This window comes from Raphanus sativus, chromosome 4 (assembly GCF_000801105.2).
Source record: "Raphanus sativus cultivar WK10039 chromosome 4, ASM80110v3, whole genome shotgun sequence".
NCBI classification, from domain to species: Eukaryota; Viridiplantae; Streptophyta; class Magnoliopsida; order Brassicales; family Brassicaceae; genus Raphanus; species Raphanus sativus.
Window position 1 is genome coordinate 31910700 of NC_079514.1, and position 279257 is coordinate 32189956.

The 279257-nt window shown below is 33.0% G+C and overlaps 43 protein-coding genes, 3 long non-coding RNA genes and 2 pseudogenes across 65 annotated transcripts in view; 30 read left to right on the forward strand and 18 right to left on the reverse strand.

Annotated features, from left to right (window-relative positions):
• LOC108850713 (uncharacterized) overlaps window positions 1-575 on the forward strand; it is a 3624-nt gene extending 3049 nt beyond the window's left edge. The window contains exons 4-5 of the mRNA XM_057008212.1: window positions 1-326; window positions 398-575. The exon at window positions 1-326 is cut by the window's left edge and continues 1481 nt beyond it. Coding sequence (XP_056864192.1) covers window positions 1-326; window positions 398-575 — 504 coding nt within the window. The remainder of the gene's footprint in view (window positions 327-397) is intronic.
• A 2169-nt stretch (window positions 576-2744) lies between these two features.
• LOC108850427 (uncharacterized protein At3g43530-like) lies at window positions 2745-5410 on the reverse strand. Its single transcript, XM_057008213.1, has 5 exons — window positions 5174-5410; window positions 4092-4811; window positions 3972-4022; window positions 3855-3926; window positions 2745-3749 (listed from the first exon to the last, which is right to left on the reverse strand). The coding sequence occupies exons 1-5, from the start codon at window positions 5408-5410 to the stop codon at window positions 2745-2747; spliced, it is 2085 nt and encodes a 694-aa protein (XP_056864193.1).
• Window positions 5411-11218: 5808 nt separating this feature from the next.
• LOC108831761 (casein kinase II subunit beta-2) lies at window positions 11219-13067 on the forward strand. 2 transcript variants are annotated; one of them, XM_018605278.2, is made up of 5 exons: window positions 11219-11468; window positions 11753-11968; window positions 12063-12172; window positions 12251-12416; window positions 12652-13067. In XM_018605278.2, exons 1-5 carry the CDS (start codon window positions 11306-11308, stop codon window positions 12780-12782), a joined length of 786 nt encoding a protein of 261 aa, XP_018460780.1. In that variant the 5' UTR covers window positions 11219-11305; the 3' UTR covers window positions 12783-13067. The 2 variants fall into 2 exon arrangements, with proteins under 2 accessions (XP_018460780.1, XP_018460779.1); XM_018605277.2 differs by having other exon boundaries at window positions 11226-11468; window positions 11747-11968.
• Window positions 13068-16983: 3916 nt separating this feature from the next.
• LOC130511073 (uncharacterized) lies at window positions 16984-18325 on the reverse strand. 2 transcript variants are annotated; one of them, XR_008944870.1, is made up of 4 exons: window positions 18013-18325; window positions 17667-17868; window positions 17522-17543; window positions 16984-17369 (listed from the first exon to the last, which is right to left on the reverse strand). It is a non-coding gene; the product is annotated as an uncharacterized LOC130511073 (long non-coding RNA). The 2 variants fall into 2 exon arrangements; XR_008944869.1 differs by having other exon boundaries at window positions 16984-17204; window positions 18013-18324.
• Window positions 18326-23682: 5357 nt separating this feature from the next.
• Window positions 23683-26883, forward strand: LOC108831762 (uncharacterized). The gene is made up of 7 exons (XM_018605280.2): window positions 23683-24873; window positions 25278-25343; window positions 25455-25599; window positions 25680-25898; window positions 25983-26196; window positions 26281-26476; window positions 26578-26883. Exons 1-7 carry the CDS (start codon window positions 23717-23719, stop codon window positions 26702-26704), a joined length of 2124 nt encoding a protein of 707 aa, XP_018460782.1. The 5' UTR covers window positions 23683-23716; the 3' UTR covers window positions 26705-26883.
• Window positions 26884-40390: 13507 nt separating this feature from the next.
• Window positions 40391-43668, forward strand: LOC108854246 (probable disease resistance protein RPP1). Its single transcript, XM_018627771.2, has 4 exons — window positions 40391-40978; window positions 41168-42284; window positions 42390-42668; window positions 42795-43668. The coding sequence occupies exons 1-4, from the start codon at window positions 40476-40478 to the stop codon at window positions 43539-43541; spliced, it is 2646 nt and encodes an 881-aa protein (XP_018483273.2). The 5' UTR covers window positions 40391-40475; the 3' UTR covers window positions 43542-43668.
• Window positions 43669-43695: 27 nt separating this feature from the next.
• LOC130511294 (methionine aminopeptidase 1D, chloroplastic/mitochondrial-like) lies at window positions 43696-53114 on the reverse strand. Its single transcript, XM_057008214.1, has 6 exons — window positions 53038-53114; window positions 52842-52940; window positions 45280-45407; window positions 45061-45126; window positions 44661-44901; window positions 43696-43918 (listed from the first exon to the last, which is right to left on the reverse strand). Exons 1-6 carry the CDS (start codon window positions 53112-53114, stop codon window positions 43696-43698), a joined length of 834 nt encoding a protein of 277 aa, XP_056864194.1.
• Window positions 53115-53867: 753 nt separating this feature from the next.
• LOC108853272 (uncharacterized) lies at window positions 53868-55120 on the reverse strand. The gene is made up of 4 exons (XM_018626705.2): window positions 54844-55120; window positions 54635-54724; window positions 54330-54473; window positions 53868-54253 (listed from the first exon to the last, which is right to left on the reverse strand). The coding sequence occupies exons 2-4, from the start codon at window positions 54713-54715 to the stop codon at window positions 53969-53971; spliced, it is 510 nt and encodes a 169-aa protein (XP_018482207.2). The 5' UTR covers window positions 54716-54724; window positions 54844-55120; the 3' UTR covers window positions 53868-53968.
• Window positions 55121-55464: 344 nt separating this feature from the next.
• LOC108852877 (uncharacterized) lies at window positions 55465-56687 on the reverse strand. Its single transcript, XM_057007159.1, has 2 exons — window positions 56598-56687; window positions 55465-56240 (listed from the first exon to the last, which is right to left on the reverse strand). The coding sequence occupies exon 2, from the start codon at window positions 56232-56234 to the stop codon at window positions 55647-55649; it is 588 nt and encodes a 195-aa protein (XP_056863139.1). The 5' UTR covers window positions 56235-56240; window positions 56598-56687; the 3' UTR covers window positions 55465-55646.
• Window positions 56688-60057: 3370 nt separating this feature from the next.
• LOC108854247 (COP1-interactive protein 1-like) lies at window positions 60058-67204 on the forward strand. Of its 7 annotated transcripts, none has more exons than XM_057009886.1 (6): window positions 60058-60310; window positions 60530-60582; window positions 60801-60867; window positions 61621-61847; window positions 61960-66815; window positions 66908-67204. In XM_057009886.1, the coding sequence occupies exons 4-5, from the start codon at window positions 61754-61756 to the stop codon at window positions 66780-66782; spliced, it is 4917 nt and encodes a 1638-aa protein (XP_056865866.1). In that variant the 5' UTR covers window positions 60058-60310; window positions 60530-60582; window positions 60801-60867; window positions 61621-61753; the 3' UTR covers window positions 66783-66815; window positions 66908-67204. The 7 variants fall into 7 exon arrangements, with proteins under 7 accessions (XP_056865866.1, XP_018483276.1, XP_018483275.1 ...); XM_018627774.2 differs by having other exon boundaries at window positions 61625-61847; XM_018627773.2 differs by having other exon boundaries at window positions 60058-60295.
• Window positions 67205-82763: 15559 nt separating this feature from the next.
• On the forward strand, window positions 82764-85276 carry LOC108849153 (probable GABA transporter 2). Its single transcript, XM_018622666.2, has 7 exons — window positions 82764-83031; window positions 83102-83332; window positions 83831-83928; window positions 84025-84211; window positions 84278-84408; window positions 84489-84725; window positions 84811-85276. Exons 1-7 carry the CDS (start codon window positions 82947-82949, stop codon window positions 85198-85200), a joined length of 1359 nt encoding a protein of 452 aa, XP_018478168.1. The 5' UTR covers window positions 82764-82946; the 3' UTR covers window positions 85201-85276.
• A 1143-nt stretch (window positions 85277-86419) lies between these two features.
• LOC108854788 (isoleucine--tRNA ligase, cytoplasmic) lies at window positions 86420-93149 on the forward strand. Its single transcript, XM_018628451.2, has 24 exons — window positions 86420-87038; window positions 87119-87691; window positions 87981-88094; window positions 88230-88327; window positions 88565-88643; window positions 88741-88899; window positions 89004-89093; window positions 89183-89316; window positions 89570-89729; window positions 89867-89950; window positions 90045-90254; window positions 90362-90487; window positions 90577-90714; window positions 90794-90897; window positions 90996-91059; window positions 91284-91372; window positions 91444-91585; window positions 91673-91736; window positions 91853-91920; window positions 92072-92194; window positions 92362-92427; window positions 92527-92638; window positions 92721-92812; window positions 92899-93149. The coding sequence occupies exons 1-24, from the start codon at window positions 86505-86507 to the stop codon at window positions 93004-93006; spliced, it is 3531 nt and encodes a 1176-aa protein (XP_018483953.1). The 5' UTR covers window positions 86420-86504; the 3' UTR covers window positions 93007-93149.
• Window positions 93150-94104: 955 nt separating this feature from the next.
• LOC108851456 (uncharacterized) lies at window positions 94105-97219 on the forward strand. Its single transcript, XM_018624888.2, has 16 exons — window positions 94105-94401; window positions 94494-94544; window positions 94637-94812; window positions 94893-94970; window positions 95068-95179; window positions 95352-95436; window positions 95524-95575; window positions 95668-95729; window positions 95818-95933; window positions 96015-96139; window positions 96223-96291; window positions 96384-96441; window positions 96541-96614; window positions 96690-96747; window positions 96833-96912; window positions 97005-97219. Exons 1-16 carry the CDS (start codon window positions 94281-94283, stop codon window positions 97065-97067), a joined length of 1380 nt encoding a protein of 459 aa, XP_018480390.2. The 5' UTR covers window positions 94105-94280; the 3' UTR covers window positions 97068-97219.
• Window positions 97220-98713: 1494 nt separating this feature from the next.
• LOC108850726 (GDSL esterase/lipase At5g41890-like) lies at window positions 98714-100587 on the reverse strand (annotated as a pseudogene).
• A 765-nt stretch (window positions 100588-101352) lies between these two features.
• On the forward strand, window positions 101353-104192 carry LOC108850727 (uncharacterized). Its single transcript, XM_018624205.2, has 5 exons — window positions 101353-101384; window positions 101460-102447; window positions 102529-103104; window positions 103200-103825; window positions 103904-104192. Exons 1-5 carry the CDS (start codon window positions 101353-101355, stop codon window positions 104190-104192), a joined length of 2511 nt encoding a protein of 836 aa, XP_018479707.2.
• A 3364-nt stretch (window positions 104193-107556) lies between these two features.
• LOC108849275 (probable lysophospholipase BODYGUARD 2) lies at window positions 107557-111237 on the forward strand. The gene is made up of 4 exons (XM_018622825.2): window positions 107557-108203; window positions 108804-109138; window positions 109676-109875; window positions 110659-111237. The coding sequence occupies exons 1-4, from the start codon at window positions 107645-107647 to the stop codon at window positions 110993-110995; spliced, it is 1431 nt and encodes a 476-aa protein (XP_018478327.1). The 5' UTR covers window positions 107557-107644; the 3' UTR covers window positions 110996-111237.
• A 4461-nt stretch (window positions 111238-115698) lies between these two features.
• Window positions 115699-116469, reverse strand: LOC130511041 (uncharacterized). The gene is made up of 2 exons (XR_008944816.1): window positions 116032-116469; window positions 115699-115915 (listed from the first exon to the last, which is right to left on the reverse strand). It is a non-coding gene; the product is annotated as an uncharacterized LOC130511041 (long non-coding RNA).
• A 1622-nt stretch (window positions 116470-118091) lies between these two features.
• On the forward strand, window positions 118092-119644 carry LOC108848776 (scarecrow-like protein 23). Its single transcript, XM_018622212.2, has one exon. It carries the CDS (start codon window positions 118303-118305, stop codon window positions 119506-119508), a length of 1206 nt encoding a protein of 401 aa, XP_018477714.2. The 5' UTR covers window positions 118092-118302; the 3' UTR covers window positions 119509-119644.
• Window positions 119645-119977: 333 nt separating this feature from the next.
• Window positions 119978-123079, forward strand: LOC108855087 (rab GTPase-activating protein 22). The gene is made up of 5 exons (XM_018628796.2): window positions 119978-120337; window positions 120614-120749; window positions 120838-120887; window positions 121324-121377; window positions 121594-123079. Exons 1-5 carry the CDS (start codon window positions 120078-120080, stop codon window positions 122903-122905), a joined length of 1812 nt encoding a protein of 603 aa, XP_018484298.1. The 5' UTR covers window positions 119978-120077; the 3' UTR covers window positions 122906-123079.
• A 2300-nt stretch (window positions 123080-125379) lies between these two features.
• LOC108855760 (protein HLB1) lies at window positions 125380-128576 on the forward strand. The gene is made up of 14 exons (XM_018629651.2): window positions 125380-125979; window positions 126056-126175; window positions 126269-126338; window positions 126413-126526; window positions 126628-126711; window positions 126797-126847; window positions 126996-127025; window positions 127120-127182; window positions 127268-127333; window positions 127421-127549; window positions 127670-127705; window positions 127787-127906; window positions 128033-128224; window positions 128313-128576. Exons 1-14 carry the CDS (start codon window positions 125501-125503, stop codon window positions 128421-128423), a joined length of 1665 nt encoding a protein of 554 aa, XP_018485153.2. The 5' UTR covers window positions 125380-125500; the 3' UTR covers window positions 128424-128576.
• A 208-nt stretch (window positions 128577-128784) lies between these two features.
• LOC108855188 (uncharacterized) lies at window positions 128785-130150 on the forward strand. The gene is made up of 6 exons (XM_018628942.2): window positions 128785-128989; window positions 129077-129307; window positions 129387-129466; window positions 129590-129665; window positions 129758-129853; window positions 129986-130150. Exons 1-6 carry the CDS (start codon window positions 128867-128869, stop codon window positions 130004-130006), a joined length of 627 nt encoding a protein of 208 aa, XP_018484444.2. The 5' UTR covers window positions 128785-128866; the 3' UTR covers window positions 130007-130150.
• A 369-nt stretch (window positions 130151-130519) lies between these two features.
• Window positions 130520-132183, forward strand: LOC108855187 (uncharacterized). Its single transcript, XM_018628940.2, has 6 exons — window positions 130520-130787; window positions 130896-131042; window positions 131113-131211; window positions 131285-131476; window positions 131544-131663; window positions 131756-132183. The coding sequence occupies exons 1-6, from the start codon at window positions 130548-130550 to the stop codon at window positions 132050-132052; spliced, it is 1095 nt and encodes a 364-aa protein (XP_018484442.2). The 5' UTR covers window positions 130520-130547; the 3' UTR covers window positions 132053-132183.
• A 125-nt stretch (window positions 132184-132308) lies between these two features.
• LOC108855186 (uncharacterized) lies at window positions 132309-133707 on the forward strand. Its single transcript, XM_018628939.2, has 2 exons — window positions 132309-132943; window positions 133021-133707. Exons 1-2 carry the CDS (start codon window positions 132313-132315, stop codon window positions 133512-133514), a joined length of 1125 nt encoding a protein of 374 aa, XP_018484441.2. The 5' UTR covers window positions 132309-132312; the 3' UTR covers window positions 133515-133707.
• Window positions 133708-133911: 204 nt separating this feature from the next.
• LOC108849329 (protein ABIL4) lies at window positions 133912-135750 on the reverse strand. Of its 2 annotated transcripts, none has more exons than XM_018622873.2 (8): window positions 135519-135750; window positions 135300-135382; window positions 135056-135206; window positions 134861-134960; window positions 134712-134768; window positions 134515-134622; window positions 134337-134428; window positions 133912-134250 (listed from the first exon to the last, which is right to left on the reverse strand). In XM_018622873.2, exons 1-8 carry the CDS (start codon window positions 135735-135737, stop codon window positions 134107-134109), a joined length of 954 nt encoding a protein of 317 aa, XP_018478375.1. In that variant the 5' UTR covers window positions 135738-135750; the 3' UTR covers window positions 133912-134106. The 2 variants fall into 2 exon arrangements, with proteins under 2 accessions (XP_018478375.1, XP_018478376.1); XM_018622874.2 differs by having other exon boundaries at window positions 134518-134622; window positions 135519-135748.
• Window positions 135751-137523: 1773 nt separating this feature from the next.
• Window positions 137524-138987, forward strand: LOC108855137 (B2 protein). The gene has a single exon (XM_018628868.2). The coding sequence runs from the start codon at window positions 137814-137816 to the stop codon at window positions 138831-138833; it is 1020 nt and encodes a 339-aa protein (XP_018484370.1). The 5' UTR covers window positions 137524-137813; the 3' UTR covers window positions 138834-138987.
• Window positions 138988-140716: 1729 nt separating this feature from the next.
• On the reverse strand, window positions 140717-141478 carry LOC108851864 (uncharacterized). The gene is made up of 2 exons (XM_018625339.2): window positions 141192-141478; window positions 140717-141099 (listed from the first exon to the last, which is right to left on the reverse strand). The coding sequence occupies exons 1-2, from the start codon at window positions 141389-141391 to the stop codon at window positions 140880-140882; spliced, it is 420 nt and encodes a 139-aa protein (XP_018480841.1). The 5' UTR covers window positions 141392-141478; the 3' UTR covers window positions 140717-140879.
• A 421-nt stretch (window positions 141479-141899) lies between these two features.
• LOC108855139 (phragmoplastin DRP1A) lies at window positions 141900-146077 on the reverse strand. The gene is made up of 16 exons (XM_018628870.2): window positions 145751-146077; window positions 145408-145471; window positions 145222-145329; window positions 145041-145142; window positions 144903-144953; window positions 144687-144748; window positions 144436-144526; window positions 144282-144346; window positions 143916-144110; window positions 143585-143704; window positions 143437-143507; window positions 143061-143286; window positions 142910-142960; window positions 142596-142824; window positions 142359-142498; window positions 141900-142270 (listed from the first exon to the last, which is right to left on the reverse strand). The coding sequence occupies exons 1-16, from the start codon at window positions 145877-145879 to the stop codon at window positions 142142-142144; spliced, it is 1833 nt and encodes a 610-aa protein (XP_018484372.1). The 5' UTR covers window positions 145880-146077; the 3' UTR covers window positions 141900-142141.
• A 7644-nt stretch (window positions 146078-153721) lies between these two features.
• On the reverse strand, window positions 153722-154321 carry LOC108838509 (uncharacterized). Its single transcript, XM_018611439.2, has 2 exons — window positions 154106-154321; window positions 153722-154007 (listed from the first exon to the last, which is right to left on the reverse strand). The coding sequence occupies exons 1-2, from the start codon at window positions 154208-154210 to the stop codon at window positions 153921-153923; spliced, it is 192 nt and encodes a 63-aa protein (XP_018466941.1). The 5' UTR covers window positions 154211-154321; the 3' UTR covers window positions 153722-153920.
• A 583-nt stretch (window positions 154322-154904) lies between these two features.
• Window positions 154905-157811, forward strand: LOC108851647 (peptidyl-prolyl cis-trans isomerase FKBP43). Its single transcript, XM_018625106.2, has 12 exons — window positions 154905-155036; window positions 155117-155196; window positions 155273-155517; window positions 155611-155735; window positions 156035-156314; window positions 156399-156551; window positions 156647-156745; window positions 156886-157009; window positions 157095-157182; window positions 157287-157328; window positions 157409-157457; window positions 157566-157811. Exons 1-12 carry the CDS (start codon window positions 155024-155026, stop codon window positions 157648-157650), a joined length of 1383 nt encoding a protein of 460 aa, XP_018480608.2. The 5' UTR covers window positions 154905-155023; the 3' UTR covers window positions 157651-157811.
• A 618-nt stretch (window positions 157812-158429) lies between these two features.
• Window positions 158430-160171, reverse strand: LOC108849703 (uncharacterized). Its single transcript, XM_057007485.1, has 7 exons — window positions 160027-160171; window positions 159738-159814; window positions 159511-159653; window positions 159299-159426; window positions 159079-159226; window positions 158820-158979; window positions 158430-158739 (listed from the first exon to the last, which is right to left on the reverse strand). Exons 2-7 carry the CDS (start codon window positions 159748-159750, stop codon window positions 158651-158653), a joined length of 681 nt encoding a protein of 226 aa, XP_056863465.1. The 5' UTR covers window positions 159751-159814; window positions 160027-160171; the 3' UTR covers window positions 158430-158650.
• A 2447-nt stretch (window positions 160172-162618) lies between these two features.
• LOC108852202 (probable transcription factor At1g11510) lies at window positions 162619-163758 on the forward strand. The gene has a single exon (XM_018625707.2). The coding sequence runs from the start codon at window positions 162703-162705 to the stop codon at window positions 163633-163635; it is 933 nt and encodes a 310-aa protein (XP_018481209.2). The 5' UTR covers window positions 162619-162702; the 3' UTR covers window positions 163636-163758.
• Window positions 163759-182266: 18508 nt separating this feature from the next.
• LOC108852397 (microtubule-destabilizing protein 60-like) lies at window positions 182267-186458 on the forward strand. 2 transcript variants are annotated; one of them, XM_057007143.1, is made up of 7 exons: window positions 182267-182599; window positions 182815-182877; window positions 184413-184469; window positions 185014-185124; window positions 185208-185267; window positions 185927-186021; window positions 186115-186458. In XM_057007143.1, the coding sequence occupies exons 1-7, from the start codon at window positions 182558-182560 to the stop codon at window positions 186233-186235; spliced, it is 549 nt and encodes a 182-aa protein (XP_056863123.1). In that variant the 5' UTR covers window positions 182267-182557; the 3' UTR covers window positions 186236-186458. The 2 variants fall into 2 exon arrangements, with proteins under 2 accessions (XP_056863123.1, XP_056863124.1); XM_057007144.1 differs by lacking the exon at window positions 182815-182877 and having other exon boundaries at window positions 186115-186457.
• Window positions 186459-188667: 2209 nt separating this feature from the next.
• LOC108861264 (U-box domain-containing protein 21) lies at window positions 188668-197311 on the forward strand. Of its 10 annotated transcripts, none has more exons than XM_057009846.1 (5): window positions 188668-189244; window positions 189334-189536; window positions 189607-189870; window positions 189962-190093; window positions 195891-197311. In XM_057009846.1, exon 5 carries the CDS (start codon window positions 195891-195893, stop codon window positions 197205-197207), a length of 1317 nt encoding a protein of 438 aa, XP_056865826.1. In that variant the 5' UTR covers window positions 188668-189244; window positions 189334-189536; window positions 189607-189870; window positions 189962-190093; the 3' UTR covers window positions 197208-197311. The 10 variants fall into 10 exon arrangements, 9 of the variants coding, with proteins under 9 accessions (XP_056865826.1, XP_056865825.1, XP_056865833.1 ...); XM_057009845.1 differs by having other exon boundaries at window positions 189334-189467; XM_057009853.1 differs by having other exon boundaries at window positions 189334-189467; window positions 189766-189874.
• Window positions 197312-199772: 2461 nt separating this feature from the next.
• Window positions 199773-201595, forward strand: LOC108855877 (protein C2-DOMAIN ABA-RELATED 1). Its single transcript, XM_018629801.2, has 3 exons — window positions 199773-199963; window positions 200865-200960; window positions 201046-201595. The coding sequence occupies exons 1-3, from the start codon at window positions 199853-199855 to the stop codon at window positions 201343-201345; spliced, it is 507 nt and encodes a 168-aa protein (XP_018485303.2). The 5' UTR covers window positions 199773-199852; the 3' UTR covers window positions 201346-201595.
• A 5983-nt stretch (window positions 201596-207578) lies between these two features.
• LOC108850712 (BTB/POZ domain-containing protein At1g30440-like) lies at window positions 207579-215391 on the reverse strand. Its single transcript, XM_057007661.1, has 5 exons — window positions 215318-215391; window positions 215108-215177; window positions 214010-214608; window positions 208486-209140; window positions 207579-208113 (listed from the first exon to the last, which is right to left on the reverse strand). Exons 1-5 carry the CDS (start codon window positions 215389-215391, stop codon window positions 207583-207585), a joined length of 1929 nt encoding a protein of 642 aa, XP_056863641.1. The 3' UTR covers window positions 207579-207582.
• Window positions 215392-216565: 1174 nt separating this feature from the next.
• Window positions 216566-217323, reverse strand: LOC130511850 (calcium-binding protein CML24-like). Its single transcript, XM_057009597.1, has one exon. The coding sequence runs from the start codon at window positions 217256-217258 to the stop codon at window positions 216770-216772; it is 489 nt and encodes a 162-aa protein (XP_056865577.1). The 5' UTR covers window positions 217259-217323; the 3' UTR covers window positions 216566-216769.
• Window positions 217324-220252: 2929 nt separating this feature from the next.
• LOC108838232 (uncharacterized) lies at window positions 220253-221941 on the reverse strand. The gene is made up of 2 exons (XR_001947486.2): window positions 220587-221941; window positions 220253-220524 (listed from the first exon to the last, which is right to left on the reverse strand). It is a non-coding gene; the product is annotated as an uncharacterized LOC108838232 (long non-coding RNA).
• A 2635-nt stretch (window positions 221942-224576) lies between these two features.
• On the forward strand, window positions 224577-226672 carry LOC108832864 (putative aquaporin NIP4-1). The gene is made up of 5 exons (XM_018606318.2): window positions 224577-224779; window positions 224891-225115; window positions 225942-226139; window positions 226291-226352; window positions 226442-226672. The coding sequence occupies exons 1-5, from the start codon at window positions 224642-224644 to the stop codon at window positions 226653-226655; spliced, it is 837 nt and encodes a 278-aa protein (XP_018461820.2). The 5' UTR covers window positions 224577-224641; the 3' UTR covers window positions 226656-226672.
• Window positions 226673-227717: 1045 nt separating this feature from the next.
• LOC108830970 (putative aquaporin NIP4-1) lies at window positions 227718-229031 on the forward strand. The gene is made up of 5 exons (XM_018604532.2): window positions 227718-227849; window positions 227954-228178; window positions 228316-228513; window positions 228595-228656; window positions 228742-229031. The coding sequence occupies exons 1-5, from the start codon at window positions 227718-227720 to the stop codon at window positions 228974-228976; spliced, it is 852 nt and encodes a 283-aa protein (XP_018460034.1). The 3' UTR covers window positions 228977-229031.
• An 8729-nt stretch (window positions 229032-237760) lies between these two features.
• LOC108832863 (LEAF RUST 10 DISEASE-RESISTANCE LOCUS RECEPTOR-LIKE PROTEIN KINASE-like 1.3) lies at window positions 237761-242962 on the forward strand. Its single transcript, XM_018606317.2, has 5 exons — window positions 237761-238642; window positions 238728-238751; window positions 238856-239140; window positions 239217-239522; window positions 242100-242962. The coding sequence occupies exons 1-5, from the start codon at window positions 237859-237861 to the stop codon at window positions 242729-242731; spliced, it is 2031 nt and encodes a 676-aa protein (XP_018461819.2). The 5' UTR covers window positions 237761-237858; the 3' UTR covers window positions 242732-242962.
• A 4666-nt stretch (window positions 242963-247628) lies between these two features.
• LOC108830969 (ribulose bisphosphate carboxylase small subunit, chloroplastic) lies at window positions 247629-248642 on the reverse strand. The gene is made up of 3 exons (XM_018604531.2): window positions 248426-248642; window positions 248120-248254; window positions 247629-248031 (listed from the first exon to the last, which is right to left on the reverse strand). The coding sequence occupies exons 1-3, from the start codon at window positions 248594-248596 to the stop codon at window positions 247792-247794; spliced, it is 546 nt and encodes a 181-aa protein (XP_018460033.1). The 5' UTR covers window positions 248597-248642; the 3' UTR covers window positions 247629-247791.
• Window positions 248643-251849: 3207 nt separating this feature from the next.
• Window positions 251850-252567, forward strand: LOC130510964 (S-protein homolog 8-like). Its single transcript, XM_057007713.1, has one exon. It carries the CDS (start codon window positions 251997-251999, stop codon window positions 252393-252395), a length of 399 nt encoding a protein of 132 aa, XP_056863693.1. The 5' UTR covers window positions 251850-251996; the 3' UTR covers window positions 252396-252567.
• A 1026-nt stretch (window positions 252568-253593) lies between these two features.
• On the forward strand, window positions 253594-254156 carry LOC108853591 (S-protein homolog 8-like). The gene has a single exon (XM_018626994.2). The coding sequence runs from the start codon at window positions 253741-253743 to the stop codon at window positions 254137-254139; it is 399 nt and encodes a 132-aa protein (XP_018482496.2). The 5' UTR covers window positions 253594-253740; the 3' UTR covers window positions 254140-254156.
• Window positions 254157-255336: 1180 nt separating this feature from the next.
• Window positions 255337-256054, forward strand: LOC108830974 (S-protein homolog 8-like). Its single transcript, XM_018604535.2, has one exon. It carries the CDS (start codon window positions 255484-255486, stop codon window positions 255880-255882), a length of 399 nt encoding a protein of 132 aa, XP_018460037.1. The 5' UTR covers window positions 255337-255483; the 3' UTR covers window positions 255883-256054.
• A 1026-nt stretch (window positions 256055-257080) lies between these two features.
• On the forward strand, window positions 257081-257798 carry LOC130510967 (S-protein homolog 8-like). Its single transcript, XM_057007720.1, has one exon. The coding sequence runs from the start codon at window positions 257228-257230 to the stop codon at window positions 257624-257626; it is 399 nt and encodes a 132-aa protein (XP_056863700.1). The 5' UTR covers window positions 257081-257227; the 3' UTR covers window positions 257627-257798.
• Window positions 257799-262354: 4556 nt separating this feature from the next.
• On the forward strand, window positions 262355-263271 carry LOC130511296 (uncharacterized). Its single transcript, XM_057008215.1, has 3 exons — window positions 262355-262424; window positions 262542-262829; window positions 263012-263271. The coding sequence occupies exons 1-3, from the start codon at window positions 262355-262357 to the stop codon at window positions 263269-263271; spliced, it is 618 nt and encodes a 205-aa protein (XP_056864195.1).
• A 3821-nt stretch (window positions 263272-267092) lies between these two features.
• Window positions 267093-268979, reverse strand: LOC108830973 (dehydrodolichyl diphosphate synthase 5-like; annotated as a pseudogene).
• An 8493-nt stretch (window positions 268980-277472) lies between these two features.
• On the reverse strand, window positions 277473-278914 carry LOC108834664 (vegetative cell wall protein gp1-like). The gene is made up of 2 exons (XM_057008216.1): window positions 278779-278914; window positions 277473-278686 (listed from the first exon to the last, which is right to left on the reverse strand). The coding sequence occupies exons 1-2, from the start codon at window positions 278912-278914 to the stop codon at window positions 277473-277475; spliced, it is 1350 nt and encodes a 449-aa protein (XP_056864196.1).
• Window positions 278915-279257: the final 343 nt, after the last annotated feature.

Below are 279257 nucleotides of genomic sequence, written 5' to 3' on the forward strand. Positions count from 1 at the left end.
ACTTATTCTGTGGATTTGCAACAGAAGACGTGCAGTTGCAGGAAGTTTGATATAGATAAATACCCATGTAGACATGCAATAAGAGCTATCATTAAGTGTTTGCAGCATGATAAACCATTACAGTTGAGTGACATGTACGATTTCATCTCGAATTATTACTTCATTACAACATGGGCGAAAGCGTATCGAAGGACTATATATCCAGTCCCTCATATAACTCATTGGCTGGTTCCAAAAGAAGTCGCGGCGGCGAAGTGTCCTCTACCTCCAGACTACAAGAAAAAAAAAAAGACATCAGGAAAAAAGGCATCCTTCGGCGGGAGAAAGTCGGCCCCGTCCCCGTCCTAATAAGTATATCCCGAATAGGGGTCTGGCTAGCTATTTCAACTGCTCGCAGGGTCCTGAAGGAACTGAAGGAGTTGAAGGAAATGAAGGAACTGAAGGAAATGAAGGAACTAAATGAGCTGAAGGAGTTGAAGGAGCTGAAGGAGCTGAAGGAACTGAGGGACCTGAGGGAACTGAAGGAACAGAAGGAACTGAAGTGTTATATGAATGTGAACCTTAGTGAAACCTGATTAAAGTGATTTCGTTTTATGATTGTAAAACTTGGTGAAACTTTCGTCATGTAACCTTTCGTTAGTTGATGACTATGTTTTTAGCTATGTTTTTAGCTATGTTGAGAAATCCGAATACATCAATGTTAGCCATGTTTTTAGCTATGTTAGCTAACAATGTCACGATTTTGATACTTTACGAAATGTTAACAATGTTCTGTCGAATGGGAAGAGAATACATCATTGTTAGCTATGTTTTTTGTAAACACTACCTCGTGGGATTAGAAAAGATACATATGTCACAAAATCAAATTTTATCATGCATGAGCACATCTAAAACGTTGATAGAAAATAGAATATATCAGGTGTAACCATAAAATCAATCATCTAAGTACAGTAAAACCAACAAAATCGGAAAAATCAGTAAAGTAAAACTTTAAAGGTTTTTGTATAACTACAAACTAAGTGAAGCTATAAGCACGAAAATCCTACACGAAAAAATTTCCGCCCATTTTTTCGATTTTTGACTTTCCACAAAATCGATGCGGAGGCGACGTAGAGGTGTATTAAACCCATTATTTTTAATGTTTTCGCCATTTACCTCAGCCAATCTCTCTCTCTACTATTCAATCTCTCTCTAGATCTCTCTCTACAATCGGTCGCTCTTATTTCTAGATCTAGGTTACTCAAAATCATGACTCATCCAGACGAGGAGTATAGCCAGATGAAGGCTTTGAAGAGAGACATCAACATGCTTGGCTGCGTGGCGGATGCCGAGTGTGGGATTCCGACCAGATGCCCTTGTGGGGGGACAATCATCAACGAGGTGGCTCGGAACCTGAAGTATCAAACCGATTTTGATACTTTACCGGGGAGAAAATACTTCACTTGCAAAAATTATGAGGTAATTTATAGAAAACGCCCAGATTTATAGAAAACGCCCAGATTTTTTATTGATACTTTCGGATTTTGATACATTCCCGTTTTACGTCTAGAATGATGGCTTCCATTTCCGTCAACCATGGGTCTTCGGAGTCCAGGAAGAGGTTGAAATGTTAAGGAAGCGCGTGGATGCGATGGCTGCAGAGATTGCTGAACTGAAGTATAATCTAACCCGTCAGAATCCCACCACTCCATGAGATGCGTCCGGTCCATGACATTAGTCTACTATCTGTTGTTGTTGTTTGCTTGAGATTATGTTCCCTTGTTGTTGTTTGCTTGAGATTATGTTCTTATGTTGTCGTTGTTTGCTTGAGATTCTGATTTACCAAGACTCTTCGGATTTACTTAAGTTACACTAAGTTGCAAGTGAAACTTACTAAAGTTTCCCTATTCTCCCTCCTTCACGATCTACGAAATATCATAAATTCACGAAGTTACACTAAGTTGCAAGTGAAACTTACTAAAGTTTCCCTATTCTCCCTCCTTCACGATCTACGAAATATCATAAATTCACGAAGTTACACTAAGTTGCAAGTGAAACTTACTAAAGTTTCCCTATTCTCCCTCCTTCACGATCTACGAAATATCATAAATTCACGAAGTTACTCTAAGTTGCAAGTGAAACTTACTAAAGTTTCCCTATTCTCCCTCCTTCACGATCTACGAAATATCATAAATTCACGAAGTTACACTAAGTTGCAAGTGAAACTTACTAAAGTTTTCCTATTCTCCCTCCTTCACGATCTACGAAATATCATAAATTCACGAAGTTACACTAAGTTGCAAGTGAAACTTACTAAAGTTTTCCTATTCTCCCTCCTTCACGATCTACGAAATATCATAAATTCACGAAGTTACTCTAAGTTGCAAGTGAAACTTACTAAAGTTTTCCTATTCTCCCTCCTTCACGATCTACGAAATATCATAAATTCACGAAGTTATACTAAGTTGCAAGTGAAACTTACTAAAGTTTCCCTATTCTCCCTCCTTCACGATCTACGAAATATCATAAATTCACGAAGTTACACTAAGTTGCAAGTGAAACTTACTAAAGTTTCCCTATTCTCCCTCCTTCACGATCTACGAAATATCATAAATTCACGAAGTTACCGAGAGAAGTTACCCAATATATAACATAAGTCTTAAATACCAGTCTTCAACATCAAACAAGAAAGTCACGGGAATTTAAAGTCATACAGACCGAATAATTCGAGTTCATCCACATTAAAACAAGCACATACTGGGAATTCACTCCGTCTTCTTACCTACTTTTTTTGTCTTCGGCTTCTTCTTAGCCGCCGCCTTCTTCTTACCTGCTGCCTTCTTCTTAGCTGCTGCCTTCTTCTTAGCTGCTGCCTCCTTCTCAGCTTCTGCCTCCTTCGCTGCTGCCTTGCTTCTTAGCTGAATGGGACTCCTCACAGTTTCACCAACCAACTTAACCTTTTTCACAGGAACTGTTTCTTTCCCATCATCTTTTCTCGACCTCTTTTTTTTCGTGTTTACAGAAATTAAATTGTTTTCGACCTCCGCAGCATGTGCATACATCTCCGCATCATCATCATCCATGTCAACATCACCATATTCCCTCTGTACATCCTTTGAAATTTCGAGAATGACATCTTCAACATTATTATCCTCTTCCTCCGGCTCGTTATTGTCACCACCATCCTCTTCCTCCGGCTCGTTATTGTCACCACCATCCTCTTCCTCCGGCTCGTTATTGTCACTACCATCCTCTTCTTCCGACTCGTTATTGTCACTACCATCACCATCATCTTGGACCGCCGGATTGTCACTTCCGGAAACACTCAACCTAAGACTTTTCACTTCCTCTTCTAGCAGACCTAGCTGCGTAGACAATAAAGTGACTTTTTCATTCACTCCCTTCATAGCATCTCGAACTGCATCTCTGACTGCATTCATAAGCCGACCTTCCATAGCTTTTAAAGCCTCAGCTCCAGGAGTAGCTCCACTAACCTCCACCGAATCAGCATTAGCCTGACCAGATTGTACATTATTCGATGGTCCTCCGATAGGATTGGTGGGACCTTCAATCTGACCTGTGCGAGACTCTAAATCCATGCGGAACTGTTCTTCAAAGAAAACTTGTTTCTTCCCTTTCCGTATTATCTTCGTCCAACCATCAACTGCTGCATCATCGGCGTCATCGGCCCAACAACTCTCCTTGTCCATTCCTATGGTTTCCAGAAGTTCCTCCTCAGCTGCTGTTGCTACCAAGATACTCTCAATATCCTGTGGTAAAAATACAAAAATACTAATTACCTTAGTTTCACCAAGTTTTCATAAGTCTCATAAGTCCCTTCTCCTCAATTCGACTCCACATAAAACATCAATTACCTTTGTATTATTACCAAGTTTATCGTTCACAGCTTTCAGACTGAATTCCTTGGTTCCACTTTTCCGTTTGTACTACATCTTGCACATCCGCGGGCAACTACTATTTGCACCATTCACATTTTCTCGGAAATGGTTCCTCAAGCTTGGAATTGCCTCAAAGGCCAACAACTACCAACACACAACAAAAAAGACATTAACATCAATTAAACAACTATGTTGAAGAGAGCTTGAGAATACCTCCAGAGGGATAGGAAAGCTTGTAAAAACCCAACTCGTCGGCGCAAGCCCGTCGCATTTTTCCAAAAAGGTAGAGACATCCTTCAAGTTATGTTCGAATGCATACCGCCCCCAAGGGAACGTTACACACGCATCTAGGTCATCAACAACACTCAGGAAAAAACTGTCCACAGGTGATGCTCCCTCACCACTCTTTCGGCCTCCGACAAGGATGCTGGCTAAGAAGAACAGAACGGCCATCTTCTTACGATCCTCAGATGGCTTTGATTTCATCGCCAACATCTGCTTCTCCAGGTCAGCGTATGTTACCCTTTTCCCTCCAAAATACTTGTTCATGAATGTTGTACCACCCAACCTCTCATGGTTGGGGGGATACTCATGGCAGTATAGTCCAGAAATGAGTCCTAATTCTCTAAGAGAATATCGGATTGCGACGCCATTAACGACAAACCATAACTCATGCTTCTTCGCAACACAAGCTGATCGCAAAACGAGAACCCACATTCCCATCCACTTCTGCTTTCGGTTTTTAATATGGAAGAAATGCTGGAATTGTGGGTGCTCTATGAACCATTCCACCTCCTTCGCTTTCAGGATCGTTTGAATAGTTCTTATCGCCGAGTCAATGTAACATTTTCCTGAAAGCTTTAAAGACTTTTGATATTGGCTTGAAGGAAAGTGTAGTTTCGATAGCATGCCCTTTTCTTCGTCATCTACAACCTGCACTCAAGTGAGAACCGGATCACGTACGACATCTTACAACCATCAACATATAGTTTCACAAACTTCGACTAAGTTCAGCAATCACTAACTCTAAATTCCACTTAGTTTTCCACACTTATCTAATCTTTCAAATCATCTATGTAAAAGTTTTCAATTTCAATACTTACCGAATCTGCATGCGACTCAGTTTCATGATGTCGTCCAAATAGAATTATCTCCCTTTCATCAGCTTCTTCGTCGTTTCTTCGGGGCTCTATTTCGTCTCCGGGTTCCTTCTCTTTTTCTCCTTCGTCTCCGACTTCCTTCTCTTCATCTCCTTCGTCCCCGGCTTCCTTCTCTTTTTCTCCTTCGTCTCCAACTTCCTTCTCTTTTTCTCCTTCGTCTACTTCTCTTGATTTCTCCCCTTCATTTTTCTTACTTGATTCTTCCTCTTCCCCTTTTCCATTTCCACTGGCATTGTCTTCGCTTTCATTTGCATCTCTGGGACTTTGGTCGGTTCCTGGGCCGACAGGTTTCTCGATAATCCTTGGGTTTGCTTCATCTCCTACTACACTACTCGAGCCGTCTTCTTTTGCCTTCGTAACGTCTGGATTCATCATGATTTGTGTTTTTGATTGTCGATTGAGGATTCGAATTGAGTAGAGTTTTCAGATAACTCGAATAAATTCTACTTAGTGAGAGACGGTGAACTTTATGTCTTTTCAATCAACCAATAGAGTGGGGAGAGAGGGGAAACGTATTAGGGAATTCAATTTCTGGAAGTGGATATCCGATTTGTTTGGGTCGGTTCTGGGCCCGGGTTTGGATAGTCCTAGGTAGAGTTGTAATTATAGAAGTTTCTCTTGGTTTCGTTGTCTTTTTATAAATTTTCGTGTAAAAATAAAGATAAATGAATTTCTAAATCCGGGCAGTTTCGGGCAGGAGTATCTCAGCTTTTTTTTTTTCGGGCAGGAATACCTGAGCGTTTAATTGCAGAGGAGAAGCAAGCACAGGGAAAAAGAAATAATGTGTGAGTTAATTAGGACCATCTCCCGTTAGAGAACAATGACCGTATGTCTTTATTAAGTTTTTTTCTTTGTGGTCAAAATGTCTTTATTAAGTCAGGTAGCTAACTATCTCTTTTTATCTGCTAAACGGTTATCTTCTGGTATGGTCATGAATCTCTTTGTATGAGATTTGTTTTAAAGCAAGCACCACCTGTATCTCTCTCTATATATATATAACTCGCTTTGGTGCTAATCTGGATGATGATTTTTTTTTGTGCTAGTAACCACAACTAATAATGTTTCAACACCATGCTATCCTAAAAAGATTGATTAATTTTATTTTTGAAACTTAGACAACTTCATTTGATTCATACCAATGTGATGTAAAAATCTTTAATTTTGGTTAAATGCATAACATATATATAATTGAAACTTTGCTCAAATGCATTCAAAATATGTTCAGGAAACTCATCCTAACTATGTTACATGCTATCCTAAATATGATATATCCTAAAAATTGATTAATTTTATTTGTTTCCAAATTAGACAACTTCATTTGATTCTTACCAATATGGTGTACAAATCTTTAATTTAGCTAAACACATGACATATATGATAAGATGATTTACATGGTGTTTTCAAAACATATTATGATCAACTCCATTTAAAATTCATCATAAATTTTGTAAAAACTCTATGGAGAATGTTTTTACCACTTTGTTAGACATAGCATAAACATAATGTGAGATTCTTGAAAATATTTTAATATTTAATTAAAAACCAAAATGTTAAGATAGCAAGTAAACTAAATAGGAAGAGTTTCCAGAAAATTTAAAATTTAAAAAAGAAAAATGTTAGGATACTAAACAAAATATTTAGGAAACGCTTCCTCAAAACTATGTACATGTTGTTTTTCATACACGATATGTCTAACTACTCTGTTGGTTAGGAAAATCATACAAAACTAAACTAAAAGGAGACATCATTATAAAACACATATGTTATATAAGATATCTTTGGCACATTCAGGATGGGTTTCCAGAAAAAATAAATGTGGTAAATGTGGTATATAAAACACATATGTTATATAGGATATCTTTTGGTACATTCAAGATGGGTTTCCAAAAAAAAAAAATGACTGTGTTTTCTTGCATAAGTCTATTTTGGAAGAGAATCAAAAGCATGTAAGGAATGTAAGACAATCTTTGTTCAGGATGGCTATCCTGAATTGGACTTTAATCTTCCAAAACAAAAAAAAAACATGATCAAAATCTATAAAAAAAATTCATTGGCTATAGAAATCACCAAATATAATGCATTATCTACAAAATAGAGAAAACATATCAAACAAATAATATTAAAACAGGATAGGTTGAAGCATTTTCAATAATTCTATCAAGAAAATGTTAAATGTGGTATCATTATAAAACACATATGTTATATAGGATATCTTTTGGCACATTCATGATGGGTTTCCAGAAACAATAAAATGACTGTGTTTTCTTGCATAAGTCTGTTTTCGAAGAGAATCAAAAGCATGTATAGAATGTAAGACAGTTCTTTTTCAGGATGACTATCCTGAATTGGACTTTAATCTTCCAAAACAAAAGAAAAAAACATGATCAAAATCTATAAAAAAATTCATTAGCTATAGAAATCACCAAATATAGTTCATTATCTACAAAATAGAGAAAACATATCAAACAAATAATATTAAAACAAGATAGGTTAAAGCATTTTCAATAATTCTATCAAGAAAATTTTAAATGTGGTATCACTATAAAACACATATGTTATATAGGATATCTTTTGGTACATTCAGGATGGGTTTCCAGAAAAAATAAAATGATTGTGTTTTCTTGCATAAGTCTGTTTTCGAAGAGAATCAAAAGCATGTAAGGAAGGTAAGACAGTATTTTTTAGGATGACTATCCTGAATTGGACTTAATCTTCCAAAACAAAAAAAAAACATGATCAAAATCTATAAGAAAAATTCATTGGCTATAGAAATCACCAAATATAGTTCATTATCTACAAAATAGAGAAAACATATCAAACAAATAATATTAGAACATGATAGGTTGAAGCATTTTCAATAATTCTAACAAGAAAATGTTAAATGCGGTATCATTATAAAACACATATGTTATATAAGATATCGTTTGGCACATTCAAGATGGGTTTCCAGAAAACTAAAATGAGTGTGTTTTCTTGCATAAGTCTGTTTTCGAAGAGAATCAAAAGCGTGTAAGAAATATTAGACAATTCTTGTTCAGGATGGCTATCCTAAATTGGAACTTAATATTTCAAAAAAAAAAAGAGAAAAAAACATAAGATAATTGTTTTTTTTCTTGTATAAGTCTGTTTTCGAAGAGAAAGCTTGTAAGAAATATTAGACAATCTTTGTTCAGGATGGCTATCCTAAATTGGAACTTAATCTGCCAAAAAAGAAAAGAAAAAAACATAATCAAAATCTATAAGAAAATTCATTGGCTATAGAAATCACCAAATAGAGTTCATTGTCTACAAAATAGAGAACACATATCAAAATAGAGAACATTAAAAGAGGATAGCTTGAAGCATTTTCAATAATTTGATCAAGAAAGTGTTAAATGTGGCATCATTATAAAACACTTATGTTATATAAGATATAGATTCTAACACTTTCAGGAAGGGTTTCCAGAAAATAAAATGAGTGTGTTTTCTTGCATAAGTATGTTTTCGAAGAGAATCAAAAGCATGTAAAGAATGTTAGACAATCCTTGTTCAGGATGACTATCCTAAATTGAAACTTAATCTTCCAAAAAAGAACATAATCAAAATCTATAAGAAAATTCATTGGCTATAGAAATCATCAAATAGAGTTATTGCCTACAAAATAAAGAACACATATCAAACAGAGAACATTAAAATATGATAGCTTTTGGCACTTTCAGGAAGGGTTTCCAGAAAAATAAAATGAGCGTGTTTTCTTGCATAAGTCTGTTTTCGAAGAGAATCAAAAGCATGTAAGGATTGTTAGACAATCCTTGTTCAGGATGGCTATCCTGAATTGAAACTTAATCTTCCAAAAGAAAAACATTTAATTGAAAAATGTTAGAATAGCAAGTAAAATATTTAGGATGAGCTTTCTGAAAATTTAATATTTAATTAAAAATAAAAATATTATGATAGCAACTAAAATATTTAGGAAAGGCTTCCTGAAAATTTAATATTTAACTAAAAATAAAATGTTAGGATAGCAAGTAAACTATTTAGAAAGTGCTTCTTGAAAATTTCGTATTTAATAAGGAAAAATGTTATGATAGCATGTATTAACAAGCTTACATATACATCATATTTATGATAGTATGTAAAATATTTCCTAAAATGCTAGGATAACAAGTAAAATATTTAGGAAGGATTTCCTAAAAAAATTATATTTAGTTAATTTATTGTATGAATAGTAACATAAAATATTTAGGAAGTGTTTCCTGAAATTTTAATATTTAATTAAAATAAAAAAAATTGTTAGGATAACAAGTAAAATATTTAGGAAGAGCTTCCTGAAAATTTTAATATTTAAAAACGAAAAAATATTAAGATAGTAAGTATTGAACATTTATAGTAAATAATGTTGGTTAATGAAAATTTTCAGGTTGACTTAAACCATCTGTCGAAAACCTGTTAAAAAATATCAAAACCAAAACAATTCTATAAAACGCGTAAAGAAGTCCTAAGAAAATGTTTTTTTCTGGATTGCTATCCTAAATTTGAACAAAACCTTCCAAAATAATTCAAAAAGCCGACAAAGAAATCTTAAAACAATCTTTGTTCTGAATTGCTATCCTAAATTTGAATAAAAGTCTAACAAAACAATTCTAAAATAATTTACAAGGAAATCTAAAGGCAATTTTTGTTCATGATGGCTATCCTAAATTTGAGTAAGTCTTTTAAAACATTTAAAAAAAGGTGAGTAAAACAATCTTAAGATAATTCTTATGCAGGATAGCTATCCTAAATTTGAACAAAGTCTTCCAAAATCGACAAAGTGAAATGTCAATTACAGCATAACGCATAAAGCTTAATAATTACTAAGTGAAAGCTTAACCAAATCTTTAGATTGATGCCTATTCAAATCTTGGAAATGGTATACTATAAAAATCCTGGTCATTCAAGTTGGCGAAGAAATATTTGTATCAACTACTCATATATTCAACCAAAGTTAATTCACTACTACTTCAACTATGGAGTGTCTTTTTTTTTTTTACCTTCTACAAGAATATAAAGTAAAAGATAATCATCAAAGTCGTTGAAACCAAGAAAAAAGTAAATCACCCAAACTGAATCTTAGCTGCTCTGATCTACAATTGTTACTGTGCAGATCGTTTTCAATGGCAATCTACAAGCAGCATCATTTGCTACAGAACATTACGCTTGCATCTCATAGTTTAAACTTTAAACAAGTATAAGTCTTAAAGTTTTCAACTTTCAACTTCATACAAGTACTAATCAACCTTCCTTCCATCGCTACACTTTGGTAACAAAATTTATGCTGCATAGACATCGTAGAACACAAGAAATTATCTACAATAACAGAGATTCAAACAAGCTTCGTCTTTTGTTTGATGAGATCGATGGCCAGAGAGAACTAAAGAGACGCTATCTGGAAATTCACAAGAGAATCAACGAACAAGGCAAATCATTGGAGAGACCACAAAATCAACAACACTTATGAAGAATCATGCTTTAAGCGAGCCAAAGAGATTACAGGAGCACTAGGAGAAGATACGGAGACAGAAGGAGCTGGAGATGTTGAATCGGAGGAGATATACAAGACAAGAGATATTATTATGAGAATCACGACCTAGAAACTCTGATTCCATCCTCATCCGCTCCCCTCGAACCTCCCAACCTGTACACCGAGTTCAACAACGTAGCAGAGACTTTCCGCACAGCCTTCGCACAAAGCCTCAAAAGCCGCAACGACGATGACGTCACGGTCCTCGATTCTCTAACCGGGGCCATCGTAACCGTTCCAGAAGAGCAAGAGCCAATTCCGGTCCCTTCACCATCTTTAGTCACTGGAAAGCCGCCGAAGCCTCATGAACGGTCGTCGGAGATGGTGAGAATCACCGACGTCGGGCCCAGGGAGAGAGACAGTTCCGAGAGGTCGTGAAGAAGACGAGGATTGAGATTTTCTAATTTTTTCTATTTAATTAATTAAAGAAGAAAAAGGGCATAAGAGTAAATGATCCGAAACCTATTTTTGTGATTTTGGACCTTGAGTGCTAGTTTTGGAAACAAATATTTGGTTTAGTGCTATTTTAGTCATTTTCTCTAATTTATTTAATTCAAAATCAAAATTTAAAAAGTTTTTCAAAAAACTAAAATCTATCAAAAGTAAAATCCAAAAAAAAAAACCCAAATGGTGACAAAATAAAAATACTTTAACCCAAAAGAATTACTACCGGTAGACTAGTTGAAGCTCTTTCAAGACCCTAGCCAGCGTTTCGGGAGGAGAGCATGTATAAGGAGAGTGGACTGAAGTCAGAGGTAGTCGATCGGAAACGGTTGTACGAGCTTTACGATAATGGGGCGTGTCATCCGATGTTTCAGACTAGCAGTGGAGCATCGAACTCCGTCAAGCAATTGCACGACCACAGCAATCGTGATTCACGTTCTGACGGTAACCATTCCTTCTTTACATCTGCGGAATGTTCGATTCAATCCTTTTCGATCGAATCTGAGTCCGTACCTAGGGTTTGCTTCTGGAAATTTGTGTTACTCATATTGTTCATTTTCTGTAATGTAACATAAAAAAAAAAAAAAGCTGGAAAGTTTGATCCTTTGACGTAGCTGTTGTTCCTGATGATTCCAGTAAATCTTAATTCGTATTTGTTTTGATTGAACCTTTTTTTACAAGAATGAAAATTTTGTGGTCGTTTCTTGTGTTTTTGGTATTAGCTGTAGACACAGACAGCAAAGAATCTGGGATCAGTACTGGTTTTGATGTAAAGGACGACACCTCATGGATATCTTGGTTCTGCAACCTACGTGGGAACGAGTTATTCTGCCAAATTGATGATGATTACATTCAGGATCAATTTAACTTGTGTGGACTCATCCATCAAGTTCCCTACTATGACTACGCCCTTGATTTGATTTTGGATGTTGATTTTACTCATGGTACGTACGTCTTACCCTTACTATGGTGTTGATTACTTTTAGTATGTGGTTTTTTTTTTCTTGAGTACTGTTGATTTGGCTTGACGGGTAACAGGTGAGAGGTTTACAGAGAAACAATATGAATTGGTCGAGTCAGCTGCAGAGATGCTATATGGAATGATTCATGCTCGTTACATATTAACAACCCAAGGGCTGGCTTCTATGGTAAAAGAAGCTTTTCTCTCTTTTTCTTTTTTTCTTTTTTACTCGCAGTAGAACATCCACCAATTGATGATTTTGCAGTTAGACAAATACAAAAACCATGACTTTGGAAGATGCCCAAGAGTTTATTGTGGTGGCCAGCCTTGTTTACCGATTGGTCAATCTGATAACCCTTTAGCAAGTACCATTAAGATATACTGCCCCAAATGTGAAGACGTGTATTACCCAAGATCGAAATACCAAGCAAGTATCCTTTTTCTTATTTCACTCACACCGCCACTTATATATACACAATGCTTCTTTTTTTTTTTTTTTTTTTTTTTTTTTTTTTTTTTTTTTTTTTGGTCTAAATACACAATGCTTCTTAGTAAAGAAGAGTTATAGCTTGATTTTGCTTTCTCGTCTCTTAATAAATATTCTTACACTCTCATGTATTGTTTGTCGATATTTGTGTTTGTCGTTCTTTAACATCAAAAAAACAGACATAGATGGAGCTTACTTTGGGACAACGTTTCCACATCTGTTCCTGATGACGTACGGAGATATGAAGCCACAAAAAGCCTCGCAGAGCTACGTTCCTAAAGTGTTTGGGTTTAAGTTACACAAGCCGTAAAGGAAAAGAAAGTAGAGGAACCAGGTACAAGAGCATCATGCGTTTTGAGAAAGCAGGAGACGTGTCAACCAAACGAAATGTGGAACTAGTTTATCTTAAACCTAGGTTAACGTGTAATATTAAAACTGTAATACTTATGTTACCAGGGGCGAGCCTCCGCGCTTGCTGTCTTCGTTGTTTTGCTGTTTATTATTGTTGCAATTGGAGGAAAATGTGTAGGTTCGTGGTTTATTTTTGTACATTTTGGACTACGATTGATGGATTCATATCTATGTTTTTGTTTTTTTTTTTGTTCCTTAGTGAGAGGTCCATCAGTTATTCTAATCTTGTAAGAAATTTATACTACGTATGTTAGTTTTCATCAGGAGTGCTTGCTTCTCTACTGTTTTCTTCAAATAACGTTTAAGATTTTTCATCTGACTTTACTTATCTTTCTACCATGTGGCTCTTTTTTTTACACTTTCTGCCTTCCTATTAATCTAAAGCCTACCTTCCTTTCTCAAGACTGACCTTCTGAAGTTTCTGTTATAACCTTTAGGTTGTCCACTCAAAAAATCTGTAGAAATGTTTTATGTATTTAAGTAACAATTCTTCAATCATTTAATTCAAAAATTAAAACATAAATTAATAATTCAGTACAGAGCAAAAGCTCAATAATGGAGAATTATCAGTCAGTGTGAAACGCAACTTCTTAACAGAGGGGGGTGTGGTTATTCTGTTGTTCTTCTTCTCTTTGGAAGATCATTTTCTTGATACTTATATACCAGGATGAACGATGCCTCTTATTTTCCATGCTATTGTCATCTTTGGCCCATTCGAGCACCTGCGACGGTAAATAAATAGTTCATAATGAATCCAAATGAAGACGTTTGAGAGAGAGATAGAGAACATAGTGCAACATAAGGCTTACTGGCTTACCAAATGGTGTATGTAGGAACGGGTGCTCTGCTCTACCATGCTTTTTCTCGTTTCAAGTCTCTTTCTTTGTCATGAAATCAACAAAAATGTAACCCGAGTCCTGTCCAATATTCCTCTTCGGAAGCTTAAACAAAAAAATATGAATGATTGTGGTTGATGTTTCTAAGGATAGTATATCCAACACAACTTCTAATTACGACATAGGCTAAAGTCACATCCCCTTGTAGCTGTTGTGTTGTGACTTGTAACGTAAATAATCCTAAGCTTCAGCAATTTAATTGTTACATTTCAATGTGCTGAAAAGCTATCTTAGCTCTCTCCGATTGCCTCAACAACTACATCTTTAACATGTAACTTTGTTGAATTTACAACTTACAACTTTAACATGTAGAAAAACTTTGTTGGAATATTATCTCAGCCTTTTCCAGAAAACCTCAACTTGAATAGAAGGTCCCTGAAATTAACAGATATCCTAACTGTACCTCAACAAATCCAAGTAAAACTATTATATACTTGGAAATGCTTGTACAGTCGAATTCTACAAAACCAAAATAACCACTTGACAAATTCTTACTAATCTTCACATGATTTCTTATCTCTTTATAATTGATTAAAGGAATATTTAAACAAACGCATGGTTAACTTAAATGCAAAACATTCATGTATTGAAGACATTAGGCTGAAATATAATGGACCGGGTAAATGTTACAAGCGTACAAGTTATGAAAATTTTATGGTGGCATTTGCCCTCTCCTTGGGTAATGTAGGTTCGCCACTGTAGATATATAATATGTGAATTCGTTCACAGGGATTTATGTTTAGATATGGCCATAAACATTGATATCTAAGTTGTAAATTACGTTCACTAAACTAATATATTAGATGCTTATTATATTTGTTTTATAATTTCAGGAACAAAACACTGGTGTATAACAACACTACCTCAATGAATGACACTTCGTCTTTGCATTGGCACATCAAATAAATAATTACAAAGCCTTTTTAAAATTGGGAATTCGGCCAAAATAATCCTGAACTTTTCAGAAATTGCTAAAAGAAACATGAATTTTAGAGCTGACCAAAAAAAAACATAAACTTTTCATTGACTTTAGAATTAATTAACAATGTTTTCGTTGACTTGCCAATTTAGCATGCCGTCACCAAATTTAACAGAAAAAAATAACATCGTTAAAAGTTGGTGTTAAGTGAAACGACGTCATTTTGAAATGAGATAAAACGACGTCGTTTTACATGATTTGAAAATAAAATCAAGTAGACCACTGGGTTCGAACCCAGGTTGTTTAGATAAAATGGAAAGGTACTTTACCACTGGGCTAGTGGTACATTCATTGTATGTACTAACACATTTACTTTTATTTGGTACTAATTTTGAATATTAAAAAAAATATCTAAAAACTTAAAAAGATCTTTAAATTTTCTAAAATTGAAAAATAATTCCAAAAAAGAAAATTTTCATTTTTTCGGATTATAAAAAAAATTTGAAAAAATTAAAAAAATTCAAAAAAATATTCCATAAAAAGTTATAAAATATTTTGAATCTGAAAACATATAATCAGAAAATATATATATAATTTATTACTATTTTTAAAATGTTTTTATAGTTTCTGATTATATATTTTCAGATTTGAAATTTTTTATCCTTTTTTTGAAATTTTGTTTTTTCGAATTTTGTTTTTCAATTTTTCTTTTTATAATTTGAAAAATGAAAAAATTTCTTTTTGGTATTTTTATAAAAAAATAAAAAAATATTTTTATAAAAAAAAATAAAAAAATATTTTAATAAATTCTGATTATTTTCAGATTCGAATTTTTTATAACTTTTTGATATTTTCGATTTTTTTTTATTTTTTCGATTTTTTATCTGGAAAATGAAAATTTTATTTTTTTGGAATTTGTTTTTAAAAATGAAAATGTTGGAAGATTTTTGATTTTTAAGGAAAAAATAAAATTTTATTTTTACTTTTAGTTTCAAAATTAATTTTATAAAAAATCTTTATTTTCATATTTTTAGAATTTTAAAGACCTTTTAAATTTTTAGAGATTTTTTTATATTCAAAATCAGTACCAAATAAAAGTAAATGTGTTTGCGACTAGTGGTAAATTACGTTGCCATTTGATCCAAACAACCTGGGTTCGAAATCCGGTTTCTTCCTATTTTTATTTTCAAATAGTGTAAAACGAAAGGACGTCGTTTTACTTAACGCCAACAGTTAACGTTGTGTTAACGCTGTCTTAACTCTTGTTTAACGGTGTGCTAATCTGGTCAGTCAACCGTAAGTTTCTAAATTATTTAAATAAGTCAACAAAAGTTTAGGTTTTTATTAGCCAGGCAAGTGTAGATAATTATTTTGGCAATTTCAGAAAAGTTCAGGATTTTCTTGGCCGAATTACCTTTTAGAATTAGATATTTTAGGACTAGAATGAATCGGTCTGCGTTTTAGTTGTCGTTTCATTTGTTTTAACAAACATCCGTGTGAAAACAATAGGATTTTATTAAATATAACTAGGGGCAGAGCCCCGCGCAAGCGCGGGGATGTTAGATATACGGGATGTCAGATATAGTTGTGGTATTGTAGTGTAACATACTGATCAATTGAAGCATCTCCTCCTTTCAGATTCGAATAAAAACCAAGACGTCTCTATTTCTCTTCTTTCCCAAAAGCAGTTCCTTCCTAAACCTCTAGAACTTTTAAAAAGTTAGTTTATATTTTAAAAAAGAAGCAAAACTTTTCTGTACTCTGTCTCTTCAAAAACAGAGCAAAGTAAGAGATGAAGATGAGTGATTACTGGGCGAAAATGATTTCTCTAAGAAAAGGAAAAGTGTTCACATTGGCCTATTTCAGGCTACCTTCAGCTTGCCGGCAGGCACCAACTAATACTTTACATCTATTCAAGAATTCATAAAAGGTAATAACAGGAACGCTTTAATATTGAATCACATGATTTACTTAACAAAATTCAAACAACCTGTCTCATTGTAGCTTGGGAGTTGCAGAAGATTACCTTTTTACATGTATTCAGACAAGCTAGCCTATTAAAAAAGAACAAATCCATGTGCTCACATTGAAGATGGACACCTGTCACCTTCTTCTAGCTATTAAACTAATGAAAAAATGCTAAATAAAAAGACAACATCTCAGTCAGTTGTTGTTGGAAAACACGAATCAGCTGCTACTCTACTTTAAGCTAATTCTTTCTATAATTTTAAATGATGGATTTTGTTATAAAGTTTCATAAATCTTTCTATGAGGACATAAAAATATATATGATTCCAAACTATTACTCCACCTGAATTGCATATACAGAGATAAGATAAGGGTGTTGTGCAACAGTAGGCAAATGAAAAATTATCAAACAAACACAAACAAATTAAAAAAAACTAAAGCATTACACAATAAAGCTGTAAATACAATCCAATCCTTCAAATATCAACAGCAGCACTATCGTCAACTCGAACATTCCCAGAACTCAAACCATCTCTCTCTGCAAGGACACAATAAATTAATTCAGGTGGAATGAATTGCTGACCGTGCTGGTTGGTAGTGACAACGCAAGGAATTCATCATAGAATCTAATCGTCTTCTTCTAAACTTGCAATAAGGAACAATGACCGAAGAGAATGCAATCAAACCGTGACCACAAGACTTGCTGCCAGTGAAACCAATCACATCTTATCCAGTGATATCAAATAAGATCAAGTTCAAATTCTTACAAAAGACTTCAGCATGTAAAAATGCAAAACCAACAAAACTATTTACAGTCACACATGCAAAATCTAACGGGATGGAACAATCTATTACCTCAAGTTTGGAGCTTCATACCCTGAAGAAGAGAATACAAAGCTCAAGTCAGAATACAGCGATAAAATGGGTCCAATAAAATTAATGTCTTTGACTAAAACATATAACTTCGAGATCAAAGCAAAGAAGAAGAAGAAGAATTTACCAAGAACATCAGAGATGAGGATGGCGCACAACTTGGAATCGGGAGAGCCAGAGACGTAAGCTTCAAGCCCACCCAGCTTCTCCACATGACCCGACCGGAGACCGGGTTAAGAGCCGGCGGGGTCTCACAGCACTGAGGTCCTGTATATCAGTGAATCCTAATGCCCATCCATTGTCCAACCTTCGGTGTCTGGAACCAGTGTCTGTATCCAGTTCGAAATCAGGTCAAGTCAAATCAAACCTCCAAAAAAACCAAATCGTGAAACTTTGACGGGAACCGTCTCATTTAAAGCTTCGGCCTTTAAAAAAGATTTAGATCAAATATAAGATGCTTGTTGATACAATACCTTCTCATCAAGGAGAAGTAGGGTGATTCCCATGAATTCACCATGCTTTTGAGGTTTTTCTAGTCCCAAAAACGGAGAAGCCGAGAAACAAAGAACCGGGTCAACTGATTGCGCAACAACAACATCGGAAGAAGACATTATCGAAGAATCAAGCTTGATTAAGAAGTTTAATTGAGAGTGATGGTGAATATTCATTCGCTGAACGGAATGGAAGGTTAACAGGAAAAAACATTGTATTTGCAGGGAAATATCGGAGACGACGAAGTTGAGGAGGCGAAGAAATAACAATGAAACCCTAAGCTAGTCAAACACTTTTTTTTTTTGTTAAGTAACCAAACTCTCATACGCCTAACCGAACCAGCACATATACCAAAATCATATTGGCTAAATCATCAAACCAACCGCAGAAACTTAATTATAAAATCAAACCAAAAAAATGTGGGTCCCACAATTATTAAAAAAGGCTGACGTGGATGACCTGAGGAGAGAGCAAAGTGGCTCATTATATATATGATTGTAAAACACTGAATATAAAGATAACTAAAAATAAATAGGAACAAAACAAAACCAAGAAAGCCAAAATCGTTATTCTACTAACTTATTAGAAAAGACTTCCACATGGTCAAACAAAGTTCTTCCCTGAATTACTCTCTAGTAATCTTTTCCATCTTGACCAACTTAGTTAATGATTTCTTAGAAGTAGAAGGTAGATCTCCAAATAATTCCCCTTCTTCTTTGAACTTGGGCAGTAGTGTTGAACACACATTTGTGGTTTCAGCATTGTTTGTGACGAGTAAAGATCCCTAACAAATATAAATAAAAAGGAATCCAGATAAAAATCACTAAAACAGAAGCCTAAAGTCTTGCTCATGAAAATAATCACTAACCTGGATGTTAGAAATGGAAGATGAAAAGGATTGACATGTGACTCTTCATCAGTCTCATCTTCTTCTAGTCTAATTTGTACATCAGCATCCCATGTTTTTTCTCAATAAGATATACCTCAGCTCCATTGAAAACATTTGTCTCTGTTCACACAAAGACCAAATTGGAACGTTTGTCCAATTAAATTTGTGATAGCTTCAGGCAAATTTTCAGGATCTTTAATTAACCTTTAAATAAAATAGGGTTAGTGATCCATGAATCTTCATATTATATGAATAAACAATTTACCTCTTCCAATGAACCATCTAGGATCTCTTCAGCAGATAAACCCACAATTGGACTTGCGTAAAATGAAGCAACATTATCTTAGTCTCGTCGTCGTCATCCCCTTTATGAGTAGGTAGATTTTGAATCTGGTAGATAAAAAAGATATCTAAGAGTGTACGGGCAAATATTTTAAAAATGATGTTTAAGTTACTAAATACTTACTCTGGTGTAACATTAGTGACATTAGAATGAACATGATTAATCACAACGCCACAAAGGTTTGACAGAATCATTTGAAATCTGTTTTTTTCCTTGTTATTTTCGTAACCTTCTTGTCACTTGGAATAATCACAGCCAAAATAATACTAAGCCTAATCAGTGTCTATTCCACAAATGGTTGCCTTAACAATGCATTTCTCAAACTATAGACATAAGATTCTATTTAGGAACTTTGAAAGGTGTCCAATAAAGATATATGTATATCAAATATTTAAAAATACCTCATTATAGCCATCATGATTTCTTATTGATCTTTCTGGACAATGCCTAGTGGTCTGTTTTGCGTTCTTAAAAAAATTCAAATCTTCACCACTCAAACTTGTTAGAGCCAAATTATCACCAAGTGGTCTGTACTATTTGCACATGACAAACATCATTTCACTTATTTAAGAAACAACATTTGCAATACACAGTTTATTAAATTACAGTTTGAGAAACTCTTTAACATCAGATCCTTGAGGGTTTATATGGTCATATTAGACATCTCAAATGCATTTGATATTTTGAATTTCCCTGCAAATATTAAGAAATCATCTTTGATATCTAGGAATGATCACCGAATTCATTATTTAGCTTAAATAATTTATAACTAGCATTTAACATACTTTTACTTTTGTAACATTTATGTTAGAAAAACTCATCAAAGTGATGAACTCAGTTTCTTCGGACTTTTTTTATAACTGCAGACAACATTGCACAAGTTGATCACTTGAAATATCAATACTCAGTAATAAAAGGATAGATTCTTTTATAAAGCTATACAACATCAAAATGAATAGAGAATTAGTATTATTTTTTGTCTCTTAAAGATAGCTGAAATTAAAAAGAGACTAGACCACGCCAAGTTGCACTGCCAGCAACAATAATGAACATTAGATCTTGATCCGCGCTTTGGAAGCGCGGAATATTTTACGATGAAAAATTTCACTAATAACTTAACAAATATTTTGGTAATTTTTAAAGAGTGTATTTAAAATATTTTTTCATTTAAATCAGTGTTTTTAAATTCAATCCGATTGTGATTATACCGGTTAATCCGGAGATCTAACAATTCAATTTAGGTTAGGTTTTAAAAATCTTCATATTAAAAAATCACTAAAACCCAAAACTAACACATTGAACTGATGGATGATCGATGTGTAATCTAATTTGATTTAAATTGTAAAAGTTTCATAATTTGTAATCTAATAATCTTATAATTCAAATTTTAAAGTTTATTATTTTGCAATTTATGCAATTATGACGTTTCTACAAAATATTAAAGAGAAAATGATAGATATAAAATAACTAAGATTAATTATTGTATTGTTTGGAAACATTGATAGTAGTATAAAAATATATTGTTTGGAAACATTGATAGTAGTATAAAGAAATAAGTATATTGTTTGGAAACATGGATAGTAGTATAAAGAAAGGAATATTAGTGATTTAATGTAGGTTTAACTATAAAGTATAAAAGTGTATTTAATTTAAAAACTTACAAAATAAATGTTAGGTCCAACAGAATGTTTCTGTTTTAATAAGATATATAGATATAGATGTATTGTCATGGTGTGACAATGTAACTTTCTCAGAAGTAAGGCAACACAGCTCCATGTCAGAGGTGATTTAGGAAAGGGAACCTCTTCCTCAAAACAGAAAAAAAAAACAATTAAGTGTGAGCTTTAATGTGAGTGCATAATGCAACGTGAATAATAGTAAGTGGTGGTGAGTGGTTGGGTATATAGTAACTGTAAAAAATTTAATTTTCAAGTTTTCTTTTAACATATGGGAGTGAGATGATAATGATATTACAAATGCTATACACATTTATGTACCTAACATGATTCAATTAATCTTAATAAAATTGATATGTGGGTAATAATTGCTTTATACATTACTTATGTCGTGTATATATAATTTACTTACTCTAAGTTATGTTAGACGTTAATGACAAGACCTGGGCCTTGGGTCGGTTCCTTTCAAGACTGAATACTTAGGGTCTAGACATTTAAATCCAACTCGGTATTTAGAATTTTTTTGTTCCGGTTCAGGTCAGTTCTTTTTGGATCCAGATATTTCCGGATCTATAATTAAAATATGTGTAAGCTGCTTATAATTTCTGGGTCTGTAGCCGGCTCGGGTGGAGTTTAGGTATTTAGGGACTGAAAATTATGAAATACCAATTCCATCAAAATTTAACCGGAATCTGTCACTTTATCTAACATTTTCAATCAAAAACAAACTATTAATAATTAAAATTAAACATTTCTACACTCTAAATTTAACATTTAAAGTTCTATATTACTTAACAGTGGTTACAAAATATAATGAAGATTGCTAATTAGAAAAGACATTTCAACTAAATCATAAAATTTAATATAGAAAATAGAACACATGAATCAGTTCTTAACGAATTAGCTCTATTCGGTCAGTTTTATTAAGATTTGGGTCGACTCGAATTGGTCTTTTTCGGTTCCGATTTTGGGTAAAAGGAATTTTGGATCCAGTTAATTAGGTATTTATAAATTTCTGGTTTGGTTACATGTCAGGTATTTTCTAGTCGGTTCTAATTCAGAGTTTTGGGTCCGGGTAAAATATTCGTGTCTATTGATGACCCTATAGTTGCTTTTTCTTATATTGGGTCAATTTCTAATACATCAATATCCTGTGATTTTGATTATTTACTGAAGCAATAAATACAATATTTTAAAAACAAAATAATGGTGAACTCTTTCTTCAACACGAAACAAAAGTAAAAGAATCTTTTCTCTTTAAAAAAGGATGAAGTATCCAAAGTGAAATTTAAAACATCACATATACATTAATTGAGTTTTTCGAGTGGAGTGAAAGGTATTGGTTTTGTTGAACCGGATACTACAAATAAACCAATTTAACCCACTCAAAAATTTCCTTATATAAGGTGAGTATTGAAACCTTCTCTCATAAATCTTTTGCAATATCTCACGATAGTATACACTCATTCCTTCCTCCATAAGATCTTGTAACTACTTTTCTTATAAAAGCATAATTCATTTCCCATGACCTAAGCATAATTCGCATTGATGAGATTCAAGTTTACCTGCCTCACTTTGCCATTTCATTGAAATGAATTCACATTCTTGTCAAAATATATATATATGCATGATATCACGTTGCATTATGCATGGCAATATTTGTTTGAAAGATTTACTTCTATATGCTATCTTTACATATTATTTAGAAAAGTATTGTACTTAACTAAAAATTTATTTGTTTTAACTACAGGCTTTCATAAGAAAATGAACAACCAGGGTGTGCCTCCTCCTCCTCCTCCTCCTCCTCGTGAACGAGTTGAGAGAATGAGTTCGGCACTCCGAACTGCGGTCGCCAGTTTGGTAGCTGAAATATCTGCAGGAGGCATCTGCAACCCCTCCTCGAGGCAGATGTCTCTACTGTATGGGTACGCGTTTGGAACCTACATGACAAGGCAAGAAGTCAAAACTTATGTAACCAAATATTCGACGACTGACGAAGAGACGGTTGACCGCGTATTCAACCGTCTCTAGGGAATTTTGCCACCAGCTGCACAGGAAATGTATTTGAATGAGACCGCAGACGCTCTTGAGGAGGAGAGAGAGGAAGAACGTCAACGAGAGCTGTACCATTACCAAATGGGATTAGGTCGTCACAACGCTAGCACAAGTGAAAGCGATGGTCGGTGAGAAGCGAAACAAATTAATATTCGGAAGTGATCATCCGTGTCTTGTGTTTTATCTGTGTGCTATGACCCTTGTTGGTTTTATCTTTCTGCGCTTAATAATGTTTTCTTTCTGATAAGTAAACAATCAAATGCGCTTAATAATGTGTGTTCAATTGTACTTTTTTCTTTCTTTGTGTGCTTAACTTGTGTTTAATTATCATGTTCTGTTTGTGTTTAATTAATATAATGATGATTTTTATGAATATTTTGGTTCTTGTTTTATATGACTTGTCTTGGCCCATTAACAATCCAACATATAATCGATTGTTTGCAGTTCGTATCTGGAAAAACCAGGGAGTCCTTTTTTTTTTTGCCATCAAAACCAGGGAGTCCCTTATTAATTTAGGATTTTCTTTTCGGGATTTTCCTAACAATTGCACAAAAAGGTTTGGTATTGGAAGTGTTTATATATTGGGCCACCATTAGGATTTTCATTGGACTTTATGGCCCATTAACAATACAATATAATCAAACATGTGCGCCTTTCTTCCATCTTTTCACCCAAACCCCCCCCCCCCCCCCCACACAAAGAGAGCAAAATCGCGAGAAGCGATGGCCTCCGGCAAAGATTCCGATCGTACCTTAGCGTACATGACCCGTAAAGACACCGAGGTCAAGCTCCCACGCCCGACCCGGGTCAAAAACAAGACCCCAGCCCCGGTCCAAATCACCGCGGAGCAGATCCTACGAGAAGCCCGAGAGCGTCAGGAGGCCGAGATCCGTCCTCCGAAGCAGAAAATCACCGACTCCACCGAGCTCTCCGACTACCGCCTCCGCCGCCGCAAGGAGTTCGAGGACAAGATCCGCCGCGCTCGATGGAACATCCAGGTCTGGATGAAGTACGCGCAGTGGGAGGAGTCCCAGAAGGACTACGCGCGGGCGCGGAGCGTGTGGGAGCGCGCCATCGAGGGGGACTACCGTAACCGCACGCTGTGGCTGAAGTACGCCGAGTTCGAGATGAAGAACAAGTTCGTCAACAGCGCCAGGAACGTGTGGGACCGGGCCGTCACGCTCCTCCCGCGCGTGGACCAGCTCTGGTACAAGTACATCCACATGGAGGAGATGCTCGGGAACGTCGCCGGAGCTAGGCAGATATTCGAGAGGTGGATGCAGTGGTCTCCGGACCAGCAAGGGTGGCTCTCGTTCGTCAAGTTCGAGCTTAGGTATAACGAGATCGAACGGGCGAGATCGATCTACGAGAGGTTTGTTCTCTGCCATCCGAAGGTTTCCGCTTATATACGGTTCGCTAAGTTCGAAATGAAGGGAGGTGAGGTCGCACGCGCGAGGCACGTGTACGAACGCGCCACGGGGAAGCTGGCGGACGACGAGGAGGCCGAGACGCTGTTTGTGGCGTTTGCGGAGTTTGAGGAGCGTTGCAAGGAGCCGGAGAGAGCGAGGTTTATTTATAAGTTTGCGCTTGATCATATACCTAAAGGGAGAGCTGAGGATTTGTATAAGAAGTTTGTGGCGTTTGAGAAGCAGTATGGTGATAAGGAAGGGATCGAGGACGCTATCGTTGGGAAGAGGAGGTTTCAGTATGAAGATGAAGTGAGGAAGAACCCTTTGAACTATGATTCTTGGTTTGATTACGTTAGGCTTGAGGAGACTGTAGGGAACAGAGATAGGATAAGAGAGATTTATGAGAGGGCAATTGCTAATATTCCACCTGCTCAAGAGAAACGTTACTGGCAAAGATACATCTACCTCTGGTGAGTTTGGTTTACTGATTTTGGTAATAATAGCCTAGAATTGGAATGCTCCCTTCTTATGTTGATCATGCTTTGGATAAGAAGGCTAAGTTTAGTTTTTCTTTAAACTGAGTTGTTAGACTTTGATCATGGTGAATGTTGGGTTCATGGTTTGCGTAGGATGTTGATCATGCTACGCATAAGAAGGTTGAGTTTAGCTGCTTCCTTTAACTGTGACTGTTTAGGTTTGGTTGTCTTAAGCAGATTGAGCTTTAAGCACATTCAGGTCACTAATCAATCTATTGAAACAGATTGTTGTATTTTGTGGAAAGATATTGTTGTCTGTTTTGTCTTTTATTAGCATATTTTTTTTTTGTTTCTGGGATTTACTGAAACACTGACACTGATGTAACTAATTGGTGTAGGATTAACTATGCATTGTATGAAGAGATTGAAACTGAAGATGTGGAGCGTACACGAGATGTATACAGGTACGCTAAAGTCTACCTATTCTGAAACTTGTGAAGTTTACATTCATCTGTGTTTCACTCTGGCAGTTTAGTCTGACTGTCTGTCTGTATTCGTCTTACCGAACGTAACAGAGAATGCCTGAAGCTTATCCCCCACTCCAAATTTTCCTTTGCCAAAATATGGTTACTTGCTGCTCAGTTTGAAATCCGGCAATTGAATCTCGCCGGTGCTCGGCAGATACTAGGAAACGCGATTGGGAAAGCTCCAAAAGATAAGGTAAGCATTAAATATGTTTCATTGCTCTCGTTTAACCCCACACACACACTGGTGTACTTACTTTTGGTTATCTTTTACAGATATTCAAGAAATACATTGAGATTGAGGTCCAGCTGGGAAACATGGATAGGTGTAGAAAGCTTTATGAGCGTTATCTTGAGTGGTCTCCTGAGAATTGCTATGCTTGGAGCAAATATGCTGAGCTAGAGAGGTCTCTTGCTGAGACTGAACGAGCTAGAGCCATCTTTGAGCTTGCAATATCTCAGCCAGCTCTTGACATGCCGGAACTCCTATGGAAGGTAAAATATTCACTCCAATACATTCATTCCTCAAGACTTTTGAATCGATTGGATCATTGAAGCTCTATATTTTTTGTGTGGCAGGCATACATTGATTTTGAGATAGCTGAAGGAGAATTAGAGAGGACACGGGCTTTATATGAGCGGCTCTTGGACCGCACAAAGCATTACAAGGTGTGGGTTAGTTTTGCAAAGTTTGAAGCTTCTACCGCAGAACAAGAAGAAGACGAGGAAGAGGAAGACCAAGCAGAAACAGATGCTATTGAACGCAAGAAGGAGTGCATCAAACGTGCCAGAGGTAACTTATTAACTACATGTTGTTTATATGAGTTTTGATGATTACGTGCGACATATTTTAACTGTTTTTCTTTCTTCTACTCAGCTATTTTCGAGAGAGCCAACAGCTACTACAAAGACTCTGCACCAGAGTTGAAAGAAGAACGAGCTACACTCTTGGAGGATTGGCTTAACATGGAGACAAACTTTGGTAATCTCGGGGATGTGAGTGTGGTACAATCTAAGCTCCCAAAGAAGCTCAAGAAGAGAAAGCCGATCACTAGAGAAGATGGCTTTACAGAGTACGTTTTGCAATACATATATCATTTCTCAATTTTGATAACTTTGGATTTTTGATTATCGAAAGCTTAATGTGAACATTTTACGTTGGAATCTTTGGCAGGTATGAAGAATATATTGATTATCTTTACCCAGAAGAATCACAGACAACAAATCTCAAGATTCTTGAAGCTGCTTACAAATGGAAGAAGCAGAAGCTTGCTGGTTCAGAAGAGATTACGATTAACTAAAGTATCTTTTGTTTTATATTAAAACTGTGAGTTGATGTTTTGTATTCTTTCTTAGTTCTCTCTGTACATCGCCACTCATCCTTTATGATTTAGCAGTTATCTTTTTATTGTGTTAGCAAAAAAAAGACAGTCCGTTATTGTTTTTGTTATTTTGGGTATTAGACATATCGGTTCACGTTTTCAAGTTTAGAAAATATGGGACAATCAGGAGTACAAATTCCTGTTACCATTTCTGACTTTTGGGTTTGTGAACTTAAAGTGAAATGCACCATACAAGTCGAACTAGGCTGTTTTGCTCCAGATAAAAACGTCTTTTTTTTTTGTCAACAACTCCAGATAAAAACGTCTAACTAGGCAAAAATACATACAAATTCTCAATCCAATATTCATCAAAAATTGTGTGATAAGAGGAAACTTTAAAGCTGGGAAATACGGTTGTCGTAAATCTTTTTCACTATTCTTATAAGCTTCATGAGCAGTTTTCTCCTGATATCTGGTTTTAGATTTGATTTTTGGGGTTAATAGCATTGTCTCCATTATACTAGTTTTTTTAGAAGAATTGTCTTGTAAGGTACTTAAACAGCCAAATCTGGCTCCACATTTCACTCTCCAAAGAAAAAAACAGACTTTGAGAGATTCGGCATCCTCGCTACATATGCACACCTAAACCACATGTACTTATATATAAATAGTATGACTTGTGGTATATATACCAACTAGTATGATCTCCCGTGCTTCGCACGGACATGTGTTTTATGGAACGAAGATGAATATAGAATATTTAATTTTCTTTTGCAAAACAATTTAAAGAATTTAGACTTGAAAATTCAGGAAAAGCATTTCTCTTGCACAAATACAACTAAAATATTAACATTACTTTTATAGATAATAGAGGTTGGTATTTTTGTAGGCTTTTTATTGTATATATATATATATAAAACATAATATTACTTTTTATTGTGTATATATATATATATATATATCATAATATTGTTTTCAATCGACATTCTGAGGAATAACCTATCGAAAACATTACCAATCTAATCATTTTCTGGTAAATTAATGGAATTGCATTTACCTTTCTCGAAAGCCCTTCTTTTGATTGCCATGTTTGCATCTGCGTTTCCTCTGCTTTCCATCTTCTTCAACTTTCTTGTTTTTTTCATCCTATTGCTGTTTTGGTCCGGTTAAATCAACAGCAATTAATTCAAGTCCACCAAATCCCTTCGTTCGTGAAACTTGTAGCCCTAAACTGGTTCCGATGAGGCAATGTAGTGCTTCGTCAAAGCCATCAAAACTTAGAAAATTGAACTCTGCACTTGGTCGGAACATTTCATACGGCCCAGAATTAATGAGTTAAAGTTTTGAAATCAAAGAAAGATCATTGGCATTTGGTATGTTCTGTTTTCGAGCAATTTAAAATTTCTCTGCTATTTTTTTATTGAATGAAGGATTTTAGAATATGGAAAAGAAAAGAATTTGATCAAAAAAAAAAAAAAGAATATGGAAAAGAAAAATATCATGGACAAATAAGAATCATGGGTCGTGGGAAACTGTTCTACGGTTCCTGTTTTTTATTTCTTTCTTTTAAGCATTTTGTTTAATTGATTTTTTCTTAAATTTTATTAATTATTTCTTAGGTGTCAGAATTTTATTGGTTAGACGACTTGCGTTTTAGTATATAGAGATACTATTAAAACAGAATCACAAAATTAGATCCAACTTAATTCTATGTAGAATATTAAAAAAAACCATACTCTATATATTTTGCATAACCTATATTTATTAACTACCCACCCTAAAAGATTTTTTCTTAGGTTCACCAACCAATAGCATTGTCTTATTTTAAATTTAGTATCTTTTATAAAAGGAAATAAAATAATTACTAAGTTATATTATGTTTTTAAAATAAAAAGGATAAAAATAAATAGTAGTTGTAAAAAAATTAAAATATTTTTAACACTGTCAACAAAATACAAAACTCTAACTCCTAAATTTTAAACATTAAACTCTAAACCTTCAGATGAACTACAAGTTATAAGTCCAAGAATTTATGATTTATCCAAGGGTTTAGAATTTACACAAAGGTTTAGGGATTTAGGGTTTAGGGTTTAGTATTAATGGTTTAGTGTTTTAACATTTAGTGTCTAGTGTTTATAATTTAGAAATTAAAATTTATCCAAGGGTTTAGGGTTTATCCAAGGGTTTAGGGTTTAGGGTTTAGGATTTAGGGTTTATGGTTTAGAGTTTAGTGTTTTAAGATTTAGTGTCTAGTGTTTATAATTTAGAGATTAAAATTTATCCAAGGGTTTAGGATTTACCCAAGGGTTTAGGGTTTAGGATTTAGGGTTTAGGGTTTAGTATTTTTTTTACGGTTTAAAAGTTATTAAATTTATTTTTTTAAATTCGTTTTTTATCAATTACTATTTTTTCTATATTTAAAAAACATAATATAACTTGCATTTACTTTATTTCCTTTTATAAAATATATTAAATCTAAAATAACACAATGCTATTGGTTGGTGAACCTAAAGGTTCACCTTAGGGGTTGAACCCAAGAATAACTCACCCTAAAATATAGTCTAACTAAGGTAAGATTAAATCTAATAAATATCAATATTTACCAAACTAATATATCACGATCAACATACCCATATTTTGAGCAACTAATTAACTGACAGATTACAAAAAGAATATTCAAACGAATATTTTCCGATTCAACATCTATCTTATTAAAGTAGAAGTACTTTAAGCTTTTGTTTGGTAATAGGGATAGAAATCTTAAAAAAAATTAAATTTTGTTTGGTAACAAAAATAGTAGAGAATTTTGTCTTTTCCTTATTTAAATGATAGATTTAAGTATTTAATGTCTTTTCCTAATTTAAATAATAGATTTCTTTAATAGAATGAATCTTAACCAAAATAAATTTCTTTATAGATTTTTTGTTAACATTTAATATTTTCAATATTTATTAATAAAAATAATAAAATAAAAATCACACATCAAAATCAATCTATATATCATATAAATTAAATATAAAATATTTTATTTATAAATTGTTAGTATAACACTTTTATAATAAAAGTCCAATTAGTTATAAATATTAGATTTTTATATAATACACTATGATATAATAGACGATTAAAATCACATAATATCATTATTTAAAGTAATAAATAAAAAATTTGTTTTAAAATGATATACTAACAATTATGTAATACATATTAATTTACACACACACACATATATATATATATAGATAGATATTATCATTAGAACAAAGAAAAAAATTGAAGTGAAAGCAAATATTTATACGGCCATGGGTCAAACTATAGAAATAAACAACAATGGCGTAAGACTTTTTTTATAAAAAATTATTTTAATTTCAAATATGTTTATATATTTTATGTATTTATAAATTATTTTATTTATACTATTAAAACAGATGACTGTTTATGAATCTGCCTCTGAAATTTCTAAGTAATTACAAAAATTGCATGTATCTTTTCTCCAGCATTATTTGTAATCAATCAAAAGTCATTATTTTGCAATTACATTAAAGAGCATTTAAATAATTTATTTCTTAACTTTTTTGAAAATTTTGTTTCCTAAATGTTTGCACCATATTTTTCCAAAAAATATTTCACATTATTAATTATTTGAAAGCATTTATTAAATGAAACCTCAAAATAAAATCAAATTGAAATAACAAATGATTAAATCAACAAAATCATAATACGGGTCTGAATTATCTCAACTCCTTAAAAAATAGTTTCATTTAAAATAAAAACTAAATCATATAAACTAAATTTAATAAACTTATAGATTATATTTTCAACGCACAAATGAATTTTTCAATACAAGAGTGTTGAAGATATAAAATATTTTATTTAAATTAAAAAGTCAGTGTAAAATAAGTTTAACTTCGGTTTAAATAAATAAAATCATATTACGGGTTAGAATTATTATTGAGTCTTCTAAAATTTAGTTATATTGAAAATAACAAAAATAAGTCATATAAGTAAATTTAAGATAAATTTCATAAAAAAATTAAAATATATAATTTATCAAAAATCATAATTTTTATTACGTAAAATAATTTCCAACAAAAAATATACCCGCCCTTTTTAAGGGCGGGTCAAAATCTAGTTAGCTTTTACGGAAACTTACCTTATTGTTCACACTATACAATCCATCCATAAGTAAACAAATTTTGCATTCAAGATCTTGATCCCATATCACTTTAGAAATACGTAACATTTTCAAAAAGCGCCAGTTGGAAACATTTTCAATTTGATTTTCTGGTGTAAATTAGGGAAAATAAGTTATTGCTTACCGAAGAATAATGGTCAAAGTTGACGGTTCATTGAACACTCATCTTGGTTTATTAGTTGGGTTGGTTCACTTATAATAAATAGAAGACTGGGTTGCTTCGATAAGAGATCATGCATTGGGTTTAATATTATACCGGGTTAGGCTATTATTTAGGTCAATTCTAAAAAGCAGGTTAGACTATTATTTGCGATTAAATATCTTATGATAAAAAAACAAAAATCAATTCAATTCATGCAAAAGCAAAAAAAAAACAAATATTTTCATGATTTTTAAATGTTTAAGCCAATTTATGTTGAGTAGGAATATACATAATCGTTGACTATACCATTGTAATCAGAAGCAACAAATAAATAATATTAGCTTTCGAGATATGATTAATAAACAGATAATTAGTGTACAAAATTATATATTATTTTGGTAAAAAATGAAATAAAAATATATATTATAGAAAAATAAAAATATTCTTAAACCAACCTAGACACCTAACATGACTTTTTATGGGATCATATGTCGTGGATCAGTAGTTTAACTAATTTTAATATATAAGATTATATACATCAATATGAAAAATACAAGAAAAAATCCTGTTTAAAATATAGTAAAGTTTTAATATCTATTTTTCGTTATTTCATTAGTTTCACGTAAAATATAACAAACTAATTTAACCAAATTTTGCAACAAGTTGGTGTTACGGATATAATAAAAAAAAATATAAAATTAATAAGTGTTTAAATATTTAACAAAACATTAAATTATTTTTTAAATATGAAAATAATAATTAAAATCAAATTAGATTATATATCGGTCACCTATAAATTCATTTGGTAGCCTCAGGTTTTAGTATTTTGCGAGTTCTATCAGATTTTAAATTATATATATTTTAAAAAAATCAGATTGGATTATATATCGGATCACCGAATTCACCAACTCAATCATGGATCTAAATCGGATTTGAAAATGCCGATTAAATGCAACTTTTAAAAATAGAAAAAAAATCTTACAATAACAAACTGTTCTTTCTAACGTTGTTAATATTTTTCATCATAAAATACTCCGCGCTTTCAAAGCGCGGATCAAAATCTAGTATATCTTATAATAGAATTGCGAATGGTAAGTTTTGTGAATAATGAATAAGTTATGATCACAGAAAGATGAAATGAAACCATACAAAGAATGGTCGGTGGAGGACAAGGCTGATTAACAGACATGCATTAATAGACATGCTATGCAATGGATGCACAAGCGGCAGTTAAAATCAGGTGGCAGAGGAAAGCAACGGAAACTTATTTACACCCACACCCACCCCTAAAAGCATTTTTACAACATTTTTAATCAGCATTTTTACAGTTGAAATGTTGTAAAAGTGTGGGTGTAAATCAGTTTCCGGTTGCTTTTCAAGTCTAAATGATCATTCAGAATCATCTCAAATTATCTCGGCACTTTCTAATGAACTAGATTGACTTGATCCTTGTTTAAAAGGCATGTAAGCAGCTTTTAACCAGGTACGGTTATAAGTTATAACATAATAGAACTTCTTTTATATGTTCGTTCACCGAATTTTAATTTCAATACGGAAACTTTTCCTAAACGTCAAATCAAAATCTTACTTTTATCCATTACGCCAGTTTCAGATTCAACATGACCGAGACAAGGTGGTTGTTTTTTTCACAACCCCTTCGTACCAACCGGCTTAGTCTGAGTTAAGACTAAATGCAATGAGGACTTGGGTGTTATATTACTTTACTAGGTCAACACCCGCCCTACACTGCGAGGTTTTTTCTTTTATGTTAATTTTTTTTAAAATGTGTTTAGTTGGATAACTATCATTTGTTTAAATTTAATGTTATTAACATTTTTTCAGTGAAAATTGTTATGAGTCGATTTCAGTAGAGATTTTTTTTTGTATTTCGAACTTTTAGTAATTTTTTAATTTTTCAATTTTTTATTTGAAATTTTTTTATATGTTTGTAAATTTGTTGTTCTTTGCGTAAGGAGTATTTTTTTTAATATATATATATATATATTTCTTTTATGCATGATATTAAAGTTTTTTTAGTAAGCAGTTGGAAAGCTTCTTGTTTATCGAATTTCATGAGCTGCTCTTTTTTTTTTTTTGACTAATTGTCTCTTCTTCTTTTCTTCTTTCGTCCTTTTGTATCCTTCCACTGCTTCCAGGTATGTCTCCTTGTTCTTTTTTTGCCACCTGTTTAATATCACACCTCAGTTCCTTCACTATCAAATTTTTATATAGCTGTGAATACAAGTATACATAAAAAAAACAGACCTTTTCGTATGGTGCTTTTTGTTTATCCGTTGCGGCCTATAAAAACAGACCTTTTTAAGTTCAACATTTCAAAATAGTAGATCTATAGAACGGCTTAAAGTACTTGAGATTTACTTCCACAACGTTCTTGTTAACGAAAAGCAACTCTCCTCTCCCAACACCTAATGTTTCAAAACTAAAATTTGATTTGTGATGTCGACTAATTCCAGGTGTGAACTCTATGTTACATATCAACAGGATCACTAATTCCAGGTGTCCCTACGTCGCTGATAAGTGCGACAATCTCTCCCTATTTCAATCAGTTAAAGACAGCTTGTTCTCTTTGTGCCTCGTTGAACTTGTGATAACTGCTCTGAAAACCTAAACCTCATAAATTTAAAACATCACATGATATTAAAAAAAAAAAGACAAACAATTGCAAAAGCAAGACTTTGCATAAAGAGAAAACTTACAAGCTGAGCTTTGAGGCTTAAAGCATGTCAAAAATAATGTGGCCTTTATAGCTGCACTTAAAGTTGCCAAAACAATTATCTAAAAAAAGAGTTTAAGCGTTGCTAAAACAAGAGGAACGAAGAACACTAACTTCTCCTGTGTAGCCATTTGAACTACAATTAGTTCTAAACATGTAGCCTATATGTTTTATTTTTCTATATGTAGCCTAAAGCCATTGCTTTGCCTGCTTTAATGCAGGAACGGGCCTGGATATTGTAGTATTGAAGCAACTTCCCAGAGTGTCTTGTATCCTCAGAGAGTATCACATCAGCACATCACGGATAGCACTATCATTGGCACAAACACACATTACAACTGAGAATTGATTCTACTTCATTCAATGGTCCTTTAGAACATTTTTTTTTCTGTTTGTACCGTAAAGTGATATCTTCGAGGTTACCGATGGGAGTTCCAACGAGGTAAAGCCCAGGCTTGAGTGGACTATGCAAACACTACAAGAAAATAGATATTTAACGAGGGCCAATTTCCTCGTTAATTCCTCGTAAGAGGAAATGGATTTCGTCGTTTATCGTCCGTCGTAACACACATTTCGTCGCCATTTCTTCGTAAAGTAGCGAGTCAACCATTTCCTCGTAAAGACGAAGTAAAGATTTCGTCGTAAGTTCCTCGCCGCATTTCCTCGTAAAATCCTCGCGGACTTTCCTCGTAGAAACCATGTGATGCATTCGTCGTTAATTACACGTAATTTCCTTAAAAGAAATCCTCGTAAATTTGATGTAACTTCCTTGAAATATATTCCTCGTAAACTCCACGTAGATTCCTTGAAAAGCTTTCCTCGTAAATACCTCGTAAAATATTCCTCGTAAATTCCTAGGTTAGCTTTCGACGTAAATAACTCGTATAATGCAAATTTTCGAATTAATAAATAATATTCATAAATTTAATAATTATTAATTTAATTTAGTAAAAATATTTAAATATTTGTGGTTTATAAATAAATTTTAAATAAAATTCAAATGCAACAAAATATTTTATATATAAATAAGTTTTTGATTTTATAATACATAAACCGAAAAAAAAACTAAGGCTCGTTCATCGCCTCGTAGAATTCCTCGCTCCTCCTCGTAACATCCTCCTCGTCATGTGTGTCCGATGACTCGCCTAGAATGGGATTTTGTTGTTTCATGTTCCTCAACAAAGTTTCCCATTCCGGATTTGTGGCCACTATAACGTCGATGAAGGCCTCGAGTCCACTCACACGGAACCGCCGGCACCTGAAGAAGAACCTGACGGGTCTAACTGACTACCAGGCTCACCGAACATGTCTCTGTAGTGAGCAGTAAGCATGTTCTTGCGAACCTGCAAAAATATATTTTTTGAGTTTATGATTATCAATAATAAAAAGTCTATCATCAATAATTAAAAAATCTATCTAAGGAACATTAATTCCGTAAACCTATCTAAATTCCCTAATCTAACTACCTAATATACTAAACTAATTATGGGGAGCGAGTAAATTACCATTTCGAAGGAGAGAGGAATGGGAGAGGAGTTGAAGAGGAAATGGGGAGGAATTGGAGAGGAAGTTGAGACGAATGGAGAGTGTGAGATTTGGGTTGTATATATAACTTACGAAGGCATCGCAATTTCCTTGTAGCTTTACGAGGAATTAAAGAGGCCCGTCTTTTATTTCCTCGTAAAATCCTCGTAAACTTACGAGGAAATTGCGAGGCCCGTCCCAAACCCAACGACGAATAAGCGAGGCCCGTCTTTCTGGTCCTCGTAAATGCCTCGTAAATTACGAGTTTTTAACGAGGTAAATTTCTGAACCTCTAAAATCAGAAACCCCAAACCCCAAACCCTAAACCCCATATTTCTTATATTCTACTTCATATATTACAAACATATCTTCCGTTTAACCTCAATATCTTCTTAACATTTCAAAACTCAAAATTTAAAACCACAATTCTGTAACTTCTAATATCAATCTCTTCTTTCTAATATAAACTTATACAAAATCAAATTATTTATTTAAATTTTCTATTTTGCAACAAAAATATAATCTTTTGAAGATTTGAAAATATAATCTTCTTAACATTTCAAAACTCAAAATTTAAAACCACAATTCTTTAACTTCTAATATCAATCTCTTCTTTCTAATATAAACTTATACAAAATCAAATTATTTATTTTGCAACAAAAATATAATCTTTTGAAGATTTGATATATAACCTTTTGAAAATTATAAAATTATAAATTTATTAATAGGGTTTGGAGTTTGGGATTTAGACAAAATAGAAGAAAGATGGGGTTTGGGGTTTAGGGTTTAGGGGTTTAGACAAAATATCTCGTTAAAACTCGTAAACCCACGAGGAAATTATGAGGAAATAAAAAAACGGGCCTCGGTAATTCCACGTAAGCTTACGTGGCCTTTACGACGATTTCGTCTTACGTGGAATTAACGAGACTCGCATTTTTCTTTTTTTCGTCGTTATTTCCTTGTTAACTACGAGGAATTAACGAGGTATGCTTTCTAAACGCCTAAAATCTAAAACCCCAAACCACAAACACCATTTTTCTTATCTTCTACTCTTCATTCCAAACCTCAAACCTCAATATTGGTGAGTGTGAGGTTTGGGTTGTATATATAACTCACGAAGGCGTCGCAATTTCCTTGTAGCTTTACGAGGAATTAAAGAGGCCCGTCTTTTATTTCCTCGTAAAATCCTCGTAAACTTACGAGGAAATTGCGAGGCCCGTCCCAAATCCAACGACGAATAAGCGAGGTCCGTCTTTCTGGTCCTCGTAAATTATGAGTTTTTAACGAGGTAAATTTATAAACCTCTAAAATCAGAAACCCCAAACCCTAAACCCCATCTTTCTTATATTCTACTTCATATATTACAAACATATTTTCCTTTTAACCTCAATATCTTCTTAACATTTCAAAACTCAAAATTTAAAACCACAATTCTTTAACTTCTAATATCAATCTCTTCTTTCTAATATAAACTTATACAAAATCAAATTATTTATTTAAATTTTCTATTTTGCAACAAAAATATAATCTTTTGAAGATTTGAAAATATAATCTTCTTAACATTTCAAAACTCAAAATTTAAAACCACAATTCTTTAACTTCTAATATCAATCTCTTCTTTCTAATATAAACTTATACAAAATCAAATTAATTATTTTGCAACAAAAATATAATCTTTTGAAGATTTAAAAATATAATATTTTGAAAATTATAAAATTATTAATGGGGTTTAGAGTTTGGGATTTAGACAAAATAGAAGAAAAATGGGATTTGAGGTTTAGGGTTTAGGGGTTTAGACAAAATATCTCGTTAAAACCTCGTAAACCCACGAGGAAATTACGAGGAAATAAAAGACGGGCCTCAGTAATTCCACGTAAGCTTACGAGGCCTTTACGACGATTTCGTCTTACGTGGAATTAACGAGGCTCGCATTTTTTTTCGTCGTTATTTCCTTGTTAACTACGAGGAATTAACGAGGTATGCTTTCTAAACGCCTAAAATCTAAAACTCCAAACCACAAACACCATCTTTCTTATCTTCTACTCTTCATTCCAAACCTCAAACCTCAATATTGGTGTGTTTAAAATGATGTTGAAACTTCCATATTTATAAAAAAATTTCGAATCTGGTAGTTGAAGTTTTGCGAGGAATAGGTAGGTAGCAAAAAAAAAAATGTGCTTTAGTATCTATTCTATTAATTCTTCAGCATGACCAATTGATGGAAGGTTATGTCCAATAATTATCTTTTAATGATACCAAATTTTTAAAAAATAAATCATATATTTTCTAACTGCATCTACTTAATAAAAAACCACGATCTTCTTTCTAAACAGTTACTTTCTAAACAGTTGGATTTTATGGATTTTGCCTTTTCCAAAGGACCATGCTTGAAGCACAAAAATAAAATACATATCCCAACCATACGTGTCGTCATGGTCTGAGATTCGTAACCGTTGGCAAGCTGAGAAAATGACAGTCTCAAGCTTTCCGGTCGTCACGGTCTCAACTTCATCGCCGTTGTCAATCTGAGAGGATTTGGATCTCTTACTCTGTCTCTTTTTCAGTTGAAGCAATGGTGGCAGGCTGCCTGAAGCGTTGAGGTGCGGTGGAGGAGGAGGACTGTGGCTTAGATTTAGGTTTAGTAAACCTAATTAATTTATAAACCGATTTTGGTTTCATAAACCAAAATTATATTGGTAAAACAAACTTCAATATGTATTATAAAAATGTTTTGTTAATAATACAAAATTTTCTTTTTGTTTTTTGAAAATATATTTATTATTTATTAATGGGTTTAAATATAATTTATATTAAAATATTTGAAACTAATTTTTATTTTATATTACTCTATTCAAATTCGTCAATGATTACATCGATATTAAAACGTTTCAACTTAAAGTTTGTAATTATATTTAAAATATTTTTAGCAACAATACAATTGAACACCAGATTTTTTCAAGAATCATTATCACACTACAACTGCACAACAACATAACTTACATCTTAACCCAATAATTGAGATTTTTTCAATAAACATTAATTTATTCAAATTTTAAATATTTTATACAGACATTAAATTTATCAATTAAAAGTACATATGATGTTAAAGTTCCATAATGATAAATTCTAATTTTTTAGGAATGTCATATTTTTGTATATCGAGCTCCTTACATGGAACTTAAACTTCTATTTTAAAGGCTTATCTATATCGAACTCCTTATCATACTAATCTCAATTTCAAATTTTTATATATTTTTTGCAGCTATATTTATAGGTTCAAAGATGTGAGAGAAAAATTAAATATATCCTAGAGAAAAATTAAATATTCAGAGATATAATTGGTTACAACCTGGATTTTATAAAATTTATATTTCTTAAAAAATATAAAACAAAAAATATATTCATTCTTTTAAGAGCGAATCATAAATTTGAATCAACTATTTGAAAAAATTCATTTGCGGATGCAGTTATGAATATTTTATTCCGGATAGGTGCGGGTTGGTAGATTTTGGATTGCTGGTATCCGCCGATCCGAAAAATATTTAAAATAAAAACAAAAAGAAAAGTAAACACTTTTTTAAAAATATGGTAATTTAAAAAAAACAATTTTAAATTTTAAAAATCTATAATTTTTTATTATAAATATACTTTTTATAATTATTAAATTAAAAAAAAATATTTTAAAAAAAATTATAACCCGTGGATAACCGCAAAATAAAATAGAGCGGGTTCCAGTATAAATTATTTGTTTGCAGGTTGTGTGGATCATATTTTTTGACCAAAACAAAATTGAAATTTGCGGGTTAGCAGGTTCGACCAGCAACCCAGCCCTAACCAAACATATATCAGATCAATTTTTAAATTGCTATTATTTAATAAAATATATTTTGATTAAGATTTGTTCACAAAGAGAATACAAATATGAGAATTAAATTAAAACAAAAAATATACCCGCCCTTTAAAGGGCGGGTCAAAATCTAGTTCCTCGTTAAAATCACGTAAAACATTTCCTCGTAAAGAAGACGCTAATTTACGTTGTGTTTACGAGGAAACTCTATTTCCTCATTTCCTCGTAAAGATGATGCAAGCTTTACGTGGTTTTAACGAGGAAAGAGAATTTTCTCGTTAAAACCACGTAACTTTACGTTGTTTTAACGAGGAAATGTTTTCTTCGTTACTTTACGAGGAAATAACGACGTTTTATTCTTTCTTTGTAATTTCCTCGTAAAGTCGACTTAATTTTACGAAGATTTTATTTCCTCGTTAATTTTCCTCGCCAAAGTGTTGTTTTCTTGTAGTGAAAGACAATGATAAACACTAAAATCTTAACTGAAATTGATTAGAAAGAAGAAGAGATGAGAGTGGTTACGTGTTTTGAATCATCTTTAGGAATGGAGTCGGCGAATTCCGACGACGAGCACAAGGAGCGGTTCTGGAGATAATGGGCGAGCGGAAGATAACTGAAAGAGGGGCAAAGGCGGAGGCACGAATTGAAGAATAAGGAAGATGGAGAATCGCCATTCAGGTGTTAAAGTTTCTTCTCTTTCTCAAATGTTCTTTATGCTTTTCTTTGTAAAACCTCTGTGATAGATGGGAAGACGAAGAATAAAATCCCTAACCGAACCGTATCGAATCTGATTTAAGATTAAGATAGGCAAGACGAACACCGGATCTGGTCGGGAGTCCATTCTCGGCGTGTCCCTTCTTCCAGGGCAAACAGTATACCGGAGAGAGCACGGGAGGTAGGAGAGGAAGCAAAGAAGAGAAACGGAGGAAAGAGATAGATAGGAGCTCCGACAACTTCTCTTTCACGCAAACATTGAAACCTATCTATCACTTGGATTAATCGAAACCTAAACGGAGAAGACACAAAGTAAGTGACGTGGACAAACAAAATGTTCTAATTGGCATTTCAACTTTTTCAGTTAATGACATGTCAGTCACTCCGACATTTAAAAATTTGATGTGTCATGCTCTTGAAAACTTGTGCTATTATTATTGTGTTGATTATGCCAACTATTTCCACGAAACTTTCTTTCTTGCTTATTTCAGTCAGTCAACGTTTGTGTGTTAGTATGTAACACATATCTTCTTTGTTAATTATTCCTCTTTATCCAAAAAAAGCTCTGCGATCTCCCAGCAAAAAAAAAAAAAAACAATGGCTTCTTCTTCTTCTTTAACTCTTTTGGCTTCTCCTTCTTCCCCGCCTCGCAATTGGATACATCATGTTTTCCCAAGCTTCCATGGACCAGATGTACGCAAAACCATTCTCAGCCACATTGTCAAAGAGTTCAAGAGCAAAGGAATCGACATATTCATTGACAATGATATAGAGAGAAGTAAGTCCATCGGTCCTGAGCTCATAGAAGCTATTAAAGGATCAAGGATTGCTATTGTCTTGTTCTCGAAGAACTACTCCTCTTCGACATGGTGCCTGAACGAGCTTGTGGAGATCATCAATTGCAGAAAAGTCTTGGGTCAAACCGTGATTACACTTTTCTATGAAGCGGATCCAACTGATATAAAGAAGCAAACTGGTGATTTTGGGAAGGTCTTCGAAGAAACTTGTAAAGGAAAAACAGAGGAGGAGATCAGAAGATGGAAACATGCATTGACGGAAGTGGCCCAAATCGCAGGTTTCCATTCATCCTCAACAAAATGGTTCGTCCTCTTAATCTTTGTAACAATTTAACCTCTCTCCTGCACTTGTAAACAGCCATCCTTAATCGAATAAGTAGCCTCAATCATCTTTGATCTACAATTATTAATATGAGATAAATATCTGAATAGCAATATGTGCAATTTTTCTTGAGTATATAACATAACTATTAATCACACCCCAATGTCCAGGGAAACTGAAGCAGAGATGATTGAAGCTATTGTGACTGATGTTTCGAACAAGTTGAACCTTTCCTCACCATCCAGTGATTTCGACGGCATAGTTGGGATGGAATCTCAGATGACCAAAATGAGACGATTGTTACCGCTTGATTCTGATGAATCGGTGAGGAAAATAGGGATCTTGGGTCAGTCTGGGATTGGTAAGACCACCCTTGCTAGATATATATTCAACCAATACTCCCAAGATTTCCAAACAAGTGTCTTTATAAATAATATCAGAAGAAACTATGACATACCAGCTTATTCCGACAAGCACAGTGTGAAGTTGTATTTGCAGGAGAAGCTTATGTCTCAAGTAACCGATGATAAGGATATCAAGGTTCCGCATTTGGGAGTCATCAAAGATAGGTTGAAAGACAAGAAAGTTCTTCTTGTCCTTGATGATGTGGATCAGTCAGTACAAGTGGAAGCCATGGCAAACGAAACTTGTGTTGGTCCCGGGAGTTTGATTATTATCACCACACAAGATCAAAGGGTCTTAAAAGCAAGTGGGATCGACCATATACACAAGGTGGATTTACCATCAGATGATGAAGCTCTTCAAATCTTCTGCATCAATGCTTTTTGTCAGAATTACCCAAAGGATGGTTTCGAGGAGCTTGCCTGGAAAGTTATGGATCTTGTAGATTATCTTCCGTTGGGGTTAGAGGTTATGGGATCCTATTTTCGGGGAATGTCTGAGCAAGAATGGACAGAGGCACTACCAAACTTAAGGGCTCACCTTGTTCGTAATGGAGAAATTGCAAACATATTAAAGTTTAGTTATGATGCCTTATGTGATGAAGATAAAAGATTATTTCTTCATATAGCCTGTTTTTTTGATGGGGAACTAGTTGAAATGGTGGAAAGCTGTCTAGAAGAATCGTTTTTGGATGTGAGACAAGGGCTTCAAGTCTTATCTCAAAAATCTCTCATATCTACTGAACACAGAACCATAAAAATGCCTAAGTTGCTAATCCAACTGGGAAGAGAAATTGTGCGACAAGAATATCCAAGTGAACCTGGAAAACGGCAGTTTTTGAATGATGCAAAGGATATTGAAGCCGTACTTGGTGATGATAACGCTGTAAGTTCAGATATTGGTGTTTACATTGCAGTGCTCTCTACAAATGTGTGATTATTTTAATAATTAACCATCCCCAATTTATGTTTTTATTGGTTTGTTTTACAGGGTAATAGCAGTGTCATAGGAATATATTTCGATCACAATAAAAAAATAACATCATCGACATGTGAAAGAGCTTTTGAAAGATTTTCTAATCTTCAATTCTTAAAAATTGTTGGCAAAGGCATTAATCCGCGAAGTATGAACTACATGTCCGGAAAGTTTAGAGTACTAAAATGGTCGCAGTTCAAGATGACATGTTTTTCTTTAAGTTTTAATCCAGAGTTCCTGATCGAACTAGACATGAGTTATAGCGGTCTTACGAAATTGTGGAAAGGAAATAAAGTAAGTAATATTTTATTTTTGAAAATAACTGACCAAGCAAGGCTATATAACCAAATTTTCTTATGTGTATAATACTAATTGTGTCAATGTGTTGTTATTGTCTGCTTCCTTTATCTGTCATTACAGCCGCTTAACAGTCTCAAGCGGATGAATTTGAGTTCTTCAAAAAGATTGAAAAAGCTTCCTGATCTCTCATCTGCCATTGATCTATATTATTTGAGTGTTGGTTATTGCGAAAGTCTGGTGGAGCTCCCTTCCTCTATTGGGAGTGCAATTAATCTCATATTTTTAGATCTCAGTGGTTGTTCAAGTCTGGTGAAACTCCCTTCCTCTATTGGGAATGCAATCAATATCCAGAGATTGAATCTCAGTTATTGTTCGAGTCTGGTGGATCTCCCTGCTTCTATGAGAAATCTTGGTAGATTGTCGGAACTGGAATTAGAGGGATGCTCAAAGTTAGAGGTTAATCTGGCCAACATCAACTTGGAATCTCTCGATAATCTCAATCTGACAGGTTGCTTTTTGTTGAAAAGTTATACTGAGAGTTCAACAGACATTCAAGAGCCTGATTCATGGAGAGGGAGAATATCTCGTCTACCTCGAATAGTACTAAGGGGAATGAAGAAGCCGGTATCACTCCTACCGCTTGTGGTAGGAGAACATGTATCAGATTCACTTTTGTTGAGAAGTTATCATGAGAGTTCCACAGACATTCAAGAGCTAGTAGATCCATGGATCGGGAGAATATCTCGTCTAACGTTTCTTAATCTAAGTGGGATGAAGAAGCTGGTATCACTCCCACAGCTTTCGGAGATAGCAATGAAGATTATGGAACTGCAGACAATGAGAGCTTTGTTTGTATCTGTTATGTGACTACTAAGTTTCACTATACTTTGTGTGAGCAAAATAATAATTGAATATGATATGATTTATATATGCATACCATTTGGTTTAGTGTTCAATTCCAATAAAGATCAATCTGAGACAAATTTGAGAATAATTTTTTTCTTAACAGTTGGTTAGTATCTCAGCTCCTTGTTTGGTTATAAGAATGGTTATGCTCCAACTGCGCAGAGAGGCTTGCATCTTCCGTAACCATGGTCCACTTATCATCCCAAATTACCGGTTTTATGCTTCCAATGGTAAGCACCGGTTCTATGGTGAAGGTTTGATTCAACACCATGCGTCCAGCTACATTGTTCCCTGTTTGAAGAAGAGTCAAGTCATGCTGAAGTATCACCATGATAACCCTGTTCACCAACATAAGCATCCAAAGTATAGATTAAAAACGGATACAACACAAACTGAAAAACATGTTTTTGTTGATAACATATGAAAATACAACACAACTATTAAAATTATTATATGACCATAAATCTATTGTATCCCAATATAAAAACAGAAACTTAAGTTTAGTTTTGTAAATCCCAAATAAGTTTTTGTCTCTGTGTCTTTTCTTTTAGTTTTTACCAATTAATTTTTTCCAAATCACAAAAATCAAAAATCTAAATGTAGGCTGATAAAAAGATTGCGCCTAATAAATCTAACAGAGAAGCTAAAAAGTAAAACTAAATAATAATTTTGATTTACGTGATTTAAGTAATAAAAATCGTGAACATATAGACTATAGTAATGTGCTAAATTTTTATTTTTTCAGAGACAAATTTCAATGGAAAAATATTGTAAAGAATAGTTTGTGAAAGCGAATACGTGTAAGTTTTTAATTGACTGTTATTTTTTTTGTTGAAAAAATTGTTTGAAAAAGTAATAAATGAAGTAGTAGTGAAAATATTTCAAATTATAAATTTTTTCAGAATAAATTTGTAAAATATTTTTTAGTTATGAAATTTTTAGTTAGCTATTAAGGGATTTGTGCCCCCCAATTAATAATTGTTCTAGATCAGCCACTGCAACTGGCTGTCTCTCAAAACAGAAAAACAAAACTGATGAGATGTGCAGTAAGAGTGTCACAACAATAAAAAAGAATAAGACCAACACACTACCTTAACCAAAGTCCCAGCGTACTCACGAACTCTAGCTGCAAGACTCCCAGAAGCTCTCATGCTCTCTATACCTTTCTTGTCATGAATCTGGAGTCCACTTGAGATTGCAGGGACTGTAAAAGCCTCAACATAAGGAGGCTTGGTTATATGAGCAGGGACAGGGCGGCGAGGAGATACGTTTACTGGTTTAAGACGTTTTCTCTTGCCATCAATGACTTCACCTTTGTCTCCTTAAACAAGCAGCAATAAACAGAGGGAGAAAGTTGTTATTATTACACAATCTATGGAAAACAGAGTGAGTCCACATAAGACTGTGTAACCTTTCAGTACATTGTAAGAAAGTAACAAAACAGAGTGAGTCCAAATATGATATGATGAATACCTTGTACTATTAAACAGAAGATTGGTCAGTCCGAAAAAGGTTCTTGATAGTTGCATTGAAACATGCCTTCTTCCTGTAAACAATCATCACTAGAATCAATATATCAATCTGGGAACTCGAAAGTTTTAATCTTTTTTTTGTTAATGTGTGCTTTGCTAACAGAGTATGAAAACAGAGGAGAACCTGAGCAGTACCGGCTCTAGGGGTGGCAAACATGGCACTGAACCTAAGTCGATGCGAAGGAGATGGAGAAGAGGTTTTGTTGATCGGATAGCGTTTTTGCCAAGAAAGAAAGAGAATACTCTTGGCTGCAGAGATGGAGAAGAGGTTTTGTTGATCGGATAGCGTTTTTGCCTAGAAAAAAAGAGAATACTCTTGGCTGCAGAGACTTAGCGGTGGTGGCCATTTGTGTCTTGTCAGCAGAGCTTTGGCTATCAGGTTCGCTTTCGCGCTTACACTCTCTGTTCTATTGGTGGTGGGAGAAGAAAAAATTGGCAAATTGGGCAAATCGCAAGTTTGAAATTAGGGAATTGGGCGACCTCAAGTTTAAATTAGCCAATTGGGCAACTTTTTGCATTTGCCCATGTAAACTTATGTCTAAATATCCTTTGGGACCTTTGTCAGATTCATTATTTACATCTTTGCCATTTCAATTAAAATATATCTAAAATAAAATTTATCACATCACCTCTCTCATTCTTTAATTTGTCACACCACCTCTCTCATTCTTTTTCTCTTTCCTTCTTTTTCTCTCTTCTTCTTTTCCACACCACCAACCATCATCTACGAAAATCATCTCCCTCTCCTTCTTTTCCTCTCATCTTCTTTTTCTCTCTCATTCTTTTCTACACCACCACCTTTACAGTTAAATTAACTGAAGAAGAAAAATCATTTTTTTTAACTCAAGAATAAGAAACCATTACGCTCATGTACACTCCAAGCCCCTGTTTATGAAATTTATACATATGACACCTAAATGTAATATTTATACACTAAAAATGATTAAAATGAATGCTTAATATCATACAAAAATACTATATATCATTTATTAATCATTAAAAGTATAAATACTAAAAATGTTTATTAAAATTTAAAAATTGATTTCTTAAAAGTAATCTAATGGAAAAAATTATCTAGGTTAGATTTCGATTTTATTGAAATTTATTGTAAGTGTATTACATATTACATTCTCTTAATTGTTTGGTTTTTAAAAAAAATATTTCATTATCTTTTAATTGTTTAAATTATATTTCATTATCTTTTAATAATTTAGTTTTTAAAAAATCTTTGAATAATACAAGATAATATAATATCTATTTTCTATTAAAACATCTTATATCCATCTAAAATTCTAGTTTTCATGGCTGTGATTTTATTGAGAAAAACTAAACAATTAATATAAAATGTCTTTTTTCTATTGAAAAATTATCTAGATTTTATTTCGATTTTATTGATTTTTTGTAACTGTATTATATATTTCATAATAAAAATATGATGTATTTTTTTTAAAGAAATCTTTCATTATATTTCATTTTAGATGTCTTTAATGTCAATTATTTATTGTTTAATCTTTAATTGTTTAGTTTTTTAATTGTTTAGCTTTTTATTATAAAAAATATTTAATTGTTTAGTTTTTTTATTATAAGATGTACTTCACTTATTTATTTCAACATTTCATTTCTAAACAATCTTAAATTTTATATGAAAATTATGTTGTCTAAATGAATGTGCTTCACATATATGAAAACACAATTAAACTAATATGTTAATTTATTTTATTGAATTTAATGAAAATATTTTGGTATATCAGCTTTTACAAATGAAATGTTGTTATAAATTATTTCATTGTTTTTACCACCTTTTAGTTAATTAGATCATCTATAATGAGATTGACAAAATTTTAGATTATAATACCAATAGGTTATTAGCAAAATATTTAAATTTTATATAGAGTAAAATGTGAGTTCTAAATAATTAACGTATAATTGTTTTGGAGAGCACTGTGCTCTCGTTGTATTCGTAGATGTATTTAAATTTTATACTTAATATGTATTTAAACTCTCCAATGCAATAAGGGATATAAACAAAAGGTATTCATAGATGTTATGTATTCGTACACCGATGTATTCGTATACCTTAAATATATGTATACTTATGTATACATATACTTGTGTATTCGTACACCTTAAGTATTCGATGGGTTATGTTGGTATTCGTATATTTTATGTATTTGTACACCTTATGTATACTTATGTATATGTACACCTTATGTATTTGTACATCTTAAGTATTAGATGGGTTATGTTGATATTCGTACACCTTATGTATTCGTACACCTTCTGTATACCTTAGGTATTCGTACACCTTAGGTATTTGTACACCTAAGGTATTCGTACACCTTATGTATACTTATGTATACGTACACCTTATATATTCGTACACCTTAGATATTCGTACATCTTATGTATACGTATACTTATTTCTTGAGTTATAGTGAATTAGATTGTATTAAACGTTAGGCATAGGGTTCAGGATTTATCCAAGGGTTCCAGATTGTTTTGGATTCTGGATTTACCCAATGGTTCTGGATTTACCCAAGGGTTCCGGATTTAAGATTCAAGGTTTAGAGTTTAGGATTTTAGGTTTAGTGTTTTGTTGATGATTTTTAATATTTAAGATAAATGTAGACAAATTTGTTCTTCCTACTATTTTGACAAAAAATGAAAGATCCATGTAGGTTTCCAAGTTTATTAAATTTACTCAGATTTATGAAAATTACCCATAAATTTATATAATTTTATGAATAATTTATCATTTATTTAGGTAAATTTCATAAATATGAAAGTTTCTTTTATGGGTCAAAATGTATAATTTATTCGGATTCTGAATTTACCCAAGGGTTCCGGATTTACCCAAGGGTTCCGGATTTAGGATTCATGGTTAAGAGTTTAGGAGTTTATGTTTAGTGTTTTGTTGATGATTTTAAATATTTAAGATAAGAAGTTTATGCGAGAGAATTTGGTCAAACTCAGGTTGAGTCTTAACTTCTTAAAACATAAAAATCACTAGATACTTGACATGGAGGCACCAAATTATCCTATATTTTTTGGACTTAATCTTGGTGTATCCCTAGAGTAACCTTAAGGTTCACCAACCAATAGAAATCACTCATTTCACAATTGATATCTTTTAAAAAAGTAAACAAAATATTGTCGAGTTATATTACATTTTTAAAATAAAAATATTAAAAAATAAAAATAATAATATATGCAAAAAAAGATTTTTAAAAAGATTTTAATTTCGTCAACAAAACACTAAACTCTAAACTCTAAATCCTAAACCCTTGGATAAATACTAAACCCTAAATTAAAAACATTAAACCATAATAGTATTTTTAAGATGAAATGTTTTAGTGTTTAGTGTTTTTGATTTAGAATTTAGGATTATCCAAGTGTTTATGATTTATCCAAGAGTTTAGGGTTTAGAATTTAGGGTTTAGGGGTTAGAGTTTAAAATTATCCAAGGGTTTAGGGTATACCCAAGGGTTTAGGGTTTAGGATTTAGGGTTTAGGGTTTAGAATTTAGGGTTTAGGGTTTAGAGTTTAAAATTATCCAAGGGTTTAGGGTATACCCAAGGGTTTAGGGTTTAGGATTTAGGGTTTAGGGTTTAGTGTTTTTTGACGATATTAAAAATAGTTTTCAAAAATTCATTTTTTGTAACGGATATTATTTTTATTTGTTTTTATTTTATTTATTTTAAAAACATAATATAACTTGACAATATTTTCTTTTCTTTTTTAAAAAATATTAATTATGAAATACTTGATTCCTATTGGTTGGGTGAACCTAAATGTTCACTCTAGGGGTGAACCTAAGGATAACTCTATTTTTTGGGGGTGAAATAGCACTATAGCGGAAATCTTTTTCAATAGATTATAAGCACGGCTCTACCTATGACTAATCAAGAACTTGGGATGATTGGAAATCTGCAGGTTGTACTCAATATGGGATTATATTGGTTCTAGCAAGTAGATATGATCCTTGAAAATTAAAGTTATTAGATCAGTTCATCGTGAAAGGTGTAGGGTTTTTCATTTTATTAACAAATTTGTCATTTTATTAACAATTTTTGTCATTTTATTAACATAAAAATTATAACGAATGCATTTTGCTGCCAGATCTCAATTTGTCATTTTATTTTTGGGAAAAAATGTAGCATTTCGTGAGTGTTTCTATTTTTGGCAAAAACAAAAAGTGTGAGATCAATTTTGACCAAAAAAATGTAAGATTCACGTAGGTTTCCAAATTTATTAAATTTACCCAACTATATTAAAATTAAATGTAGACAAATTTGTTTTCCTGCCATTTTGGCAAAAAATGAAGGATCTATGAAAGTTTCCAAGTTCATTAAATTTACTCAGATATCCATAAATTTACATAATTTTATGAATTATCATTTATTTGGGTAGATTTCATAAATATGAAAGTTTCTTTTATGAGTCAAAATGTATAATTTATTGGGTAACTTTCATAAATTTTAGAGTTTACATCGATTTTATATTAATTCGTATAGATTTATGTTGACTTTATATATGAAAAAATATGTATTATATTAAAAGTAGTTGCTCATATATGATTTTTAAATATTAAATATGATCCAAAAGTTTAATGAATAAAGAATGTTTATGGGGTCCACAAAAGTTAGTTGTTAAAAGTTAGTGGAAAAAAAATTATTTTTTATAGGCAAATTGGATTTTGGGTCCCACGAAATTACTTTTCCAGCTTGCCAAGTTTAATAGGCAAAAATGTTAAAAATGTCATAAATTTATTCTCTCTCTACTAGGTTGCCCAATTGCCTAATATAAACTTGAGGTGACCCATTTTCCTAATTCAAACTTAAAAGTTGCCTATTCCCCTAATTGACCCGTGGGAGAAAGCCATTGATAGTGGATGGGCCTACTCATTAGTTTAAAATATTTCAAAAGAAACAATTTTTTATTTAGTAAAAACTACTATCAGCCATCTTAAAATATAAAAATGACTGAAATCTATATCATTTCATATTTTGTAAAGGGCTAATTTGTGAACTAGCCATATTTAGAGAAGAAATTAAGTCAATGACATTGATTTTGACATAATATACAAACTAGCATTTAACACCTCTTTGTCCCGGTAATACCCCTAATAGTAATAAGTAACAAGTTACATATGGATAGAGTGGATGACGTCGATATATTTTTGTTCACCACGTACTTAGTTATAATAGATAGTAAAATGAATAAATAACATAGAAAACTCTTTAATAAAAAGTGTATTCCATATCAGCGAAATAGTATAGGATTCAAGATTCATTCACAACCACAAAATACTAAACCTAACCCCATTAAATATTAAACCATATCAACTAATCATTAAATCTTACATGGAATAAACTTTAATCCAATGTTAACCCTAATCTTCCATAAATTAAACTCAAATTTCTAAATTCTAGTAAGATGTATTACCATTCTACATGAGGCATATAGAATAGAAAACATGAAAATGTAGTTGAAATCTAGATATATCTTAACATATTTCTCAAATGTTGATATGGCTATGCCTTCATGGAAGGTGGTAATGCTTGTCCTAATGTCAACTCCAATCGTACATAAACTAAACCCTATTAACTAATCACTAAACCCTATTTGGAAATATAAACCCTAATTCAAGGTTAACCCCAATTTTATAAACTAAACACTAGCCACTAATCACTAAACCCTACATGGAAATGTAAACCCTAATCCAATGTCAACTCTAATCTTTTATAAACTAAATACCCAAATTTCAAAATATCGGTAAATGCATTTCAACTCTACACGAGCATATAGAATAGAAAAGATGACAAATGATATAGCACAAAATTCTATTCCATTTACGTTAAACATATTCTTCTTCTTTACAAAATCATATACACACTAATATAAACACATATATACACTGATAGAAAACTCATATCAATAGAACATGAAACAACAAAGAACATGATTGAACCTTCTTTTTGAATGAAATATAACATAGTAATAATACATTATATATTAATAAACATGGCAAATAAGAACATAGCCAAATTTGAAAAAAAATACAATCTATTCCATTTCACAGAATAGAACAGAAATACATTCATTGTTTATCTCCTTCGGAAACTTACGAATTTTCAAGTTTCGTCTTCGCTCAATAACAAATCTTGGATTAGGAAGATGGATGCACGGAGTCGCAACGCCGTCGGTCGGGGTGATGGTCCTCGTCCGTGTGATGTAGAGGCGAATTCGCTCGGGTGATGCTCCTGGCGCCTTGCTGTAACTGCAGCAGCGCACTGGTTATTTCAGAAAACAGAGAAAATCGGGATTTTGAGAGAAGTTCTCCGATCACAAAATATTTCCAGAATTCAGACGGTGGTGATGATGTGGATCTAATCTGTGAATGAGTTCTTGCCTTTAGTAAAAAGTTAAGAAGAGTTACAAAGGAAGAGGATGTGGATGTTGAAGTGTCACAGATTATTTAACATGAATAATTATTAACCTCTTTTATCTGCAGGTTTCACCGGTTAAGAGAAGGGACATTATAGTATTAATATGTATATATAACGGAGTGTATAGGTCTGTTAGGGAAAATAGTTAGTAAGTGAATTATGTTTTTTTCATGGTCATATGACCCAATTTCCCTTTTGTAAAATAGATTGAAAACATCGATTTTTCAAATAATTTTTCCTTTTTAGTAGTAGTATTGATTAAAAAATGTAGCCATAGCATTGTAACAAGCTACTGATTCAACAATGACTATTTTTTTTTTTTTTAAACATCGTCTCAAAGGTCAAAGATCACTAAGAATCTGTAATCAAACTCATGAACTAAGCCAAAAATTTGAGAAGGAAAAGATATTGGAAATGTGGTGGATCTTGTTTAGTGGTTTGATTTAGAATTCATTAATACTCTCTATACCTTTCTTTTGAATAAGCTTCGTTCTGAATTGCTTGGCCTGCATCTCAAGTAACACATTTTATTGCACTTTGTAAAATCTTCTCATCAATGGCGCCAAAGCTTGTGAGATACACAATCACATGCATACACAAACTCCATTTTAGCCTAATTAGCCGTTCAAGTTCTCAACTAAATGGTTGAACAAACAAAGCTAAATGCTTAGCAACTTCTGTACGGTCTATTTCATACCTTCTACTGCAAGAAACTAAAAAAACACATCTTACAAAGCAATAAAAAGCCCTAAGGATATATATTTTTGTAAAGACAAACAATTGTTGCTCCTCTACGGTTAGACCTCTTCAATGAAATCTCCAGAACTCATGGAACCGGTCCGGTTCGATTCAATCCTTTTTTCTCTAACCAATACGTCATTAGAGCCTTAACCATATCATTAGCATCAATATAGCAATCTGGGAACTCGAAAGTTTTAATCTTTTTTTTGTTGTTGTTGTTGTTACTGTGCTTAGCTAACTACAGTATGCAAACAGAGAAGAACCTAAGTCGACGCGAAAGAGGTGGAGTAGTGGCCGAGAAAGGAAGAGAACAGTCTTGGCTGGAGAGAGACTTAGCGGTGGCCACAAATTTGAAACACTTGAAACTTTAAACCAACTACAGAACATTAGTTGGGATATAATATATTGTTGAATCAGAGGCTGGTTATGACGAACAAGCAAGTGCCATTAAATGTGAGCATAATCTAGATGAAATACATTGCAACCTTATCAAAATTGAACTCTAATCATTATGAACATTGCAACCCATTTTTTCGCACCTTTTCTCTAACCAATACGTTATCAGAGCCTTAACCACTTGCCTGAACCTTCTCCTATACGTTGGAAGCTTAGATATGATCCGTACCATTCCCATCATTCTACAACACAAAGGAGTAAGACCCAAGTTTCAGAACAGAATAAAAGAATCCATAAGGCCACCATGACGGCTCATCTTTTCCATGTAAGAATCATTACCTTCTGCTGATTCCTTGAATTTGAGCCGCTCTAAGGTTTTCTTGAGGTGGGTTACCAAGATTGTCCCAGGCTTCCATCCTTTGTTCAGATTCATATTGGATATATAACGAATCTTTAGATTATATATTTACTAGGGGTTAGCCCGCCCTACGGGCGGGTGAATTTACACTAAACTATTTTATATTGAAATATTATTTTAATTTTATAACATATTTGAAAATTTACTTTTTATTAAAATGATAAATATAATTTGTCTATTATTATAAGATCATATTGCAAATTTTATTTAATTTTGTTGGTTTGAGTTGAAAAGATTACTAACATTTTTCTGAGAAAACAAATTATTAAAATTAAAATTAAGGAAAATGTAATGATTTGTATTTTTCTATTTGATTTCTATTTCAATTTGATATAGTTGAATAAACTTAAAATAAAAAAAAACTAATATATTTTTCCGAAAAGTAACAGATTTTAATATTATTACAATAACTAATTTTCTCACAATAATAAATTAATACTCCCACCTCCAAGCAAAATCAACTAAATAAAATGCAATGTGATAAAATTACAAAATTTATATATTTAAAGTAATTATAAATCATTTCAATAATATCATAAATAATAGTTAGTTTATGTTATGTAACAATTTTATAATATATATCTTTGTTTCAGTTTTATATTAAATTTTCAATTTATACTGAAATTTTCTTTAACTTTTAGTGTTTTATTAATTATGTTTTGTAAATTATTTTAGCAATTGCTGAACTTTTTTTATAAAGAATTATTTGTTGGAAATTTCGCTCATGCTGTTTGAAAATATTCTTTTTTATAAATTATAGATTAAAAATGTTATAAATAAAACTTGCGGTAATAGTTCAAACAGCCACAAACATATTGATGTTAACATAAAATACAGAGTTTTGCTTAAATATTATTGGAGAAGCAAATGAAGTGGGGATTTTGGTTTGGCAAGTGGGGCTATGCTGGCGTTCTTTTGTTCATTCTCATTAGGGTCAAGCATCGGACTGGTTGATGCAGAGCGAACTATTTCTGGAACAACAGATGAGGATGGCTGATGGTTGGCACTTGTATTCTCTCCCCCTTCTGCTACCACACCACTTGTTAGCTCTGCAACAATGTTATCAGAACCATCAGGGCCATTTGATGCTACTGGATTCTCTCCAGGCATATCATCAACATGAATCTGGGCATCTCCCTGGTGATATGGAAGTGATTCACATGAATATATAATTCAAAGAGATGTAGATTAAAACTCAGTATAAGGTACCAACATGCAGAACAAAGCTTGGGAGTAGTGCACGTTGTTGGTCAGTATTGATACATGATATAGTGAAGGTTTGGTGCTTAGATGTGTAACTAAACTCTCCTAACTTGAACCGGAAAGTGTAGGTTTTTCCCATAATATCAAAAATAAACTGGGAAGTTCGATGTCCACAAGAGCATTCACACATGCACTCAGTGATGGTTGAAAACTTAACTTAATCATTGAAATAATATTAATACTAAGATGTGTTTCATTGCTATAAACAAAAGAGCATTAGTTAGAGTAGAAAGCTTGAAAAGAAGGAATCTATACCAAAATATGCGCAGCTTTAGCTACTTGAATGCTTGTTAACTTTGCTATTTTCCATATCAAAGGCCACAAAAACAGTTTCATTCATCTGGTCTGATACAGACAGTTCCACACGATACATGTAGACAGGGTAGAGATACTGTATTTTAGAGTGAGAAAACATATGGAAGGGAGCTATACTATCAGGGATAGCAGAGCTTAAGTATTGCTACCTGAGGACACCCACAGTGTCTGGTTTTGCGAAGAGTAAACAAATTCGCCATAGATGTAGTTGATGCTTGATAGAGTGATTTTGTAATGGTGGGAATGTACATCGCAGGCGACGAACAGATTTATATGAAGCTCAATTCGGTTACCTTAGAGATGGTAATGTCGATTAAAAGCGAGAAAGTGGGAGGAGTGGTGAAAAATACATAAATTCTAGGCGATAACTGAAGCCTTTATGCAGAATAAAGTTTGAGGAGAGTACACGCTCCAGCTTGCACAAGGAAGACGAAGGAACCCCTAATAACAAATGGGCTGACTTTACAAATTGTAAAAAGAGTCCATTGCATAATCAGAGTAAAACAATTAGTCCCGTAGCCATCCATCGAGAACGCATAATCAGATAGTTTAAGAAGGAGTACACGTGTCAACAAATAGAACAGCCTACGCTGAGGTGGCTTAATACGAAGAGTTTCAAGTCAACTTTATTAGTATAGATTATATAGAACCGTAACCGGTTTCACCAAGTTCCATGACTTACCCATTAAAACTCACTAACACTTTCTTCTTCTTTCTTAATCAAATTCTCAACTTCATCCAAACAAACACTGTGCTAAGGAACATATATAAGTCAAGGAAAACATTTAATATCTAAGAGCCAAAAATAAAACTACCAAAATAGAACATTTTGAGAGTGCTTAATTTGTTTCATCATCAAAAGGAAAACACATCTCAGTCTCCAAAGCAATAACATTTACTTCCTAAATTTGTTTTCCAGCAACAGAATAAAAGATTAGATTGAAAAAGCTCTTTATTGTCTCCTTTTCTTGTTGTGGTTGTGCGAAGATTCTCTCTTAACATCCTCGAGGTCGAATTCCACCTCTCGCAGGATCCAAACAACGTTAGTGAGTGTCAAGTCTCCACCGCGCATGTAGCTTACCATACTATCAAACTTTGAGGACAAGGTGCAATATATCTTACGGATGACTTCCTCATCAGAAACGGCAGACCCATAGAACTTGAGCTGATTCACAACCTCCATCAACTTTTTAGTATAATCAACAAAGCTTTCCTCCTCCTCCATCACCATTCCTCTAAACTTGACCCTAAGAATGTTAGCTTTCCTACGCCGGATGTCATCGGTCTCTCCAAATTCTTCCTTGAGAATCTCCCACGCTTGCTTTGACGATGTAGCTCTGGCTATCCGGAGAAAAAGAGAGTCTGTTACCGACATTTGCAGCATATGAAGAGCCGTCATGTCCTTTGTTTTCAGATTTTTCTCTACAGAGACTCCACTCTCTACAACGTCCCACAGGTCACGAGCCATCAAAAGAGTCCTCATCTTTATACTCCAAATCTCATGGTCTTCTCCATCAAAAACCGGAATTTTCATCTCCATACCTACCTGCAAGATGAAGGCAAGAACCTTCTCGAGTGAAGAACCAAATCTTAAAACCCTAAGTCATACAAATCCAACTCCCAAGTAACAAACCCTAGACTTCAAAAATATGTAACCGAACAGTCAATCCTTTTAAACCCCTAAGGAACTCAAAAGTCCAACTCTTTTTAAGTTAATGAAAAATCTTCAACAATGGGTCACGTTCGAGATCTAAACACTCAAAATCGTTTTTTTTGTTGTAACTAAAAGAATTCCATTAAGCGAGGTAAGAGTCAGAAAATTAGAATTTTTTTTTTTGCTAAAATCAAATTAGAATTTGGTTTCTGTAAAAAAAGAAAAAGAGCTAACGAAGATTTACCTGACCTCGTAAACCTTTGCAAGAATAGGAGATGATCCCCGAGAAGAGATAAAAGTTTCGTTCTTTTGTTTTATGTTTTTCTTGCTTTTACTGATCGATTTTGACTGCTCCTATAAGTATTAACTAAAAGTCTATAACGCTAATTAGGTCTGTCCATCCTGGGCCATTATAGATTTGGTGTTTCGCCTATTGAGTCAATTCAGCCCATCTAATTCCTTTTCTATAAAAAAAGACAATAGCCATCGACTAGTGTAGGCCTGGGCATTTCGGATATCGATTCGGTTCGGTTCAGATATTTCAGATTTCGGGTAATATATAATATAATTTAATATATTATTTAAAAATAAATATATTATATACTAATTTTATGATAATTTTTAAAGTTGCAAATTGTTACTCCTCTACCAATCACTTTATTAAAAAAAATATTGAGAGTATACATCTTCTGCACATACTGTTTCTACGGCATAATGATATTTGCTTATTCATCAGATGTATCAATTGAGGCCTTAAATCACTTTAAATTTTTTAAATAGAGAAAATATATAAAAAAATTTGTCGAAAATATTCAACTTTTCCATAGCTTTTAAAAACTAGTTTATGTTATGGTTCTAAATTCCCCGATGTAAAAAGGACAGTAGATCAGTTTGTAGAAGTTAGTATATATTTTAGTCTATAATCTACCAGTTAAAAAACAAAAAGAGTTTTTCCTGGGTTGTTAGTAATGAACCAAAGCATGAGAACATGACATGAAAACCCTATTTGTAGGAATAAATCACACGAAAAAAATAAACGAATTTGAAATAGAATTATTTTTCTTTTTAATAAAAGAAATAAATTAACGAAAAAGGAGAGAAACGAATTTGAAATAAAATTATGATTTTTTTATTTATAGAGGAGTGAAGATTTATGATTAGGTATAATGATGTGGGATCAGTGTAGATTGTTTTTTTTAACACTAAACAAGATTATATTGATCAAATGATTTTCCAGAGGAGAAACATGGACGGAAAGCAAACAAAGCCGTGGGAGATAAAGGATTTCCCCAGAAATTTAGCTTGCAGAAACGAGTTCTCCGGAGGCATAGCCCTTGACTAGGGAATTTTTTTTAAAACCAACTTAAAATAACATACATGGCAATTAAGAGATCAAAGCTAAAGCAAGATTAAAAACCAACAAAACGAAAAGGAAGAAAGCTCCAAAGTGAAAAACACCAACACTCCAAACGTATCTTTGATAAAGAACTTGAAACCTACAATAGCGAATAAGCATAGCAATTTAACAAGATAAACCTAAGCTTCAAACCGGAGAATAGAACACTTTGTTCTTACTTTTATCCAGAAGTGGCGGAGACTAATGGCGGAGACAAACTCAACTGAGGAGCGACATGCAAACCCCAAGAAAACTGAAGATCGACATGCAAACGCCTAGAAAGAAGCTTTTGTGATACAAACTTCTAGGGAGAAGACATGGAGCGTATCACCACCATCAATTCAAACATCTGTTTTGAGAAACAAAACATATGAAGGATCGAAACGGAAGGAAGTCAAAGACACCAACAATGGAGAGAAGATGCATGCAGCTTGAAGACAAATCACAACCCGATCATGTTGAAGATCTAGAACCTCCAAAATCAAACTAGCCCAAAAAAGATCAAGAGAAGATCTGAAAATTCAGCTTATCATCAAAACCCACATGCAAACCAACCGATTAAAACTATAAAAGAGATTAAATAAAAGAATTAAACCCGACTCCGGTTCCGTAGAAGCAGACGGAGCCGGTGACCGGTGAATGGCAGAGAAGAAAATCAAAAGAACTAGAGAGAAGGGAGAGGTTTTTGAGGAGAGCGAAAATACTTTTATTAGTTTTTTTAGGGTAAACGACATATTTCTCCACCAGAAATATCGTATAGTAATAGATACACACAAAGTTTTACCCTCGTCTTAATTCCACATATTTAAAGTTATTCTACCTATTTCTCTCCAATCCAAAGATTCAAACCATAAAACCACATAATCTTTCAGATGGAAACTAAAACCGACACAGAGCTGATTTACATCGGTTTAATATTTTTTAATTTTGAAATAACCAATCAATAACCAAATTAAACCAAAAACGTATGTGTTACAAATAATAAACCAAAAATTAACTAAACCTAACCTAATAACTTGTTTCAAACCAAGAAACCACGTCATCATCTTCTTCCTCGGTTTCTCTTCTTTCACCATTCAAACACCACTAAGCTTTCTCTCACTTGCATATCTCCTTCATTTCCTTCAATGGATGCATACCTCCGTATCATAATCTTTTTTTTTTGACAAAAGAGATCATAATCTTCTTCTGTGGGTTTTATGTTTCTGACTGGAACCTGAAACTAGATTTCATGTTTCTGTTCTTCAGTCAATCGATAGTACTTTTTCAGATATGTTTGATTTCTCCTAGCTGATGATTTCTCCTAGATTGCATCGCCGCTCTCTTGCAATCTCCGAGACGAGACTCGATCTAGTAACATGGAATTGCGCCTTGGATGATGGATTTCACAATCTCTTGGTCTTCCTCGGGGAGTGACTCGGTGACGATAGGTGGAGGAGGAGGGGACGTGACGGATGAACATGACGAGCATGATTCCGAGATCGATCTCAAAGCATGACATGGAGAACAAACTCAGTGGCATATCTGCGTTGAGACTGATGGTCCTTAGGTGAGCAATAAAGACAGTGTTAATGCTCCTTTGGCAAGTTATATTTATTTTAGATGTCTCTGTTTTCTTTTCCCAGCTTTGCAAGCTCTGTTTGTAATTGCTAAGGTTTATTCTAGTGATTAGTTGAGAGAGAGAGAGAGAGAGATTGGTTTTTAGTTGGTTAGTTTATTTGGTTTAAGTGTTTTCATTTTGGTTTAGTTTATAAACCATTAAATAAGTGAAAAACCGGATCTATGTGGATTTGTGTTTAAGTTTTTTGAATTAAGGAGAAATAGGTAGAATAGTTTAAAGTATGCGGAATTAAGAAGAGAGTAAAACTTTATGTGTATTTGTTACTATATGATATTTCTGATGTGGAAATAGGTTGTTTACCCGTTTCTTATTATTAGTATAGATTTGAAAATTAATATGATGGCATATTTGTTTCTCCAACAAAGGAAAAGAGCAGGAAATGTGCTTGTGGTGAGGCGTTAATCATGAGGCAATCCAACATGACCCCATTATAAATGCATGCACTGCATGAATGCATGCCGGGAATTAGAAAAAAAAAAGAATTGAAAAGAGAGAGAAGTGGCAGAAGCGTAAATAATAGGTACAAGAGTCAAATGACAGTTGACCGCGATAACGACAGCAAAAGAAATCGCCCAAAGTGGCAGAAGCGTAATAATCCAAAAATGAAAAGAGCCTTTGTGGAAGACCCCATTTTCCACCCAAAACAAAAAAAAAAAGAAGAAAAATAAGGTTCTCTCTCCCTCATTCGTCTTCAAAATTGAAGAAAACAAAATTTTCCTGCTCATAATTGGTCTCTTCTCTCCCCACCACCCCACATAAGTCCAAAACCAAATCACTTCTCATTTTTTTTTTTGATTTCTTCAACCACTCTCTCTGCCTCGCTTCGATTTTTAATTTCGTAACTTTATCATCGTTGAAACGCACAGAGAGAAACCACCCCGAGAGAGAGAGATATTTTCTTCACATCTCGGGAGCTTCGATTGCTAGTAGGTTAGAAATGATTTGGTAGCTTCGATTTCTCCGCGATTGTTTTTCTATGTTTGCCTTTGATTGCACAGTAGTAGATGAACTGGTCATGAACATCTTTTTTTCTATTTTGTCGATGATGATGATGCCTTTTTACTGTGAAATTTACAAGTTATCCCTTGGATCCTTTTTTTTTCTTTTTGATTTTTCTTTTTCAAACTGTAGAGGTTTGATCATCTCGCATCTGATTATTTGCAGGTCATCCATCATTCCTCCTTCTTCTGGTTATTCAATAAAGAGAAGTTTATACGGTAAAATCAAGGCCGTTTTCACACTTGTTTTTTTTTTCTTTGGCTCTTCTTCTTCTTCTCTTGTTTTTTACCATAAGAATTTGATGATTGACTATGAAATTCATATTTGATTTCTCATGTTATTATATACTATATGGTCATTAAGCTTCCCATCAACTGCTTTGGATCCTCTATTCCTCATAAGTGTACATTGAATGTTTTTCTCTTTTTCCATACAGGGCAAAACCAACCCCCATTGAATCGATTCTGATAGAGCTAGCTCAAAGGAAGTTCCGAGATAAAAGGGTAAGAGAATCTAGAAACTCCTCCCTCTATTTACCTACCCTTTTTTACTAGTACTGATTTTCTTGTATTATGCTAAATTTAGATCGAATCGAGATTTGTTTAGTTGAAACTCTATTATTTATATCATTTTTGTAACAACATAAGAACAAAAAGTAGTAACAACTCGCATTTTCTGAATATGATAGCTAATCTCTTTTTATCTTTTCTAGAGGTATGTGCTTTTTTCCAAATTTGCTGAGCTGGCTCCACATGACATTTCTTGTCTCATCACCCAATACCCCCATGCCGTTACCCTGCACCAATAGGAATTAGGATTAGCGTTAAATCAACCTTGTTTAATTCTTCTTCATTTTGCATTTACATTTTTTTGTATCTTCTGTTTATATAAACACCTTATCACTTGGTAAGAAATACACAATGACGCAAGCAAAGGGGCTTTTGGATCTATGAGATGAGATCTACCGTTGTTCTTTGCGGGTCCCTCTAATTACATTATTGTCTGTATACCTTGTCTGAGTTCCATTATTTTTATTATTATTATCTCTCTGCTGAAAACCAAGATGCGAACCTATGATCTGAAAAGCCAGATTTATTATTACTTTAGTAGTATTATATACTATTAACCAGCATGAATGTGATGTGGAATGGATGGTACCTCTTTTCTAATTAAATAATGCCATTTATTTTGAACAATGTTAGTGTTGCTAGTCATAACGTTTCTTCTGAAATGTTTTCTCTGTCTTTTGTGCAAAGGCAGATCGTGTCTGATGGAGTTTCTCAGATGAATGAATATTGGGTCCTCTAAACGTCTTATTGTTGAGTTGCCTCGATAAATGATGATATTTGGTTGAAGAAGTAAATCCAGAGAAACCCAAGAAAAGAAGATATGACAAAGCATCGGTTTAGAGAGACATTGAAGTCTTTCTTTGAGCCTCATTTTGATCATGAGAAAGGCGAAATGCTCAAAGGAACAAAATCTGGTAACTTTTCCTACACTACTAAGTTTTTTTGTTTGTTTCACATGTCCAATGAAAATTGAAAAACGTAACTCTTGTTTTGATAACTGCTTACATGAAAAGTATTCTGATGCAGAAATGGATGAAAAGGTGAAGAAAATCTTGGGAATGGTTGAGAGTGGAGACATCTACGAAGATAAATCTAAAAGACAAGTGGTTTCAGATTTAGTGAATGAATTCTACAGTGCGTACCAGTCTCTATATCGCAAGTACGATGATCTGACAGGAGATATTAAGAAAAAGGTGCACGGGAAAGGAGAAAGCTCTTCATCATCCAGCTCTGACTCGGATTCTGACCATTCTTCGAAGAGGAAGACCAACAGAAATGGAAAAGTAGAGAAAGATGTGGAGTCTGTAACAGATGGACAAACCGAAGCTGCTGATCTGAAAGAAAAGTTGACAATGAGTGTTGAAGAAAAAGAAGCAGCTTTGGTGAAGTTAAAAGAATCAGAAGAGATCGTCAGGAATTTGAAACTTGAAACTGAGAAGTTAGAGGGCGAAAAGACAACAGCTCTGAGTGATAGCAGAGAGTTACATCAGAAACTGGAAATTGCGGGAGAAACGGAAACTGATCTGAGCAAGAGGTTAGAAGATATGAAAAATGAAAGGGATCAACTGCAAACTGAGATAGACAATGGTATCAAAAGATTTCAAGAAGCTGAAAAAGTTGCAGAAGACTGGAAAACAACGAGTGATCAGCTCAAAGATGAAGTTGCTAATTTCAAGCAGCAGCTAGAAGCATCAGAAAAGCGGGTTTCGGATATGACCCAGGGAATGGATAGTGCAGAGGAAGAGAAAAGATCTTTATCCTTGAAAGTTTCGGAGATTTCAGGTGAGATCCAACAGGCACAGAATACCATACAAGAACTCACTTCCGAGCTGGGAGAGATGAAAGGAAAATATAAGGAAAAAGAGAGTGAACATTCTAGTTTGGTGGTGTTGCATGAGATCCATGAGAAAGAATCATTGAGCCAAGTGAAAGAACTAGAAGCACGAGTAGAATCATCAGAGAAAATGATTGCAGATTTGAACAAAAACCTGAATAATGCAGAGGAAGAGAAGAGATTGCTCTCTCGGAGAATCTCAGAAACCTCTAATGAGATTCAAGAGGCGCAGAACACCATACAAGAACTCATTTCTGAGTCTGAACAGTTGAAAGAGAGCCACAGTGTGAAAGACAGAGAAATGTTCGGTTTGAGGGACATCCATGAGACTCATCAGAGAGAATCATCCACCCGAACGAGTGAACTAGAAGCTCAACTGGAATCCTCAGAGAACCGGATCTCAGATTTGAATGCGAGTCTGAAGGCTGCAGAGGAAGAAAACAAAGCCATCTCCTCGAAAAATGTGGAAACTCTAGACAAGCTAGAACAGGCACAGAAGACAATACAAGAACTCATGGCTGAATTGGGAGATTTGAAAAATCGACACAAAGAGAAAGAGAGTGAGCTTTCTAGTTTGGTGGAGGTACATGAGGCACTTCAGAGAGATTCAACAAGTCGAGTGAAAGAATTAGTAGCAGTGGTGGAATCAGCAGAGCAACAGGTTGCAGATATGAAACAGAGTTTGGACAGTGCTGAGGAAGAGAAAAAACTGCTCTCTCAGAAAATATCAGAGATTTCTAAAGAGATTCAAGAAGCACAAAATACCATACAAGAACTCATGTCTGAAACTGGAAAGTTGAAAGATAGCCACGGTGAGAAGGAGAAAGAACTTTCAAGTTTGAGGGACATCCACGAGACTCATCAGAGAGAATCATCCACCCGAGTGAGTGAATTAGAAGCTCAGCTAGAATTATCGGAACAGCGCGTCTCAGATATGAGTGTGAGTCTGAAGGCTGCAGAGGAAGAAAAGAAGTCCATGTCCTCGAAAATCTTGGAAACTACGGACGAGCTCAAGCAGGCGCAGAACAAGATAGAAGAACTTATGGTTGAACTGGGAGAAATAAAAGAAAGACTCAAGGAAAAAGAGAGTGAGCATTCTAGTTTGGTGGAGTTACATGAGACCCATGTGAGAGAATCATCTAGCCATGCGAAAGAATTAGAAGCGCAAATTGAGTCATCAGAGAAATTGGTTGCAGGTTTGAACCAAAGCCTGAACAATGCAGAGGAAGAGAAAAAACTGTTATCTCAGAAAATATCAGAAATCTCCAAAGAGATTCAACAGGCGCAGAACACCATACAAGAACTCGTGTCTGAGTCTGAACAGTTGAAAGAGAGCCACAGTGTGAAAGAAAGAGAATTTTCTGGTCTGAGGGACATCCACGAGACTCATCAGAGAGAATCATCCACTCGCACGAGTGAGTTAGAAGCTCAACTCAAATCATCAGAACAGCGGGTCTCCGAGTTGAGTGCGAGTCTGAATGTTGCAGAGGAAGAAAGCAAGTCCATGTCCTCGAAGATCTTGGAAACTACAGACGAGCTCAAACAGACGCAGAACAAGGTACAAAAACTAATGGCTGAATTGGCAGAGACGAAAGGTATACACATACAAAAAGAGAGTGAGCTTTCTAGTTTGTTGGAGGTACACGAGGCACATAAAAGAGATTCATCGAGTCAAGTGAAAGAATTAGAAGCGCTGGTGGAATCATCAGAGCGACGAGTTAAAGATTTGAACCAGAGCCTGAACAGTGCTGAGGAGGAGAAGAAGCTGTTATCTCAGCGAATTTCAGATATGTCTAATGAGATCAAGCAGGCAGAGAACACCATACAAAAACTCATGTCCGAGTCTGGACAGTTAAAAGAGAGCCACACTGAGAAAGACAAGGAACTTCTCAGTTTGCGGGGTATCCATGAGACTCATCAGAGAGAATCATCCACTCATTTAAGAGATTTAGAAGCGCAACTGAAGTCATCTGAACAAAGGGTTTCTGATCTGAGTGAAAGTCTGAAGATTGCAGAGGAAGAAAATAAATCCATGTCCACTAAAATTTCAGATATTTCAGAAGAGCTCGAAAGGGTACAGATCACGATACAGGAACTCACAGTTGAGTCAGGCAAACTGAAAGACCAGCTTTCTGAGAAAGAAGCAGAACTTTTACATCTAACAGAGAAGGAAAGTAAATCACAGTTGCAGATAAAAGAACTAGAAGGAACAGTAGCGACCCTTGAGTTGGAGCTACAGTCAGTTCGTGCCCGGACAGTAGATCTTGAGACAGAAATTGCTGGCAAGACCAGTGAAGTTGAGCAACTGGAAGCACAAAACAGAGAAATGGTTGCTAGAATCTCGGAACTTGAGAAGACAGTGGACAAGAGAGGAACTGAACTCTCTGCTTTAACCCAAAAGCTCGAGGATAACGAGAAGAAATCATCGTCCACAATCGACAGTTTGACAGCTGAGATCAATGGCCTACGAGCAGAACTAGATTCAGTGTCTACTCAAAGAGAAGAGTTAGAGACGCTAATGGAGAGCAAAGGCGATGAAGCTTCAAAGCAGATTAAGGGTTTGACGGATGAGATCGATGGTCTGGGCCAAAAAGTGGTCTCACTTGAAAGCCAAAAAGCAGAACTAGAGATTCAACTTGAGAGGAAGTCCGAGGAGATCACAAGCAAGGTCAAAGATCACGATAATATTCTAGAAGAAAGGAATGGTTTATCTGAGAAAACCAAGGGTCTTGAAGTTGAGATAGAGACTCTACAGAAACAGAGAAGTGAGCTTGACGAGGAGCTAAGAGCTAAAACAGAAGAGATCCTTCAAATGCATGATAAGATAAACGAAGCCTCTGCTGATAAAGTGGCCTTAACAGAACAGATCAACAGTCTGCAGAATGAACTTGATTCTCTGCAGGTGAAGAAGGGTGAAACCGAATCAGAGCTCGATAGAGAGAAGCAAGAGAAATCAGATTTGTCAAATCAGATCATCGATGTCAAAAAAGCATTGGTAGAGCAAGAAGCTGCTTACAATATGATGGGAGAGGAACACAAACAGATCAAACAACTGTTAACAGAACGCGAGGAAACACTTAATAAGCTAATAGAGGATCACAAAGAAGCCCAAAGGTTATTGGAGGAGACAGGTAATGAAGTATCATCCAGAGATTCTGCAATCGCTGGTCATGAAGAGACAACGGAGAGTTTACGTAACGAGCTGGAAATGAAAGGAGAAGAGATAGAAACTCTCATGGAGAAGATCAGTAACATCGAGGTTAAGCTACGTTTATCTAACCAGAAACTGAGGGTGACCGAACAGGTGCTAACAGAGAAAGAGGAAGCTTTCAGGAGAGAAGAAGCTAAACACTTAGAGGAACAAGCAGAGCTTGAGAAAAGCCTGGCGGTGACTCATGGGGCTTATCGAGGTATGATGAAAGAGATAGCAGAGAAAGTGAACACAACACTAGATGTCTTTCAATCAGTGTCGGGAAAACTCGCGGAGAAGCAGGGGAAGTACGAGAAAACGGTAATGGAGGCATCTGAATTACTGTGGGCTGCGACGAATTGGGTGATAGAGAGGAATTACGAGAAGGAGAAGATGAAGAAAGAGATGGAGAGGAAAGAAGAGGAAATAAAGAAGCTTGGAGAGAAAGTAAGAGAAGATGAAAAGGAGAAGGAGATGAAAGAAGAGGAAATAAAGAAGCTTGGAGAGAAAGTAAAAGAAGATGAAAAAGAGAAGGAGAGGAAAGAAGAGGAAATGAAGAAGCTTGAAGAGAAAGTAAGGGAAGATGTAAAGGAGAAGGAGAGGAAAGAAGAGGAAATAAAGAAGCTTGGGGAAAAAGCAAGAGAAGATGAAAAAGAGAAGGAGAGGATGAAGGAGACTCTCGTGGAACTTGGAGAAGAGAAAAGAGAAGCAATAAGGCAATTATGTGTGTGGATCGATCATCACAGAGGTCGCTGTGAATATCTTGAAGAGGTTTTGTCTAAGACTGTTGTAGGTCGAGGGCAAAGACAGTCCCAGCGAGCCTAAGAGCTAGCTAGCGTCACCATCGGAGACAGTATGGTACGTTGTTTTTCTTTCTTACCTCACATGAATCATGAATGCAAACAATGTATTATTATGTGGTTCTTAGGTTTTGGGTTTTGGTCAATCAGGAAGCTGGACTTCCGGAAAACTCCTGGCTGAGAGGACATTTTTGGTCGACTACTTTTGTGTCTGTTGTGTTTGTTGCATTATTCTAGTCCTCTGTATTTGTTTTTACTGTTGTTTTCTAGTCAAATTGGGTTTTATTGTGGGCAAAGTTTGGTGGTCGGATTGAATGGGAATAATGGGCATCCTGCAAATGAATTTGATATTCTATTTCTGGAGGGTGTGATTGTACAGAACGATTAATCAATGTTGTTGGTATAGTGTGTGTCTCCGGTATTTGTTAAATACAAATAATTTTTGTTCTTGGTAAAAATAATAATCATACACATCACTTTCAATCATCCGGATCATTTCTTGATCTCCAAGTTATAGTCCCTTTAAAATGATACTAGATCTTGACCCGCGCTTTGGAAGCGCGGAATATTTTACGATGAAAAATTTCACTAATAACTTAACAAATATTTTGGTAATTTTTAAAAGTGTATATTTATAATATTTTTGCATTTAAATCAGTGTTTTTAAATTCAATCCGATTGTGATTATATCAGTTAATTCGGAGATCTGACAATTCAATTTAGGTTTTTAAAATATTCATATTAAAAAAATTACTAAAACCCGAGATTAACCGATTGAACTGTTGGATGACCGATATATAATCTAATTTGATTTAAATTGTAACAATTTCATAATTTGTAATCTTATACTCCAAATTTTAAAGTTCATTATTTTAAAATTTATGAAATTATGACGTTTCTACAAAATTTTAAAAAGAAAATGATAGATATAACATAACTAAGATTAATTATTGTATTGTTTGGAAACATTGATAGTAGTATAAAAAATATATTGTTTGGAAACATTGATAGTAGTATATAGAAATAAATATATTGTTTGGAAACATAGATAGTAATATAAAGAAAGAATCATTAATGATTTAATGTAAGTTTAACTATAAAGTATAAAGGTGTATTTAATTTAAAAACTTACGAAATAAATGTTAGGTCCAACAGAATGTTTCTGTTTTAATAAGATAGATGTACTTGGTGGAACTATGATTTCGAAATGTTACGTACTTGGTAGAACAATTATTAATCACACCAAAAATATATGTAAGCAAATCATATGAGAATTTACAAATTACATATCTAGATCTTCCTTTTAAGTACCAAAATTTTTTTATGCAATACTCGAGGGGTTATACCGAAGTCCACCCAAAATAGAATGTCAAATTTATATTAGTTGGATGAAATTTGAAGATGAAACAATTAAATATTAGAATTTTATTAATATTTAAATAATTTTATTTATTATTTTATAATATGTACATATACTAAAATTATTTTATTTTATTTTTTAGCTTCAGTAATTAAAACAATATTTACATTTTAGCTATTTAACTTTAAAACTTGTTCAGACAATTTTATATTAATTATTTCTAATTTTTTCTTTCTTTTTTATTTATTATTTTAATGGTTAACAATTAAAAAGACAAAAACAAAGAAGAGAAAAGAGGATAAATTAAAAAAATAAAGAGAAAAGCACAATAAATTTTTACTTTTCTCAAAATTTACACACCCCATTATATAAACATTTTCCACATTTTTAATTCAAGCTAATTTAAAACTACTACTAAATTTCTTTTATTAAAATTAATATTGCACCATCATATATATTACAAATACTAAAATGATGTAAAAAGAAAAGAGAGTGTCGAATAAGATTCTGAATACAGAACTTATTATAATCTAAATAGGCATTTTCATGATTTAATGGTTCGTCATAGAATCTTATTACTTATAAATACTAGTCAAAAACCAATTACCACGATTTTTTCTAATACTGACGCGTTACTTGTTTTATTACTTTTTATTGATTCTAAAAATATGTATTATCCATTAAAATACTTTTTAGTACTGATATTGTAATAAAAATCAAAAAACATATTAGTTTTTTAGGTATTTGATGTAATGTGTATTTATTTCAAATGAGTCATATATACAAACTAAATCAAATTACTCGAACGGACTAAATAGAATAACGAATATATAAAACTTAAAGTATTCATTCTACGTTTATCTTTACTTATAAATTTTGGTCCATTCAATTTTAAAATTTTAAACCTAAAAACCAAGTATCAAGTATTATACAGTAATTTGCAAGTATTTAAATATAAGTAAGTAATTCGCAAGTATTGTGAAGTTGATGTCGGTGAAATACCACCTTCTATAAGAACCGACTAGTTTGGATATGCCCCAGACAATGTAGATTATGAGGTTAGAAAGTATATGTGTGGGATTTTTCTGTGGGTCTCATAGAATTATTCTTTAGGCCTAAAATACATTTGGAATCTGCAACAATATAAAAGTCAATGCATGGTAAGTACTCTATCTGGTTTAGATAATAATTGGATTTGCTTTAAATATGATGTCTTCATCATTGTTTTTCTTAATAAGGCTTATGTTTTGAGAATGTAGATTGTCTTTTTCTTTAATTTCTTTTAACATACTTAATTATATTTTAATTCTCATAATAAGATAAATATTCATATTACCATTGATTTTCTGCTATCTAATAGATTTTTTCCTCTTTTAATATTATATTTTCAAAATAAAATTTAAATATTATTTAATTTTTACTTATTTTTTACTTATTTTTTGCTTTTAAAAAATATTTCATAATATTTTCTTTCTACCCTTACAAAAATATAATCACTCACTTGTGAAGACTCTTGAATGTTTTCAAAGCTCCTTGAGAATTTTAGTTTCTCGGTATCAATCGATATTTTTGTTTACTTGTTTTGCTAAAGCATTAACTTTTCAGTTTTATTTATTTATGTATGTGTACTAGTCGTCTTCCGCTCTACATTCCTCATTATATAAACATTTTTCGCATTTTAAATTCATGCTAGGTTAGAAATTTACTAAATTTATTTTATTAAAATCAATATTGCACCATCATATATATTAAACAATGATCACAAAAAAATGATCGCAGTAATAAGACTGTTATTCGATAAACCAGAACAATACTTTTAAATATGTTGTTGGAAAACTTTTTGTTTCCATGCATTTTTATGTAATTAAGGGGCTGTTATTGGTTTGTGATTATAAAAAAGTTTTGAAGATTTTTAAATTAAAATAGTTTACTGAACTTTAAAAAGAATTTTAGATTTTTTTAAAGTGTGTAAGAGTATTATAGATTATTGTAGATTTTTACCACGAGATAATTATAAACTTTTGCAGAGTATCTTTAAATATTTTGTATGATATTATCTTGTTGTATTTGTGATTATCTTCTTTGAGTTTGTGTTCACGTTAAAGTTGTGACACCTACTATCAAAAACATATTATCTAGAGATTTTACAGAAACTTCCATGTATTGCTACAAATGTGTGGAAGGAGAAGTACATGATGAGGTAAATAGTTTTACGTTCGCAATACCACCACTAGTACGGAGCTTACGGAGAGACCATAGTCTAGAAACAATGGCAGATTTTACAAAAGTGATGGGCTATGATAGGTTGTGAAGGAAAAATAAGAAATTTGGATTTGAATAGTGGACAGAGATGAGAGGAACAAAACAATGAGAAGAAATAAAGAGAAACTCCGTGAACTAATAATTTTATGATTAATGGTAAATGATCTATTTAATTATTTTTAAATATGAAACTCTTTGAGAATACATGAACAACATGAAATACTTTGGTGAGAAGATTTTATAAAGAAAAACATGTAAAATCATTAACCAATAACACATATTTCAAAATAGTGATAAATCAGGTATTTTCTCTTCTTTTTTTTGAATAACACAAGATTTTTATTGATTTTTCAAAATGATGAATCCAATAACACTAGATTTTCAAAAACTTTCAACTACTTATTACAAATTCATAAACTAAAAACACCAGATTTTAAAATAGTTTTGAAAAAATTTAATGGAATAACACTGGAATTATAACAACATACAAATCTTTAAGACTCTTTATAAATATAGAATCCAATAACACCCCCTAAGTTTCGTTCTTTTTCAACTAAAATGATTTAGGTCGTACACAAGTAAGTAAGCCTATTAAATTTACAAAACAGAAAAGTAAAGATAAACCCAAACTACTTTCCTTATATTTTCAGGTTTTCTATAATGGAAACCAATCTAATTTTTGTAAACTAAAATATCGAAAAACCAAACCGATACCAGATCAAAATTTAATAAACAAAAAACCGGCAGTATATAAACTGAGCCAAATTAAAACAAATATGACTTTAATATGGTATCTCATTTTTATAAACCAAAATATCAAAAAACTAAGTCGAAACCAGACCAAAATCCAGATTTAATAACCCTACTTTGAATATATGATTTTTATGCATGTATCATCCAGACAAAACGTGAGTCTCATCCTAGTAACTAACAAAATAGCAAAAAACACTTCATTACACATAAAATCAACTTTTAAAGTGTTTTATATACACAAAATTAAACACATATATGTCAAATTTAATTATTATTTTTAAGTTAAGATATCAAAATCTAACCCTAAATATACAAACAATACTACAACATATGTTTCCAAACCCTAAATCGAGACTATTATGACTCAATCTACATTTCCACTCATCTATGTTAAAAATAATTTAATTTTAGTAAAACTAAATTTCCATCATTTAAAAATGTATATTAATACATGATTTTGATTTTTTGCCTTTCAGTTTTTTTAATAAAATTTATTAATTACTTTTAAGATCTAATACATGATAAAACTTCTTCTAGGAGACTTCGCTTTAGGTGGGAAACCTGAATTCTTCTAAAATTAGGCAAAACCCCCAAATTCTACTAAAATGTTGGCGGAATATATCAGAAGAAGTCTTTTGTGAGTCTTTCAGACCCCTTAATCAAATAACTAAGCAAAGAGGACGATCTCGATCATGTCTTATGGTAAATGACAAGGAGAGAAACAAACATCATTGGATTCAGCCACTCTTGAGAGATATAGAAGGAAGAAAATCAAAAACCATAGATGAACCAAAGAAGCTCGGAATCAACATTAAGTGTTTCAGTCGGTCGCTGGATTCAATACAACAGCTGGTCTGAATGTAAAAATTCCAAAGCAAGGTAGACTAGTAAATGCAAGCACCAGAAACAAGGATGTTCATCAAACCCTTTAGTTTTCCTAGAAACGACATACGCTAGATCAAGATCTAGAATTAAACCAACTCGTCAAGTAGAAAAATAGTGAGAACGAAGATCAAATCCCAGGACATAAAATAAAATAAAAAAAGAAAAGATTTTTTTTTGCCCAAAAAAAGAAAAGATTTAAACCCGACTCCAAGGTTCTAAGGGAGCAGCCGGATTCAAAGAAACGATGAGAAGAGAGAGAGAAAGAGAGAGAGAGAGACTTAACTAACTAATTACTTATTCTCTTTACTTCAACCCATTTTTCATGAAAAAACTATAAATTAGACCATTGAATCTCATAAATAATCCAGTAATGCATATGCAACTCTCTAAGTATAACTTAGAAATGATTCTTTTGAAACAGTTGAATATGAATTCTCACCTAACTATATCAAACATTTTGTGATGTGAATTTTAGCAATCAGCTTGATCCGCACGTCCGTGCGGTTATTTTCTCATTTTTTAATTGTGTACTTTTGATATTATCGTAAACGTTTTAAATATATGATTCACATTTTATTATTATATATAATGTAACTCTATAATCTTATTGTTTAGGTTTTTTTAAAAAATTATTGCGAGATTTTATAAGCAAATGTATTGTTCTGTTTAATAAATTTTGACACATTTATGTAGTAAACTTTATACATAGTATAAACTATCATACTATTTTAATAAATTTTATCAATATAGGATCTTTTGATGTTATGGTATTAACTTTTCTTTCTTATTATTAAATTAATATTTCAAAATATTATACTAACATAATTTTCTGTGTTGTATTTCAAAAATAAAGATATAGTTGTCGATAGAAAATTTTAGAATATGTAACAATTTTTTTAAAAAATACTACGTTAATCCATAACTGTGTATGATATTTTTATTATTTATGTAAATGGAATAACATTTGAAAATAAAATAATTTAAATCATTAATTAATATAATTTGTTATATTTAATTCATATGTTACTTCTATTTTAGTATAAATTTTGTTATATTAAGCGGATTGTATCCATTGGGCAAATATGGGTTCGATAGTACTTTTATTTTAATACGACTGTAATTATAAAATTTACAAAATAGCAGATAATTTTTTTTCTAGCAAAATTTTAGTAGCTATTAATATATAATATAATTATATTACTATTTATGAAACTAATTAATTCAATATTTTATAAAATAATTAAGATTTTATAAGTAAATGTATTGCTCTTTTTAATTAGACATATTAATTTAGTAAACTTTATACATAGTAGAAAATATCATATTATTTTAAATTTTTTTATCAATATATGATCTTTTGATGTCATGGTATTAACTTTTCTTATTTCTTAACTAACTAATTACTTATTCTCTCTACTTAAACCCATTTTTCTTGAAAATTTATAGATTAAACCATTGAATCTCCTAAATAATTCAGTAGTGCATATGCAACTCTCTAAGTATCTAACGTAGAAATGAATTTGTGTTCTTTTGAAACATTAGAATATGAATTCTCACCTAACTATATCAAACATTTTGTGATGTGAATTTTACTAATCAGTTTGATCCGCACGTCCGTGCAGTTATTTTCTCATTTTTAATTAAATATTTTTGAGATTATCTTAAACGTTTGAAATATATGATTTAAATTTTATTATTATATATAATGTAACTCCATAATATCATTGCTTAGGTTTCTTATTCAAAATTATTAATATATAATGATTTATCTTAGCCATTTATTTAGTTATTAATTTTTACTACATACTAATATATTTTCAAGTTAAATATAATAAATTTATAATCTAAATAATAAAATAGGAAAAAAATTTCAAAAAAAAATTCAAATTTTAAAATTTATTTAGTTACACTATAGAAATTATATTTACATTTTATGTTTAATAATATAGTTTAGTAACTATCATTTTAGTATATTGCGAGATTTTATAAGTAAATGTATTGTTCTGTTTAATAAATTTCGACACATTTATGTAGTAAACTTTATACATAGTATAAACGATCATACTATTTCAATAAATTTTATCAATATAGGATCTTTTGATGTTATGGTATTAACTTTTCTTTTTTTATTAAATTAATATTTCAAAATATTATACTAACATAATTTTCTGTGTTGTATTTCAAAAATAAAGATATAGTTGTGGATAGAAAATTTTAGAATATGTAACAATTTTTTTAAAAAAAATACTATGTTAATACATAACTGTGTACGATATTTTTATTATTTATGTAAATGGAATAACATTTGAAAATAAAATAATTTAAATCATTAATTAATATAATTTTGTTATATTTAATTCATATGTTACTTCTATTTTAGTATAAAATTTTGTTCTATTAACTCATATAGTACTTTTATTTTAATATGACTATAATTATAAAATTTACAAAATAGCAGATAATTTTTTTTTCTTGCAAAATTTTGGTAGATATTAATATTTAATATAATTATATTACTATTGATGAAACTAATTAATGCAATATTTTATAAAATAATTAAGATTTTTATAAGTAAATGTATTGCTCTTTTTAATTAGACATATTAATTTAGTAAACTTTATACATAGTAAAAAATATCATATTATTTTAATAAATTTTATCTATATATGATCTTTTGATGTCATGGTATTAACTTTTCTTATTTCTTAACTAAATAATTACTTGTTCTCTCTACTTAAACCCATTTTTCTTGAAAATTTATAGATTAAACCATTGAATCTCCTAAATAATTCAGTAGTGCATATGCAACTCTCTAAGTATCTAACGTAGAAATGAATTTGTGTTCTTTTGAAACATTAGAATATGAATTCTCACCTAACTATATCAAACATTTTGTGATGTGAATTTTACTAATCAGTTTGATCTGCACGTCCGTGCAATTATTTTCTCAATTTTAATTGTTTACTTTTGATATTATCTTAAACGTTTTAAATATATAATTTAAATTTTATTATTATATATAATGTAACTCTATAATATCATTGCTTAGGTTTCTTATTCAAAATTATTAATATATAATGATTTATCTTAGCCATTTATTTAGTTATTAATTTTTACACATACATATATATTTTCAAGTTAAATATAATAAATTTATAATCTAAAATAATCAAATAGGAAAACAATTTCAAAAAAAAAATTCTAATTTTAAAATTTATTTAGTTACACTATATAAATTATATTTAAATTTTATGTTTAATAATATAGTTTAGTAACTATCATTTTAGTTTATTGCGAGATTTTATAAGTAAATGTATTGTTCTGTTTAATAAATTTCGACAATATTATAAACTATCATACTATTTTAATAAATTTTATCAATATAGGATCTTTTGATGTTATGGTATTAACTTTTCTTTCTTTATATTAAATTAATATTTCAAAATATTATACTAACATAATTTTCTGTGTTGTATTTCAAAAATAAAGATATAGTTGTGGATAGAAAATTTTAGAATATGTAACAATTTTTTTTTAAAAATACTACGTTAATACATAACTGTGTACGATATTTTTATTATTTATGTAAATGGAATAACATTTGAAAATAAAATAATTTAAATCATTAATTAATATAATTTTGTTATATTTAATTCATATGTTACTTCTATTTTAGTATAAAATTTTGTTCTATTAACTCATATAGTACTTTTATTTTAATATGACTATAATTATAAAATTTACAAAATAGCAGATAGCTTTTTTTCTAGCAAATTTTTTGTAGATATTAATATTTAATATAATTATATTACTATTTATGAAACTAATTAATGCAATATTTTATAAAATAATTAAGATTTTATAAGTAAATGTATTGCTCTTTTTAATTAGACATATTAATTTAGTAAACTTTATACATAGTAGAAAATATCATATTATTTTAATAAATTTTATCAATATATGATCTTTTGATGGCATGGTATTAACTTTTCTTATTTCTTAACTAACTAATTACTTATTCTCTCTACTTAAACCCATTTTTCTTGAAAATTTATAGATTAAATCATTGAATCTCCTAAATAATTCAGTAGTGCATATGCAACTCTCTAAGTATCTAACGTAGAAATGAATTTGTGTTCTTTTGAAACATTAGAATATGAATTCTCACCTAACTATATCAAACATTTTGTGATGTGAATTCTACTAATCAGTTTGATCCGCACGTCTGTGCAGTTATTTTTCTCATTTTTAATTGTATACTTTTGATATTATCTTAAACGTTTTAAATATATGATTTAAATTTTATTATTATATATAATGTAACTCTATATTATCATTGCTTAGGTTTCTTATTCAAAATTATTAATATATAATGATTTATCTTACACATTTATTTAGTTATTAATTTTTACTACATACTAATATATTTTCAAATTAAATATAATAAATTTATAATCTAAAATAATCAAATAGGAAAAATTCTTCTAAAAAAAATTCTAATTTTAAAATTTATTTAGTTACACAATAGAAATTATATTTACATTTTAGGTTTAATAATATAGTTTAGTAACTATCATTTTAGTATATTGCGAGATTTTATAAGTAAATGTATTGTTCTGTTTAATAAATTTTGACACATTTATGTAGTAAACTTTATACATAGTATAAACTATCATACTATTTTAATAAATTTTATCAATACAGGATCTTTTGATGTTATGGTATTAACTTTTCTTTCTTTTTATTAAATTAATATTTCAAAAAATTATACTAACATAATTTTCTGTGTTGTATTTCAAAAATAAAGATATAGTTGTCGATAGAAAATGTTAGAAAATGTAACAATTTTTTTAAAAAAATACTACGTTAATCCATAACTGTGTATGATATTTTTATTAGTTATGTAAATGGAATAACATTTGAAAATAAAATAATTTAAATCATTAATTAATATAATTTTGTTATATTTAATTCATATGTTACTTCTATTTTAGTATAAATTTTTGTTATATTAACTGATATAGTACTTTTATTTTAATATGACTATAATTATAAAATTTACAAAATAGCAGATAATTTTTTTTCTAGCAAAATTTTAGTAGCTATTAATATATAATATAATTATATTACTATTTATGAAACTAATTAATTCAATATTTTATAAAATAATTAAGATTTTATAAGTAAATGTATTGCTCTTTTTAATTAGACATATTAATTTAGTAAACTTTATACATAGTAGAAAATATCATATTATTTTAAATTTTTTTATCAATATATGATCTTTTGATGTCATGGTATTAACTTTTCTTATTTCTTAACTAACTAATTACTTATTCTCTCTACTTAAACCCATTTTTCTTGAAAATTTATAGATTAAATCATTGAATCTCCTAAATAATTCAGTAGTGCATATGCATCTCTCTAAGTATCTAACGTAGAAATGAATTTGTGTTCTTTTGAAACATTAGAATATGAATTCTCACCTAACTATATCAATCATTTTGTGATGTGAATTTTACTAATCAGTTTGATGTAAACGTTTTAAATATATGATTTAAATTTTTTTATTATATATAATGTAACTCTATAATATCATTGCTTAGGTTTCTTATTCAAAATTATTAATATATAATGATTTATCTTAGCCATTTATTTAGTTTTTAATTTTTACTACATACTAATATATTTTCAAGTTAAATATAATAAATTTATAATCTAAAATAATCAAATAGGAAAAATTCTTCAAAAAAAAAAATTCTAATTTTAAAATTTATTTAGTTACACTATAGAAATTATATTTACATTTTATGTTTAACAATATAGTTTAGTAACTATCATTTTAGTGTATTGTGAGATTTTATAAGTAAATGTATTGTTCTGTTTAATAAATTTCGACACATTTATGTAGTAAACTTTATACATAGTATAAACTATCATACTATTTTAATAAATTTTATCAATATAGGATCTTTTGATGTTATGGTATTAACTTTTCTTTCTTTTTATTAAATTAATATTTCAAAATATTATACTAACATAATTTTCTGTGTTGTATTTCAAAAATAAAGATATAGTTGTCGATAGAAATTTTTAGAATATGTAACAATTTTTAAAAATAAATACTACGTTAATCCATAACTGTGTATGATATTTTTATTATTTATGTAAATGGAATAATATTTGAAAATAAATTAATTTAAATCATTAATTAATATAATTTTGTTATATTCATATGTTACTTCTATTTTAGTATAAAATTTTGTTATATTAACTCATATAGTACTTTTATTTTAATATGACTATAATTATAAAATTTACAAAATAGCAGATAATTTTTTTTTCTAGCAAAATTTTAGTAGATATTAATATATAATATAATTATATTACTATTTATGAAACTAATTAATGCAATATTTTATAAAATAATTAAGATTTTATAAGTTTTTTTAGATTTATCTTAATAGGTTTGATATAAATAGAAAAAATACATTCATAGTTAAACTAATTTATTATTAATATTCTTAGAAATTATCAAAAAAAATTAAAATGTTATATATTTGATTGATTAATGTAAATAATCAAAAAGTTCATATTAAGTAATGAGAAATTCTTGGGTTCACCCCTAGAGTGAACCTTTAGGTTCACCCAACCAATAGGATTTCGTTATTTCATATTCAAGATCTTTTAGAAAAGGAAACAAAATATTGTCAAATTATATTAATATTTTTAAACTAAAAAATAAAAATTAATATTAATTGCAAACAAAAATACGTTTTAGAAAAATATAATTTTAATATCGTCAGCCAAACACTAAACCCTAAACCCTAAATCCTAAACCCTAAACCCCTGGGTAAATCCTAAACCCTTGGTAAATCCAAAATGTTTGGATAAAGTCTAAATCCTACGGTTTAGGATTTATCCAAGGGTTTATGATTTATCCAAGGGTTTATGATTTACCCAAGGGTTTAGGGTTTAGTATTTAGGGTTTAGGGTTTAGTGTTTTTCTGATTGTGCTAAAAATATATTTTTTAAAAAAATCCAAAAATTTAGGATTTATCCAAGGGTTTACCATGGATTTAAAGTTTATGATTTAGGGTTTAGAGTTTAGGGTTTAGTGTTTTGCTGACGGTATTTTAAATATAAAATCTTTTTTTGGAACTACTATTATTTTCTATTTATTTTTTATTTTAAAAACATAATAAAACTTGACAATATTATGTTTCCTTTTTTAAAAGATACTGAATATAAAATAACGAAATCCTATTGGTTGGGTGAACCTAAAAGTTCACTCTAAAGGTGAACCCAAGTATTTCTCTTAAGTAATGAAATGGTACTACTATAATTTTTGTATAGTAGTTTTTAGTGACTTTTATTTCTAATTACAACATTATTTAATATATTATTATATTTAAATTTAAAATTATTAGTAAGAATCATGTGATGAAAAACCTCCAAAAACAAGATAAATTAGTGAGAAAGATATGAGACAAAAACAATCAATTGATATAAAGCTTGGTATTTATAAGTTCAAAGAGATTAGAGAGGGGTTTGAGAGTTTTAGAATGATGAACATTACATTTTTGTTGCAGCCATTTGAGAGGAGTAGAGAGAATGTGTAAATTTTTCTTTATATAGGGAGACAAAAAATCCAATTAGGTTAAATATTTTAGATTCAAAAGACTTTCAAGTAAGTCTTCTGAATAGAAGACTTCCTACACGACTTACTTGTAAGTCGTCCAGAAGACTTCAATATTTTTAGCGGAAAACTCAAATATTTTTAGCGGGAAACTAAATATTTTTAGCGGGAAACTAAATACTTTTACTTATCTATGTTGAAAACAATTCACTTTTATTGTATCTTAATTTATATCACTTATAACATATGTTAATTACTTGATTTCAATTTTTCACTTATCAAAATATTTTTTACAAATTTTATAAATTATTTTTAAGATCAACTATACCAGAAGACTTACAAGTAAGTCGTCCAGTCGTCTAGAAGACTTACTTGTAAATCGTCTAGTCGTCTAGAAGACTTACTTGTAAGTCGTCCAGACCCTAAATTTAACCCCTAAACTAAATTGACTAAAATTAACTAACTAAACACGTTATAAAATCAAATTAAACTTGCTTAGTGTTTACTATACACAGAAATAAACACATTTGGGTAAATTTCATATTTTTCAAAAATACTTTTATGCTTTCCAAAATCTAACCCTAAGAACACATACAATACTACAACATATGTTGGCAAAACCTAAACCAAAGAATATCATGACTCACTACTTTCACTCATCTATGTTGAAAACAATTCACTTTTGTTATATTTTAATTTATAACACTTTTAACATATCTTAATTACATGATTTCAATTTTTCACTTAACAAAATATTTTTTAAAAAAATTATAAATTATTTTTAAGATTAACTATACCAGAAGATTTACTGGGGTTCGTAAAAAACTGTTTTTTTTTGTTTGGTCACAAGGGGCTGGTTGTAATTTCAATAGCCTTTTAAATTACTTCTGCATTTGATTAAAGTTTGGGTATACTTTTGCATTTAAAATCAAGTTGTGAGTTATATTTGGCAATTTTTCCTTAAATAATTGTCGAAATTGTCTTCTGTACCACAGATTTTTTAATGATTCTATTTTAATAGAATAAATATATCCAAGTCCATTTTCTTATTAGAACTATTGACTATCTTAGGTTTATTCTGCACTAACCCTTCTTAGCAAAAATGATTCTTAACCAATAAATTTTACATCAATTAGTCTCTACAAAAACTGAACTCTTAAAGTGTTAAAACTTTAAAATTTTTGACCAACTAGCAGTTTTCCTGCGCCATGCGCAGATATAAAATTTTAAAAATATTTTTATATAAACAAATTTTCAAATTTCAGTATTTGAATTTAAATTTTATTAGTTAAAAGTGAAACCATAATGTAGTTTTTCTAGTTTCAAGTTTACTTTAATTTTTAATTTAATTTTATTTAAATTGTAACAATAATAATAATAATTAAAAATTTATAGAGTTATTTTATTCATATTATATTTTATTCAGTTAAATTTTATTTTAAATTAGTTCTAATAAATATATACATTAATATAAATAACATATATAAGTTGATAAATATATAATTATAACCACACTTATTTTGATAATAAAAATATGATTCATAAATTGATGAAAAAATAAATTTGTAATTATTATTTATATATAATTCTATTCTTTTAATAGATATAGAAAAATTATTAGTATTACCATATTTCTAAAATCTTATCAAAATAGATACTTGTAGAAAAATAATATTTTTGATGTAAAATTTATTAGTTATTACTATATTACGAAACTTTTTCAAAAATATGAATGTGTATATAGAAAATAGCCGTTATCATATTTAAGAAATCTTACGAAAAAAAATAAATTTTAATATATAAAATTTTACATGTCACAATTAAATCGATGCCATGTCATATTTTTTAAGTCATGTTATCATTTTTTGTTGAGAGTAATTGTAGTGATGACGCATGTACAAATCGTTTCTCAAATATAGTACAGAGATAACGGCAATAAGCCAGAAGTCCACTCATAGCTAGGGGGAAAAGTGCCTATTCCAACCTGAACAATTTGGATCGTGCCAAATACAACCCGAACTAATGGTTAGTGCCAAATACGACCTGAACTCAACTAAAACTTTAAAAACCTATCCGAACTTTTTAAAACGTGCATAAATCTACATTGAAATATTATTAAAAAGTTGAAATTACATAAACTACTATTTTTTCATCGTATTAAATTTTAAAACTTTGGTGATAATTCTTTCTGATTTATATAAATACATAACATGTTTTTACTTATTATATATTCAATAAACTTATATATTACTAAAATATAAATAATAAAATATTTATAATTAAATTATCTTAGATATACTTAAAATTTTAAAGTTATTTATAAATAAAAAATGTATAGATTATTTTTATTTTTTAAAACTTAAGTGAATTTTTTTTCAAATTTATTATATATTTTGATATTTTGTTCAAAATTTTTGAAGTTATTTATATTTTGAACCTTTTACCTTTCAGAATTGAACAAAATATTAAAATATATAATAATAACTTTTGAAAAAAAATCACTTAAGTTTTAAAAATAAAAATAATCTATACAAGAAATTTTTATAAATAACTTCAAAATTTTTAAGTATATTTAAGATCATGTAATTATAAATATTTTATTATTTTATTTTAGTAAGATATAAGTTTATTGAAGATATAATAAGTAAAAACATGTTATGTATTTATATAAATTAGAAAAAATTATCACCAAAGTTTTAAAATTTAATACGATGAAAAAATAGTAGTTTATGTAATTTCAACTTTTTAATAATATTTCAATGTAGATTTATGCACATTTTAAAAAGTTCGGGTAGGTTTTTAAAGTTTTAATTGAGTTCATGTCGTATTTGGCACTAACCATTAGTTCGGGTTGTATTTGGCACGATCCAAATTGTTCAGGTTGGAATAGGCACTTTTCCCCATAGCTAGGTAGCGAATCAAGAAAACTCTATTTTTGTAAGAAAAAAATACAAAGTGAAAAATATAAAAAGTAAAGAAGGAATCCTAATAATATAAACAAAATAAGTAAAAAAAGATAACAGCACGGAAAAAAAATCTTTTATTACATTACATCCCGAATAAAGGGGGAAATGCATATTATGACTTCTTTCCCCACTCGGACAGGTTGTTTTCTTTCCTTTTTTTATAAGAACCAACGAAATACTTTTACTCCTGTGTTACCAATTAGTATAAACTGTCACCAGCTAAAATGCACCACCACATCTACGTTGTTGCTGTTGTTTATCATTCATCCCCAAGAATCACTTTCTTTTGAAAAATTCTCTTCTTCCACCTAAAATCCATCATCAATGGCGGATCCTCCAAGATCCGAACCGTTTCCTTCTTCCCGGCTCGATTCCGACGCCGGAGCTCTCTTCGTCCTCCAATCAAAAGGTAATTATTCTATGAACTGCTCATCAGATTTTTGGGAAAAAAAATTAATTAAATTTTCCTGTAAATTCAGGCGAGTGGTGGCACGCCGGATTTCATCTGACGACGGCGATCGTGGGACCCACGATATTGACGTTACCGTACGCGTTCAGGGGGTTGGGATGGTGGTTAGGGTTTGTGTGTTTGACGACGATGGGACTCGTCACTTTCTACGCTTACTACCTCATGTCCAAGGTTCTCGATCACTGTGAAAAATCTGGCCGCCGTCACATTCGATTCCGGGAACTCGCCGCCGACGTTCTCGGTACAAAAAAAAAAACAAAATCATATTTTCTCAGAATTAAATCCTGAAATATATTTTTCCTTTTCTTTTTTTTTTGCTATTTTTGGTTAAATCCGTATACGTTGGATCGGGTTTCAGTGTAGATACTTTGACCTTATTCGTCTGTTAGATTTCCTGATCGCACACGTGCTTCCGGTTTGGATGTATTGAAGTGGTCGTTACTGAAATTCAGTAACCGGTTTCAGGTTTTTGGATAGAACTCGGTTCTTTCTAGATCGGTTTAAATTAATATAGTAATTCGATTACACAGTTTATATGGATTTTAAAGTTGAACAATTTTATTTTTATTTTATTAGGTTTCGTCCGTCTATTTGATTTTGTTTGTCTGCTATACTAATATTTATCCATCGATTTTATTTAGTTGTGGTTTTGGATTGGAGTTTCTCGGTTTTGTTACTGATTGATTCTGTTTTACCGGTCAATTTTAATTTCTAAACCGGTTATTGTAATGTGGTGCAGGATCAGGATGGATGTTTTATGTGGTTATATTCATTCAAACAGCTATCAACACGGGAATCGGTATTGGTGCCATTCTACTCGCAGGCCAATGCCTTGAAGTAAAAATACAAAATACAAAACTTTTAGTTACTTGCCACTAAGATATGTACGGATCAGATAGTTCAATCAAATATATTTTTGTTCGTGACACGCAGATAATGTACTCGAGCCTTTTCCCACAAGGAACCTTGAAGCTCTACGAGTTCATTGCTATGGTGACAGCCGTGATGATTGTTCTGTCACAGCTCCCAAGTTTTCACTCTCTTAGACACATTAACTGTGTTTCTCTCCTTCTCAGCGTAGGCTACACTTTCCTCGTTGTTGCGGCTTGTATCAACCTAGGTACGGTGATTTTTATTACTATTATTTTTTAGTGAAAAAATCGACAACTAATTTGTGGTTTTGAAGGCTTGTCTAAACACGCTCCTAAACGTGAGTATTCACTAGAGCCTACGGACTCGGGAAGAGTTTTTAGTGCCTTCACATCCATTTCGATCATTGCTGCTATTTTCGGAAATGGAATCTTGCCTGAAATACAGGTCAAATATGCTGAAAAACAAATCAAAACGTGTCATTATTGAGCTTGAGATTTATGTTACGCTTTATATTACAAATGCAGGCAACTCTTGCCCCACCAGCTACAGGGAAGATGTTGAAAGGACTATTGTTGTGTTACAGTGTGATCTTCATCACGTTTTACTCGACTGCAGTTTCGGGTTATTGGGTATTTGGTAATAGTTCGAACTCTAATATTCTCAAGAACCTAATGCCTGACCAAGGACCTACTCTGGCTCCTATTGTCGTCATTGGCCTAGCAGTCATCTTTGTTCTTCTTCAGCTCTTCGCCATTGGCCTCGTAAGTCTAAAAATGGTCAAGTGATCATATTGAAGGTTACTTGGATATCAAGATAGTGACTAACGTTTAGAGGGGTTTTTGGTAGGTGTATTCTCAAGTTGCGTATGAGATAATGGAGAAGAAATCGGCGGATACAACACAAGGGATGTTCTCAAGACGCAACCTGGTGCCGCGTCTGATTCTAAGAACGCTATATATGGCGTTCTGTGGGTTCATGGCAGCGATGCTACCCTTCTTTGGGGATATAAACGCGGTGGTAGGTGCGTTTGGGTTTATCCCACTCGATTTCGTGCTGCCAATGCTTCTGTACAACATGACATACAAGCCTACCAAAAAAAGCTTCACGTATTGGATAAACATGACGATAATGGTTGTGTTCACTTGTGCGGGACTCATGGGAGCTTTCTCATCTATTAGGAAACTTGTTCTTGATGCTAATAAGTTCAAGTTGTTTAGTAGTGAAGTTGTTGATTAGATGCTTTTATCATATAGTATATTGATAATACATAGACGCACTTTTTGAGTACATGTTTTTTTTTTGGGTTAATGTCCTTCAGTTTTTCCGGTGGTTGGCCAAAAGAGGGTTTGCGGTCATTTTTAGCTGGAAAATATTAAATTTTCTTACGAAAATGGTAAACACTAATCAATCTCGAGCTTTTTTTGTTAGTTTGGAATGTGTGATAATTTGCTAGCTTCTGCTGTAAGAGGGAATAGATAATCCCAAAAAACAATAGACTAGTCATTCTCAAACCCCAAGCTATTACTTTTATTACTAAGACCCTTAACATATTAATAAATCATATAAATCTGAATTTACTTGATTAGTCTAAATCCATTAATCCATTAGAGACATAATTTAAGAACAATATCATTAAATATATTGAGATAATAATATTTAAACTTTAAATTCCAGCCAAAAATAGCCAGTCCAAATTGATCAGTGTAAAGAAAACCATCCACAAGAGGCATCTATTTTTAAAAAGAAGTAAATTCTGAATTAGATAGTAAAAAACATTGTAATTATTATTATAAAATAGATGAACACCAAAATTGTTAACAATGTGATGGTCCTGATAGACGAGCTTTGGTTGGTGAACAATATGAGTTCGAAGCACCACATTACACACTTTCATATATGATCATGTGGATATAAATCCATTGCATATATAGTCCATTTGAATACATGTAAAAGTCTACATTTCTTTTTATAGATTAGTCTGGATTTTTTAATATGTTTGAGATACCTCAATTAATTTTAAAAAGACACCAAAATTGTTAGGACAATCATAATACTTAACTATGAACATACACTTGTTGAGAAAATGATGTTTACATAAATTTCTCAAATTTTTGAAAATTAAATAATTTTATAGATACCTTTTCAAAATTTGTATAATATTTTATTTTTATTTATTTATCTAAGAGTCAAAATATATTTTCATCTTTTTATTTAAACCTTTTTGATCATTTTATACGTGCTTTTTTGGTGAACAAAACTTAAATTAAATGTGTGTTGGAAAAATTGATCAATTAACATTGTTACAAAAAGAGAGGGTAAATCAGTTACAAAAAAAAAAAAAAAAAAAAGAGAGAGTAAATTAACATTGTTTCAAAAAGAGTGTAAATTAACATATTGAAACCTAAAAAGGCCATACGTTATAAGCTCGGCCCGTTATAAACTATCTACGTTGTCTCTCACCTGCGCCGTTTTTTTCCTGTGTTGAGTCAATCCCATAGAAACCCTAATCTCACTCTCTCTCTCTCCCTCTCGCCATCGCCATGGAAGAAGTCTGCGAAGGGAAGGAGTTCTCATTTCCTCGCGAGGAAGAGAATGTACTCTCATTCTGGACTCAAATCGATGCCTTCAAGACACAGCTCAAACGAACCGAGAACCTCCCCGAGTACATCTTCTACGACGGCCCTCCTTTCGCCACCGGTCTTCCCCACTACGGCCACATCCTCGCCGGCACCATCAAGGACATCGTGACGCGGTACCAGACCATGACCGGCCACCACGTCACGCGTCGGTTCGGATGGGACTGCCACGGCCTCCCCGTCGAGAACGAGATCGACAAGAAGCTCGACATCAAAAGGAGGGATCAGGTGCTTCAGATGGGGATTGATAAGTACAACGAAGAGTGCAGGAGTATTGTGACTCGCTACGTGGAGGAGTGGGAGAAGGTGATTACTAGGACTGGCCGTTGGATTGATTTCAGGAACGACTATAAGACGATGGATCTGCCGTTTATGGAGAGTGTTTGGTGGGTGTTTGCTCAGCTTTTTGATAAGAATCTTGTTTACAAAGGCTTCAAGGTTTGTTTGTTTGGCTTTTCCCTCCATTTGTTTCTTGATTTGGAATCTTGTAAATTGAATCGATTCGATTTCGGTGGCAGGTTATGCCTTATAGTACTGGTTGTAAGACACCGTTATCTAACTTCGAAGCTGGTCAGAACTACAAGGACGTTCCGGATCCTGAGATTATGGTGACGTTCCCAGTCATTGGTGATCAAGATAACGCTGCTTTTGTGGCGTGGACGACTACTCCGTGGACTCTTCCTAGCAATCTCGCTCTGTGTGTCAATGCCAAGTTTGTTTACGTCAAGGTTCGGAACAAGAACAATGGGAAAGTTTACGTGGTTGCTGAATCTCGTTTGTCAGCTCTTCCTGCTGATAAGCCCAAGACCAATGCTGATGCAAAGAAGGCAAATCCTAAAGCCAAAGGGGGTGCTAAACCTGACAGTGCGGCTGATTCTTATGAGGTTTTGGAGAAATTTGATGGAGCTTCCCTGGTTGGGAAGAAGTACGAACCTTTGTTTGAGTACTTTAGTGATTTCTCAAGTGAGGCCTTCCGGGTTGTAGCAGATAGTTATGTCACTGATGACAGTGGTACTGGTATTGTCCACTGTGCTCCTGCCTTTGGTGAAGACGATTACCGTGTTTGTCTCGAGAACAATATCATTAAAAAGGTTAGATTTTGACTAATTATCGTTATTAACCCCTTAACGTCAGACATAACTAGAAAAGTTGGGGTTAAGTTGATCTTTGATTTTAGGGTTGTAACTCCTGGGATTTATTTGGGGTTCAAGGGACTACGATGTATTATTTATTTGTTTAGGAAGAGATCCTCATTAGTAGTTTCTTTCTCTCTTGTTTAGGCTTAAAGTATGTTTAAGGACCCATGCTCGTCTTTATTCTACTGAGCTCCCTTTATCTCATAATTGTAAATGTTTTATATGTTTTGATACTCTCTATCAGGGTGAGAATCTAGTTGTAGCTGTTGATGACGATGGGTTGTTCACTGAGAGAATCACCCATTTCAGTGGCCGGTATGTCAAAGATGCAGACAAGGATATAATCGAAGCCGTAAAGGTAATTATTGTGGCCTAACTTCTAATAGGCCTGGATGATTTTTCAAGTGTCCGAGGATCTTAGTGCATTTTGGACCATTGGAATGTTAATTGTAGGCGGCTTCTTCTTGTCAAATAATATTTATTGTTATCTCAGGCCAAAGGCAGGCTTGTCAAAACGGGGAGCTTTGTTCACTCATATCCATTTTGCTGGCGATCAGACACTCCTCTCATATATAGAGCCGTTCCCAGTTGGTATGCTTCTTGCTTCATATGAGCTTGAGCTAAGGTCTTAGTTGTTGCATCATTCAGTGCTAGTTCCTGTGAGGCATCTTGATTTCCATGTTTTCATCTCCATATTGTATTTATTTCAATAAGTAGTGAACATCAGATCTGTATGGCACGTAGAATTGGCAAAGATCATATGGAGGTTGTTGTTTCATTCTTATGCGTTGTTAGGATGATGAAGTTTGTTTGTATTTGTCCTGTTAGGTTTGTGCGGGTGGAGCTCTTGAAGGAACAGTTGTTAGAAAACAATAAACAGACACACTGGGTACCTGATTATGTGAAGGTCAGTGAAGCAGACACACTTACGAGTATAGCAGTTTTAGAGAATGACGTGAATACATTTTTCCTAATAGCTTCTTCTTGTTTGACTTGCAACTCAGGATAAACGCTTTCACAATTGGCTTGAAAACGCAAGGGATTGGGCCGTTAGCCGAAGTAGATTTTGGGGCACGCCTCTACCGATATGGATCAGTGATGATGGTGAGGAAATTGTTGTCATGGATTCTGTCGAGAAGCTTGAAAAGCTCTCTGGTGTCAAGGTCTCTTCTGTTGATTTTGCATTTTGTTTGTCTATCTTTCTGTTGCAACTACTTCTCAAAAAGGCCTGGTGCTCATTTTGTTTTTCTGATGATTTTTGGTTCAGGTCTTTGATCTACATCGTCACCATATTGATCACATTACAATTCCATCCAGTCGTGGGCCTGAGTTTGGTGTGCTCCATCGTGTAGAAGATGTAAGATCGATCCGTGTTCTTTCGTTTTATCTATAATCCTTGGTTATCTAGAGTGTTATCTCACACTTATGCTTATATTACCTTTTCAGGTGTTTGATTGTTGGTTTGAGAGTGGGTCAATGCCTTACGCGTACATCCATTATCCTTTTGAAAACAAGGAGCTTTTTGAGAAGAATTTCCCTGGTCATTTTGTGGCTGAAGGGCTTGATCAAACTCGTGGATGGTATGTTTAAGTTGCATATGTAAAATTATCTATTACTATATCTCTGGGGTTGCTCTCTCCCTTCAATGTATTGGATGGTCTAGATCTTAACTATCCTCAGTTACTGTACGTAAATTAAGTAATGAGTCGAGGCTAATGGAAGGTGTTATTAATATAGTATATAGCAAATGTGATAGTGTATTGAAAAAGCAATATTGTTTTTCTGCTTAGTAGGCAATTAAAAACATCTTAACTGCTGGTTTGGCATCTACAGGTTTTATACTCTTATGGTGCTGTCGACTGCACTATTTGGAAAGCCAGCATTTCGAAATCTGATTTGCAATGGCCTTGTACTTGCTGAGGATGGTAAAAAGATGAGTAAGAAATTACGGAACTATCCACCTCCTTTGGAAGTCATAGATGAGTATGGAGCTGTAAGTTGTCCCTGTAATATGCTCTTATGCTGCGTTTTCAGTTTTTTTATTTCTCTTACTTCTCTGTTCTATTAGTTATGGAATCTTGGTAGCTGTGAACACGTCATTAATTAGTAACTTTACGTGAACGCTAACAGGATGCTGTGCGATTGTATATCATAAATTCTCCGGTCGTACGTGCTGAGCCACTACGCTTCAAAAAGGAAGGAGTACTTGGTGTTGTGAGTAATCTTGGTTGTTGATTTTATTGCTGCTTATTTGAGTAGATCTTTTGTTTGTCTGAACTGTTTTGGTCACTATATTGGGAGTCTCTAGGTCAAAGATGTATTTCTTCCATGGTACAATGCGTATAGGTTCCTTGTTCAGAATGCAAAGAGACTTGAGATTGAGGGCTCCGGACCATTTGTTCCTACCGATTTAGCAACTTTACAGCCATCAAACGTTCTCGATCAGTGGATTCACTCAGCTACGCAGAGTCTTGTTCATTTTGTCCGCCAGGAGATGGATGGATATCGGCTTTACACTGTAAGCTATTTACATGTCTTTTTCAGCATGATGTGGTGTATGTACTAGAAAACAAGTGATCACTGTCTCGTGGTATCTATCATATCTTTCTTTTCTTTTTTTTTCAGGTTGTTCCTTATCTCTTGAAGTTCCTCGACAATCTCACTAACATATATGTTAGATTCAACCGCAAGAGGCTAAAAGGCCGCACAGGAGAAGATGACTGTCACATTGCTCTTTCAACCCTGTACAATGTATAGTAAATAGTTGTGGGAATACTATTGTTTTTATGGTGACTATTATTTGAACAAATGTAATGACTAATAATCGTCTGGATTTTCAGGTGCTCCTCACTTCTTGCAAAGTGATGACCCCTTTTACACCTTTCTTCACTGAGACGTTATACCAGAATCTGCGGAAGGCTTGTGAAGGTTCTGAGGAAAGCATTCATTACTGCAGTTTCCCAGAAGCGGAAGGAACGGTAATACTGATGTCCATATCTCTATACCCAAGGATAACATAATCATTGTCTGAAGTTTTACTTATTTATATTTTAACAGAGAGATGAGAGGATTGAGAAAAGTGTTACAAGAATGATGACAATCATCGATCTTGCTCGGAACATTCGTGAGCGTCACAAGCTACCCTTGAAAACTCCTCTAAAGTGAGCTTTGTACTTAATCACTATTCTGGCTTGCAGCATCTGTTTTGGTAGCCTATACTGAACAAAAAAGTAACACATAATTATCCTTGTTGTACCAGGGAAATCACTGTAGTTCATCCAGATGCAGAATTCTTGGATGACATAACTGGAAAACTAAGAGAGGTACAGTATGTGGTTTTACATTAACAGTAGTTTATCTTCTTGAAGTTTTTTTTATTATGCAGATATAAATATCTAAAGATTTTTTTTGAGGTTTTTAGTGAAATCAGAAAAACATATCTTACAGCTATTTTGTTTCTCTTTATATTCAAAGAACCAATACTACAAACTGACCCTGTGTTTCAGAAAAAACAAACAAACTGACCCATTTTGATTTTCCCTTGCAGTATGTTTTGGAAGAACTTAATGTAAGATCTCTAGTGCCATGCAATGATACTCTGAAGTATGCCTCTCTAAAAGCAGAACCAGATTTCAGGTTGGTCTGCGTTTTGCTTTTAACCTTTTGTGCTCAATGTAGAAAGCGATTTGACTTGTTCATTCCTATAGTGTACTGGGAAAACGGCTTGGAAAGTCAATGGGGCTTGTTGCCAAAGAAGTTAAAGGAATGTCTCAGCAAGATATCTTAAGATTCGAGGAGGCTGGGAAAGTTACTATTGCTGGACACACGCTGGAGCTAGCAGATATCAAGGTATATCATCCTATGCTTTTTTTTTCTTGTGGGATAGAAAATGAAGAATATGCTGTTAATAGCTAAATTCTGACACTTTTCGTTCAGATTGTGAGGGTTTTCAAACGCCCGGATGGTTTGAAGGATACAGAGATTGATGCAAATGGAGATGGTACGGATCATAACTGATTACCTTCTCTGTTGTCAATTTTGTTTGAATATTTAATTGATTACGTGTGCTCTACTGTTAATGATAAAATGTAATATATGCTTCCGTTCATGCTGCAGGTGATGTTTTGGTGATTTTGGATCTACGAGCAGATGATTCGTTGTATGAAGCAGGTGTTGCTCGTGAGGTAAATAGATATTTCTTAATATGCCGCACGGGTGTTAGATGAAATCATATGAATACATTTTCTTATAAGAATTTTTATATATTTTCTGCATCTTATCATTTTTCTTCCGATGTTGTGCTCCTGAGCTATTATTTCCGTGTGTTATATATAGATTGTCAATAGGATCCAAAAACTACGGAAGAAGTCAGGTCTGGAACCAACTGACTTTGTGGAAGTGTACATTGAGTCATTGGACAAAGATGTATCTGCGTTGCAACAAGTTCTGAAGTCTCAGGTAACTAACTGCGTTTGTTTTTGTATTTCTCTTCTTGACTTGAGCTCTATCTATCCGATATGATGATTTCCTTTTGAAAACACACTGATATACTTGAACTTTTGTCAAGTGCATTGCTATAAGAGAATATCTTATCGTTCATCGTTCCTTTTTTTGTTTGTGGGCAGGAACAATACATAAAGGATACTATTGGTTCCTCTTTGCTTTTGTCGACGTTGATGCCATCACATGCAGTAAGTCATCATCATCAACAACATTCCTTCCACGCCTGCTAAGTTTGCTTCACCCCAGTCAGAAACGTAACGAATGATCTGGTGTCTGTTATTTTGTAGGTGGTATTATCTGACGAGAGTTTTCAAAACGTTTCAAAGCTCTCCTTTAAGATTAGTTTGGCTCGGCCGGCTTTGAAGTTCAATGAAGAAGCTATTCTTGCCTTATATTCAGGTGAGTCACCATCTCATCATCATGATAATGCTTTTTGATTCTCTCTCTGAGTTTTTAACGAATGCATCTAATATGGTTTCAGGAGATGTGAAATTTGCAAGCGGGCTCCAAGCGTACTTGTTATCGCGGGACTATTCTGATTTGAAATCAGAATTCCAAGAAGGAAATGGCAAGGTAAATGCTCTGATAGGGTACTTAGTGAAGCTTTTGATGAAATTTGTGGTGTGTGCCTAAATCCTTTTTGGTTGTTGTATGAGCAGATAACTGTAAGCTGCATTGAGAAGTTGCCAGTGGTGACTGTGATACTTGGAGACCATCTTCATTTGACAGTCGGGGACTACTTGTTGAGCACCACGACCAACTCTTAGGAGTTAGGACCCCCTCTCCCCTTTGTCACACCATCTATTTCTTTTTCTATTGTCTTCAGTATTTCGTTGCTCTTTGCAACCCTGACTTTTTGCGGATCTCATTTTCTACTTAAAAAAGTAATGGTTTACGACGGTTGCACAAATTCATTCTCGATAATTTCTCTGCAAAATTAAATATTCTAGAAACTGTTGACGTCATCATATTCTTCCTCTTTTCTGTATTGAATAGAAAGGAAGCATTGCGAGCGAGATGAACGAACAATACTAGCTAGCACTTATACGGTCAGAACGGTAAAGGATTGGCTGGCAGGAATCATTTTTATAAAATGTATCGACTCTTCTTTCCATGTCGATCACATAAAAACCCAAAATTGCAGTTGTTACCTTACCAAGAGAAACCAGCAAGAACGCTGAGTATTCGAGATCACATATCTTTGTATTAGTAATCACTTAAACAATCTAATATAAATCTGTTTAATCTGAATTATTTAGCGTTATACATGAATAGAGACAAATTAATTATCTTCTTGCGTGAATCAACACACGTTCACGTCTACAAATCACTCACCTTTTAAACCCAAAATCCTTTTTGTTCAGTGGGCAATGGAAAATTCAGTACTGGTTAAAAGATTAAACTAATCGTAAGTCTAAAAAATTGCTATAAAAAAATTTATCGTGCAATGTATATTTTCATATAAATTAACATCACCAAAATTTCTAATTCGTGATATGAGAATATTTTAGTTTGTTATTCACGTCCAAACAAGATCAATTAATAAGAATTTTCGATGTTCTTAATTCACCATCTATCTATTGAGATGTGTTACATAAGTTGTTGTAGAATTTTATAAAAAAATTATATATAACTATATAAAATTTTTAATTTATTATTTAATGAGACACTGTTTGTTTTAGTTTCTAGAAATTTATTATTTTATTATTTTATAAATTATTAATTTATCAAATTTATTAATTATAAGGTTTAATTTATCCTAAACATTAATGGGCCCAAATAAGCAAAGGCCCTTATAACAGTTGGCCCGTTGTAAACTGTCCCGCCTAATTTTACCCTTATTGTCTCCTCTTTCCCGCGTTTTTCACAACCCCTAAAATGATTCTGTAATCGTCGACTGGTGTTTCTCTCTCTCTCTTTTTATCAGAAACTCCTTTTTCGTATCTCTTTTCCATTCGGCTGATTGTTTTGTTTCTGTGAAATCTCTACTTCGAAAAAGTTTTGGATTTTATTTTTTGTTGAATCGTTGCGGGAAAGAAAGATGACGAGAGAGGAGATAAAAAGCAGAGGAGAAGATGAAAAGATGATGGATGCACCACAAATCAACAACAACCCCAAACCAGAAGAATCCTTCAACGTTAATTACCTCCGAATTTACTACGGCAAGTCCTCCCAAATTTTTATCTTCTTCTTCTTCTTCGCAAGTCAGATCTCTCTCTCTCTCAAGTATATATATGCTTTTAATTATTTGCAGGAAATCTGTTTCCTTACACTGATCTTCACAAATGGCTTTCTTACGGACACGGTACCCTACTTCTTTTTATTTGTTTGCTTTCTCTTATTGCACAAACACTTACTTACTTAGAAAGCTATACTAATAATGATATATATAAATAGATGGGAAACATCCTGGGTGCGATGAGTACTACTTTGGTCGAAGAGAGTTCTCTTTTACACTTGAGAACGATGTTTATCTTCGCTACAAGTCCTTCAAGACTGCTTCATCCATGGAAGACGCCATCAAATCCTCTTTTCCTTACAAGATTGATATTGGCGCCGTCTACAGCGTTGATGTGAGCCCCCTGTTTTTTATCTCTTCATCAGCTGTGTGCTTTTATTAGATTCCTAATTATAGATTCTTCTTCTCCTGCAGCCTGATAAGAGGCACGCCTATTCGCAAACTGGTACCAATGTGTTTACTCCTGTGGAGAGGGAGTTGGTCTTTGATATTGTTAAGTTTTTTCCATTTTTCTTATCTTATAATTTTTTTTTATTCTTATTCCTAAATGTGTGTTTTGACTTGAATATGTTGTATTATTGTTTCTCAGGATATAACAGATTATGACGACGTAAGATACTGTTGCTCTGGAGCTGATGTTTGCTCCAAATGTTGGCCTTTGATGACTGTTGCTATCAAAGTCATTCATACTTCCCTCACTGGTACCCACCACACTTTCCATCTACCATTTCTCTTGGGACTTAGTTTCTAACTCTCTCTATGCTCTTCAACAATAGCTTATTACTCAATGTCAAGCACGTTGTGGATAGAAGTAGTTGTTTGGTCTTATGATCATCATAGTCACTTATGTTTTTGGTCTTTGCTAATTTGCAGAGGATTTCGGTTTCAAACACATTCTCTGGGTGTTCAGTGGACGTCGTGGAGTTCACTGTTGGGTTTGTGATCCTAAAGCTCGCAGGTATATACAAATTACTCAACGCTCACTACTAACACTGTTGAACATTTCACCCAAGTGTATGTATGAATCACGTTCTGTATTCTGCAGGATGACTAATGAACAAAGGTCAGCAGTTGCTGAATACTTCCGTGTTTATAAGGTTTGCTTTCTCAATTCTGCTTTTGTTTTGGTTGCTTTCTGGCATTTACAAAATTTTCTAAAAGTTTAATAACTGTTTATATGTGAACACAGGGAAATGAGAACAATGCAAGAAAAGTCGTTCTTATGGGTTATTCTCTTCATCCCTTCCTTGCGTACGTGTGTTCCTCCATCACCTTTTTACCTTTCTTATTTTTAAAAATCACCATCTCTGCTTACTAATTTCATCTTGGGTTTCTACAGGAGATCGTATGTGGATTATCTCAAGGGTTTCTTTGAGGGTGAGTTACAAGCAACTCAAAGCATTTTCTCTAGCAAAGACAAGTATGAGAAAATACTTGAGATGATTTCAGATGAAGGTAATGGAAAGTGATGATGATGTATATATTTTCCAGCTTACACGTGGTCCTAAACTCATTTTGGTTACTTATAATTGACAGATATTCAATCAGAGCTGAGAGAAAAGTGGGAGAATTCTGCTGCTAGATCATCTTTATCAGAAGAAGCCATCAGCCTTGTTAGGTGGGAGCAGCTTAAAAACACCCTCCAATCCAAGAAACACAAGGTGCGTACTGTTGTGAAATTGTTTACTTGAACCCCCCTATAATATCTGTTCATTATCTTCCATCGTGTATCCAAATGTTTCAGGCTCCAACACTGCGTATGTGCGTTGAAGAAATCGTCTTCACCTTTACCTATCCTCGAATTGATCTGGAGGTTTGTTTGTTTGTAAATAATATATTGCCTCTTCAATTGTTATTAATCCTGTACGGTATTAACAACTGACAAGTTAACTTGTATGGGTACAGGTCTCAAAACAAATGAACCATTTGCTTAAGGCACCTTTCTGCGTCCATCCAAAAACAGGTCCCTCCCGTTGGTTCTTGAATATTAATCACACCAATAGATACAACAGAGTCATGTTCATAGTATACCTTAAAGAAGAAATGTCTTGTTAATTTCCAGGTCGTGTATGTGTTCCTATCGACCCAAATAACTGCGATGAGTTTGATCCATTAGCAGTTCCAACACTTCCACAGGTAAAGTAATAGACATTTGAATTATCTCTTCACAGAGATATTGTTCCTCGAGCTTATATTATATTCTTTTTTCAGCTAATAGAAGAAATCAACTCAGGAGGCTCAAGAATGGATGTGGATGATGATGAAGAAGGTACGTTTTTTTTTAATTACAGTAAATGTTGATTTGATTCAAATTAGCCTTTTACTAATATCAGTTGGTCTTTAACACCTGCCAGATTCAGATAGAAGTTTACTTGGGAAATCAATCAAGTTCTTCAGATCATCCTTCCTAGAACCTCTACTTAAATCATGCAAGGTTATTTCTCCCCCCATTCTTTTATTACATGAAAATATGTAAAAGGGACTGTTGGAAAAGTGATGTGATATGTTTCATGGAAATGTCTGCAGGAAGAAATAGAGACTTCATACAAAACCAAAATTGGCAAGTCTAAAGATTCATTCAGCTGGTAAACGAGTTATTGAGTTTTATTCTGTGGTTTACAGTCTGGTTATTTGGTCTAAATTTCTGTTTCAGTTTGGTTTTAGTTTGTAATATACAATCTTCACTAAGCTGGAGAATCTATCAGGTTGTTATGTTTCGTAAGAAAATTATACCTTATTTATTGGCGACTGTGATTAATCGCGCATGACATGTGATTGAGTATATTTATATGATAATAAATTACACAAAAGATTGCATTAATAAGATTACTGATAATATTAACGAATGTTAAAAGGGTAGCCACATTTTGGTTCCCATCCTTTGGTAACAAAGAGATCGGCAGCTTCGGTTGGGTGATACGCGTCCCAAAATACAAACTTTGACCGGTTCTCACGGTAGGGTTCTGGTTTGGTCCTTTTAAGCAAGTAAAAAGGTGGAAAGTAGCCGCCACAATAAGGCTTGCCTACCCTTCCAAACGCACCAAACTAAAACATTTTGTTACTAGACATCTAATGTATTACCAAAATTGACCATAGTTCAAAGCCAGTTTCTTGGTCTTAAGAGTTGACGTAGAAAAATGTAGTGTTGTGATATCCTAACTCAGTATTCAATGTCCTGAGAGAAAGGCTAAAGCTAGGCCTGGGCACGGATCGGATATTCGGGTTTTTGAAGGTATTTGTGATTTGCTTCGAATGTTACGGATATCTGATTTTTCGATTTGCTTTGCTTCGGAAAAATACGGATATTCGGAAAAACGGATATCCGGAAAATAAATAGATATTTGCGGATATTCGCGGATACTTACGGATCTCTCATTTGTTTTGATTAATACAAATAATCTTAAAATTTTGATACAAATTTGTTTTGTAAAATATATTTTTTGCATGATATAAAAGATAAAAATTAAAAGAAGTAGTGAATCTTCATATTTTGTAAATTTTTAAACTTAATTAAAATTATAATAACACAAAACTTAAGAAAAAAATATAATTGTCATAAATATTTTCTCTTCCTTTTATGTAATACTTTTATATAAGTAATAATATGAATAGAATCTATCAAATAATATATTAGAATAATAATTATATAATTTTATACATTTAAAACTTTAAATATGATCAAAATATACATGTATTTATATATTGACGGATCGGATCGGATATTCGCTTCCCAAAATTTTAATATTTGTGATTTGCTTCGATTTTGACGGATATTGAATTTTAGTATTTGATTTGCTTCGAAAGCTTACGGATATTCGGAATTTTCGGATCGAATAGTAACGGATAACGAATCGAATCAAATTTAACGGATAAAATGCCCAGCCCTAGCTAAAGCTTCATGTTATAGCCACATACGATTTGGTTGACTTGGTCAGAGCATTTGCCAGCTGCAACCGAGTGGCCCTACGAACTTTCTAGCTCTTAGTTGATGCAAACGCTGAGAAACACGGACTTGACACTAATTAATGTGACAATCAATCGTGCGCGTTCTTGCATCTGGTTTTGCAAGTAAAAGTACTTTAAACTTAACGCAAACGTGAAAATTTGGTTTGACACCATTTAATTATTTATATATAACTTCACTGCGAATTAACTAGTCTACTCAAGCCGTAACAGAAGATAATAATTCCATAATAATTGATCGACACTTCACGCATTATGCATCTACATAAAGTACTATATTTACTACCTTAAGGTGAATGAATGGGGAGCTTGTCTTGAGAGAAGAAAGGTATATATGGTTGTACGTAATTAAATATATCATTGTGATTGTGAACATTGCTTTCTTTAACATCTCTTCCGTACCATTTTCACCAAACATTCTTACCATATAGTCTAAGCTTCTCTCAAAATAACTCACTTGTTCTCTCAACGGAACCCTACCGATCTGTCAGAAACAAATTTTGTTGTTCTCAACAATCATTATTACATCTCTAATAAACATTACACCTTTTATTTGCTATATATATGGAGCCTACTTGTTCAATGTAATATTGCACTGTTATGGAACTCATTATAATTAGACATTTTAAAATGACATTTTATATATGGGAGCTTACGATCAAAAGTCCAGTGTCGTCAAAGATTCCAGCCAAGCCAGAAGCATATTTGATCCCATTGTGTTAGCCTCAGTGTTTTAATTTCAGTGATTATATGTATCATTTGAATACATATTAACTAGAAGCATCTAAACTTTCAAAAACAAATATTAAGTCAGTAAATAGACGACCAGTTCAAAAGCATATAGTTAATAATAAATCAATACTCATTGCCAAACTCCATGAATGAATTTCGGTTGCATTTATGGAATTAGCATTTTGACTTCTCCAGTCACAAACTTTTTTATTACCACTGTTTTCAATCTGTCGGTCCAACCCAGTGCTGACTTTTATATCCTATACAGTTAGTCAACTTATCTATTAATCGTTGACTTCCAAGTGTGTTTGTAAGCTATGAGGGTCTAGTTCAATTGAATCGCTGTATCGTACCTAACCTTTACATCAACGCACATTTATAATCAGTTACTAACCACTTTTTAATATATTTTTTTGATAAAGGATTACCACCTTTTAATATTTTCTCTCCGGTTTCACGATAAATGTCGTTTTACAATAAAAATTATTTGGTTTATAATTTCAACATTATTATTATTATTGTTGAAAAAAACATTTATTATTACTATAAGTATATCTTATTTGTATGTAACACTAATAAAGAAAGGTAACATACACAGGACAAAATCATTTTTTTTGACAACAGGACAAAATCATTTTAACGTCTAGAAGTATAATATAAAAAGAGTGAGTTTTGGATTAATTCATTTAAAACATAATTAAAAAAAACTTATATACATTACAATTTTAATTTATTTATTTTTACAAGTGATATGATTTTTTCATTTTATAGACCTTCTTCTTTTATAGATCATAGAAAAAAAATCATACATTTCACAATAACATGTAAAATATTACTGCATTAATAAACTGCACACCTACTGCATCTAACGGTGCGTTGGCCATTAGGTCTGAAATCTATATATACCATAAGGAGAAGAATCAGCTTTTGACAATGTGAATAGTTAGTTATTGTTTCCAACATCTACAAATGAGTCTCCAAATATGAATTTGTGAAAGCTTGAGCAGACTGAAATTGTGATAGCACTAAAAAAAATCGTTCATTGATAGCACACTACGATAGCAGTGTTTACTAAAGTGTTATGGAGACCCAAATTTGTGTTTTTGGTTTTTATTAATAGCAGTTAAACACAGCTATTTGGCAAAAGTTAGTGAGCGGTAATCGAAAATCACTTATGCCGCGAATACTTGGATGAAAATAACATAAGCGCCAATGTCATTACTCCTTTCCCTCTTAAAAAAACGACAGAAAGGAGACCAAAAAAAAAAACAAAACACTCTCTCTCTCTCTCGAGCATCTCAACTCGAGCATCTCCATTCGATTTTCCCTTAATCTCAAGCATTCTCCACTCGATTTTCCCATCATCTCAACTCCCTCGTCTCATCTCTGTTTCGATTCCTCCATCTCCCTCCATCTCCAATTCCTCGATCTCCCTCGATCTCCAATTCCTCGATCTCCCTCGATCTCCAATTCCTCGATCTCCCTCGTCTCATCTCGATTTCTGGTTAGATTCGGGTTTTACTCTTAGGGATTAGGGTTTGTTTGAAGCTTTATTTCAGTTTGCGGTCTGTTTGAAGCTTTGATTAAGATCTAGGGTTCGTTTGAAGCTTTGTTTCAGATTTATGGTTTTGTTGAAATCTTTGTTTCTGTTCTTAACAGATTTTCAGCTTCTCTTTTCTGGGACGCGTTCTCTCCTTACCAAAAGACAGGTTATTCTCTTGTTATTACATCAGTTAAAGCTTTGTTTCAGTTTCAGTTTCAACTAGTTGCTTTGTGTTTTATATGTTTTAAGCTTTATAGTAGTTGTATGTCAATATTAAGCTTTGTTTTAGTTTCAAGTTGTTAATAGTTTCAAGTTCTTAACAGATTTCCAGCTTCTCTTGTCCGGGGGTCGAGTTAATAGCATTCAAGCACCACTTCTCTCCGTACCACAAGAAAGGTTATTTCCTTCGTTCCTTTTGTTGTTGTAACTAGTTATTATATTAGTTTGGTGTAGATTGAGCTATATATTTTTGATTTGTGTGGTCTGCTTGTGTCTGATATATGTTTGTTTCGTGTACTTTCTGATTTATGTTTGACTGATATAAATTTTTATGCTGGTTTGACTAGTATTTCGGATTTGTGTTATCTGTGACTCTTCTTGTGTGTGTAACGATTTTAAGAAAGGTTAGATCATACAATGCTGGAGAAAGCGTGGGTTAATTTGTCCAGGTATGAAATTTCCATATGTATATATGTAAAGTGTCTCTTGAGATTGGAGAGTTTAATGATTTTTTTTAACTGCAGACTTGATCCTGCTTATGAAAAGGGTGCATGGGACTTTGTCAGAGCTGTTTCTGCCGTTAGAGGAGATAGTCAGTTGATCATTTGCCCTTGTAAAGACTGTCGCAACGTTGATCGTCATTCAGGCATTGATGTAGTTGATCATCTTGTGAGGCGTGGAATGGATGAGGATTACAAGCGGCGTAAGGACTGGTATCATCACGGAGAGTTGAGCTCAGTGGAGGCTGAAGTAGGGATGAAAGGAAATCAGTTAAACGAAGAGATTGTTGGGTTATACAGAGCTGCTGAGACTAAGTATGGTTGTTCTGATTTCTGCGAGATGGAAGAGGTAGAAGACAGGAAAGAAGATGAGTTCTTGGCAAAGATAGTAGACGCCGAAACACCATTATATCCAAACTATGCAAACCATAGCAAGCTCTCTGCCATCGTGTCATTGTTTAGATTGAAGACTCAGAATGGCTGGTCTGATAAGAGCTTCAATGATCTACTTGAGACATTGCCGAAGATGTTACCTGAGGAGAACGTGCTTCATTCATCAATGTACGATGTGAAGAAATTCTTGAAGACGTTCGGTATTGGTTATGAAAAAATTCATGCCTGTGGCAACGATTGCTGTCTCTTCAGAAGAAAGTTGAAGAAGCTTGATAATTGTCCCAAATGCAAGGCTTCAAGGTGGAAGATAAACAAGAAGACTGGTGAGGTGAAGAAAGGGGTCGCGCAGAAAGTATTAAGGTACTTTCCAATCATTCCGAGGCTGCAGAGGATGTTTAGGTCTGAGGAAATGGCGAAAAACTTAAGGTGGCATGCTAGTAACCGTAGCACCGATGGGAAACTCAGACACCCTGTAGATTCAGTGACATGGAAACAAATGGATGACAAATATCCTTTATTTGCTGCTGAGGAGAGGAATATTCGACTGGGATTATCTACTGATGGATTTAATCCTTTCAGCATGCAGAACAGTAAGTACAGTTGTTGGCCTGTGTTGTTAGTAAACTATAACCTGCCTCCAAATCTGTGTATGAAGAAGGAGAATATCATGCTCACCTTGCTCATTCCTGGTCCATAGCAGCCTGGTAACATCATTGATGTCTACTTAGAGCCTCTAATAGAGGATCTAAACAAGTTGTGGAGCTTAGGAGAGTCGACATATGATGTGGTGAGTAAATCTGTTTTTACTCTCAAGGCAATGCTTATGTGGACGATTAATGATTTCCCAGCCTATGGAAATCTAGCTGGTTGCAAAGTGAAGGGGAAAATGGGCTGCCCTGTATGCGGGAAGGACACAGATAGTATGTGGATGAAGTTCTGTAGGAAACATGTTTACATGTCCCATAGAAAAGGTCTTCCACCAACGCATAGGTATCGGATAAAGAAGACTTGGTTTGATGGAAAAGCTGAACATGGAAGAAAGTCTAGGATACTGTCGGGTCATGACATATCCAATAATCTGAAAAACTATGTCAACAATTTTGGGAATGGAAAAGAATATGGGATGAAGAGGAAAAGGACCGCCATTGTTGATGAAGAAAAAACTGTGGAAGACGTTTCCAGTGAATCAGAGGCAGATGAAGAAGATAAAGTTGATGTTGAGGAGTTATCTAGATGGAAGAAAAGATCAATATTTTTTGAACTGCCATATTGGGAGGTATGTGTTATATTTTAACAGTTTACATTCAGCCTTTTCAATATATATAAAGAAAGCTTTCTCTGACCTTTTTTGTGTGTTTATGATTTTAATAGGACCTGCCCGTAAGGCATAACTTGGACGTTATGCATATAGAGCGAAATGTTGGAAATAGCATTGTCTCCACATTACTGCACTGCGGGAAATCAAAAGATGGACTCAATACTCGTAAAGATCTGGAACATCTTGGAATTAGGAAGGATCTTCACCCCAGCATCAAAGGAAAAAGAACGTACCTGCCAGCAGCACCTTGGTCGTTGTCAAAGTCTGAAAAGAAAGTCTTCTGTAAGCGTCTTTTTTATTTCAAAGGACCTGATGGATATTGCTCAAATATATCAAGGGGCGTTTCATTAGAAGATTGCAAGGTATCAAGACTCAAATCACACGACTATCATGTTCTGATGCAGCAATTACTCCCGGTTGCCATCAGAGGTTTATTGCCAAAAGGCCCTAGATTAGCAATACTACGCATGTGTGCATTCTTCAACCGCTTATGTCAGCGTGTAATTGATGTTGAGCAGATTTCAGTAATGGAAGCTGAAATTGTAGAAACTCTCTGCATGTTTGAGAGATTCTTTCCTCCAAGTTTCTTTGACATAATGGTTCATCTGACAGTTCATCTAGGAAGGGAAGCAAGACTTTGTGGTCCAGTCCACTTCCGGTGGATGTATCCATTCGAGAGGTAACTTCTAGTCAATATCATATCTAAGTGTCTTGTTTCTGAAAGTGCATTACTAAAAGTTTTTTTTAATGTCTGTAGGTACATGAAAGTACTGAAAGAATATGTTAGAAATACCGCGAGGCCAGAAGGATGTATTGCTGAGTCATACCTAGCAGAAGAGTGCATGCGGTTTTGTAGTGAGTTTCTTAAGAAGACAACAAGTGTAGAGGAAAAACTAGATAGGAATACTGATTATGAGAGCCAGTCAATCCTAGAGGGACGACCAATATCGGCAGCCACTTCAGTTAATCTGTCTGAAACAGAGAAGAGAATTGCCCACCTCGCTGTCATTCAGAATACGTCTGTGGTTGACCCCTATGTTGAGTAAGCTGCTACGTGTTCTGCATCACTAGGTTCTAAATCAAGCAATAAATCTCCAAAATCCAACTTTAATAAAGCTCAAACACCTTCTCCCCTTCGAAGATCACATGTACATTTGTAAATGGTATTAATTAAGTAGCTGTTTGTTCTTCTTATATTCACTGAGATATATATATATATTGGTTTGTCTTGCAAACATTGTAGCGCCAGATTCAAAATGAAGCTCCCAAAGAGAACCAGAAATGCAAGCTAATGTCCATTACAGGAAAGAGGCAAGTGGTTGCAGAAGGACGTTGGGCTTCAGACAACCCGGACATAACAGTTCACTTTGTTCCCTTGGGACCTAATGGAGTTAAGGTCTGGATTGATGTGGTGAAGGTGAATAAGGCAGAGGTTTGGCGGCCATCTGATGAGATTGAGAGTATGGGAGATGCACTTGGCACCTGCATTGCATGGCCAAAGGAGAAAGTGATCTTCTGTTAACTATCAGGTCTAATGTACTTCTCTTTCTGGTTGGATAAGACTAAGTGATGCACTTATGAATTTGTTGTACTAGTAATGTGTCGGATTGAGACTTGTAGTATGGTACCTCTTTTTTAATGAATGTTTCTGTTTGTGTGTTTCATTGTATGAATATGGGTTGTTCAATATAAATCGAGCAGGTTGTGGTATAATAACAAATCTTAAAAGCTATGAGAAACTGCTAATTAACTAACAGCATCGGTAAAACCGCTGTAGCATAATGAAATATGAGAAACAATTATAGCCTTCGAGTTATGCTATTGAACGATGTAGTATACTGCAATATGAGAAACAATTATAGCCTTAGCGGTATGCTATTGAAAACAGAAATATAGCAGGAGGAAGCACTGCTATTATAATTGTCGAAAATATAATAGCACCCAAAAACACTGCTATCGTATAACATCATTATAATAGCGTTTGAAAAACCGCTATTATAGGGGGGACCTATTATAGCTGGGGCAGACATAGCAGTTCATAATACGCTATCGCATGCATATGATAGCGGTTTTCTCCTGCTAAGAATGAACGATTTTTTTGTAGTGTAGCCAGAGACGAAAAAGGTGAAAGTTATAAAAAAAAAAGAGTGAAGTCGAAAGCCTTGTGATATGTGATCTCCATTTTCTTAACTTTTTCGAATCTTCTCCAATGGACAGAGATGTATACAGTTTTGGTGATATGTAGTTGGGACTTTTGAACTATTCCTCTAGCTTACGTATCTAGCACTAGGACTTATTCAAAAGATAGCACATGTTTCTTCTACGTAGACTACTACTTAATTTGTTGGTCAATTAACACAAAAATTAATTTCTTTTGAGTGCATATGTACTTGACTCTTTGGAATTTCATAAATTTACTGTAAATGTCAAAAGTAATCTTAAGATATGGCTAAACTAACACTATATTCATTAGTGTAAGTTTTGTAATCAATATTATGAATCAATCATTTTTATCGTCTGATTAATTATACTATTACAATAATGAGTATATTACATAAACAACACAATTTTATCATTTTTATGAGAATTCATGTATGACTGCACAATTCCAAACCCTTCTATAAAATTTATGTTCGATGATACGTACTGCATCAAACTAAAGATTTTTTGTATACTATTTTTTCATAATCTGTATAATTTAGTATTTTATAAGGTTTTAACCTCAGACTTCCAAATATAGAAATATTAATAAATTTTTAGTCAAACCATCATACAATACCAAGTAGCTTCCACCATATTATGAATCAGTGAATCATGAATCTATAATAGCACATCAGACTATCGGGTAGACTGTCTTTCAGTTGGACTGACTAATATTCAAAAACAATGATGATGAGAGGTTAATTAATTGCACATGTGACTTATCTACCATGATAGTTAAGACTTTCCAACTCATTTCTAATTTTTTCTGTAAAATAGAAATATTCTATTATAAAAATGAGTTTTATTTTAAATATGATTTTATAAGATTTTTTATATGTTATATGAAAATATAGAGTAGTGCTACTTTGCCTCTATATTTAAAAGTAAAAAAAAATATATTTTTTTTTCCTAATTATAAAGAAACTATATTATGTAGGTATAGATTGGGACAAAACACCTATATAATAAATTTCATCTATTTAAAATAAAATATAGTTGGAAATGCATTAATATACATAGCATACAACGACTGCTTATTTCATAACTCTATGTATCATTCAGTTTTAGAGTGCATTTATATGTGAAATCAGTAATTCATTTCTACGACTTAAGAAAAAAAAATAAACAAAAAAATATCACTTGCAAAAGTAAATAAATATAAATTGCAATGTATTCATATTTTTTTTATTCATTAGTAACAATTTTCCTTTCAATATTGTTTCAGTAATTATAATAATTATTTATTCATTTCTTACTATTTTTTTTTATTTTTTTATATCTTTTCAGTAAATTTTCTATTTATTTTGTTAATTTTGGCTGTTTATTAAGGAATTACTATAAAAATCTGTGTATGTTCTTGTAAAAACTAACACCAACATATATACACATTAACAAATGAATAATGCAAAAGAGAAAATATTTAATTTGCATGCTTCTCTTAATTTAAATAAAATATTAAAAATATTATGAGATTAGTAATTAATTGTATAATTTTTATAACCTACTTTAATAATGAATTAAATATTCTTACCTTAGTTATAAATTAAATATATATGTTATATTTTTATTTTCAGTGTATCAAAACTGGAGACATCAATTCTTAATATGTAGAAATTAAATAAAAAAACTTATACCAAAAATGAAACATTAGCAACTATATTTATAGATTTTCAGAATAGTAAATATGTAATATGTATATATTATAAAATAAAATAAATATTAATACAGAAATACCCTGAATAGATTTCATATTGGTTTTATAATTAACTATTTTCAAAGATATTAGTAAATTAAGTTATTATAGTTTTATTGAATTTTTTCATAATTATTAGAAATCTAGACAAAATAAAATATAATTATTATTAACATTATATGGCATTTTATTTTAGCATTTGGTTTTAGACTATTACTATGATATAAAATAAAATAAATCACAGTTTTAAAAATATGTAGTAGCTAGTTACAGTTTCTTCGATATTTTCAGAGCTGCGAAAGTCTCTCAAACCATAAATTAATATATTACATTCCAAGTAATAAAAATACTAATGAACAATTATAATGAACTTTAAAACAGTTAATTTAGGGTTTGCCTTGCCCACCAAAGAGGATGCAACCTCCACCCAATTTAATCACTTCGGACAGCAAATTATGTTAAATGAACAATAAATTCGTATATCTGTCTCTCCTATAAACTACCCACTCTATCACACAAACACCATCAATTTATATAACACTCTCACGTACAACTCCACAAAATTCAAATCAAAACCATTTCTTCACCACCACACACCACATCATGGCCATTGCACGGTGGCTCAACCAAACCGTAGGCTTCTTCGTCTTCTTTTTCCTCGACATTTTAGATTTCTTTCTTTGTTTTACTTACAAGATGTTAGATTTCTTCTTCGAATCCGAATGGAAACCCTGTTACTGCTCTTCTCCGCCCGAGGCACAAGCCAAGACCAGGAAGATCATAGTTTCCGAACGAGGAGAGTACTCAAAAGTTGTGTCTATGACAAGAACTAAGATCCATTTCGACGAGATCTCAGACACACTTTACTCACGTGGTCCTTCGCTTCTCGTGAGGCTCTCTAAGCTCGTGAGTTCCGTGAAATGCTTCAGTTACAAAGGCTTGATCATGAGAGGCAGTGTGGTGGAATCTTGTGCTCATAATTATGAGTCTAAGAAGAAGATTTCTAGTGGTAACAAAAAGAGATTAATGACTTTGAATTCTACGGTGGTTGAGAAATCTACGACAACTCCAAGATGGTCTGACTGTCATTGCAGCTTTTGCACTTCTTGGCTTTCTCCTTCCAACAAAGATTCTCTATTCGTCAAAGTTCAACAACCTAAAGGTAAAAGCAAAATGCATTATATCCAAATTTATACAATTATTCGTATTTATACGCATTCAGAAAAATTGGATGGTTGGTTACCTTAAATTTTTGTGAGATGAAAGTTGGTTCGTTGTTATAGAAATAGTAACATGAGCGTAAGACAATAAAGTCACCATTTACATATAAAGTAAAACATAATCCTTTCATTTCATACTAAATGATGTTTTATTTAATGCCCCTTAGTTGTTTCTCAAGACAACAATAAGCAACTAATTATTTATTGTAAAGTCAATTAGGGAAAACATAAAGTAATTTGTAATTCGAAAAGCATATCTTTGTTTAAAAGGAAACAAATTTTTGACAAAGACATCAATTAATATGAGTATTTTACGAAAACTTGAGTACTTACAAGAAATATAACACTGATCGTCGTTAAGCATTTTTTTGACTAACCGTAAACCGTGGTTTAGCATATTACTCATGAAGAAAAGGTTTCTGCATTTTTGAGTTATAAATAAATATTATTGTCCTTACCATCCCATACACTATAAGCTTCTTTATAATTTTTTTTTTTTGAAACTGCTTCTTTATAATTTCGGGGAATATATATATGTGCAGATAATAAGAAGGCAAGAGACAACGTTGTATTCATACATGGTTTCTTATCATCATCATCCTTTTGGACAGAGACTCTCTTCCCAAACTTTTCTGATTCAACTAAATCTAATTATAGGCTCATCGCAGTCGATCTTTTGGGTTATGGAAGAAGTCCAAAGCCAAACGACTCGTTGTATACATTAAGGGAACATTTAGAGATGATTGAAAAATCGGTGATCTCTCAGTATAAACTCAAAAAGTTTCACATAGTGGCTCACTCTTTAGGCTGTGTTTTGGCTCTTGCTCTCGCTGTTAAACACCCTGGAGCTATCAAGTCCCTCACTCTCTTGGCTCCTGTAAGTCAGTTATACATATTTACTTCTAACAATTCCCTATTCTTAGAAATCAATGGATCATGACTAAAAATGTCATATCATTTTCTATATCAGTGTACGGTTCATTCTCACTTGTGGCATTATATTTTTAATACATACTTCATGTTTTAGTTGTCTATAGTAAATATTGGATGGAGAATTTAATGTTTTCATGAAAATAGAAAGGGAAACATCCCAAAATCACTATACGGGTGATTTCAGTTCGGTGTCTAGATTTTTTCCCGGTTTAAGAAATGTAGGAACCAAATTGAAAATGAACTTAATTTCAATTGGTGTTGTATGTTTTTTTCCTTACAAAACGTTGGTAATAGGAGTGTATATGATACACACCTTTTTGTTCGTGGTTGGGGTTTAATGTTTTAGAAACTATATCAACCAAACCAAAAATGAACAGTTTTGTTTCGTTTTCAGTAAAAACTCTGTTTTCTCAGCTTAGTTATGACACTAACTGTATATGAATATTTTGGTTAACTAAATGAAGTCATATAATATTGGCAGCCATATTACAATGTGCCAAAGGGAGTACATCCGGCGCAATACGTGATGAGGAAAGTGGCTCCTAAGAACGTTTGGCCACCGATGCAGTTTGGTGCATCGCTGATTAGCTGGTACGAGCACCTTGGCCGCACCGTTTGCCTTGTACTCTGCAAAGGCCATCGCTTGGTCGATTCTCTCACTCGCCTCTTCACCTTTAACAGGTACATATATAAGATTATTTCTGTACATTTACGTTTTAATATATTCTAATAAACTTGCAAGAAGAAAGAATCGTGGCCTTAGAAATCAGACGATCGATCGTAGGTTTACATCCACAAATTCCTTTGTTGAATTTAAGTAAGCAAGATTTGACCCGAAGTTCACGGTTCATGAGATTAGGGGAACACCGAAATGTCTAAAGTCTATAAGTTTTAATGAACCAACCACTCGTTTCCTACTCTTATTCAATATCTTGAAATTGACGTTTCGGAATTGTTATACAAAATTTCTAATAATAAGATGTCGACTGGTTCACTTTAGTAGTTTTACATAAAAATACGTGATACCATATTAGGAAATGCGAGAGTGAAACCTAATAGCTTTATTGTATTAGAAAAAGAAGAAAAATGTCTTTAACACAGAAAGCAACTTATATCGACCATGTCTCCTCCATTATTTGGCCCCATTAACTTCCATTAATTTTGGAGTTTTATACTATAAACTGTATGATCTGTACCATATAAAATGAGATACAAAAGGTATTCATAAGTTAAAAAGAATTTAAATATGTAAAATCCAGATCTAGTTTGGGTCTATAAGTATAACAAAATTCAGATGAAATTCGAATTTGTTTGGTATAGGCTATTTAAAATTCTCTATCAAGATGAATTCTGCATCATTATAATCTATGATAAACTTAAATAGTTTTACATACTACAGTCAAACATACATCAACAGTAAAGATCTATAAATTTGAATGAGCTAAATTAAACTACCTTTTGCAGGATGCGAACGTATTTGATAGAAGGATTTTTATGTCACACACACAACGGGTCGTGGCACACATTACACAACATCATCTTCGGATCAGGAGGCAAGGTCGAGTCGTATCTTGACCATGTCCGTGATCACATGGACTGTGATGTCACCATCTTTCACGGTGGCAAGGATGAGGTAATTCCTGTGGAGTGTAGCTACAGCGTCAAGACCAAAGTGCCACGTTCTACCGTAAACGTCATTCCCGACAAAGACCACATCACCATTGTCGTCGGCCGACAAAAGGACTTTGCTCGAGAGCTTGAGCTCATTTGGCAAAGATCTACTACTACTACTCAGAAGTGAATATATGTATGTGATGAAACTGAAACTGTATGAAGTATATAATATACCAAGTAAACAAAAGAGATATATATTTTCCACTTAGAGTTAGTTAATTTTGTTTTGTTTTGTCTGTCTCTGTTCGAAAAAACAATGTCAAGACCATAATTTTGTTTTTCTCTTTATAACAAAGAAAGTAGTTAACTAGTGTATACGCAGCCTCTTGTAGAGACACTTCAATTATCTATTAAATAGATGTTATAGAATAGCCTATTTGTCGATGTTAGAAGAATTATATTTTTTGACAAAATGTTAGAAGAATATTCGGTGCTTAAATGATGTTTGTGGTTGATTCTTTTGCATTGCATATTTGCATCCACAAGGGTGATGAAATCATAAAATTTCCAAAAAATATTCTTGATGAGTTTATTTTGCAATATGACAAAGAGTCACTCATAAAGTATGTTTTGATCCTCGTAGTAATAATTAAGGTTAATAAGTCTTTTTTTAAAAAAAATGAGCAGGTTAATAAGTCTTTTTATATCAGATGTACTTTTAGCTTTGCGAAACTCATCTCGTAGCTATTTATTTGGATGTTAATTTGGTACTCTTTCCTTTTTCTTATTATAAATAGTTTTATGGAAATTCTTTTGCTTCTATATATTTAAGTAACTTTTACATTGATTGGTATATTGTAACCGATCAAATAATGTCAACTTTTTATAATTGTTTAAAATTATTAATTAAATATTCTTTTCAATTTTTTTTTAATATTAGTGATTTTAGCCTAAACTATTTAAAAATAGAGGGACTATATTTTTTAAGTAAAAAAAAATAAAAACCCAAATGAAATATGTTTGTTAGAAATATGTTTATTAGAAGAACAAGGTAGGGCATTAAATGAAATGGACCGACCATGGTTGTATGATAGTGGAAAATCCAAGACGTGGCCTTAGTTTACTTCCCAATTTGTCTCTGTCGACAGTCGACTATGAGAGCCAATTGGATGCATTCACGTATTAATCTATATTCTCCATTTCAAATGGTAGAATAACATTAATTTAAATCCGATCTGGACAAATCAATTTTTCGGATCAATGAATCTGTTGTGCGTTCACTGCGAGCTAATAGGTTAATGAACTTTATACTCTTTTCTTCTCATAAAAAAAAATTATTTTGACATTTTCCACGTATATTAAGAAAATTATTAAAATATATTTAATTTATTATTAATTACACCTATTTAACAAATAGTATTTGAGATAAATAAAATTATTTATAAAATCAGTGTAGTTTATAATTAATTTTCAGCTGAAAATAATTATGATTTGCATTGAAATTTTAAAGTGATATTTTTTGTGAAACAAGAAAAAATTATTAGAATAACACTTATTATGAAACATATGATGCATATGTTATATTTCATCTATGACATTTAGTAATAGTCATTAAGTGATTAAATATTCTAAATTAACATTAAACCAACAAACTAGTACTAAAACAATAACAAATCATGATGAAAATAAACTAATAATCACATCAATAAATCAACTAAATCTTGGTTAATTTTATCACCACTATACTCATTTCTTCAAATAACATAATAAAGTCTTAATAAAAAAACTCTTAATCAAAATATAAAAATCACATATAACTAGAGTTGTCAAATGGACGGGTTGGATAAATTTGGGTGTATTCGATTAGGTTTTATTTTTTTGGTGGACATTTTTGCTTGATGCCAAATAAAACTGTGTTCAAATGAGATTATAACCAAATAAAACCAAGATTTGTTAGAATGTCTATGGTTATATGATATAAAAACCACATATAAGTTATATGATATAACATACTTTACTCACATATTATATAATAAACATGATAATGTTTATTTATACTCCAACCGGTTCAACCAATAAATTTGAATCGCGTGTCAATATGAGTTTTTTATTTCACCAAATTAATAACTAGCAAATTTATCATTAAACTTTTACCGGATTAGTGACTGCATAACCAGATTTTCTGAAATGAATATATACAGTATTTCAGGTGTGGCGAACACACTCGTAAGAATTAATTGATTTCAAAACTATAAATAACCAACATTAAGGAGGGAAGACCTAATAAGAAGTTGATTTACTTTTCTTTGTTGTTAATGTATCATATATATTAGTTTCAAAAAAAAATGTATCATATATATGTTCGACATGACATATTCGTATCAAAAACAAAGAGAGGCTAAAATGGGTAGTGTTTGGCTAGTAAGTGTGTTTGGTCTCTGGTATAACGGTCTATGCAGATAGGAATCGGATTAAGAGGTTATTAGTGAGGTTGGATATATATACCTATCTTAAAGACCTGTTTGTAGGGTACATCGGGTTCAAGATCTCACAATCACTACGGTTCAAACTTTTGCTGCAAGCAACTTGTGTCGACTCTGATGGGTCCTTCGTATGGACTCTTAGCTGGTTGTATTTTTCTCTCTTTGGTTCAGTTTGAGTTGTTGTTTAGAGCATCTCCAACTCATTGCTATATTTACCTCCAAATGCTATAATAGAGTAAAAAGTGCTCCAATTCATTGCTATATCCACCTCTATTATAGATGCATATTTTTTTTTATTTTAAAACATTCTTTTAATTTTTAAACTTTTATAATTATATAAAAACAATTATTTTTATAAGAAAATACAGTTTTTATAAACATAAAATGACACTTTTTATTTACCTAACAATCTTTTTAGTGAAACTTTTGTTTAAACAAAGTTAAAATTGTATGAAAATCTTATAAAATTAAAATTGAATAAGGTTGATTTGCAACTTTCAAAAATAAAAGGTACTTGTTGTAAAATAAAAATAGAATCTTTTGAGAATATTCTTTTTTAGAGGTAAAAATAAAGAAATACATTGGAGAGAAACACATCTCTATTTTAGAGATCCTCTATTTTAGAGATAGAAATAGGGAAATACATTGGAGATGGTCTTAATTAGTATAGTTGCTTTTCAAGTTTCTGTTTCTTGTTATCCCTGTAATTTTATCAAAAACAAATAAATGGTAGTGATAATCTTAACATTTCTATTAAAACAAAAAGACCAGTGGCGCTTGATAATCTTAACATTTTGATAATCTTAACATTTTTAACCATTGGTGGTAGTTTAGTGGCGCTTGAAGAAATAAACCCAATATGGTGAACTTTGGTTCGAACCCCACTAGCCACACGGATATGAATTATTACTTTCGGTTCATTTAAATGCTTAGGAAAGAGTTTATCTCTGGGATTTCTGTGTTTTTAATAGATCCAGATTTAACCATTTCTTTGTCAAAAAAAAAATATTGGTAGTGTTTCACCAAACTTTTCGGTTCCTGCTTCTTTGTTCCGTCTTCACTCGGACCCCATAGAATTACTATTTTTACCAAAAATTTAAAATAATTACAATTCTTCTTGTAGCGACTTCATAGAAAGTATCAAATAAATCGTGACATATTTCTGGAACTACATTGTACGTCTGTAGTTTCCCTAAAAGACCAGGGGACTTGAGTTTTTTTAAATAAAGTTTTCTGTATATAGAAAAGAAAATGAAGATCAAAAAACAAAAACAAAAACAAAAACATAGAGAATGTTAGGTAAATTGTTTTGGAATATATTACCAATAGATGCTTTTTTTTTTTGCTAAATTCGATAGATGCTTGTTACAAATTCAAATTACTTTCATGTGATAATAAAATATATGTGTCGGCAAAATTTGGTTAAAAGGCAAGGTTTATGTTTTCAATATGTTAATGTTTGGGCAAAATTTAATGATATTTTCGAACGGTTGTATTTGTTTGTTGTGGAGAAATATCGTGTTTTGAAAATAACTAGAGTGAATGTAAAGAAAAGATATGTGACTCCGCCGCTGGAAAGAATCAAATATTAGCTTTACATTTCTTTTGAAAATCGAATATGATTCCACGCTATCCTTTTGCACTCACATACATGGTTGAATGACACTCGTCGTGGCATCTTAAGGTATATAAACGCAGAAAAAAAGTGAGTAGGTAAAAAAAAGATAGAATGGTATAAACGTTGAAGGTAAAAAAGTGTATGAAATGAAAACATAACAAGTGTAGTTGTTACGTATACTATATGTGGTCGGTGTTACAAATGCATAATCAAAATATTGAATGGTAGATTCAATTAGTGTTTACAGAAAAGAAAGGACAATATATTCTTGTTGTAGTGGTGCCGAACTAATTGATGCTGCGGTGAAATGAGCATAAACCAAATGTGACATTTAACCAAAATTCTCAACACAATTTTAAAGTTCCATGCATATGTCATTAGCAAGATAGAATGAATGTGATTAGTAATGTAGGTGTGCTAATTATTTACAAACCGTTTTCTTTTAATATACCAAACATTTGAAACTTTATTGAGTGAGAGAAATATGATTGATGTTCTGTAGTTTTTCACCTTTGTGAATGACACGCTTCATTAATAGATATAAGGTTTTTTTTAAAAAATGCAACAAGAAGCGCATTCATTCTCTCATTTGTATTAAAATTCAAAAAGTCGTTTTTTGTAAGCATCACCTAAAGCAAAAACTCTTCTTCGCTCCACTTGTCTTTCTTCTTCTTTTTCAAATTCTTTCCACATTCATAAATGTTTGTTCAACAATGGAACTATATATATATATATATATATATATATATATAGCTAAACAGAAAAATGTAATTATCCAGAGCCAACGGATTACAAACCTTAATTATAGATCTCAAATTTCTGCCATTCAAAAGCTCGGGTTGCTGTTATGTTCGAAACGATAATTTTTTTGCCATTCATTACTTACATAGGATATACACAACGAATGAATCTGATCTTTCTTTTTTTTTTGTAATAAAGCTTTCTGATCTTGATTAGCAACCTTAACTTGCAATTAATAGCTAATTCATCCCTCGAGACTTGGTAGCTCCAAAAATTTCCAGCAAAAGTGACCAAATAAATGTTTTGTGCAACCATTCATGTAGAACTATGAGTTTACTGGAGTTCAGTGAGTGACATATAAAAAGAGAAATCTAAACTAACCTGGAAATGACTCGAAGGAGGAACGAAGCGATGTAACTGAGGGGAATGAAGCCTGGTCCGACGTCATCAACCACTTACTGATCGTTCATATTATATATTATATAACCGATCGTAGATCTGAGTTAAGGGCCTCGTGCCAGACAACAATCCCCTCAAAAGAAAAAGCTTCAGAGATGAACATGGAATCCATAAGAAGAACCCTAGCTACCTTTTACAAGAGAGATGATCAGCTTATAATTTACAAAGGTCATAAAAGTGAAAGAGAAGGAGACAAGAACGCAATGATGAAAGGAAGAGGCAGATATATATTATTAGGAAAAGATATTGTGGAAATGTAGGTGGTAAAAATAATGAAAAGGCAAGAAGAAAAAGATAGAAAAGAACAAATATATTAAAGTCATATCTCATCAATTTGACAACCTTTTTTCGTTTTGTTTAATACAGTATATGTACTTAAACATTTTAGGCTTATAATGCTTTCACATGTATATGGTATTGGGCATTAAAAAAACAAATATTCTATTGGTGGATGATCGAGATACTATCTCTTCTTAGTTGAACGTATCTCGGATCGAATTGGGTCATTGTTTTTTTCTTCAATTTCTGCAATTTAGCATAATTTACTAACAAATACGTTACTAAGTATGTTTTATGTACCACGTAAAGTTAACATCACTTTCAGCACTAGGACGATGATGCTATAAGTCAAAATAGAAATTGAGAACGTCAAAGGATTAGTTGAGAAATAACCTAATATAAAATGAAATTAATAGGAAAAAAGAAAGAAAGAAGAGAAATAGGTGAATTATTAGGACATGATTATGTTGGATTCGATGAAAATTGGATTACAGAGAAAAAAGTCTTCATAATCTTATTTACTCCATGTGACATTCACATACCTACCTCTCATTTCCCTCTCTCTCCAACCCACGCATGTATTCATTTTTATATGTTTTCAGTAAGAAAAGTCTTGTGATTGCCATATCCACAAAAGTTTAAATGTCACAAGAGAATATGTGGTATGGAATGGATGAACTACAAATAAATTCAGTGAAACATAAATTTACAAAGGAAAAGAAACAGACTTTAAAGGTACCCTCTCTCCCTCCTGCCATCCTCTATAAAAGATAAAAAGTTTTCGTGTGTTTAAGCAATAATAAATATATCGTTTTATGAGTAATTAGTTCCAATAATTTTAAACCAATAGCAATTCAATAAATATAATTAATTATATAAAAATTCACTAATACCATATTCAGCTCTTAAAAATGTACAAAATATCATTTAAGAACATCTTTATAAAACATCTTTATAGGTTGCTAAAGAAAAGAACATCTTTATAAAACATGTATCTTTTGGATACAAAAATAGTATTATCTATTAGTTCTTTGCTCATATATCCAGGTCCTTTTTAATATATTTATACATGTAAACATCTGTACTGAGTTACATATATGATATTTTGAATGTTATCTTTGCGTTGGTGTGAAAACCGTTTACTTTCCTTGCGTTCTTTCAACAATTGACAATGGCACTTCAATGCTCCTTAGGAAGCTGTCCTTTCTGTTGGGGCAAGTAATTTTTGTAAAATAAAAAATAGTTTGTACACAAATAGAAAAGCTTTCTTTTAACTAAAGACAATTGACACTGCAATAGTGCAATCAACTCCAGTGGAAAACAAGATCACTTGTTCTATCGGCAAGGATATTCTTTTCAAAGATTAGTCATCTTGGTAAAAGGGGTCTTATATCTTTAATAGGAAGGATCACACAATAGTTAAGCAACAAACCAAACCCATGGATAGCAAGCAAGCAGGCTGGCAGCACCAAGAGATTAGCCCATTTGGTAACCTGTGTAACCCAATCTTTAATGGACTAATGAGAGTATGTGGCCTATCTATCTAGAAAACTCAGAGGGACTATGCAGAGATTCTCTTAGCCAAGCTAAAAGAACCAAACAAGTATAAAAAATAAATTGGGCTTTTGTTCGTGGACATTCCACATTCATATAAAAAGACAAAAAAAGAGAGAGTAGTGGTTACGTTGTTCACATAACAGTACTTTGATTACAGCAAAGTGAATGTTTGCGAGAAAAGAAAGTCTTTTTTGTGAAATCAGAAAAAAAGTGATCAAATCCAAAACGGCTATCTTGTCTTGTCTCTGAAAAATCCTGTCACTACTCTCTTAAACCCTTTCGCCTTACGAATCTCCCTTTTTCTTCTTCTTCTCTCTTCAATGATTCCACTGTCTGAATTTCACTCAACCTGTTCCCATGGCTTCAAAACGTGTCCACAGAGACCACACCGATCTCTCCACCGTTAAACGCCACAAGGACCTCGACTTCCCCGAAAACACCACCACCACCACACCCGACGCGATCAACCTCCTCAGCCTACTCCTACAATGCGCCGAATACGTCGCGACAAATCATCTCCACGAAGCTTCCATCCTCCTGTCGGAAATCTCCGAGACATGCTCTCCGTTCGGTTCCTCCCCGGAGCGCGTCGTCGCCTACTTCTCCCAAGCCCTCCAAGCGCGCGTCGTCAGCACCTACCTCTCCCGCGCGTGCTCTCACCTCTCGAATAACCCCCCAATCCATCATCCACACAAGATCTTCGCCGCCTTGCAGACGTTCAACTCCCTCAGCCCCCTCATCAAATTCTCACACTTCACCGCCAACCAAGCCATCTTCCAAGCCCTTAACGGCGAGGAGGACTCCGTCCACATCATCGACCTCGACGTCATGCAAGGCCTCCAATGGCCTGGGCTCTTCCACATCCTCGCCTCCCGTCCTCGAAAGCTCCGGTCAATTCGGATCACCGGGTTCGGGCCATCCTCCGATATCCTCGCCTCCACCGGCCGGAGACTCGCCGACTTCGCGGCCTCCTTATCCCTCCCCTTCGAGTTTCATCCGGTTGTAGGCAAGATCGGAAAAACCGATCCGAGTCGACTCGGGACGAGGCCCGGCGAGGCTGTGGTGGTTCACTGGATGCAGCACCGGTTATACGACGTCACCGGGAGCGATCTCGATGCGGTGGAGGTTATACGGGGGCTGAGACCGAGTCTGGTGACGATGGTGGAGCAGGAGCTGAGCTGCGACGACGGAGGAGGATGCTTTCTTGGGAGGTTCGTGGAGGCTTTGCATTACTACAGCGCGTTGTTCGACGCGCTTGGAGACGGATTGGGCGAGGAGAGTGGGGAGAGATTCGCGGTGGAGCAGATCGTGCTTGCGACGGAGATAAGGAATATTGTGGGAGAGAAAAAGAGGGGGATGATGAGGTGGAGAGAGGAGCTGAGTCGGGTCGGATTTAGACCTGTTTCGCTTCGGGGCAACCCGGCAACGCAAGCGGGTTTGTTATTGGGCATGTTGCCGTGGAATGGATACACGTTGGTCGAGGAGAATGGAACCCTCCGGCTTGGTTGGAAGGATCTCTCGCTTTTGACTGCTTCCGCTTGGCAATCTCAGCCGTCTGATTAACTTTTCGTCACCATGTGTTTTGTTTTTCCTTTTTATAAACACACTTGATCCGTTTAAAGAATAAGGCAAGGTTGGAGAAAAATAATTATGATATAGTTGAGATATCAAAGGTATTATATAATGAATATTCACCTAATCCTTGTTCATTTTTATATGCGTAAATGACAAGTACATTCACAAAATTTATTTACATATGTAAATCAAGCTGGAAAGGTAAAAATATTATTAAAAATTAATGAATATTTTTAATATGAATTACTATCTCGTATTTTCTCAACTTTTTATTATTTTTATTTATTTCGGATGGGTCATATATGTAAGGTTTAAAAAAGGTTTTGGAAATGATATATTCATTTGAATTATCAAAGATAATTAACCCAAGTGTATGAAGAAGGCCCATTAAAGAAGTAGGCCGAATCATTAAACAAACCACCGTCAACTGTCTAAAAACCATTTTCATTTAATTTGCGTGTGGAGCCCGCTTTGTAAATTGCGGTGAGAGTCAGAAATCTTGGAGAAAGAAGAAAAATAGTGACCGGATCCCTAGGCTCTAGCTTGCTTGGGGGGAGATGATGATGTTTGGACGACTACGATTGACGACGACCATGGTGGCTATTCGTTCCCTCGCCGTGGTCTTCTTCTTGCTGATCATCGGCGGGAGATGGATCGTCTTCGCCGATGGCAGCAGCGGTGGCGGCGCCGCCGGGAGGAACGGCTACTCCGGGGGATTATGGTCGTCTGCTGTTGCTCCCTCCAATGTTGGCTTAGCTGTCGCTGTCACCGTCATGGCCGGTCTCGCCGTGGCTTTCACCGTCGTCTACTCCCGTAGGTATATTGATTCATTAACAAACAAAGATCTGGAGCTGTGTTGTAACTCGAGAGTAGCCAATTAGATTTGATTGGAGATGATAATCCTAATCGGTTCTATTTCTAGTTGCTTCTTTGTTACTCTCTCACCAGTGATATAGTTAGCTAATAGTGTGTGACATGTGGTTTATTGTTTATGTTTAGCTTGTACTTGCTATGCTCTCTTGGTGTTTAAAGAATAAACATGTAGCCTGGTCTTATTTATCTACTTACTGAAGTTGCTTATGCACTTGTTCAGAGGAGGCATTGGATCACCTTGGTCACTGAGGAGAAGGAAGCATGCTCTTCAACCTGAACAGTGGAATGCTTTTTTCGACGAACAAGGCCGACTCAGTGATGGAGGTGTCAAATTTCTGAAGAAAGTTCGCAGTGGGGTATGTATGCTTGCCTTTTTTGGCATTCTTGATCTTAACCAAAACTTTCCCATTGATAGATGAATTTTTTACCAATCTTTGTTTTCAGGGTGTGGATCCAAGCATCAGACCAGAAGTTTGGCCTTTCCTCCTTGGAGTGTAAGATTCAGCATATTTTTCGTTGTACCTTCTTTTATCTACCTAATGCTGAAGTAGGAGAGTTATATTATTTTCCATGGAGATTTTCTTTGTTCGGCCTTAGGTTTGTTACTCATGCATTTTCTAAATGTTTGAAGTGTAGATTTTGCTTTGGGGTGGTTGATCATTTATGTTATATATGTTTAAGGTAGAATAAATAGCACAACAGTAAAGTACTCATTAACTTGAATTTGAAGATTCAAATGGGAGAGAGTCTCAGAGTCGCTTTTATTTTTTTTCCTTCATGGGGATTTATTAGACTTGCCCTAGCTTAGCCGAGCCAAAATTCCACCAGCCTTCACTCTGCATTTAGTATACTTTGATGAACATGTGCAAGTTATGAGTACCCTTTATCATCCCGACACACTGTAAACCTTATTCTACTTACCTCTCACAGGTATGACTTAAATAGCACCGAAGAAGAAAGAGAGTCTATTCGTCAGCAGAAACAGTACGTTCGTTTATTCTTATGCAGAGTTTCATGGCTTCTCGACTTTCTACCGAAATTACGTTTCCCTTTTTTTCTCTGTTCCCGTTAGGTGGCAGTGACTTGCTCAATGTGTCGATAAAACTATGAATAAAAAGTAGTAGTTTCGGTTTTGGAACGGCTATCACTTAAATTTCGTGTCAGTATGTAAATAGATTCTTATATATGCAAGTCTTGCAGGAAGGAATACGAAAACCTGCGGAGACAGTGTCGCGAGATTCATAAACGCAATGAAAATGGTTGTGACTCAAAGCAAACAGCTCAGAGCAGCAACACCGAAGACAGTCAGGTTCTTGATTCCCATGATAATGCAGAAGTCAATAGCTCAAAGAAATCCATCCAAGTAGAAGAATCAGAGAATTTGAATTCGATTCTTCAGGATGGGGATTGTGAAGAGAGTGGTGTCACCTCCGAAGATGCTGCTAATGACTCAGACTCAACCAACTCTGAAGGGACCGAGACTTCACCTCTTCTAGCGAAAGAAGGAGCAGAAAACCACGACACCGTTAGCTCAGACTCAACCAAATCTGAAGAAACCGAAACGTCTCCTCTTTTAGTCAGAGACGAAGCAGAAAGCCAAGACACCGTTAACTCTGAAGAAACCGAGACTTCCCCTCTTGTAGCCAAAGAAGAAGCAGAAAGCCAAGAAAAAGACACTCTGACTCCATCATCAAAGCCTAAATCTCAGGCAGAAGAGGAATTCACCACAACTTGGCAGAGAATCATCCGCCTAGATGCAGTGAGAGCAAATGATGAGTGGGTGCTCTACTCACCGTCTCAAGCTTCTGTGTCTGACAAAAAAGCCCGAGGAATAGCCACACAGGTTGGTCTTAATGACTACGAGCACTTGGAGCCCTGCCGGATCTTCCACGCAGCCCGTCTGGTCGGGATCCTCGAAGCCTATGCAGTGTACGATCCAGAAATCGGATACTGCCAAGGAATGAGCGACTTACTATCTCCCTTAATCGCAGTAATTGAAGACGACGCCTTAGCATTCTGGTGCTTTGTCGGTTTCATGAGTAAAGCACGTCATAATTTCAGGCTAGACGAGGTTGGGATCAGGCGACAGCTGTCAATGGTGTCGAAAATCATAAAACACAAAGACATACGCTTGTACAGGCACTTGGAGAACCTAGAAGCGGAAGACTGCTTCTTTGTATACCGTATGGTGGTGGTTCTGTTCAGACGAGAACTGACATTTGAGCAGACGCTGTGTCTATGGGAAGTGATGTGGGCGGATCAAGCAGCCATAAGGACAGGGATCGCAAAGGCCACTTGGGGTAGAATCAGGTTAAGGGCACCGCCCACAGAAGATTTGTTGCTATATGCGATAGCTGCAAGCGTGTTGCAGAGGAGGAAGACGATCATAGAGGAGTACAGTGGGATGGATGAGATAATGAAGGAATGTAATAGCATGGCTGGTCGTCTTGATGTTTGGAAACTTCTTGACGATGCTCATGACTTGGTTGTCAATCTTCACGACAAGATCTGAGAGAGTGTTAAATCTCACTCTTTGCCACTATCACTTCACTTGTTGCACTTTTTTGTTTGTTTGTTTGTTTGTTAGTGTCCATCTGTTATTGTTACTTGAAAATGTGATACAAAATTGTCCCAAAAGCGCTCGAGAACGTTTTCATCCATGTTTTGGAATATTTTGTTACTTAAATGAAGAGACCTCAAATGGATGGGAAGAAGTTGAGATGTCAGCCTCTCAGTTGATGACTGAGAAATTCTCTAAAAGCAAGCCTGTTACGTTGTTAGATATCTTGGAAAACAGATATTTGAGTAGGCCTTGGCGTGGGATTTGAGTTTTTTGGATATTCAATAATTTCTATAATATTATTTGAGAAATCAGTTTTTTTATATGTCGCGCTTTGTTGATTTTTAGGTTGATTACATTGATACCTTTAATGAATTAAAAATATTACATTTAAATATTATTATTGTTTTTATTTAGTTTCCTTTTCAAAATTTTCCATATAACATATATATTAAAAAAAACATTTATAAACTTTAAAAATATAATTTAAAAACGAAAATATATATATATATATATATGTATATAATATGATTTCATTAAAAAGGAAATTTTACAACATAGTAATATTCTATTTTAAAACTATAATTAAATAACATAAAATATAATTTTGAAGTGATAAAACACGTGCTTTATATCTATTGTTTCTTAGATGAAAATATATATTTTATATAATGTGATTTTATAAAAACAAATTTCAGAAAGATAATTTTGAAATTAAAAAAAGAAATATTATTTATTTTAAAACATAATTTTGAACAATACAAAATATATATTTTCAAAGTAACAGAAATATTTTGATATATCTATCTAATTTCTTAGATGATTACATCAAACAATTATGTAACATTAACTGATATATGTTTAATTGACTAAAATAGTTTATAATTAGTATTATTGAAATGTTTTGTTAATTTTTAATATATTTAGTTGACTATAATATCTTTCAATTACATAAAAAAAACTATAAGTTATATTTTACTTATATAATATGATTTCTCAAATACAATCACAATCTTTTATTGCTTATATTTAAGAGAGATTAAAATTATCATTTTAACAATAAACATCTTTTGATCAAATAATTATAAAAATACTTTAAATAATATAGGCAGATATATTATATTTTTCATTACCACAGTTATATGTTTTCCTAATATTAAATTTTATGTTTTTATGTTTGTGGAGTTAATATAACAATAATCAAAATAACAAAGTAAATATGAATTCTCATTTTTAGATTATATAAAATAAATTTTAGTTTACCTTCCAATAAATCTAAGACATAAAATTATTTAGAATTTATAAGATATTTTATTATTGTAAATATGTATATGTGTTCATGAGCTTCCAAAAATGTATTAGTTATTTATGTATGCAACACAATATATAAAATATTTTAATTATTGTATATTATATATTAATTATCAATTGGATTTTTCCTAAACGGAGCCTAGATACTTAATTTTATTAGTCCGACCACGTAAACCATAAAAATAATTATATTTCAGTTTAAATTTGAAAGAGTATATGTAACTCAATATACTCACAATATGAATGACTCGACTAATCAACCTTATATCTAAAATAATAGACTATATTAAGATTAAGGAAGACAACAACCAATCTAAATGCAAATAAGAAAACTAATCAAAATTTTTATATATTTATGATAAAAAATATTATAGTTGAATTCAGAGAAATGGATATAATCCAATATACCGAAATGACAACTAAATCAACTGTAAACATAAATCGACAAGATATAACATATTTAAAATCATATGTCTAACTAAAGTATTGCAATATTATTAATATAAATTATGCATAAAATTATAAATTAATTTAAAATTAAAGTATATAGCGATCAGTTATTATATTATATTTATTTTATAAATATTTATATTCGTGCACGAGCACGAGAAAATCACTTAGTATGTTTGTAAGTTCTATTTAGATTTTTCTATTTTTTGGTTTAGGTTCAGTTTCTCTCAGGTTTGGTTTGGATCTAATTATAACAAATATTTGAAATCACTTAAAAATCTAAAAACACTATTGAAAATTGAACCAAAAATATTCATAGCATACCATGAATTATTCAAACCCCCCCCCCCCCCACTTAAAAACTAATTAAATTATTTAAAATAATTACAAAATATTCAAATTAACAAAAAGAAATTGATAGACAAGCTAAAAAAATCTGTAAAGTATTTAAATTATTTTTAATTTGTAAAATATTAATAGATTTAACTAACTTCAAATAATTTGGATTCAAGTATTTTACTTGTGATGGTTCACATAATCACATTGGATATCAGGTTTGATATAAAAGCTCAGGCCTGTATTTGAGAAACACTGTGTGTTGCATAGACCTGTGGAAGCAGCCAGAAGGTCTAGAATTTAATTAGTTGGAGAGCCTCTAAGTGAGCTAGAGTTTATAGACATAACAAACCATCATTCTTTCCTTTGTCTCCTCTTTTACTAGAAGAACAGATCTCTTCTTCTTCTTCGATTTAGATCAGTCTGGGACTGTAAGATACAGCAGCAACTATGGCGGATGCCGTTGAAGAGCCTCAACTGCATAATGGAACGGCGTCATCTGAGTCTCAAACCGATCAACATCCGACCTCGGAACCACTATCCGACCACGATCCCAAAGTCACGGAAGCGATTCCGGAAACGAAACCGGAGGAATTACAATCGGAGGTAACCGATGAGAAGGTGGATGAAGTGCAATCTGAGGTAACCGATTTGAAGCCGGAGGAGGAAGTACAATCGGAGGCAAACGATGCGAAACCGGAGGAATTAGAACCAGTTGTAGTCGTCGATGCGAAGCCGGAGTTAGCACATGTGAATCTGTCGCCGGAGGAGAACCAGATCCGATCTACGGAGGCTGATCAGGGAACGAGCCAGCCGGTGATGAAGAAAGAAGATGAAGGAAACAGGACGTTTACAATGAGAGAGCTTCTCAGCGAACTAAAGAGCGATGAAGGAGACGGGACTCCTCGCAGCACTGTTTCTCCCTATAGGTATCGCTCTCTTTATTTTAAACCATTTAAAGATCGGGGGGTTTGATCATGTTGGAAAATTGGGTTAATTGTGCAGCCGAGAGAGTGCATCTCAAGCAGCGGAGAACAATCCAGCAATGGATCTGATTAACAGGATCCAAGTCAACGACGAAGAAGGCCGATCTCGCCAGCGTGTTCTTGCTTTTGCTGCCCGCAAGTATGTAGTAGAATAGTTTCGTTAACCTTACTACTCACTCATTCCAAGGCTTCAGCTATTATTAACTCATGCTCCAACTACTTTTGGTTGTAGGTATGCTAGTGCGATTGAGAGAAATCCAGATGATCATGATGCTTTATACAACTGGGCACTTATTCTCCAGGTCTCTTTTCTTCACAACTTGTCTCCTTCAGAATGCCTTTACTGGATTGACATAATATGTTTGATTCTCCACAGGAAAGTGCTGATAATGTCAGCCCAGATTCTGTTTCACCATCTAAGGATGATTTGCTCGAGGAAGCTTGTAAGAAGTACGATGAGGCTACCCGTCTCTGCCCTACCCTCTATGATGTATGTATTCATTCATACGGCTTCTATCTCTGTAGAAATGTAAACAAGCAAAATCATGATTTTCAGTTTGTATAAATGACTTCGACTTGATTGTCTGACAGGCTTACTACAACTGGGCTATCGCAATCTCTGATCGAGCAAAGATGCGTGGTCGCACCAAGGAAGCTGAAGAATTATGGCAACAGGTCAGTTATGACATTACCTTATCCTTCTGCTAATTGTGAACATTAAAAATTAGATCCCAACTTCTAATACCAATTCTGATTCCAGGCAACCAATAACTATGAAAAGGCTGTCCAGCTCAACTGGAACAGTTCCCAGGTAATGCTCCTTCTTTCTAAATTACAAAACTTCACAAAACCTTGGTGAATTGTATGATATCCTTTTTTTTGCGCATGTGTCTTGTTTACTTCTGTATTGTAATCTTTTCTACTTTTGACTTAATTTTTGAACTATCAATTATCTGCAGGCTTTAAACAACTGGGGACTGGCGTTGCAGGTAACTGAGTGACATGTGTTAATCTCCATGACAGTTCTAACATAGGATATGCCTGACTTAGAATATCCCCTTGTTTTTCTTTTTCTCTCATCAGGAACTCAGCCAAATTGTCCCTGCCAGAGAGAAGGAAAAAGTGGTTAGAACTGCAATTAGCAAGGTGTGTGCTTGACTTTCTGGCTAATTTAGAACGTTTCATTTGATATACATGGATGGTTTCTTACTGTCCCTTCTCACTTGTACAGTTTAGGGCGGCAATCAGGTTGCAATTTGATTTCCATCGAGCCATATACAACCTTGGAACCGTTCTGGTCAGTCAGGCTTTGACAATATCCTTTCACAAAACTCTTTGCATATTGCAATCCAGTTTAGTTGAATTCTTCTCTGTATTAATACAGTATGGATTAGCAGAAGACACACTTAGAACGGGGGGTTCAGGAAACGGCAAAGACATTCCTCCGGGTGAGTTATACAGCCAGTCTGCCATCTACATCGCTGCAGCTCATTCGTTGAAGCCAAGTTATTCGGTAAGCCTTACTATCCATCACCCAACTTTTTTGCTAGAATCAGAGGTGTATTAGTACTAGGCTTAGATTAATTGATTCAACTCCTTAGGGTTAGGCTGATCCCTCTTTTCCATGGTCCAGGTTTACAGCAGTGCTTTGAGGCTCGTTCGTTCCATGGTAACTTTTTTGATGACTCATCACTTCACGCACTCAAGTTGATTCAGTTTTGGAATTAACCTAAAAGTAAAATGTTGGCAGCTACCTCTACCGCATCTTAAGGTTGGATATCTGACGGCACCACCCGTGGGAAACTCACTCGCTCCTCACAGTGATTGGAAACGCACGGAGTTCGAACTCAATCACGAGAGGCTTCTCCAGGTACGCTCTCTCAATTTGATCGAATCTTCTGTTAAGGAAAAGTTAAATCATGAGAAAGATGGATAGTTTATCTAGAGAAATATTTCAAAGCCAGTGTGCTAACACCCCTAGCTGGCGTGTGTATAGGTACTGAAACCTGAAGCAAGAGAAATGGGGAGAAACCTGTCTGGAAAAGCAGAGACAATGAGCACAAATGTGGAGAAGAAGACGGTAAAAGTGAACATAACAGAGATAGTGTCAGTGACGACATGTGCTGATCTGACTCTGCCTCCTGGTGCTGGTCTCTGCATTGATACCGTTCATGGCCCAGTTTACTTGGTAAGCGCCTCACTACATACACATATGAAAAAATGGTAGCTGTTGAAAGAAAAGAAAAGACTGAAAGTGAAAAATATGAAAAAAACAGGTAGCAGATTCATGGGAGGCGTTGGATGGATGGCTGGATGCGATACGTTTGGTGTATACGATTTATGCGAGAGGGAAGAGTGATGTTTTAGCCGGTATTATTACCGCTTAATGAGCACACTTTCTTTCTTTCTTTTTCATACTTGGACTCTCTCCTTGGTTTTAAAAATCATATATAGTTTCTATCTTTGTATTGACACCACCATAGCCAGCCAGATGTTTTGATTTTGTTTTTGCATGGATTCTCATTTTAAAACATTTTTTCAGAGAGGTTCAGTTACTTGCTCTCAACTTATCGATTTTTTTTTTTTACAATTAATCGGAAGAAGAAAGTTGAATCATGAGAGCAACAAATAAATAACATTACAGAGAATACGGACTATCCGTTGTAAGAAGTTGGGCTAATGGGCCAATAATTAGGACACTTGTTGGCCTTGTTTCTCTTTCACTGATAAAATGAAAGCTGCAGTCTGTCACTTTCCCAATACTAGGAGGGATGGCGCGTGTAATCCAAATCTAAAATCAACTAAGCTCAAAGCTGAAGAAGAAAATCAAATGGCGTCTCCGTCTACTCGGTGGCTTCCAGTCCCCGGTTCACTCTATGCCAGACCGCGCGTACTTTCTTCTCCAGCGCTTCCTCTAGTTTACCATCCCCTACAAAACCCTAACAACAACAAGGTAAAACAATCGATCAAAATAAAACAGCAATCATCACGTGTTCTCTTTTGATGTCTGTGCCGACATGTGGTGTTCTTTCATCTTTAGCTGTGTAGGAAGGGTAAGAAAGTGGAGCGATTAATATGCAGAGCGGATTTCTCACAGGAAGCGCCGCTGGCGTCGGCAATAGGCGCGTGCATACTGAGTTCGTTTGTATTTCCTGTGGCGAAGCGAGTGGAGGATGAGGAAGAAGAAGAGGAGAATTCAGCTATAGTGTCAACAGATATGAGATTAGCAGCCATGGGAATCATCAGTTTCATCCCTTACTTCAATTGGCTGGTTTCTTCTTCATCCCTTTTTTTTTTCTTCGTTCTTTGGTTTGATTGATGAAAAGTAAAAGAAACAAATTATTCTTCAGAGTTGGGTCTTCGCTTGGCTTGACACTGGTAAAACGCGTTACGCAGTCTATGCTCTCGTTTATCTCATTCCCTATCTCAGGTACTTTCTAAATTGATCAACTTAAAAAAAAAAGATTTTGTTACTCTGGGATGATTTCAATTGGAATCTCTGGTAATGTTATAGTTGTTTCTTAAATTGGGTGTTCATATTCAAAATTTGCAGCTCAAACCTGTCGATTTCTCCGGAAGAAAGCTGGTTGCCCATTACAAGCATCTTCTTGGGCATCATTCATGTTCAGGTTTTCTTTCCTTCCTTCAACTACTAAACCTGCAACCAACAACTAACTACCCTTTGTGTGGTTTCATCATATTTGTCCTTTTTTTTGGGTAGCTTGAAGCAAGTATCGCAAATGGTGATGTTGAGACTCTTGCATTCTTCAGAGACGCATCAAAGAAAGCTATCCATTTTGACAAGGAACATTCCAAGGTAAAACTTGCTTCTTCCTAGTTAGTTAATAACCTTTCAAGTTAGTTTCTTTACTAGGCATAAAAACGACTTCCAAATTGGACTTGAAACTCACAATGACGTCTTTTCTTTCTTTTCTTTTTTGCATTCAAGGAGAAAGACAATGACGATTAAAACAGGAAGAGAGAAACAACCAAGATCAAAAGTTAAAAACCAATTTGATGTTTATGACTTGTTTTGTACACATTCCCCTACACTTTTGTTTCTTATCCCATAAACAAAGCCTTCAATTAAAAATAAATAAACATTTACATAAAAGTCCAAAACCAAGGGATGGGGATTGCTACAGAGGAGGAATGGGTTGGGTTGATCTTGATTTTGTTCCCAAGATTTAGGACCCAAGGATAACGAGTGTGGCAGCCATAAAGACACAGATGCTAACAAACAAGGATGTCCACGATTCTTTGCTCTCGGTTATAATCGGCACTGGCATGTCCCATGCCAGCAGCTCCTAGACTTGCAGCTAACCATTAAATAAAAGACACAACGGTATACTTTTTTTTTTTTGGTCAAAAGACACAACGGTATACATGTGGTCGGATTTCAAACCATAGAGTTGAGCAAGCCCATAAAAAGGTGCCCATTAGGCCCAAACTGTTTGTATCTTCTTTATAAGAAAAGTGGCCCATTTGATAATTTTCATGAAATTTCTGTCATGTTTCCGGTAACCAAGAGTTTATTCAGTCGTCTTCCTCTCGTACCAGCAACAATGGCTCTTTCTGCCGTCGTTAGGGTTTACTCTACTACCCCTCCCACCTCTCCTTCCGAGGTTTCCGTCAAGAGAGTTGGTACTCATAATGGAAGCTTTCACTGCGACGAGGCTCTCGGTTGCTTCATGATCCGCCTCTCCGATAAATTCTCCGGCGCCGATATCGTCCGTACTCGTGACCCCAAGGTAACAATGACCTATCTTTTTGCACTTAGGAACCGGTTTAGACAGGAGATTGGTTCAAAATTGATTGAATATAATTTTTATTCTCTCTGGTATTTTTAACATATGCAGATATTGGGTGAGCTGGATGCAGTGCTTGACGTTGGAGGTGTTTATGATCCCCACCATGACCGCTATGACCATCACCAGAAAGGCTTTGAAGAGGTTTTCGGACACGGATTCAACACCAAACTCAGCAGTGCTGGTCTCGTTTACAAGGTAAACTAACCTCCTTGGAGATTTCTTTGAAAGTAAGAAAAGTCTGTCTGAATGTTTGTTTTAACTTCAGCATTTTGGAAAGGAGATCATAGCTAAGGAACTTAACGCCGAGCAAGACCACCCTGATGTCCTTCGCTTGTTTCTAGCTGTCTACAAGAGCTTTATGGAGGTCAGTCAATTTTATCCATCCCATTAGGCATTTGTGCAGATTTGATTGATTGATTGATTATTTCTTCATGCAGGCGATTGATGCTGTGGACAACGGAATAAATCAGTATGATACTGATAAGCCTCCAAGATATGTGAACAACACACATCTTTCTTCAAGGATTGGAAGATTAAATCTGGATTGGATTGATCCTGATCAGTCACAGGAGAAGGAGAATGAGGCTTTCCAGCTTGCAATGGCTCTAGCTGGCGAAGAGTTCCTCCAAGTTAGTATTCTAGCTCTCTTTTTCTTTTGGATTCATATGTTTTCCTAATAACATTTGCACTTTGTAGAGTGTTAGATTTCATGTAAGGTCGTGGTTACCGGCTCGATCAATAGTGATGCAATGTCTCGAAGAAAGATTCAAGACTGACCCAAGTGGGGAGATCATGGTATTGAAAAAGTTTTGCCCTGTAAGTGTTGCTTCCACGTTCCCTTTTAATCAATGCTTGCTCTAGTAGTACACTATTCTGAGTCTTTTATGGGTGGGTGGGTGGGTGAGCAGTGGAAGCTTCACTTGTTCGAGCTTGAACAAGAGATGAAGATCGAACCCCTCATCAAATACGTCATCTACGAGGACGAGCGAGGAAAGCAATGGAGAGTTCAAGCAGTGGCGGTTGCACCGGACAGGTTTGAGAGCCGAAAGGGTCTTCCTGAGCAATGGAGAGGACTGAGAGATGAGCAACTCTCTGAAGCTGCTGAGATCCCAGGTTGCGTATTTGTTCACATGAGCGGCTTTATAGGCGGAAACCACTCCTTTGACGGCGCTTTATCCATGGCTCGAACTGCTCTCACTCTCTAAATTCAAACCAAAAAAGCATAAAGAGTATAAAAGTACTTCTTTATACTGTACAATTTCTGTTTTTTCAGTTGAAGTGGTTAGCAAACATTCCGTCGAACACTTAGAGGGCAATACACGATCGTTGCTGAATATTTTTTTCCCCTTTTTGCCCTTTGATAGAAAACCCTCTTTAATTTTTTATTTCTTTCGTATTTCTCAAACTCGAACCTCAAACTCAAAACTAGTCGTCATAGGTACTCGTCCTCCTCCTCATCATCTCCATGATCGACGGCGAAGATGAAGCAGTTACCACCAGTTGTAACAAAGAATCTCCAATTCCAGACACCGACAAGTTCGTATACCAAATCCTCAACGGCCCAAACGAGCAATGCCAGGAGAATTTCCGGATGGACAAAACCGTCTTCTACAAGCTCTGCCACGTCCTCCAAACCAGAGGCCTCCTACGCCACACCAACCGAATCAAGATCGAGGAGCAGCTCGCCATCTTCCTCTTCGTCATCGGCCACAACCTCCGCACCCGAGCCGTCCAAGACCTCTTCGGATACTCCGGCGAAACCATCAGCCGCCACTTCAACAACGTCTTGAACGCCGTCACGTCCATCTCCGCGAGTTTCTTTCGATCGTCCGATGTCGATGATCATCAATCCGATCCTTGCTTCAAGGACTGCGTCGGAGTCGTTGATTGCATTCACATGCCTGTGATGGTCGGCGTCGACGAGCAGGGTCCTTTCCGCAACAGCGATAACGGACTGCTTACGCAGAACGTGCTCGTCGCTTGTTCCTTTGATCTCAGGTTCCGTTACGTGTTAGCTGGTTGGGAAGGCTCAGCTTCTGATCAGCAAGTTCTCAATGCTGCTTTGACTCGACCTAACAACCTACAAGTCCCTCTAGGTAGTATGTATATATATATATATATATATTTTTTTTTTTTCTTCTACAAGTCCCTAACAAGGTTTATGTGGTTGCAGGAAAGTACTACATTGTGGACAGTAAGTACGAGAATCTTCCAGGATTTATAGCGCCGTATCGTGGTGTTTCAACCAGCAACAAAGAAGAGCCCAAGGGGATGTTCAACGAGCGGCACAAGGTGTTGCATCGAGCGATTGACAGAGCTTTTGGAGCCTTGAAAGAACGGTTCCCGATCTTGCTATCGGCTCCTCCGTATCCTCTTCAAACACAAGTGAAGCTGGTGATTGCGGCTTGTGCGTTGCACAACTATGTGCGCTTGGAGAAGCCTGATGATTTTGTGTTTAGGATGTTTGAAGAAGAAGAACAAGAAGAAGCATTATTGGCGGAAACAACAGAAACAGAAGAAGGTAGAGGAATGACATTGGAGGAGGAGGAGGAGGAGAATCAGGGACATGAGCATGGCTCGTTTAGACCAGAAGAAGTGGAAGATAGTTTAAGGTTAAGAGATGAGATCACATCTCATCTCTGGAACCATTATGTCCAAACCTTCTAAAACTTGTCTTCTTTGCTTAAGTGCTTTTATTTGTTAGAGAGTTCATTCCAGCTTGCACATCAATGTTATTTTCAAATATAAATAACCAGATAGAGAGATATTACGGGATGTCAAATTTGGTTGCAAGTATCTTTGAGTCTTTCTACCATCTGTTAATAATCAACAAACTTGAGTCATTCTTGATAGACGCTTATATATTCCCTTCTCAAAAGCCCCTCGTAAACCATCCGCCAGACCTTGTTGATAATACCATCAAACTTAAGCTCTTCTAAACATGATAAATAGACTAAAACAGGAGGATAAAAGTAACCCAACAAACCAATAGAAAACAAACAAAATTATGCACCAAATTTGTTAGTTGATGGGTTTTGTACTTTTGTTAGAAAGAATGAAAAAATAGGACAAAACAAATTGGATGCATTGAAGAGCACAGTCAATTTACAAGTGATGATTGACTCTATAGTCTAAAGTCGAAGCTGGAGAGAGTGTAGAAAGAAAGTGAATAGAGCTCTCTGTGGGTGAGCATATTTCTTCTCTTTTCATATTTCACATATTAATTTTGTACATATTAACGTAAAAATACAAGATTTATTTAGTTTCTGGACTTGCTGCTCATACTCATCAATGCCTTGAGCATCAGACTCTTCTTCCCCTTTCTCAGTGAAGATTTTTGCTTTATCTCCACTATCTCTCTACTTGTCGACATAGATATCGCTCTTTGTGGTTCCGGCAACCCCTTTCATAGTCACAAAGGTCAGAGAATAATTATAAATGTTGAACAAAAATGAACGAAAATATATTCAAATAACAAGTGTTAATTACCAGTATTCTTGGCTGGCTTGGGGAGCTTGAACGTTTCAGTAGAGATCCTGAACGCATGAGAGGAAATCTCAGAGGAGATTGTGTTATTTTACCTTCAATATTCAAACACACACATTTTACTTGTCTGCAATCTGAGAAATAGCAAAACTAGAGAAATAACATTGCTTATTTGTAACACTACTTGGTGTTATGTTGCTGATATTGTTGTGTAAGAAGGAGAAGCTTCCTGTCTTGTTAGTTTTACTTGCAGTATTGGAGTGGTTTTCTAGTATTGTTGATCGAACAGCTTTCAGAAAGATGAGGAGAGTGACTCAGATATCATAAAAACATAACCAAATCAAACAAGTGGGATATAAAATTACAGATTTAAATTACCACTCTTGAACCGATGTGAGTCATCTCCTGCAGCCAAACTTGAGCCTCTTCCATGTTCTTGCATACAAGAATATGTGATAAGTAAGGTTATCAGAATAATAGACGGTAAGAATGGATTAAAAACTTTGTAGGGGGGAAAAAGAGTATACGAGGGAAGAAGTAACGCTTATGATGGTGAGGAGATTGAATACGAAAACAATGCTGAGAAGTCCCACTCTTCCCCATGTACTCTCTGCATAGTTTCATCCTCTACAACAACAACAACAATGTGAGAGTTGCGTTCTCTTCAATAGATTCAGGGATTACTAACTTACTTTTTTTTTGTAACTTAATTACTAACTTACTTGTTCGAGAGAAGATAAACGAAGACGAGTGGTGGAGAAATGGGCTGAGTTATCAGAGAGAAAAGAGTTGAATTTATCAGAGACAGAACCAAGATGATCCACTGTGTTCACTACTGCCTTGGCTGCATACTCTTTCAACGTCTCTATCACCCTAACAGTAACATCATTCATTCATTTCTTCTCAGACAATTCAAACTTTACTTCGCAGAATATTTATCAAAGAAAAAAAGAAAAAGATAGTTACGTTTCTTTGTGTTCTTCTTTGCCATAAGATGTTTCGAAGTACTCAGCAGCAGAGTATAACTGTTTCCGCAAGTTCTTTAAATCCTTTTAAAAGAACACAAAAACAAGAGAGAAGATGAATCTTGAATGAACAGAAAAACAAGTCAAAAAATCAGAATCCAAAAATATGGTTAGGGAAAGAGACAGAGAGAGAGAGAGAGACAGAGAGAAGGGATCAAACCTTGAGAGTTTGTGAGAATTGAAGAGTCTGCTGCATGAAGAGTTCGTCATGATTGGAAGACTGATGAAGAACGATAGCTGAAGATGTAGAGCTCTCCATTTGTGTTCCTATTTTAATGAGAGAGAGAGAGTAGAGAGAGAGAGAAAAGAGTAAGAAGATGATGGAGTAAGTAAGAGAGATCCAAGTGGAGTTACTGCAAGACTCTTTAACACATTCCATACGTTCTTCGCAAGTCTAATTATTTTCCTTTTAAATGCTAATTAATTCAAGACGAGTCGAATTTTTAATTTTTAATTTTTTTAATTTTAATTTCTTTATACGATCAAAATGACCAAAATTTATTAAATTTGTGATTGGTTTATGAGGATAGTTAAAAAGTCCAAAGCAGCCGACCAATCAACAAAACGACCCGGAGAAATGCATTTAGGCCACATGATAATATTAGCTTTTTATTATTTTATGAAATTTATTTAAGCGCTAATGATGGGAGCAATAATAAACAAAATACACAAGTAAATAATCGGAAGGAAAAATAATGGAGCAGATTTTTATTTTAACATTTTGTTAATTAAAGAGAAAACAACTTTTCATCAATTTATAAATATCTTGTCCCTTTCTTGAAATTTTAAATAATGAATGAATCTATTGAAAAATAAGCGTGAATACAAGAAGTGGGGACACACACATAGGAATCAAAATTCAGTTCACGGACTCATTGAATGGTTTATTGCCTTTATGAAGCTAAAATATCGTTCGTTCACTCATGTGAAGTGATTTATACTTTTGTCCACTAAAATCATAGCGTCATAACTGTGGAATTGCATTGTAACCAGACGACAAAAACATAGTCACAAGACTCACAACTATTAAATTGCATGACACAAGGCAGTAACATAGTTAAACTCTAGTTAAATAACCAAAAAAAATGAATGGGATTCACTTCTTTTGTTGGGGTAGTAACTAGTAAGAAGGGAGTCGTCTAAAATCACTCATACAGGATAAGCAAAAGTTTATGGAACTATCCCAAAGGGAGGAAAGGTGAATTTGAGATTATGCGTAGCATAGATGTCCCCTGAAAGGTTCCAAAATCAGAAAATCCTCCAAAACATAATGATAGAATATGAGAGGCAATGTTCAAGCTGGTGGGGGTATAAACAAGAGTCACGTAATAGACCTACAAATGGCAAAACCCCAGAAGAGAAACAGCAATAGTCAACTTGTGAGCTGCATTAGGGCCTTAAACCTTTCAGAACTGCTGCGAAACCTCCTTCAGTTGCGGATCCATCTCTCATTGGCTTGGTTCCAAAGAAAGAAAAAACGGAGATTACCTTTGTGAAATGTGGCCGAGTAATCTCAACAACCCGTAAGAGTCCATACCAAAATTTAATAGGCTTTTAACATTTTATAAAAGCCCAAATAGTATCTAGTGTGTGGACTTAATGAATGGACTTTTACAATCTCTCAATAGAAGCTTCCGGGTATCTAGTACGTGTTTAGCGCAGCAGATTTTGCTTTGCTTGAATGAAGCGATCACTTTCCCTTCTCTTCAACGCGTTTTGTCCAGACTTTTTCAAGGAAAAAAAAAATTAGTCTGGTCCACAAAGCCTTAGCCTGTAAGACAAATCAACTCAATATATAGAAAGTTACAAACTAATTATTAAAAAGAAATATATATTTGACTTTCTTCTCTTTCTAATATCTCCGCAGTGAAGCCACGTATATTCCCAAAAGCTTCTTCTAGACCGCGTCTCTGCTACCTGCCGCCTCTCCAACCTCTCACTCAAATTACTCATAAATAAATACGACTAATAACTCTAGCTGATACAAAAAAAAATCAGCTAAATCAATCGACTAATACCTCAAAAAAAAAACCTGTAAGCTGATTTTGTGTGTATTTTTGGATTTATTCGATTGATTTAGCTTTATTTCTTTATCTAAACCCCTTTTACGTATTCGCACGCAACGTAGGGAGACGATGTATATATAAAAAAAAGAAATGATAATAAAAAATAGGTTTGTCACTTTCTTAGAAATTTCGACTGGATGTGTATGTGTTTCTCGAATAATAAATAAACAAGATGACACAACCGCTCCAATAAAAACCTTACAAATTTTCTACATACATATCTTTTCCTTTTTAATTTCTCACCGAACTCTGTCTACTTAACAACAACCCTCCCATCCCAGATCTCACCATTTCATTCACCACTCCCTCAAATCGCACCTAATAGTTTCGATATCTACCGGATCGCGGTAAACCAAAATCTTTTCAAGAACTAAAAAGAGAGACAGAGGATGGATAATAACAATAATCAGTTTTGGCAGTTCAGCGACCAATTAAGAGTCCAGACGCCTCACAATCTGGCGAATCTGTCTCTAAACGACTCCATCTGGAGCACCAAGCGCACCTACGACGACCGTAGAAACTTCGACATCCCCACCTCCGACAAACAAAACCCCATCGAGTATCACAACAACAGCAACAACAACAAGGCTTCTTCCGACATCAACACCAACTGGAACAACTGGAAGCACTCCACCCCCAACGGTTTCGGACCCGTCGGCTCAAAATCGACATCCACCAACACCAACGTCAATTTCAACCACAGCCCTTTCAACGACACGTGGAAATTCAACTCCGACGACTTCAACGGCGGTTTCAACAAAGGCATCTATTCTTCTCCTTCTCCTTCCCCCGCGCAGCCCAAGAGCTATGGCTTCAACTCGAAGAACAAAGGGATGATCGTCGAAGAAGATCATCATCATCAGATCCGAGGAGGAGCGAAGAAGAACAACAGGAAGAATCATAATCATCAGAAGAACAACAACAAGAAAGAAGACAACGATGGTTCGGTGGACAAGAGGTTCAAAACTCTCCCTCCCGCGGAGGCTCTCCCGAGGAACGAGACCATCGGCGGTTACGTCTTCGTCTGCAACAACGACACCATGGAGGAGAATCTCAAGCGCCAGCTCTTCGGTTTGCCTCCGAGATACAGGGACTCGGTCAGAGCCATCACTCCGGGACTTCCTCTCTTCCTCTACAACTACTCCACTCACCAGCTCCACGGTATCTACGAGGCCGCGAGCTTCGGTGGAACCAACATCGAGCTCAGCGCTTTCGAAGACAAGAAATGTCCTGGAGAATCGAGGTTCCCTGCTCAGGTGAGGGCTGTGACGAGGAAGGTGTGTTTGCCGCTGGAGGAAGACTCTTTCAGGCCCATTCTGCATCACTACGACGGCCCTAAGTTCCGCCTCGAACTCAGCGTCCCTGAGGTGCTTTCTCTTTTGGACGTTTTTGCTGAGCAGAACCCTTAGAATTCGTCTGGATGAAAAAACAACAAAAGAGTTGGGAGTTGATGATGCCTTGTATTATTATGTAATACCCGTTTTACTAATGTAAAGAGTATTAATAATTTGTCTCCAGAAGATAAAAATGGTGGTATTTTATACAATTTTCGGTTTCTTTTTAGTATGTTTCTAACTTCTACGAATATGTGAAATTATATAGGATATATATATGTGTGGGTAAACAAGAACAATCATCGTTCACTTGTTCGTGTAAAGTAAATCAGTTTGTACAGCCAAAACTGGTGTAAATGAGGATGAAGTCGATCCATTTGTGATATTACTAGCATCTGCTGCTCTTGTCTTCTCACTTTATTTGATATTCGTTGCTATTTGCATTCTGTCTAATACTGTTTGTAAACTAACATTTCATGAATTGAATTCTGACTATCGTATTTGGCTCGTTTTATTAGTTTATTGCAATTATAAAGGCTCCATAGATAATTTCGAAACTAACATTTCATGAATTGAATTGAGTTGTGAATATCATATTTTGGACTCTTTCTCAGTATCGAGTCGACTTGTTTTATTCTCTTTGCAAACATAAATTCATATAAAATATGGAAGTTAGAAAATGATATTATGAAAAGATTGGTTGTATTGTTACATGATAACATATTTGTCTTCAATATTTTTATTTTTTAGATATTTCAAAGAAGTATTGGAAATATAAAACATGTACAAAGCAAAGCCAATGAATACTCCACTTATTAGATATTTTAAGTTATGTTCGAAGAAAATTCCGATAAGTGAGAAAGAAAAATAGAAAATAAAGACTATGACATATGCATCACTAGTAGACAGTCTCGTGTCTACTATGGTGTGTACCAAACCTGATATAACCTATGTAGTAGGAGTTATGAGTCGCTTTCTAACCAATTCAGGAAATGAACATTAAAAACCAGTTAAATGGATCATTCACTATTTACAACGCAGAACAAAAAAGATGTCTATATTTTGGCTAGAAAACTTGAGTTGAAGGCTTACACCAATACATATTGGACTGATGATAAAGATTTAAAGAAATGAACTTTAGGATTTGTCATCACCTTTGCAGGGGAAATTGTTCGTGGCAATCAAAACTACAAAAGTTTGTTGCCTTATCCATTACGAAAACAGAGTACATCGTAGCAACTGAAGAGTGCAAAGATATTTTATGGATGAAGAACTTCTCACTTGAGTTGGAAGTAAAGAAAGACAAATACATTATGCTATGTGACAATCAGGTATGAGAATTGTTCACCTAGCAAAGAATTCAATCTTGCATCTCGCTCAAGCACATCGATATCCGACATTACTAAATCCAAAAAGTACACACATATGAAAACTGGTTAGATTTTTAACAAGGTGTTATCAATCAAGAAGTTTAAAAATTGTTGTCGAAGTACCGTCATAATGAAAATTTTGAGTTACGTTGAGAAAAGGGATATTTGTCGAGCAATCTCTCATTAGCCCAAGATTAATCAGTTCATAAAAGAACTTAAACTCAAGAAGTCCAAAAAAACTGTATAGAAGTCGATTAGGATGAAAAATATGGTTAAAGAATAAAGAGTACACTAAAATCATGCAGTAGACTCTTTCACTAATATAAATAGAGGTGCTTGGTTCACCTATAATCACCAAACACAAAAACAGAAACAAAAATAAAAGAAAAAAAGAGAGAGAAAAACACATTTAAGAAAGAGTTTTATAAGCATTCCAAGAGTCTCCAGATACAAATCTTCTGTAGAAAATCCATTTTCTGATATACAAAAACTATTTAAACATCACTTGTCTACTTCTTATCTTAACTACACGAAAAAATATTATTAGGGAGTTTTTCTCAACATATTTAAACTTCTCTGTGCAAAATATTTTAGGGGTTACCAATTCTTTTATATATCTGGATATGTTCGAATGCAATCATCTTATTGACGGTAAGAGATTGGTTCGTTTACTCGCCACTCTTTACCTTTTCCATTACATTGTACGAACACGCATATATTTATTGTATCATACTACTGCCTTACGTACAACTCAAGTGGTGGATTTAGAGTCACCACGACCAAAGGCAACCTCGTCCATGCTCTGCCCTATGCGGCGATATCTACCTCCGGCCTCCACAAACCCCGGACAAGGCCGGTATGCCTTAATGGGCCACCAACCGAAGCCAGGGACAGTAGCAATGCCTCCTTGAATCCGCCCGTCGCCGTTGCAACCATTCTCTTTCACCTCCTTCCCGCACCCTCTGCAACCACTGTTCAACACATTCATATTCCTGAGGTTAGTTTTAGTGTCTCTGTAGCTAGAGACTTCCATTGTAATCGATCAAGAGAGGCAAGAAGGCACCTGAAGTTCAGGCTGTTGTCGTCTTCATCAGTGTCTACGACGGAAGCAGGGGAAGAAGATAGTGGACGAGGATGCTTTGAAGAAAATATAATACCGTTGGAGCTCAGCGATGATTGATAAAGCCATGGGTTTGATTTGTGACTATCATTGTTAGCGATGAAACATCGCGCTTGAGAGATTGAATAAATAGAACTCGCCATCTCTCTCTTTCTGTGAGCGGAGGCAGAGTCCGAAAAGATAATAATAGATGGCCACAAAAAAATACTGATGTCTTTGCTGGCTGTTGTGCCTCTTTCATGCTAATATAATTTTCTAGATGACGAACAAAATAAAGATTTTTGAAGTTTGTTTTAACTGTCATTTTAAATACTTTTTTGTTAGTTTAAATAGTTTAATTGATTAAAAATTAGTTTTTTGAATAATTTATGTTTTGTTAATTCTATAAGTGTTATTTATAATATGAAGATCCTAGATATCAGTTATAATCTGATACTAAACTGAATCCGACCAAAAAAATTGTTAAAACTTATGAGTATACCGAAAATCCAAATCGCAAAACCAACGGTGCCTCCAAACACTCATGCCTATTGGTAATTTTATTTTGATGATTATTCCAACTTAGTTTGGGATGAAATGATTATCTATATAACATCAATTCAAAGATGACAGATGACAAAAAAAAAAAAAAAAAAAAAAGATGACAAAAAATAACACACCCAAAAATAAAGATATATAACAAAGCAAATGTCATGAATATGTCAAGAGCTCATGCACATGGGTGATGACCAAAAACGAACACAAACAAAGAGGCAGCAGAAGAAACATTGTGATGTAGTAATAAACGACACGGAATACCATCTTATAAAAATTACATAACCTATAAATGTTTCTTCCGGGTCTGGACCACACCGACCAGAACCAAGCAAAACAGTGGGCATATGATGCCGGTTTCACCTGGACCAAGCGACAGCGTCGATCTCCGACTGGGCAGCTCGGTACAACTCCAGCCGCTTAGATATGGCGCTGCGTCTCTCCATCACCGCTGGATCTTCGTTCAAAAGCGACGAGAGCCTCTTCATCTGTTGGAAAATGGAATTCACCAGCAGTTTTTGTTAAGTACAGATGTTAGTTACACCTAAAGACAAAACGGAAGAGAGAAGAACTTACGTCCATGGTACCGAGCTCGGCAAAGAAGTGGTCGAGGAGGCTGCGCTTGGCTTCTCGGACTTGGCAGTAGACGATGGACTTGGGGATTGAATTCCGCAGTCCAGCACATACCATGTTCACATAAGACAGAACATTGGATCCTGTTGCCAGATGTGAAAGGGTGTGAGTGAGGTAGAAAATATATATAGATACCGCATCGGAATATAAACATATAAAGGATATGCTTTTTGACTTTACCGATTCTTCTGAGATAGGAATCATTGTAACGGTCGAAAATGGAGTGCGTGGGGTTACCACCCTTCTCAGCATCTTGGGGAAGCTTCCTGAAGAAATCAACAGTGAGGTAACTGCACTCCATATCCACCAGCTGCAGTGTTGCTTTCTTACTTCCCTCTCGCATTTTGTCCAACGACTCTATGGCCGCGTTTGTTACCTCCACTCTCAGAGCTGGGTATTGCTTTAATTCCTGCACATATTCAACTTCTCTATAACACTGGACAGAAGTATAAAAAGTCCTGATATTATATTACTAAAAGAAGAAGAGAACGTACCACCGTCTCATTCACAGACTTGTGAACCAGATCCTTCAATATCGCATGAACCTAGCAATATTAAAACAAGAAAAGGATTTAAAATATTACCGGAAAGACACTTATTGCCTTTTTTTTGTGTTGTTTCAAAGATGCAAGTTAGAGTTGGTACAGTGTCAACAGATGCTTCAGCAGGGCCTCGGATGGACACAATAGAAGACTCAATGAGACGACGGTAACCTTGCTCAGGGGCAATCAAGTGAGGCTGGTAACCATCAGCCTCAGTGACCAGCTTGCGGATGTTGTCCATTGCTAGCTGCTTGTCGAACTGAAGTCTCTTCAGAGCGGCCGGAAGCTGGTTATCAAACACGTTATACACCTTTTCACCACCAGCACGCCTGTGTCATCATTACCCATTGGCACCAGATTATAAATATATTTTTGTTTTGAATTTTAATTTGGCTAATAGTCATATAAAACTCAGACACTATAACCACTCCTGGTTTAATTTTATAAATAGTAGCAGCAGCAAAATGGCCAAAACATACACTCCATCGAGATGGTCCTTGAATATTTGATCGAAGAGCCGACATATCTCCATTATTGAATACAACTTCCCCTGCACCAAAACAGTAATTAAATCTTGATATCTAAGAGAGAATACAAATTAAAGTAAAAAAGAATACAAAATGTTACCCCAGCATCAGCTGCAATAGGCTTTCCAAGGCGACTAAGTTCAGATTCCAGCTCTAACACTGTTTTGTTAATAAGCGACTGGATGCCTGGAATTCTTGACTTGATCACACGTTCTAGATGCTGTTCAAACAATAACAAAACAGTGTTGCAATAAGACTCTGTTTAAACCGCAACAGCTTATGGTTGCATATTGCCACAAAATTCCTAGTTTCCTAGTAGGTTCTTGTGATACTTATATCCAATTTTCTGGTTGTGTTCGCTTCCTAAGCACAGTTGCCTTCGGTCCTTACTACTCTAGAGAAACTCCTATTACCAGTCCTAACAAATTTACCTTGGAGAGCATCTTTGCTAAATGCTCGGAACCCATTCTAGGTGCAAGGTGCCTATACTCTGTAGTATTGGAAAAGTACTCCCTCTCTCTTCTTCGAGCCGCAATCATGTCAACATTCTTGTTAATATCTGCTTGGGAGCGGTTGACAACTCCAACCCATGGATATTTGAGTTTAAAAGATTTCCCTTCCAAAATCTGAGCAAAAAAACATCATTAGGTGAGTAGCAGTGAACACAATACCCGGTTAATGAGAAACCATCTATATTATGTTACTACAATAATTAGCTTTTATCTACTAAAAAAGATTAAAATCGATCTGTATTTGCAACGCATTCCATGCACAGTATTATTTGGTAAGGCACTTACTTCCACTGCATCAGTCCCCTTGTCCATAAGATCGATCTTTGTCAAGACACCAAATGTTCTCTCCCCTGTAAAGATTACGAGTATAAGACACAAGGTGATAGCATAACACGTCTTATATCTTTGGTGGCAAATGAATGGTTTGCAAAATAGTTACCTGATGGATCAACTTCTCGGGAAATTTTAATTGCGTCTGAGGTAGCCAGATCTTGGTTTGCAGGTGAAATTGCCAAAATAATGCAGTTGGGCTGTAAGGAAATTTGATTAAAAACATAAAACCGAATCATGTCAACTAGTTTGCACCACAGAAATAAAAAAGAATGTTGGGAAAAAAAAGTTATGCATTTAAACTGGCAATAAGCTGTCGATAAGATCATAAAGGGTCTGAGACTAAGGATTTCCTATTACCTTTTCAATGTAAGACCGGACCATGTTTTCAATGTCCTTCACTATATTTTCGGATTGTCCCTCTGCATCAACCAAAAGAAGTTTGTCGTGTCATGCTAAATAAACTATTTATGGTAAAAAATAAAATCTATTTGTGTGATTCTCCATAGCTAGAGAAATAGACCTAAACTCCTTGCTCTACTATTTCTGCAAAGGAGTGCAGTAAATGTGACTTACCAACAGCAACTTTTGTAAGACCTGGAAGATCAATCAGTGTCAAGTTGACAACTGCACACATAAAAAAGAGGACAAAAAGTTTAGCAAAACGACATTCCAAAAGGGAAAAAAGAAGAAGCAATTGAGTAATATACAAACCATTGGGAGAGTAGATGCTAAGGTGAATGGGTACACTAGAAATGGCCTTGCTGCGTCCGGTCTCCCTGTCAGTCTCATCTTGAATCTCCTTCCTCACAGCAGCTACAGAGGTGGTTAAGGGTAAGCAAAATCAAACGAAATATATGAAGCTCAAAAAACAAACGAGAGAAGCAAACCCCACCAAAATCACTGAACTTTTTCCTCGGGAGGTGAAGGAACTCAGCATACTCACGAGCTCCATCATCAATCTTTTGCAACTGCAAGACAAGGGGCCTTCGTGTAACGATACCTACACAAAGTTTTCCCTAACTGATTATAACAAGCGATTTCATTATAAAAAGCTCGGAAAGAAGGGTGATTAGATTACCAGATCCACGGGGTAAAAAGTCCTTTCCCACTATGCTCTCCAGAACTGAAGACTTCCCAGAGCTCTGTAAACGCAACAAAGATAGTTAATAAAACTAACGCCGCCTAAAATAGCATATATACAATTTCTAAAAACCAAATCAAATCTTCAATGATTTTAAGACAGAATAGTGACAAAAATATCCAAGTCAAAGCCAAGTCCACACTCCACAATCACAACGGCTTGCAAAGATAACACATAGTACAGACTATTCAAACCAAGTTTAGGGCTCGAGAATCTCAAATCTACACAATATCACAATTCGTGAGATGGATCTTGAAGCATAGGGGATCGAGAGTTAAACCTGACCACCGACGACGGCGATGGAAGGCAAGGAATCCCAGAGAGTAGGTAGGGCGCTAGAGTCTCCATGGTCTCCTAGAGCCGTGCAAGCTCTCTGTATCTTGTTAACCAGAGATATCAGATTCTCCATCTTTCTCTACTTGCTCTTTTCTCCAAGGCTCCGGTGAGGACGCGGTAGCAGCTAGAACAGATCGGCAAGATCTGATGCCTCCGTCGGGAGAATTTTACGCCGGCAGGAATAGATCTGACGGAGCCAGAGAGAGAGAGAGAGAGAGAGAGGAGCGATTTGAATTTGAGTCGAGGAAAAGTAATTTGGGAGTGTTTGGGTCTATGGAAAAAAAAAATAAGTATAACGCGGTTTTTAGTTTATACTGTAGACAAGGCTTGGTTTGTAATCTCATTCTCCGCAGATAAGTAACTGAAACGGAGTCGTTTACTTCAGCTCTTTAAAGGACAACAAACTGCTTGATTGTCCATCAATCAATAAATATAAAATTATATTTAACCAAAATATGAATGTGAAAGCTCCTTTAATCCATTGGTTTTACAAATATTTATTAATAGTTTTGCACTGAAAATTGAATTTCAAAACAATTCGAAAACTAAATTATGCATTAAGAAAAACAGTACAACATAGATCACATAATATGATTTTTGGTGATGCTGACAAACGTGAAACTTCATAAAATATGTTTTTTCAAAAAAAAAACTTTATAAAATATGTAGAATTATCATTGATAGAATCATCTATATAATATTTTCCATAATTTATATTATTATAATTAACTAGTAAAGAATCATAAAATAAAAATAATAAATACATTATTTTGGATGCTGACAAAAAAAATACATTATTTTGGATGGCAAATTAGAGCTGAAACTAGAAACAAGTAAAGTAGGTGAAAATCAATGGCTACCGGTTTGAAATCAATTGTTTTATTGGTGGTAAAGATAAATAATGATACCTTCAAAATAGTATTTTGAAAATTTCCCTTAGTAGTTTGTATTCCAGCATTCCTAATAAGCTGATGATAGTGTTGTTCTTATAGTGCTCAATCTTTTTTTATATAGTACTCCTCTTTCTCATCGTAAGTAGTTTTAGGAAACTTTTTTTTTAAAAAAAATGTAATTAGTTTTTACATATTAGATAATTTTTACATTTATTAGATATAAAAATAATGTCAGATTTTTCATAATTGGTTAAATTTATTAACTGAATATTATTATTCTGTATAATTATTTTTATTAATAATTTTAGTGTAAACTACTTACATTTGAAACATAGAAAGTATATTTTATCTATGGTTCCTATTAGTTCTAAAGTGACTTTTCCCGTAGTGTTTTCATTTAACAGATCAATCCCTCTGCGACAGCATGGATTTATTTTAAATTGATTAAATAAATTTTATAAATTATTTATATATGTTTAGTGTTAAAAGAACTTTTATCTATATAATATTTATTTTATGTGATTCAATTAACATTATTATATTTTTTCTGTGTAGTTTTTCTTGCTAATTATTTGGTTTATATTGTATTCAAATTAATGTTTTTATTTTTAACTAGTGTTAGGAATTTGTCTATATATATATTGAACATTTTCGTAGTTTTTATATTTATTGTACAATATATTTATTTTCAATGTATAATGTTTATATATTATTTTTATGTAATGGCTATTATAATTTTTATATGTAGTTTCTCTTGCAAATTATTTGGTTCATATTATAATCAAATGATATTTTTGTTTATAATTAGTTTTAGGCATTTGTGTTCACATAATATATATTGAACATTTTCATAATTTTTTTGTTAGATTTATTGTAAAATATAACTATTTTCAATGTATAATATATATATATATATATATATATATATATTTATATTTATGTAGTGGCTATTATTAAATTATTATGTTACTTAAATAAACAATATATTGTTTTTAGATGTTGACAAAAAAAAATAACTGATGTTGCTAACATATAGAAATATAAATACATTTTTTTGTTCATATATATCATATTAATTACACTTAATATAAATATTTTATGCTCTATATATTTCAATTCTAAAACAAAATTTAAATATACAATTAATTAAAATGTATGTAAATTTTATTCAATTAACTATATAGCATGCTATAGCTTTGTTTCTTATACAATTTTATGAAATTATTTTTGATTTACTGGTAAACAAATTGACCCAACAAAAGCATATATGAATATAAGTAGAGATTTCGCCAAACGAATTTTGTTAACAAGTGATAAACAAATAAACATTCTAATTGAAGTGTATCATCTAACCGCTTTTTTCACGCGGAACAACAAATAAACATTCATATAATATTTTTGTGTTTTTTTTTTTTTCATCGGATCTTCACGACATGCATATTATTTCTAATAATATAAACTATTTCAATAGACTTTAAAATCGCGAAAACATCTTTAAACAAAATATAATTTACGAAATCAATATATTTTAACACTTTAATTTTAGTGTATTTTAATATTTATATATGTAATTATATTATTTTTTATTTATTAAATATTAAATTTTATAAGATAGTAGTTTTATTTTTTCATTTCAACTCATTCCGTTATGAATTTTTAATAAAATTTTGTATATTATTTGATTATCTGTATGATATATTTTGATAAATTTTTGAATTTACTTGATGTCAATTTATTTGATATTAATTTATTGATATTTATTTATATATAGTATCTAATTTAATATGAAAGTTTATTGAAATTTAAATGAATGTAAATATTTATTTTTGAAAATATAAATCAAATTCTATTAACTTAATTGATTTTATAATGATTGAAATTATTTTGTAGTATCTAAATCTGCAAAAATAAATTATACTTATTTAACTATTTTGATTTTTCATAAATTATTTGAATTTTTTATTCAATTATAAAGTTTTATATTTTTGGATACAAGATTAATTATTATGCTGTTGTGAAAAAAATATAGTAGTATAATATTGTTTTCATAATTACTTTATCACATATGATGTATTTAATATAAACTTTTATAGAAAATTTGGTCCAAGGAAATAGTTATGTTTTAATAAGAGGTATGAAATATTTTTAAAATTTAAGTGAATGTATTTTTATTTATTCACATAGAAATAAATCGATTCACTAATTTAATTGGTTTCATACCAATTAAATTATTTTGTAGTATCTAAATGTAAAAATAAAATATACTTATGTTAATTATTTTATTTGTCATATATTATTTGAATACTTTACTCAAAGTTACATTGTTTTATATTGTTTGAACACAAGATTAATTGTTGTGTTGTTTGAAAATATAGACATTAGTATAATATTGTTTCCATAATTACATTATAATAGAGGGGTGTATTTAATTTAAAATCCTTAAAAAGTTTGGGTCCAAGAAAATGTTTTTGTTTTCATAAGATAGATATATTAAAAAACAGTTAAATCATGCCCATATTATGATTATTATTATTTTTGACATCAAATGCCCAAACTATTATTACATTTTAGTTTATACATTAAATATATTATCATATAAATATCTAAATTTTTGAATGAAAAAACACATATTTCTTTTTAGTTTTTGGCAGAATCATGCATAAAGTGCCACATCAATTATTAAATCTGCTAATTCTACTAATATGGAAGATACATTAGTTAATTTGTTGATGTAGATGTCAAGTGTAAAACATCACTATTTTCTTTAAAAAGATTCTTTTGTGAAAATAAAAATTTAAACAAAACACAATCATTTTATCGATTCGGTTTATTTTATAAAATTATTAAAAACCAACTAAATGGAAACAATCTCATTATATATACTAAATTTTATTTTTCTTTTAAATAACAAAAGTTATATTTCCATTGTAGTTCTTCAATTATAGTTCTTAGTTTTGCAATGTTTTGTATTAATCCATATTCCTTCAATGTAAACAACGTAATTAAGATTACCTAAAAAGGACGAAGATTCTAACTTTGCATAAAAACCTAAGATTACCTCAAAGCAAGAAGAGAGCAAGCACTATGATTAAAATACCACAACAAGAATATAAATATTTCTACACATTGAGAGAAAGATAAATATTTCTTTTTATATTAGATAAAATGTTATCCATTTTGAGTATCTTTATGGTTAATTTTTATTAAAATAATTAAAATTTATAAATAGTTATGTTTATGTTTTATTTTTTTATTTTAAAAATGACTATTTTGTATTGTCTTTAAGACTTTGTTGTTGTATTCATGACATTCAAATGATTAAAATTAGACCATGTTAGAAACATGATATCCTCTCTCAGATATCGAAAGCCAAGCTTCTATAGTGACATGCTGCAACGATGGCTTGCTAGGACTACTCCATAGTAATCTAAGTGATCTGTTCCTTTTATTCGACTTTTGTTTCTTTGCATGAAAACATAAACCTCAGTGGCCTGTATTTTTTCTTTTGTTGATAATCAGTTTAAAATTAAACCATGTATAATGGTTGTAGTTATTCAACACCCTAATGTACACTTTTAACATTATATATCATCTTTTCTTTCTTCTACATATTCATTTTACTTTTACTTTTACAATAGGTTTTTTGTCAACTTTTACAATAATTTTAACAAAATTAAACACATACCCAATCATTTTTATTTTTATTTTTCTTTTATAACGTATTTTGTGAACCAAAATGTAGGAAATATTTTTCAAAAATCATAATAACTCAAACTTAAAAAATTGTAATTTATTTTTTGCCACAATAAATATTTTCGAACCATTTGATACAAAATATTATTTTCTAAGAACATAATGATAATACTATTGTTAAAATAGATAATTTCTATATCTAATTCAAATGAATCAAGTCTCTATTTATAGAGAACCAAAACATATAATTTTGGTATTAATTTGTTTTCTACAAGATATTTTTTGATATAAGATAATTTGTTTTAATTAAGTAGGGTATAATTAAAACCTGTAAATCCAAGCAACCAATAATATTGGTGCATATATTAATATTATTTTTTGTTTTAAAAGAAACTGCTCACTTTCGCTAGCACTTTTTAAAATGTGTAGTTTAAACTAGACCAAGTCAACATTGTTGATCATACCTCATATATTTTCAACATGTTGAATTTGTTCAACAAAAAGTAACCTACATCAATTTTTAAAAAGTTTTCAACAGGCTCATTGAGCCTACTCAACATTTGAAATAAACTTTTAAGAGCTTCATTGTACATATTATTAGATTATGTGTCACTTATATCATCAAAATTAGTTGATGTGATTGATGTATAATTTAGCTAAAACCTTAAACAAAGTGTCTGGTATTTGAACTTTTAAATTTTTTGCTATTTATTTGCATGGTAATATATTTAGAGGTGTATTCAACTTAGGGTTTTAAGTATTTTAAAATAACAAATATATTGTTATTCGAACATGAATACTATAAACTTATTTAAAATCTAATAGTCATAAACTACTTTGAAATCCATAGTTATTACAAGTGATTTTAAAGTATTTTGAAATACATAAAATCTTTTAGTTAAAAATATAAGAAGCTATGAGAACTTTCATAATACCAGCTACTTGTTCCAACTTTCAAGTAGGTTTAAATCCATGCTTTGTAATATAAAGTTACTATTGAGCATAGGTTTAAGGCAATGTTGTTGATTGGGGTTGAGTATGCTGATTTGGAGCTTTTCATCGAGTTTTGATAAGGTTTCTGAAGAGTATTGTGCATCAATTAATGGAGGGCTTAACTACTGGTGAAATAGTGTTCCTTTCATCCTCTTTCAGACATCATCAACAAAGAGATTGGTACATCTTGGGTTAAAAGAATACTTGAAGTTTCTACGCTTGTCTAAAGTAAAGTTCAAGTGAATCATCGGAGAAGAGGATCATGGAAAGTCAAGGTCGGATCTGGTGTGGTCAATGTTCGGAAACTACTTAAGGTTCCTCGTACGTTCGGATTGGACCTAGAAAAATTAGAGATTAATCGAGGATCAATCAAAGAATATTTTCAGTTTATTTTAAGTATATATAATAAATAGTTAATGTAGACAGTAAAAACTAGTATCAACGAGTCTAGTGGTTGTGTTCTGGTTTTCAGTCAGTTAGATCCGAGTTAGATGCATGCCCTGCTAACTTACCCTTATTACTCAATATTTATATGTAATTACATTATCCTTTTCAACAAAAAGTTATTAGAATTTTCAACAACTACCTACATAATGCGACTGCCATTGATTTTTTCTGCAAAATACATATTTTCGCGTTTAAATAACGTTTTGACTTACAATCTTGTTAATCATATTCTGATCGATTTTGAACTTTAGAACAGAAAGAAACCTAAGAATTTCGTACTTATCTGCCTAAGAGCAACTCCAAAAAGACTCTCTATTTTAGAGTTTGTAAAACTCTATATTTGAAGTTTCAAAGTGTTATTCTTCAAAAGTAAAACTTCAAACATCATTTCAAAACTATTTGTATTTTACTCTATGGTCCTTGTATTTATCATGGCAAATGTAAATTCATAAAACTTTTATAAATAACTAACACATATATAAAAGTATTACAGAAATATTAATTAATAAAATCTTACACTAAAAGATAAAATTATAAATAGAAATACATAATAAAAAATTAAACTACAAACAAAATATCACATTTTCATAAACTTATTGCCATAATAATTTTATGAAATAATGTGGTATTTTGTTTGTATTTTAATATTTAATTATGCATTTTTATTTATAAATTTATTTTAAAACTTGAATTAGACAACAAGAATACTACAAAAGAAACTTAATAATTTTGTTTAAAAGGGTACATGAAGACATAATTATTATACAATGTGATATTTTGTTTTAAAATATATAAAAACAAATCTGAAACAATTATGAGATATAAAATTTTAAGGATTAAAATTATAGACAAAAAATAATTATAAATTATAAATGTGATATGTAATTAATTATAAGGATCAAATTGCAAATAAAAATATGAAACGTCAAATTTGAAGTTTTGTGGAGTGAATTTAGAGTTTTAAAGTTTCTTTTTTAGAGAGCAAAAAACTCTATATTTGAAGTTATAGAGTTTCTTTTGGAGATACTCTAATTCGCACATTAATACCAAATCACAATGTTCATGAGCTGCCGAACGTTTAACCACCGGATTTCTGGATGTGTCGGCCGTGTTTTTGTACATGGATCTTATCTTCTTTCTTTGTGCACACAGGGATCTTATCTAAAAAATTACTTGTGGTTAAGCTAAACAATCTTGTACCACTTTTAAACCATACCCTTTATGTAAGATTCTATTATAGTCTAACAAAAAATATATTATACATTTATACTCTCCTATTTATACAAAATCATCTAAAACTCATGAAAAATAAATTAATTTAATCTTTAGATTGAATGTATTCACTTGATGTATAAATTAAACACATGACTTGATTTTGAGGATTGCCGTTTACCCTTATATATTGTCTTGTGAAAGCTTAGTTAAAGTTAAGACTGTACTTCAGGATGAAACAAGGCAAGGGAGGCTGAGACGAGTTCGAGAGGATTGGGATGATGAAAGTCTGTCACAAATCTGTGTTAACCTAACGTTAAACAGTTTTGAAATATGTATGTGAATTCACTTTATTCGAACTTCTTTATCAAACATTCAAATACACGACTTTAAGGACAAAACTAGCTAAAATAATTGGTTGGGTAGAAGGAGACTATTCTATTCGTTGGAAAAATCTATTGTTCAAATATGGAAAATCACAAATACTTGAAAAAATGTTTTATCAATAGCGAATGAAACAACAACAGAAAGTTAGAAAACTAAAATATGCAAGGTGTTGGATTTTGGATCATCGTAAACAACTACATGAATAAGCTCTTACATGTTAACAGAACTGAACATGAAATAAATGCCACTCCTATTCATGTTTGGCTCATTCAACTAAATGCACAACAATGTAGCGTAACCCTTGAAGCAAAGTAGGCAACCAATAATAATGATACAAGTCTCAGTACACAAATGAAAACTGTAAAAAGTAAGACTGTTTTGGTAAATAGAAGACAACAAGACAAAAGAGAAGAAGACCCGAAGTGAGAGCACTCACGCTTTGTGTCAAAGCTTTTGCATCACCCAAGGCCAAAGTCATAAAATGAATCTCTATCTGTGTGCTGTGACCAGTGTCTCTATAAACCTCAGCCCATCAAACCTCGGCTCCAGTTTCTCCGTCTTCCTCGATTCCCAGCCCTGCTCATTCATTTCAAATTAATATGAGAACCGGAGCATACAATTAGACAAGAGCAGATCTGTAATCGCAAATGCTAAAAAAAGAAAAAGAGGGAAACCTTTGGGGAGACGGGAGGAATAGCGGAGGAGGAAGAAGAGAGAGCAGCGGTGGAGAAGGCAATGACTGAAGCGACAACACCGCTCGGAATCTTCATCATCATCATTACTGGAGGAGGAGGAGGAGACCCGTCGGCGCCGGATCTCGACCACCACCAACTCTGCGTCTTCTTCTTGTCTTGGGCCTTTTTATTTTCTGGACCAGGAAGAAAATAGTAAAAATGTGTTCCCTTTATATAGGGATAATGAACACTTTATTAAAAGAAGAGTAATGACGTTGGAATGTGGTGTCTCGTAACGGCGCATTTGATTCTTTTGATTCGGTGCTCTTTTTTTTTTTTTTTTAATGCAAGAGGTGTTTTCTTTTGATTCATTAAATTGGTCAAATTTCAATGAATTAAATTATCTTTTCCTTTTATTTATTTTTTTACAAATCACTTTAAATAGATTTTGTTAATGTTAAAAAATCATTAGGTTGGTCAGAAAAAAATTAGGCAAAAATTACATACTTAATAGAAGATTAACGATTAATAGTTTATAGTTATATATTTTACATTTACATAGATATTTGAATTTTAATATTTAATTATAAAATATTTTAATGAATTAAATTTGTGGATTTAAACTAATACTATTATTTGATTTAAGAAACTTAATAGTATTGATTAGATTGTCTTAAATCAATTCAATTTTTAATCCTTTTTAATGGTTTAAACCAATTTAAATAGCATAAATCAGATTTTATAGGAAAAATACTAATTTGCCATTTAGGCACTTCTTACACCGATTTTCAGAACATTGGTGTAAATTAAAAACCCCCCAAATAAATTAGGGCGGCAATAAATAAAACCCAGGCCAGTATAAAACCTCGCCACAGAACACAAACTGTCGCCTTTACGATTCTCTTTCATCAAAATTCAATGGCTTTCTGGGGTTCGTTCATCCTTCCCTTTCTTTTTATTTCTCAAAACATCTATCAAACATTAATTTTGCCGATGATTGTGTGTTTGCAGGAGTTGAAGTGAAGCCAGGAAAGCCTTTCACTCTCAAGTCTTCTACCACTAACGATGCCAAAAGACTCCACCTCTCCCAGGTCTTTTTACTTTCCGCCCCCTAAACTCTCAGATTTTGCAATCAGGTCCCCCCACTTATTTTTTTAAATCTTTCAGGCGACACTGGGGCTTACCAGTACGGGAACTAACAGAAGCATTCTCCAGTGTAACGTCGGGAACAAAAGCCCACTCTTCTTATGCGTCCTGTTTCCTGAAAAAGTCGATTCTTGCCAGCTCAACATCGAGTTTCAAGAATCCGAGGATGTTATCTTCTCTGTCATCGGTCCTAGGAGTGTTCACCTCACCGGCTACTTCCTCGGAAGGACTAGCGCCGCCGGTTTGAGCCTAAATGATGACGAGTCGTATCCTTTTTTCTAAGTTTTATTAATTGTGATTTTGTTCGTATTGGTGGTATGTATCTTCCCTTGACTTGAATTTTCAAAAAAAAAACAAAGGGAGTCGTTTGGAGAAGACATTGTTGACACAGACGTGGAGAAAGGTAGCAGTGATGATTATGACTACAGTGATAGTTTCATTAATGATGATGATGATCGTCCATCTTCTACCGACGATGATGAGTGTATGTTTCTTTTTTCTTTATACTTATATGTTTTAACTTGGAACTGTTAGCTGTAATCTTCAGAGTTACTTGTATACACTTGAGACTAGTTATTGTGCTTTTTTTCTTAGCCTCCTAGTATCATAATATCATTGGTCTTTGTATGTTTATTGCAGATGTAGTTAAGGTTGATTCTCTGTTCTAGCGTCTTTTCATGGAGAATTCACATATTTAATACTTTATGTTTATCTGAAATTGGTTTTAGAGTTTCACAGTGTTTATTTACGGTACTGTACTTCCATATATTGTCTCTGTTTCAGTGACTGTTAAGGAGAGGGTAGCTAAAACAAAGGCAAAGAAGAGAAGTAAAAGACTAAGGAAGAAGTTTCAAGTCTCTGATTCAGATTCTGATGCCAAAGAGGAGGACTCTGTAGAAATACTTGACAGCGATGATGACCACAAGACCCCGAAGGTCCTTTCTTCAGAGGTTCCTTTGCCTTCAAGGGTCACGAGGTCAAAGGCTAGAAGTTCGACTTTGGAAAATGGTGAGAAGACATCAGAAGCAACAACAACTCATACACACAAGTCCAAGGATAAAAAGTAAGAAAGCCTTCACTCACCACAGACAGGTGTTAGTGTTATTTATTAGTATGGTTTCCTTTTGTTAACTAATACATATGTCAGGGAGGATAAACCATCTGGTGACGTTGATGAACTTTCGAAGAAGAAGAAGAAGAAGAAGGAGAAGAAAAGAAACAAGGAACCAGTTGTTATTAACACAGACGAAGAAGAGGAGAAAGATATTCCTGAAACTCTGAAGAAGCCAGAGACTGACAAGTAAAGTGGTGTATTATATTACAACTGAATTGATTATGTTAATTTGTTGATATCCATGATTCAGTTAACATTACCATTGTCTCGCACATAACCAGAGCAATAGAATCATCAACTGATGTAACTCTATCAAAGAAAAAGAGGAAAAAAGAGAGGAGAGAAGAGACTAGAGAGAGGAAGAAACAAGCTACCGAAAAGTGAGTCATATCTTACATAGTCTTTAGGTAGAAATTTCAGTTAATATATATGGTGGTTCTGAGACAAGCTTCTGCTAGAGAGTTGTCTCTCTTTTGTTTAATAGATTTCTCCAATAAGATTTTATTTCCATAATGAATAGGAACATGGAGAAAGAAGCTAGTACTAAGAAATTACCAGAATCAAAGCTTTCTCCAAATGAGGTGACAGTTGAAGAGATTGAAAAAGGGAAGTCAGATGGTAAAGTAGCTGTTCAAGGGAAAAAGGTGAGTAGTTTTTTTTACATCTATATACTTCTTAGTCATATGCAATATGGATGATGATGTCTCAAGTCCGGTTTGGCTGTGTCAGGTGAGCATACTCTTTACTGGGAAGTTAAAAGACACTGGGAAAGTGTTTGAATCAAACTTGGAAGAATCTCCATTAAGATTTCGCTTAGGTAAAAAATATTTTAGATATTTTGTTATTGTTGTTTCAACCATCCTAAAACACATTAAACTATGTTTTACCTTTTTTTGACAAAAGTAAAATGTTTGTTTGCAGGTGGAGAAGAGGTCATAAAAGGTCTCAGCAATGGTGTTGAAGGTATTGTATAGGAGCTTTAATAATTTCATAAATCTTGATATTTTTTTTATAAGTAATATAGCTGCATCTCTTATTCTCAGGGATGCGAGTTGGTGATAAGAGAAGACTCATAATTCCACCATCTCTTGGGTATGTCAGTTGATTAAATCTTTTGATGATTCACTATCAGCAAATATAATATTTACTATAAAACTAACCTGTTTTTGTTTGTCTTGCTTCTGGATGTGATATAAACAGATACTCTAAGGAAGGATTGAAGAAGAAAGATGTGCCTAAGAATTCGTGGCTTGTCTATGAAGTAGAGGCGGTTAAAGTGAGATGATGCCACTGGCTCGCAACCTTTGAAAACAAGCTTTAAGCTTCTGTTTTTTTTTGTCAATCTATTTGTCTCCTATTGCCTCCAATTTTTATTCGTTTTCAGGAGGGGATTTGTTAGCTTTTCGTAAAACTCGGTCACATATCGTTATATAATTGACTTTGTCACTTTGATCATTTTTCTCACAAGAATCAAAATTCAGGAAAAACTGAAGATTTTCATTCTATGATCACCGAGACTGTTACATTTCAAAGTTCCAAATTAGAGAAAGAAGACATGATCTATAATAGAATTAAATAACTGCTCCTGGCCTTTTGGAACAAGCTTGTCATCTTGTGTCCATGACTAAGTTTAGAAGTAGATTGTCTACAGATCTACGACGAAGACATATTACTTCCTTTGATGAATGTAGACGATGTTGTCAAGGAGTGGAGACAGAAAAACACATACTATATAGAAATTATTTATAGATAAAATTAATAACCATCGAAATATGTATGCACAATTTTTTTGGAAACAAAAAAGTTCCCATAGAGGAAGGTAATATAAGCTGTCTTGCAATGATTGACATTAGAAATTAACTATCAAAGAGACCCAAGGGAATCAATTTGATCGAAACTAGTAGAAAAAGCTTGTATCCTTCTTTGTTTTTGGTTGAAAACATAGTTTAACAACTTTTCAACAAGAGGTCGTTTCCATCATCTCAATCCCAACTTAACCAAAGCTGAAAACTGGTCAATTCTTACGGTTACCAACGTACGATTCCAATTAAGACTAACACGGCCTTACCAAAAAAATGTGATTGCAAAAGAAAAAAAAAAAGAAAAAATTTCTTAACTACATAATTTCCAAAAGAAAAGTAAAGCAAATGAAAAACTGAGAAAAAGACAACTCTGTTTTTTACTAATTTGTATTGCTTCAATAGATAATTAAGAAAACACCTATGATTTAAGGTAATATAAGCTCTTCTTATGGATTAGAAGTGCAATCTCCAAGCCATATTCTTTTACATGAAATCATCGTCGTCCATGGCGCCATAAGGACCCGAAACAAGATCATCGTCAGGCTTATCCACATGCAGTTGTTTCTTCTTACCTAAAAAAAACACAGTTAAAAAAAAACCATTATCAAACTGATCATTTCAGAAACAGAGACATGCTTTTAACTCAAGTAACCTGTCTTCTTTTTGCCGGCAGCAGCTTCTTTCTCTGCCTTGAGTTTTTCGTTACCTATTGCCGAAACAGAGGAAGCAACGTCTTTAACATCAGCTGCTTTCATATTTGCCACAGAAAGTCTCATCACTGCTTTGAGTAGCCCAATATAGTGAAAGCTTTTCTGCAAAAACAGAGAACATAAATTCAATGTAAAATCAATTGGGGAATTAATCAAATAGCAGAGAGAGAGAGACAAGGAAGAGAGAATATGGGAATTTGCCTCATAAGGTACAAGTTTACGAGATATCATCTCAGCATACTCCAAGAAATCGCTTTCGGACTTGGGAATGAAAACATCAACGGCTTTTTCATCAGTCTTTGCTCCAAACAGTTCAGCAGTTGCCTCGTAATCAGCTTCCTCCACTAGCCTAAAAATAAAAGAGACTTATGGTACTGTAGAACCAACAGAAGAAGCAATATAAAAGTGTGACAATCAATACCTCTGCATGCGAAGTTTGTCAGCAATAGGATCAAAAGGTTCATCCTTTGATGGTTCTCTTGGAGGAGCTTCAACAGATTTACCCTTCTTTTCAACAGCTTTCTTTGGAGCAGGCTTTACTACAGCTGCCTACAGTAACAAACAAAAAATTGTTTAAATGTAATTTTGCAAAATTATGCAAATAATTGAAAAGGAAAAAAAAAAAGAAAATACAGGAGTAGGTTCATCATCATCCTCCTCCTCCTCCTCCCAAGAGTCTTTGATGTCATTCTCATCAACATCCTCCTCAACATCCTCATCATCCCAATTGCTTTTAAGTTCGACTTTTGCAGGAGTTGGTTGAAATTCTTCAGTCTCTGAAACCATAAAAAGTGTGGACAAGTCTTTATCTTTCTTACACAACATAACTAGAATGCATATAATGTAGTAAAAGTCTTTACCCCAATCATCCATCTTTGTCTTCTAATTATCTATAAGAACAAAAGTACAATTTGCTGTTCTGAATCCAAGTGAAAAACCTGCATAAGACGCAGGGCTCTCAAAGTTATAATCTTTTAAAATATAATCTCTATGAAATCAAGATTTTATCAGAAGAATCAATGAAAAATAGTTAGGAATGAATCAATTGAACAAATACTGATTAAATTGTAGAAATCGTGAGGCTAAGATGAATTCAAAGGATTGAGATAGATACAAGTGAAGACGATGGATGGAGGCGGGAGAGAAGTTACCTGAATCGTAGAGAGAAATAGAAAAACAGTTCGATTCGTCGGTGAAAACTCCGATGTTCAAAGGAAGAAGGAGAAGACGAAACGACTGCCAATAACTATTTGGTGTCTTTAGGGCTTTCTCTCGCTCACTTTTTTTCTACAATTTTCGAGAAAAAGCAATTGACCAAAACGTTCAAAAACATTAATTTTCCATCTTTTTTTTTTTGGTAACAATTGATATTCCATCTCTTGTTTTTATTAATAAATGTTTTTGTTGGAGATAAGAAAAAAAAAACAAAATTTCCGGATTATAAATTTTATTTTGTTAAACTAAGTTAAATTTATATGCAATGTAATGTAGCAAACATGGATTAAAGTTTTGAACTAACTTAAAATAGGGTAATGTACAAAGATAATATATTTGTTTGGGTTAAAGTGTTAAATTAGAAAGACAATATTCTTCTACTACAAAATTAAAATTATCAAATAACTATATATAATTGTTCATATAACTCCAAATTTTTTTTGAGTCAGTTAATTTTATACTATCCTGGTTAACTCAAATATTTTATTTTAATTATATAGTATTAAAATAAAAAACTATAAAGAAAAAAATTACATAAATAGTGAAATCACATATCATTAAACTGTCCCATTATAATTTTATGAGAATTTTTTTTGTCAACAATCAGTTTTGTTAAAACGAAAGCCAAAATACCGTAATTATAAACAGATTCGTCACTTTAAATCCAAATAAAACCCGAATTTTTGGATAACTACAAAGTATATGAAAAATACGTCTTCTCAATACGTGGCTTCATCTCCTTAGTCGAGAAAGAAAAAAACGGTATCAAAACTAACTCGCCGGAAAGCCGACCCTCTCCAACTCCAATATACATAAGGCTATTTGTATGTTCTTCAACCTTCAATCACGGCCAATTTCATGATCTTCTTCTAATGAGTTGTCAATTAATTTATATGGTAATATTTTAAGTAGATAAGAAATAAAACTCTAAATTTATAGATTATATTATAAGTTTCAAAAAAAAAATTTTCAAGTAAAATAAAGATCATTTTCTTCATCTAACCTTTATCATTTTATTTAAACAACAAACCATTTTTTCACTTGATCCAACAAAACCATAAAAAGTTGAAAGAACTAATGTTTTATCAAAAGCAATAAAATCTGGTACGAAGAAAAATCTTCACTGTGGAAGTCTCTTTAACCGTAGAGGCAGAAATACCTTTCACATTAGAAGTTAATGGAAAAAGCTACGGTGGAAACTTGGAAACCCACCCAATTACAGTGGAAACTCTCCTTTTCACGACGGTTTTGGCTATGGTTGCGGTAGCTCACCATACCAAGGCGGCTATGGTGGTCGTAGTCCGCCATATCAATTTCAGTTATTGATTTTTTTGTGAATAGTAATTTTAGTTGGGTGGATCATTAAAATTTATAATAATTTTTTTCTGTGAATAGCAATTTTTCATAATAAATTTATTTTACCTCTTTATATTAATTTTAATTAGAATTTTATTAATGAATCAAAATATGGAAAAAACAAAATTTATAGAAATAATCGTTCAAATAATTTGCTTTATATTTGCTTTATTTCTGCTTTATTTTTACTCAATATCAATTTTCTCTCTTAAAAGTCCATTATTACCTTCTTTCTTCTTTCATATACATTTTTAAATATCTCTGTTGATGCTTTCAATCTTAAGTCTAAGTCTATTGAACATACATTTTTGTCAGTTTCTAAACTTTCTAGCCTATGTTATCCATATTTTAGATCTTACAAAATAGTATTATGTGTTAAATTTATTTCAAAAGCCCACAAAATACTATATTTAAATTATTTGAATAATTACTGAAAACATAAAAACACAAAACGAAAAAAAACTAGTTTTAGAAGGCTTAAGTTTTTATTTATCAGAATGAGCTCTATAAATAGAGAGATACATCATAAAAAACGTCCATAGTAATAGTTGATCTAGGACCTCTGTATGGCTCATTACTCCTACCTTTAAACCGAGAATCAATCTCTATAGCCTTACACCATGCAGAGCATCTACCAAAGTTAAATTCAAACTCTAAAGTGCATGTAAGAGAAAGAAGTCGACATAATTAAATGCTCTCTTTGTCATGGACGAAAATTGATCTTATTTGACTGTTTTTGGGCTGCATCCACTTCATTGGGGTTTCTATGATGGACCAAGATGATAGGACAATATATTCAGTTTGTTGCTTGATTCAGCCTGGTCTGGTCGGAATTCTTCATTCAATGTTCGCAGGTCTGAAACGCGTAAGCTGGAGATCGCCGGTATTGGAAATTAAATAACTCCTTCGTCTGAACTCTTTCTCATACAATTGTTCTTCGAGGACCTTTGTAATTGAGCTGGCTATATTCCCCAGGTGGTTTCATGCGTTTGTTGCATCTGGTTGGGAAGATATGCTTCGAACACTGAATACATGTCCGTCCCGATGCTTCCCAATTCCCATGATCATATCAAAAGGAAACTAAACGAGAGAAAAAGGAAAATATAATAAATTAAATAAAACGGAAAACTGAGATAAAAATTAAATAAAATGGGAAACCGATAGACGATTTGTGTTCTGTATAAAGAGATAGGAAGCGCAGAAGCCAAAACTCAAAAGTCCCAAGAGACTAAAACCCTTTTTTCAAAAAAAGTGATGAGTGGGAAACTTCTCAAGAAGTTGGAAGATCCGCCGATGGCATCTTCCTCAAGCGAAGAAGAAAACGAAGATACGTTAGCCAATGCTTCTTCTCCTGAAGAAGAAGCAACCGATTCCGAATCCGAAGCCGAGCCGGTCGCGAATCCACCTGTGAAACCTCCCGCAGATTCCAAAAAGGTGGAAACTTCCTCAAAGCCCGAGACCAAGAAGAGATCTAGTGACAAGAATGAAGGCGAACCAAAGAGGGCCAAGAGGGTTTCCGGAGAAGACAACAAAAAGAAGAGTACTGTAGAAGAAGAGACTAAGAAAAACTCTTTCCAAAGAGTTTGGTCCGGGGAAGACGAGATTGCGGTCTTGCAAGGGATTATCAACTTCAAAAACAAAACCGGGTCAAGCCCTTACGATGACAAGAACGCTCTTTATGATATGGTGAAGAAATCCGTGAGCTTTGATGTCACTAAAACTCAGTTTATGGAGAAGATTAGGGCTTTGAAAAAGAAGTTTGAGAGCAATCTTGGTAAAGGCAAGAAGAAGAAAGGAAAGGATCCGTCTTTTTCTAAAGCCCATGATCGCCGGGCGTTTGATTTGGCGAAGCTTGTTTGGGGAGATAATGGCATCATGGCTCTTGAATCATCATCATCAGCTGGCAAGTCTAGGAAAGTTGAGCCTTCTGTGAAGAAGAAGGAAGAGGAGCCTGCTGTTGTGATGAAGCAAGAGTTTGTTTCGGTTGTTGAATCGGTAGCTCGTTTCGGTGTGGATGATGTCGCTGCTAAGAAAGGGTGGAGTAGGCTTTCATCAGAGGATAAGGAGAGATTCGAGAAGCAATGGAAAGCCTTGCAGATTAAGGAGTTCAATTTCTACGCTCAGAAGAGCGGTTTCATTCATGAAGTGGTAACTAAGATGGCTGAAGCGTCTGGACCAAAACATTAGATTTTGCTTTTTGTTTTTTTTTTTGTCTCTTTTGCCTGAACTTGCCTTTGTTGTTTTAATTTCTCTATTGACTTATCAGTGTTGAAGTGAAATTTTAAATTAAATGAAGCAATGTTGTCCACTTTTATACAAAACAAGACCCATATTTGTTCAAACGTTTTGTCTTGTTAGAACGTGGAGAGCCGAATCACACAAGTTCTTATAAACAGAGCTTTTTTGTTGTTGAATGTATAGGCTAAACTAGGTACGTGTATACTACTAGATCTGAGAATCTGTAAGTGTCTGAAATTTTCTAATCATCTTTGACTATTTTCCTCTACAGAATCAAATATTCCACATACGAGTAAATACTTTGGAGTAACAACCGATAAGGACTATACTGTGGTTTAGTAGCATACCACCACCACTAATATACTGTTGATCAAACGCACAAACAAATAACCAAACATAATAGCATCTTATCAAAATACTTACCACAAGAGTCCGAAGAGCATCATGGCTTTCAAGCATTTGGTTCTCAGATGTCCCTTGAAAGACATAAATAGGGAGACAAATGAGCAAACTGGAGTTTTATACCGACTTTCCCACAGTAACTTTGCATAATATTGGGTGGTAGTATTAGAGCCCAAAACGAGAAGCCCAATGCAATCTTCAGAAGCCTAAAGAAATGACAACAAGCTCAAGAGTTTAGGGCCCTCTTCGCTTTCAGTTTCCTATAAATATGACAGTTATGTGAATGAAATATGTAACTTTGGCTACACGAGCAGCTTCTCCCTTTTCAAAATATATGAAATCTATATAAAACATTATTATCTTGTTGACAAGTTAATCCCCTTCCTCTCTTTAGTTTTTTTTTTTGTTTGCATTCGATAAAGCTCTATGAGCTTTTTCCCTTTCTATCTTTATGTTCAATCAATAACGAGCAAAGTAGTCTTATTTTGAGATTGCTTTCAGGTAGAAGAAAACACAATATTGAAAATAAAATCGAAATTACAGTTTAGTGTAACATAACCAAGTCAAGCATGCAAATCCACTAGATTTTTCTACAAAATGTTGAATTCTCTTATTCAAGCTATGCTACAATCCTTAATTAGTTCTACAACTACGAGGCAACAACATATGCAAGATTATCATGTGTAATGTAACAAACCTTGTAATCACGGAAAATGAATAATCACATATGATGGCCTTGTTGTATTACTTAGCATGGATCGATGATGTCATATTTGGCTAAATTCGTTGATAAAAAAAATTGGCTAAATTCAAGAACCGCGGTTTATGTGCTTCAGTGGAAAACTCTGTAGTTTTTTTTGTTTTTTTTTATCAAATAGTGGAAAACTCGGTAGTTACACACCATTTTTAGTCGAATGCTTCAGTTTGCTTCAAATTCAAAACAGCTCGAATGAAGTATTGGTCGGATTCAGTATAATGTCTATCCGTTTTTCTTTGTTTAGTTAGTTAAAATATGGATGGCTCTTCAATTGCCAGACGTTACAAAGGTCTCCTAGATATCGTACAAAAAATCCATAATGCAGAATTTTAATAATACTTGGTTAAGATTCGTATCTTGCGTTGAGTTAGGGGTCGATTCGGACTGGCCCGGTCCGGCCCAGTCTAAACTCGCTAAACTTCTAAATATTTGAACCCGATCGGTCCGGTTCGGAAGTATTTTGGGTCTAGAATTCAAAACCCGGTCCGGTTTTTATAGGGCTATAGATTTTTCGGGTATTTTTGGGCTTTTCAAAAAATAACTTGACATTAGCGTTTCTAGCGTTTTAATACCTATAAATTTTGTAAAAAATCAGTTTTCACACCAAAAAAATGTAAAGTGGGTTTAAACTTTTTTTTTCAAAAATATTTTACTTTCTCGTATGCTTTAAAAAATATTATAAACTAACGGAATTTAATAAAATTTAAATAATCAAAAATAAATTTAAACTTAACATATAAGAAAACAAAATTTATGATAAATAGGATCAAACGTTTCGGATTTTGTTGAAAAAACAATGTTATCAAAGAAGTTACATTTGCAAATTTTAAAATATGATATTTGTAATGATCAAATAATAAGCATTAACAACTTTATATTTGTATTAGAGTTTGGATTAAAAAAATTAAAATAATATGTGAATACTAATATAGATTTTGACTGAGAGAATGATAATATTTAAAGTAAAATATAAAGTTTCGGGTTTTCGGACCGGTCCTAACTGAGACGGACTTAAACCCAAAATATTCAAAGTCCAATTGGACTTAGCCCGAAAAGTGCGATTTTTTGGGCTTATAAAACTAAGTCCAAACCCGGTAATTTTTAGGGTCTGGCGGATTCGGACTGCGGGCTTTGACTCTAATTGACATGTCTACGTGGAATGAGCATTTCTTACATAAATTATATATTTTGTGTTCTTTACATATTATAAAATATATATATATAATATATATAAAATATGAGAAATCAATAACTATTACATAAATAATTAAATTAGTGTGAACAAAAAAATCAAAAAAATCACTCTTTTTGTTTACTATTATTTTATGGTAAGTAAAAATAAAATAAATAAATTTTAGTTATTTTATATGTATAATTAAATATAAATGATATTAACATAGATATAATATATATATTTATATGACTATCTATTAAATGAAGCTTCCCACTCTTATGATTTTATGATGAGTTGTATTTTTTTATAACAAATTTTTTAAATCATTGATAACATAATTTCAATATTGAGTGTTCAGTAATTTTAATTATTTATAATCGTTTTAAAAATTCAATTCAAAGTTAAAAATTAAATTATTAAGTTCTCAAGTAAACTTGTTCAATGCAACTTTTTAAATTAAAATATTTATGCATTTTAGATGGTCTATAGCTTAATTTAAATGTTATTAAGATAGATATATATTCTTAATCTGAATATCAATTAAATGAGACTTCATAATCATATGATTTATAATCATTTGTAACAAAAATTAATCATTTATCACAAAAAAAATTTAAGTAAAATTTTGACGGTTTGAGCAATTTATAGCCATTTTAAAAAAATTCAAAATATAACTTATACAGAAAATTCTATTTTTAATATGGATAATAATTATTGTTTAACTTATTTTAACAACATAAAATAAATAAAAAAAGAATAGAGAATATTCAAATTTTTATCAAATATTTACTATTTAAAAAATATTAATTTTCATATATTAGTTAATTTTGTAGCTTTTAATTAACGAAGGGATAACAAACATTAATAATTAATTATATGGCTAGTTGAATAAAAAGTAAAAAATATATATAGATGGATAATCTATTTCTTTTAGGATTCTAAGAAAGAGTCTACCAATGATACATGTCATAACTCAAATGTTGTAATGTTTCTAAAAATATTATATAAGGGATATATACATTTTAGTCAGGCCCGACTCATCAAACTATTGGTTTTGTGCTGAGAATTTCCTGTTCAAGTTATATTTACATAGTTGTAAATTTTAAAAGGGAAAATCGCAAAAAGACACTTGAATATGGCATTTAGTGATAATTTAAACTTTGGAATTTTTTGACTGAATTTTAACATTCAAAATGACATGTATATTATAAAAAAAAACTTCAACCTAATTTAGTTGTTCATTAAGTAGAAAAATTAACAAGTTTTATATGTAAAAACGTTCATGTGTTGGGTTTTTAATAATTATTTAACTAATAAAAGAAATAACAAATTAAATAATATTTTAGAAAATTAAACAAAAATAAATAAAAAATCAGAAAATAAAAAAACATAAAGGTACACAAAAATTCAGAAAATTAAATAAAAAATCAAAAAAATAAATATAATTAAATTAAACTACATAAAATTAAACAAAAATTAAAATTAACAAAAAATAGAAACTTCAAAACTAAAATTAAATGAAATTAATTTCTAAAAAGATTACATGATTTATTTTTTAAACTGACATATCATCATTGACAATAAAAGTTTCAAATATATCAATGATAATTATGATTTCTCATATAACCATTAATAATAACGGTTTTGACATATCTTCAATGATAGTTTTCGACATTATCGTTGAAAATGATGGTAGACACTACAAGAAAAACTGTTATTAGCTACAATTTAGCCACAAAACTTTTGTGGAAAGAATAAAATAGACACAAAATATCCACAATCACAAATTTGTGGCTATTACATAATTTTTTATAGCTAATTAGCTACAAAATTCCTTTTGTGGCTATTTAAAGAATGTAAACCACGATTAGCTACAAAATAATATGTAGACAAAAATATCTTCAATTATCCACGACATAATTTGTAGAATATTTAGCCACAACCAAAAACCGTGGCTATTCAAAGAAACATAATTTTCAAAGTTTAAAATCCTAATCATACTTTTATCTTGGCTTGGGCAAAAAAAACATTAACCAAAGAACCGAACCAAAATATCTGATACTGAAACCGAGTCAGAACTCTCGAAAACTCGAACGGGTACCCAAATATTTTTTTTTTAAAATATTATATATACATATAACACAAGTATATATATTTTATAATTTTAAAATCTATAAAAGTATCTTAAAATGTTTGAAAAAAACTAAATTATCACGAAGTATCCTAACTATCTAAAAGTAACCAAATATTTTTATTTGAAATATCTAAAGTAACCAAAAATATCCTTAAGTTTTGTCTAAATCATCTTAATTATTCGATATTTAATATGGATTATCCGAACTATCCAAAATAATCGAACTAGAACCATAACCGAATGAGAACCAAATTTTTTTTTGAGTATTTTACGGTTTTTAGTTTTACTATTCGATCATTTAGCTCCCTATCCAAACTATCCGATACCCGCAATACCAAACCGAACCGATACACGAAATGTCTAGGCTTTTATCTTAAAATTGTTTACGTTTAACCATAAACTTTTAAAGATGAAACAACAAATAATGCGCTAAAAAGAAAATCCAACAGCAGTAACAAATTTTTTCAAAAGTAAATATAATAGAATTTTCCGTATTTTAAACACTAAGCATACTCTAACACCTTGATTATATATATTAACTATAAAATGTGAATACTTATATATAAACTATAAAATATGAACAATAAAGAGTATGTCAAGACGCATCATTTGTAAGAAATTTAAAATCAGTTATAATCAAGAAAATCAAACATTTATATATTAGTGTATTTTCCCAAAGTTTTTTTTTCTTTTTGGTAAAAATTATTTTCCCAAAAAGTTACAAACCTTAAACCTAACCTCATTATACCTATCTCCAAACATACTAACGAAACTCAAAAATAAATCTTAAAGTTATTCACTAAGATAAATTTCCAAATCTATTTTCCAAACCTAATTAATCCAAAACATTAAGCCTAACATGTAAATCTTATCCCAAACCCTAAATACTATACTCTAAACCCTAAAGTATAACTCACACCCTAAATTAGAAAACTAAACACCAAATATCATATTTTTAAATAAGTTACAAATATAAATTATTTAAATTTTAATCTTATATGTTAACTTAAATCTCCAACCATATAATCCAAAACTCTAAATCATGAAACTCTAATTCCTAATTAAAACACGTGAACAAAAAAGAATCAATTAGATTAATTATTAAAAGTGACGAGAAATGACTGAAAAGGTCAAAAAAATGAGATATTGTCATTGGTTGAATTCTTAAACACATGGATCACTCTTTTCCACCGTAGATAACTTTTCATCCAACGCTCCGATCTTCTCCATAGTGTGTTTCTTTATTCCCTTATCTTATTTTCAATCTTTCATTTTCTCTCTTTCCTCTGTCACTAATCCTAACAATTGCTTCTCTTTTTCTTCGAATACAGAATCAAATTTCTTAATTTGTATATGCAAAGCTTCCCATCTCATATTTTAAGATGTCGTCTCATCTGCAGTGAAACCCTTTCCGGGAGACATGTTGGGAATCGGTGGTGTACTGGCGGGAGAAGAAATGAAGAAACAGCTATGGCTTCTCTCTCTCTCTCTCTCTCTCTCTCTCTCTCTCTCTCTCTCTCTCTCTCTCTCTCTCTCTTATGGTTTGTCTCTCTCTCTCTCTCTCCCTTTCTCTGTTGATTATGATTTATTTGTTATTGGTGAATGAGGCAAAAGAAGATGATGTTTGTTGGTGAAGAGGAACCTTGTGGCTGAGCGCCAATCCATTTCTCTCTCTCCCGGATCTCTGGTGATTGTTAACCATTACGGCCTGCTCTGAATCCGGATAAAGCGAATCACTTTGACCCGAGGACGATGAGACATGGTTAAGAGAATCACGTCGTGGAAGCATGACGTTTGGACTTCTCTCCACAGTCACAGTGCAGTGGTGGTACTTGCAGTCACGGGGTGGAGGTCGCGGTCGTTACCGTCGCCGTCACCTTCATTGGAAGTCCAAGTGAAGAGGCGGCGGAGAAGATGCAAGGAAGATAGTTTATTTTGTTTATTTTAGGATTAGTTTTTTTTTTTTCGTTGTTCAAAAAAAAAGGATTAGTTTTTTTCTTTAATTTTGTTTGTTTTTGTAATTTTTTCTTTAATTTTGTTTATTTTTGTAAACCAATTTAATTTGTAAACTTGTTTAGTCTGTAAACCAAATCTAATTTATAAAACAAAAATTTTATTGGTAAATTTTTTTTGTAAGCTAATTTTCTATATACATATCTATATATATGAGTTACCACCCCTTGATCGCTTATACTACCCCAAACATCTGACTGCATTTTCCAACTGAAATGGAATATTACTACTGAAATAGAATTGTACATCCAGAATAGTCCTAAGAAGACATGATCCCAAGCAGATACTTGACATGTTCCTCCTCTTCCAGGCCCATCACAAGGGAAACGAAAACCAAGATTTGCTTTATCTGGTATTAACCGCGAACTACGAGCAAATAAAGATATATATATATATTTTCTTAAATTTTGTGATACATATTTTTTTATATTCTTTTGAAATAAATATGACTAGCCACAATTTATAATGTGACTTTTTGTGGCTAAAATATCCACAAATATTGTTTTCGGCTGTTTGTGGATTTTAGCTACAAAAATAATCTGTGGCTAAGCCGTAGAATGACAGCTACAAATAACAACATTTTATCGATTGCCACAAGCCCATTGTAAACGAAAATTATTTGTGGCTAATTGTAGCTACAGGTGAAATAGCTACAAAAATAAGTTAATTGCCACAAAAATATTTGTAGCTATTTTAAGTTTTTCTTGTAGTGAGATATGTGATATGTTCAAATTACCCCAATAGCACTCTCTCAAATAAGATGTCAATAGCAATACTTTGAGATCGAATCGGTATGAAGCACATATCACACAATAGACTATCAATGAGAGATAAAGTTAGAACACAAATAGAAAGCAGTAAGTACACAAGAAAAGATATCGGTTTATAAATGATAGGGGAAAACGCTAGATCCAGGGAAAGCAAACAGGCAATCAAAACTCAAATAGTTACTAATTTATTAAGTACAATCTTAGAACTCGAATTCAGTAATGAAGTGTCCAACTCTCGCTGCCAAAACTTCCTAAGTCTAGATCCTTGATAACCAACCCTCGCTGCGATCAACTCTCTAGACTAGCATTCAGATTCAATTCGATATGTTCACCAAGTGTTTAAACCAACTCTCGTTGTAGCCTGTCAACCTAGCTCATACGGGATTCAGATCAGGATATCAGTCACACTCTTGTTTTATTTCAGTTATCATAAGAGCATGTTCTAGTGAGGAATTAATAGAACAAATCAATAAGAACAATCCTGATGAAGGAAACTATCGATTACCCTGGGCTAGACAATCCCTAGACCTAACAAGGTGATTACTCAAAAGTGATAGAAAGAATACAAATCATAGTCTAAAATAATTGCATAAAGATGAAAGTAAGAAATACTTGGAGTTTCAATTAATCTCTGAAGGAATCTGATATTCTCTCCAAAAACTCTCTAAGAATAAAAGTAAAGCTAGGCTAAACAGTGGCTGCATAATATAAATAAATAGGTTTAACATATCTTTTTTTTTTTTTTTTTTTTTGCTAAATTGTAAATGTCATTAAGTAAATAGGTTTAACATATAAATAAATAGGTTTAACATATCTAAGGTCTTCTTCGCAGTTTAGGAAACTTCTTGGCAAAAAAAGTGCAACTCTTGAAAGTATGGTCGGACTCGCAATTCTGCTCCAGCGTGGATCAATGCTAGGAAAGCGTCAGTCGACACTCAAATCATGTCTCGACTCTCCTCTCTACACAACTACAAAGTCTCTTCTCTTTAATCTTTTTTTTTTTTGCTCCATAATCTCCAAAGTGTTCCAAAACATACATGGATCTGTAAACAACCTAAAAGAGACTTGAAGTACAAAATAAAGACTGTAGATATGGCCTCCTAATATAGGTAAATATTGGGACCTATCAATATGTTAATAACAAAAATTTCAATGACTGTCATTATCAACAATATATTTGAAACAGTTATTATCAACAATCAATTTTCTAAAAAGAATAATCCTTTAACAATAAAATTTGTATTTTTTATTTTTTGTGATTTTTTTTAAACTTTCTGAATTTTTATTTAATTTCTGTATTTTTACTTAATCTTATTTATTTTGGATTTTTGTATTATTTATGAATTTTATTTAATTTCTGATTTTTGGTTTAATTTTTCTGTATTTTAATTTATTTTATTTATTAAATAATTATTTTCGGAAAAACAAAACGACACATCATTGTTTTACATGTATAACTGGTCAGTTTTTTACTAGATGAACAACTAAACAAGGTTGAAGATTTTGTTTTTGAGAGAAATACCACTTTGAAGGTTAAAAATATTAGTTAAAAAGTCAAAATTTAAAGTGTTAATAAGTGTTATTTTCAGAGTTTAAAGTGATTTTTCTAATTTAAAAATAAGACTCTAATCTATATGATTCTTAAGAAAATAAAACCCTATTTTCTTAATAAAAATTGCCAAAACAAAATCGAAGGACCTACTGCAAAAGCACTACTAGCACATACCTTTAGTTGGGACTGATTTTTAGTTATGTTGTGGGCATGGTTATTTTTCTATCATAAAACTGTCATGAATATTCATGGAAAACAGAAACATGAAAACTTTGGTTATTCTTGTTAGTTTTTTTTTTGTAATCGTGGAAATTATAAAGGTTTTCTAGATTCAAAAACCAATTCCATGAAGCATTGTATCCGGATTCATATTAAAAACAATTAGATGGTCAAGGGAAATCAAATCCAGTGACGAAAATTTCAGCAATAACTCTTTTACTACTTGAACAGTTTGGTTATTCGTTTCAGTTTCATAGCTAAAAATCAAGATTTAGAACAAAAATAATATGACTAGTGGTAGATACACTTTCTTCATGATATTTTTATGGCTCAGGAGAAACAATAACAAATATGATAAGACATGCACTTTGTCATGATTTTGGACCAAAAAATTCATGGCTAATGCATCCATTTCTATCACGAAAATAATTCGTAGCTAATTGATGATTACATTTTATCCCATGTTCTAACCGTAAACTTCAAATTTAAATTCTATATCTCAAATCCTAAATCTCAACTCCTAATCAAATATTTTCAAATTTTAACCTGAAATTTTATACCTAAATTCTCAACATAATATTTTCCAACTTCTATGCACTAAACCTTAAACTTATATCACAAATCCCCTATTTCAAATCTAAATCAAATATTTTCAAATTTTAACCTCAAAACTTAAATTTAAATTCTAAATCTAATCTTTTTAAACCTTAATTAGAAATTTTAAACCCAAACTTCAAACCCTAATAAAAACTTTTAAGTATACTCCAAACCTTAAATCAAACTATATAAACTTTAAAATTAAACATATGTATTATATAAATAAATTCAATATTTTAAAAAATTATTTACATAATATATAAATTCATTTGAATATTTAATTTCAAAAACAAAATTATTAAAAACTATTCACTTTTATAGACGAAACTATTACCTTTAAAAACTATATCATTATTTCCTTAAATATAGTGATAATATTTCTTTGAAAAAAAGTGTAAGCATAGATTTTTTTTTTTTGAAAAAGCGTAAGCGTAGAATAACATTAATACAATATAGATTATGCTAAAAAGTATTAGTATGTTACGTGGTAATATTTTTTTTTTTGGTGTAAATGTCAAGAAAACGTGGTAATATTTCTTTGGAAAAAGGTATAAGTCAATCTCACACATGTCTTTCATAGATGTTACGTGGTCAATTTGTCACTAAACCGTAATCATGCATGTTGGTATTTTGCCATGCCCACGAAAAAAAGTGCAAGACTTGAGATTTAAGGATTGCATGAGTTAGGTTCCATTTTTCAATCACGGACCTAACTTAACAGTATGACATTCCTCTTAACCTTCATTTGCAGTTTTATCACGTATACTTGCATAACATTATCCCACTTTTGTGAAAAAACACTTAACATTATCCCACTTAATCAGGAAAATTTAACAATATGATACAATAAGACAAAATTATAAACAGTTTGTCACCACTTTCTCTGAAGTAGATGACTCACCAAGAAACATTCAAGATTGATGATTTGTTAGGCTAACAACCTCTTGGTTAAAGAGGACGTGACTCCAAAGTGTACAGATCTATTATCTACATAAAGGATTTTTAATCATATCATCCCTCATTCTTTCTTTTTCTTTGTAGTAAAAATACTACATTAAAGTTTCAAAAAATAAAATAATATACATTCACTTAGTTCGTAACTTCTTATGTAACGAGTATCATTCACTCACTAACTTGCTTTTTGTGATCCATTGGCTATGATTGGTTTTAATGTGAACGTTAATATTTACGTGTGCATTTAAATATTAAACAATTATTTATAAATCTAAAATAAGAAAGTTTTCAGATCTTAGAGCAATATATCTTTTTTTGTAACACTTAGAACATTATATCTAGTCTCATTATTTTGAACGAAATTATTGTCTGTTTGTGTTAGTTTGTGATTTATTTTTGTAAAATATTGTATATATATTTTTTTAAAGAGAATTAACAGATAAAAATATGTACATCGCTTTTATTAATATGTATGCAAATTATTAAGCTTCAATCTTTCATAAATAGAGGGAAGTATCATCTTTTGTTCTTCTCAACAGCCCTATTATTGTGATTCATGTTTTTCAACCACTCCATTATATATTATACCTCTTAAATATTTAAGTTAACTTTACACGAAAAACTCCTCAAGAGGATTGTGTAATGATTTAAAATTATGTATTTTATCAGACATTTAAACTTTTGTTTCATTTAAAGAACATAATATCATAACATGTAAACATAAATGCGAGCATGTAACTGTAAAAGAAAAGTAACTGTAAAAGAAAAAAACCCCGTAAACTTTGGATATTGGATTAGTGTTCCCATCCCTTTTTTTGAGTGGTTATTTAATTTTAATATAATTATATTTATAAAAAATCTTAAAATTATAATCTTAAACGTATATGTATCGAGACATAGATGTAGATTTGAAAAGGGCTCTAATGCAAACAATATTAACCTAGTTTATGCTCCTATGCTAGCTATATATTGTAATGATTTTACCTTTAATAAGATTTATGTTTCTTAATCTATATGGTATCAGAGCGGTCTCTCTTAAAAATCTATTTTTTCTATCAGTTTTTTTCATCTCACAAACATAATAGCTTCTCCTAACAATTTTAAAACCATCTCTCAGAAAAAAAATCTTTCAACAATTCTCCTAAAAAGCATACCTTCAGGCAAATAAAATCTCTCATCTAACATCGCCTCCACATACCACAGAGCACAACGGTGTCGTTAAGAGGAAACACAGACACATTGTTGAAACTGGTCTCATTCTCATGTCTGAAGCTTCGATGCCCAAGTCATACTGTCTATTTGCTTTTGCTGATGCGATATATTTGATCAGTCGGATGCCAACTCCGAATCTTGATTTCCAATCGCCATATGAACACTTGTTCCAGAAAGCTCCAAACTACAAATGATGTTGTGTTTTTGGATGTTGCTGTTACCCCTGGTTGCAACCCTATATGAAACACAAGCTCGATGATCGATCAAAACCTTGCGTATTTTGGGGTATTCCACTAGTCACAGTGGGTACAAGTGTCTCCAGATACCAATTCAGAGGCTGTATACATCACACCATGTTATGTTCTAGGAAACAGTCTTCCCTTTCTCTTTAGATAAGTTTTCTCAAGCTTCAACTCCACGTATCGAAGAGTTTAACTCCGAGACAATTCAGCACCCGACATCTACAGCAGCACTCCTAATCAGTTCGGAAAATGCGACAGCATCTCCGTGCTTGGATCCTCACCACAAGGCTCCAAAAAATCCGCCATCTCCGTCGTCTTCTCAATTACAAACTCAAGTATTACATTTTTTCTCTCAATATCATTTTTATTCTCCATCTAATTTTGAGCTCACTGCTCCAAATCAAAATGGGTCGACACCCACGATCACACCCAACCAGATAAATGAAATCCAACAGCAACAAACCCAAAATTTACCTTCACCTCATTTCCAAACCCGTGCTCCTTAAACCAGTGAACAAGAAAATCAACCACCATCAAACGACCAAAGCACCCAAAATTCGGAAAACCCAATCACAAACGTGATTCATGTACAAAGCCACAACCACCACCCAATACATACGCGAGCTAAGAGCCAGATAGCCAAGCCCAACACCAAGTTCAGTCTCAATGTTACGAGAAAGTACTCCACTTCAGAACCAAGAACGGTCTCTCAAGCTCAAAAATATGAAAGATGGCGTAAAGCAATGTCTACTGAAAATGATGCTCAGATACAATATGAGACTTGGTATCTAATACCTCCACATCCGTCACAGAACTTGGTTAGCTGTCGCTGGATTTACACCACAAAGTACTTAGCCAAAGGTGAGGGAGAGCGTCCAAAGGCTCGTCTGGTTGCACGTGGTAACACACAAAAATATGGAGTAGATTATGGAGAAACATTCAGTCCAGTTATCAAATCAACAACAATTTGTCTGGTTCTGGATATTGCAGTAACAAAAGGGTGGCCACTCAAGAAATTGGATGTAGAAAATGTCTTCCTTCAAGGAGAAATTTGGGAGAAAGTTTACATGACACAACCACCAGGTTTTGTTTATCAGGATAGACCACATCATGTATGTTTTTTGAAGAAACCAATATACGGCTTTAAACAGGGTTCCCGCGCTTGGTACATGCTCTCAAGCAACACATGATCGACATTGGGTTTCAGAATTCTTTGGCTGATATATCTTTGTTCATTCATACGACTGGAGCACACACTACTTACATACTTGTCTATGTCGATGATATAGTTGTTACTGGAAGTGATGCTCGCCATGTCTTTTTTTTTCTTCAATCCTTAGCACAATGTTTCTCAATTAAGGATCTTGTTGATCTTCACTATTTCTTAGGAATTGAGGTCACGAGATCCACGACCGGACTACACTTGATGCAGTGACGATATATACTTGATTTACTAACACGCACGAAGATGATTGACGCTAAGACGGTGTCAACTCCAATGCAGACCACTACAAAGCTCAAACTGAACGATGGTCTGCCAATATCAGATGCATCTCACTATAGGTCTGTAGTCGGGAGTCTTCAGTATCTTTCTTTCACCAGACCTGACATCTCTTTTGCAGTAAACCGTTTGTCTCACTTTATGCACCAACCCACTGAAACTCATTGGCAAGCTGTAAAATGAGTGTTGTATTACTTGGCAGGGACTCTGAGTCATGGAATTTTCATGAAAGTTGTTTCTCCTTTGATACTACACGCGTTCACAGACGCCGATTGGGCAGGTGATAGTGATGACTATATATCCACTAATGTGTACATCATTTACCTTGGGTCTACACCAATACGTCCTGGTCTTCTGAAAAGCATAATGGAGTAGCTAGATCATCAACCTAAACAGAGTATGTACATAGCTGTTGCCAATACAACATCAGAGGTTTGTTGGATATGCTCGATTTTCAGGAGCTCAGAATCAAGGTACATACTGCTCCTGTGATGTATTATGACAACATCAGAGCTATTTATCTCTATGCAAATCCCATTTTTCATTTCTGGATGTAGCACATTGCCATTGACTACCACTTCATCAGAAACATGATATAACTTGGCATGATTCGCATCTTTCGGATCTTCATTAAGAATCAGTTACCTGATGCTCTTACTAAACTTTTAAGTCGTCAGCAATTCATTCAACCAACTTCTAAGATTGGAGTCACAAAATTATTTTCATATTAAGGGGGTGTATTAAGAACATATATATATAAATAATATTAACCTTTTTTGATCAAAAAATAATATTAACCTATTTTATGCTTTTATACAAGTTATATATTGTAATAGTTTTACCTCTAATAAGATTCATATTCCCTAATCTATAATATGTATTTCTAATTTTTATTTTGGTTGTACCACGAAAGGTTCTGATAATGATATTTCTAATTTATTATCATTATTTCTGGTGAAGATTTATCAAAAAAGAACAAATGATATTTTGTGGCTCATAACTTATGAGTTAGTATGCATTAATTTGCAATTTTGTCGAGACGGTTACTGCTACCTTGGTCAGTTTACACAATTAATTTATTGATATAGCACTTATGCTAGTTATTACGAACCTATAATCATATATTCGACCAAAAAACCTGTAATCATAAAAATCAAATGGACAGAACTTAAACACGATACAAGATGGCAAATGATTAAAAAAAAATGGCAAATGATTCTATATATTTGCTCGGCGGTTGTACTAGCTAGGTACTTAAGTCTCGTCCCATCTACTAGGCCTGGGCATTCGGGTCCTCGGGTCGGGTTCAGGTCGGATCCCGTCGAGTTCGGATCTTTCGAGTTCTAAAAATTTAGACCTATATAGGTACTTATAATTCTCCGGGTCAAGTCTTGTCGGGTCCGGATCGGTTCGGATCTATAATTCTAATACCTGTAAATACTTATAATTTTTCGAGTCTATATCGGATCCGAGTATTTAAGATCTGAAAAATACATGACATACCCAAACTCACTTAAATTTAATCAATATTTATCACATATATCTAAATATTTACAAAATAACTTAAATTAAACTATTAATAATTAACATTAAACATTTTTAAACTCTAAATTTTATATTTTAAAATTTCATATTACTTCAAAATGTTACAAAATAATAATAATATTATTAACAAATATATTTCAACTAAATCAAAATAATATATATAAAATAGAATACAAAATAAATCATAGTTTTGAATATACATGTTTTTAAGTCGGGTACAAATCGGTTCTTATCGGGTCGGGTCTATTCGGATCGGTTCTTTTCGGGTCCGGATCTATTCGGGTCGGTTCTCTTCGGATCCGGGTCTATTTGGATAAAAGAAATTTAGATCCAAAAGATAGTTATAAACTTTCGGATCGGGTTCAGGTTGGATCTTTTTGGACCGGTTCCGGGTCGGGTCTTCGGGTACATGTTAAAATGCCCAAGCCTACCATCTACAATGGTCATCGAGGTTGGAGAGTTCTTATATAACGAGTTAATTGAGGGAAATCAATATGGAATTTCTTCTCAAACTAAGAAATTAAGGAATGATTAACAAAGGATGATTATATAATTGAAGTACGTATATATCGCGAAGATGTGGTTTGAAGGAACATGAAGGACACCCGGAAAATTACAAATATGCATGAGCGAGAAGTTTAATCAGAAAGTTTGGTCCATGAGATAAGCTCTACCAATTGTTTTTTTTATTGTCGGGCAACATTACGAACGTAACACTTTGGATTGCTTATCAATCTAAAATTAAGAAACGTGTATATATAGTGGCTAGGAACAACCGCGTCACAAATACACGGTCCAATTAAGTTCTGGATTCATGGAGTTGTTGTAAGTGGATAAATTTACTACTACCAAAACATCTACTGGTTTTGTAAAGTTAATTTATTTGTTTCCTAATAACTAGATGATAATCCGCGTCTTGCACGGAGTGAACTTTTTTTTTTAAATATGTTGTATCTAAATAAATAATACATTTTTTTGTTATCAATAATTTTTTTTACATTTGATTAGGGATGACATATAGGTAGGTATCATTTGGTTTGGTTAGGTTCGGTTTGGATCTTTGCAAATTTGGTTCGAATCTTTACATGTTCGGTTTGGTTTTAGATTCAGATAACCCATTTAATTTTTTAAAAACTTAAAGTTCATATATACTTTAAATTTCTCAAAACATAAAAATAAAAATAATATGTTACATATAAATTTGAATAATGTATACCAAAATACTTAAATTTAACATAAAAATTGGTTTAACTTAAATATTTGGATAGAAAATGAATAGATATTTTCAGTATTTTGGTATTTTGAGTAATGTTTAGTTATTTTAAATATATAATTTTTACTATTTTTATATATATCTAAATATTTTGGACAATTTAAAAACATCTTAAGTATTTTGTTTATTTCTTTGAGATATTAATTTTTTTAAATAATATATTTAAGTATATAAATTTGATTCGAATATACTCGGATACCCAAAATATTTTGGTCCGAATCGGGTTCGGTTCTGGTTTTTAGATACCAAAATTTTAAACATGTTCAGATATCTAACCAAATTGATTAAAGTTCTATACTATTTTGTAGATTGGATTTGGTTCGGTTATTTGGATTCGGATTTTTTTCCCAACCATATATTTTTTATTGTAACCAAATTTTAAATGAAAGTGACGATGGTTCATACTGATTTTGGGTATGCAACAATTTTTAAACCAAAACACTTTCTTTTATGTACGTGATTTATTTAGTTAATCATTAAAAAAATGTTCAAGACCCATTAAAAACGATAGACTGAACTGAAAAAAAGTTACTATTGATCACAAAATTTTCAATGTGAGGCTTGTACTATTTTTAGTAATTTATAATCGTTTTAAAAATTCGAAATACAACATATAAGAAAAAATATAAATTTTTTATTATATGCTTAATGTGATTGTTTAATTTATTTTAACAAATAAAATTAAACGAAAAGTATAGAAGATAAAAAATTATTATCAAATCTTTATTATTCATAATCATTAATGGTGATATATATGTCAATCATATTAGGAAGTTCCGTAGGTTTTAGTTAAGGAAACAACAGAGAATATTCTTTTGTATATTAATAATTGACTAGATTAGGACCCGCCCTAAAGGACGGAAATTGATTTGTCAAATTTCAATTAATAATATATGGTATATATAATATGTGTATATAATATTATATATATTGTGTAACATTTATATATATATATATACATATTAGACATATATATAATATTTTATTAAATATATATAGAATTTAATAGTGTTATAATTTGTGTTGTACTTGTTATTAGTTTGTATTTAATCTTTTTTTATTTTTAGTATAATAATTTGCCTTGTCACACCTTTTACCTTTTAACTTATACACATAGTTATGCTCTTTTTCAAAAAAAAAAACTTATACACATAGTCTCGTAAAATGTAATATATAAAAAACATATTTAAAAAATCTATTGACCATATGCCACCATTATTTGGTTGTTTGAACAAAAAAAAGTCATGTTCTTGCATAACTGTGTATGTTATGATATGATGTAAGCAAAGAGTAAATATATGGAAGTAAAGTTAGTGATACGAATATGAGCCTATGTTGGTCTATGCCACAATTATTTGGTTTTTGGAAGATCAATGAGCATAAGCATACACGGTCTTTGTATGCTTACGTTGTAAATGAGTCGGATATTTTTTCTCTTATGTCTGGAATGATATGAAACTCGTTGATTTAATAGTGATTCAGTTTTATATGATCTAATTATATTAAGAGATTAACCAAAAATATTATAAAAGTGTTACTGGTTAGGTTTAACTAATCTATGTTGGTTAAGATTTGGTTTAATTTAAGTTGGTAGGTTGCATTATATAAGAGGCATGATATATTCTAGCAACAATTATGAAAGAGTCCAAAATTTAAATGAGAATTTCAAATAGTAGATAATCCCTAAATTAATAGATTAGATTTAATAGTTATTTAATAAAAACTATAATATATGTGTAGATGGACCAATTTATTTCTCTAACAATCCTCAGAATAATTCTCATGATGATACGTGGCTACCAAACAATGTTGCAATGTTCCAGGATTAATATATAGGGGATGACACTGTTACATTTGCTAATTCTAAACTTTTACTGGTAGATCCACTTAAATCTAATTAAAGAAGTGGATAACTTATAAATCAAAAAAAAAAACTTATAAATCGAAATTTAAAAAGAATAATTGCACCATCATATTGTTTTTAGAACCTTAGGATGAGATATATGTTTTAAAAATAAAAACTTAGACTGTTGACTAGAATATTAAGTTTAAATTCTCTATGATGAAATTTTACAGAATCAAAAATAAACTACAAATAGTAACAAAAATAAAATAAAAATACTTACATATATATGTCGATTACACTTGCAAGTTTACAGAGACATTTGCACTTGTGTTATTATATTGAATTAACAATAAAAATATGAAGAAACCACTAGTTAAAGCTTGTTGCTGATGCAGCAGCAGACGGCACTTAAGAAAGCTACTAATGTCCAAACTTGTATCTATGTTTGCTTCGTCCTTCACTCTATAAATTCACTCTGTCTCTTCTCTCTTTCACTCATCAAGTAATACTTTTATTTCGCTTCTTTATAATTTAAGAGTCCATATATAAGTTGAGCCAGAAAAAAGAAGAAGAGAGTCCTTAAGAACTAGTTTGGGTCTTTGGTTTAGTTATTCCTTTTATACATTCCTTTTACAACTACTATCTAATATTATACTCATTATATAATTCTTCTCCTAGACATGTGTACTGGAAAATCATCACACACAAAATCCTCACCTAAGGTTATTCAATAATTGGTTACTTTTCTCATCAACTTCAATTATTAGTTGCTTTTTTTGTAAACTGCATTCAAGTTATTAGTTACTTTCGTGCACGTATATACGCATTGCATGTAAATGTTTGCAGGCATATAGAAAATTCGGCACGTGTGTTTATATATAAATTAACTGAATCTAAGAGATTTACACTCAGAAATTTTTTTCCTCCTTATTTTTAGAAGTTTGGGAAAATAAGTCCAGCTTCTTCTGTACTGTCCCTGGGTTCCAACAGTAAAGGATTGGTGAGATGAAGATTCCTTGATTTATTTGTTTATTTTCTTGTGAGGCATTAATGTTTCTTGTGTATATATAGTCAATGTTTTGAAAACCGGACCGGACATCGACTCGGTGAAGCTACTGGTTGACTGGTTAGACCGGTTCAATCGGTCGAACCGAGCTTTTCATTTATATAAAAATATATATAATTATATATTTATACTATATAAACTTTACTTCTAAATATAATACTTTCTCTATTCTTCTTTTTATTAACTCAAAATAAACAACAAATATAAATCTGATTACTATGTAAACTAAAAAAAAAAATTATTTACAGCTAAAATAATCATATTTATTTATTTTTACAACTAACATTTCAAATTTTAAGAATATGGTAAAATAAAAATAGTATATAAGAGTCAAAAATATATTTTTCATATTTTTTCTTAGAAAAATGAAAAATCAATTAAATAGTGATAGTTGAACACTAATATAAAATATTAAATTTTAGCTAGTAATAATTAAAAACACTTAATTATATGTTAATTTTTAAGAACCAAGTTTTAAAATTAAACCGGGTCACCGGTTTTACCGGGTTTCAACCGGTTTTACTGGTTTTTATCAAATCCGGGTTTTAAACCGAACCGGACTCGGCTTCTTCAGCGAGTCACGGTCGGGCCGGTTCAACCGGCCGGTCTGATCCGGTTTTCAAAACACTGTATATAGTTTAAACCATTACTTCTTTTAATCAAAATTTTCAATCTTCTTTTGGATGCAAGACTTATTTGGGAAAAGGAAAACACTTGTTTGAAGACTCTCAACTTGTTTGTACTGAAAAGAATATTTGATGGACATTAAGTTTATGCTTTGCAAAGGTCGTTTAGCATGCAACACGATAATAAATCCACCAATACGTTATAGTTTTTATTTTTAAACACATTCTTCTGGTTTCAAAATAAATATAATAAATTAATATTCTGATGATGAAATTAAACATTACTTTTCTGCAAATATGATCAGTATAACTAAGTTACAGTTGAATGTTCTTTATAGAAATATTACTATATAATGAAATCGGAAATTTCAAGGGATATTCCAGTAATACATATATAGTCTTTCAAAATTTCACTTCATGAAAAGTTTCACAAGGTTGAGTTTTGTGTGTGTGTGTGGGTGTGTGTGTGTCTGTGGTGTAACGTGTAGTCAATTTGGAAAGGTTCCATTTCTATAACAAACTGATTAACTAGTATTGCTTGTTGAGTTCTACTCTAGGTATATTACACGTTGGTTATGCAAAAAAAGAAGTAAATAGAATACAAAAAAATTCTGATCGAATAATATCACACGTGTGATATTAAAAGTAATTTTGTTTTACATGTAGGTATATATTATGTCTCGATCGAAAGTTGTAAAACTAAGACAATAATTTTCTTTTTTTTTGTAAAACAAAATTTAGACAATAATTTTCTTTGATTGCACTTAACTACTATATTGATCAATGTAAATTCTCATACAACGATTCAATTTCTTCAACTATCCACTGAAAATTTTATTGTAGAACAAAGTGGAACTCAAAGATAGAGCGGATGACAAAACCAAGGCAGCCGCTGCTAAGGTATCCATATAGAGATTCTACATCAACTATGGTTTTTCTTCAACTATGAATTTAAAAAAAAAAAATAAGATAACTGCTATCCAGTCAGTATCCACAATATAACTCAAAAAAGAAAGGGGTTTGTTATACGAAAATATATATATATTTTTTTTGTAACTATATACGAAAATATTTTACTCAAGAAAATATACAAGTTACAACTCTCATCTACGTCCTCGTTTTATTACGGTTTATACACGATCATAACTGTTACAGATATGCATTATGTGTTTACATGCAGCATAAACACCAGCCGACTCAAATTATTTGAGATTTTTATACACACTTTTATCAGCCATAATTACTAGTCCGGTTCTTTTTAGAAATTAAGACTCCTACAATATTAAAATATTTTGAAAATAATAATAGAAACATATCTTCTACTATATCGGCACTTGCTCAAATTAACCAATATTGCACATGCTAAAATACCGTCTTACATGAACATATTTACTGTTCGAGTGGTTAACATGCATGTACTTAATTGTTTTTTCAATTTAATCAGAATGTTGCAAAGGCACCTGCAAAGGCACCAGCAAAAGAGAACAAAAAGCCTCTTGAGTTCAAGCTTCACTCTGGCGAGAGAGCAGTGAAACGTGCCATGTTCAACTACACGGTTTACACGATTTTCCTCAATGTTATTTTGTTATTAATTTTGCTTTTCAATTTCCATATGTAGCTCATTCCTTGTATTCGCAGGTTGCAACAAATTATTATATCACAAAACTACAGAAGAAACAAGAAGAGAGGTTGCAGAAGGTAATCTACAAAAAACAAATGCTTACTTAGCATCTGGTTAGAGAAAAACCTTAACCAATTCAACCGAAAATAGTACTCTGACCTGTGTTGGTTTCACTTGGACTGTTTCCTATTAAGTGCATCTCCAGTGATACTCTATAATATTTTACTCTAAAATAAAATAATTTTATTATAGAATTAGATTTACTCAGATAATTTACTCTATAAAAGATTGAAATAGATGAATGTTGCATTTTCACTCCAAAAATAGAACAAAATGATAATATTTTTCTATATTCTACTTTATAATAGAGTAACTATATTATAGAATAAATCATTAGAACAAATTCAATTTTACAATAGAGTTACTCTTTTAGAGTAAAATATAGAATAAACTATATAATAACATCAGACAAGGTCTAACACGGTACCGTACTTTTACATGAGCATGGCTAGTCGAGAAACCGAAGATCTAATTAGTTTCTGTGTGTAAGGTATACGCCGGAATTTCGGTTTAATATGAGTCCTGTAAACATTCCATCGACTGTACATAGATATAGAACCGGAACTTTTTTTTGTAAACTATAGAACCGGAACTTCTTAAACTAAAAGAGTAAGTTTACACGGAATCGGTTAAAGAAGAATTCCAGAAAATAAACCTTGTTATTAAATCGGAACAGATGATAGAAGAGGAAGAGATTCGCATGCTAAGAAAGGAAATGGTTCCAAAAGCTCAACTAATGCCTTTCTTCGATAGACCGTTCCTCCCACAGAGGTTAGTTTGGTCCTAAAGCGACTTTAAATGATTCAAATGGTTTTATTATGGATCTAATTTTTTTTCCTTTTCAAATCAATGTATTGGGTGTAGATCGAGCAGACCATTGACGATGCCAAAGGAACCAAGCTTTGGAAATGTAAACAGTACTTGTTGGACTTGTGTCTTCAACAACCAACACTATCTCTACCATATTCATCATGCTCATGCTTAAATCTTGAAAGACACTAGCTCAGTTAAAAGCATTTGCTAATTTTCATTCCAAATCTTTCTTTCCCAATTTTTTTTTTTATTAATCTTGGTAAGTTTATGTCTCTTTTCTTTGGTCCTTTCCTCCTCACTTTTTCGAAAGTTTAAATAAATGACCGATTTCGATTGATATCATATGCACGTTGTGATATACTCCTACAAGATAGTCAGTCTTGTCATTAAAACTTTAATTCAACATGTCATTGGAGAGATACAACTGTTAAATTATTTTTCTATATCTCCTCATAATAAATATTTATATACATGAATAACAATAATAAGACTATGTACAATGGTTTCAAGATTCAACACCATCCATTTCATCTTTTAATCTTCCATGTCATATTCTTTTTCTTCCATCTCATCATTCAACACATATTCAACTTATATCCACTACAATAGTTTTGTTGAATAAAATTCAATACTCTATTTTACTAATTAATAATTATTTTTATATGTATCCAAATTAAATAAACTTAGTTTTTATTTATAGTGAGATTATTGGTTTTAAATAACTAAGAGGATATGAAAATATCAAAAAATTTTAGAAAGTGACATGTGTCGTCGGTGGTCTCCACTTTCTTCTTATTCAACATGTTCAACATCTTATTCAACACCAATTAATCCACATCATCAAATTTCATTCTTCAACACCTTCATTGTAGTGATTCAGTTGTTGAATCTTTTATTCAACTCCTCCATTGTACATAGTCTAAGGCTGGAGAGAAGAACATAAGATGATACTTCCCTCTATTTATGAATGATTGAAGTTTAAGAATTTTCATACATATTAATAAAAGCTATAGACATATTTTTATCTGTTAATTTTTAGTTTTACAAAAAAAATGTTTGCTTTCCAATAAAGTTACACCACTCATATTTTTAGATTTGATTTATGTTTTTCTTTTAAAGAAAAATGCATTAACTAAAATAAAAACATCATTTATTCAAATACAAAAACAAAGGATAAAAATCAATATTTTTTATAATGAGTTAATTTTAGCTGAAATAATTTACTGGTTGAAATACAAAAACTTGAAATGTGAAATTTCATATTTTTATTTGCATTTTGATCTTTATAATTACACATTACATTTATGATTCTCAAATATTTTTTTCATTTATTGTTTTATCCTTCAATTTACATCTCATAAATATTTTAATTTTTTTTATAAATTTAAGTTTTACACATAAAATTAAATAAAACTTTAAAAGTATGTGAAATAATTAAAAACTAGATATAGAAAACAAAAATAATACAAACGAAACTTAACATTTTTAAAGTACATTATACATAAATATTATAAAAATTTAGATACTATACAACACTAATATTTAATTAAATTTAATCTAGAACTTCTGAAATTTCTAAAATATTATTCAAACAAATTTTGTGTAGCCGAAGATGGTTGTTGTTGCTGTTGTTTTTGACGTCTTTTTGTTGATGAGGAATACATGATTAGTGGCAGAAATAACAGTTGAAATGATGGAAAATGAAGATACTGATTTCAATCATTTTTAGTTTGTAATCTACAAAGTAAAAATAAAGAGAGTCATTTTTAATTTAAATGCACTAGTTGATCATAGATGAGAACATTATGTAATTATTTTTATGGAATAATGTGGCATGTTGTTTATAGTTTACTAGTTAATTATGTGTTTCTATGTAAAATTTTATATTTTAGTAGACCATTTTATTAATTAATATTTCTGTAATATTTAGTTATATACTAGCCTTTGATCCGCGTATCCGCACATATTGTTTATTTTATAATTATATGCTTTAATTTTTACAATGCTATAAATTTAATTGCTTATGTTCTTATTATAGATCCATATGTTATTAAGTTTTGACATTAGTGTGTCTTGTTCAATGTGTTTAGCCTCCATCAATAAAGTATGAAATTGTGTTTTTCATCGTGTTTTTATTCATTTTATTTGGTAAAGTAAACATTAATGGGTAAAATATTAAACTTTTAAGTATACTTGTTGGTTTTATTTAATTATATTATAAAATATTTTGATGTAAAGTTGAATATAGTTTCAAATTTGATATTGAGATTTTTTAAAAAATAAATAAATTATTTAGATATAAACATAAATAAAATAATGAAAGCAAGTTATCACAAAAAAACATTCAAAAATAAATTTTATTTAGCAAGCCTAATTTAAGTTAGTGAATTAAGCCATATTGTTATAATTAAAATTTGGTATATCATAATTTACAATTACATAGTGGACCGTACTATAGTGGACAATGGACATTAGAGCACCTTTATCGGCACTTCTTAAGCCACTTCTTAGGTAATAAATCGCGAAATTTAAATCAAAAATGGTTAAAAACGAAACAGAGTATGTTAAATAAGAAGTGTTTCATGTTGGTTTTTAAGGGCACGTGTCAATTAGGGACAAAAAAACGACTCTTCTCTCTCTCTTGTTTTGCGATGCATTTGCTCAAAATCAATATTCTCTTCTTCTGGATTTCGATAAAGAAGAAGAGTTTTCGAAGACGATTTCATGGGTTTTCTATTCCAATCTCATGATGGATGGTTCGGCGGAGACAGTTGACCGGTTCCGTTTCCGGCGAGTAATCTCCTGGAACGTCGCCGTCTGGGTTCGGAGAAATTGCAGAGCAGGAGCTTAAGCAGTACGACAGCTCCTATTCAAAGCTCATGCTTATTGAATCCGACCTAAGTTCTCTCTATGACTCTATCCATGAACACACTTCGTTTCATATATGTGTTCAAGCGGGACCTTTTTGTCAAACTATTTTTTTGCATTTCCTATGTTGCTAATTTGCATTAATTTTCCAGGCTGATGAGACTTCTAGCTAGGACTCTATATGATGATAATCTTACTACGTTAAGCGATAATCAGAAGAAATCTGCAAAAGGTGACAACAGCTGAGGGAATAACGTTGTGGTGCTGGAAGCTCTTAGGAGGTTTGTGTGCATCTATCCCCGGCCGTAAAGAGGTATGTGTGCAGGAAACTGTGCTCTCTTTCAGATTGGTGTTTACACTGCTGTTTTAATGATTCTCAATCCTTTTCAATAAACTGCAAAGCGTGCGAAGATATATAATGTTGCAATGGCTGCTGCTACAACTCATGGCCCGGCAGTGGACAATCTTCCAAAGAAGTACTAGATGAATGTGACAATGTAAAGAGGCGTCAGTGCCAAAGACTCCAGTTTGCAGAGGTCTGCGTATAAACAGTCTAAAGAAAGTGTTCTGAGCTTTCAAAGTCAAGATTCTCTTTTGATTGTTTGGTCTGTGGAATTCAATCTCTTATAAAGATTTTGTCTTTTCAAGTGATGAAATTAGTTTGTGTTGTTTTAGGTGGACCTTTGCTGTTAATGGAGCTTGTGTTTTTGTTGAGAGGAGTTCCTTCACTAAGTGGCTCTCTCACCCATGGGTCTTCTTCGTGGGAGTGAATCTCTTTTCGCCGCTTAATCAGTAATGTGTTGTTCATTTATATTTTGTTTGGATTTGCAACAGAAATCATTCTCCAAAGGAGTTAATATATAAAGTTTGGAAGTGAGAAGGATAGCAAGGAGTTTTGTGATTCGTTTGAGGAATGGAGAAACAATGCTCTTGTTCGACGTATGTATGCTTTGACTCCACAGATTCAGTTGCTTTATGTGCCTACGGCATACTCCTCCTTGATTATGTCTTGTCATGCGTCTGTTTATAGGATCATCCACAGTTTCAGCTAGTAAAAGCAAGTTTGACGATAAGATTGAGGCGTCCTCGGCCAAAATGTATTTCCACTTCTATGGACAGCTTCTTCATCAGCAAAACATGCTACAAGATTATGTGAGGACAGGTAAAATTATATGGCCTTGTATGTATCTACCAATTTATTTAGAGAGATTTATATTCTAAGTCACTTTTTGACTTTAAGCACCACAATAAGTCACTTTCCTATACTAAGACACTTTCTTAAGCGAATGGCCCAACTAGTTTCGTTTTGGTTAGAGAGAGCACTTAGGTCTCGTTACGGTTTTGAAATTCAAATTGAAAGGGATTTTTTTTCCTTTTAATATTAAAAAACTGAAAAGCCGTGAGATATTTTTAGTTTCTCTCTCCACTCTCATCGATATTCATAATTTCAGAGCAGGAAGTTTCGTTTCCCCATTAATCGCCGATAAACCGTTTTCATAGCAGGAGACTGATTTCCGTTTACAGACCGCCATGAGGAGGAGTGCGCGCCGGCCCGCCAAAGGTTTGTCGGAATGTTCGGTTTAGGGTTCCGTTTTGATTATTTCTCTCTTTCTCGGTTTTCCGTTTCATCGATTCCGATTAGGGTTCCGTTCAGAATTAGTACTGTATTTATTTTGCCTTCTTCTTCTCCGCTAAGATCGTTTTACTTGCTTTGGGTTTTGAAGCGGAGGATTCGTCGGAGAACCGTGGTGAAGCGGAGGAGCCGTCGGGGTTTCGTCAGCGGCCTGGGAAAGAACACGTTGTGGGTTAGTTGGTGCTACCCTTGACCTATTTTTGTTCTGAGTTGTACATGGCTAATGTTCTTTGTTCTGCATTGTTCTTTGTAAAACTATTTTTTTTAGAGTTGCATACCACATGTTCGCTAAAATGCCCAACTGAACTTTAAAGATAAACACAATGTCATATATTTTCTTGTTTTGTTTGGTTGTTTTGCAGATATGGCACAAACAAAGGAGGGAGTTGTGAATGAGAGGTTACTGATGCGGTTGTTTACGACAGACATATACCTTTTTTGGTGTACCTTTTTCTGGTGAAGGATGTGTTTGAAAGTATTGGCGAGATGGAACAGCTTCTGGGGTCGTGCTTTGGAAACCTTTCCAGGTTGCCAGTGAGGAGGTGTGCTTTGTGTACATGTTTACGTGTACCTGTGTAATGCTAGGTTGTACATGCGTACAATGTTTTATATGTACATGTGTACGCGTCTGTAAACTGGAACATGTGAGACATTTTTTTCTTGTACATGTGGTAGTGTGAACTTTGTACGCTCTGATTTCTTAACAAGTTCTGATGTTTGTTGTGTTGTCTGTGTATGTATTGATGCAGAGCTCACATTTTAATAATAAAAAGCTCTGATTTCACTCACATTTTTTTAGCTTTTTATAGCCTACACAAACGATTGGAAATTTTTGATAATAGTGGACTCAAACTGTTTTGATAAGTTCAACGTGTACACATAATATTGACTTTACACATGTACATTAATTCACAAAAGCTTACATGTACACTAATTTACAAAAAAAAAACGTACAAATAACTTGTACAAACCCAAGAAGCAGCAGAGTTTGTGTAATTGTGTAGACTGATTTCATAGTGTACATGTGGATAACAACAAGTATGTGTACACATGAATTCTATTTGTACACATCGATAGTAAGAATTATATGAACATGTCGATATCAAAAATTATGTGTACACATGGATACTATTTTGATCCAGACCGTCAAACAGATAGAAAGAGACGAAGAAAGAGGTGAAAACACAGGGAAAAATCCAGATCGTCAAACAGATAGAAAGAGACGAAGATCCAAGGGTGGTGGTGAAAACAGATTGATGTCTTGTCCAGATCTGGATAAAATAATCTGAACCCTCCGTTTTATTTAAGGATCAAGGGCTGTAAATGAATCCCGCCTAAAAATGTATCCTAGTTAGAAAGAGAAGACATGAGAGGATGGCAAAATAATGGAAAGTCAACTATAACAACCTCTCTCTTCTGATTTCTAACGAGAAGTTAGACAAAAGTGCTCATGTAGTCATAAGTGACTTTCTGTGATATTTATAAGTGCAAAAGTGACTCAGTGTGTAAATCTTTCATTTATTTACTAAGAAACAACATAAAGTATTTACCAATAATTTGCATATTTTCTATTGTATCTTAACATTGTCTCTTACTCTAAAAATAATAATTAAAAATGTTAAGAACTCAAAATTTTGTCCCAGCAATAATGATGCTCTTATAGTTTAACCCAAACCCATTTTTCCAGAAAAAAACAGAAACAAATTATTGTCATTGTTTTTTATATTTACAGAATTTATGTAATGTTATTGATAAGGAAAGTACGGAATTATAAGTATCCTATAATATCTTAGGTTACTAACCAACAAAAGTAAAATACCAGGAAATCGGTCAAAAAACACTGAACTTTTCAAAAATTGCCAAAAGAAATCTGTACACTTGTCTGGTCAATAAAACCCTGAACTTTTATCGACTTATTTAGATTATTAAGAAACTTACGATTGACTGACCAAATTAGCACACCGTTAAACGAGAGTTAAGACATCATTAACTGTTGGCGTTAAGTGAAACGACGTCGTTTAATTTTACACGATTTGAAAATAAAAATTGGTAGACACTAGGGTTCGAACCCAGGTTATTTGGATCAAATAGCAAGGTATTTTACCACTAGACTAGTGGCTCATTAAATGTAAGAATAAACACGTTTAGTTTTATTTGGTATTGATTTTCAATATAAAAAATTCTCTAAACATTTAAAAGGTCTTTAAAATTCCAAAAATGTGAAAAATAAAGATTTTTTTTATAAAATTAATTTTGAAACTGAAATTAAAAATAAATTTTTATTTTTCCTTTAAAAAATCAAAAATCTTCCAAAATTTTCATTTTTAAAAACAAATTCAAAAAAAAAATTCATTTTAGGATTAAAAATTTTGAAAATAAATAAAAAAATCGAAAATAGCAAAAAAAAGTTATAAAAATAAGTTAGAATCTGAAAATAATTCGAATCTATAAAAAATTTTTTTTTTTTTTTTAAATGCCCAAAAAGAAAATTTTTCTTTTTTTCAAATTATTAAAAGAAAAATTGAAAAATAAAATAATTCGAAAACAAAATTCAAAAAAAAGTGATAAAAATTTTCAAATCTGAAAACATATAATCAGAAACTATAAAAAATAATTTATTATTATTATTTATTTTTTTACAGTTTCTGATTTTATGTTTTCAAATTCGAAATATTTATAACTTTTTGGAAAAAATTTCGATTTTTTCAATTTTTTTCAATTTTTTTATAATCCGAAAAAATAAAATTTTCTTTTTTGGAATTGATTTTTCAGTTTTTAAAAATTTTAAAAATCTTTTTAAGTTTTTAGATAATTTTTTTATATTCAATCAGTACCAAATATAATTAAATGTGTTAATAACTTTATTGATTGAGCCACTAGCCTAGTGGTAAAGTCCCTTGTCATTTGATCCAAATAACCTGGGTTCGAACCCAGTGATCGACTTGATTTTATTTTACAAATCATGTAAAACGACGTCGTTTCATCTCATTTCAAAACGACATTGTTTCATTTAACGATGTCATTTTTTCTGTTAAATTTGCTAACAATGTGCTAAATTGGCAAGTCAACGAAAACATTGTTAATTAATTCTAAAGTCAATGAAAAGTTTGTGTTTTGTTTGAACAGTCCATATATCTAGGTTTCTTTTGGTAATTTCTGAAAAGTTCAGTATTTTTTTGCCGATTTCCCGTAAAATATCCGATAATTTCTTAGTTTGTGCTAATTGCTTGTTATCATTTTATTTAAGATGATTTCTTGGAAGTAGTAAACGTTTTTGGAATGTTATTGAGTTTAGGAAAATAATAAATTATTAGTTTTGTTTGTTTGCACCAATTATATCCTTTTTCCGATAATATCTAATTATACTATAAGAATAATGATAAGAATAACCTAACCAATTATTCTAAATATATAATAACTTTGTATATATGTTTGATAATATATATGATGATACAAACCATAAGATTGACCATAACAAAAAAAACGAGTAAACAAAATGAAATTAACTAATTCGATGAGAAACTGTTAATTATCATACTGCAAAAAACAAAAACTGTTTTCTCAGCCCTTTTTCAAAAAAGAAGAAGCTGGTTTACTGTGTCTAGACCTTGATAAACACTTGGTTTAATGGAAGTGGTCATATGTCAGTCCTTATATAAGGCTGGTTAATGTGCTATATAAATGTCTGCAAGAGGAACATATCTAACAAAATCTTCTTGAGTCATCAGCCCCCGAGAAATTGCCAAACCATCTGACTCTTCACACATTCCAATAAAGGCCCTGGACTGGGAAGAGATGCAGTATTACGAGCTTACTTACTTTTGAAGGACATTTAAACACTTATTTTATAAATTATAGTGGAAAAAAAAGTCGTTCCTTCTATTCAATCTCTTTATGGGATAAAGAAGAAGATAACAAACTTAATAGAAATTTTGGGTTAGTACCATTATTAACAATGAATAATACGAAAAGAGCTTCTTTTTTTGGCAATAAAACATATAAAATTAGTATGTCTTTTTAGCTTCGCTACGTCCTTCAACTCTGTCGAAAAACTTCAAATATATTTTAATTTTGAACCATCACTATTATCTCTTGATAGTATTTCCGAAATTTTAGAACTATTGAATGTTGGAAGATACAATTCAAAATTCAAATTAGCATTTGGTTTTTAAGAGTAGGGAAGATATCCTCCGCCATTGGTTAATGGTTTATAATAGTTGGATCTCGCGATATGAGTCTTTTTAAACCCAACTAAAACCACCAAACAACGCATCCTGGCAATAAGAACCATCCATCCGACAAATATTTTGTAGGCATAAGAGTTGTGTAGGTTGAGGGTTTTGTCGGAAGTCATTCTTTTTCATCTTCAGCATTCGCATCATGCAATACAACAATGTATGTCAGCACGTCTAGCAGTATCTTGTGGATCTCTATTATTTTTTTAAAAAAAGTTTGTCATTTGTTTAGATTTTGATATTAAATATGTGAGCAGAAATTACAATATCTTCGGGATATTAAATATATTCAGTGTCTAAATCTATTAAAATAATTTTCAATATAAATTGAAAATATATATCAAAGCTTCTATTAGTTTTAGTTTGTACACATATACAAACAACCATTTTATGATTTGTCTCTATTTTTATGGATATCACATTTAGCTTTTTTTTTTTAATTCGAAACTTTATAGATATTCGAAATTTTTGGATCGAATCAAATTCAACGAATAATTTGTCTAGCCATATCAAATAATCAGTTGTTTAAGAATCGGTTTATCTGGTTAAGGTTTTTGCTTGTACCGTTTTAAAAATATATATTTGTAGTTCGTTATTAAATATAGATTTTTTTAGTAACAAATAAAATAAAATAAAATGAATATAAAGTTTGATAGAGAAAGATGAATATAATTATGTAAAGTCAAAAATAGATAATCCGTCTATTGAATCAGTCTCTCCGTGAACTAAATGTTATAGTTGCAACGGTCAATGCTACAGCATTGCCATTTGCCAAGACCTGTCCATATGTGATGTATCCCACCGTAAGGCCCGAGTCTATGGATCTGGGTCTTAGAACTAGAAGATCTGCTTTCTACTTTATGGTTCTGTTCTTCCTTGAAAAGTTCAACGGTCAAATTTTTCCACTTGCTAAGACCAAACAGCTTGCAAATTAAGACCTAATAAACTTCTGCTCATTCTTTTCACTCGTAAAACTTTGACCGACCACTTGCAAAAAAATAGTATAAATATGGTTTTTATTATTTTATAAAACCCTCAGAAAAAACTATAATCTCTCAATTCAATCTTTACATTGTTTTGCTTCACAAAAGATGGGTTTTACATGGGGAATGAGACTACGTGGAGCTAGCAAGAAGAAGATAGCTCCGGTAATGAGTTGGTCGGAATCGACATCGGAGCCGGACATAACGATCCCGCCGGAGTTTCAATGCCCAATCTCGATCGATCTCATGAAAGATCCGGTGATAATCTCCACAGGCATTACCTACGATCGCACAAGCATCGAAAAATGGATCGAATCAGGGAACAACACGTGTCCTGTCACGAACACGGTCTTGACCACATTCGATCAGATCCCGAACCACACGATTCGCAAGATGATCCAAGGATGGTGCGTGGAGATTGGTTCGTCGTTGATTGAGCGGATCCCAACGCCACGTGTCCCTTTGATGCCGTGTGAGGTCTACGAGATCTGCAGAAAGCTATCCTCTGCTACGCGGCGTGGGGATTACGAGAAATGCGAGGAGATTATTTTGAGGATTAAGAAGTTGGAGAGTGAAAGCGAGAAAAATAGAAATTGTATTATCGAAAACGGCGTCGCATTGGTTTTGTGTGCTTGTTTCGAAAAGTTCTCGGGAGACGATAAATTAACGTCTCTGTTGGGAAAGATTTTGTCTATGCTGACGTGGATGGTTCCTATTGGGTGGGAGGGTTTAACGACACTGGCGTCTGCGTCGTCGTTTCGTTGCATCGCGGGTTTCTTGAGTAGCAAGGACGATACCGTTCGTGAAAACGCTGCGCTTCTGTTGAAGGAGATTCTATCGTTGGAAGAAACGCAAGTTCACGCGTTTGCGGAGGAGAACGGAGTCGCGGCAGCGTTTCTTGAACTGATTCGCGATTCGGTTTCCTCTAGCGCGACGAAATCTTCGTTGACAGCGGTTTCTCAAATGGTCTTGCAAAAGCCAGAGATCGCGTCTGCGTTTCTCGAAATCGGCCTCGTGAATCAAATGGTGGAGATGATCATCGATGGTGAGAACAGCGTTTGCGAGAGAGCATTAGCGGTTCTAGACGCGGTTTGCGAAACAAGTGAAGGGATAGAGGAAGTGAGGAGAAACGCGTTGGTGGTGCCGCTTTTGGTGAAGAAGATTCTTAAGGTCTCTGAAGAAGCGACGAGGAGCTCAGTGTCTGTGATTTTGAAGCTGTGTAAAACAGGGAACGCGTCTGCTGTTGAGGAAGCGGTGCGTTTGGGAGCGTTTCAGAAGATGTTCTTGGTGTTACAGGTTGGGTATGGGGAAGAGACGAAGGAGAAAGCGACAGAGTTGCTGAAGATGATGAACAGACAAATGAAAGTAATGAGTGATGATGTTGATTCTTTAGTGGACTTTAAGTATCTCAAGAAGCCATTTTGAAGTAGATAAATTGTTTAAAGGGAACCATATTTTTTTGCAAATCACAGTTATGATCATTATGAAAATGAAGAAGATGACCAATGTGAATTTATTTAAGATCTAAATATTGTTTTAAAAGGCATAAATGAATGGGAAGAGACTTTGGACAACAAGAATAAACGAATAATTTTATATAAAATCCAAGTTTATCTTTCATAATCGACAAATTGGGATTCAACTTATAACTATACAAACATTGAACGAGGCATAGTCGTCGGTACTGATTAGCTTCAAGTGTGATAAGTTTAGTTAATGTGATGCATAAGCTATCCTTAATAATTAGGTTATGTTTTCTTCTAATGTATTTGTAGGTGAATGTTTCCACTGTCACTACAAAATGAAATTATAAATGTAAGTATGTAACTTTCATTGGAGTTATTGCGTATGATTTGATTCAGAAGTTGCTGGTGTAGGATCTGCAAGACAATCCGTGCATCGCATGCCAAAGTAGCATATACATTGGCCCACTTGCAGATTTCAACTACGACTGAAAACACCTTGGGACTGGGTCTGATACACTCAAGGAAATCGCTGAGGGACGTCACCCGTTTTGCTCTGATTTCAAGGACGCCAAAAACCTTGCTATCCTTGTTGGCGGTGATACTTGTAAATGAGTAGTTAGAGTAGCAAGAATAGATTTTGTTGATACCTTCTCTCCGGTTGTTAATATGGTGCCAGTCAAAAATGCTGTTTGCTCTGGCTGTTAAAAATAAATGGTTTCTTCGTCAGTTGGACATTTCTAACATCTTTCTCAATAGTGATTTGTCTGAAGAAAGAAAGGGGGACAATCTGCCACATAATACAGTTCTGAAACTCAAGAAGTCTATCTACAGACTTAAACAAGCATCACGACATTGGTTCTTAAAAGTTTCTTCAACTCTTCTACGTATGAGTTTTGAAATGATTAACAATGATCACTCTCTCTTCTGGTCTCATCCAGCTGACAAGTTTCTCATTGTTCTGGTCCACGTAGTATACGACATTCTCATTGCCAGCAATTAAGAGACTTCTATTTCTATGCTGATCACTCAACTCTCTTCTTGTTTCAAGCTCCGGGATATTGGTAAATAGAGATACTTTGTTGGCATTGAAATTGCTCGTTCTGCATCCGAGATTTCCATATATCAACACAAGTATATAATAGACCCTCTTACTGATGTTGGATTACTTGATTGTCATCCTTCCTTGTTCCCATGGATCCCAGCATCAAGCTTTCTTCTGAAAATGGTGAACTCATTCCTAATGCTGAAGCTTATCGGCGTCCAGACATATGCTTTGTTGTTCATAAGCTATGTCAATATTCCTCAGCTCCTCGAAGTTTCTAATCTTAAAGCTGCATACAATGTTCTAAATTTTCTCAAAGGAACCATAAGTTAAGCTCTATTTTACCCTGTTTATGATGACTTTCAGGCCAAGGCATTCCGTGATTCAGATTGGTCACAACGACCAGATTCTCGACGTTTTTTCAGGGTTTTGCATCTTCATTGGCAATTCTTTGTTACATGAAAATCGAAGAAACAAGAAGAAACAAGATGTTGTTTCTTATTCATCCACTGTTGCTGAATATAGATCTATGGCCCTCATTACTAAATAAAGTTGTATGGCTATCTCGAATTGTGAATGACTTGCATGTTTCTGCTTCAACGATACCAGTTCTTTATTGTGATAGTACTGCAGCTCTTCATATTGCCAAGAACTCTATCTTTCATGAGAGAACCAAACATATAAAAAAGAATTGTCACTCCATTCGAGAGAAGATTGTAGCTGGTCTGGTCAAGACACTTCATGTGAGATCAGAGAATCAGCTCGTGGATCCGTTCACTAAACCACTTTATCCTACTCTGTTCCATAAACTCATGTTCAAGATGGTTTTCATCGTCTTCTAACGTCATTTTGAAGGAAACTATTAGTGTATATAATACTTATAAATGAGTACTTACAGTAGTTAATTAAAAAAATGATTATGTATTAATATTTGGTTATGGTTTATATTTATTTATTTGTTTTTGTTAATTTGATTAAACTTGAGTTTTGTGACCAAAAATTGACGAATAATTCTGTAAGATTTGTTTTTCATTGTTTTGGGTTTGATGTAATGTGAAAAATATAAATACATTTACTTTTTTCGTTTTTATGATATTTTTTATTTTTATTTTTGATGGTGTAGATTTGGGTATTAGATGAATTATTCTGTTATTTATGAAGTTCAGTTCGGTTATTTCTTTTAGAAACCGGCTAATATTTGATAAATTTTGGTCCAATTCGGTTTTAATTTTTAGATAATTTAGATAAAAATTAGACTATTAGATTTTCAGATAAATTATTGGATAAATTGAATATTTTGGATAAAAATATTTGAATAATTGTATTTTTTTCAGAGAATTTTGATTATTTTAAATATTCAAGATAAAAAATATTGGTCAAATAAAACTTGTGCCAGACCAAACCCTACTCATACAATAACTTTAGTTGATTTGTAAACCAAATGAGACTTCTTTCCAATATATAATAAGACCTCAAAAGAAAAACACTCATCACAGTTTTTCAAAGTCCAAAACCACAGTTTCTACAAGAAACCAACTTTGCATCTTGCAATTGACCCAAAAATGGAGAATCTGCTGGGTCTTCTGAGAATTCACGTGAAGAGAGGTGTGAATCTCGCCATTAGAGATACCTCAAGCAGCGATCCTTACATCGTCTTTCGCTCAGGAAAACAGGTAACAAAAATCGATTTTGTGTTTTGAGATTTGACAGCTATTTTAGATTTTAAATTAATCGGACTATTTGATGTTTTTTTTGTCAGATCTCAAACATAAACTGAGATTTAGATTTTAAACTAAACATAGTTTAGTTAAAATTAAGGGTTTTTCAAAACTTTGTTAGTTTGTTTGATCAAGTCAGATCCGGAGAGTGGCGGTGTCTTAACCTAATATAAAATAGAAATGAAAACTGAAACATGTTGTCATATCCTCTAAAGCTGAGATATGTAATTTATATTTTCTTACAAGTTTAACTGGAGAAGAAGACTTTATGATCATGTTCATGTTTTTGTGGATCCTTGTTTATATATCTCTTACATGATCACCAGAAATTGAGATTTAAGGTTTTGAGTTCATCAGGGTTTAGTTATCAGTATACGGGTTGATCCTAAATCTTGTTAGTTTGTTTGATCATGGCAGATTTGCAGAGTTTTATCTAAATCTTTAAAATCTCCTTGAATCTTGATTTAGTATATATGTATGTAGTGTGTAAGTGTTGGTATCTTAACTTGGTATAAATTAGAAAAGAAAGTTGAAACCTGTGGCGATAACTTCTCCGGCGATAACTTCTCTGCTTTTTTCACAAAAGTTAAATTGGAGAAGAAGAATATGATCATGTTCATGTTTTGTGGGTCCTGGTACAGATCATCTATTGAATTATGTAGGAATATTGGTCCTCTTTTACATTAAAGCCACCAATCTCTCCTCTTGTGTCAACATCAATGCTCTGTTTCCAGCACGAAATAATTGAGATGATGATTTGTTTATATTTTCCTTTCAATAACATTTGATAGTTCTTGATTCTTGATAACCTCTCCTCTCCTATATGTAGTTTATATGTTTTATTTATTTGATGCAGAAGCTTAAAACCCGTGTAATCAAACATAGTATAAACCCGGAATGGAACGACGATTTAACTCTTTCTGTTACAGATCCAAACCTCACTGTTAAACTTGTAAGTCATCCTTACGTTTATTTTACCATGACCGTTAGAAGCTAGTTTTACTAGAGAAACCAAACATTTTATTTGTTATGTGCAGACGGTTTACGACAAGGACTTGTTCTCGGCGGATGATAAGATGGGAGAAGCAGAGTTTGGCATTGCTCCATATCTTGAAGCCATTAAACTACGCCATAAGCTTGAAGGTGGACTTCCCAACGGAACCATAATCATGAAGGTACAACCGACCAGACAAAACTGTTTGTCTGAAGAGAGCCATATTGTGTTGAGCCAAGGGAAGCTTGTGCAGAATATGTTCCTTAGACTCCAGAATGTGGAGTGTGGAGAGGTCGAGCTACAGCTCGAGTGGATCGAGGTTCCCGGTTCAAAGGGGATATAAGGCCATCGATCCCATCCTTAGTCCGTTGTGCATGCATACATGGTTAAGAAATTAGAACTAAGGCGTTGTTGAAACTGGTCAGTGAAAAGGATCTCAAACTGGTTATGTAGTAAACTCTTTTGCGTTTTTTTGTTCTTATTTGAGTTCAAAAGCGTGCAAGTCCATGAGGAATGTGGGCGTCCTAAAATAAAAATGTGTAAAAAGAATGCATTGGTTTACTTTGTGATAAATCAAATTATATTTATATTAATTGTGTTTTAATATTTTTAAAAACTTATTTATTCAACTAAATATTTCAAAATAAATTAACTAAAAAGATATCATACATTATTTATTTTTTCTAAGATTATAATCTAATAAAATTTTACTAATATCTCAAGAAAATATAAATACTTATTTTCAAAAGTGCTAATACTTTATAAATATTTAAATAATTAAATAATTCTGTAATTATGATTAAATAATTAATATATACTTGTGTCTAGGGCACTGTATGTTTTCGAGTGAATTGCGTCGTTTTATCGAGTCAAAGTTAGCCTGATCCAACCCAAAACCCGAAGACACTATTTTGTATGAGTATGGTTTCTCTCGCATATTTTTTCAATAAAATATGAAAAAGTGAACCAGACTCTAAATGGTTTACCCGAACTAGTATTTGTGTCTCATGGAAGCATGTCCAGTAAACTCAATCATGGTTAAGAAAATAGGGAGAAATTAATTGGGTTAAGTGAGAAAAGAGGAAAGAAACCAGAGTAAAACTATCTGTGTGATTAGAAATCTGAATGAATAAGAGTCAATGTCTCTTTATGATCGATATCTTTTCTATGAGATTGCACCTTAAACTCTTTAAATGAGGTAAGTGATGGTGAATTTGGATATTTATTATGAGCTATGGGCTAAAATGGTTAGGTTAAGTAGATGTCAGATACATGAAATTACCTTCTAAAGTTGATACTAGTTGATGTAACTTACAACTGGTTGAGGACCTGAGGTGAAAATAATGTTCTCAAGATATGTGAGTTTCTATGTTTTCAAATTTCTTTCACATATTTAATTTTTTTTTTTTGCTTGAAGACAAGCAAATGCTAATTCTGGAGGAGTTGATATATAATGGTTTTCATGGGTTTTGAACCATAATATAAGTCCAACTTTAGAGTCTTTTTTGTATATTTCTAGTCGTTTTGAGTAGTTGCAGGTTTATATACATTTTGGACAAAACTGAGGATTCTGGAACACTGTGGACCATGAAGGAGAAATGCAGTTGAAAAAAACAAGTCATGATTGCATCTTTGGAATTGGTGTCGGTCGACACCATCCGTTGGTATCGGTCGACACCATCCATTGGTATCGGTCGATATCCATCGTAGATAACATTTCTCGACGAGTTTTAACAAGTCAAAGAAATTGAAAATTGATTTAAAGTTTCTTCTTATTTTCATATAAGTTATTTTCGTGTTTTAGATTATATATAGTTTTTTAAGAGTTATTGTATGAGAACTTATAATGGGAGAGAGATTTCTTAAAATTTTTGGAGAGACAAATCAAAACAACAAGGAAAATTTGTTTTTTAGACCAAAAAATGATAACTATATTTTAATAGACTAATTTCATATATTTTATGTCCTATTAGGCTAATTTTTTTTCAAAATGGCAATACTGCCCTTAATTTTCAATTAAAAAATTCGAAATTACAATTAAAAAATGGGTGAATTTGATCAATAATCATAACAGCCCCCAAAATGAAGAATATAGCCATTGTAAAGTGGAGGTCATGGGATGTGACAATTAGGGCCAAATCATGACCATTTTAGCCTTGCATTCGCGTGCGCGTGAGATAAAGAGAATGACACAGTTTAATTCACGTATGAAAGTGTATTACATGATAATCAATACTATACTATAATATATAAGATATAGTATAGACACCACAAAAGCTAAAGAAAAAATTACACGATATCCAACACTATACAATAATTTATTATATACTATTTACAAATATCATATAGTATGAACAAAAACAAACAAACAAACACAAATCCATATTCCCTAAACTGAAATTTTAAACCCTAAACCCAAATACTAAACGCTAAACCCAAACTCTAAACCCTAAACCCAAACCATATACCCTAAACCCAAACTTTAAACCCAAATCCTAAACCCAAATCATAAACCCTAAACCCAAATCCATATACACTAAACCCAAATCCTAAAGCATAAACCCAAATACTAAACCCAAAACTCAAACCCTAAACCCTAAACCCAAAATGTATATCCTAAACCCAAACTGTATATCCTAAACCCAAAATCTAAACTCTAAACCTAAACATAATTTCTTCTATACTATTTACAAATATCATATAGTATAGGCAAATACAAACAAACAAACACAAATCTATATACCCTAAACCCAAACCGTAGAACCTAAACCCATACCCTAAACACCCTTAAACCCTAAACCCTGACTATATATCCTAAACCCAAACTATAAATCCAAAATCTAAACTCTAAACCTATAACATAATATCTTCTATATTATTTACAAATATCATATAGTATAAGAAAAAACAAACAAACAAACACAAATACATATACCCTAAACCCTAAAACCTAAACCCAAACCGTAGAACCTAAACCCTAAACCCCCTTAAACCCAAACTCTAAACTCTAAACCCAAACCGTAAACCCTTAACCCAAACCCTAAACCCAAATTGTAAAACCGAACCATCCCACATAACAGAGCTACCTAGATCCTAAACTTGAAGGTCGAAACCCTAAACCCAAACCGTATACCCTAAACCCAAACCCTAAACCCAAATTCTTAATCCAAACTGTAGATCCTAACGGAGTTACCTAAACCTTAAATTTTAAACCCTAAATCCAAATCCTAAACCCTAAACTCAAATCATAAACCCTAAACCCAAACCATATACCCTAAACCCAAACTCTAAACCCAAATCTTAAACCCTAAACTCATACTATAGTTTGTTCTATACTATTTACAAATGTTATATAGTATAGGTAAAGACAAACAAACAAACACAAATCCATATACCCTAAACCCAAAATCTAAACCCTAAACTCAAATCCTAAACCCTAAACCCAAACCATATACCCTAAATCCAACCTCTAAACCCAAATTCTAGACCATAAACCCTAAATCCAAACATTAATGAAAATGAAATGTATGGGACCACATAGGCATTAGTTATCTAAACTGAGATTCTGCCAACATCTCTTGTTGAGAATCTGAGAGTTGTACTTTTACAATCTCAATCACATGGAACATTAGACTAAACAAAATAACTCATTCATTTTGTACTGAACCTTACATAACTTTAGAAATAGTACACAAATTGATGAAATAGGGTTGACGAGTGTGTTATCTGCTGGTAGAAGAGTCACATGTAACTACTTCGAACCATAAGGGGATCCAAATTGGCACACCTGTATATAGCACAAGCATTGCCACGAAAGATAACTCTCCATATAAATCATTTATCATTTTATCCCCTTCCTATACTATATACATTTTATTATATAGTATATAAACCTCAATTACATCATACATCAATTTATCCTCTTTCTTTCCACACGGACTCAGAAAGTTGTGTAGTGAAATAAACGCCTAAAACACATACATATACATTGGCATTGACAGAATATATAACAAACATGCAAGTCTAAAGGTAAATAGATCCAAGGAGGGGAGGGGAAGGGTTAGGAGGAGGAAACTCTAAGAAACTATTTCTGTTCTATGTTTATCAAATAGAATAGTACAACAAAACGTGTACTGTTTATCTTCTCCGATGGTTCTGCGTATTCTCTGTTTCTTAATCTACATGGTGGGATGAATTCGAAAATGATGAGATAAACTACTATGCTCATCAATCTAACATGACTTACTTTGATTCCTTAGTTTTGATAAGAAATTGGGATGGAATCTTTTGCAAAGTTTGTCGCGAAACTAAACGATTACGTGATTAAAAGAAAAAAAAAGTATAGAAAGAAGAAGCGCGTGTGTAAGTTGGTGATATATGAGGGTACTTCTGTATATATTGTAGAAAATACATGGTATATCATAGCATATTCCTTGTAATGGTTATAGTGTTAATTTTTTTTCTATAATGGTTATGTCTCCAAATTTCCCTTAAAAAATATTGTTAAATATTAAAATATTTTTTTAACTAAAGTACTTAAAAATATTAAAAATTCCAAAAATCCTAAACTTTGATTTTTTATTTTAATTTTAAATTTTAAAATTGATTTTATAATCCTAAAGTGGATTACATTTTCTACTATATAGAATGTCAATTCTACTTTTTAGAACAAAATATGAAATTATGATTTAAACATTTGTAGAACTGAAAAAATATCAATACGCAGATATTTGTATTTCATCAGTATTTACTATTTTTGATTTTTTTGTTTGTAAAACAATTTAATTTGATTTATTTTAGAAAATACTAAAGGGTATTAGAGAAAAAAATGGTACAAAAAAGATTAGCCTAATAGAACATAGTTATCATTTTTTTGTCTAGAAAACAATTTTCCAAACAACAAAAAGAAGATTTCAAATTTCTTTATTTACTGTTTTTGACTTTGTAATGCAATTTAGTCAAATAATGATTTATGTTTCATTGATCATGTTTGAGTAATCTATTTGTTAGATTTAGAGTTTTTCAAAGTTCAAAGATGAACTATTAGATTTATAGAATTGTTACGGTAGTCCTATATTTTTCATCGAGATTGAACTTAATGCTAGTTCTAATTGACAACCTAAAATTAAGTTCTTAGAATAATTTATTTCCTGATTCAATGTGAGAAGAACAAAATACTGGAAACAAATTTGATTTAAGGATTTTGTGAACTTATCAAACATGTGTTTAATGATCTTGAATCTCTGTGGATTTGATCCTACATACTATTGTTGCACCTCTAAATTTGTAAAATAGTTTAGTAAAAACTATTTTTGGCATATCATAGTAATATCTAGTATTACTAAACAAAATAACATCTCAAACGTTACACAAATACAAACAACATCCTCAAACACATAAGAGTCACATAATCGAAACACAATTAACATCTGGAGTTTTACTTTCAAACCAGCTTGAATATGTTTGCAAATGTTTCTATTTTAAATTCCAATTGTATTATTGACCTTAGTTGTACTAATTGTATCAGCTTTGTTAGTTGTTCCAATTCTATTAATTGTTTCAGTTGTAGTAGTTATCTCAGTTGTCCCAACCAATCATTTCAAATTTTTAGAAAGAGAAATGAACTCATTTGTTTCGAGATTGGATCTTAACAAACTTGAATGTTCTCGGTTTTTTTTCAAAAATTTATGCATTTTAAATTATTAGGGGGTGGGTGTCAGTTCGGTTTAGGTCGATTCTTTCGATTCTTGAAGTTTGGTGACTATTACAGAACCATGAAAATTTTGGGTCAGATCGGATCGGTTCTCGGTTCTTTCGGTTCCTGAACCTTGGTAACCATATTAGAATCAGAAAAAGGTTACAATGGAGTTTGTTTCTAATATGGTTACTTTGTAACCATATTATGAAAATTAATCTGATGTATTTAAAAATAAATGAATCAAAAATGATACCAAAATAACATTCGAACAATTTCTTCATTCAGAAACCAAAATCCAAACCTTAAGAATAAAACATCCAAAAAACACAAGGTTCTTGTATAAATTAAGTGCTGATTAATAAAAAAGGCAACTGTATAAAGTATAAACTATAAATATAAAAACATATAAAATATGTGTATAAGGATTTTTCATCAGGTTCTATATGGATATTATTAGATTTTCAATTCGGTACGGATGCGGTTTTGATTCTTTGGGTACAAAATTTCAGTATCCAATTGGGTAATTCACAAGGTTTGGTTAGTTTTTTTTTTTGAATCTGTTTGATTTGGTATTTTGGTTCTGTTTTTTTATCACCCTTATTTTAAATCAATAAATAACCGAGCAAAAGAAAATCTCAATTAACCTCCACAAATCTAAAATGAAATTATGAAGAGACAATTATAATAGTTTGGTCGTGAAAGAAAAGATAAACACATTTAAACAACAAACACTTCTTTTTCTTCTTAAAAAACAATCACATGGCAACCAATACGTGGAACTTTTTCCATTTTTCACATTTCCGGACTAATGTTCAAAGCTTTTTATGCTTCTCATGACGTACTTTTTTTTCCTCATGACGTACTTTGACAATCCTTAAGCTTTTATATCTTCACATTCTCGTTGTTGGACTTTAAATTTGATCCTTTTTGAGCACTGCCCATTTGATGTGACTTCAGCGTAATACCGAACCCGAGTTTCTTAGAAACGTTTTCCCACGTTTTGCTACCTCTTCCAGGAGCACCGCCACCTTTTGTTGTCTTATCGAGTTTCTCAATCTCCTTTCTCATATTTGAACATTCTTTCTCTAACTCGCAAACCCTCATTCTCATTCTATCCATTCCAACTTTCAGGTCTTGATTCTCTCTTACTGCGATTTCCCATCCCCCTCCTTTGGTTGATTCTCCTGAAAATCCGCTGCTTCCTAACTTTCTTGACCCGCCATCTGAACCCGGGAAGCATCCAGCTACAGAGGCCTTGAGCTGAAGCTGCTCGATGAAGAGCACTTGGACTATAATTCTTAGAGGTAATCTCTCATTCTGTGCTGCGTGTGTGCAAGCTTCCGAAGAGAGCTTTTGGCAATCTAACAACCTACAAAGATCCTCTCTTTCTGTTTCCACTAACCACGGATGATGCTACAAATCATCAAAAACATGAAAAACAATTAATATGCCTCTGTTAAAAGAAAAAAAAACAATATACTATTTTATTTTTTTGGTAAAATATTAAATCAAAAAGGGAATTTGTCTCTCTATATACAAAAGAACTCCAAATTCACTAACTAAAACAAACTTCACTCTCTCCTACTGCTCTTCTTATCCTCTATACTATCTCTCAAAATTCTTTTTTTTTTAATATATGTTAAACTTATTCAAAATAAAATAACTTTTTTGAAAAGTGTGACATGTTTAAATTGCCTATGGAATATCTCTCAAAATCTAATTTCCCAATTTTTTATTATTTGGCCAAAAACCCTTAAAAACAATATTGAATAGTCCTACTCCTACCATTAGGTAGATGTCTATTGCATGATAGAGCCCGTCATCTAAGAGTCTCGCATATTCAGGAACAGAAGCGGCTAAAGCCTGGAACTTAGCAATCTTTAGATTGACATCAGGAGCAACTTCAGCAAGATACTCATCAATCAGCTTCGAAACCGCTGTCATTGACTGTGGGGATCCGTTTAAATTCCCATCTTCTACTGAAGAACAGGAGGAGCTAGCCCCTACGGGCATAGTCTGATATTCCTTACTAAGAAAGTGGTCCACGATCCGTTGCACAGAGTCAACGTCGTATAAAGTCTCCATATCATGAGAAAAGCTAGGTATTACAAGATCTTCTAACGCCGCCTGGTCAAGCTGCATCCCTATCCGATTCTCCAAACTCTCTATGCAGCTCGGACTAGCTTTCAGAATCTTGGCGATTATAAGCATGTCTACGTAAAACTTGGTCGGAACTAAACCTTTTTTGATACATGGAAGCTCAAGCTCCTGGATCTTTTCAAGCAAGTGTTTCTGCTCTTCTTCGGACAATACATGACTCCCCGAGCTCAAAGGTGTGCTGGAAGAACTACCACTGTGTCGCCGCCGTTTTAAGACAGGCAAGTATTTTCTGGTGTAATAGGTTAGGGACCCGGCGATGATATTATTGACAGTATTGGGTCTCAGGCCCAAGATCAAGTAAAGCCCACGACACAGAGACACAAAGCAACGGTAATGTGCTTTGAGAACAGGACAAAAGACAGTACGGGAGCTGCAATTAAAATGGAGAACAGGTTCTCAGTGCTAGAAGATAAGGTTGGCTAGCTGGAGTAGAATATACTAAGAATATTCCTTTAGGTTTGAGATGTCTCTGAGCTGTGCTCACTAGTATATAAAGACATCTATTGTAATGAACTATGGTATGAATGAAAGTATGTTTATTTGAGTAAAGCTTTGTTCATCATTCAAGTAAAGCTTCAAGCTTTCATATAACTTACATGGTATCAGTCGCCCGGAAGTAGATCCATGACAGATCCAACACCTTCCGACGCGTTCACTCCAGCGCTTCTCTCTATCACTCAGGTCGTCACACTCAAACTTAGTGACACCAACTACTTGTCATGGAAGCTGCAGTTTGAGCAGTTCCTCAACAGTCAGCTCTTGTTGGGTTATGTAACCGGCGCCACTCCTTGTCCTCCGGCCACTATAACCGTCACCACCGAAGGTCAAGTCACTGAGACGAGCAACCCTGCTTATCTCAAATGGGTTCACACCGACCAACTAATCAAGGCGTGGTTGATAGGTTCCCTAACTGAAGCAGCTCTCACAAGTGTCTACGGCCTCAACTCTTCTCAAGACATCTGGTTTGCTCTCGCAAAGAAATACAACAGGGTTTCGGCTACTCGACGTCTGGACATTCAGCGAAGGATTCAGACAACAACAAAAGGTTCAAAACCCTTGTCTCAGTATATCTCAGAAATAAAGTTCTTGTGTGACCAACTTGACTCGATTGGAGCTCCAATATCGGAACAAGAAAAGATCTTTGGGGTTCTTCACGGTCTAGGTCGCGAATATGAAACCATTGTCACAGTCATCGAAGATTCAATGGACACCCTTCCTGGTCCAAGCTTTGATGACGTCACGTTCAAGCTTATCGGATTCGAGGACAAACTTCAGAAATATGAAACCGCTCCGGAAGCAACTCCGCATCAGGCTTTCTACACCAATCGTGGAGGCTACTCAGGCAGAGGAAGAGGACAGAACAGAGGTGGTTACAGAGGCAGAGGCTCCTACACTACAGCAGGACGTGGTTTTCCACAGCAGTTTGGTCAACAAGCAGGACGTGGGTCTTCTTCTTCTGATCAAGATCAAAGACCTACTTGCCAAATCTGTGGGAAATACGGCCATCCAGCCTTCAAATGCTTCAAGCGCTTTGATCAGTCTTATAACGTTGAAGAAATGAAGCACGCCCTGGCTACATTAAGGTTGTCTGAAGATGCTAGAAACTCTGGACCTAACTGGCATCCAGACACTGCTGCTACGCATCACGTCACCAACGATCCTCATCACCTTCTGTCTTCTCTTCCGTATGAAGGCTCTGACTCTATCATAGTGGGTAATGGCGATTTTCTCCCCATTACACACATTGGCTCTGCACCTCTTCCTGCTTCGTCAGGTAATCTGTTTCTCCAAGATATAGTTGTCTGTCCTGACATAACTAAGTCTCTCATATCGGTTTCAAAATTCACTGATGATTATCCTTTCTGTGAGTTTACGTTTGACAATCGACATGTGTTTATTAAGGACAAAACAACACAACAGGTGCTCAGCCAAGGTCTCAAAGATAAAGGCTTGTATCGGTTAGCAGAGTCTCCAGCTCTGATCTTCTTCTCCTCAAGACAACGTGCAGTGTCTGATCAGATTTGGCATCGGAGATTGGGGCATGCTCATCATCAGGTCATCCAACAACTATCTTCTTCCCAAGCTATCACAGTGAATAAGGGTGTTCCATCAGTCTGTGAAGCTTGTCGCTTAGAAAAATCTTCAAAACTTCCGTTTAATGAGTCTGTATTTAAGTCTTCTAGACCTCTTGAGCGGATCCACAGTGATGTGTGGGGTCCTGCTCCTATTATGTCAGTCCAAGGATATAAGTATTATGTTGTTTTCATTGATAACTTCTCAAGATTCAGTTGGGTATATCCTATGAAGTCCAAGTCTGATGTGTTCTCTAAGTTCAAACTCTTTCAACAACAAGCTGAGAACACCTTAAAACAACGAATAACCATCTTTCAAAGTGATGGGGGCGGTGAGTTCGTGAATCACGAATTCTCAGCTCACATGCAGAAGTGTGGTATCAGACACTACATCTCCTGCCCACACACACCTGAGCAAAACGGACTGGCAGAGAGAAAACATCGACATGTTACAGAACTTGGTCTCTCCATGTTGTTCCAGGGTCATCTTCCTTCCAACTTGTGGGTTGATGCGTTTCTTACAGCTAACTTTCTCATCAATCTGCTGCCTTCTTCTGTCAATGACAACCAGAGCAGTCCTTATGAGAAGCTCCACATGAACAGACCCGACTACACCTCACTAAGAGTCTTTGGCTCAGCTTGTTTTCCGTATTTAAAACCATATACGCAACATAAGTTTGATCCAAAGTCTCTAGTCTGTGTTTTCTTGGGCTACTCTGACCAATACAAGGGTTATAGATGTCTCTACCCTCCAACTGGCAGAGTATATCTCAGTCGCCATGTGATCTTTGATGAGTCAAGGTTCCCTTATGCAGACAAGTATAAACATCTGATACCTGCTGATGCTTCACCTCTGTTACAGGCTTGGCGTTTGAGTGACATAGGTTCTTCTTCCCCTCCGACTCCGTCTCATGCACATGTGTCTGGAGAAGAAGAAACAGCTAAAAGAGTGCGAAGAACACAACAGCCTCCTACACCTGTGGTCGTAGAACCACATCCAGCTCACGATCAAGCTGCTGACAACAACAACGCTGCTGAAGAAAGTGACGTTGATTCAGATGAGGAGGAACAAGTTATACAGCCTCCTATTGTCCCTCCTCCTACAGAACAGAGTACTCATCCTATGGTGACAAGAAGAAAAGATGGTATCTCTAAACCAAATCCGAGATACATCATGCTTACAGTCAAAGACGCTCCATCTGAACCAAGAACCATCGCTGAAGCCTTACAACATGAAGGTTGGAATGGAGCTATGGGTGAAGAGATATACACCTGTGATGAGACCGGAACATGGACTCTGGTTCCAAGACCTGAGGGAGTTCATATCTTAGGCTGTCGATGGATATTCAGAGTAAAGTTAAATGCTGATGGAACAGTCAGATGTTTACGTGCTCGGTTGGTAGCCAAAGGCAACGAGCAAGAGGAAGGAATTGACTTCTTGGAGACATATAGTCCGGTGGTCAGAACAGCTACGGTGAGAACAGTCCTGCATCTAGCTGTCACAGAGAAATGGGACATCAAACAACTTGATGTCAAAAACGCTTTTCTACATGGGGATCTCCACGAGACTGTATACATGCGTCAACCTAGAGGATTTGAGAGCAAAGAGCATCCTGACTATGTTTGTAAACTGAACAAAGCGCTTTACGGTCTTAAACAATCACCTCGCGCATGGTTTGACAAATTTAGCTCCTACTTGATCGAAGTGGGATTCAAATGCTGCACTAGAGACCCCTCTCTGTTCATCTACAACGACGGCAAACACTTGATGTTGCTACTTTTATATGTGGACGACATGTTACTAACGGGTAATGACAAGGGGTTCATCAATGCGTTTCAGGTAAAACTCGGTGAGAAGTTCAGAATCAAGGACATGGGAGGCCTCAGCTATTTCCTTGGCATCCAAGCAGTCTATACACCAATAGGACTGTTCTTGAACCAAGAAAAGTACGCTAAAGATCTTCTTCAAGCTGCTGGAATGCTTGATTGTTCTCCCATGCCAACTCCCCTTCCATTACAACTCAACCGAGTTCCACATCAAGATGAAGCCTTCTCCCAGCCAACGTATTTCAGAAGCCTCGCAGGGAAGTTGCAGTACTTAACCTTGACCCGTCCAGACATTCAATATGCAGTGAACTATGTTTGCCAGAAGATGCACTCGCCAACAGTCTCAGATTTTCAATGTTTGAAGAGGATATTAAGATATGTGAAAGGCACTGTCTCCATGGGTCTCACCATACATACCGACACAGACTCTACTCTTCGAGCATACTGTGACAGCGACTGGGCGGGTTGCAACGACACTCGACGCTCAACAGGTGGTTTCTGCACTTTCTTAGGCTGCAATCTTATTTCCTGGTCTGCACAAAAACAGGATTCTGTGGCTCGATCTTCAACCGAAGCAGAATATCGCACCCTCTCAGACACCGCAGCCGAGCTCACCTGGATACAAGCAGTACTGGCAGAGATGGGTCTTAAGCATGTTCGTCCGGCTGAAGCATACTGTGATAACCTATCCGCGGTTCACCTCACTGCAAACCCTGTGATGCATAAGCGAACTAAACACTTTGAAACACATTGGCATTACGCCAGAGAGAGGGTCGCGAAGGGTTTATTGGTCGTCAACCACATCCCTGCTACTCAACAGATAGCAGATGTGTTCACCAAGTCACTGCCATTCCAGAGCTTCAGTGATTTACGGTTCAAACTCGGTGTGGAACTTCCTCCCACCACGAGTTTGCGAGGGGATATTGACAGTATTGGGTCTCAGGCCCAAGATCAAGTAAAGCCCACGACACAGAGACACAAAGCAACGGTAATGTGCTTTGAGAACAGGACAAAAGACAGTACGGGAGCTGCAATTAAAATGGAGAACATGTTCTCAGTGCTAGAAGATAAGGTTGGCTAGCTGGAGTAGAATATACTAAGAATATTCCTTTAGGTTTGAGATGTCTCTGAGCTGTGCTCACTAGTATATAAAGACATCTATTGTAATGAACTATGGTATGAATGAAAGTATGTTTATTTGAGTAAAGCTTTGTTCATCATTCAAGTAAAGCTTCAAGCTTTCATATAACTTACAGATATCATCTCTTATGCCTCGGGAATCCATGAGCGTGATAAGTCTCTTAAAAAGAGAAAAACTAAGCGTGGACGCATCCTCGTGCCACCAATCTGAACTAGTGTGTTCACGTCTAGCCCCTGTGCTTATCCCGTTCCATAAAACGCTGCCACATGGACTCTGCATGGGCCCACCATGCTCCACAGACAAGTTTGGGTCTGCCGATGCTCTTATGGCTAGTGATTCGATGCATTTCTTGGTGATGTTGAATTCATCAGCGTACTTGAGGACCTCTTCGCAGCATTGAAGCGCTTTTATTGAATATTTCCAGCTTTTGAAGATGACTTGATTGAAAAACTTTCCGGTTTGGGAAATTAGGTTTCCTTCCCCAAACTCCTCTGTCATTTCGAGATGCTTAGCAGCGCATCTGAGGCATACAACGTTCGAGGCAGTGAGTTCGAGCTTCACACCGTAGCAGAACTTGGCGACTAGCTCAAACGTTTTGTCTCCACCAGGAAAATCAGAAATCTGAATGAGACATTTATCATTATCCCCTTCTTTAGATGCCTCTGCAATCCTTCTTTCCAGGACTCCACTTCTAGAGAGCAAAGGAAACTACATAGTAAAGCAAAAAAAAAGCTATAAGAAATTGTAACAACATCATTCTTTCTCAGAGAGGAGGCTTGGGTAGAGACTGATTTCTACAATAAATGTCAGAATGTGTTTTGTAGAAACCAAATATTTAATTGCTCACAAAGAAATTTCAGCAAATAAGCAAGCGTGAGGAACAGCAAATAAGACACCACTGTTGCATTGGTGATGATTAGCAGGAACAGATTAATATGTACTGCTATGAGAGTGTCATACTAATCTGTTGCTGCTATGTATCAAAAACGTGTACTCCGACATTAAGTGATATGTACTGCTATGCATCAACAATGTGTTCTGTTTGAATTAACTTGTTGGGAAGGGTCTACTCTCTTAAAAGAGTTAATCTAAAATGCTTTGTATACCTTGCCATAGGAAATATGTGGGCCTTTGGATTTAGAACCTCTAGATATTAATTCAGAAAAAAAAATACAAGAGAGAGTTGTTATGGTCGAGTCAAATTTACCTTGTGGAGATGGAAAGACATCTCTCCAACTTCAACGACGATATCACTTGGAAGTCCAGTTGTGCAAAACCTGCAATAAATGAAACAAAAACCGAAGAAAACAAAGTCAGACATCAGTCTATGTCTGAGGCCATTAAAAGGAAAAAATCTAGAAGACCCAAAAAAATTGGAACAACATACACTAATATTAGAGAGATCAAGTGAATATACCAATCATGGCCTTGTTTTCGAAAAGAATCTGATTTTGATCCCAGCTTCATGCATGCCATACTTCCTGTCAACATACTTCAACAAAGAAACCCTGATATGTTAGATATTTTGGTCCAAAACTGAAACAAATGATTAGATAATAAAAGAGGCAGACACAACTGTTTCTCCAGTACTTAATGACATTTCCATTCTCAACAAGAAAAGAATGGAGTGTATAATTGATCTAAAACCAAATGTATATCTAAGTTGAAAATAACATTTTTGAAAACAAATGTTTAGATTTTGCATCGGTTTGGACGTTAAGTCCTTAAATTAAATGTTTAAACCAGAAATTTCTGAATTAAATGTTTAGATTCTTAGACCAAATGTATATTTTCATCTTTCCTGCACAAAAACATATCTCAATTCAGTCCTAACGAAACTTAACGATCACCAATGAATACGATGGAATATTTTAAGATCTAAGAACATTGCGGAAGATATCATGTACAGACGGTTCTGTCAAGGATTGAATCCTCGAATTAAAGAAGCCTATAACAAGCAACAATGAAATGGTCCAGTGTTCTTCCTTGACGACATAACTAAATCATTAAAGGTTGTCCATGAAAACAAGATCATATAATAATTCAGAGAGCTTCTTAATCTTGATTACATAGATAGATATTAGACCAAATTCAAGTCACCAAATCAATGTAAAAATAAACAGATCAAAGCAGAAAAACAAAAATAATAAGATAACACAAGTTACCTCTTTCTGAATCAGCAATGTCAGTAGTTTGTGCTCACAACGTTTTTTCGAAGAAGAGAGGTGCATTTAGCATTTATAGTGTCTAATCAATCAAGGTAAATTAGCTAAAAGAAATAATAGTCAAACAAACAAAAATAAAATGAAAGGGAAGGCAAGATTTGTAACTCATTCAAAGTTCATTTGCCCCCTCACATTTTATAACCATATTTAAATTGCTAGTACCAATCTATTTTACAATTGCTCATTATCCGTATTCTTTGTTACAACTCGATAAGACAACATAGAGAATGTTTTGGACGTGTCTTGCATCATGTATTGTAATCATATTAAAAAAAAAAACTGCAGTCTTTCGATTTTGTCAAGTTTCACAAGTGGTTCTTCTTTATTGGTTATTCATCCTCAGTTTGTCTGGCTGTAATCCTCGTAAGCCTGTGGTGGTTTTTGGATGTTTTATATTCACAATTTCATATCTTCGAATCCTACAAATATATATATATATATATCTCACATCCCATATTCCTTTGAATTTTGCAATTGGAAAAGTTTAAACAAGACTGGAACATCAGATTAGCAAGTCAGGCCCATCAGAACAATCTCAATAGTGAAGAACGGAAGTTGTTGCACATAAAGTAAAAAAAAAACTCATAAAACCAAACTTTTCTAGCTTCCTCTATACAAACAATCCCTAATACAACCGATCATCCTCAAGCTCCGCCGTTGTTCATCATCAGCTTAAACTCCTCAAAGTTAACGCAACCATCACCATCCGTATCAACTTTGCTAATCATCTTCCTGCAATCCTGAACAGAACACTTCTCCCCCAGATTCTTCATCACCGAGTGAAGCTCCTTCGCCGAGATCCGCCCGTTACCGTCCAGATCGTACAGCTCGAACGCTTCCTTCAGATCGTTCTTGCTGTTCCCTCCTCCTCCGCCTCCTCCTTGACTCATTCCGATCTGGAAAAGAGAGACGAACTCGTCCATGTCGATGAATCCGTTTCCGTCAAGATCGAACTGTTTCATCATCTTCACTGTTTCCTCCGGCGACGAGGTGGGGCTCAGCGCGCGGATCACCTCCTTGAGCTCGTCGACGGAGATCTTTCCGTCTCCGTTTTTGTCGAATCGCTGGAAGACGCGGCGGATGTCGTCCATCGAACCTAAGCAGCTACGAGCTCCGCCGTTGTTCTTGGACATTGCAACAGATGAGAATCTGATAGTAACAAAAAAAAAAAGCGTGTGGTGGTGGTGAAGAGAACGACGAATGGTTTGTTATGGTTTATGGAATCTATAAATAAGGGAGATAGGGAAGGAGTGACGTAATAACGCGTTTTTTAACGCGTTAAGGTTGCGTGAGCTGGGGAGTGAAGCAACTAGCAACAAAGCATATTTCCTTAACTAAACGCATTAATTATTCTTTTCCTTTTTTTTGGTAAAACGCATTAATTATTCTTTTCTTTTTTTTTTGGTAAAACGCATTAATTATTCTTTTCTTTTTCTTTTTGGTAAAACGCATTAATTATTCTTTTTCTTGGGTAAAACGCATTTATTATTCTTGCCATTGTTAGAATTTAGATCATGATATTTAAAAATATTATTTTCTATGTATGGATTAAATTCATAATTTATGTTAAATATTCGAGTGATGCAATTTTCCATATTAGACAAGTACATTATAATATAAATTATGATATTTAAAATAAATGAGCATTTAAAAATAAATTTTAAAACACTTTTATTATATATTAAAAGAAAAACATTACAACATTTTAAGTATAACACTTGTCATCATTAAAATGTTTTTCAATGTCTATAGAAAAATATATTGGTTTATTAAATATATATTAAGTTTACATTAAAATAATCATAAAACTAATTAATAATGTGAAATTAATATTTTAATTATTTTCTGAAATAAAATATACAAGATTACATAATATTATTAAAGTATATATATTGCAGTTAATGATTTTAATAATGAAGACTTGATAAAAATTGTGTATCCACCATTGTTTACATTTAATTTTATGTTTATAACATAAATAAATAATCATACTAACCATATTATAAAAATATGCATTTTTGTATATGTTATAATTTGAAGTTTTTAACAATGACTATAAATTACTAAAACTTTTAAAAATCTCACATTAAAAATTTGTGATCAGTGATTTAAAATTATTATTATACAAAACTATAAATGATAATAAAACCATATGAGTAAAAAGTCTCATTTAATAGATATTCAAAATATATATACCATATAAAAATACACAAATAATTTAATTTCAAATTTGCATTCAACAAGAATTGAGAAATTGAAATTTTAATTTTGAAATTTGCAAATGAATTTTTATGAGCTATTATAAATTATTTTCTTTAAAACTATTAAAAGTCTCACATTAAAAAATTTGTTATCACAGATTTACAATTTTTGTTATACAAAGATACATATAATCATAAAATCATATGATTAAGAAGTCTCATTTAATAGATATACTAAATATCTATGTTAATATCATTTAAATTTAGTTAATCTATACAATTTATATAAAATTGATTGTTTAAATTTATTTATCATACAATAATTGTAAATAAACGAAAATGTTTGTTTTGATGAGTTTGCGACATTTTAGTTATATATATAATAGAATGGTTTTTAAATTATTAATATATATATTATTTTGTTAATTTAAAATATGTAAAAACGTAAAATAAAAAATGATACATCAAATAGTTTTTATATAAATGTTTGTCGTGCATGTCGCATGGCTTAACTAGTATTTATTAAATTAAAATATTAATAGACTTAAATGATTGTAATATGAGAAGCAAATAAGATAAACGAAAATAACTAAACATAATGAAAGATAATTGTGACAAATCTCCATTAAAATAATCCAAACCATCGAATAATGAATATTATTTATCGGACATGACTTGGGTTCACCGTCTGTGGTGAACCTTTAAATTCACCACTTGATTTATAACCAATCAAAGTGACATGTGGATAATTAAATTAAAATATTAAATATATTTAAAAATAGTTAAAAAAAATAATGCCAATTCTAAATCCGAAATCTTAATTTCTAAATCCTAAACATTAATTCCTAAATCCAAACCATATACCCTAAACTCAAATCCTAAACCCTAAACCCAAATCTTAGACCCTAAACTCAAACCATATACGCTAAACCCAAATCCTAGACCCTAAACTCAAATCTTATATCTAAATGCTAGATCCTAAACCCAAACCGTATACTCTAAACTCAAATTCTAAACTTTAAACGCAAACCGTGAACCCTAAATCTAAACTCTATACCCTAAACCCAAATCATATACCCTAAACCCAAACCCTATACTCTAAACCCAAATCTTAAACCCTAAACCCAAACCATACCTACTTCGGGGTGCTATCACTAAAATAGAAAAAATTACGTAGTAATTCTTCGGGGTTTACGGTTTGGGTTTAGGGTTTAGAATTTGGTTTTAGGGTATACGGTTTGGGTTTAGGGTCTAGCATTTGGATCTAGGGTTTAGATTTAAGGTTTGGCTTTAAAGTCTAGAATTTGGGTTTAAAATTTAGAATTTAGGTTTAGGGTTTAAGATTTGAGTTTAGGGTATAGGGTTTGGATTTAGAAATTAATGTTTAGGGTTTAGAAATTAAGATTTAAAGTTTAGAATTGACATTATTCTTTTTAGTTATTTTTAAATATATTTAATACTTTTTATTTAATTATCCACATGTCAATTTGATTGGTCATTAATCAAGTGGTGAATTTTAAGGATAGAATATTTTAAATATGTCAACTTCACTCTCAAGTCCCGTCCTTATCACAATGGGAGTGAAGTTGAAATATTTTAATATCAAATAATTTTTACCAAAAGAAAAGAAAATAAAATGAAACGAACAATCACGAAAACAAGGATTCACACTAAATATATTACTAAACCTTTCTAACAAAAAAAGTTAAATTAAATACATAACTTTTTTGCAACAAGTGTGGAGTGGACCAACCCTTAATCTTAATGAAAACTTTTCATGACATGAAGTTAAACTTTTTCATTTTCTGTCTCATCCTCACATGCCGCAATGACAATATAGAGTATAAAACTCCACTTTATACGAATCTTTTTGTTTTTGTTGTTGCCAATTGTCAAAAGCACTTTGTACCCCAAAAATGAAATTAAAAAAATAAAGTCCATGGCCACCTATTTGTCTTGATTGGACGCGTTTTCATAAGTGGCTTGGAGATAATCGTACAGGAATAATGGAGCGGACGGTAGAAAAACATTTGCTTACGCTACCTTCCCTTTACTGAACACGCAGTTTAGCTTCTCAAACCAATATAATTGTTTTCCATACCATAAAATCATAAACCAAAGAGCAAATACTGTTTCTGCCTCAAATCTCTGTCTAATTAGAAAAAAGGTCATGTCATCATCAATTCATCATCCACCACCTTTTTTTTTTTTTGACTAATCCACCACCTTTCATCATCCACCACCTTTCATCATCCACCACCTTTCTTCCATCACTTAGCCATCATAATCTTGACAAACTCTTCATAGTTTATCTGACCATCTCCATCGACATCATCCTCACGGACCATCTCTTCAACTTCCTCATCTGTTAGCTTCTCACCGAGATTGGTTATCACATGGCGTAGCTCAGCAGCCAGAGCCATGCTTCCTTTATGGAAAAATAAATATCGGCTTATAAACCATCGCCATCTTTGTCGAAGAGGCCAAAGGCTTCCTTGTATTCTTCTCCATTTGCTTTTTTTTTTCCTTTTTGCATTTTGGATTCTGGATTCTGAGGCGCCCTCTGTAACACAAAAGCTTTTTTTTTATCAAACGTAACACAAAAGTTACAAACAAAATATCTAAGCAAACGACAAAAAGAATAACACGGAGAAGTAACTAAAATAAATGGTAAAATCAAAAGGCGGATAAGGAGAATTTTTTTTCACACTAAAGATCATTATATTAACTTCAAACCCATTGTTACAACTAGGCCGGCGATGACAAGTGATCCCGGAAATACAGTCCGACGGAGTAAACAACCTCCCCGGAAAGAGAAGCCCACAAGAGGGAGACAATATGAAACATAAAAACCAGCCGAAGATAGATACAACACAAACTTACAACTGAGACATCTAGAACAATTACAAATAGATCCAGAATGGAAATAGAACAAATTGCATGTGGACTTAAAAGAGAACTTTGGAGAAACGATGGAGACAAACTTGATCAAACCACCGAGAAAAGAAACCTCCTATAGTGAATGGCCCAAACAATTGAAAGTTCAAAGCAGCAAGATCCAGGAGATCAAAGGAACAATTTATTTTCCTGTCTACAAACCGGAGACGGCGGAGTCGAAGGGATGACTGACTTGAAACGCCTGCTTGAAGCTTACTAAAGAACAGATCTCGATCAGATCTAATAGGTTAAAGACAAGGAGCGAATGCAATCAACACCAGATTCTGACGCATGCACGGAGACAGGAGACAGAAGATCGAACCGGTGAAGAAACCAAAGTAACTCTAATCCAACATGCAAAGAACGGAAGGCAAAATAGACTGGATCAGAACAATCGGGTAGGAAAAGACCTAACCGGAGATGTCTAGAAGAAGCTTGAACTGTATAAAGAAAATCATCAGACCATTCACAATCATACGGGAGCAGATTGAAACTAGAACTGAATCTAGAGAAATCTGCCCATAGAAAGGAATGAAGTCTGGAAATATTTATCAAAAGAGAGAATCTAAACCCAGCTCCAGCTCTATGCGAGCAGCCGGAGCCGGTGAACGGAAGGAGATGTCGGACTGGTTTTGTAGAGAGAGGACGGAGAAAACAAGAGAGATTAACTCAATTGGTTAAATATCTAAAAGTTCTCTGTGGCGGATAAGGAGAATAAAAGGGCAATTTTTTCAAAAGTACTTTTAAAATATTTATCGCAAAAATAATTCTCAAAAAATAAAATGAAAAAATAACTTTTTTTTACTTTGAAAATTTAATTTTTTTTTAGAAATTTGAAACCTCATTTCTGAAACTCATCTTTTATATCTAAACCCTAAGTCCATATCAGTTAACCCTAAGGGGTAAATGCATATTTTACTCTTTAATAAAACAATTTTAAGTCATTTTCTTACTTAAATGTTATTTTCGTGAAAATAAACTAAAAAACTATCAAAGATAATTTGTCTAAATAAAATAAATTATTTTTAAAATATAATATTTTCATAAATATTTGAAATTTATAAAAAAATATTAAATTAATTTATCTAAATATTTTATAGAATTTAAGAAAAAATTATAAATTTTACTATAACTTTATAAACTGAAACAATCTCATAAATAATAAACCTTAAAATAATTGCTAAATTTTAAAGCCAAGTATCTTTATTGAATATATTTTCAAAAATAGTTGTCAACTTAGGATATTTTAAGCAAAGTTTCAAGCGAAGTATAAAACTTGTTTCGAAAGGATTGACATGATTTTACTGACTAATTAAGTTGTCCAAGAAAATGTTCTTTGGATTTTGTAGGCAAGTCAGATCGAGTTCATCGATGAACTGGTGCAAATAGGTTTCGCTGGTTTGCAGACAGATTAGGAAACATGGGTGCAGTCCTTGTAGGAGAGTATTGCCTTGTACCTTCCAATGAATGAGCAGAGCGACTCCTCATTCTTCTAGGACATCGTCCATAGGTTGTGTATGAAGCACCGTTTTCTATGAACATTGTGTAATGATACATTAGTATTGTAGTAGTTGGATCAATTTGTCGATGGAGATAGCCTCCAGTCGAGAGAACCAGTTGAGGGCTGCTCCTGCCAAAATTTTGACAAAGAGTTGGCAGTTCTCGGCATTCCGTTTTCAGTCGTTGGAGCAAGTTCGTCCCATCGCGATATAAAAAGTTGTCATGTGATTCTCAGGGAATGGATTCCTGGTTGTTGCTGCCTGATTTGCTATTCTCCATTGAGTTTGTATGTACTCAAGGGCTCCTTGGTGATGGAGAAATTAGGGAATTTATTTGTGCATGCTGGTAGGTCTGAGTTTGGGTGAGTTTCTCTAAACGCTGTAAAGCTTGTCGATCCTTAGCGTATTTATGACATGTATACGTTGAATGAAAATGGAGAAAATAGTTCGTAAATCAGCTGGTAATTGAGATAATGTAGTGTCCAGTTCAATGATTGGTTCCACCTGTGGCAGAAGGGTGGCGAGAGTTCTGTCATCGTTGAACTGTTGTCCTACGTCCTGTGGGGTGGAGTCCTTAAGGTTTTCTGCTCCTGCCAAACCAGATGCATCTGCTCCAGTAATCATGATGTGTTTTTAACACCAGATCGTGATATGAACCCTTTTAAGCTTTTTAGTCAAATCAGTTGGAGTCCTTAAGGTTTTCTGCTCCTGCCAAACCAGATGCATCTGCTCCAGTAATCATGATGTGTTTTTAACACCAGATCGTGATATGAACCCTTTTAAGCTTTCTAGTCAAATCAGTTGAACAAAAAAGGGTTAAATTGGTTGTCTATATTGTTTTTTCTTAGAAAAAGCGTAGGTATATCGTGCATTATCATGTGTAATCCAAGGACAACAATATAGATTTTTAAGCACATAACATAATTTGTTATACTTTGTCTTTTTTTACTTTGTCAATAACAGTGTTTTCATTACGACATTATTCAAAATTGATTATATATATAGCAAAAAAATATAGATGGTGCAAAATTGATTATGTAAATAAAATAGTTCTAAGACAAGGTGGATTAACATAATTGATTATATATATATATATATATATATCAAAATATTTTTTTAATTCTTTTGAAAGTTGTGAATTTAATGTATTTAAACCCAAAATAAGCTTTATTTATAGATAACCAAAATAAGTAAAATAAAATAATATTCAGATCACAACAAAAACTCAATTATTTTTATTCATTTTGTTTATCATGTTATATGTATAATATTTGTAGTAACTAAAAATATCACAAATTTTAAAACCGAGAAGTAAATTAATATGAATTAGACTTATATTTATAACATATGTCAATTCAGTATAATGAAATATACATACAAAAATATAACTAAAATTAGTTTTTTTAAGGAAAATTTCGGGCGTATCCCGGGCCGATCCTAGTATATATATAATCTTATCCAAATTATTTTATTTTTTTTGATATTTGACTACAAATTAAATATATTATGTTTCATTATTCAATACCCAAACTCAAACAACACACCCCAAAACTTTAGTTGGCCAACATATATAGTTAAAGGTTGTTTTCCTTTGAACAGGTCGACGTAGTAAAGAAATATAGTACTCCTACAAACTTGCAACTCGGTTATTGCAATTGTAGCCTCTTCTACTAGTTCAAGTCTGATCCTATTTTTCATCTATTACATCCAATCACAGCTCCATTAATCGAGCATTTAAGATTTTATCCAACAGTTTTGTGATTGTTTCAGTTAATTCTCTTTCACATGTTTAAAACTCCAGATTATCCAGTAACCAAATTTTTGATTTCCTCAAATTAAAAATCTCCATTTGATCTTTTAGTTTAAATTTATCTAAACAATGACTTCCAATGGTGAAGAAATCGAAGAAGAAGAAGAAGAAATATCAAGAATTGAGAAAGGCCAAGCCAAAATTTGCCATGGAGGAATTGAGACAGTCATATGTACTTCTCCAAGTATTGTTTGCCTTACGCAAAAGGTAAAAAAAAATGTATTGTGTTTCAAAAAAAAAAAAAAATGTATTGCATAGTTACAATCACTATAGATATTTTGTTCAAATTGGTTTAACACTTTATAAAATTGATTACAGTTGATAGCTGAGGTGATAGGGACGTATTTTGTAATATTTTCTGGATGTGGAGTGGTGGTAGTGAATGTATTATACGGTGGAACAGTGACGTTTCCGGGGGTATGTGTGACTTGGGGTCTCATTGTTATGGTTATGATTTACTCTACTGGTCACATTTCTGGTGCACATTTCAATCCTGCCGTCACCTTCACTTTTGCTATTTTCCGGCGATTTCCCTGGTATCAGGTCACTATTCTCTATCTCTCCTTGAATAAGATCTAGATTGTTTTGAACACTAAAAGTTCTGCGTGTTTACAAATAAATGCGATTTTTTAAAAATAAAAGAAATCATTCAAAGAAAGACATTTCCATTTTTTAATAAATCAAATATGAATATTATTCTTATCTATTGCAAATATAACAATAGTAAATCAGTACTAGTGATTAGTAGATATACATTTGCTATGTAGTTAACGCACATTAGTTATTTTTTGGTTCCATTTTTGAAGTAGTTTAATCATTTTTTAAAGAATCTTTAATTGAAATAAGATGACCAGACATTGGTTGCAAATTTCGTAATTTAGATATATTGTTATAAGAAAACAGACAGCGGGTTTAGAGTTTGCATTTATTGATAACAAAAAATTATCATTTGATCTTGAGATTAACCGAACAGTTTTTGTTAAGATGATAACGGTAAGAATACAAGTTAATTTTGAAAAACAATGACATTTTATGACATTTAAATGTTATTCTATTCCTCAAACAGTAAATAGTTTTGAATCTGTAGTCGTGTTTTGTGCTCAGAGTTGGTGAACTATCTTGATGTCTTCTTTTTAGAGTTTTTTTTTGCTAAAAACTTCTTCTTTTTTAGAGTTTGTAACTTTTTATCGTCCAAATTAAAAATAGAGTTGTTAAATCTTTCAGTTCGGTTGAAAAGCTTAGCCCATGCCGTTGGTTTTTTGTTCGAGACCTAAACTACACTCATTTGTTTTGATATTTGAATGATGGAAATGATTTGTTTTTTTTTGTCACAGTGATGGAAATGATCTGTATAATATGTTTCGGTCAGGTACCATTGTATATAGGTGCACAACTTGCAGGATCGTTACTAGCGAGTTTGACATTAAGACTAATGTTCAAAGTAACACCTGAAGCTTACTTCGGAACAACTCCAACTGATTCGGCTGCACGAGCGCTCGTTGCGGAGATCATTATCTCATTTCTTCTCATGTTCGTTATATCCGGCGTTTCAACGGATAGTCGAGCGGTTAGCATTTTCTATATATATACCCATTTTTTAAGTTACCATATATCCTTTTAGTTATCCAACATATCTAAGAGACTATGACATGATTAAACACGAAAGTATGCAAATGGAAGTTCTCATGTTATTGGACGGTTATCAATATTCTGGACAGATTGGAGAATTAGCTGGAATTGCGGTAGGGATGACTATAATGTTAAATGTTTTTGTGGCCGGGTAAAGATACTTTTCAGATAACATTTTCATATTACCACCAGTAGTATAGAGTTGGAAATATTTCTAATCTATGTTTGTAAATTATATAGACCGATTTCAGGAGCATCAATGAATCCAGCGAGAAGTCTAGGACCAGCAATTGTAATGGGAGTTTACAAAGACATATGGGTTTACATTGTAGGTCCTATCGTCGGCGTCATGACCGGAGGTTTTGTTTACAACTTTATCAGGTTTACTGATAAGCCCCTTCGAGAACTCACCAAGAGTGCTTCTTTTCTCCGTAGCATCTCTCCAAAACAATAATCCGACAAGCTAATATTGTTTTAGTTCCAGATATGTATGTACAAATTGATATCTTTTACTAATGAAAACTGACTCCATTTTCAAAATTTGTTAATGATATATTAATTTATACAGCTGAGGATTAATACCGTTTTAGGATTTTCCAGATCATCAATTCCTCCTAGTTTCATAATCCAGTTGAGAATATGATTTGCCACCATCCTCGTATGGCTTTTTCGGATAATGGGATTTCAAGTTCATGTGTTATATGTGTGTGAGTTTCTTGGGGGCACTAAAAGCATTATATGATGTTCACACAATTAATACATGAATCTTAAATGTTTTTGTGTTTTTGCTTTTTCTAAGATGTTTCAATCTTCATCTATTCTTTTCACAAAATACACATAAGCAAAGTTGATAAAATTACTCTGCAAATAATGTTTAAGAGATTACACTTATTTTATTAGAAACTAATTAACTAGCAAAAATATTTAAAATAAGCAAATAAATAAATCTTGACTGAAAGCATCTTCTGACAAGCGATTTTCACACATTTTAATTTTAGAATGTTAGTGAAAATAGCATTGCTAATATACTGTTAGAAAATGGTGTTTAAATTTTCTGTTGGCTATAAATCTTAGTTTCCTAAAAAAACAATTTTTTAAGTTTGGACACAAGCAATTTGTTTACTAAAATTTGGGACACCTTTGCTCTGTATATATATAGCTTCTCTTTTGTCACTATTTTCTAAATTCAGCAGATTAACAGAAGAAAGACAATGTGGAACTCCATATTTGATTGAATAATTAGTAACAATCTTAGTATCGATTTTTTACCTATCTCCACGTAACGTTAAAGTCTTATCCTATTTATCATCTCTTCCATCGAATCATAGTCCAACTCATTAGATTTAATCCAATCCTTCTGTGATTGTTTCAGATAACTTCTGTTTGCATGTATAAAAAGCTCTTTGATCTCCAATATTTTGAACAAGAACATATTTCAGATTCCTTTCTCACATAAAAAAACTCTACTCAAAACATTTTTGTACAAACCTATATTTAATTTGAAACTTATCTAAATATGACTTCGCATGATGAAGGAATCGAAGAAGAGCAAATATCAAGAATTGAAAAAGGCATAGAAAATGATTGCCGTGGAGGAATCGAGACAATTATATGTACTTCTCCCAGCATTGTTTGCCTTACACAAAAGGTAGAAAACTAAGTATTTGTTTTATTGATAGTTATAAACTTGTAGTGAATATAAATATTTTTAACTGATTTGTTGTTATTCCCTTTAAATTAAATTTATTGTAGTTAATAGCAGAGTTGATTGGGACGTATTTCATAATATTTTCTGGATGTGGAGTGGTGGTGGTGAATGTGTTGTATGGTGGAGTAGTGACATTTCCAGGGATATGTGTGACTTGGGGTCTTATTGTTATGGTCATGATTTACTCTGTTGGTCACATTTCTGGTGCACATTTTAACCCTGCCGTCACCATCTGTTTCGCCATTTTCCGACGGTTTCCTTGGTATCAGGTAACTTATCTACTCTCTGCGAATAAGACCGATAGATTGTTTCAGACACGAGATTTTGTCCTACATTTGTCAAGATTTTTTTTTTAAAATAAGTCGCATAGTTTTTAACTAATATGACTGTACAATGGTTTGGGCAGGTACCATCGTATATAGGCGCACAACTTGCGGGATCCTTGCTAGCGAGTTTGACACTGAGGCTAATGTTCAAAGTCACACCCGAAGCTTTCTTCGGAACAACTCCAGCTGATTCTGTGGCACGAGCGCTCGTCTCAGAGATCATTATCTCATTCCTCCTCATGTTTGTTATCTCTGGTGTTGCCACCGATAGTCGTGCGGTTAGTGTTTCATATACATATATATTATTCATATTAGTGTGCAAATGGAGATTCTAATGTTGTTCTTGATATATTTGATAGATCGGAGAATTAGCTGGAATTGCTGTAGGGATGACAATAATATTGAACGTCTTTGTAGCCGGGTAAAACTACATTTTTTTCATTCTACTACAAAGACAATTCATATACTAAACATAAATATTAATTTGTGGTTTTGAATATTCTTAGACCAATTTCTGGAGCATCAATGAATCCAGCAAGAAGTCTAGGACCAGCAATTGTGATGGGAGTGTATAAAGGAATTTGGGTTTACATTGTTGGTCCTATCATTGGAATTGTGGCCGGAGGTTTTGTTTACAACTTTATCAGATTTACGGATAAACCACTAGGGGAACTCACTAAAAGTTCTTCTTTCCTCCGTAAAGCTTCTCCCAACAACAATGCTTCTAGTTCTAACAGCTAATATTTTGTTCTCTTTTTTTGCATTTGGCTGCGTTATTCTCTTCTGTCGTGTTAACATAATTTGGTTTCGTTGACTTGGTGTTTCTTTAAGACTATTAAGAATTGTACATTTTGATTTGTGAAAATATATTTTAGGGGGTATTTAATTTAACATATAACGTGATTTGATTTTTAATGGAGTTTTAGATGATTTCAATAAGTTACAAAAATTTAGGTGATTTTTGTTAAACTACTTTAGAATATCACCTAAAAGTATGTGATTTGAATTTTATTTTTTTTAATTAAGAAACTCCACCCAAATACCTTAAAATCACCTGAAAACTTTAAAACTCCACAACTTAAAATATTTTCAATTATAGTGGATTTCAGAGTACTTTACGAAATGTCATTTTCAATAACATTGAATTTTAAATGAGTTTTTAAAATTCATGGTTGAATAACAGTAGATTTGTCATTTTAATACAAATCACCTAAATCACTTGTCGTGTAGTTTCATTTTCTTGGATTGAATTTTTGTTAGATAAACGAACCAAACTGAACCCAACCCGATTAAATTTCGATATTTTTATATAAATGATCCGAACCAGATCCGAGAAGTACCAAACCATATCTAATATTTAATATATTAAAACATAAATCATAACCTTGATTCATGTGTGATACTTTAAAAAATGGACTCTCACTAAAAAAGTTATTAATTTAAAAACATATCATTTAATTCTCATCATTATCCAAGAAACAACCTATTTATTATACCACATATTATTTATTTCCCTTTAACCACCGAACTATATTTAAATGTCATTAACCATTTAGTAAAATATGACCAAATCGGTTACTGGGAACGATTTGCCATATTCTTAAATAATTAAACAATTATAAACATATAAACCAAGTATAAACAACTATATATCTGTATTAACAAGTACAAACTTGTAGGTAATTAACTCTTTGTTCATCATCTGAACAAACTGGTTCAAGGTAATTCTGGGAACAGTTTAACTAGCCTTGAGCTTTCGGTTTTCGGTTCCGGTTCTGGTTCAATTTTTGGTTCTTTGATTTTCGGTTCTAGGAATTTATGATCCGTTCAGGTATTTAGAAAATTTGGTTTGTTTTCCAGTTCGGTTTGGGTATTAAGTTAGGAACATGCTCATATATGAGATAATTTCAGATCCCATGATAATTTCAGATCCCATTTAATTCTGGTTCGGTTCTATTTTTCGGTTAATTAAACTAAAAAGTCAAAAAAAAATTGGGGGTATTCGTACTGAATATCAGATTTTTTTGATTTTTGGAATTTATTTTTTGATAATTCAGACAGTTTTAAAAATTTCAGATAAAAATTTATGGTAATATTTTTTGAGCATTTTGGTTTATAAATAGTTATAAACTTACCTACTCTATATATTTATACCATATGCATACATGTCATCTACAAAATGAGAGCCTCATATAGAATCAAACCAAACAGTTTAGATGAATAAACAAAATAAAAGATTATACTAAATTAATTTCCTTAGTATATTAAAATGTCAAAACACACCTAAATTTGGTTAACAAGTCAAGCAATATCTGGTATACTTTGCATTGTTTCACAGAGCTTCCAAAATAGTCATCTCTCATTTAAAACATATCCAACCAAAACTTACCAAGGTAAAAAGATATTAAGAATATTGATTATTAATAACTAGATATCACTATCTTAGAGCAACATTATTGCTAAAGGTGCCTTAGCATTGTTTACTGATTTTTTTTGGAGCTAAGGAACAATGCTAAGGAACATTAAGAAAAGTGAACATTATTGCTGGTACTTTTAGAAAGGTTCTTAGTTAATTAATTATTAATATTATTAAGAAAAAAAAATGAAGAAGTGTTTAAAATAAGACATAAATAATTTTTATAAAAAACATAAGAAAATTACAGAGTTAAAAAAAAATTACAAAAACTACAAATTATATCATTTAAATTAAAAAAAATTACAAAAACTTGAAATTATAACATTAAAAAAAAATAAAAACATTGAAGACATTAAAAAAAAGATACAAAATCGAAAGAAGTAGAGGCGTAGAGGCTTACCTTTTAGATTGAAATAGGAATCGACGCTGTAGAGAAGAGATCGGCCTTGAAATTGGAATCGTCCGAGTTAGGGTCGCCTATTGTTTCGCCGTCGAGAGAGCAAAGGGGAAGAAGTCGAGGCTGGAGAGAAGAGATCGGCCTCGAGTGAGCAACTTCACGGTGAGGATATCGACCTTCGAGATGAAATCGTCGGTCGTTATGGTCGCCTATTCTATCGCTGTCGAGAGAGCAAAGGGGAGCAGATGATTTCGATTTAGAAATGAAATGGTGGTCTTCGCCCTAGACGCGCAATCCACGTGACACCTGGCAAGTAAGGAGCGACTTCAAAATTCCTTAGCTAAACCACTTTCTCATAATTCTTTAGCATTTTTGATTTATTTTGAGGCCCAAAAAAGCTTAAGGAACGGGCTTAAGCCCCGCGATATTGATGCTCTTAGGTTCTTAACATACAATAAAATTCTCATTTTGTGGTCATTTTTAAAAATTTTAAAAATCTGAGATACAAAACTCAATTTAGATATCCCAGAACAACTTCAAACCTTTTATCCTTTTACATAAAAATGCAAGTGAAACAATAGGAGATTCGATAAAAATATTGATTAACCAATAAAATATCACTTTTTAAAAATACCATTAAATCTTCATTTTTTATATTTTTAATATAAAAAACTCCTAATACACGAAATCAACTTAGATTTTACATACCATAATAAATTTTAATTTTAATTATCTATATGACTTGAATATATATTTACCTGAAAAACTTCCAAAATATATAAAATAGTAAACAATTTATTCATAAAACGATGTATTTTAATATTGTATTATCACAAAATGAAAATAATTACTAAATTCATAATTAATATTTAATTACTTATACATTTAGATATGATATTTAAACAATATATGAGTTAAATAAAAATTATATACCAAATCAGTTAAATTTGCATATCTATTAAGTTGTCTAATAATTAAACACAAATCTAATAAAATAAATATATAATAAGAAGACTATAACTTTTTTGCGTCTGGAAAAATCATATTAACATTTTAAATTATGGTTAATGTTAAAAATATTTGTTACTAATGATATAAAAAGAAGATTTCTACATTTTACAAAATTTAAATCGAACACCCGCACGGTTGTGCGGGTCAAAATCTAGTAGAATTTTAAAATATCCAAACGGTGCAAATTTCCTTAGTTCCAAAATACCCGACCCAAATCTAATCTGGCACTCAAATGCCTAAGTGTAATTAATCTATGAAATTTTCAGAATGGAGATTCTATAGCATCTTAATAAGTATTCCTTTTTGTGAAAATTTATTGTGACCATTTTTTCAAAAATAAAATAATCCAAACTAGAAATATATTGGAAGATAGTATTTATATTTACACTGCCATTTAAAAAGTTTTGCAGTATTTTTACAATGCTTAAACATAACCATGTATTTAATTATAAAATTATGTAATAGACTAAAAATATAATTGCTAAAATATATTTTTAAACATGGAAAATATAAATTATTCTAAATAAATAGATTTTTATACTATAAATAATTTTTTAAATGTATTATATGGAAGCTGTATAAATTGGAAAGTTTATATTTTGAAGGAGATGTTTTTTGATCATTTTAGGTTATGAATTTATTGTACCAGAATTTAAAATAATACTAGTATATAAGAAAAATTAATAGCAAAATAAAAAATATATAAAACAAATCATAATATATTACTAATCTCTAATAATAAAGAAATTATTTTACGATGACCCTAAATTTTTATATCACAGATATAGATCTCAATTGTTAAAATGAACAAAAGACATTTCATGAAAGAGTATATAGGTAACTATAGTTCAAAAGTTAACTAATCTAGATCTATAGTTTAAAATTTGAGGGATAAGATTTTAAGGGTAGGGTTTATGATTTTAATAAATAAACTATATTTCGACACACGCTCTTAAAGCGCTGGGATAACTTTGTTCACTTTAGAAATTACTATTTTTTGTTTGAATGGACTTTTTGATTTTGACGTCTATAATTGAAAGTAATTTATTTTGATGTCTTATAGTGCTAAGCATTCAGTTTTTAGTTCGGTCTTTTTATTTTATTGTGTATTTGGATTATTCAGATTGGAGTGTTTATGACCTGTTTAGAAATCATACATTATTACATTGTTTCTGTTCAATTCGGGTAATGTCGGATTTGGACCGCATTTATGTATTCTTTTTGTAAAGACAAAAATGTCGAAAAACTTCGAAAACCTGAGTTAAACCCAGAAAACAAAAAAAACTTGGGTAAATATGGATTTTTTTGATATTTTAATTTATATATATATATATATATATATATATTATAATAGTTAATATTTTTGTATTTTGTTTCGAATATTTGGATACTTATTCCGTTCTCGGTTTCTGTTTGGTTTCAATTTTTTTGGGTTTAGAGAAATAGTAACCAATTGGGGTTTTGCAAATTTTGTCTGGTTTTAGTTTCAGGTTTTTTTTGGTTCCAATTGGATTTTCAGTTTTTGGATAACATGTTTAAAACAAGATTCTCATTATTTTTTATTCGTGATTTAATATCTATCTTACTAAAACATAATCTTTATTATTTTAAGCCATACACCGAAACAATAATCACCCAACACGTCTGTGTAACACTAGTCAATACTTAATAATAATAATTTTTGTAATATTTTGTTTTCAAATTATTTTTTCCCTTTATTATATATATTTTTGTATTTGTAAATGTATTCAACAAAATCATTTATCGTAAAATATCAGACTCCACTTGCCTATATTCAAGAAATGTACGTAACTAATGATTGTCATATTCAAAATACTTATATATCTAATTTTCATAATTTGTTATTTGAAATTAAATAGTAGTAGTACTGCTGTAAATACTAAGCAAATCAAAGGAATCTCTTTAAAATCTCTTATTTTAATGGAGAATTTTCAAAAATACCACTTTGAAAAGGATATTTTAGGCAATTTCACTATTTTAATAGTATAGATAGATAGATGTGTGTATTATACAAAATTCATAAGAAAAATTATTTTGTATACAAAAAATGAAACCTAAAGAAACTAAATTTATCAGTATCATATATATTACATTATAATAGGATGCAGAGTTTATACTAATATAATATCGTATAAGAATACAGTTTAATCGCTTTGAAAGCGTAGGATTTTATTTTGTTATAATCTAATACAAAAAAATTAGGATGGTATGCATTCTATTATAAATTCATTTTCATTATTGTAATGCAATTCTGACATGGGTTGTCGATTTCAAAATGAAAAAGAGTTTTACTTACCATATATCTAAACATAGTATTTCTTGATATGACTTATCATGGCGAGCGGTGACCCGTACTTCAATAACGGTCGGTGTCAGTAAATATTTGACTTGTGTTTTCAAAAGGCCGAATTAATTTATGATTTACAAATTATAATAAAACTATAATTTATATAATTTTTCTATTTTACATTTTTTATATAATTTATGTTAAAATCTTATATATAACAAATCTAGTTATTTAAATTATTTTCAGGTGAGATAAAAATTTGGATCCTTAGGAAAATTAATATATGATATATTCTGTTTATTCTTCCAATTTAAATTAGATGATAAATCATTTATTAGAAATGTTATTTTATGTTTTATTAGAGTTTTAAAGATATTTTTAAATTTTGAATTAAGAATAGAAACTGAGCACTTATTTTGGAATGTGCAAAATAAAAATTTAATAGCATATCCCATAGTATCATGTATAATTTCAAAAGAAATTCATAGAACACAAACTGATATGTGTATGTATTGGTATCTTGTTTGAATTTAATTAATTGGTTTGTTATAATTATATCTAAAACCCACCCGTCTATTTTAATTATGATGACAACATATATTTAAACAAAGGAAAAAAATAAGTCTGGTAAAAAAAGTCTATAAACTATGACAAATGCAAATTAAAACAAATTATCTAATGCAAATCATATGTGAAACTACATTAGGCAATTTAAATTTTTTAAATATTGAAATTTGGTTCTTTAAGGAATATGCTTTGTTTAAATATTCTAAAGATCTTATGAAGATATTATAAGCAATTAAATTTTTAGTGTTTAATATATTTCAATGGCAGACTTATAAATACTAAAACAAACTAAGGGAACCTAAAAAATCTCATATTTTAATAGTATTGATGATCATATTTGTTAGGATTCATAAATATGAATACTGACAAAATACATTATATAAGACTTTATGTATATATATTACATGTCAATTTGAAAACCTTGAAACGTTGAATTCAATATGTTATTAGACCATGATGGTTCAATACATAAAACCCACATATTACCATCCAGTTTACTAATGGTCGATCTACATTAATAGAAACAAAAAAATTATACCATAGTTGTTGATACCTAATGATACATTATATTTTGATAGGTAGGCATAATTAACTAAACGTAGGTGTTATTGTTTAAATAAAAAGAATTTCCGCTGTTTAAAAAAAAAGAAATTTGAAAATACAGAATTAAATAAAAGTCATACGTTTTAAATATTCCAGTGGCAGAGATTTGTAAATATTATTAAAACAGAATGACACTTCAAAAAAAACATTCTGTTTTCATAGTATAAATAAATACTAAAAATTTTAAATATATTGTTTTCAAATTTTTATTGAAACTATTTTAATTTTATTTTAAACAGCGTCTCATAAGTCGATTTGCAGCCTCTTAAGTTCCACTATGACACATACCGCATCTATTTTTCTCTATGTTATGCAATTAGTAAACCCACAAGCAAGTACAACATGCGAATTACAGTTCTTAATATGGTGTTTTGAGGTTTGAGCTTAATAAGAGAACTAGATTCTAACCCGTCCTTTAAAGGGCGGGTATACTTTTTGTTTTATTTTTTTGAAAATTTTAATTTTTATATTTGGTTTTTTGTAATTATATTATGTTTAATGTTAATTTAGTTTAATACAAATTATGGTAACTATATTAAATATGTCATATTGCATAATTATACACTTGTGTCATATGTATTTTAGAAACTATTTTTTTAAAAAATTTCTAAATTTTCCAACATATTATATTTTCTGAATAGTTACCTAACATAATTAGTCTAGTTTCCCAAAAAACTGATTCGTAATCGATCCAAAAATCATAATCTCCTACTCTATTTGACCTGGCATGTATACTCGACGGCTCTTATAGTGTTATATCCGAATATCAATATCAAACCCAACCCACACTGAAAATCGAACAATTTATTTGAAAAAATATTTGAAAATATTAATTTTAATATTTTCTGTTATATATGATCTTAATTTTTCTTTTTTGCAAATTTTATATAATATATGGGTTTATATTATTATGATTCACGATTAGGGACTACTGCAATGTAGTTGAAGTTTTGATCTAGATTATTTTTGGAATTTTTTTTGTTATTTTACCATTAAGCATATACTAATTTGTGTATTTTAAGTGTTGGTGATATTTTTAAGAGAATATTCGTTTTGTAACAACCAATTAGAAAGTTTATTAAAGCTACTACTTTTTGGAAAGGTTTGAAAATCAGTTAAGATATGTTTTATGGTTTAACGTAGAAGGTAAGTTTAGATATGGAAGATTTTTTCACAATTTGCAAAAAAAACAATTGCGGGCACAATTTGCTAAATATACAACCACCAACTGTTTTGTTTATATGTTTTTTAAAAATATTAGTTTTTTAATAAGGAAAAAAAGAAAAGAATTTTTTTAGTTATGTACATCATATAACCAAATTCAGATCCAGTTATCTATTAAGAGATATGAGAACAAATTTTCAGCTTAAAGTAATTTTATAATGAATTTCTAAAACGTATTGTATAAATTATATGATTTTAATGCAATTTTGATGAAATGCTAGATAATTTAGAACGTAGTTATTATGTTCTGTAAAAAAATGTAGTCGCACTGTATATGGAGGAGATAGTCATGAACGATATGGTGGATATGTACGTAAACTTCATTTAGCTATAATGATGACAAAAAGAAAAGTAGTACGTTATAATACGAATATATACTGAAGATACATTTTTCACATAAAGCAGGGAAATATTGAACAGAAATTAATTGTAGGTTCCAATCGGTAGATTAAAAAAAAGATAATAATCATGTTAAATCAATAGATATTAACTCAGTAGTATTATACTGTAATTATATAGGAAAAATCAGGGTCAAATCTAATGTGTACTTCAGTTTTAATAGATTCGATTATATTTCCGCAAGTTTACAAATGTCTTTATTTTTTTGTTTTTTCCTATTTTCCTTAGTTTTAGCAGTGTTAAGGCTTGCCGTACTTCCTAGTGAGATCAAAGATAAAATAGAAGGTAAAACTTGATTGGAGAATAATGGAAGGGCCAATTTGCGGTCTAAGTCTTTCTTCTTTTTAAGCCCTTTTGGAGGTTTTCTTCATTAGTCTAACCTATAGCGTGTCAACGTTATTGTACCGCACTTGCTTTTAAGGCCGTCTTACCAAAAAAAAAAAGAAAATATGAATATTACTGAAAATTCATATTCTAAAAGCAAGTAAGCAAATTAAAAATATTTTAGTTAGTCAACTGTCAGTTTATTCGTAAATAAACATATATTATTTGGGAAAACCTTAGTTTTCTTTTCCTTCTTTCAACTCAGGAAACCAAAGACTTAGACAACCACAAAAACCATTTACATATCTTCTTCTTGTTCTTCTTGATCATCATCTTGTTCATCTCTCAACGGCAAGAAAAAAAATATAGAAATCATGATCAATCTCTTCCAGTCTCTAAAAAGATCATTGGCTTATGCAGTCATATGGATGCTCTTTATGATTCTGGATTGTGTTTTGTCAGTTAATGAGCGTCACAAACACTGCGCTCCAACGTTTAGCTGTGGAGATAAGAGAGATCTCTATTACCCCTTTTGGACACCTGACAGAGAAGAGTGCGGTCACCCAGATTTCAAGGTCAACTGCAGCGACGGTTTTGCAGAGCTTACCATTTCCTCAGTTAAGCTGAGAATCCTTGAGATGAATTCTAAGTCTAGAATCATCAGGCTTGCCAGAATGGATTACATCAACGATCTTTGTCCCCATAAGCCTGAGAACGCAACACTCAACAATCAAGTCCTTCCATTTTCCAAAGACACAGAGTTCCTAACGTTTTACTACCGATGCCATGTTGACCCAAAAGTGATCAGTGGCCACATCAGACAGATTGACTGTGACGATGATGATACTGACAGACCAAGTTTCTCTGTCTCGTCCCATTTATATTATCGGAGAAGGGAAATCATAAATAAGTTAAGGGAATCATGTACAAGTATCGTCAACGTTCCAGTCTCTCGAACTGCCTTGAGGACAGAAGAGAGGAATCAGAGTGCGGAGGCTATAACGAAGGCTCTTGAAAAGGGTTTCGAGGTTAGTTTTAACAGAGAGTGTTCGCGATGCAGAAGATCAAATGGTGCTTGTGGATATAATGAAACCTTGGGAGGATTCGTCTGCTATTGTATAAATGAGCATCATCATAAGCACACTTGTGAAAACAATGGTAATGATTTCTTCTCGCCATATCTCTGAAAATGTTTGAAGTAATCTGAATCTTGGTTTGGTCTGAAGCTAGTTTGTTCATGCAGGTCTATCCAAACCAGCAAAAATAGGTACGTTTCTGACCATTTTTCTTGCAAGGCAATTAATTTCCGTGAAACATACCTAAGAAACAGCAATAATCTCACGAAGCTCCTGTCGTTTTGTTTGTCACAAGGCATTGGATTCGTTTGTGGTTTCTTGGGTGCCACTGTTTTAACAGCATGTTTGGTCTGTTTCTACATCCGGAGAAGGAAGAAACTGGCAGCACAAATCACAAACAAAGGCCTTTCAGATACTCCTTACTCAAGAAGCAACCACGCTCTCATGCCATCTATCTCTAACCTAGCAAACAGAAGTGTCTATAATGGAGTTCAGGTCTTCAGCTACGAAGAACTCGAGGAAGCCACTGATAATTTCTCTAGAGAGCTCGGAGATGGAGGATTCAGTACTGTCTACTACGGTAAGAACCAAAACTACTTACCAAATTAAAAGCTTCAGAACTCAGCCTTTTAAAAAAAAAAAAAAAAACTCTGAAGGCATACTGAAGGACGGACGAGCCGTAGCTGTAAAACGCTTCTTCGAGAAGTCCCTGAAACGTGTGGAACAGTTCAAGAACGAGATCGATATCTTGAAATCCTTAAAACACCCGAACCTAGTGATTCTATACGGATGCACAACGAGGCATAGCAGAGAGCTACTCCTAGTGTATGAATACATCTCTAATGGCACACTCGCTGATAATCTCCATGGAGCACAAGCACAGTCTCGTCCTATCGGCTGGCCTGGTCGACTCAACATCGCCATTCAAACCGCGAGTGCATTGTCCTTCCTCCATGCCTCAGGTAAAAACACACATTGAGATTCCTACATTCACCATCATAATCATATACCAGAGATCGGGATGTTATGTACTCCCTTGGTTTCAAAATGTTACATATTTTAAATTTTTCACACGTATTAATAAAACATATTAAATCTCATTTATATATGCATAATTTTTGTGATTATTTTTCTGCCATAATTTTAAGGTTTTTAAAATTTGCAATTAGTAAATAAAACATATATTGAAAACATAAAAAAAAAAAATCTTTTAGAAACAAAATATTTCTCAAAAATATGTAACTTTATGAAACAGAGTGAGTATTAATTAAAACTAGATCTTGACCCGCCCTTTAAAGGGCGGGTATATTTTTGTTTTAATTTAATTCTCATTATATATTTTTTTTTTGTAATCATATTTGTGTATAAATCTCAATTAAAAATATATTTTATTAAATAATAGCAGTTTAAAAATTGATTCGATATATTGCCGGTCGAACCTGTGAACCCGCTAACCTGCGGATTTCAACTTTGTTTTGATCAAAAAATATGACCCGCACAACCCGCAAACAAATAATTTGTATCGGCATCCGTCTCATTTAATTTTGCGGATATAAGCGGATTATAAATTTTTTAAAAGTAATTATTTAATATAGTTATAATAAAATTATATATTTTAAAGTTTTAAGTTTTTTTTAAATTACCATCTTATTAGAAAAGTGTTTAGCTTTCTTTTATTTTTATTTTTTAAATATTTTTCGGGTCAGCGGAGACCCGCAATCCAAAATCTACCAACCCGCATCCACCCCGAATAAAATACTCATAATCCGCATCCGCAAAGCGATTTTCAAATAGTTGAGCTAAATTTATGATCCATCTTTAAAATGATGGATATATTTTTTGTTTTATATTTTTCAAGAAATATAATTTTTATAAAATCTAGGTTGTAACCAATTATATCTCTGAATATCTAATTTTTCTCTCACATTTTTGAACCTATAAATATAGCTGCAAAAATGTACTTATTTTCACTAATTATTAAATGTTTAGATGTTCAAAATGGAACTGAAATTTGATAGTTGGGTGAAAAATTCTTATGTTTATAGTGCTACTTATTATATTGTAGCATGGATAATGAATAATGATCTTTACCAAAAAGAAAATGAATAATGAATAATATGATTATATAGCAATATGTTAAAAAGGGGCGTAAAGCTGCAAAAACAGTCGATAGTTTTAGTAGGATAGAGAAGTGGGTCTGATTATTTTGGAATAAAAGAACTGGTTACAAATCAGTATATATTAAATGTGTAGATAGTAACTGTTATTATAATAAGGGGATATATTTTATATTTTAAATACAGTTTTATTATATTTTATTCAGTTATATTTTAGATTCAGTTACATTTTAAATAAGACCTAACTATAAATTTTGGTCCGCTCTTCAAAACGGCGGGTAAATTTTATGTTTTATATTTTCTAAAAAAAATTAAATTTATATATTTGTGTGTTTTAATTATGTTTTAAAATCATATTTAAATACCCATATTTTTGTTTTATATTTTTTTAATAATTCATTTTTATATTTTATTCATTTCTAATCAAATTGTGTAGTATATTTTTCTTAAATAATTATTAAAAGATTTTAATAATTGTATTAAAATAGTTATTTTAAAAAAAACCTAACATTAATAAAACCACTAACATTAATAAGAGATAAGATTAATAGATTACAAAGAAGTGGAACCCACGTGTGATGTTGTTGTGGTGTGTGAAGAAAAGCCAGAGTCTTCTTCTCCACTGCTATTCTTTCCCGGCTCCAATGGAAAATCCATGAAAGCCCATCATCTCTGACAAAACCTGTAGCATTAACCATGAAATTCAGTCTTCCATTGTTTGTTTGTTTTTTGAGAAAAGAGTCTTCCATTGTTTGTTGCATCTTAATCTACATAAATTCTATCTAACGCGACCAAAGGACTGAATCAACACACCATGCTTCAAACAATAGAATCATCTCGAAACTTCACCGAAAGAGAACCTATACTCCTATGTCCAATCTAAAGACGGAGTTAGGTATTAACTCTCTTGAGCAACGAATCAAGCAACCAACAAAATAGAACAACTCAATCTTTCGTGATTAGTGTTTTGAAACAGAGCAAAGGAGGAACATATAAACACATAAACAAAACGAAACAAAAAAATCCCAGCAAACGAAATTTACATTCGGACTACGATGTAAATTTCGCAGTAAAAAGATCCCAGCCAATTTTCAAAAAAAAAAGATCTCAGCCAAAGTAGAAATCCAAAGAAAGTCGGATATTTTTTTAAAAAAAAATCCAATCATAGTTCGAGAAGTTGGCCTAATATTGTAACGTGGAGTTTTATTTGTGTTGGTGAAGCTACTTTACCACCCAAAAATAGGAACGATATGGGGTAGCAGTTATATTTAGCAGTTGTAGATAAGCTAATATTTTTAGATGTCGTTATATATATATACACATAAGCAGTTATATAAAAATCAGTTTTTTTTTAAATTGGACATAACCCCATATCAATTGGACATGTTGAAGAATTAATAGTATTGATTCTATGATTTACAGGAATCATACACAGAGATGTTAAGAGTACGAACATTCTTCTAGATAGCAACTACCAAGTCAAAGTGGCTGACTTCGGACTCTCGCGGTTGTTCCCGCCTGATCGATCCCACATCTCAACCGCGCCGCAAGGGACTCCGGGGTACGTTGATCCAGAGTATTATCAATGTTACCGTCTCAACGAGAAGAGCGACGTGTACAGCTTCGGAGTCGTGCTCTCGGAGCTGATCTCATCCAAGAAAGCAGTCGATGTCGCAAGAAACCGCGAGGATATCAACCTCGCGAACATGGCGATCTCCAAAATTGGAAATGACTCCGTCCACGAGCTGGTGGATCTGTCTCTCGGATTCGAGAGGGATCCTTCCGTTAATAGGATGATGGTTTCGGTTGCTGAACTGGCGTTCCGCTGTTTGCAAGCGGAGAGGGAGGCACGGCCGGCCATGGATGAGGTTGTCAAGGTTTTGAGAGGGATTCAGAAGGAAGGTGAGAGAGATGGTCCTGAGGTGGTCGAGGTAGATGACGCTGCGTTGTTAAAGCACTGTGTTCCTCCGTTGTTATCATCGACGGTGACTGAGAAAGAGACGAGTAGGACGACGACGAGTAGTTCGAGTAGGACGAGGAGGAGTTCGTTTTGAGATTGTAAATCGGAGAGATTCTGGACCTAGGCGAGGGTGTGGTGTCGGTATATGGATAAAACCATTTGCGAATTTCACCTTTTTGACTCTTTTGTTTTTGTTTACTGTTTTTTCTCTTGGTTTTTGCATAAAAGGACCATTACTATTCGTTAACTGTTTTACTAATTAAAACTAGATTTTGATCCGCACGCCCGTACGGTTGTATAAATTTATAAAATATGTTGTTTTTCATGTCAATATTAGAATTGGGTAAAAAATCTGAATCTAAAAGTCGAACCAATCCCGATCCAAAAAAAACAAAACCCTAATCGAAATTGATTAAATATCAAAATTTTGGTATTTAGACTACTGAAACCAAATCCGATCCGAACCGAAGTATTTCAGATACCTAAATGTATTCGAAATAGATATATATATATTATTTTTTTAGATATAATGTACATAAAAACATCCATAATATATATGGTACTTATATGTTGGTTTAAACAATTGAATATATATATATATATATATATATATATAATTGTCAAATGTGAATATCTAAAATAGTTAAAGTATATTCAAATCACCAAAAAATATTTAACATAATTATTGATTCTCTATCCAAATATTTAAATCAAACTAATTTATATGTTAAGTTCATGTACTCTGATATATGTTATTCAAATTTATATGTAATATATTATTTTGTGTCTATATTTGAGAAATTTAAAGTATATAATGAATTTAAATGGGTTATCAAAACCTGAAAAAAACCCGCAAAGATCTGAATCGAATCTGAATCGAATCTGAATCAAAATTTAGAAATATCCGAATGGGATTGAAATCTTTGATCCCGGAAACCTGAAACCCAAACAGACCTAAACTGAACCGAATGGGTATCCGAACGCCCACCCCTAATTCACAATCTATTTTTTTCTTTAAAAATACATCTAACATATAATTAATAATATTTTATACGTACTATCATATAAATAATCATAAATATTATATTTTCAATAATCACATATTTTGAAAATATTTTTAATAATGTTATTGAAAAATATTTTAGTAAAAATATTTTTTTTGAATATATGTATATTTTAAATCAATTTCTGATATAAATCAACTTTAAATTATTATTTTGATTTGAAATATGTATATAAAGTTTAAATTTTGTTTTATAATTATTTTAGACAAATTATATTTTTAGATAATTAGATTAGTTCATTTTCGTATATTTCGTATAATGATAATATCTTCCTAAACAGTTTTATCGTGCAAAATGGATAGGGGATTGAAATATGTGGGATTCAAGTATTAGATATTTTTTACATATCTTGCGAAATAATTGGTTGTATTAAGGGAAATCATATTTAATTTGGTCATGGCTTTATTTAGGAAGAAAGAATTGACACAAAGAGAAGGTAAAGAGAAAGAATTTATTAGATTGATAATTACGTGGTGAGTAAGATTTCGTTGATCTTTTTTTAATTATAACGATCGCCAGACAACTTAAAAGTTAGCAGGTTTCGTTAACCAATTTTACACCTATACCTATAGCCAAATACTCCAAATTTTTTAATCTTTTAATTCAAGTTTCCAAATACTCCGATTTTGTACTTGAGTTTAGTAAGATAGATATATTTTGTATATATTGCAACCGAGATTATAGCCAGTCAATTCAAACACTTTATACTTTTATGATACTTTTAGGTAGGGCTGGGCAAAAAACCGAAACCCGAAGAACCGAACCGAATCGGATCCGAAAAAGTAGTACCAAATCCAAATCGAAATTAATTAAAATATCCGAATGGGTTCAAATTTTGGTATTTAAAGAATCAAAACCGAACCCGATCTGAACCGAAATATTTTGGGTACCCGAATGTATCCGAAATAGATTAATATACATATATATTTAACTATTTTTAGATTGAATGTATATTAAAAAGCATCTAAATATATATTATACTTTTAAATTATCCAAAATACTTGAAAATATATACAAATAGTCAAAAGTACATGTCTAAATAGTTAAAATATATTCAAAACACCAAAAATACATAATATGTTTTGATTTCCTATCCAAATATCCAAATCAAATCAATTTATATGTTAAGTTTTGGTATTTTGACACATGTTATTGAAATTTATATATATATTTTTTTTTATAAATTTTGAGAAGTATAAAATATATAATAAATTTTAAAATTTTGAAAATAATTTAAACGGGTTATCCGAACCCAACCGAACCCACAAAGATCCGAACCGAACCCGAACAGAAATTTAGAAATATCCGAATGGAGCTGAAATTTTTGACCCCGAAAACCCGAAATCCGAATAAACTCGAACCGAAACCCAAACGGGTATCCGAACGCCCATCCCTACTTTTAGGAATCAAGCGAGTTCAATTAATTTAATTGTTCGGTTAGTTTTACAATTTGGCCAGCTCACAAACTGGATAAGTCAACCATAATTATTTCAAATTATTGATTTTGACTTTGATTAAATAACAATAATATTCTTATGTCCAAACACTTTTCATTAAGTCTAGTAAACATGTTTCCAAACAATCTCATTTTGTACTTCAGTTTTAATAATATAGATTTTCTCGAGAAATGATCACTTGTCAAATTAATTGTTCTTCTAAAATATTGAACTACAATTTTACCTATAGACTATCTGAATGGATGATCGAAACCAACTAGAATTTAAAAATATTTGGTGGATTATACAAAAATCAGTAAACAGAATTAGTTGAAAAACAATACAACAAAAAAAAACTTAAGAAATATTAAACCATACAGTTAATCAAGTACATTTCTTAAATATTATACGAGGTCCATGTTTCAATTTTCAGAGAAATCATTTATTAAATAGTTATGTAGACGTATCTATTGTCTATGTTTACTTCAACGGTTATATTTATATTAATACTAAATTATATAGATATTTTCAAATCATTAATGACTTTAATCATCAAACTATACATAATGTCGTTTTACACACCTAATAATAATTCACATCTACTTGAATATACATATATATATATATATATATATATTATATATATTTTTTTTTTTTTTTGGTAAACATCTACTTGATATTTGGTACAAGTGTTTGACAGACGACGTGCACATACCTATATTTTTAGGCATATAGAAGCTGAAGTAAGACATAAATCTGTGATGAAACTTATGCACTTTCCTCAGAGGAGATTGGATTTTGATCTTCAGGTACAGATGGAGGCATAGGAGATGCAGTTAAATGCAAAAGATACTTAGGAGGAGCCTCAAGAGCACTTAAGCTATCTTCCATCATTTCAACAACTCTGTTCATCGATGAACGATCTGATGGGCATGCTTGAATACATGACAGTCCCACAAGAATCATCTTCTTTGCAAACTCTTCATCTTCGTCTTCTGTTATCTGATCTTCTAGAAACCTTTTACAATCTCCCTTTTCAAGACCTTTATATATCCAATCCGGGAAATACATTGAACTACTGTTGTTGTCTGATACAGAGTTCCTGTTTCTTGCTCCCATCATTTCAAGTACCAACATACCATAACTATACACATCTGACTTGTGAGAGACTCTCCCGTAGACCCTCCATTTGAACAAGTGAAATTCTCAAGGTAATGAAAGCGGGGGTCGCAGTTAGAGAAAACGATGAGGTTCTTGTAATTTGGGGATAGGTGGAAGATTTTAGGAGGAAACATTGTTTTGGTAAATGATAGAGAAGAGCATAAGGAAACTGAATAATCTTGTCTTACAAGTTTAAGAGTTTTGAATGTGTTGTCTATATGAAGGACATTGAAAAAGATGTTGGAGATATTTATAGAGGTTTTGTTTGAAACTCTGTCGCAGCGAAGCTTCAATAATGGATGGCCACAAGGCTCACCACGATTCTCTCCCCAGAAGGGGAACGTTGCGGTGAGGTTTCCACACTCAAAAACAGAGTCGCATGACAAGAAAGCTTGGTTGCTTACAGCACAAGGAACATAATGAAACAGAAACATGAACGACGTTAAAGAACAAAACCCTAGTGCTGGAGTATCCATCATTTTATTTAACGTATAATTATTTCTGTTTCTTGGAGAAACTGTTATGATGAGGAAAATTACCAGTAAAGAAACTCTCTACTAAAGTAAATTAATTTAAAAAGCAAAGAAAAGTCCTCTGATTTTTTTTTGAAAGGTCCTCTGTTTATTAACCGAAAAATGAAAGAAAGGTCTCTGTTTCACACTTTGGCGATAGCACTGGACTTCAGACTAGTCTCCGTTAACCCTACAGATACGAATAATGGATAAGGACTTCTTGTAAGCTAAGAACCAGTAGTTAGTCTGAATGAATTATCGAGTTTGTTGTTAGTTGATACTCCCTCCGTTCCTGAAAGCAAGATTTTCTAGAGTTTTCACGTTTATTAAGACTACAATAAATATTTGCCAACTTTAGTTTACTATTTATGTTTTATACAATTTCCAATAACTATCAATCAATAAAATTTAATCAATTCAAATATTCATAATTAATGATCCTCAAAAATATACAAAAGTACCTCAAAAGTATACAAAAATACCTTAAAAATATAGAAAATCTTTCTTTGTGGAACAAAAATAAAATCTAGAAAATCTTATTTTTAGGAACGGAGGGAGTAATATTTAATTTCTATTAAATGCAAAGAGATAAGATTTGTAAATCTACACAAACCGATATGATACTAAGTTGATACAGTGATTCTTATTTGAATATTTGATGAACTAATTAACTAAGATGAAATCTACGTTCTGTAGGTGAAATAGTTTCTTGTTCCATAAAGCTTTTTGTTACCGCTGACACTATCTAAACCTTTTTGTTAAGTTATGTTGTCTGTTTTCTTACGGGATAGTATTAAAACCTAATAGCCATCGAAAAATAACCAAGAAAAAGAAGCGATGCAGAAATTACATATATATCCATAAATCAGACATTTGACAATCCGATAGAAAATGTCTCAGACAGAAATCCAAAGAGGATAAAAACAGGCAACTGGAAGTGAAATGAGCATAGATTATTATATGAGTGTTTTAGAAAGGAAATTAAGCATCGGTGAAGCTTGGTGGCTTGTAGGCGATGAAACTGATGCACTGGACCTGACGGTTGTTGTCGAATCCAATGATTCTAATGAAGGCGTTAGGGTACTCCTTCTTGCACTCTTGCACTTCCTTCAATACTTGAGCAGAGTCAGTGCATCCGAACAAGGGAAGCTTCCACATTGTCCAATAACGTCCATCATAGTATCCGGGTGTGCTTCCGTGCTCACGGTAGACAAATCCATGCTATATATACACATACCATTCAAAATCAGGATTGACATGGTATAAATGAATGTTTAAATACAGGAAAACAAAACTTTGTTTTTATTACCTCCAACTCAAATTCAACACAAGGAATCCACTTGTTGCGGAGAAGGTAGTCAACTTCTTTAGCCAATTCGACGTCACTAAGGTCAGGAAGATAAGATAAAGTCTCAAACTTCTTCTTTCCGATTGGTGGCCACACCTATATAAAATTTTCATTTCCAATTATTAAATAGGAATTCTTTTTTGTATATATAATTAGACATTTTTCAATCCAAGGTACGTCATTATATATCGTTTAATCAGATCCATGTTCACATGTACCAGTTCCACATGATTAATAGGACTGGCCTACGACTCTAGTGATATTTACCTTCATGCAGCTAACTCTTCCCCCGTTGCTTGCAATGGAAGTAATGTCAGTGTTGGTTTTGCGGGTGACTGGGAATGCAGCGGATGACTTCAAGCCGGTGAATGGAGCAACCATGGTGGCTTGAGCTGGGGAGGTAACCACAGCGGCGGAGGAGAGCATAGAGGAAGCCATTACTACTTTTTCTCTTTTCTCTTACTTACTTGTTTGTCTATTGCTTTGGTCATCTATATATAGTGAGGCCGGCATGAGGCATAAAGCCCTAATGATCAAAGAGTGCGGGATACATGTCTGATGATAACGTCGTTACCTGCCACAGGATTAAGGAAAGGTGTTGACGCCCTTATCGACACGGACCAGTATGATAAGGCCACGTGGCAGAAAATTTCCTTATCTTATCTTTTCTTGAAAGGAAATGAGTGAATGTGTATGGTTACTGGTCACCACTTGAGCCGATGCTCTTGGCTCCTTCCTTTTGGCAGAAAAGAAATGAGACGCATGACCTACATTTAAATCTTCGTGGGCCTTATATGTACTATGTATGAATTAATATCGCTTAGTTTGATTTGGTTAATAAGTTCTCATTTAAAACATTACTTCAAGAAAATTAAATTATTTGATTCGGACATGTAATGTCGTCATTAGTTATAAATAACTAGGTGGATACCCGCGATTTCGCGGATTTGAATATTTTGTAAAAATATATTTATTGTAATTTTTTAAAAATATGTTTTTATCATTATGTGTTTTTTGTTATATATATTTTTTAAGAATATTTTTTTAAAAAAAGATAACTATGACTGTTTTAAATATTTTTTTGATATTTTGTATTGATAATTGTACCAATTAGTTATATATAATATTCATGATTCAGTTTTTGAAGATATATAATATTGAAACTTCTGGTTTTTAAATAATTTGTAGCTAAATTTATGTCTTTAATAAGTTTAAAAAAGTTAAAACAATATAATTGTTAGTACATTCTCTACATATTCAAAAAAAAAACATTCTCTACATATTCATATCCAATAATATAGGATATAAAACTACTATATCAATTCTATAAATTATTTTTGAAACATTTTATATAGTTTATAAATGCTTTATTGCTAAAAAAGATTTTATGATGTATTGTATTTATTATATAAATAATATATTTAATTACCATAAATTATTATGTGCAATATATTTAGGTCGTTTGGATACCGATAATAGTTGGTTCTAGACTGATTTTCTTACTCATAAAATAAATGAAAATTAAAAATCTTTTAGCAAATAAATTATAATATTCTTTTATCAAATTCGTCTATATGTTGACACCTAATAAAAATCAATTAAGTGATTTCTTATTTAATACAAAATAAAGTTTCAAAATAGATTTTATAAATTACTTTATAAGGTTGTATAAATAACTTAAACCTCTTATAATAATTTAAAGCATATGATAAGCCAATTTATATAATTTTATAAATGTATTTATATTTTTTATAAATGATTTATAAAGCATGTATGAACTTTATTAGACATTAATAGTTATTTTAATACATTATATACAAATATAAGGCTTTATATAAGAATATAACATCATAATACTGATTTAATAAACTTCTTTATTTATTATTTTATGTATTTTATATATAAAGAAATATTTGATCAAATATTATTACTCTTTCTATAGTTTCAATAATTAGTTTTCAAAAATTTGATCAAACAATATTAACTGTTTATAGACTTATTTATCTTTTAAAATCTAGTTAAAATAGACAAAAATTAAAAGTTATCGACTAATCAATTTATTAAAAAAATCTAAAATTTCATCAACGATCGATACATAAGCAAAAGTCTCTTAAATAATTTTTAATTAAGAATATAGTAGGATAATAGGATGAAATTTTAAAATAGATATTATAAATGACTTACAAACTCATATAATATTTTAAAATATATAATAAACCAAGATAAATAATTTTATAAATGTTAATGTAATTTTTATGAATGATTTATAACACATATATTATGAATTTTATAAGACGTTAATAGTTATTATAATAATTTATATATAATATAATGCTGTAAATAATAATATGAAATCATTATATTGTAATATATACTGTTTCGTGACAAAAAGTTATATAACTGGTTTTCGTTTATTATTTATGTATTTTATAAATATGAAAAAACTAATCAACATTATTACTTCTATAATTTCAACAATTCGTTACCATAAATCAGTATTTGTGTATTATGTATATTATTTGGCAAGTAATATTAATTGGTTATACATTTCCTTTTTTAGACTTAATTAAAATAAATATAAATCAACAATCATTGACCAATCAAATTATAACAATTTTGTAAGAATTCACATATAATCGATACGTAAGCAAAAAATCAATAAACTGATTTCTCAATTATTATAAAGTAGGATTAGTCATGAGAGTACTGTTGATGCCATTTTCAAACTCAAACGAAGAAGAGAAACAATTCTATTATTTTTCTTCGTCAGAAAGTGTAACGTTTTATTATATAGTTTTTCTTATAAATCAATAAATTTTACATAAACACAGTCATTCATGTGTATCACAAAGGTCAAAGCTGAACACTGGAACAAATTATCAAAAGCATCTACTCTTTAAATAGATGCAAAACAGCAAAATTGTCAACATTCTTCTCTTCTTGGCTTGGCCTCTCTGTTTTGTTCTCTGTTTTGTTCTCTCATGCTCTGTTTCTTACTTGTGTTCTATCATAACACAAGCTTACACTCACTCTCTTGACTCTCTCACTCACGTCTGTCTTTGTTGTTGTTCTTGTAGAGAAAGAAAGAGAAATTTTTGATTGTCTACATTTTTACTTCTCCAAATCTTTTTTTTTATTATACTTGGATATCTTTTACAATAACAACACATACATACTTATAGCTTTACACTAACTACTACACATGCACTGTGACCACTACTACAACTTAGCCTTACTTCTACTAACAACTCTAACAACTACACCTTAGGTAGACTTTTACCAACACAACACTCCTTGTTGGTGGCTTTGTCTAAACACATGGTTAGTTGCATCTTGACTTTATTTGTTGTGACTAAGTCACAACTCAAGTTTTGGTTTGTAACCAATGTCAAGTGGCATATTCTCCAACTTTGACTTTCTTCTTCTACGTGACTCTCCTTGGTCACTTCTTCTTGTTCTTCCGTTTCTTGCGCCTCAAGTCTTTTCTTCTTCACACAAGTTTCTTCTTTCTTCTTTCTTCTTTGTAGCTTTTTCCCAGCTACTCTTCTTTCTTTTTCTTCTGTTAGAGATTCTAATCAAGGTTCAATCTCAACAAAAATGGATAAGGACACGAAAAATAGCAAAAGCGATCAACGTTTTCGTAATATTAGTCAAAACAAAAATTTTGTTTTTTTTTGGACAACAGTCAAAACAAAGATGTTTAAAAATAGAGAAAACCTGAGTGCTTATCCGTGTAACGCCACTGTATATAATACACATCTTCCCTCTCGGTTATCTACATATTACTTCTAAATTTAAAAGAATAGAAGAAGGCCATTTCAAATAACCAAACAACACAATGAATCGTCTCTCGTGTTTTCTTCTCACAATTGGATTGTGCATAGGTTTGAGCAGCGCAAAGTGGAATGAAAAAAACTCCGTGCACTTTAAGAACTCTCTTGGTCGAAACAATATTTTGAAGATTAATTGTATATCAAACGACGACGATCTAGGCTTCCACTTTCTACGACCTGGAGAAACCTACGAATTCAGTTTTCATGATAGTGTTTTTAAAACAGAATTCTTTTGTGACCTATGGCAAGGGCCAAATTTCAAGTTCCATGCAGGGTTCACTGGATATGTAGGTGGTGGTCTTATAGTTCATTATGGTAAAAAGAATTTTTGGGATGCTAGAGAAGATGGAATTTACTTCACACATGGCCACAAAACACCCAAGTTAGAATACACGTGGAAATAACAATTTGCTCATTTTGGAAAGAAAACAAAAAAGAAAGATTTATTGTGTATTGTGGAAGGGAAACCTTTGTAATAAATAATCAATGCACATTTATATATAAATGTACTTATTATATAAGTGAAGAACTGTGTATAAGTAATGCTTTCATAACATTGACTTTCGCTTTTGTCAAAAAAAACATTGACTTTCGCGATTTATGCCTAAGCATAAACTAATTTAATGCTTGTATCTACAACCATGTTCTCTATTGGGCAATTCAAATAATTTACTAATAATATTATTTTATTACACAATTATTTAAAAATTAAATGAATCCACTCATTAAATGACACATAATATATGAATATTTTAGGGTTTCTGTAGATATTCTGAATAAGCTGTCTTTTCACTTTTAGTTGTTTTAAGGGAAATTGCCAATAGAGAACCAAAAAAACAAGAGTGTTGTCCATTTGGTATAAATCCATCATATAGTTGTTTTTATGGTATATTTTTTTTCATAATCCCAAAACTAATCTTTCATTAAGTGATTTAATAACTAACTAAAATAAAATTAATTAATCCCTTAATTAATTATAATGAAAAATGTTTAAAAAGCTTTTACAAAGCAAAAAAATGTAAAAAATTAAGATGAATAAAAATGAAACATCCGAAGAGCATCCTCAACCCAAAAACTCGTTTTGGGTTTCTAATTTTTGTTTGTTTTATTTTATCTGATTAAAAAAAATAATTAGGACAGAACCAATCGCGGACCGCCACGTGTCGTGTAACCCACAAAATAGTATAAAGAAACATTTCTTTAATGGCGACTTTCTTCTTATGTCCTCACAAAATAGTTGCATCTTGACTTTATTTGTTGTGACTAAGTCACAACTCAAGTTTTGGTTTGTAACCAATGTCAAGTGGCATATTCTCCAACTTTGACTTTCTTCTTCTACGTGACTCTCCTTGGTCACTTCTTCTTGTTCTTCCGTTTCTTGCGCCTCAAGTCTTTTCTTCTTCACACAAGTTTCTTCTTTCTTCTTTCTTCTTTGTAGCTTTTTCCCAGCTACTCTTCTTTCTTTTTCTTCTGTTAGAGATTCTAATCAAGGTTCAATCTCAACAAAAATGGATAAGGACACGAAAAATAGCAAAAGCGATCAACGTTTTCGTAATATTAGTCAAAACAAAAAATTTGTTTTTTTTTGGACAATAGTCAAAACAAAGATGTTTAAAAATAGAGAAAACCTGAGTGCTTATCCGTGTAACGCCACTGTATATAATACACATCTTCCCTCTCGGTTATCTACATATTACTTCTAAATTTAAAAGAATAGAAGAAGGCCATTTCAAATAACCAAACAACACAATGAATCGTCTCTCGTGTTTTCTTCTCACAATTGGATTGTGCATAGGTTTGAGCAGCGCAAAGTGGAATGAAAAAAACTCCGTGCACTTTAAGAACTCTCTTGGTCGAAACAATATTTTGAAGATTAATTGTATATCAAATGACGACGATCTAGGCTTCCACTTTCTACGACCTGGAGAAACCTACGAATTCAGTTTTCATGATAGTGTTTTTAAAACAGAATTCTTTTGTGACCTATGGCAAGGGCCAAATTTCAAGTTCCATGCAGGGTTCACTGGATATGTAGGTGGTGGTCTTATAGTTCATTATGGTAAAAAGAATTTTTGGGATGCTAGAGAAGATGGAATTTACTTCACACATGGCCACAAAACACCCAAGTTAGAATACACGTGGAAATAACAATTTGCTCATTTTGGAAAGAAAACAAAAGAGAAAGATTTATTGTGTATTGTGGAAGGGAAACCTTTGTAATAAATAATCAATGCACATTTATATATAAATGTACTTATTATATAAGTGAAGAACTGTGTATAAGTAATGCTTTCATAACATTGACTTTCGCTTTTGTCAAAAAAAACATTGACTTTCGCGATTTATGCCTAAGTATAAACTAATTTAATGCTTGTATCTACAACCATGTTCTCTATTGGGAAATTCAAATAATTTACTAATAATATTATTTTATTACACAATTATTTAAAAATTAAATGAATCCACTCATTAAATGACACATAATATATGAATATTTTAAGGTTTCTGTAGATATTCTGAATAAGCTGTCTTTTCACTTTTAATTGTTTTAAGGGAAATTGCCAATAGAGAACCAAAAAAACAAGAGTGTTGTCCATTTGGTATAAATCCATCATATAGTTGTTTTTATGGTATAATTTTTTTCATAATCCCAAAACTAATCTTTCATTAAGTGATTTAATAACTACCTAAAATAAAATTAATTAATCCCTTAATTAATTATAATGAAAAATGTTTAAAAAGCTTTTACAAAGCAAAAAAATGTAAAAAATTAAGATGAATAAAAATGAAACATCCGAAGAGCATCCTCAACCCAAAAACTCGTTTTGGGTTTCTAATTTTTGTTTGTTTTATTTTATCTGATTAAAAAAAAAATTAGAACAGAACCAATCGCGGACCGCCACGTGTCGTGTAACCCACAAAATAGTGTAAAGAAACATTTCTTTAATGGCGACTTTCTTCTTATGTCCTCACAAAATAGTTGCATCTTGACTTTATTTGTTGTGACTAAGTCACAACTCAAGTTTTGGTTTGTAACCAATGTCAAGTGGCATATTCTCCAACTTTGACTTTCTTCTTCTACGTGACTCTCCTTGGTCACTTCTTCTTGTTCTTCCGTTTCTTGCGCCTCAAGTCTTTTCTTCTTCACACAAGTTTCTTCTTTCTTCTTTCTTCTTTGTAGCTTTTTCCCAGCTACTCTTCTTTCTTTTTCTTCTGTTAGAGATTCTAATCAAGGTTCAATCTCAACAAAAATGGATAAGGACACGAAAAATAGCAAAAGCGATCAACGTTTTCGTAATATTAGTCAAAACAAAAATTTTGTTTTTTTTTGGACAACAGTCAAAACAAAGATGTTTAAAAATAGAGAAAACCTGAGTGCTTATCCGTGTAACGCCACTGTATATAATACACATCTTCCCTCTCGGTTATCTACATATTACTTCTAAATTTAAAAGAATAGAAGAAGGCCATTTCAAATAACCAAACAACACAATGAATCGTCTCTCGTGTTTTCTTCTCACAATTGGATTGTGCATAGGTTTGAGCAGCGCAAAGTGGAATGAAAAAAACTCCGTGCACTTTAAGAACTCTCTTGGTCGAAACAATATTTTGAAGATTAATTGTATATCAAACGACGACGATCTAGGCTTCCACTTTCTACGACCTGGAGAAACCTACGAATTCAGTTTTCATGATAGTGTTTTTAAAACAGAATTCTTTTGTGACCTATGGCAAGGGCCAAATTTCAAGTTCCATGCAGGGTTCACTGGATATGTAGGTGGTGGTCTTATAGTTCATTATGGTAAAAAGAATTTTTGGGATGCTAGAGAAGATGGAATTTACTTCACACATGGCCACAAAACACCCAAGTTAGAATACACGTGGAAATAACAATTTGCTCATTTTGGAAAGAAAACAAAAAAGAAAGATTTATTGTGTATTGTGGAAGGGAAACCTTTGTAATAAATAATCAATGCACATTTATATATAAATGTACTTATTATATAAGTGAAGAACTGTGTATAAGTAATGCTTTCATAACATTGACTTTCGCTTTTGTCAAAAAAAACATTGACTTTCGCGATTTATGCCTAAGCATAAACTAATTTAATGCTTGTATCTACAACCATGTTCTCTATTGGGCAATTCAAATAATTTACTAATAATATTATTTTATTACACAATTATTTAAAAATTAAATGAATCCACTCATTAAATGACACATAATATATGAATATTTTAGGATTTCTGTAGATATTCTGAATAAGCTGTCTTTTCACTTTTAATTGTTTTAAGGGAAATTGCCAATAGAGAACCAAAAAAACAAGAGTGTTGTCCATTTGGTATAAATCCATCATATAGTTGTTTTTATGGTATAATTTTTTTCATAATCCCAAAACTAATCTTTCATTAAGTGATTTAATAACTAACTAAAATAAAATTAATTAATCCCTTAATTAATTATAATGAAAAATGTTTAAAAAGCTTTTACAAAGCAAAAAAATGTAAAAAATTAAGATGAATAAAAATGAAACATCCGAAGAGCATCCTCAACCCAAAAACTCGTTTTGGGTTTCTAATTTTTGTTTGTTTTATTTTATCTGATTAAAAAAAATAATTAGAACAGAACCAATCGCGGACCGCCACGTGTCGTGTAACCCACAAAATAGTGTAAAGAAACATTTCTTTAATGGCGACTTTCTTCTTATGTCCTCACAAAATAGTTGCATCTTGACTTTATTTGTTGTGACTAAGTCACAACTCAAGTTTTGGTTTGTAACCAATGTCAAGTGGCATATTCTCCAACTTTGACTTTCTTCTTCTACGTGACTCTCCTTGGTCACTTCTTCTTGTTCTTCCGTTTCTTGCGCCTCAAGTCTTTTCTTCTTCACACAAGTTTCTTCTTTCTTCTTTCTTCTTTGTAGCTTTTTCCCAGCTACTCTTCTTTTTTTTTCTTCTGTTAGAGATTCTAATCAAGGTTCAATCTCAACAAAAATGGATAAGGACACGAAAAATAGCAAAAGCGATCAACGTTTTCGTAATATTAGTCAAAACAAAAATTTTGTTTTTTTTTGGACAACAGTCAAAACAAAGATGTTTAAAAATAGAGAAAACCTGAGTGCTTATCCGTGTAACGCCACTGTATATAATACACATCTTCCCTCTCGGTTATCTACATATTACTTCTAAATTTAAAAGAATAGAAGAAGGCCATTTCAAATAACCAAACAACACAATGAATCGTCTCTCGTGTTTTCTTCTCACAATTGGATTGTGCATAGGTTTGAGCAGCGCAAAGTGGAATGAAAAAAACTCCGTGCACTTTAAGAACTCTCTTGGTCGAAACAATATTTTGAAGATTAATTGTATATCAAACGACGACGATCTAGGCTTCCACTTTCTACGACCTGGAGAAACCTACGAATTCAGTTTTCATGATAGTGTTTTTAAAACAGAATTCTTTTGTGACCTATGGCAAGGGCCAAATTTCAAGTTCCATGCAGGGTTCACTGGATATGTAGGTGGTGGTCTTATAGTTCATTATGGTAAAAAGAATTTTTGGGATGCTAGAGAAGATGGAATTTACTTCACACATGGCCACAAAACACCCAAGTTAGAATACACGTGGAAATAACAATTTGCTCATTTTGGAAAGAAAACAAAAAAGAAAGATTTATTGTGTATTGTGGAAGGGAAACCTTTGTAATAAATAATCAATGCACATTTATATATAAATGTACTTATTATATAAGTGAAGAACTGTGTATAAGTAATGCTTTCATAACATTGACTTTCGCTTTTGTCAAAAAAAACATTGACTTTCGCGATTTATGCCTAAGCATAAACTAATTTAATGCTTGTATCTACAACCATGTTCTCTATTGGGCAATTCAAATAATTTACTAATAATATTATTTTATTACACAATTATTTAAAAATTAAATGAATCCACTCATTAAATGACACATAATATGTGAATATTTTAGGGTTTCTGTAGATATTCTGAATAAGCTGTATTTTCACTTTTAATTGTTTCAAGGGAAATTGCCAATAGAGAACCAAAAAACAAGAGTGTTGTCCATTTGGTATAAATCCATCATATAGTTGTTTTTATGGTATAATTTTTTTCATAATCCCAAAACTAATCTTTCATTAAGTGATTTAATAACTAACTAAAATAAAATTAATTAATCCCTTAATTAATTATAATGAAAAATGTTTAAAAAAACTTTTACAAAGCAAAAAAATGTAAAAAATTAAGATGAATAAAAATGAAACATCCGAAGAGCATCCTCAACCCAAAAACTCGTTTTGGGTTTCTAATTTTTGTTTGTTTTATTTTATATGATTAAAAAAAATAATTAGAACATAACCAATCGCGGACCGCCACGTGTCGTGTAGCCCACAAAATAGTGTAAAGAAACATTTCTTTAATGGCGACTTTCTTCTTAGAGCATGATTAACGGCGTCCTTCCGTTGATATCTTAGGTATTTTTTGATTTTATTTAAATGAAAAAGGCTGATTAAACCTAAGGACGCCGCTTAATTTAGAAGTTTTCTTCGTCGTTCTAATGAGCAACGTGGCGCGTTGGGAATGGGCGATGAGAAATCGGTAGGGCAAAATCGATTTGGGCAAGTCATTCTGTCTCTCGTTGTTTCTCGTCTCTCTGGTTCTCTCTCGAAGGCGATTCAAGGCGATTTATAGGGCGAATCCAACTCTCGACGGCTCTTCCTTTCGACGGCTCTTCCTTTCGACGGCTCTTCCTCTCCACGGATTCCTCTCGACAGCTCTGGTCTGAACGGTTCTGTTCTCCACGGCGAATCCTCTCCACGGCGATTCCTCTCGACGGTTCTCTTCTCCACGGCGATTCCTCTCCACGGCTCTTCCTCTCCACGGTTAAGAGGGTACGTGTTCCTTCTCTTCTCCACGGCGATTCCTCTCGACGGTTCTCTTGCATGTCATTTTTTTCGTCTGTGTAACTTGTACTCGTTCATTGCTTTGCTTGCTTTTCGATCTACTTCTTAGATTAACTTGTACTTGTTTTGTATCATTTCGTCCGTCCAGTCAATTTTTATTATTTTGGAAATCATCACTTGTTTTATGAAACTGACATTGTTTTGTTTTGATTCTGATTCTTTTTTTAGGTGAGGTTCGTCTACATTAACCCGGAGGAAGCAACTCAATCTTTTTCACAAACATTTCGTCGACAGTACAAGGTAATAACTTTCTCTTCAGCTCCCAACTAATGTAGTTGGTATAATAACTCGTGTGGGTTTGTGTGATGATATTATCAAGTAAATACTCAAATTTTAATGTGTAGTTTGATTGCCACCAACTCTTGTTTCCGTAACTAGTGATGATAATATCTAGTTAATTCTGTTTGTATAGTGAATAGATGCACTTGTAAGGATAGTCTAGTTTGTGATGATAGTCTAGTTTCTGATGCAGTTGTAAACAGAGGATAGTCTCGTTTGTTTGCAAGCATTAATAGTTTGTTTGGTAGTTAATGCACTTGGTTGTTAAAATAATTGTGGTTGTGTAATGAGTAATAACTGAGATGTACTTTCGTTGTTAGGCTATTATGGTTGTGTTAATTACCCTCCGCCTATTAAATCATCCTTCTACTTCATCTCTCAATCATCTTCTTTCTCTCGTCTCTCATTTCTGTCTCTTTGTAATCTCTTATCTCTTATCACTTCTCTCTTCTTACTTCTATGGATCCAAGGATTCCATATAGCCAGTCTTCTGGTTATATGGGCCTTCTTCACAGTCAACACGACTTTGTTCGTGAAGAAAACTCTCCTTATGAGAGTTTTCATTCTCAATCTTCTCAAGTCCCTCAGTTCAGTTCACAACAATGGGAGGCTCCAGCTCCAACTCCACCTACAGACACACCCGTGGGACGTGGGAAGAGACATACGTGGACCCCAGGCGATGACGAGCTGCTGATCAGTGCTTGGTTAAACACTTCTAAGGATCCTATTACCGCCAATTACCAAAAGTCTGGGACATTCTGGAAACGAGTTGGAGATTATCTCTTCGCAGCTTTGAAAGAAAGAGATGGTGTTGATTGTGGGGAGCATCTCCATTACAAGCAAAGGTGGCACAAAATCAATGACCAAACTAACAAGTTTTGTGGTGCATATGCTGCTGCAGAGAGACGTCATAGTAGTGGTCAGAATGAGAATGATGTTCTCAAGGAGGCCCATGACATATACTACCGTGATAACGACTCCAAGTTTACACTTGAGCATGCTTGGTGTGTGTTGAGGTATGAACAGAAATGGGCTAACCTCAACCCCAAACCTTGTGGAAGTTCAAAGAGGAAAACCGTTGAAACAGGAGGTTCCCAAGCTTCAACAGGAGGTTCCCAAACCGTTGATGAACATGAGACCCGGCCTATAGGTGTGAAGGCTGCAAAAGCTAAGCGGGGTAAGGCTCAAGGGAAGTCTGTTGAAGACTATCAGAGGATTTGGGAAGTGAGGAAGGAGGATTTGGCGGGGAAAGAGTTACTGTCAAAGCTTGCCATTCTAGATAGTCTCCTTACCAAAAAGAACCACTCACCGAGAAGGAAGAAGCTGCGAAGGACAAGCTCCTTGCCGAGTGTATCTGAAGAAGTTGCCAAGAACAAGCTCGTTTCTGTCTCTTTAACTTGTGGTCATTGTCTTTAATTTGTGTACTATGTCTCCTTGATTGCTTTCAATGTATTTACTATGTCTCCGTGCTTGCTTTCTATGTATTTCTCTGTTATGTCTCAATCTATTATGTTATTAATGAAAATGTCGTTGTTATGAAAATGTATTTACTATGTCTCCTTGATTGCTTGCTTTCTATGTATTTCTCCTTGTTATGAATGTTTCCTTGAAACTCTTCTAACTCTTGCGTATTATGTTATGAATGTCCAGGTTTCAGTTTTCATGGGTCAGTACAGCTATAGCCAGCCTTCCCAATCTGAGACGTTTGGAGGGGATGGTGCGGACAGTGGAGACAGCGAAATTGAAGCTCTCATTCGTCAAGACCAAGCTGAGTTGAGCTACGCGAACGGTGAGGAGTTTGTGTACCCTCCGCAACCTGAGGTGGAGTTTGTGTACCCTCCGCAACCTGAGGTGGAGTTCGGATTTCCCCAGACTTGCTACTGTGGCAGTCAACCAGAGCTAGCTACATCTCGTACTGCTACCGATCCTGGCCGAAGATACTACACATGCCGTAATGTAGATGACGGCGAGTGCCATGTTTGGAAGTGGTGGGATGAGGCGGTGATGGAGGAGATGCGAGCTAGGGATCAACACACACTTCAGTTAGCTGAGAAGGTAGATTCAATGAACTTCTTCAGTAACAATGACACTGAGCAGAAGCTGCTAAGCCTAGAGAACATGGTGTGTGATTTGGAGAAGATGGTGTGTGATTTGGCAAAGAATAAATCATCCGTTCGCTTTGATTACTCTGTTATGTTTCTGGTCATTGGCTTAATTGTCATAGGTTTAGTGCTCATCTTTACCTAAATCAGCCTGTTTGTTTAGGTGTGATTCGGATTAGTGTAATGTGTAATGACTCCACTTTCTCTACTTTCTGTTATGTACTTTTGTAATGACTCAACTTTCTCATGATTTATGTTATGTAATCTTGTAAAATTTATGTTATGTCTAAAATTTCTATTATGCTCGTGATTCATTGTAGTGTCAACTGTCAACTTTGTAGTGTCAAGTTTAATGCTCGTGATTCAACATTCACGAGATGTCAAAAATTATTGTGTCACAAGACACACTCATGGGTCACAAAACACACTCATGAGTCACAAGATGTACTGAATGCAAAATAACAAAGAGTCACAAGATGTACTGAAGTGTCACAAGATAAACAAGCAACACTTCAAGAATCTATAAATATGCGAAATACATTCTCATTACAAATACAAATTATCTCTCTTCTTCTCTGATTCAAACATTGCCTTCAATTTTTTTTTCATTCAAAACATTGCCTTCTATTTTTTTTTCATTCAAAAATGTCATCTTCTTCACATTATCATTACCACAAAAATGATAATAATGATGAATTTGAATCTATTTTTGATGATTTTATAGAAACCTCTGATATTATTCCTGAACCGAAAGAGCGAAAAAAACGTATATTTATTGAGAGAAACCGAGAAGAAGGTCACAATAATCTTTGGAATGATTATTTTAGCGAGACTCCCACTTACCCGCACAACATATTCCGAAGGCGGTTTCGAATGAACCAGATTTTGTTCTTGCGAATAGTTTATAGTCTCTCCCAAGAATTTGAGTTCTTTCAACAAACACAAGATGCTGCCGGACGGTCTAGCCTATCTCCCCTTCAAAAAGTACCGCAGCTATTCGTCAAATGGCGTATGGTGTTGGGGCTGACATCGTTGACGAATATGTCCGACTAGCTGAAACAACTGCAAGAAATTGTTTGTTCCAATTTACCGCCGGAATTATCCACTTGTTTGGCAATCAATACCTAAGACATCCAACGCCCGAGGATCTGGAAAAATTACTATATGTTGGAGAACAACGTGGTTTTCCAGGTATGATTGGAAGCATCGACTGTATGCATTGGGAGTGGAAGAATTGTCCGACCGCTTGGAAAGGAATGTATTCACGAGGACACGATAAACCAACAATTGTGTTGGAGGCGGTAGCTTCTCAAGACCTCTGGATATGGCACGCGTTTTTTGGAGCTCCAGGTACTTTGAACGATCTTAATATTCTTGATCGATCACCTGTTTTTGATGAAATAATTAACGGAGACGCTCCCGAAGTCAATTTCCATGTCAACGGAAGGGAATACGGTTTGGCTTACTTTCTTGCCGATGGTATTTATCCGAAATGGGTTCTTTTATTCAATCTATCCGACTCCCACAAGGTCAAAAACAATCTTTATTTGCTACCACGCAAGAATCCGTGCGAAAGGATGTTGAGCGTGCCTTTGGAGTCCTCCAATCTAGATTTGCGATTGTTAGAAATCCATCTAAATTATGGGATAAACACAAAATAGGAAATATTATCAAAGCTTGTATCATACTTCATAATATGATTGTCGAAGATGAACGAGGTTCCTACCTTCACGCTACAGAATTTCAACAACCAGAAGACATGGATCCCACTTTTGTAGTCAAACGGACTACAAACCTCCGTACTACACTGGGTCGTCGAGCAGAAGTTCGAGATACTCAAGGCCATCATCAATTAAAAGAAGATTTGGTTGAACATATATGGGCTAAGTTTGGACATCTACCGAGTCATAACAATGTTTAAGTTTCTTTGAATTCAATATAATGTTTCTTTGCTTTTTTTATCTTGTTTGTAATTTTTTTTCTTAATTTTCAACTTTGTATTCTTTCATGTTTTTCTCTATATTATTTTTTTCTTTTTTAATTAAAATAATTAATTAATTTCCTAAGGACTTTATAAAGTTCTACCAATAATCAAATTTTATGAGAATGTCCTTAATTTTTGTCCCTCTCCAAAAATAATATTAAAATATTCTAAGGACAAAAACAAGAAGCAAACCGTTAATCATCCTCTTATGTCCTCTCAATTTGATTATTGGTCCTACCAATAATCAAATTTTATGAGAATGTCCTTAATTTTTGTCCCTCTCCAAAAATAATATTAAAATATTCTAAGGACAAAAACAAGAAGCAAACCGTTAATCATGCTCTTATGTCCTCTCAATTTGTGGTCCACCCCCCCCCCCCCACACTAAAACTCCTTCTACAGACCCCATTGTTTATGCTCTAATACCACTATTTCATTCCTCTCTCTCTCTCTCCTCCGCCTCTCTTTCTCTGCGTTCATCATCTCGCTGGACAGTTTCATAGAGAGTTCCACAGCTCCACTCTCGTGAGCCTTCTCTTGGAGGCTGCGCATTCTCCCACCGTCCTCGAGTTCACATCGGTGATCAACATCATCCACCAGATATCCCGGAGGCTTTTTTATGGATACAAAATATAACGCCCCGACCCGTCCACGGCTAATGGGCCACCCACGCCCGCTCTCTCGGCCCGTGGGCCCCATCCCATCTGACGGTCGGTCGTTAATTTTTCCAAGGCTCGAAATCATTGTTTACTGACCCTGCAATCACCACCCGACCTTTTCCCGTGCTTTGACCTCACTCGCACGCTATCGCGAATCACTTCCCGATAGGTCACCCATCCTTCCACTACTCCAGCTCAAGCACGCTTAACTCTGGAGTTCTTTCAGGATGTATTCCGGAAAAGGTAAGTCAACTTTGGTGATATAGGTAGCCAAATCAATTCTCTTAAACCTTTTCACATATCACAACTCGGGATGTTACAATTCACCCCCTCTCAAAGAACGCAACGTCCTCGTTGCGCCCCACGACAGGTCTCAAGACGCCTCTCAGGTCAGAACTGAGACGGCTAACCAGCTCTGATACCACTTGTAACGCCCCGACCCGCCCACGGCTAATGGGCCACCCACGCCCGCTCTCTCGGCCCGTGGGCTCCATCCCATCCGACGGTCGGTCGTTAATTTTTCCAAGGCTCGAAATCATTGTTTACTGACCCTACAATCACCACCCGACCTTTTCCCGTGCTTTGACCTCACTCGCACGCTATCGCGAATCACTTCCCGATAGGTCACCCATCCTTCCACTACTCCAGCTCAAGCACGCTTAACTCTGGAGTTCTTTCAGGATGTATTCCGGAAAAGGTAAGTCAACTTTGGTGATATAGGTAGCCAAATCAATTCTCTTAAACCTTTTCACATATCACAACTCGGGATGTTACACAAAATATCTCTCCTCCTCTGTGGGCGTCGTGTTACTTCGAAGGGATGGGGTTTGGACAGCTAACGGCGAATGTGATTACTGAGTCGCTCAAGAGCTGGATCGAAGATGTCTCTGGTCTTCCTATCATCCAGACGATGGAGTGCTTCCACCGCCGTCTGATGGATCTGTTCAAAGAGCGGCGCGAGGCGAGCTCGCGTTGGTCTGATGATGTGTTGCTCGTTCCTTCTGCTGAGAGTCGCATGCTCGTGGCGATGGAGAAATCTCGTGGTCACCGTGTTTACAGAGCGAACGAAACCGAGTTTGATGTCATGGCTAGCGCAGAAGGCAACGTTGTTGTGGATATAGAGAACCGCTCTTGTTTGTGTCGGCGGTGGGAGGTTCACGGTTTGCCGTGTAGCCACGCCGTCAGAGCTCTCTTGTCTTTCTAAGAGGACGTTTACGAGTACGCGGAGAGTTGTTTCACTGCAGAGAGATATAGAAGAACTTATGGTGGTGCTATAGAGGTGGTTTTGGAGAATGTTGAGTGGAGAGAAAAGGTTTTTAAGGGAGAAGATGGTGGTGGTGGAGATAGAATAAGAACACCGAAGCTTACAGCCGGGAGGAGGAGAATACGACGAATAAGACCAGAGGATGGTGATCGTGTGAAGTGTGCGGTTCATTGTAGCCGGTGTCAACAGACGGGTCATTTCAGAACAACTTGCATTGCTCCTATGTAACATTCATTAGTGTTCCTTTCTTTTTTTTTAAATGATTTTAGGACATTATTTGGTTGAGATGTACTCTATGTAAGTTTGAAAAGCTATGGTTTTAGGCAATCTTCAAAAAAAAAAATTTGTTGACTAATTTCTAAAGTAGAATTTAATTCCAACAATTGTAGCCTAACCCCTTTGACATCAGCAGAAAAAACTCATCCAGTAGTTGCACCTAATTTCCAAACACCACATGTGATATAGATATGCATTATAGAGAACATGAGTTTGTGAAAAAAAAATCAAAAGAAAAGCTATGGAGAAACCATAGATTGATGAAGAAGACAATGGAGAATCGTTTTTATTTTATTTTTGACAAGTAAATTCGAAATAACACGTTTTAGGTAGTTAGAATATTTTAAAGAGATTTTTAGAAAATTTCCTTAACTGAAACATTCATTAATTTTCGCAAAAAATCAGGTACTCTTATCCGTAGAAGGCGCATTCTAAAAGTTTAGAAGATTGACAAAAATCTTGAACACGTTTTCTACTTTTAGTAGACGTAAGAGTACATTGTAGAAAACACATTCCCTGAAATTTAAAATACTTAATAAAAGTAGAAGATACATTTGGACGAAAAGTAGATAGATTTACGATTAGTAGAATACTCATTCCACTTATTTAGATATTTAGTAAATAGTAGAATGTGCGTTCTAAAAGAAGTTGATGAACATGTTTATTTTAGAAATCGTTTTTTACTATATCATTTTCCGTAGAAGACACATTCTACCTTTAGTAGAACATATTTTCAATTTTTTTATCAACTTTTTGAAAGAAAAAAAACAGTATGTGTATATGGGTGTTTTATTAATTGTTTATATTTTTAATATTTTTTTGATTCACAAAAGTAATTATTTCATTAGTTTTCAAAAATAAAAAGAATTAAAAGGAAAAAAATAGGACAAAAAATGATTTATACCAAAGGACAACACCCTTATATTTTTGTTCTCTTTTGGCAATTTCCCCATAAAAAATAGGAAATCTTATAAAGTCATTCTCCGATCTCTTGAAAATTTCTTATATTGTCTCATTTGTCAATTTACCAAAATTCACTTTTTAGTATAATAAACCATACTATCTTTTAGAAATGAGTGAAAGATCTTTTTCCACACTGAAAGTGTCATATAATAATAATTTCACACAATCTTGCATGCTCGTTCTAATTGCACACCTTATTATTTGAGCTTATTTACCCCCATGCAATTTTAAAATAATAAAAAGATTTATAAACAATAACATAATTAAAAAAATAATATTATAAAATAAAATATTTACAAAAGATACATTTTTGCAATTTCAAAACGTGGATTAAAATCTATTAAACGATGTTAGTTTCGCTGCTGCATTATCAAATAGAGTAAATATTTCATTTAATGCATTAACCTACAAAGTGAACACAATTTTATTTAGAAAAAAAAACTTCAAAGATTACAAACGAAAAACTGAGAGTTTCTACATGCGGTTTTATTGGAAAATATAACAATTCAAATAACATTCTGAACTAGTAAATCTAGAAACAAACACACATATTCAGTAATAGAACAATTTATTTGTAAGACACCAAATTCAAATTTTTAAACTCTTCGTCCAAATCGCCTATCCCTCTGCTGATACCAAGTCAAGGCCTGAAGATAATCAGTCTTGCCAAAGTCAGGCCATAAAACATTAGGAAAGTAGAGCTCAGTGTATGCTGATTGCCATAGGAAGAAGTTACTGATCCTTTGCTCTCCACTCGTTCTGATCAATAGGTCAGGATTTGGGAACTCACTACAATTTGTCATCAACTCTTTGTCGATCATCTTTTCGTCGATGTCATCCACTTGTATCAGTCCGTTTTTCGCCTTTTCAGCAAGAATTTTGCAGGCTTGTAAGATATCAAATCTTCCACTATAGTTTATTGCCAGAATGAGGTGCCTCTCTTCGTAGCTCTTTGTAGCTTCTTCTGCCTCTCGCATTGAAACTTGAAGCGACTAGGGGAGACCAGTGCGGTTCCCAATAAAAGAGATCCTGACTTTAAATCTAAAAAAGAGTGGAACATTAGCATATAACGCCTGCAAAAGGATCAAAATAACATGTTGTGGACCTTTGGAAGTTAGGTACCTCCGTCTTTAAGATTTTCTCAAACATGGACATCAAGTAGTTAACTTCATCCTGATCAAAGAAAATAAAATTAATCAGATCAAAATGATGAAACTATAAGAAACAAATCGTGATATGTTACCGAAAATATTAATCATCACCTCGGGTCTTCCCCAATTTTCAGTGGAGAAAGCAAAGAGTGAGACCGTATTTATCCCTAAACTGAAAAATTCCTTAGCAAGCTCCACAACTCTTCTTGCTCCAGCCTCGTGACCTTCTGCTGTCCTGCGTCCTTGTTTCTTTGCCCAACGTCTGTTTCCGTCCAATATAACCGCCACATGCTTTGGGATTCTTTCTTGTTTCTCTTTCCTTCCATATGTACCGCTACATATTAGTGAAACTTCCATATATTAACCAACACATAATATATAATATATGAAAACTTATAGTCGACTTGTATGTGCTATATTGTTGTCAATCCACAATGCATATTTAAATCCGGTAACATTGTTCGCGTATGTAAGTTGTAGAAAATATGTATCATGTTTCCACATTATAAAATGAGACGAGATCTCGAGTGATATATATAAACGACTTGGACTTATCCACTTTTTAATCTTTGATGATCTGAGAATTTGGGGGTTTAGAACATTTTTTAAGGAATTTTAGTAAAAAAATTATTTTTTTTTCAAAGTTTGGGGACTGATACCTATGTAAAAAAATTTCCAAATTTTTTGGGAATCAGGACTAATGATTCACTTGCTGGTTGAGTTAGAAGTTGATAAAACATTAACATATCAAATGTGCATTCGCATATTGAATAAGTCCTACTGCTAAAGGAGATTTCGGGGTCAGACCCATCACATTTGGAAGAGAGTTCTTCAAATATATCAGTCAACGATACCCGGTACTTATCCATCAAACTATTTACTTCAGAGAGTAAAATGGGTCGTGTTGATTTTTAAAAGAAGAAAAACCGTCTAACTCTAGCATTTTTAAAAGCAGAAAAACCGTCTTAACTCTAGCATTTAGCAATATCGACTTGTATACTAGAATGTTTTGAAAATTCTAAACAGAAGCAGCACAACCAAATGACTATTGCTAGGTTGTAGATTGCGATTAGTTAATTTCAGATTAGACTTAGAGAAACAATTCGTTTTATCAAAAAAAAAAGAAGAAAATCAAATAAAAATATGATTAATAGAAGCAGACTACCATTTCTGGTCCCTCTTTTCTTCTTCATCACCTTGGGAAGCTGCGACTTTGATGAATCTGCGGATAGTTGTAAAGGAGAGGGGAACACTTAGACGCCTAGAAATGAAGAGACAAAGGATGATAATAAGAACAAGAAAAGTGAAGATAATAGAGACTAGGAGCAACATTATCTATTGTTTTCAATATTTTTTTGAAGTGATCAGTTAATACTCGTCCATATATATAGAAACCTGAAGGGATCCCGGTTAAAAGACGCACATGATCAGTGAACCTTCTCTCTGTCTAGCTGTATGTATTCCCTTCATGCAAACGTAAAGACAGATCATACGTATTAAGGTTAATAAGATCTTACGATGATTGAAATACACTCAATGGTTCCGTCCCGTAGTTTCCTTAATTATTAAAATATATAGACTTTTATGAGTTTGACTTCTTTAGATCAATCTAACCATGAACTTAGTTATTGACGAAAAAAAGAAAACCATGAACTTAGTTACACTAAAATCATCTCCAATAATTCATTGGAATATTTTTACTTTAAACTCTATTTTATATTGAAAAATGGAATGGGGTTAGAGATGATCTAACGCAAGCTCGTAACATATTACAAATTTGGTATCTCAAAAGAAACAATATGATTTGACAAATTAAAACGCTATTCTCTTTTAACATGCAACACAAAAAGATGTTATAATACGTTCAGTTTTGCTTGGATGCATAGGTTTTTCTCCGCATCCTGTACTAGGTTTGGGCATTTTAACCTGGACCTAAAGATCCAACCGGAACCGGTCTGAAAATATCCAATCCGAACCCGAACCGAGACTTTACAAGTACCGTTTAGGTCTAAATTTCTTTTATCCGAATAAATCCGGATCCGAAAAGAACCGACCCGAATAAATCCGGTCCCGAAAAGAACCGACCTGAATAGACCTGATCCGACAAGAACCAGTTTGTACCCGACTTAAAAACATGTATATTCAAAACTATGATTTTTTGTATTTTGTTTTATATATATTATTTTTTATTTAGTTGAAAATCTTTTGTTAACAATGTTTATTATTATTTTGTAACATTTTTAAGTAATACGAAGCTTTAGAATATAAAATTTAGAATTTAAAATGTTTTATGTTAATTATTAATAGTTTAATTTAAGTTATTTTGTAAATATTTAGATATATATGACCAATATTAATTAAATTTGAGTGAGTTTAGGTATGTCATATATTTCTCAGATTCTAAACACCCGAACCCGATCCGGATCCGATATGGATCCGAAAAGTTACGGATATTTTACAGGTATTGGAATTATATATCCGAACCGATCCGGACCCGACAAGACCCGACCCGGAAGCGACCCAAAAAATTACAGATACCTATATGAGTCTAAATTTCTAAGACCCGAAAGATCTAGATCTGATAGGACCCGACCCGAATCCGACCCGAGGACCCGGATGCCCAGGCCTATCCTATATAAATAATAATCAAACAAGCTCCAATTTTAATACTCTCATTGATGGGTAGTACAACGTTTAAGCCAGTTGGAAAGAACGTTAGCTCTTGGCCATTAGGTTTAGAGAAATCAAATGTGTTTTAAGGTTTTCTGTTTTCTGTTTGCTTTTCTTTACTTTTGATAAAGTGTTTTCAAGCTTTGTTCACTAGCTAGAACATGCTTTTGCTATAAATCGGAGAGTAATAATTTTTCTAAGTGTTGGTTTTTTTTATTAATAGCAAAGAAACGCTTTGTAAAAAAATAGCAAAAAGACGCAGTTATTCGAATTTTTTTTGTTAGTAAAAGAAGAAAAGAAGAATACTATTCTGTTTTCAGACCTTTTTCGCCTACATAAATTTATATAAAGAGTAATACAAAAATTAAGTTGTTTTGTTATTACCAAACAAACTTATATATCAAATATTTTTTGTTGCAACACAATTCTTTAGAACTTAAGTTATGAAATTTATTTTGAAGATTAAAAAAAAGCTTTGGCACCTACCTAATAGATTTTCGTAGGCTAGGAAAACATTAATCATAACCTTTCGTAGTAGTTAATGATACTAAGTGTTTTTTTTACACCATGTGCAGCAAGAAATTTTTAAAATTTAAATGAGATTTTATTTATAATATAGATTTTATTATTTTCTTACCAATATTTAATACAAATTTTATTTAATAATTAATCATAAAATGAAGATAAAAATAATTTTTGTTTAAAATTAAATTTAAGAATATATATATTTATATAATATTAGATAGATTTTTCTATCTATTTATTTTCGTTAAATATAATAAATCAATCAGTATACAATCAATGAAAAATTGATATAAAATTGTATCACTATCAAAAAACTGAATACTAAAAAATGTTTATAAAACTTGTAGATATATAAGAAACTAATGATTTTACGATTAAAAATATATTTTTTAAAAGATGTAGAAATGTTTGAAAATTTTGTAATAAAAATTTTATAATTATTAAAAGAAATATTTTGAAATTTGTGATGTCATATTTGAATATATTTAATAAAATTGTAGAAATTTTGAAAACCTTAGTAATAAAAATTTTATTATTGTAAAAAAACTAATAATATTTTAAAATTTGTAATGTCACATGGCTTATGAGAAAATATGACATGAACAATTACATTTAATATTGATTTATATTTTTGGTAAACTTTTCAAAATATGACGATAACTCTTACATTACATTTAATGTTGATATTTATTTTTGGTAAACTTTTTACAATATAGTAATAACTTATACATAATCATTAAATTAATGTATGGGGGATATCACGTTAACCAAACTTTCATCCTATAAACAAATAATACTATCATCTTTCTATATTTGGGTCTTAAGTATAATAATAGTCAGGCTGCAAAATTTTGTGTTGTCTTAATGTGGTCCATAACCAAAATATACTTCAAATTATAAGCTTTATCCAATTAGTAATTGTATTTCTAATATTTTAATTTTCCATCATATGTTGTCAAAAAGAGTGAAAAAATCTAATATTTCTGAAAATTAGTGTAACTTCAAAATCGAAAATATATAAATTTTATTTACTGATAAGTTAGTAAAAGAAAATATTCAAATGTATCGGCCCAGCATATAGATGATTATACAAACAAACAAAAATTGTATACATATAAAAACAATTCGATCATATATAAATCTTAAATTTGTCAATATAATATGTTTAATTAGAAAACAAATACTTATTTCAGATTATCTATAATAGAGGTCCCTTAAATGTTCTTTTTAATTTCAATTGAGTCGAAGGCGGATCAATCGTAAACTGCCGGTATTATTAGCGTTAGAAAAAAATAAAAATCCTAAAATTTGAACCATATTTTCATGATACACAATTTTAGAATCAAGCTCTTTCGGTAAGTTTAAATTAATTGTTTTTATACCAGACTGTTTAAATGAATAAGAAACGTTTCCACCAATTTAATGCTTCCAACGAATTTTTAAGCTTGGTACAAAATTTTGAAGAAGTTTTATATGGTAAGATTAATTTTTTTTAATACTGATTGAAACTTTATTAAGAAGAACCATGGAGGTCTTCAAACGTACACCCATAAGGGTTTTGGGGAACACCATCCCATAAGCAATGAAATAAAATTTAAGGGAAGGATAACAGAAGCAAAAAGGATGTCAGTAGACATCTGTAAAACCGAAATTCCAGAGAACCAACAGTGTGACTCTAGGCCATTTCTTCGAGCTCAACCCGATGAGACACCCAACATGGTGCACCATCAGCTATATAGGATTGATAACGACGCTCCGACGTGACGCTTACTGCTATATCTTTCGCAATTGAATTCTTCCTTTGATCACAGTGATGAAAACTCCAATCCTGAAGTAAGCTCAAGCCCAACTCGATGTCATTTGTAATTGGGATGTGCTCCTCATAGCTGGAGCTGTTTAAAAACGTGTCTCTTGCCAAGGCGCATGACGATTCAAAAATAATCATCCTTTGGCGAGTGTTGACCATGTCCTTTACCACCCACTGAAACGTGAGTAGCTCAGCATCTCTTTGCGATTCAACATTTGAGAAGGCACGACGACAATGCAAGATAGCTTTGCCCTTGTCGTTTTGTACAATCCAAGCAACCCTACAATTCACATGTGGATTTATCCAAGATACTCCAACGTTGCATTTCCTAAGACCAGATGGCGGTTTGGTCCAAAGTTGCTGAGATGGCTCTGTTCCCTCAGCACTTGGATAGTTGACCGCAAACCATCCTTTGGCATCTTCTTTAGCTCTAGTTAACACTGTAATAGAGGACTATTGAATCCTCTCAAATTCCAGACCATTCCTCGCCTTCCATAAATGCCACATGATCCAAGGAAACGAGTTAACATTTAGGTTTCTTAAGAGTTTCTTACTCTGTTATAAAAGGTAGTATAGGTTGAGGAACACAGAGTTGTTTGAGAAGCCTGCAGACGGTAGCTTGATACCCGATCTTTCCCAAGTGTCTTTAGCCATAGGACATGTAAAAAGGAGATGGCATATTGTCTACATGTAGTATCAACCGGAATTCCTCTGCTTTGAAGCCTTTCCGTAACAGCAACTGACCTGAAAGAGCTTTCCAAAGAAAATGGTTTATTTTCGCCGGCGCTTTGATCTTCCACTGTGAGCTCCAAATGTTATATCCACTTCGCAATGAGTGGACACCATCTTTAGTGAAGTCCCACTTGTACCCATCCTCCTGGTTTCTTTTTGGCCTGATTCGAAGTATGATCTCAGCATCTTGATCAGTGAATGCTTCTCTCACACGTACAACATCCCAAGAAGAGGAGTTAGGTAGTAATAAATCAGAGATCTTCAATGTCAGATCAATGATGCTGTCAGGTCTGTAATTTGGAGTTCTAGGGACCGGATCAATGATCCAGTTCACAGACCAAACGTTTGAGTGCTCACAATTCCCGATGTCTCTGACCAAACCTTGACTCAGCAAGTCTCTTCCATGTAATATGCTTTTCCAGGCATAAAATGGCCGATTTCCTAGCCTGCTTAGTACCCGAGCTACCAAGGAATCTGGGTTGCTCATGATCCTCCAGGCTTGTTTTCCAAGGAGATATTGGTTGAATTTGACAATGTCGTGGAATCCCAGACCACCTTCTCTCTTCTTCTTACACATTTTCTTCCAGGAGACCCACGCTTCCTTTTACCATTGCCTCCTCCCACCAAAACTCAGTCATTGCACTTGTTATATTTGCCAAACATCTTTAGGTAGGTTGAAAATAGACATCGCATATACTGGAAGAGACATTGCAACGGACTTGAGCAGTATCTCCTTACCGCCAAGAGAAAGGGTTTTAGTGTACCAGCCATGAAGTCTAGATTGTAACTTCTCTCTAATGAAACTCAGCAGCTCTCTCTTGGAAACCTTTGAAACATTTAGGAAGCCCCAAGTATGTACCTTCTCCACCTTCTTTCTCTATCCCCAGAATCTGCTTGATTTGTTCTTTGGATTCATTCAGAACCTGTGAACCGAAGATGACAGAGGACTTTTGGAGGTTTATTCGCTGCCCGGAAGCATCCCCATACACTTTGAGACACTCCAAGATTTCTGCACTTTCACTCTCATTAGCTTTATACATTAGTAAGCTGTTGTCATCAAAAAGCAGATTATGAACTCTAGGACCATTAGCAGACAATCAAATCCCAGTCAGGCGACCATTTTCTTCTGCGTGGTTAAGCTTACTCACTAAAACCTCTGCACAAAGGATAAAGAGAAAGGGAGACAGGGGATCCCCTTGTCGTATTCCACGCTATGGTTTAATAAATCCATGGGATCTACCGTTGAGAAATACGGAATATGTAACTGACGTTATGCAAGCCATCACCCATCTGTTCCAAGGGATACACTACATGGTTAATTTATCTTGTTTATTTTTTTAATTGTATTTTATAATACATAATCTTTGTTTTTGGAAGGTTCAACAAGTCGCACAATGGCATTAGCAAGAGCATTAACCAGATGATGTATTCCATGCTGAAGACCGGCTATTCGACCTACAGTAGACTCCCAGACCCCAATCACGAGTTGTAGTTTCGTCAGTTTGCGGTACTTTTTCTAAATTTTGTTTCAGTTTTTCATTTTTATTTTCTATTATTTTTCTAGTATATTATATGTTTTCAGAAATAATTTAATTGAACGTCTGGGGATACGCAAACAGTCTGTAAGGCATTCCACAGAAAGACCATATAGATTTATGGTAATCAGATCTATGAATGGAAGCAGCTATGGCGTAAGGGCAAGAAACCATTATTTATCAACCCGAAGGTTTGGCAAGACTCAGACGTGCATTGGTATAAGAAGGAGACTGAAGAGCTATCAGCCAAAAACTCCCTGCAGAACCGCTTGAGCGACTGTGGCTGACAAGGTGTTTATGTTCACAACCTTAGTGCTTACAGTGTGTCCTCTAAGAAAGATCAACTTGTAAGTTTTATATATTTTTCAATTATTTTCTTTATATATTTATTAATTAAATTTTTTAGGTTGAGGAAAATGATGGTAATCCCGTCGATTATCTCAATGTTATGAGGGGGCGTACACTAACAAAAAGACTGGAGAAATTCAGAATCCTGTTATCAGAGACATCATAGACTTGGTGGAATAACAGGAAGAAGCATTTCTAACTTTCAGCTTCTCTCTAATGACGGTTCCTCGGGTTCCAACAACTTATCCCGAGCTCGAATAAACGAAATGGTAGAAGAGGTCACTTTTAGATTTTTCATTTCATTAATATAAATTTCATTTATATTTCATTTATTTTATTTTATTTCATTTTTAGAGGGAGTTCCAAAGAAGAAAGGTTGTTTAGTCGGATTGCCTCGTCGTGCTTCTTCTTGTCCTTCTTCTTCACAAGCCACGTATGTTGATCCGATGATTATAGAGCAGTTGCAGAACAAGGATGACCGAATTGTAACGTTGGAGACTCAAAACGCTACAATTCTTGCTCAAATGGCACAACAAAATGCTCAGATAGCGGAACATAAGGCAGAAGTTGCGGAGGCAAAGAGGATCGACCTTGACCTAATGAAGAAGATGAAGTGATTGTTTCCTACATAATTTTAGATTTTTTTTTTGTTTTAGATTAAAAACTTTTATATGTTGTTTTTAATTATGTTAAACTTAATTTCTATAATATTAGTTTGCAGTTTCAGTTTTAATCGATTTAATTATTTAACATATCAATATATAAAAGAAATTAAAATATATTAAAATTTGGAAAATAAAATTATACATAGTACCGACGATCAGAAAATTTTCAGGAATTTCCGACGCTAATTTTCGCCGGATATTTCCAATGATCGTTGTCCGTCGGAAAATTCTGGTGCCGTTTGTTGTCAGATATTTCCGATGACCTTTGTTCGTTGGAACATTCTGGTGTCGATGTTCTAAACATAATAAACTCTTCGGAATATTCTGACAAAACGAAATAGGTCGTAGGTACTTTCTGGCATAGACAATTCTGACGAGAAAGTTGGTCGGAGTATTTTCCGACGGATTACAGATAACTCTTTACTGACAAATATTTTTGTCTGTAACACGTCGGAAAACTATTCATCATAATCCATCGGAATTTCGACGAATTTTCAAAGAATTTTGTTTTTTCCGAAGACTATTTTCGTCGGAACAGATGTTTCCCGATAAAATTCCGATGAATATGACCGTCGGAATTCACCTGTATTTTTGTAGTGTATGGGAGTATGTAGAAAAACTGATACATGTACATTAGAGTTCCGGCTTGAGTTAAAGAGAAAAATAATGATATGAAATAAGATTTTTGATGATTTTTATTTTACATTAAGTTAAGGTTCTTATGTTTTTCATTTTTTGTTTAAACTTAAGATATTTTTACCGTATTTAGGTTTATAATATGGGCAAATCTTCCATAAACGGTAAGATGAGTTCTTTTTTACTAAAAGAAGAAAGAAGAAAAAATGATTAAAAGAAGTTTCATTGAAAAGGTAAAATGATCTTACCTTTAATTTAAATATTTATATATATATATATATATATATAATGAAAAAGCATATTTTTTTAATTCAAACTTTTTTGATTTTTTTCAAGTATTTTTCGATTTTTATTTTATGTTTTGAAACCTAAAATACTTTTGAAACTATTTTAAAATTATTATTTAAAAAGATTTTAAACAACACCACCCCCCCCCCCCCCTCCCAACTACATCATTTCCATCTAAATCATAAGTCTATATTATTTAACCCTTAAAAATATAAGTATTTTTTACCTTTTAAATGAAACATTTTAGTTGTCAAAAAGAAAAATAACAATGGAACATTTTGGTAAAGAATTTCTCTTATAATATCTTGTTTCTAAGCCTATTAAAAAGTATTTTATATTGACAAAGAATCAGTTTCAAATAATTAATCTTCATCTCAAGAGAGTCCAAAAGATTAAAAAGTGGTTTTGCAAAAAAAAATTATATTATCAGTGATTAATCCTGATTCCATTCACAAGATCATAGAGAAAGTTGCAGGCACTATGACCATTAATCTAAATTTTCAGTAAAAGCATTAAATTGTATTTGTTCTTCAGCATTGTATAAACATAAATGTCATAAGACAACATATTGCATCTCTAAAATATGAGTTTGGTTTATATATATAGAATACTCTCCCGGTTAAGTATGTTGTTTATCTTCTGAAAAAGATGGAGTAGTAGGAGGGCCAGGGTTACGAGGTGGTGGAAAGAATGGGAATGGCGGAATTGGAAAAAAAGAGTGAGAGGGAGGAGGAGGAGGTGGTGGTGGAGGAGGATGCAGACCTGGAAAGATAGGCGGCAGTGGAGGAAATAGAGAGCGAGGTGGAGGAGTACTGGGAAGAGGAGGACGAGGCTTAAATGGGTTTGGTGGGAAAAACGATGGAGGAGATGGAACTGGTGCAACAGGAGGTGGAGGAAATATAGGAGGGAAAAACGATGGAGGAGGAGCTGGAGGAAGCTGAGGAGGACGAGGCTGAAATGGATTTGGAGGGAAAAATGATCGAGGAGGAGGGGAAACTGGAGAAGGCTGAGGAATGATTGGAGGGAATAGTGGTGGAGGAGGAGCGGGAGAAGACTGAGGAGTCCGTGGCTTAAATGGGTTTGGAGGAAACATTGGTCGTGGAGGAGGTGGAGCAGCTGGAGGCGGAGAAAATATTGGAGGGAATAATGATGGAGGAGGAGGAGCAGGAGGATGAGGAGGATGAGGCTGAAATGGGTTTGGAGGGAAGAACGAGGGAGGAGGAGCTGGAGCAGTATGATGCGGAGGCGGAGGAAACATTGGAGGGAATAACGATGGATGAGGAGTGGGGGGAGGCCTAGGCTGAAATGGGTTTGGAGGGAAAAACGATGGAGGCGGAGGCTGATGAAATATTGGAGGGAATATCGACGGAGGAGGAGGATGAGGAGGCTGAGGAAATAATGGAGGAAATCTCGGTGGAGGCGGTGGATGAAACGGATTTGGAGGGAAAATAGAAGGAGACGGTGGCTTAAACGGGTTAGGTGGGAAAATCGAAGGTGGTGGTGCAAAAGGGTTTGGTGGGAAAATAGAACGTGGTGGTGCAAATGGGTTTGGAGGAAGAAACCATGGATGTCGGGAAACAAACATCTTGTGTCCTATACTTTGCTTCTTGTGTTGAAACTGCACATGTCTTGCTTTTCTAATTTGTTTCAGAATCCGCTTAGACTTTCTCCCTGGATGTTTCTTTAGTGCGAATAATATCTGATTTTTCCCGTTTCTTGAACACTTTTTGTTTTCAGGACATAAAACACTGGATTCCCCGTAATGACCTTTTGTCTCCTGTCCTAGGATCGGTTTTGATCGTCGGAATCTGCATTCAAGTTCGCCAGATGATCCTGCACAAATACACACAAAGGAAGAAAAATGTTTCAGAAGAGAGTAAGAAAATAAGTTTCTTCATAGCAAAACCAGTTATGTGTTATGGTACCTGATCTTAAGAAGATGTTATTGTTGTTGCATAGGATAATGTCAGTGATCCTTAAAGGTAGATTTGTTGCCTGTAAAGAATGATTACTGAATGTTATTGTTAAGGCGATGGAGATGAGAATGAGAGGACAAGACATTTCGGAGCTTTGGTTTCTCAAACAAACAATAAAACGTTGCAGTTACCCCTTTGTTTATAGCATAACTATTGTTCTTGTGTGTTGTATATTATTTGTTTAGATATGTAGAATTTATTTTTTGTTCACTGAGGTAAGAAACTCAGTTCTGATATAAGCAGAGTTTTCTATAAGTTACTAAATAATAAAACCTAATAAGAATTATCTTATTTATTCTTGAATTTGTAAAGTTACTATAGGCAAAACTTTGAAAAATAATCTTATGCTTTAGGCAAAGCTTTGAAAAAGCATATGCTATTGCTAGAGATTCTAATGAAGAAAACGTCTTGGTCAATCTATTTATAAA

Coding starts and splice junctions, on each gene's coding strand:
- LOC108850427 (XM_057008213.1), bottom strand. CDS start 5,410: ATGAATCCAGACGTTACGAAGGCAAAAGAAGACGGCTCGAGTAGTGTA. Junction 4,812..5,173: donor AAGGAGAAAAAGAGAAGGAA/GTTGGAGACGAA, acceptor ACTTGAGTGCAG/GTTGTAGATGACGAAGAAAA. Junction 3,750..3,854: donor AACTTGGTAATAATACAAAG/GTAATTGATGTT, acceptor TTTTTACCACAG/GATATTGAGAGTATCTTGGT.
- LOC108831761 (XM_018605277.2), top strand. CDS start 11,306: ATGTATAAGGAGAGTGGACTGAAGTCAGAGGTAGTCGATCGGAAACGG. Junction 11,969..12,062: donor GGATGTTGATTTTACTCATG/GTACGTACGTCT, acceptor GACGGGTAACAG/GTGAGAGGTTTACAGAGAAA. Junction 12,417..12,651: donor AAGATCGAAATACCAAGCAA/GTATCCTTTTTC, acceptor TCAAAAAAACAG/ACATAGATGGAGCTTACTTT.
- LOC108831762 (XM_018605280.2), top strand. CDS start 23,717: ATGGCCTCCGGCAAAGATTCCGATCGTACCTTAGCGTACATGACCCGT. Junction 25,344..25,454: donor CGTACACGAGATGTATACAG/GTACGCTAAAGT, acceptor CGAACGTAACAG/AGAATGCCTGAAGCTTATCC. Junction 26,197..26,280: donor GTGCATCAAACGTGCCAGAG/GTAACTTATTAA, acceptor TCTTCTACTCAG/CTATTTTCGAGAGAGCCAAC.
- LOC108854246 (XM_018627771.2), top strand. CDS start 40,476: ATGGCTTCTTCTTCTTCTTTAACTCTTTTGGCTTCTCCTTCTTCCCCG. Junction 42,285..42,389: donor TACTTGGTGATGATAACGCT/GTAAGTTCAGAT, acceptor TTTGTTTTACAG/GGTAATAGCAGTGTCATAGG. Junction 42,669..42,794: donor AATTGTGGAAAGGAAATAAA/GTAAGTAATATT, acceptor CTGTCATTACAG/CCGCTTAACAGTCTCAAGCG.
- LOC130511294 (XM_057008214.1), bottom strand. CDS start 53,114: ATGGAAGCCTGGGACAATCTTGGTAACCCACCTCAAGAAAACCTTAGA. Junction 45,127..45,279: donor TCTCCTTCGCATCGACTTAG/GTTCAGTGCCAT, acceptor GATTGTTTACAG/GAAGAAGGCATGTTTCAATG. Junction 43,919..44,660: donor TTGGTTAAGGTAGTGTGTTG/GTCTTATTCTTT, acceptor GTTGGTGAACAG/GGTTATCATGGTGATACTTC.
- LOC108853272 (XM_018626705.2), bottom strand. CDS start 54,715: ATGAAACTGTTTTTGTGGCCTTTGATATGGAAAATAGCAAAGTTAACA. Junction 54,474..54,634: donor CTAAAGCTGCGCATATTTTG/GTATAGATTCCT, acceptor CGAACTTCCCAG/TTTATTTTTGATATTATGGG. Junction 54,254..54,329: donor TCCCAAGCTTTGTTCTGCAT/GTTGGTACCTTA, acceptor CCATATCACCAG/GGAGATGCCCAGATTCATGT.
- LOC108852877 (XM_057007159.1), bottom strand. CDS start 56,234: ATGGAGATGAAAATTCCGGTTTTTGATGGAGAAGACCATGAGATTTGG.
- LOC108854247 (XM_057009886.1), top strand. CDS start 61,754: ATGACAAAGCATCGGTTTAGAGAGACATTGAAGTCTTTCTTTGAGCCT. Junction 61,848..61,959: donor GCTCAAAGGAACAAAATCTG/GTAACTTTTCCT, acceptor ATTCTGATGCAG/AAATGGATGAAAAGGTGAAG.
- LOC108849153 (XM_018622666.2), top strand. CDS start 82,947: ATGGCGGATCCTCCAAGATCCGAACCGTTTCCTTCTTCCCGGCTCGAT. Junction 83,333..83,830: donor ACTCGCCGCCGACGTTCTCG/GTACAAAAAAAA, acceptor AATGTGGTGCAG/GATCAGGATGGATGTTTTAT. Junction 84,212..84,277: donor TGCGGCTTGTATCAACCTAG/GTACGGTGATTT, acceptor GTGGTTTTGAAG/GCTTGTCTAAACACGCTCCT.
- LOC108854788 (XM_018628451.2), top strand. CDS start 86,505: ATGGAAGAAGTCTGCGAAGGGAAGGAGTTCTCATTTCCTCGCGAGGAA. Junction 87,039..87,118: donor TTGTTTACAAAGGCTTCAAG/GTTTGTTTGTTT, acceptor TTTCGGTGGCAG/GTTATGCCTTATAGTACTGG. Junction 92,813..92,898: donor TCCAAGAAGGAAATGGCAAG/GTAAATGCTCTG, acceptor TTGTATGAGCAG/ATAACTGTAAGCTGCATTGA.
- LOC108851456 (XM_018624888.2), top strand. CDS start 94,281: ATGACGAGAGAGGAGATAAAAAGCAGAGGAGAAGATGAAAAGATGATG. Junction 94,402..94,493: donor TTACCTCCGAATTTACTACG/GCAAGTCCTCCC, acceptor AATTATTTGCAG/GAAATCTGTTTCCTTACACT. Junction 94,813..94,892: donor GCGCCGTCTACAGCGTTGAT/GTGAGCCCCCTG, acceptor CTTCTCCTGCAG/CCTGATAAGAGGCACGCCTA.
- LOC108850727 (XM_018624205.2), top strand. CDS start 101,353: ATGCTGGAGAAAGCGTGGGTTAATTTGTCCAG. Junction 101,385..101,459: donor GCGTGGGTTAATTTGTCCAG/GTATGAAATTTC, acceptor TTTTAACTGCAG/ACTTGATCCTGCTTATGAAA. Junction 103,105..103,199: donor TTGAACTGCCATATTGGGAG/GTATGTGTTATA, acceptor TGATTTTAATAG/GACCTGCCCGTAAGGCATAA.
- LOC108849275 (XM_018622825.2), top strand. CDS start 107,645: ATGGCCATTGCACGGTGGCTCAACCAAACCGTAGGCTTCTTCGTCTTC. Junction 108,204..108,803: donor CAAAGTTCAACAACCTAAAG/GTAAAAGCAAAA, acceptor ATATATGTGCAG/ATAATAAGAAGGCAAGAGAC. Junction 109,876..110,658: donor CGCCTCTTCACCTTTAACAG/GTACATATATAA, acceptor TACCTTTTGCAG/GATGCGAACGTATTTGATAG.
- LOC108848776 (XM_018622212.2), top strand. CDS start 118,303: ATGGCTTCAAAACGTGTCCACAGAGACCACACCGATCTCTCCACCGTT.
- LOC108855087 (XM_018628796.2), top strand. CDS start 120,078: ATGATGATGTTTGGACGACTACGATTGACGACGACCATGGTGGCTATT. Junction 120,338..120,613: donor ACCGTCGTCTACTCCCGTAG/GTATATTGATTC, acceptor GCACTTGTTCAG/AGGAGGCATTGGATCACCTT. Junction 120,750..120,837: donor TGAAGAAAGTTCGCAGTGGG/GTATGTATGCTT, acceptor CTTTGTTTTCAG/GGTGTGGATCCAAGCATCAG.
- LOC108855760 (XM_018629651.2), top strand. CDS start 125,501: ATGGCGGATGCCGTTGAAGAGCCTCAACTGCATAATGGAACGGCGTCA. Junction 127,183..127,267: donor TTAGAACTGCAATTAGCAAG/GTGTGTGCTTGA, acceptor TCACTTGTACAG/TTTAGGGCGGCAATCAGGTT. Junction 127,334..127,420: donor ACAACCTTGGAACCGTTCTG/GTCAGTCAGGCT, acceptor GTATTAATACAG/TATGGATTAGCAGAAGACAC.
- LOC108855188 (XM_018628942.2), top strand. CDS start 128,867: ATGGCGTCTCCGTCTACTCGGTGGCTTCCAGTCCCCGGTTCACTCTAT. Junction 128,990..129,076: donor AAAACCCTAACAACAACAAG/GTAAAACAATCG, acceptor TTTCATCTTTAG/CTGTGTAGGAAGGGTAAGAA. Junction 129,467..129,589: donor TATCTCATTCCCTATCTCAG/GTACTTTCTAAA, acceptor CAAAATTTGCAG/CTCAAACCTGTCGATTTCTC.
- LOC108855187 (XM_018628940.2), top strand. CDS start 130,548: ATGTTTCCGGTAACCAAGAGTTTATTCAGTCGTCTTCCTCTCGTACCA. Junction 131,043..131,112: donor GTGCTGGTCTCGTTTACAAG/GTAAACTAACCT, acceptor TTTTAACTTCAG/CATTTTGGAAAGGAGATCAT. Junction 131,477..131,543: donor CTGGCGAAGAGTTCCTCCAA/GTTAGTATTCTA, acceptor TGCACTTTGTAG/AGTGTTAGATTTCATGTAAG.
- LOC108855186 (XM_018628939.2), top strand. CDS start 132,313: ATGATCGACGGCGAAGATGAAGCAGTTACCACCAGTTGTAACAAAGAA. Junction 132,944..133,020: donor CAACCTACAAGTCCCTCTAG/GTAGTATGTATA, acceptor ATGTGGTTGCAG/GAAAGTACTACATTGTGGAC.
- LOC108849329 (XM_018622873.2), bottom strand. CDS start 135,737: ATGGAATGTGTTAAAGAGTCTTGCAGTAACTCCACTTGGATCTCTCTT. Junction 134,429..134,514: donor CAGCAACATAACACCAAGTA/GTGTTACAAATA, acceptor TGAATATTGAAG/GTAAAATAACACAATCTCCT. Junction 134,251..134,336: donor CAAGCCAGCCAAGAATACTG/GTAATTAACACT, acceptor TGACTATGAAAG/GGGTTGCCGGAACCACAAAG.
- LOC108855137 (XM_018628868.2), top strand. CDS start 137,814: ATGGATAATAACAATAATCAGTTTTGGCAGTTCAGCGACCAATTAAGA.
- LOC108851864 (XM_018625339.2), bottom strand. CDS start 141,391: ATGGCGAGTTCTATTTATTCAATCTCTCAAGCGCGATGTTTCATCGCT. Junction 141,100..141,191: donor GACAACAGCCTGAACTTCAG/GTGCCTTCTTGC, acceptor TGTGTTGAACAG/TGGTTGCAGAGGGTGCGGGA.
- LOC108855139 (XM_018628870.2), bottom strand. CDS start 145,879: ATGGAGAATCTGATATCTCTGGTTAACAAGATACAGAGAGCTTGCACG. Junction 143,508..143,584: donor CTATTGCAGCTGATGCTGGG/GTAACATTTTGT, acceptor GTTTTGGTGCAG/GGGAAGTTGTATTCAATAAT. Junction 142,271..142,358: donor CCGAGCTCGGTACCATGGAC/GTAAGTTCTTCT, acceptor ATTTTCCAACAG/ATGAAGAGGCTCTCGTCGCT.
- LOC108838509 (XM_018611439.2), bottom strand. CDS start 154,210: ATGATGATGATGAAGATTCCGAGCGGTGTTGTCGCTTCAGTCATTGCC. Junction 154,008..154,105: donor TTCCTCCCGTCTCCCCAAAG/GTTTCCCTCTTT, acceptor ATGAATGAGCAG/GGCTGGGAATCGAGGAAGAC.
- LOC108851647 (XM_018625106.2), top strand. Junction 156,315..156,398: donor CACAAGTCCAAGGATAAAAA/GTAAGAAAGCCT, acceptor TACATATGTCAG/GGAGGATAAACCATCTGGTG. Junction 157,183..157,286: donor TCCATTAAGATTTCGCTTAG/GTAAAAAATATT, acceptor GTTTGTTTGCAG/GTGGAGAAGAGGTCATAAAA.
- LOC108849703 (XM_057007485.1), bottom strand. Junction 159,427..159,510: donor ATGATGATGAACCTACTCCT/GTATTTTCTTTT, acceptor TTGTTACTGTAG/GCAGCTGTAGTAAAGCCTGC. Junction 158,980..159,078: donor GTAAACTTGTACCTTATGAG/GCAAATTCCCAT, acceptor CTGTTTTTGCAG/AAAAGCTTTCACTATATTGG.
- LOC108852202 (XM_018625707.2), top strand. CDS start 162,703: ATGAGTGGGAAACTTCTCAAGAAGTTGGAAGATCCGCCGATGGCATCT.
- LOC108852397 (XM_057007143.1), top strand. CDS start 182,558: ATGTGTACTGGAAAATCATCACACACAAAATCCTCACCTAAG. Junction 185,125..185,207: donor GTGCCATGTTCAACTACACG/GTTTACACGATT, acceptor TTGTATTCGCAG/GTTGCAACAAATTATTATAT. Junction 185,268..185,926: donor AAGAAGAGAGGTTGCAGAAG/GTAATCTACAAA, acceptor AAATCGGAACAG/ATGATAGAAGAGGAAGAGAT.
- LOC108861264 (XM_057009847.1), top strand. CDS start 195,891: ATGGGTTTTACATGGGGAATGAGACTACGTGGAGCTAGCAAGAAGAAG.
- LOC108855877 (XM_018629801.2), top strand. CDS start 199,853: ATGGAGAATCTGCTGGGTCTTCTGAGAATTCACGTGAAGAGAGGTGTG. Junction 199,964..200,864: donor TCTTTCGCTCAGGAAAACAG/GTAACAAAAATC, acceptor TATTTGATGCAG/AAGCTTAAAACCCGTGTAAT. Junction 200,961..201,045: donor CAAACCTCACTGTTAAACTT/GTAAGTCATCCT, acceptor TGTTATGTGCAG/ACGGTTTACGACAAGGACTT.
- LOC108850712 (XM_057007661.1), bottom strand. CDS start 215,391: ATGTTGACAGGAAGTATGGCATGCATGAAGCTGGGATCAAAATCAGAT. Junction 215,178..215,317: donor CGAAAACAAGGCCATGATTG/GTATATTCACTT, acceptor CATTTATTGCAG/GTTTTGCACAACTGGACTTC. Junction 208,114..208,485: donor CAATAGACATCTACCTAATG/GTAGGAGTAGGA, acceptor GATGATTTGTAG/CATCATCCGTGGTTAGTGGA.
- LOC130511850 (XM_057009597.1), bottom strand. CDS start 217,258: ATGTCCAAGAACAACGGCGGAGCTCGTAGCTGCTTAGGTTCGATGGAC.
- LOC108832864 (XM_018606318.2), top strand. CDS start 224,642: ATGACTTCCAATGGTGAAGAAATCGAAGAAGAAGAAGAAGAAATATCA. Junction 224,780..224,890: donor TTGTTTGCCTTACGCAAAAG/GTAAAAAAAAAT, acceptor AATTGATTACAG/TTGATAGCTGAGGTGATAGG. Junction 225,116..225,941: donor GGCGATTTCCCTGGTATCAG/GTCACTATTCTC, acceptor TGTTTCGGTCAG/GTACCATTGTATATAGGTGC.
- LOC108830970 (XM_018604532.2), top strand. CDS start 227,718: ATGACTTCGCATGATGAAGGAATCGAAGAAGAGCAAATATCAAGAATT. Junction 227,850..227,953: donor TTGTTTGCCTTACACAAAAG/GTAGAAAACTAA, acceptor AATTTATTGTAG/TTAATAGCAGAGTTGATTGG. Junction 228,179..228,315: donor GACGGTTTCCTTGGTATCAG/GTAACTTATCTA, acceptor TGGTTTGGGCAG/GTACCATCGTATATAGGCGC.
- LOC108832863 (XM_018606317.2), top strand. CDS start 237,859: ATGATCAATCTCTTCCAGTCTCTAAAAAGATCATTGGCTTATGCAGTC. Junction 238,752..238,855: donor ATCCAAACCAGCAAAAATAG/GTACGTTTCTGA, acceptor GTTTGTCACAAG/GCATTGGATTCGTTTGTGGT. Junction 239,141..239,216: donor ATTCAGTACTGTCTACTACG/GTAAGAACCAAA, acceptor AAAACTCTGAAG/GCATACTGAAGGACGGACGA.
- LOC108830969 (XM_018604531.2), bottom strand. CDS start 248,596: ATGGCTTCCTCTATGCTCTCCTCCGCCGCTGTGGTTACCTCCCCAGCT. Junction 248,255..248,425: donor GAAGAGTTAGCTGCATGAAG/GTAAATATCACT, acceptor AATTTTATATAG/GTGTGGCCACCAATCGGAAA. Junction 248,032..248,119: donor GTGTTGAATTTGAGTTGGAG/GTAATAAAAACA, acceptor GTGTATATATAG/CATGGATTTGTCTACCGTGA.
- LOC130510964 (XM_057007713.1), top strand. CDS start 251,997: ATGAATCGTCTCTCGTGTTTTCTTCTCACAATTGGATTGTGCATAGGT.
- LOC108853591 (XM_018626994.2), top strand. CDS start 253,741: ATGAATCGTCTCTCGTGTTTTCTTCTCACAATTGGATTGTGCATAGGT.
- LOC108830974 (XM_018604535.2), top strand. CDS start 255,484: ATGAATCGTCTCTCGTGTTTTCTTCTCACAATTGGATTGTGCATAGGT.
- LOC130510967 (XM_057007720.1), top strand. CDS start 257,228: ATGAATCGTCTCTCGTGTTTTCTTCTCACAATTGGATTGTGCATAGGT.
- LOC130511296 (XM_057008215.1), top strand. CDS start 262,355: ATGGCGTATGGTGTTGGGGCTGACATCGTTGACGAATATGTCCGACTA. Junction 262,425..262,541: donor TGAAACAACTGCAAGAAATT/GTTTGTTCCAAT, acceptor GTGGTTTTCCAG/GTATGATTGGAAGCATCGAC. Junction 262,830..263,011: donor GGCTTACTTTCTTGCCGATG/GTATTTATCCGA, acceptor AACACAAAATAG/GAAATATTATCAAAGCTTGT.
- LOC108834664 (XM_057008216.1), bottom strand. CDS start 278,914: ATGTCTTGTCCTCTCATTCTCATCTCCATCGCCTTAACAATAACATTC. Junction 278,687..278,778: donor TAACATCTTCTTAAGATCAG/GTACCATAACAC, acceptor GTATTTGTGCAG/GATCATCTGGCGAACTTGAA.